At 42.1% G+C, this 288,358-nt stretch overlaps 5 protein-coding genes and 1 long non-coding RNA gene across 15 annotated transcripts; 3 read left to right on the top strand and 3 right to left on the bottom strand.

Moving 5' to 3' along the window:
- The first annotated feature begins 31,681 nt into the window (after positions 1 to 31,681).
- On the top strand, positions 31,682 to 44,915 carry CHGA (chromogranin A). The gene is made up of 8 exons (XM_039712888.1): positions 31,682 to 31,880; positions 32,279 to 32,325; positions 36,070 to 36,163; positions 36,583 to 36,651; positions 38,787 to 38,885; positions 40,457 to 40,954; positions 41,381 to 41,853; positions 44,380 to 44,915. The coding sequence occupies exons 1-8, from the start codon at positions 31,835 to 31,837 to the stop codon at positions 44,461 to 44,463; spliced, it is 1,410 nt and encodes a 469-aa protein (XP_039568822.1). The 5' UTR covers positions 31,682 to 31,834; the 3' UTR covers positions 44,464 to 44,915.
- Positions 44,916 to 46,965: 2,050 nt separating this feature from the next.
- Positions 46,966 to 188,942, bottom strand: ITPK1 (inositol-tetrakisphosphate 1-kinase). Of its 4 annotated transcripts, none has more exons than XM_039712532.1 (11): positions 188,769 to 188,942; positions 188,316 to 188,488; positions 157,733 to 157,757; positions 118,837 to 118,962; positions 110,932 to 111,049; positions 67,652 to 67,750; positions 65,715 to 65,755; positions 62,100 to 62,265; positions 60,486 to 60,553; positions 58,923 to 59,085; positions 46,966 to 53,473 (listed from the first exon to the last, which is right to left on the bottom strand). In XM_039712532.1, exons 2-11 carry the CDS (start codon positions 188,408 to 188,410, stop codon positions 53,151 to 53,153), a joined length of 1,224 nt encoding a protein of 407 aa, XP_039568466.1. In that variant the 5' UTR covers positions 188,411 to 188,488; positions 188,769 to 188,942; the 3' UTR covers positions 46,966 to 53,150. The 4 variants fall into 4 exon arrangements, with proteins under 4 accessions (XP_039568466.1, XP_039568464.1, XP_039568465.1 ...); XM_039712530.1 differs by having other exon boundaries at positions 188,752 to 188,941; XM_039712531.1 differs by lacking the exon at positions 188,769 to 188,942 and adding an exon at positions 188,630 to 188,756.
- Positions 188,943 to 201,955: 13,013 nt separating this feature from the next.
- On the bottom strand, positions 201,956 to 203,535 carry LOC120503735. Its single transcript, XR_005627828.1, has 3 exons — positions 203,204 to 203,535; positions 202,243 to 202,313; positions 201,956 to 202,069 (listed from the first exon to the last, which is right to left on the bottom strand). It is a non-coding gene; the product is annotated as an uncharacterized LOC120503735 (long non-coding RNA).
- Positions 203,504 to 207,558, top strand: TMEM251 (transmembrane protein 251). The gene is made up of 2 exons (XM_039712560.1): positions 203,504 to 203,622; positions 205,453 to 207,558. Exon 2 carries the CDS (start codon positions 205,469 to 205,471, stop codon positions 205,862 to 205,864), a length of 396 nt encoding a protein of 131 aa, XP_039568494.1. The 5' UTR covers positions 203,504 to 203,622; positions 205,453 to 205,468; the 3' UTR covers positions 205,865 to 207,558.
- A 1,776-nt stretch (positions 207,559 to 209,334) lies between these two features.
- Positions 209,335 to 218,545, top strand: UBR7 (ubiquitin protein ligase E3 component n-recognin 7). Of its 3 annotated transcripts, XM_039712556.1 has the most exons (11): positions 209,335 to 209,688; positions 209,750 to 209,890; positions 210,035 to 210,095; positions 211,188 to 211,283; positions 212,389 to 212,442; positions 213,267 to 213,372; positions 214,426 to 214,610; positions 215,146 to 215,277; positions 215,658 to 215,820; positions 216,641 to 216,702; positions 217,490 to 218,545. In XM_039712556.1, the coding sequence occupies exons 1-11, from the start codon at positions 209,531 to 209,533 to the stop codon at positions 217,580 to 217,582; spliced, it is 1,251 nt and encodes a 416-aa protein (XP_039568490.1). In that variant the 5' UTR covers positions 209,335 to 209,530; the 3' UTR covers positions 217,583 to 218,545. The 3 variants fall into 3 exon arrangements, with proteins under 3 accessions (XP_039568490.1, XP_039568493.1, XP_039568492.1); XM_039712559.1 differs by lacking the exon at positions 209,750 to 209,890 and having other exon boundaries at positions 210,029 to 210,095; positions 217,490 to 217,582; XM_039712558.1 differs by lacking the exon at positions 212,389 to 212,442 and having other exon boundaries at positions 217,490 to 217,582.
- A 1,790-nt stretch (positions 218,546 to 220,335) lies between these two features.
- Positions 220,336 to 272,677, bottom strand: BTBD7 (BTB domain containing 7). 5 transcript variants are annotated; one of them, XM_039712591.1, is made up of 13 exons: positions 272,541 to 272,665; positions 261,784 to 261,939; positions 253,145 to 253,330; positions 247,101 to 248,180; positions 237,844 to 238,052; positions 236,620 to 236,695; positions 234,205 to 234,365; positions 233,763 to 233,906; positions 233,421 to 233,534; positions 231,698 to 231,887; positions 228,196 to 228,374; positions 227,120 to 227,548; positions 220,336 to 225,239 (listed from the first exon to the last, which is right to left on the bottom strand). In XM_039712591.1, the coding sequence occupies exons 3-13, from the start codon at positions 253,224 to 253,226 to the stop codon at positions 224,424 to 224,426; spliced, it is 3,480 nt and encodes a 1,159-aa protein (XP_039568525.1). In that variant the 5' UTR covers positions 253,227 to 253,330; positions 261,784 to 261,939; positions 272,541 to 272,665; the 3' UTR covers positions 220,336 to 224,423. The 5 variants fall into 5 exon arrangements, with proteins under 5 accessions (XP_039568525.1, XP_039568526.1, XP_039568527.1 ...); XM_039712592.1 differs by lacking the exon at positions 261,784 to 261,939 and having other exon boundaries at positions 272,541 to 272,677; XM_039712593.1 differs by lacking the exon at positions 233,421 to 233,534.
- Positions 272,678 to 288,358: the final 15,681 nt, after the last annotated feature.

The raw sequence follows: 288,358 nt of genomic DNA, 5'->3' as shown, positions 1-288,358 counted from the left end.
GGCTAGGAGCCATCTGCACCACTGCAGCAAGCACTGCAATCCAGCAATGATCTACCAGCTGGGAGACTGGAAAAACTGTTTTCTTCCAAGTTTAAAAGCTTTAGGATTTGCTCAGCACATTTTTTAATTTTCCACACGGGTTTAAGTAACAACTGGAATTACTGTTTAGTGTGGTACTTGAAATATTTTAGAAATGACCACTCTGGCTGCTCAAAGGTTTTAAATTTCATGGTGAGGTAAATTCATTCTATATTTTAATTTCTGAAGGAGAGAAGGAAAATTATGGTATTGGACAGAACTGGCTGCTTGCCCAGGGTGAGCTAAGTGACCTGGCCCAGCATGGACTGGAGAGCTGGCTGGTCATCTGTTTTTCATGAGGGCTGCAGCTTTTAAAATAATAAATTGCAATAAAATAAAATAATAAAATACAATAATCTCATAAATCAAAGCTTTTAAAAAGCCTCCTTTTGATCTTCTCTTTCACATATGAACATCTTATACAGATATATGCTGCTACGAACAAGAGCAACCTCAGCAAAAGGAGTGTTGATCTCCTTCACAATCCCAAAAATGGTTCTATGTTACAGTCATTTTATAAATCTAATGAAACCAGCACACCCTTACTTACCAGTGTTGCATTAAAACAAGTCAGGATAACATAGCTGTCCAGATTTCATTCTTACTGTGTATAGTTCAGATATCTTGCATGGATGTCTACTGTCCTCTTTAAAGGAAATTAAGTTTATATGCCAAATGCAAAGAAAGAATAATTATTTTCTGAAATGTCAATGTTTTTGTATTGAAACTATTCCCCTGAAGGGCTGAAAACTCCAATACAGTAAAATATCACATTGCAGGAGCAAGTGGGACTGACTGTCAGAAATTAATTCCTCTGTTCATCCAGCCTCTGGTCATTGTTGACAAAGGGTTGAGACAGACAAACCCAGAAATTGAATCATCTCTGAAACAATAACAGCAATAGTGGGTTAAATAAGTTAAGGAATTGCTTAGTGCATAGAAGAGAATCGTAGAGTGTGTTGAAGGTTCTTCAGATCCTGTATTTTTCAGTGTGGAGGAGTGGAAGAAAGAAGTTTAGAAGAATCAGGCCAGAAAACCAGCACCCACAGCAGCATGGCCAGCAGGCTGGGAGAGAGGATTCTGCCCCTCTGCTTTGCTCTGGTGAGACCCCCCTGGAGCACTGTGTCCCCAGCACAGGAGAGGCACAGACCTGATGGAGAGAGTCCTGGGCAGGGCACAGAGATGATCAGAGGGTGGAACACCTCTCCTGTGCAGAAAGATTGAGAGAGTTAGAGCTGTTCAGCCTGGAGAGGAGAAGGCTCCAGGGAGACCTTGCTGCAGCCTTTCAGAAATTGAATGGGGTTATAAGAAAGATGGGGACAGACTTTTTGTGGGCCCTGTTGCAACAGGACAAAGGGGGATGTGTTTAAATAAAAATAAGTTAGGTTTGAGATTTAGATGTAGTGAAGAATTTTTTTACAATGAGGACAGAGAAACACTGCACAAGTTGTCCAGAGAGCTGGGAGATGCTGCAAACCTGGAATATTCAAGGTCAGGTTAGATGGAACTCTGAGCAACCTGATGTGGTTGAAGACGTTTGTGCTTGTTGAAAAGAGGTTGAACTAGATGACCCTTAAAGGGCCCTTCCAACCCAAGCTATTCTATGATTTTGTGATTCTGTGGTTCAGTGGGGTGTGTCTGATTTACATTACACCAGAAAGTGTGGTGTGCCTGGCTGCAATCCTGGTGTGACCTGCTGCTCTGCTTGAGCAGTGTTGGAGCAAGTGGGCCTGAGCAGCAACCTTTGAAGAGGAAAGAAAATCTAGAGGCCAAGGCCAGCCACATGCTCTGGACCTGGGAGGGTGAGTCCATCCTTGGTTAAACCTGTCTCTCACCTTTGTGTCAGCATACTGTAGGATTTAGGGATATGATTGTCTCTTAAATATGTTCACCAGACTTTATTCCAAATTTATTCCTTCATGACACTGAAAGTAAATGGCGAACATCTCCTACCTGTCATGATTTTAATCACTTCCCTTTCCTTGAAAATTAACTGTCACCTGTATTGCAGAACCTGAGATTTAACAATACAAATGAGGCAGAGAGTGGATATAACTTTATGTTTTTAATAGCCACCTTCATGCAGAATTTCCCAGTAAAATATATTTTTGCCTGACCTCTTGACTAGCACGAAATTATTATACACTTGCAAAGAGATCAGGCTTTATTTTGTGCCCTCTTTGAGGGATGGGGCAGTGGCAGCTGGTGCTCTGGAGCACTATTTCCATAGTAGATGACTTCTACTGTCCTTCTGAAGGTCTGTCAAGCACATGTTATTGCTGATTGCTACTTTCTATTCTGGTTTCAAAATAAGTCAAAAGTGCTCCACACAATGCTGGCAGGTGGTTTATCCTCAATAGGTATGGCTTGCCCAAACCAGTTTGGAAAACACACATAATTTTTTTAAAGTTACTGCTCCAAGACACATGTAATTGTCCCACCTAATCCTGAACCTTGAATCCTCCAGCCCCAACTATCACACTCCTTAGCCTCTCCAAACCAGTGGTGCTGTAAGCAGCTAGACACTCCTCTTTTCATCCACATCAATGAAATTCAGCCACTCCCCCTCTCTGGTAGCTGATCTTATGAAGGTCACCAATTTCAGCAACAGGTAAAGAAGGGGCATGTCTGTGAGAGGAAGCAGTGTAGGACTGATGTGGGTACATGGAAATCTCAAGGGACACTGTCTTTTACAAAGCTGCCTGTGTCTGGATTGAAAATCTACGTAACATGGATGCTTGCCAATCTGGGAACATTTTGGAATCAGTTGTGCGGGCAGCTTCCCTCTGTGACCTACTCCTCTCTTTCATGTCTGGCCTAAAGCGGGGAGAAGTCCAAGTCTTTGAGTCCAGACTAGAGTGATTCCTGCTTTGTGGTCATCTGCTTTGTCAAAAAGGTGGAGCAGTCGCTGGTGAGCTGTGGGTGTGGCAGCTTAAGTCACCCTGTGCACATGGCAGCTCACAGCTGGGCCTGGGACCAGCAGTTTGACACTTTGCCACTGCACCAGCTGTGGGAAAATTAGGGGCTCCAGGGCCAAGGCATCCATTCAGGCTGACAGTCCTCTTTTTCCTCCGCCCCAAAGCCAGCAGACAGAAAGACCAAAGAAACAACTCCCAGCCTCAGGGCAGCAGTTTGTGCCCTCACTCTGCCCTCCTGTGCTTGCGCCATTGTCCCTCTGCATGTCAGAGCAGAAGGACAGCTGGCCCTGCCACCGGTGCCACATCCAGGGCACGTGGACGTGCAGAGCTGGAGCCCCAGGCTGCCTGCCTCTCACAGCTCTGCCAGACCCCTGCCTGCCACGCTGCCTGCAAGGCAGATCCAGCCCTGGAGCCGCTCGGCAGCTCCCACAGGGCTGCATCCCTCATCATCCAGCAGGAGCAAGCTGTCCACCTTGGGCACGGCTGCTGGGACTGGCAGCCCTGGGGCCTCCCTGGGAAAGGTGCAGCACATCTCCACTGGCACGAGTGGTAAGTGCTCTGCTCCTGGCCCAGTTTGCCATGGCCTGGTGTCAGGATTCACATGCTGTCCCATCCCCCACAGCACATATCCCATTAGGATTAGTCCTCAGGGAACTGTTCTACTGTTCCAGACTGGAGGAGGCAGAAGGGTGTGGATGAAGGGTACAACCATCAGGCTTTCAGGGGACCACAAAATAATGCACTGCACTGCATAGCTAGTGACCCACTTCTGGCCTTAAGAAGTCAGACCTGGAATGCTAAAGCAAAGAATAAAACTCAGCGCCTTAAGCATGAGCTCATTAGTAACTTCCTGAGAGTTGCTCAGCCACATCCAGAGCAGAGGGCAGTGACCCCAGCACGGCTTTGAAGAGACCCGAGTGATTGGCAGCTTGTCTGAAACACCCAAATTTCCCACATTAACCAATACTCCAGGTCTGCCATGCTTCAGGTCCCACCCTCACCCAGCAAAGTCACCTCACCAAATTAACACAGCTGCAGGGGTGGATAAAAACGTGGACCTTGGCATGTCTGCATTGCACAGCAGCTCAGTCAGGCCCTGGGAATCACACTCTGGCTGATGTGCCACAATTACTCCTAGAGGGTCGGAGGTCTGAATGTGAATGAGCAGTTATGACTGTGACTTAACCCTTCCCAGAGTATTTTAAGCTATTTTAAACAACTTTTCACTTCTGAGCTGCTGAAATTCTCATGGGAAAAGCACTCTAAAATAATTCCAAGTCTCCAGGAATGTGTCTAGGATAAATAGTGGGAGGCTCATTGCCCATGTGTTTAGGGAAAATAGATAATTTTCTAATTTGTGGAGTCCAACTAAAGTGAAAAACTCTCAGTATTACTGCACCATGGAGGCTCCTGTTCATCTTCTCTGGACTGGTGGCTGTCTCCACTTAGCATCAGGCATCACAGGTCCTGGCCACAGAGTCCTCAAATGGAGTCATCCAGAACTTAAGCTGATTTTTAAAAAGTGTGGTTTAAGCTATATCAACCTCTCTGCACCAGGTTCCTTATTTGTTGAAAAGAAGTGTGGTACCAACATATTGATGATGTGGTGCTCTTGCATTTGAATAATACAGTTATTCAGGAAGTTCAGAAAAATGGCTTTTTAAATTCTGTGTTGTTTCTTTTGGGGGAGGAGCTGAGAATGGAATTTGGCATTTCTCTGGCATATCCCACTGCTTTGCCAGTATAACCAGTGCCCTTCTCCCCACAGCACCAGTGAGCCCAAACCAAAGAACAGAGAATTCTCACTGACAGTTCCCAATCCCTTTATTACAGTTTCTCTGCCCAGGGTCTCCCTTTCCTGTCTGATCCTCTAAAGGTCTCCTGCTTGACCTTGCTTTTCTTCTGCGAGAACCAAAGCTCCTTTCTGCCCTGAGCTCTGGGGTTGCCTCCTTAATGCTTCAGGAGGGGGAGGTGGAACGGGTTAGAGCGTGTCCCCAGAGATGAGAGCTGAGAAATGGTCTCAGTTACAGCATTTCAGGTGCTGTCAGCAGCTACTGCACTGTTGAAACTACCCAGCAGTGTGTGGTATGAACAGCCTGTCCTTCTGAACCCTTTAGCAAAGTCAGAGGCAGATGTATTCTTATATGTGGATGAGAATGTTAAGGGGGATGTGAGCTTTAAGGATCTCTTGAATGCCATAGACCTGCTAAAACTCTCTAGATTATTTTATAATATTATTGTCAATATATACATACATGCCACTAATATCTCCACCAATATGGATTTTTTTCTGCCTTTCTTCTATGTATGGGTTCATGTCCAAATACATAATTTATCTTCTATGTCAGGAAGAAACTTATTCTAATGCTTTTTTTCTACCATGTTAGTAATTTGATTTGGGAGTCCTGAATGTCACAAAAGCCCCCAAAAGTTCTGCATTTACAGGAAGTATGCCACATTTCCAAAGAAGTGCAAAGCCCATCTTGAAAGCTATGAACCTCTTTTTTTGACAATCTCTTGATTTCCTTTCTCACTTGAATTCCCACGCTCCTTGGACTGGGTTTGAACCCATCTGTTTGGATCCTCTGACTGCAGCACACACACATAGACCAAATTCTCCTGGGATTAATGTTAAAATGTACTTACTTTGATAGATGAGATATCGAAGTATTGACTGGAGGCACGAGTCAATTTCACTGTTAATTCATGCACCTCATTACCCTACTCAATCAGAGTGCCCTCATTCCCCTGGGGAGTGTTGCTGTAATTAAGATCCTGGAGCTTTTTGAGAAAAAGGAGTAGATTGAAGGAGAGCTGCTCTCACCTTCTGTAAAAGCTGTAGTTGCATTTGAATTTTCTACCAAGCCAGAAGATTGGTGTTTGACACATGTCACTGGTTGCTTGGAAGCAAAATATGGATCTAGACCCATGAGTAAGTGCCAGCTTCAGGAGGAAACTACAGCGTGCAGCAGCTGAGGCCTTGAAGCAATGTCTGAAACACAGACTTTCTTGAGCACTGAAATTTCTTTCATTTTCTTAAGACGCTTTGCCTCCAGTGTGTTATGGTCTCATACACAGTGAGTTTGGGGAGAGGATCCACTTGCATCAGGGAAAGAATCTCTGGGCAGGCATTGGGAGCATCCATTTATCAGTGCAGAGTGTGCAAAGGGAAGGATGATCTGCTGCAAATGAATGTGCAGACCGATTTAGAAACCAGTCCATAGTGCAGAAGCTTTGTGGTTGGGGTAGGGAGACTGCAGATGGAAGCTGAATTACATTCCTCCAGCATGGTCTTCCAGTCTGCAGAAGGCATTAAATGTGGGAAGTGCATCTGAACCAGCAGAAACTGGCAGAGATAAAATTGATAATTAATGCCCTGTATCCTCTCACTGAGATCCCTCACTATCCCACACCAGCTGGAGTATTTGAGTTTCTTCCTGGTGTCCCAAACTGCCCCATTTTTTTAACCTGGATATAGCTTAAGTAAGTAAATATAAAAATACTCAACCCTTTAGTCAGAAGAAGAAAGCAAAATATGGAACTTTGCATCTTCTTTCTCCTAAGCCGTTTCCTACAACCTTTGTTCATTTACTTGATATTGTATTAGATCAATCAGATAAACCCTAACCTGGATAAACCCTAACCTCAATAATCAGTGTTTGCATGGCACAGCGAGCAGCTGGAGATGGAGATGAGGAGGGAAAAAGCTGTTTTCCCTATCAACAGGGAATGTTCAGCACTAACAAGCAGATATTGAGATCTGGCCAGGCAGGGCTGGTATAAGGGTCACACCTTGGCAGGGTCGTCACCCAGCCTGCAGCACTGGCCCTCAACTGATAATCTCCTGATACTATTACAGGCAGTGCCATTATGACTGTCAGCTTTAATTAAGCACACTCCCATTTGCTGTTTCCTTCTAAACATCACTCCAGGGCCACAGCTAATTCAGTGTGCAGCCAAGCCTCACCAGGAGGGGTTTTGCCTTGTTTCCAAGCCACAGGTGGGGTTAGCCACTGGTGTGCCTGTGGCAAGAAAACTTTTTACGGTGCAGGAGGGAACTCTGGGTGCAGTGGATCATCCACTGCCTTTCTCCAAACCCTCAGCTGCTGACAGTGCTGCTCCAGGGCTCTCAGCTCTCATAGAGGTTCAGAGGCAGAGCCCCCTCTCCTCCTCCAAGCAAAGGGGTGCTGGGCCACCACAAAGCCCCTTCATTTAAAACCTTCAACAAAGCCTTCAGTATTTGGTTTTATCTTTAAGCCTTGGCCTTCGGTTTATTCTGCAAACATGAATGAAGCATTAGGACACCTCTGTTCTGCAAGGACACTGAGCACTGATATAGCCCTGTGTTTTATTCATTATGAAGGACTGAATCCTATTACATTAAAAATTCAAATATTAAACTGTATTAAATGGACACATAGGGGATATATACCTGTATATAAAGATATCCATTTATTCATAGGCTCAGTACGGTCTTAGATATATGTAAAAATAAATGGAAATTAAGTTACTCATCCATTCTCATAAAGCAAATTGGTAGCTGAGTCAGGAGAGGTGCTTAGGAGAAGTTATTATTTGCTGTTGTTTACATGGAGAAGCCTAGACCCTCTGTCCAAGAGTCAGTTTATATTTGCAAACTATTACTGTCTTTCCTGAGGTGTCCTTTGTTTAACACTTTGAGAATTCCATTGTCAGCTGCTGAGAAAAAAACCATTATGGCTTCTTTTCTATTCTTCCATGCAGTTGTATTTTAAATTTATCAAATTACTTGTCCTGCTCTTCTTAGCATGTGAGCCTCACTGACCCTTCCTAAGTGACCTCAGTCCTCCTCAAACAGGCTCCCAGCCCATGTCACATTAAAAACACAGCTGGAAGGACATCCAGGGGAGCAGATGGACCCTCTGGGCACCTTCTCCCCCACCACACTGTCAGGTGCAGGAGCCAAGTCAGGCTCTTACAGAGCTGGGACACTTCACCTCTCAAGCCTGGTCAAAGTGTGGATGTGCTGGACTGCCCAGAGAAGCCCTGTGTGTGTTTGTGCACATCTGGCTCATACTCTCAGAGTGGGTTATCAAGGTGTTGTCTGCTCTTGCAAAGCACCATGGAGTCAAAGAGATCACACTTCTTAAAAATTTACCTTCCCCCATCCCAAAGACTGACCACAGCCCTTCCCTACCCAGAGTGTGACTTGTTTTTATTTGTGCCATAAAGCTCCTCCATCTCTGACTCCATCCTAAGTCACACTAGGAAATTTGCCCTCAGCATTGGTCAAAAAAAGCTGTTTTCTAGAGCAACATGCTCTGATTTGAAGATTGCTAGCCATTAGTGGCTGTATTATCCCTCTACCCAGCTCTTCCTAAACAGCATCCCTGGCAGTGATCTTATCTTACTTGAACACTGAAGTGGGTATTTGTGGAAAATACCCAGGGGGTAGATGAAGGTCATCACTGTCCACTTACTTAATTATGGAATAACTGCTTTAAGGGTGGTAAACAAGTCTATTACAGATGGGGCTAATGGCTTCAACAAAGTTTCACACATCTGTGAGTGGAATGGCAGGGATAACATGGATTTTATGAGCTGAACTGACAGTCCAGTCTTCCCTTCATTGAGATCAGGCCTGGATCAGCCTCTGAAGGACCAATTACTGTGTATGTCTAAAAGCTATTAAATAGTGCACTGACAACATCTTCTTTCCCTTGTGGTGTTCCAGTCATTCCGCCTGTGGAAGATGGACAGCATCATTCAGGGAAAACACTTTGCTAAAAAAACTTTATCCGGAAATATTGAAGCTAGTAACAAAAGCAAATGTGTGTAAAGGACCTTGCAGTGCAATATCAAAATTGTCAATTTAATGTTCTGTCCCTGGGGCAGCAGAAGCAGGATGATATGGGATTTTGTCCTCCAAAGGCATCTCTAAGAGAGGAAGGTGTAGGTGCAGCCCAGAAGTTTGAGGTTCCCCTTGTTTAGCCCACTTTTTTAAATGCCACTCATATTTTGCTAACAGAGTGGTTACAGATTGGTGGATGTGGATGTAGAAACAGGATCACCAGAGGCCCAGTATGGATGGAAACCTGTTCCCTCAGCCACGAGACAAGGACTGGGGTACAAACTCTTCATTTCAGGGACCTTGTGCAGATTGCCCTGTTGTGTAGAAGTGCAAGGGCCTAAGTACTGTTGTATTACATCACTGATGTGCAAAAAGTTTTTCCATTTAAGAAAATGCCCCAGAGACATAGAGGTTTTACAGAAATTAGAAGGGACAAATTCAGAATAATAAATTTAAAATATGACCTGAATCTCTCATTGCACATCATGTGTAGCAAGAGCTCATTTTGTGTTGCTCAAAAAATACAGTTACCTGCAGTGCAGGGATCAGCATGGCAACATAATCTTGAAGATTAAGAAATGATTTATTTAATAGTTTTGTATTTTCAGTTGTGATATTGCAGCTTGGGTGAAGCATCCAGGCAACAAGGCAGTCTTCATAATTAGCAATATAATAACAACTGGCTAAACAAATATTTCACACACACAGATCTAATGAGGCTGGTGCTAGGGAAAATGAGCATTAAAAAGTTAATTAGGATGTTCTTTTTTAAACACATTATTCCTTAGTGTTGCTGGTGTATCACCTGCAACACCCAGCATGGCTCAGGGAAGGCTGCAGCCAGATATAGATACAGAAGCTGTGCTGAAGAACAAAGTGTGAGTGTCCTCCTCAGAGCAGTCACACTGCACCGGGGGGGTGTGAGGCCCCAGCAGCAGCCCTGGCTACATCCTCACATGCAGCACATCTTGCATAAGAGTGTGGAGGTCAATGCAGTATTACACAGGAGCCCAGAGCAGCTCTGGCCATTCAAACTTCTCAGGGTCAAACAACTTTAATTGTAGGTGGCCCTATTCTAGCTCTTCCTCTGAAAGGCATGTGGAGAAACACAGTTTGTCTCCCAGAGTATGATTCTAGTGCTGGACCACCTCCAACCCTGCCACCTATACCTGCATGATAGCCAGGAGACACAAGTACTGCCAGGCACCAGCTTGTCTGAAACATCAGCAGATGTTTCCTCTCTGCTCTCTTGCCATGTGGGAAGGAGCTGCATGGCAACATTATGTAAAACCCCTGTTGTAAAACTTGGTTTGTGCTACATGATGTTTGATCAGACACGGGTTGGGATAAGTGCATCAAACTACTTACTCCACAAGGTGATTTTTGCCTTAGTTTCTCCACATTATTTTGTGTGTTTGCTTGACTTTTATGTGTATGATGACTACTGAATTTTAAAGGCTTGTTGGGCAAACATGTCATAATAGAGTCTGTACAAACTGCAATAGGTGGATTCAATCAAGTTACTTTGCTTTTGCAAACCAATAAAGTTATTTGCTCTCTCCAATTAATTTCACATGTACTCATAAAGCAAACAATTTAATTAGACAGTCCTTTATGTTAGTTGATATTTACTGTATATGCAATAAAAAATAATGAGGTGGATGTATACTGAGAAGATCCTGCCCTGAGTACTTTATTAGAAGCAAAGCAAGAGTGAAGCTACTAGGCTGTATTTATTACTGGTGTAATATATAAATGAGTCTACAATAGCTCTGCACCTGAGCCATGGAGCCTCAAAGCTCTTATTGTGCTCTTGAGGTTTAAACTTTGCTACAAAGGGAGTGGCTGGGATGCAAGTTTAGCAGCAGTTTCAGCATTTATTTGGATAACAAAAGCTTTTGGTGCAGTTCTCTCCTGTCTGCTTCAGAGAGGTTGCTGACACATGTGCCCAGTTCTCTGCTTTTTCCCCAAGAAGTGCATCCCAGTTTGTGACCAGAGGCCCAGGCTCTTGATAAGAGCATTCATGCAGGTTTTCTAATGAGAAGCATTACTAGTTTTAGTTGGAGTGTTTTAAATCAGATAGATGTGCCCAGTTCTCTGCTTTTTCCCCAAGAAGTGCATCCCAGTTTGTGACCAGAGGCACTAAGAGCATTCATGCAGTTTTTCTAATGAGAAGCTTTACCAATTTTAGTTGGAATGTTTTAAATCAGATAGTTTTTTCTCAGATCTTTAGCTACGAATGCTAAGGAAAGTTAGAAACCCCAGCCAAATGTGAATTTTTTGAATTCTCTACCAAATGGATTCAAAATCCTGGTGAGAAAAGCTTGGAGACAGTGTGTGCCCAGAGCTGATGGCTGCCTCTCCACACCTGCTCCTCACCCAGGAGTGCCTGCTGGTGTGCCTCTGCCAGAAATCACAGCAGCTCTCACGGGGACCCTGCTGATGGGGATGTGCTCAGGAGCCAGGCTGTGGGTCCCAGGGGAAAGTGGCTTTTTTTTGTACTCACATGCTTAAATTGTTCTTGCTACCTCCACAGACATGCCTTGCTTCCACAGTAAGGCAGCTGAAGCCTGAAGAAGTATTAGAAGCCGAACAGGAAGGTGAGAGCCTCCTTGTGATGAGAAACAGAGCTCCCAGAGGGGGGTGTGAACCAGCAGTCTGCAGCACAAACTCAGGCTCAGGTCTTGGGTTCCTGGTCATATGATCAGATAAAATAAGCTCCCTTTTTGTAAGTCACCCAGTGACCTTGAGGCATTTTAGGACCTGGAGGAATGACTTGTCTAACCAGTGCTTCTTCCCACAGTGATATTCCCTGGACATCTGTTCACCTATATTCATACCTGCTGCTGTGTGTTAAAGAGCAGCAGACCCCTCTATCCCATCTCCTTGTTCTTCCATCTTAAATCCAGCTCCTGCTCCCTTTTTGATACAAATGTCATACATGGAGTCTTCCTCTCCCTGCAGGAGCTTCTTTGAGTTTCTGCAGCAGCCCCATTTCTACTCATATCCACTCCACCTGCCAGGTTCCAGGTAGCTGCTGGTGCTCTGGAGACCCCATTTATGACAAACCATTACTATAAATCCCACACTTGGCACAAAGGCAGCTCAAGCCACCTCTTCTTGTCTCCTTCCTCTCCACCCTGCCCACCACTTACACACCATCAGTTGTCAGTGCCTCAAGATATTTTTGGACTCAAATTGTCTCATGGTTTGATCTTCCACATTTCACCCATATATAAACACATTCATATATTTTCTTTTTCCCCCTTTAATTCTACCATGCAGTAGAGCAAAACAAATAAAGGTGTGAAATCAGCTTAACCTGTGTCAAATAACATCTGTGGTAGTATGCCTGCCAAGAAATGTAAGTCATCATCAAACCATCTGGTGCTCTACCATGCATAGGCAAAAGCTTATTTTTTGAGTCCTGGAGGTGGCTTCTGTTTGACTCCAAAGTACTTGAGTTCCTCCTCCTGATTTAGACCACTGGGACTGGCACCTTTTTCTGAAGTGGTGAAATGCAAACCCAGCACTCTCAGGAACCTGGTTCAGAAGATTGTGACCAGCCTCTGTGTCACAGTTTTAAGCACCCACGGTTGTGTTCACAGAATGAGAAAGGTCAAGCTCATTTCTCCCATCCCAGTGTCCTAAAAAGCAGACTAAGTACATATTCCTTTGCACTTACTTTTCAGGCTCCAATTGCACTGGGGACAACTCAGGCAAAAGTGAGGCTGGGGTGCCCATGGCCAGGAGACTCTCATGAGGATGGGAGTTATGGCTTTGAAGTCTATCAGACTGAGAGAAGCATTAAGCCTTGAAATACTGCTTTCTACTTTGGGAGGGGAAGGTGAGGATATGCTCTAAATATTGTCATGGTAAGAAAGAGGCACTGCACTACCACTACCTCTCTGGCTCCTGTTTATAACATGAAATTGTGAATCTTGCTCATTCTCGTCCACAACTAGGCACTTTCCTTGAGGAGATGTTGCAGGGTCTGAGGCTCAGGACATATAAAGGGTTCTCCTCATCTTGGGTCAGGTACCCAAGCTGACTGAGGGATGAGTCTCTCTATAAAACTTCACATGCCCCTCTTAGACACCTAAACCCCATCCCATACTTTACATCAGAAGCCCACCTCTATCTTCTGGGTTTCATTCTGGGGCCAGTGTGTAACACAGAACACCAAATTATGTACCCCACCTAAAACATGTCTGTGGTATTCACATACTCTTTGAACAGAGAGACACATAATTCTCTCTCCCAGAATTTTTCCTGGAGAAGGCAGTGAGAAAGATCAGAGAAAACAATTCTTATCTCTATTTGCTGTGCCTGTTGTTTGGCACATGTGGAATGTGTTATGGAGATTGTTTACTGAAGAGTGATTTGTTAATTGGACACCAGTGATGGCTGTTTTGACTGATTGACCAATTAGGTCAAAGCTGTGTCGTGACTGTCAGGTAAGGGTCATGAGTTTTTCTTTAGTAGTATGATATAATATTAGTATAGTTTAGTACAGCTTAATAAAGTGATTGTTCAGCCTTCTGAATCATGGAGTCAGAGCACGTCATTCCCAGTCAGGGGCTCCCTGTATCAATACATGTCTGCATTAGCTCTGAGCCTATAGACAGGGACAGGAGGTGCCTGAGTAGGGGTAGATCCTTAGACTCTTTGGAGTTTTCCTGAATCCTTTGTGTTAATACAATCATGGGGTATCTATTGCATGGCTTTAATGTCACACTTTCCTCGAGTCCTGAGAGGAAGTCTGAGGAAGTCATAGGGAAAGAGTTAAAGGCACCACAGTTTATGAAGTTGTGTTCTGGAGAGGTGACACCCAGCAGAAACTGAAACATCCATCATCATTTTCTGCTTCAAACTTCTTAAAAACCTTTTCTTAAAAACAATAACCAAATGTAGAAGACAACCGAAACATTCAACAAGAGAATTGAAGCCATGGAATGGAATAAGGAAAGAAGAGCTTAAAGAACATTTAGATTAGTGAGATGTGTTCCAGCTTGCATAACCAGACAAAATCCAGCTGTGAGAGCTTAAGGACCATCCAAAGCCATTTCCAAGCTATTAACAATTGCTTTTGAGTAACTGGGGAATAAGGAATGACAGGGGAACACTTAGTCCCTGCATTGCAGGGAAAATCAAGAAATTTAAACATATCTCATTTTAATTTTTGGAAAGATTGCCAGAGCATATTATGAAACCCTCAATTTATAATCAGGTACAGATTAGTCAGTTGATATGAAACACACTGCAGGGATTTGTCAAGAATAAACCGTGCCAATTTTTTTTCATTTTTTTCCTCTCTGGTGCAGTGGTTAAGGGAAACAGACTTAATTCTAGAAGTTTGGACACTTTCCTGGTCAATATATTCAGGTGTGCACCAGAGAAACACAATATAGACTGACTGGGAGAGCTGAATCCACCTACATGATAAATTGGAAGAGTAAAAGGTGGCTCAAAGCATTGCAAGACTGAAGGACTGTGTGTTCAGCCCATGTCTGACCACTGTGTGGAAGAATGGATGATGGGGAAGGGAATGCAGCTAAAAGATGTGTGAATAAAGCCAAGCTGTTAGGGCTTGAAGGTAAACTCATGATTCAAAATGATTGTGATCATTAGGAAAAGTGCTCTGAAATTCTCAGAATGAAACTGGGCAAGTAGAAAAGCAAAGTGCTGCAAGCATAAAGGCAAATCAATATACAGCTACAATGAGGTCCACAAAGAAAATTCAAGGGAAATAGCAGCAAAAACCTGGGGATGAAGAGCTGTTGTAGAGCAATTACAAAAAACATGCAAAAACCAGCAAACCAAATTCAAACAATCAAATCAAGAAATTGGTTTAAACTACCTGTGAAAGCCCATGATTTAGAAATTAGAAGGGTACCAGAGGGTGAAAATCTGAAACAGCTTTCCAACAGATGTAAGTTAAGAAGACTTACAGGGCTCAAGATGGAAAAGGACAGGTTTTGGCAGGGAGTTACCAGAGGTGGTGGCAGGAACATAGGTCCTGTCTGTGTGACCCAGGAGCTTCCTTGCTAATGTCTTTCAGCTGCTTCCCTGTAAGACACAGCAGGGTGGTGCTGCTCTTGCAAGGCTTCAGCTGGAACTGCTGCCTTCAGCCTTGGGAACTCCACTTTGTGGAAGAGAGAGGAGATGGAAAGGAGCCAGGACACAGCACCATGAATGAGAAGTTTGGAAAATAACTGAGTGTGAAGAGAGGTTTGGTTGACTTAGAATGGAGAAGACTGGGGAGCAGGCTGGGGAAATGTGACAGCAGTGCAGCACAGAAGAGCCACAGAGTGTGGCACCTCCATATCCCATCCTGGACAACCTCATCTGAGGAAAAGAGCAGACATTAGGAGAAAACTGTAGAGTTCAATTTTCAAAATACAAGGATAGACAAACATTTAGATAAGTTCCTTTAAGTGTAAGACATCACGGGAGAAGACTGGGGAGCAGGCTGGGGAAATGTGACAGCAGTGCAGCACAGAAGAGCCACAGAGTGTGGCACCTCCATATCCCATCCTGGACAACCTCATCTGAGGAAAAGAGCAGACATTAGGAGAAAACTGTAGAGTTCAATTTTCAAAATACAAGGCTAGACAAACATTTAGAGTTCCTTTAAGTGTAAGACTTTATATGTCCATCAGGCTGTCAGTGCTGGAAGATCCCACATTACCTAATCCACCCTGAAGGCCTGGGCAGTTGAATGCTCTGTAAGGGATCCCTTCAGCCTGATGCTTCTGGGAGTCAATCTTGTCAAAATCAGGGAGAAGCTGGGTGATATGCACCTGAAACCATGACAGTGTCAATATAAGAGATCTGTGTGAATTTAGAGTGAATCTTCCACCTTCCTCTGATCCTCACAGCTGTACCAGGTGGTATTTTCTCAAAATTTGTTCACACAGAGGTGCATAGGCAGTAAAAAAATCCAATATGCTCTTGGTCTCCAGTGGCAATAACATGGTGCTTCTTTCACTATTTTCTTTCAGACAGAGTTTGAAGAATTATTATATTAGAAATAATTTTCAGAGACATATTAACCTTAGTCCTGCTCAGTACCCCAGGGCGTCTTTTTGGTTTAGACTGAAGTCCTGAAGCAAATTCTTTTGGAAGGGTAATAATTGGCACTGAAATGAGAGAGTAAAAAGGTGATGGGTGTGAGGAAGAGGGGACAGCAGGTGTGCCCATGGTTTGAATGCTCTGTCATTGCCCTCGATAAATTCCAAAATGGAGTCTAACATCTGGAAGGAGAACAAGGTATCCAGGATTTAATAGTAAATGATTGTCAAGAGAAAATAATTATTTTATTGTTTGCAAGACTGAAACCACAGTGGATGCTAACACCAGGCTTCAAAATGTAATGATCTCTGTTCACTCTCCTAATAAATAATTTTCCTCATTTAGCCTGCCCCATGAAACAGCTCTGACTTGTTGGATTCCATGAATGTGCTGATGAATGTTCTCCCAGCTTAATGACTGCCTGTAACCTTGCTGCTCCCTCAACCAGTTGTTTATTACTGGCAGCATTTTCCCCCTCTAGGAGATTGTTTATCCAACAACCAGGGCACTGCTACTGGAGCATTTCTAAAAAGATTATTCTGCTAATTATTCAGGTCATTAAATAAAAGGTGAAGCAGGCACCAGCTCTCAGCTTTGAGTTCCCCGATACAAGAATGTTCCTGTTACATAAAACCCCATATTTTTTCATTCTGCAGCACTTAATCTTTTTGCAGCCTCTGAAGGAAAGTTTCAGCTCCAGGAGGTGTGGTTTGTTTGTGAGAAATGGAATTTTTCTTCTTTTTAATCAAAGATACATTCAATAACCACTGCATGCTGAAGATATTTCTCCTGCCTTTTTGCATAACAGTTTGTGTCATGAGGGGGAAAAATCAAAAGCAGCTGCCCAGGAAATTCCAAACAGGCATCAGCATCGTCCACAGGCAGACACTTCAACTACCCCCTCAAATACCAGCAGGCTTTTCCTAAAAAATATGGATTTTTCTTCTTCCCTCATTACCTCAGGGGGCTGTGGAAATGGAGACAGGCTAGAAGTCACCTGTTAGTCAGATAGAGAGTTTTAGAAGGGATCATTAACTCTCAGTCATTGCTCACCACTTCAGGGAGAAGGAGGCAAAGTCCCTGCAGTGCAGGGCTCATCCGGAGCTGCTCTGCTTCCTTCACTGGTTTTGGTTTTGCCCACATCTTCAGAGCTGCACTGCAAGCAGCTGCAAAACTTTATTAAAGACACAAGGAGGAAAGGCTGAAACAACACTCCAAAGGAGGTGCATGTAGGTTTGACAGAAGGTGAAAGAGCCAGGTTTGCAGGTGGTAACTGCGCTGTTTTGAGTAGCTGGTCAAATGTCATGCCAGTGGCAGGGGACTTCAGAGGGACCTCACTGACCTGGGGAATGGAGAAGAGGGTGGCAGATGAGTTTCACTGGAGATAAAGTAGGTGATGCAGCTTGGGGAGTGTTTGACTGGCTCTGACAGTTCAGTTGAAAGCACTTCCTAGGATTCACTTTGCAATGGGGTCAAACAGAGGAAAGCTGCGTGCCTTGCTTTACCTAATAGCAAGGATGAGGTGAAAACCAGCAAGTTTTACTCCATCAGAGGGTTCAGTTCAGGACTAAAAATATGATTCCCACAAAAACAACTTTTGAGAACTCCTTTGGGAAGATGCTCAGCAGCCAGATGTCACCCAGTGTGTTGTGGCTCCTTCAGGGACACCAGCCAGCAGCGGGTGCCTGCGGAGCGCTCACTCCAATGCTGCACTGGCCTGAGTGCTGGCAGCAGCACCAGCACCACTCACAGAGCAAGTGACAGAGACACTGGAGCCCAGACCATGTGCTGGGGCTGTCTGAGAGGACTAGAAAAACCCAGGTTTCATTGCCTCTGCTGCTCACAGAACAATTTGTTCACTCAAAATGTGCTGCTGGGAGCAAGTCCCTTCTGGAGAGGCACTGAGGAAAGCACATGACAGTTGTCCTTATCAGCACATCTCTTGCTGTCTGATCTGAGCCTAATGAGACCCATTGCTCTTTAAATCACTCTGTCTTGTACTAATTCCATTTCCAGCCCTACAATTGCTAAATATCCCTTCATGCACATATTTATTTGCTCCACAGTTACTATGAGGCTAATAACCCATAATGCAGTTTGCCCAGTCTCTGAGCTCAGCTTTGCAAATTCATCAACGATGTTTGCAATTAAAGAGTATAAGTAAAAGGCCATTTAAAGTCAATAACAGAAGGTAAAAAGTAAGTTATGGCTTCCTAAGGTCTCTCAGCATCTGCAACTCCCTTGTTTGTCAATGTAAAGCAAGGGTCAGGGTTTTAAACTTGCTGCCTCTGACCTGGGAGAAGGGCTTTGCCACAGGGCCAAGTGTTTCATGACAAAAGCCCTGCCTACCAGAAGTGATGTATTTGGGGAAGGGTAGGATCAACTGCACTTTCCATTTTCTAGATGTTTCGGCCAATGTTACTGTTTGTAACTGTAAGAAAGGATTCAGAAAATAACTAGTTGTGTTTAAAAAAGGCCTTGAGGATATATCCAAAGTATGAAGACAAGGAATGTCATGCTGAGAAGTATAAGATTTCTATTTCATTTGTGTATCAGCTGTCTATTAATAATAGCTGCACAGAGAGACACTGACACAGTTTCCAAGCACACAGAAATCCCCTCTGCCCCTTACACTCCATAAAAGTGATAGAGGAGATTATATCATGAGCACTAATTCCAACCCACAGCCCCAAGGCTTCTCAACATTGAGTATCCCCACTTTTTCAGTGCCCTTGTTGCTGCCATTGACAATATTGATCCCTTTTGTAGGGTAATGGGGAAGGTCAATCCCTCCCCCTGCACAACAAAAACCCCTCAGTCACTTGGAGGGCCTGGTTACAGAGGCATTATGTGCCCCCAGAGTCTCAGACTTACTTTGGAAGAACCTTCCCACCACTCCATGTGTAAGTCAAGTATGAACCCTGGGCATAGACCAGAATTTACAAAAGACAAATGTTCCATTTCTTCCTTCTGTCTGTTTGGAAGGGGATGCTGACAGTCCCTAGAGACTCACCAACCACCCTGCTTTGGAGACTACCGTGGTCTTGTCTCATGGAAACCTCTGCCAACAGCTTTTATTCAGACACCTTTCCCCACACACAGCAGCTGCCTCCCTCAACAGAAGGATGCTGAGGTGCTGCCACTTCTAGGAGAGGTTTTGTACCAAGAGAGATTTTGTACCAAGAGCTAAACGTGATCTGTTGCTGGGATTCCAACCTTTTGAGTAAATCCCACTGTACCCTGGCCAGTGGCACCCTGGGAGGCCAAACCTGCCACTGCAGCCAGCTTTGAACCCATGGGGGAACCCAGGGAGCCAGCCCCACACAGCACTGTGCATTTAATGATACCACAGGGGTAACCAGTGCAGGCAGCAGCACCAGCAGGAATGCCACCACGGGCTCCCAATGCCAAGCAGAGTTAACAGAGAGACCAGCAGCCTTGTCACCTCCTTTTTCCTCCTCACCCTTCTGAGAATCTGGTCGTGATGAGAAACAACTGCAGCTCTTCACCTTTTCAAAGAAGCTGTGCCAATCCAATGCAGTGCTACCAGGTGGGTAGAGCATCCCATTGCTGTCCCTTCACCCAGACAGGATTTACACCTGCCCTGCAGCATCTGCCTCCAAACTCCCTGGGTCATTACTGCTGGGGGGTCTTCAGCACACTCCAGCCCTTGCATATGGGGTCACAAAGAATGTGTGCTTCAGTTCATCACTCTTGTCCCAAGCAGCTGATTAGCAATTCTGCAGCAGCAAAACTGCACTGCTGCATAAGCCAGGTTTAGATGGTGATCCTTTAAACAGGAAAGATCTCTGTCAGAACAGCTTTCTTAAATCCTGAGAGAGATGCTGCTACTTGCACTTAATTGTTTTTCTGTGTATTAGCTATTAAATGGTATTAGCATAATATGTGCTCCCATTTACAGAGGAAGCGTTTATCTGTGTGCCTTCACCAAAAAGTGGGTTTGATTAATTAAAAAAGGAGGATGGATGGGATTGCTGTGAGGATTTGAATGTAAATGCACCAGCAGATGCTTCCTGATCCTCCCAGCAGAGTACATCACTTTTAATAAACTCGGAACAGATGGCTGGCTGCGGTGTCAGAGATGATACGTATCAAAGTGCTCTGCACTCCCCTCCCAGACAACTCTGTCCTCAAGTCAGAATCCAGAGGGGTGAATCCTCACCTGCAGCCCACTGGCAAAGTTCCCTCCACCTCAGGGGTGCTGTGCTTACTCACTGCAGCTGTGGAGTCCTGCCAGGGACGTGCAGGTTTTCTGCTTCATGAGTCCTGTGGAAATGTGATTGAGGCGCTTGCTGGAATGCAGAGCCTGTAGTTAGATTACTCAGGCTGCACAAGAAGCAGCAAGAGATAATGTCCAGCTAGTTAAAAGTTTAGGTGTTCTTCTTTCTCCTCCATGGGAGCTGGATCATGCTGAATGCAAACAGGAAAAGCTTCTCTTAGTTCAAAAAGCTGTTGAGCCAAGCCTGCAGGACTGAAGTGACATCCTGCTGAAATATTTGGTGTATCAAAATTGCAACCAAAACTCTTTATGTGTTCACTTCATCTCTTGACCAAAAAGACTTGGTAAGAATCTTGAATCCCATTTAAAATGAAAAAAAAAATAGAAAATTAATGATTAATGATTTCTTGGGGCTTTCTTTCCTAGGTCCCTCTACAAAGAGGATTTTGTCCGAAGAGCAAACTGAGGCACTGGATGATTAAATGTGTTGCAAATGCAACTAAAACTCTTTATGTGTTCACTTCATCTCTTGACCAAAAAGACAGGATAAGAATCCTGAATCCCATTTAAAATGAAAAAAAAAAAAAAAAAAAATTAATGATTAATGATTTCTTGGGGCTTTCTTTCCTAGGTCCCTCTACAAAGAGGATTTTGTCTGAAGAGCAAACTGAAGCACTGGATGATTAAATGTGTTGCAGTGGTCAGGTGGGAAGGGAATAGCAAAGCTGATCATAGAAACCAGCTCCCCAGGCTTTTATCATGGGCTGAAGCATTTTCCCCAGTTCCTCATGCCCATTACCTAACTCATTGCTACCTTTGTTAGTGCTGGTTTGAGCCAAACTATGCAGTGAGTTGCCCGACTCCTTCGCACCTCTTTGCTGGCAGGTGCTGCTGCCACCTGAGCGGGCTGCTGGCAGTAATTGTGGGAGTGGCACAGTCTGTGTGACTACTGGATAGGAAAAATGAGCTGCATGATTTGCTGGAAAATAAAAGGAAATTTTCTGAAAGCAGGGAGATGAGTCTTTCTCCTATCACTAGGAAGGGAGAATATTTTTCTTGGGGAACACTACTGCTCAGGTGTTTCTGGCAGCTGTTTCAAAGACCACAGAATTAGGTTAACAGACTGATTTCTAGGTATCTTTACCATCTGCAGCTCAAGCAATGTAACCAGAGGAAAATGCAGATCTCATTCTATAAAATAAGTTCTGCCTCATGCACAGTGCTGGAGATGGAGAATGTCTGGGATCTTGTGGGCAACATTTCCAATGTGAAATCCTCATAAAGGATTAGGGCTGGCACTAGGAAGCTGTGTTCTGTGCTTGAAGAAGGAAATCTGGCCTTAGTGCAGCCTAGCAGGAAGAAAAGAAGGAATGAAATTCTAAGCAGAAAATGAAGATCTGTGCTGAGACTGCTTTTGAAACATCTTTTTAGCCAAAGCACAACAGAAAAGCTTGTGGATATTCAGCAGAAGGGATGGCAGACTGACAGTGGAATTTCCTGGAGAGGGTGATAAATGTGCAGCTCAAAAGCCCTGACCCAGGTTCCCCTTTAGCCCACAAACCTCCAGTGAAGGCTTGGATGAGCTATACTGGGTCTTGGTACCCACCATTCTGTGGGTTAGAAACAACACCTATGGCAGGCAAACCTGCAAAGCACAACATCCTGAGCTGCACTTTAAAGCAGATCAAAATTGTCTGGTGTTGGTTAGGATGATGTGTGGACATAGTGTTAGGGAAAGTGCAGGATGAAATTGAGCTCTTTGGAATGAAAATCAAAAAACAGGGCTGTTTTAAAGAAAACTGGATGGATAGGAAGGGGGAAGGCAAAATATCAGGCAGGATATTCTGGAGAGAAGAAAATATAGATAATAGGCATTGTGAAAGAAACAGAGAGGTTTGAATGGTCTCGTCCAGCATCTCAGCGTGTGTGTATGACACAGTCCTTCACCAGCACAAACCCTGGGTATCACACAACATCCCACTGTGCTGAGCATAACCTCCAGCCTGTCCTTCCTACTGCACTTCAATAGAACTCTCCTATAAAACTCTGTGCCCACTCATTTCTTGTTCAAAAGTAAAATATTATTGCATATCAGAGGAGTAAAATTAAGACAATGGCAGTGTGACTGATATTGGTGGGGGGGGGGAAAAAATAATTCATAAAACTTAGTCCCTGCCAGTAAAATGGAGGCTTTGCTGCTGGATGAATGTCTGTCCTGGGAAGTTCTTTAAAGACTCCATTTATCACTGTAGCAGGGACCATTGGCTGCAAGCATCCAGTGACTGCAAAATGAACTTTCCCATGAGTGAAAACTCATCATTCAGCTCTAATGATTCAAAGAAAAGTTTCAATTTAATCCATACAAGAAAACCAGCAGTGTCACCCAGGATGTTGGTAGGAACAGAAACACCATGGTCAAAGTCACCCCAGTAATATGGAGGAGCTCTGTGTCTTCAGGCAGAAGCACCAACTATGTATCTAAGGATTTCAAACCAAAGCTCATGGCTCCTGCATGCAGGAAAGAAGCAAAGAGCCTGTCCCTGCATCATTCCAAAGTCCATGTGAATCCTGCTGAAATCAAGAGTGTATGAGAGGGTTATGGTTTAACAAAAAAAGGAGATTAAATATGACAGTAAGCTTCTCATTATTCACCTGTTGGTTTCTGCAATACTAGTCAAAATATCCCAAGGTCATTTCTGGTGTTAAAGGGATACTTCTAATATGAAAGATGAAAATTAAAATATCAATATCCCTCAAAAATGGGGAAGCACCTTCCCTTGGTGTGGGGCACAGGGTGGATGTTGCCTCTGAGCTGAGTAAACACAGCAGCAGCTGGAATAGATGAGCCAAGTCTCCAGCTCACTTTTACTCACTGCCATAATTTCCTTGCTTTGTGGTGGTTTTGTTTTACCCCTGAGGGTCTGACTTCTTTAATTAGTTTGTTGTTTTGGTTTGTTTTTTTCATAGGAGTGATACATAAAAATTTCATTTTCTCATCTCTGGCTAAATCAAGGATAACTAGCTTTGTTAGACAATTGAGTACCTTCCAATCAAACAGCAATACATTGTCTCTGGGGAGCTTTCTTTAACCACAGAACACAAGCAGCTCCTGTAATTGTGCTGTTCTTGAGGCTCTCTGCAGGGGCAATTGGGGCCACTGCTTTTCCTGAGAGCATCTTCAGTGCAGCACAGGAGGGAGAGCTGTGCTTGGATCCACAGTGTGGATTTTCAATAGGCCCTTCTGCTTATCCACCTCTTCCAGTTAATGAAGCTGCTCTCAGAATACAAAAAATTTGTTCCTTAGCCTAAGTCAAGGAATAAACCCCAGATGGCTGATGTTTTGAAGCAAATGAATAAAATAAAATAAAATAAAATAAAATAAAATAAAATAAAATAAAATAAAATAAAATAAAATAAAATAAATACAATAAAATAGTAAAACTGGAGTGATTGTGATATCCAGGAATGTGAACAAAAGGTCAGGACTGAACTCCCAATTCTCTTTGTAGCTATTGTACAATCTGTACCTGTTGTTTATAAAGGGTTAATAAAGCACCAATAGACGCAATAATAATTTAAAAAACATTAATAACCTGTGATCCAGATGGCTATAAACATACCAGTTGATGGTGGTAGAGATGGGATTCAGAACAGTAATAAATAGGGCTGATCAAAATATGGAAAAGTGTTTCTGCAAAATATTTCAGTGAGCTAGAATTGTTTCAGTTCAAAGGGTCTGAAAAATTAATACTTATATTAAAAAAAAGTTTGAAAAGAAATTCCATTTAATTTCTGCTTTCATTTATTTAAAAAACAGTCAAAGTAGATGGTAACAATTTGTGTAATCATCAAAACCCACAAAAAATATCCTGCTAGTCAACTTCCAAGGAGGGAGCTGCATTGCCCTCTGAGGCACTGATCCTGCAGAGAGTTTCAACAGAAATTATTTAGGACACTTATTTAATTGTTAGGCTTGCACCCATTTCTCCACATTTCACATTTCAAATTCAAAGCAAGTAAAAACCACATTACTGGACCTCTAAAAGCATGGGGAACACCTGCTTGGCTTGGCACCAAGTAAATCAAGTTAAAAAGGAGCAGGTGGTGTCTGGAAGCCAAGGCAACCACACATCCCTGCAGGCAGGGCCAGAAGTACTTAGCTTAAGAGGTCATCTCTAGCAGGAGCTGAGAAGAGCACCAATACATGGCTCCCCCTGCCCTTGGACAAGTCAAGTTAAGGCTGCACTTAAGCTGCTAAGGACAGAGGTGATGCAAAGCCAGTACAGGAAACAGGAGAGTTACTCCTGCACGTGGGTCACAACAACCCCACAGCGCTACAGGCTGGGGGCAGAGTGGCTGGAAAGCTGCCTGCTGGAAAAGAACCTGAGGGTGCCATTTGGCAGCTGCCTGAACATGAGCCAGCAGTGCCCAGGTGGCCAAGAAGGCCAATGCCATCCTGGCCTGTGTCAGCAATAGTGTGGCCAGCAGGAACGGGACAGTCATTTTCCCCCTGTATATACAGAATTCAAATTGATTTCCTGTCTTTACTTTTGTTGATGAACAATATTGACTGATGTATTTTTCTTTTTTTTTTTAAGACATTCTCTGAGCAGGTGTTCCTCCTTCTTACAGGTGTTATCCTCACTATTACCTTTACCCCTTGCCTAAATACACTTAAATTATATCCTTTCCTCTGAAGAATGCATCCCAATCTCAGGGAAGGAAGCTAGGTCTAGAATTGAACCCAAAATGCACTGGAAAGGGTAAAAGTTTTTTGACTGATCTATGTTTGGGTTCAGGCTGTCAATGAACAATTTATTTAGAAATGCAAATAACACATTTTCTCCTTATAATTCCAGTGTCTCAGTGTGTGAATCTGTCAAGCAGCTGTAATGTTCCTCTCAGTACAGAAAGTCATGTACTCACTGCAGCTTTGAACACAAAGTGAGCATAGTACCCATTTATCTTCTCTGCCTGGGGGAAACCCTTCTATTTCTGCTCCTTTTACACACAACAACAGTTGCCTCCTACATGGCATGGAAGACATGGATTTCACCATGCTTCTGGTTATCTAGCTGCCTCCATCAAACAAAAAGCTGTTGAGAGCCAGCAGATCATGTTTCAGTAAAAACTCTGAAAAAAAGCAGAAAGAGAAGGATGGTCTGGTTTTTTTTCCCCTGTTGCTTTAGGATTTTTTAATCCCCAGCAAAGTAGAAAGTGTGTTTTGTCCTGAAATATTCTCCCAAGCACTTATTAGCAGAGATTGAGTCTGAACTCTCAACAGAGAGGAGATCTCTTCAAGGTCAGTGGCGCTCAGTGGTCCAAACCCTTTCCTGCAAAACAGAGCAAACTGGGAGCTGCAGGACTTCTTCAGGATCTCCCAGATTTTCTTGGGGCTCATCCTGCAAGTGGAGGAATCTGTCTGGACTATTTTGTCTGCAGAGCATATGAATGAAGTGGGTTCAGCAGACACTTTGTGCATTTGAAGGTGCCTCATGCTGCTGTCCCCTTGCCCTGCAGAAATTAATTGGGCTGCTCACCAAGGACAGGCATTGCAAACCCTACTCTCCTGTGCAGAAAAAGCATTGGTCAGGTAAGAAACCTGAGCTCCTGCAGGCTGAAAAAAAGCCCAGTAGCTGTAATTTAAGATTCTGTGGCTGTTCCTCAAGCTGCTCTGTGCTGATGCTCTCAAGCAATTTAATACCTGAAAGGCTACCTCCTCCTGTTCCTTGCTTAGTAGAGAAGAAAAAGGCTTGCTGTGCCTGTAAAGAGAACATTCATTAACTAGCATTAACATGCAATTTGATGTTCAAAAACTGCCTTACCAACAGAACATCTGAGGTAGGAGCCATCTGCACTGCACAGGCTACCCAAAGCTCTGCTCAGGCTGTGCAGAGAACAGCCTGACCCACACCAGGCTGAGTGGATGGAGGGAAGGGACCGAGGTGCCAACTGTGAGACCAACAGGTTGGGAATTGTTTTCTTTGCCTTATCCACACTGAGTCATTTCCCTGATGCAGGCTGGAGCAACTCTTCACTACTGACTTGCTGCTGGAGCATGTCTAAACCCTCCAGAACGCCTCCCTGACCTCTCCATAATGTCTTTTATGTGAGGGAATAACAGATCTTCAAGGATACTGATTCCTGAGACATCTATGTATAGCCATTCCCAAACTGAAAACCAAGTTTTTTCAGGTATCCTCAGAAAGTTTCTGGGTCACTGAGTAAAGACTAAAAATATCCTAGTGACAGTGCTCTAGTGAGAGCAGGATACCCCAGGATCTCTTTGCATTATGTTATAGGTAATTATATGCTGTAGGTAATTAACCTGTGGGACTCACTGGCTAGTAGCCAGGTTTAAAGGAACCTCATGAGAACCAGATGACTGAGATTGTTTCTCTTGGAAAGGACATGAATAAGAGAGAAATGTAAATATCATGAAGGCCTCACTGGACTAGGGAAGAGAAAGAGCTTTTGTCTTTCCTAGGTTTAGAATAGAAGAAGAGGTAATTTAAAAATAACAGATGAGATATTTTTTGCTGTGTTTAAGCAAGCTGTGGCATTTAATACCATAAAGCTGAGGAAGAAACTAAATCTGACAAGAGACTCTCAGAGGAACAATCAAGCTAGCTACTTCTAATTAAGACTAGAACATTGTGTAGCACTGTAAAATAAACATCAGGGCCAGTGCCCAGTTTTTGGGAGGCTTGGAAGCTGGGACTCAGCCTGGCACACAGGCAGGAAGAGGACCTCGTTCCATTCCAGCCCTTGTCCCTGCCTCTGGGGGAAGGCCCAGGGTCTCCAGCTCCCTACTCCAACCCAAAATAGCAAGTGTTGTGTCCCTGTGCTCCATATTTCCAGGCAGGTGGTTCCAGGGATGTACTATTGCCACTGTTTGAAGAATAATAACAGTCTTGTGGGGACAGCAGCACCATGAAAGTCTGGCTTTTGGGACAGAGATATGTCAGCAGTACATGCATGAATCCTCACACTCTTCCTTCATCCTTCTGCAAGAGTGGCAGGGAAGCAGGCTCTGTGCCCAGTTGTCTTGTCATCTCTCTAAGTGCACTGTTTCCAATGTGAGCAAAGGGAGATCAAAGAAAGCATCCAGAATGGAAATTGTTTATGTGTTTCATGATTCTAAACCTTGCCATTGGGGTGGGGGGAAGGTTCTAATTACAACTGCTTTTTAATTAGGGATTTTGCCATTTCATCTCCATTAATTGGAAGAGTTACCACAAGTGCACCTACTTGTATTTTGAAAAAGCTCCTTGTCATGGTCATGCTCCCAGCATTTGAACTCTGGCCTTGTGGGCAGCCCAGGAGACACATGTACCCCTGTGGCTCACTTGGTTTTTACTGAGCAACTGGCCCAGAATGGACAGACAGATTGGGTGTATAAAGGAAGAGGAATAAAAATGATCTCTACAAAATATACCAGGCAGTCAGTCAATGTTCAGAATCTGGGCTGATGCTGACAGTGACTGAGGATCCATTTGCTGGCTGTGAGCTGCTGGCAGAGCAGAGGCTGTCTGATGGGCTTATGGACTCCCCAGAACAGGAGTGCTGCTCCATAGACCTTTGTCACTTTTGTCACTATTTTTCCCTTAACTCTCATGAACCCCATTTGTGTCTGCAGGTCAGTAAACAGGACTGCCTGTCTCTGGCTTCAGAGCTAAGTAAACAATATCAATTATGTTCTCATGGACTTAAGACCAGTCTAGAACTTATAGAATTGTTTTATCTTACTGAATATATACATCAGCATCATACAAACTTTGCTGTCACTAGTCAAATAAAACCATAGCCAAAGGAACAATCAGGAATTTCCAGAAGAGGCTGTTTGAGATCACTGTTCAGGAAGAACAGTGACTCTGACTTCACATCTTTTTGCAGATTCAGTAGGGGTCACAGGAATCAATGAAGGTTTTTTTACTGCAAGGTAAACTGACCATAGTATTGGAGGGGTATGACATTTTCCAGATTGGTGTTTGAATAACATTTAGAACAATTATGTTGAGATCCAAGCTATTTGTAACAGTGTCCAGATGGTATTCTGTGATCACTACAGAGAAGTCTCTTCTTCCAGCAGGGAACATATTCCATTTGCTGTGAGAGAGGTGCATGCCAGGCAAGGATAAAAATGGATAGGCAGAGCTAGCTACTGTCAGGTGATAGGCTTTTTTATGGGTTGTAAGTAAACCTTTCAACAGGAAAAGAAATTATTTTCAGGTTGCTGCAAGGATAGTCTAGACTAAGAAAATCAAAGCAAGTCAACATCATTTTGCCTCTGACCTGAAAAAGAAGAGAGGACTGCCTTTGAGCAGCCAGATGAGTATTCACAGCAGCAATCTGAGCTTTGAAGCTTATTTCTATTTAGAGGCAGACAAGCAAGGCTTGTATGAGGGAACTGAGAGCTGAGTGTGACTGACTAAGGCGGGAATGAACAAAAGGTGTGATGTGGGGGTTGTAACAGACTTTGCTAGTAATTTTGCAATGACCTTACATTCAAGTTTTTCAGTCAAACAGTTGACTGTTATATTGATTGTTTATATTGATTTTATATACAAGAAGGTAATTGTCTATTTTTTGCTTTTTGGTTAGGATGTGGTATTAGCTGTGCCTTGGCTTCAAACCTTTTTGATATCTTCATGAAAATGATACTTTCCCTCTTTATGTGCCTCAGGATCTGTAAAATCACAGCTGTTTGAAATGCAGTGTCAGTGTTTCAAGCACAGAAAAGGAGTGAATTCTTAACCCAGTTTTGGCCAAGAAATTAGACAACAAAGCTCTCAGAGTAGCTCACAAACACAAGACCCTTTGGCTTTATTTCCTGAATTCTGAAATAAAGTAAAAAATGTTTTACTCTTCAGAATAGCACTTAAGCCACATAATCTCTCAATCAAATGATCTTACGCATAGAAAGATCATATATCAATACGGCTTTTAGGCTGACCCTCCTGTTCCCCCAGCTCAGAGCATAGATAATGCAAAAGTCCTGGGTGGCTGCTTCCATCCATCAGGACATTGCCATCTTCTCAAATCACTTTCAGGCTGGGAAGGCAAGTATCTCTTTGTCCATCTGCACATGTTATGTTGGTGACTGCAGACAGGCCATGGTATATGGCTCTCCACAGTCCCACTGCACTTCATGCACAAGAAATTGTGCAGCTATAAGGAAAAATGGAATTGCTCTCTATAGACATCAACAGCTTTTTTTAAAGTGGTCAGAAATGTCCATCTTCAATTCTTTGCCACCCACTGAAGATCTACTCCTGTTTTCTAAATACTAAAACACAAACTACTCACAAATCTGCTCTTTCCTTGTAGTCTGCTCTAGGCATTGCCTTTCCCTGAGTGGCAGAATACCTTTCATTTTTTTATTTGATCACTTTTGCTCTTTTGACACAAATCTTTCCCTGGCATGCTTTATTGTGACAGTTCCTAATATAGCTGTGCCTAAGGAGAAAAATTCCAATAGCAGAGGTACTGATTGCTGCATTAACAGTTTCATATCCATTTTTCTGGGGCAAAAAATAGAAAAATTCATCATCCATCATGTGCTATTACAGTGGAAGTATGCATGCCACACATGGAAAGCATTTAGTTTCTCCTTTGCAATGAATTTAATGGATGCAAGACCACACCTTGAGAAAGAGAAGAAAAAGAAGTAATTATGGGCACTACATATCCTATTAAATTTCTCAAAAAGAGGCCCCAGAGAAGAAAATGACTTCATGTAAGAAACTGGATTAGCATTGACATAATTTATTACCTTAATAAGATCAGCATTTATACATAAGGACAGGTAAATATTGACTAGGAAAACAGACCCTGATAAGCAAATCAATCTGTTTCTCACTCAGGAATACACAGGAATTTACTAGCTTAATAGTGCTCAGTTTTTCAGACTCAAAGACTTATGTGCTCTGGTGTATCCTAAATGAGGACATGCCCCCATCCCTCCTCCCCAGTAAATAATTCAACAACAACACACACACACTGAAAAAAAAAAAAAGAAAAAAGAAAAAAAAAAGGGAGAAAAAACAAAAAAACCAAAACTAACAACACAACAACCAAAAAGAAAGGATACCTCTTATTCCTGGAGGTTCCCCATGGAACAAGAACTGTCATGGGTGTTCATTTCACAGACTTATGAACATTTAGCCATCCATCACTGCCATCCACAAAGCACTGTTCAACTGTCATGGGTGTTCATTTCACAGACTTATGAACATTTAGCCATCCACAAAGCACTGTTCAGAAGATCAATTTATTTCCATCTTTTCTCTGCATTTAACTAGAAAATGCAACAGGAGGAGCTCTGATTTTGTATGAATGGCCTTTTACAATCCAAATGTGTCTTTTGAAGCATGCATTTAAATCAGATAGATATTAGAGGACATTTGGGAACACATTTCCATGTGCCCCTGAAAGGGAAAACAATGGTACAGTCTGTACTGCCTAATCTCATAGAAAAGTTCTTGTCATCCCAGACCAGATGACAAGTGGTGACCTCTTAGATTCTTCTAATTCCTTGAGTGCAGGACTCCCCAGTGAGCAGAGTGAGGCAGGGTGGGGAAGAAAGATGGTGGATTTTTCTGAATTTTGTTTTGTAGTCTAAGTCCCTGCATTTTGTGACCTCTGAAATTGCTTGAGGGAGAAAATGGAGTGGCAGAGCTGCTATTCCTAAAGAAGCATTGCCCTAAAGAAGCATTGGAGTCACTTTAAACAAAGAATCCAGCTGACTGACCTGACAGATGCTCCATCCAAAGAATAGACAGCCATTTTTTCAAAAGCATGGAAATGCTTGTGACTAAGAGAATTACACAATTTGTTGTTTCCTTTCTCTCCCCTGTCAATGCAAACTGGCAGCCAGGTAATCTTGGTTACTTCAATTTTGGAGTGTAGGATATTGCTAAAGAGGGTTATAAAGCATTGAACAAAGAGTAGCAACCTATTAAAATTTTGCTTGCAGAGTCATAGGTGGACAGTACCAGCCTTGGATCTTTACCCCAAATAATATCCTTCTAACAAACTTTTCATAGAACTGCTGGGACTTACCATGTCCATTGGCAAGCCCTTTTCATGGTACCCTGGAGTGGAGGTCTTTAAAAGACATCTAAAACTTTCAGCACCTGTTCTAAACTGATCAGTGAAAAACAGGGGCGCCCTGAGAGGGCAAAGCCATCTCCAGATTTCAGTGCTGGCCGGGACACATGCGGTGCCTCACGTCTGGCACCAGGTACACACAGAGAGGGCACAAGTGCAGAGGTGCTGCAGATTGCCAGTGTCGGGTGAGGTGCCGGAAAAGCAGGATCCTGGAAACACCTGCCAGCCTTCCTGCGCCTGCAGAGGGGGAGCAGACGGAGCAACCAGAGCCTGACACCCTGCACGGGCAGCCGGGGAGGTCGGGGCTCCTCCGGCACCCGGGAGTGATGGAGCCTGATGGGAAGCCTGTGTGCGAGGGGAGGGGGCAGAGGAGGAGGTGGCTTCCTCCTGACGCCATTTCCGAGGGCTGAGATATATAAATGAGCCGGTTGCTGCAGTGCCCCATCTGGGATCTTCAGCCAGGGCACTGGCGTAGATACACACGCTCCGTGCTGGTCTCCCCCCGGCACCTCGCCTGGAGTCCCCACGCCACGACAGTCTCGCCCTCTGCCCCTTTCTCCCTGCCTCCATCCCGCCAGCACCATGAGCCGGCCAGAGCTGCTCGCCGTCCTGCTCCTGGCCGTGCCGGGTAAGTGGGGCTGGGATGGGTCCGTGTTCCCCGGGCCCCCGGCAGCGCCCGGCCCCGCTCCGCCCGCGCCGCCGGCACCGCGGACAGGGACGGCGCGGCCCGGCCCCTCAGCACCGCGGACAGCGGCCGCCGCAAGGTCACTGCCGAGCGCCGCGCGGGCCCGGCCGGCCCAGGCCCCTTCCCTTCCCTTCCCTTCCCTTCCCTTCCCTTCCCTTCCCTTCCCTTCCCTTCCCGACACAGTGCACACATCCAGCTGCTGCACCCAGGGACCACTTCCATCAGAGAGAGATGCCCCTCTTCTCCACTCCCGTTTTAGCAGAATAATGTTTCTCTGCTTGTGTTCCAGATGAGATGAATAACAAGTTCTCCTTTTTTTTCTCCCTCCCCTTACCTTACAGCCGTCTCCCTTCCTGTGACAAATGACATGAATAAAGGCGACACTAAGGTAAGGCTGAGCCTGTAGTGGAAGGGTCAAATGAAGAGAAAGGATGTGATGTTTCACCTCCACCTAGGTGGTTGGGTTTGGGCCACTCCTACTGAAATACCCTCTAGAAAGTGCCAGGAATTTGCATGAGATCCCTCAAGCAGGATCCATCTCTGCTCCCTTCCTAACAGAATTTACCCTTTGTGCATCCACTTCTGGGCATCCAAGGAAGTCCTTCAGGATGTGACAGCGGGATGAGGCAAGCCTGTTTAGAGAGGAGATGGAGGCTGGGTAAAACTCTCCTTAGTCCTCCTACTTTCAGCTTTTCAAAGCTCCCAACAGGAGGTGACTCAGGGGAGAGTGGGGGGGAAATGTGATTCAGGAACTGTGTGTGTTTGGAGGTGTATACATCTGAGTTTGTTTTCTACTTAAACATGCACGTTCTGGAAAAATAGGCAACTGGTACTCTCAGCTTGCTAATCCATCCTCAGCTCCTGCTCAGCCTGTCTGGATGGCTATGAGCAGTGCAGGACTTGGCTGACCTCTCCAGCCCTCCTTTACAGGCTTCTGTGCACATAACTGTGTCACACCCTCCAACATTTATAGCTGTGCTTCACAAACGTGCACTCCCAACAGCCTTTTGGCACCTAAATGCCTGGAAAGGGGGGTTTGCCTGTGTTAACCAATGTCAGACATGACTCGCTGAGCTCCCCCTCCCCCATCCTTCATATGAGCTGATCTCTTGGCTGCCCAAATTAAAATTTCTTTGGAAACTCATGTCCACAAAGGAAACTTCAGCATTTTTCCTTTTTACTTCTTGAACCATTTTGTGTTATGAAATCTTCTAGCCACATAATGTTTTTCTCCAGGCAGCAGCAGGGGAGGGCACGCTGATGCCAGTGTCAGGCACAGGCTCCACTGCAGGTTACCTGCAGCTATAAATGTTGGAGGGTGTGCCATGAGCAACACCTCCCTGTGTCCCGTGAGACGTGCCTGGGCTGAGAGCAGTTGCTTTGCTAAGACTTTTAGCCTGCTTAGCCCTTGCTGGGACAGAGCCATGAGCTGTGAGACACTGGGTGCCTTCCTCAGGTTGAGTGCTGCTGAGGAAGGGGATGCAGGACAGGCACTTAGCCCTTCAACTTTCCATGCCAGAGTGGGCATCTGATGGGAAAATCCATATGATTTTCCTTATGAGGTCTATTCCCCAATATATTCTGTGTGTAAAAAAGGTACTTTAGTGGCAGTTGGTGCAACTCTATGGAAATGCTTCCACCAGGAAAGGACTTTCCCAAAATTGCTCCCCTTCCCTGGGTATTACACTGATACAGGCTCTAACAGAGAGTAAAATCAGCTTTCTTTTGAATTTGCTGCAATTGGAAAAAGTCATTAGGGCTTTCCTGCTTTCATCATCCTCTGAGACACAGCATTTCAGGGAAGGAATTCCTGGTCTCATGGAACAGATTAGGGCAGGGATATCATCACATGAATACAGCAACAAGCACTGCAGCTCTTCCTACACACCGTGTTCTGTGCCACAGCATTTGTGGGTGGCATTTGTGTAATGGGTAGTCAGCACCTGCAGGCCTTTCCTGGACAGCTTGTCAGACTTTCCTTACACCAAGGGCTTTCCATAGGGAGCTGAACACGACCAAAGCATTTACAATGTCTCTGGTGTTTGCCCACTCTTGTGCTTGAAAGACCTCTTTCTCACTTACAACCATACATTTTAGAAGGGCATAGCTGAGCTCAAATATGGAGAAGTCTGTCCTTGCAAGGGCACAACCCTTTGGAGATTTCTGTGTAGGGACATTGTGAGCTGCTCTTAAGGATCTAGTTACATGCTCATGGTTAGATGATAGCAATGGCAAAATTCCAGTCTGAGTTTCTGAACTGGATTAATTACATTCATTTGGAAAGGATCTCCTCCATTTCCTGATGCAGGCTTTTGTTTCATGACCTTGTGAAGTCTCACTCTGCAAGACCTCCTCTAACAAAAAGACAGGGAGAGTGTTGTAGGATGACTGCACTCTTCATTTCATTACCTTACAAAGCTCCTCCACAGAGCTGAATGTATTTCTGTGGTGAGTGATGTGTCTCTTTGTGCTCAAAGACCTTAGATCAGCTTAGAAGTCTTGAAAAAGCTTGAATAGAATATTTCATTGAACCAGTCTTACTTCTCATGCTGAGAAAGTCTTAACTTCTGAAGCTGTATCAAATACTGCTACAGTAAGTGGGTCCAGAGGTTGGGAAACATGAGAGGGAAATATCAGAATCTGGAGGTTTTTCTATTTAAAAACAGAGTGACTCAAAATCATCTAAAATCAGTATTAATGGATCACTTGTGATATAAGAGAATTATACCAGGGAAATTCCCCTGTTTTCTTTTTTTTGCTTTAAATATTTTCTGTAGCATTTTTAATCCATTGGGCAATTCCCTCAAACTGTGTAAGGTGTAGAGTTCAACATTTTATGGCTGTGATCTGCAAAAGCAGAATTCTCTCCTTACACAGGGCGAGAATTTGCCCATTCCAGTTGTCCAGTGAATATATCCAGCTGCTTGAATGAACAGCATTGTGGATGACTGGGGACTGCTGACTTGTGTTTAATTTCTACTGCAGCCACAGTGCTCTGCTCTCCTGAGAATGGTACACTGTGAGGGAGGTCAGGGCTCTCAGGGCTGCCCATCAGGAGAAAGAGGTTCAGTGAGTGAATTTTTTCCCTCCAAGGCTTAACTTGTACTATTTTTTCTATTTAGCCTCTCTTTTTTCCCCACAGGCAATTGTGAGCCCTGCATTCTTCCTAGATTGCATTATAAAAAATCACCCTTTTGAAATAAGCAGCCTGATTCCTACACTACCAATCAGCACCAGACTGTAGTGAATGTTTCTGTCCTGTGTGATCATTTGGGTCTACCTGACCACACACCAGGACTCCCAGCAGTGTGTCTTGGCATGGCAAGGATGCCTACAATCTCAGTGCAGGTGACAAATTACATAAATAACACTCCTGGTTTTACACGAACAAAATGGGCTGCTGAAAGGGTGGGCCCAGAGCTCATCCTTTCTGAGAAGCTATGTCAGAACTTTGCTTTCAGGTGACCTGTCATCATGCAGAGCTCTTCCAGTCTATAACAGATGGCTTGAACACTCGAAGCACAAGGTCAAACACTTCTCCAGAGTGTCTTGTCCTTTCTATGGCTTGAGAGCAGTATTTCTCATCTGTGTTTGAAAGTATTTTGTCCTACCTCATCTTCCATGCCTGGCTTCAATCTAACTATGATGTCTTTCCAAGGCTTTGAAGAGCTTTTAAGATTTCAAGGTCATCTGTTGAACAGCTGTGACTACTTTTTGCTCTCTACATCTTCCCACTGAGTCCTTTTATGAGATGAAGGTTGAGATATATTGACTTAAAAGAGGATGATTTTGGATTTTCTGTGTGTATATTCAGATACCCTTTACTCCCCAGATGTGCTCAGACTCTGGTATGGTCTGAAGCCATGCAATCCTCAGCTGAATTGAGAGGAAGATATGGAAGATGCTCATGTGGAAGATGCTCTTTCCATTGTCACATGTAGTTTCCTCACTTCTCAGTTGCAGGAGGTACCTTCTGTTCCTGAGCTAGGGAAAACAAGAACTGAACATTCAGTTCCAGCTTGACCAGAAAAGCAAGATCTGTGCTATCACCTGCTGTACTTTAGCCTTGGTAACATGTAGAAACAAAAGACAAAAAAACAGTTCTTTAATTTGTAGTTTTGTCTCTTTCTAGGTGATGAAGTGCATTGTAGAGGTCATCTCTGATACTTTATCTAAGCCAAACCCCCTGCCGATCAGTGAGGAATGCCTAGAAACTCTCCGAGGAGGTACTGCCTCAGACTTAATGCTGGGTATCAGCAAAAGCAAATCTGGCAAGTAGGGGCTGGTCCTGCCCTGACCAACTGAGCCCTGGCTCTGGACTGCTGTCAAGGGGTCCCTGACATGTTCCCCTTGCTCCTCCACTGGGCTGTACTGGGCTCCAGGAGCAGGGATGGAGCCACTGCTTGTCCCAGGCCATGCCTCGTGCTGGCGCTGTGGCCACAGGGGTGCTGGGTGACATCAAACTGCCTGGTTCTCCTAGGACCTTCCTCCTGTCTTAATCACATGGTTAAGATGTGAGAGCAAATGAGACTAAGGGAAAGAAAAGAGCAAATGAAGAATTGTCATTTGGGGTTCTGTTTCATTTCCTGGGGTTGGGGGGAGGTTCGCTTTGACTGCTCTCTGTACTAAGTCTCCCCTATTGCAGATGAGCGAATTATTTCTATCCTTCGCCACCAAAACTTACTGAAGGAACTTCAGGAAATTGCTGCACAAGGTACAGTGCCAGTATATTTTTTTGGGAATGTAACTATAGGAAGATTGTTTTCTTCTGTTGTAGTCCCTTATAGAGTTTTAGTCTTTGGTTGGTTTTGTGTTCGGTTTTTTTATGTTATATTAATTTAAGATCATATAAATATACGCTAGGAAATGTAGTTCCAAGATTTTCAGCAGAGATTGTGTCAGTGGGGACAGGAATTTTGTTTATAATAACTGCAACATGTATCTGATAATTTCAATAGCTACCAATGTAGCTTGGTACTGATGTAGTCTCAAGACATTCTGAGGTGGGAGAACTCTAAAAGGAAACGCTGTAATTTAATTCAACAAATAATCACCAGCTCCCAAACTAGAATGAAAGGCAAGAAAACCTCCACTGTCTGTGAAGCTGGAGTCTAGCACTAAATCCAGGTGTGGCAGCAGGGAAGCCCCACTGAACAGTGAGTAAGATTTGCACCTTAAAGACCCCAATGAAAATATTCTTGAGCTAATGGGTATTTTTCAGATGGCTTCCTTAATTCAAGTGCAAGTTTCTTTGGTTTGGAGGGGTGCAGGTCAATTGCACTGGTTAATGTGGGAGCAGCAGCAGCACCATGGAGCTGTACCAAGGGGTATTGAAGGAAAAAAGGGACATTCTCAGGTGCCCAGTTGCCCAGAGCCAGCATGCAGCTCCCAGGCAAGGCTACTTCAGAGCCAGGCCAGATCTCTCTGTCCAGGTGAGGCTGCAACAGGGGTGTCCCCAGGCTGCAGGGAGAGCACCTCCTGACCTTCCTTACTCCTTCTGCCTGGGGTAACCAGGGGATCACCAGAGAAACAATGACTAGGGCATCCCTGTGCCCTGCTCCTGTGAGTCAAGTCTGCCAGACATGGATGGAAGGCAGTGACACCAGAATGCTTTCAGATTAAGGAAGCCACAGAGGCAAGAGGAAGGAGGAGAGGAAAAATTCAGGAAGTCAGAGTTGGGAAAGAGTCTTATGCAGCTCCCAAAGCCACATTTTAGTCACTACCCAAATGGTGGAGGGGCCAGATGCTCAGTGACCTCAGCTGGACTGCATGGATGCCCTGGCGATCCAGAAGAAAGAAGACATGGTCTCTTTGGTATGCTGGGATATGGCTGCCCAGGCACACCAGGGGTTTGAGGAGGAGCACTCAGATATCAGACAGGCTGTGCCACTCAGCATGGAGTCCACAAGAAGGAACTTGTTACAGGGAGGTACACCTTGCTCCACTCTTTCCTCAGCCTGAGCTCATCCCACCACTTAGTCCCAGGGTAACATGAGATCCAGCCTACAGATCACAGAGACTGGGCATGGAACAGTCTTGTAGACCAAGGGAAAAGCAAAGTTGTTAATCTTGGTGTCCTCTGTGCTGGTGCAGCTGGTTCTGCTCAGGCTGGAGAGCCCACACCATTCAGTTCTGGGCTAGAGAGGACTGGGCTGGCAGCACCGGCTCTTGCTCTTGCATTAAGGCACAGAAGCAGGGCATGAGCTGGTTTAGACAGGGCTTGTTTGACTTGCAGATCCCATTGCTGGTTGCCAGGACAGCTGCAGCCTAACCTCCATCTCATGCTGCCTTCAGACACCTCTCTCCAGGGTGTTGTATTTTTCTAGCAGGCTCCATAATCCCAGAGCTAAGGTGTGGGGCCTTGGAGCCCCAGACTACCCCTGCAGTGAGAACGAATGCTGCTTCTTCCTCCCAGCACACAGGGGAGAGGGGCCCCACAACCAGGCTGGAGGATACAGGAGCTCTCAGTGCTCACCTCAGCAGAGGTGCATAGGCAGAATCTGGCAGAAGGCAATTTTTATCTTTCAGCACTCTGGTGATGAAGTCTTTTGTTGCCCTCAGTGTGGTGCAGTTCAGCACCTCTTATTCCCTAGATTTCCATCAATATTAGTTTTACTGGCAACCCTGCATCTCTATTTTGAGACCATTTTCTTTCCTGCAGATGATGTTTTTGATTGTGGTTTTGTTACTGCAGTTGATTCACATACCCTCCAGTCTCACTCCTCCCAGCTCCCAGGTAGATTTCTCCACTGTAGCAAACATAAGGGGCACAGAACTATTTTCCTACCTCTACTTTCTAAAACATAGACGGGACTGTTGCCTTTCCCTACCTTTTGTTACTTGACACAGGTGCCAATGAGAGAACTCAGCAGCAGAAGAAAAACAGCGGCTTTGAAGATGAACTTTCTGAAGTCCTTGAAAGTCAGAACAACAAGAACAAGCAGAGAGGTCAGTGTCAGCCTCCACCCCCGGGAAATTCAGGTCAGGCTGTAAACAAGGATCTTCTTCCAAACAGCCTTGATATGTCCATCTGCTTCTCTTCTTTGATGCTGCTGCTGACACACACAAGCTACCTGGTGTTTGCTTTGTTCTTATTTACCAGCTCAAACAACACGTAGTCTCTGAGCTATAGTAACTGGTCATGGTCAAGTTACTAAAGTGATACTGACTTTTCCACCCTGCTGCTGACACTTTCACTCACTTATAACACTTAAAATAAGTCACAGCCAGGGAAATCCTACACTGAAAGAGTCAGTGAAACAGGCAAGGGTGATGTGGGTTTTTGCCTGTCACCCCTGTTTTCAGGCATCTCAGATATTAAGTCATGCATCTCTGAAAGGAAAATTGAAACACACACAATGCACACACGCACAGAAAACACCTGTATCTTGGAAAGATCACCTTCAGCTGGGATCTCCCCTTGCCAGTATTTCTCTGGCCTTACTACAGACAGGCAGGCTGGCAGAAAGGACAGTTGCCCCTTCCCTTTTCCTTGTCAGGATGATACAATGCAAATGTGGGGTGATGTGACTCCTCATCCAGCAGCAGCTGGGTGCCCACAGAGGGTCTCAAGCAGCTCTGGGGCACATGGCTGGCCCACAGCAGCACAGCACTGCTGTGACACCAGTCCAAAACTACTTAGAGCAATGAGGAGTGACACCCCCAGGGGCTGCTGCTGCTGCAGCCAGCACCACAGGCAGGTTGGTGGCACTGCATCTCCCTATTGACAAGACACACCTGAAACTCTTGCTCCAGCAGCATGGAGATGAAGGAAGATTATGTGGATGAAATGTGGCACGTGGGCCAACCAGGCCCACTGACAGTCTGATGACACCAGCACAGTGTCACAGGTGCCACCAGCCTTGTGTGACCAGCTCTCTGCGTCCTTTCATTCTGGCGCACTCCTCAGCCCTCCTTGGGGCTGCACTTACCTTTCCTTTTTTTTTTTGCAAAGTGTTTTCTCTGGTTAATAGTGTTAAAAGAGGCTAGTCTCCCTTGAGCAAGAGCAAATACTCAGCCCACATTAAGCTCCTGCTGAGTAGTTACTTTGCAGAAGCAGAGATCCCCCTCCTCCCTCCAGCACCCTGTGAACAGGGCTGGCTGCCTCTTCAGCCTGGTGGGAGAAATAAGGATGTGATGTGAGTGCAGCACTCAAAGCAGGGAGAGCTGTCCAAATGCCATATTACACTCCTAAATAATTTAATTTTACATGCAGTCTGGTTTCATGCAGGGTGAATTCGTGGCTGGCATCTCAAGAGATGGTGATGAGGACTGTGCTGCAGCAAAACACTTCAGCATATGTTTAACTTCAGCCTTGCAAGTCTCTCCAGGAGCACAGGCACCAGAGAATGCTGCCTTGCTTGAATGCAAACATATGCTGAAGTGACTTGCAAAAGGATCCACGGGCTGGCTAAGCAGATTGCTGAGCGGGGCTGAAGCTCCCTAAGAAAAGCTTGGCCTCTGCTGGTTGTGAAATGAGCTCTCAGCAGAGGTGTTTCTTCTTGTCTCTCCCTCTGTAGATGTTGCAGGGGAGCGCCCTGAAGAGGAGCAGCCCACAGGGTCCCTGGCTGAGCTGGCAGCAGAGAAGCCCCAGCAAAATGAAGACTCAAGAGAGGAGGAAAAAAGCCTGGAGGAGAGGGAACCCAGGCCATGGGATACCAACCCTGTTGAGAAAGAGGACCGAGAGGAAGCTGAGAGCAATGACATCAGGGATACAGAGGATACCCATCGAAACAAAGTTTTGGACAACCACATTGGCAAAAATTTCAGTGAGGATGAGCAGCAGCAAGGGGATGAAGAGGAGGAGCCCAGAGGCTCCAGGGACAGCCTGGAGCTTGAGGATGAGGGAGAAGAGCCATCCAGGCAGGGTCAGAAGCACAGCAAGGAGGTAGCAGGGGAGCGTGTGGAGCGGGAGGACGACGGAGAAGAAGCTGCAGAGGAGGACCCGACTGAAGCAGAGAGGTCACTCGATTTGGCTGAGGAGGACGAGGAGGCTGAGGAGATGCAGGGAGGTGACAGTACGTATCCCAGACTGCACTGACACCTTCCTGGGGTGAGCTGAGGGCACTGAGACACATGGGTGAGAGGCTTCAAAGCCAAAAAGCTGAGGCAGGTGTTCACTGGGTTTACAGAAACACACTGGCCAGCAGCCACCCAGAGCCCAACACAAACATCTGACACACAGGCCCTGCAGCTGCCTTTCTGCTCAGCTCTCATAGATCCTGGGGACAAGTCACTCATCTTCCCTAAGCTTCCTACAGGGGTTTTGACTGCTGCCTTCAAACCCCATTACTGACATGGCAATGTGACAGTGGGTATTTCCAGAATCGTGGGAAAGCAGGCCTAAGTCAAGAAATCTGGCATCACCACTGAGGGCTCAGTTCAAAGGTGGACCTTAAACAGGTTAACAGTTGTGTTCACTGCTTTGTTTAATGCTCTTTCAGATAACGATGATGAGCTGGGATTTGGAAAAGATGTGCAGAGCTCTGAAGAGGAGGAGGAAGAGGAGGAGGAGGAGCAGCCCCGGGCACTGAGAGGAGGAAGGCATCGCCTGGATGAAGAGGAGATGCAGGGAGAAGAGGACACCTTTCAGCCCAGGGATGCCAAAAGTGATGAGATGGAGGAGGAGTCCTCCAGGGAGTGGGAAGACACCAAGAGGTGGAACAAAATGGATGAGCTGGCCAAGCAGCTGACATCAAAGAAGCGCATGGAGGAAAATGATAGTGAGGAAGACCCAGACAGGTCCATGAAAAAAACATTTAGGTCCCGCAAGTATGCCCTCAGTAGTCCAGAGGAAGATGCGAGAAGGTCATGGAAGCATCACTCAAAGGAAGACAGCAGTGAAGGAGGCTTTCCACTTGCTCCCATGCCTGAAGAAAAGAAGGATGAGGAAGGCAGTGCTAACAGGAGAACAGAGGTTGGTGTACACAGGCTTAGAGAATAAATCCCACCCAGTTATCCAAAGTATGCTTGGTTATGTGGATGGTATACTGGCATTAACGTAGCCAGCAGTGGTCCTCTGAGGCATTAAGTTGATGCTTAGTGAACTTCCAGTCATTCAGCCTTAGGTATTATTGAAGTTTGCACCTGCTGTTTTTGTCCTAGCGGTCCCAGCACAAAAGCATTCCCGGCCCCCCAGAGTCATGTGTCCAGTGACAGCACTTCTGCACTGGCCAGACATAGTGACCAGGGCTGTAGCTGGAACCTAGGGGTAGTCCTTGTGTCCCAAAGCCCTTCCAAGTCAAAAGGAATGCTTTCCCTGCCTCAGGGATGGAGTGAGTAATGTCAGACCTCCTACAGAGGTAAATCAGGGTTGCAGCTGTGGTGGGAAACCTGAGGTATTTGAGTGGAAATGGAGGATACATACAGAAATACATCTGAGCCAGGCTTCCAGAGTCAGAGACCTTCTTCCCTGATACCTTGAGTGATGCTAGGTAGTAGCTCAGCACATCCCCAGCAGCCAGGAACTGCTGGTGGGTTCACCTTTGTGCTAAGGCCCAGCTCCAGGCACAGCTGATTTGGGATCATACAGGGAACTGGGCAGTGGGGCTTGGCTTGGGCTTTGTGAGCCTGGGACAGGCCATGATCGGGTGTGGAACAGGCTGGGCCAGCAGGTGAGTGAAGCCAGTTGGCTCTCTTGCCTTCAAAGCACCCCTCTTGCCTCAGTTACGTGCCAAACCACTGGCCAAAAATTGCCCATCAGCATCCCCCCCATGAGAGCATCTCCAGTTGTATTGGTTCAAAGCAAAGCCAAATGTCTCAGCTCACAGCAGGGGCACAGTGGGGTGGGCTGTCCCCTCTGCCTCCCACCCCTGTCTGCTCACATCCCACATCTCTCCCCCCGGGAGCCTGCTCCCCACCTGCCCCTGCAAGTGGCTCTGGGGTGCACCTTGTCTGCAAGGTGGCGGACTCAGTCTCCAAATGGGGATTGGAAAGGAGGTTGCTGAGGCTGCAAAACTGCTGTATTTGCAGCTGCAACAAGACTTTTTTGTTTGGTTGGCTTTTCAAAATAGACCAAGGCCTCTGGGAGTCAGAGAGTAAGGCCAGGCACACAGGAGTGAGGGAAGGCACAAGCTCTGGCTGCTGGCCTGTCCCTCTCTTCATTTTTGGGTCATGGGGCTGTGTGGCTTGGCCAGTGAGGCCAGCATGGGTACAGAGAGGGGCTGAGAGTGCTGTCCCCTGCACTTTCCAGGGCTCAGCATGTGGGACCAGGCAGACGCAAGCCAGAGCACACAGGCAATGGTTTGGGTCTGACCAAGCTCTCTCTGGATGCTGTAGATAATTTCAGAACCTATTTCTCTCCCTTTCTGGGGGCTCCAGTTGCAGCCCAAGTGCTCCTCCAGTGATGTGAGCCTCAGCCAGCTGCTCCCTGACCCACTTCAAACAAAATAAACAGCTGCTTGGCACCCAGGATGTTTGAAGGCACCCTGAGCTGCTGGCACCCTACTGCAGCCAGAGCTTTCCCAGGGGCTGAGTCAAGGGCTCAGTGGACGGGCAGGGTGACTTTTTTTCCGTGTTCAGGAAAATAGCTCAGGAGGAGAAAACAAACCCCTTTTTTCATACATCCTTTACTTTTCTCACACCAGCCACATGCAGTGCAGTGGCTCAGGGTCAAACTGTGATTTGCAGCTGCTGAAGGCAAGAGCAAGGCTTTGCTCCCTCCACACAGGAGAGGGGCTGTCACCTCGGCTCTGCCAGTGGGAAAAGATACAGCACCAAGTTTGCTCACACAGAGCCTGCTGCTGCTACGCTGCTTTCACGGTCTGCAGAGAACCCAGGCGACCACAGCTGTGAGGGACAGGCAGGGCTCGGGCTGGCAGCAAGGCAGGGCCACCTGGATATGGCCTGAGCTCAGGCAAAGCCACACAGTCAGGCATCTGCGTACCTGCACTAAATAAAGCAGCTACAGCTGACACCACAGATACACAAGAGCTGGTATAGAAAGACCACCGAGTGATGGGCAGCTTGAGCCTTTGAACTGATGGTTTCCTCAGCCATTATGTTCCCAGGACAAGTATCTTCTGCTAGTGGAGGTGCAAGCAAAGAGCCAGCGCAGGGTGGGGAGAGGGCAGGGCCCCTGCTGCACTTCCCGAAGGGGACAGCAGCGGTGCCGTGCCGGTGTGACGGCTCTGACAGTGCTGGCACCCCGTGCTGCCCGGCAGAGCCTGCCCTGCCTCCCCGCAGCCAGCTCCCCGCAGCCCCATGTTCTGGAGGCACAGCCCCGCTGGCGCCAGGGTGCGGGGGAAGGATGGCAGCTGCACCACCAGCAGCAGTAGTTAAACATTAGGGCAGAAGTAATCACTGTTGTGCACAGTAATCTGTCCAGAGACAAATGCGGGCTGAAGGGATGGGGCGGGACAAGGCTGTGCTCGTGCCCCAGGCGGCTCTGGGGGGCGAGGGCTACCCACCTGCGGCCACTGACAGTCCTGGCCTTTCGTTGCAGGACCAGGAGCTGGAGAGCCTGGCCGCCATCGAGGCCGAGCTGGAGCGCGTGGCCCACAAGCTGCACGAGCTGAGGCGAGGCTGAGGGCGCGGCGCTGCCCGTGCCGGCGGCAGCAGCGCCGCCACCCTCCTCCCTGCTCCCTCCGTCCCACCGCGCGTCCATCCCCTGATCTAAGAGCAGTTAAGCCGAGCAGAAGCACCGTGCCTAGGAACCGACCCCGCTAGCCCCAGGCCTGCCTCCCTCGCCATAGTGTTGTGCCCATCGCCGCTGCCTCACCTCATGCTGCCCTCTCCACACGGATGTCCACACGCCCGGCAGGGCGCCTGTGGGTGCGAAGTGCAACCTACATCTGTATTTTCTGTCTGGGTGGGGTTTTCTCCCTCTTTTTTTAAAAAGACAGGACAGCTTTCTAGAAAGTTCTTTCACTGGTAGTTTCACTGGGTAAAAAACTGCAATAACTTGTTATCTTTTGATTAAAAGCTGAGAACTCTGACTGTAATATATTCTATATAAAAATTTATCTAAAGAAAAATAAACTGCAGTGGGTTCCTTCCTTCATTTTGGCAGCTTCAGTGTCAGTTGTCAGCACGCTGCAGGGCCTGGGCAGTCCTGCAGAGGGGGGGACGGAGGGCTCCCCTCACCACAGACACACCGTGATGGCACTTCCCTCCTCACCTGGGCTCCAGCGCTGCTGTCCTCCGGGGCCTGCCACCGGGGACACTTCCCTGTGGTCCCAAGCACCGTGGGGCTCTCCCTGCTCACCCGGGTGCCACACTGCTCTCCCCCTGGCACTGGGTGGCTGGGTCCTTCAGTGCGGCTTGGGTCACACCTGAGGCTCATCGATGAACACAGAGAGAACACAGTTAAAAGTTTAAACACTGGGCAATACTTGACCAAGTCAAGCCACGTGGCCAACACATGAGTAGATTAGAAAGAAGTGACAAATAGGCCAGTCAGGAGGAGAACTATTGGTCTGTGGTCCCCAGAGGTGAAGGACCATCCCAAGGAGATGTCCCTCCTGTACCCTGGCTCACAGGAGCAATGGTGGCCAGCTGGCACTGTGCTTACCTTTCCATCCTTTGGAAAGGCAGAACCTTTCCATCCTTTGGGCTTCAGACCACAGAGCAGCTGGAGGACCAAGGGGTGCCTGGTTTAGGGAAGCTGGCCCCAAAATCTCTAAGCACTGATCATATTTTAGATGTTCTATGTGCATTGGCAGGAGAGGGAAAGATCCACCCAGTGCCAGGGCTGTATTCCAGACCCCCCAATCCAAAGCTCAGTTCTCTCCCATCACCTGCAGCCTACAGAACAGCTGAGATGCTCAGGGAATGGCTGCCAGGCTTTGAACTCGGCTTATTTATTCTGCAAAAACCCTCAGTACTGCTGGCCTGTGCAGTGTATTACAGGGTGTGTGTGGGTTCCCTGGCTCAGGAGGTGCGTGGTCCCAGAGCTATTCCTCACACACAGGATGAGCTTCCCAGGGAGGAGCAGGAGCTGCTGAGTGGGCACTGCCCCCATTCCTCAGCCCTGGGCAGGCACTCAATGGCAAGAGGTGGTGTTGAGGCCAAGGCACAGCCCAAAAATTGCCCTGGCACAGGGCACAATCCATGCAAGAGCCTGGCTGGGGAGAGTGCACTGGAGCAAGTTGTGAGTCTTTCAGCTCTCTCCTGAGGAGATCCCACTCTCTTTAACCTTAGGGAAACATAGAGGAACCAAAGTGAAACTAAAGGTGTTGCACAGAAACAGTACTAAAATGTCAATTAGGGAGTTACCCCACCTGAAGAAATCACATTTTACATATTGATCTTCACCTAAATTTTAATTTCAATACTGTATTTTTAATCTGAATATTGTATATTGTAAGTACATTGTATTTATAGCTGGTACAGCTTCCCCAGGGAAATGGTCAGCACCAAGCCTGACAGAGTACAAGAAGCATTTGGACAATCAGGCACATGGTGCGATTCTTGGGGTGTCTTGTGCAGGGCCAGGGGTTGGACTTGATGATCCTGATGGGTGCCCTCCAACTTGACATATTCTATGATTCAGTTTCTTCCATTTATTTTTGTAACAGAGTCTATGCCAGTAGCAGCACTCATACAACTCCTTGCAAACTCAGGCCTACTTGTCACAATAAGTTCACAGAAACCCTCAGACCCCCACCACAACAAAACAAACAAAAAATCCCCACCAAACAAAAAAAAAAACCAATCCCAAACTCAAGAAACCAAACAACCCCCACAGAAATGCAGCCATGTCCAAAGGAGTTAGACAAGTTTTTTCACTAAGGATGGCAGCAGCAGACAGAAATTCCTGTCTGCATCCATACCTCACGCAAAATCAACAAGAGGAAAAATATTGTTACTTGATGCAGCTACTCTAAATACTGTCTTAATTGGATATTCAAGTAATCACAAATATTTGTGACTCAAGGACTTTCTTCAGATGGAAAGACGGTGTTCAAGGCCTGAGTATGGGGCTGCACACACAAAGGATGTGAACATTGAATTCCCATGAAGACAGGCCTCCCCCATGAGCTGCTCACCTCGCTGTCCTATCCACTCAGAAAGAGGAAACAACTAGAACTTGTTATAAGGCATTTATTTTCATTATGTGTTGGAAAGGGACAATCCTCTCTTCAAAACAATTACAGAGATAATGCCACAATACCTACTGCATATTGCTTTACTGTTGAAATCAAAACAATTGTCCAAAACAGATGCTTGGCAAACAAAAAGAAAATTAATATATTACCATTGAAATGAATGCTGTTAGATGAAAGCACCATCTCCATTGTCTGATCTGATCAGTCATGCAATTGAAGATGCCAAATAGCAAGTATTTTGGGTTTTACAGTAAGCCATGATCTTTTAAGGGTTGATATAATTCTATACAAATTTAAGTACAAAATGGGAATTATGTTTCAGAAGTCATAGTGAACCAGGCTGAAGCGAATCACAAGACACACTTGTTAACACTGTACAGCTGGATTTGAACACAGATACCAGAGAACTTGCGAAACTGAGCACACGCACACAGTGGTCCCCGAGATTCAGCCGTGCCTGGGGGGAAGCAGTGCTGGAGACTGAAGGACAATATCCAACACTACTCACACCCAGAGGGCCAAGTCTCTCACAACTGTTGGGATCCCAAGGAATTGTTGTTACTCCATTTTAAGAACGACAGTGTTTTTAGTATGTGGTTGTCACGAGGGTATACACAAGCTGTATCAAATACTGAATCAGAAATAAATAATAAAAGATACATCTAACACATCTTTTATTTTTTAATATTTTTTTACAGCACTGACTTTACAAGAGGATAAACAACTCATTATAGGGGCTGCTAACATCTGAAACAAAGAAGTCACTATTTTATACTCAACATGTTCCCAACACTTAATAACTTTATATATGTATATATGACTTTTCACACACACAAAAAAAGAGAAGTTAAAATAATTTATATCTAAAACTACTGTGTAAAGAATGAAGGAGGAAATAAAATGTGGGTTTCTTTAAAAATGCTGGAAGAGGAAGACCTGATTTTCATGAACCCCATTTGCTGTTTCAGCTATTTCTGGAGTTTCAAGAGATTTCCTGGCCATCAACAAAAACTTCCCAACACATCGGGAGCCCACTGCAAACTCATGACATGCTGGGTAAGTTCACCTGCTAATGAACCCATGTGGGTCACAGGCATCTGTGATCATCAGTCCCAGTGGATTCAGGGTAAGAGTGATGGAGAGGAAGAAAACATCACCCCAGAATGCTATTAAAAACCACAGAGTGAAATTCTGGACAATTGGTATAATGATGTCTTCTGGCTAGGATTTTACTCCCAAGCCCTACTCTCCTTGCCTTCCTTCTGCATCACAGATAAAGGATGTTTATCTCTCAGATTTTGTTACTTCCACAGGAAAGCTGCCCCAAGAGCAGAGTGGACCAGACCCCAAGAGCCACCTGCACACATAAGAGCAAAAACAATTTCCTTTGCTTGCTACAAATGCTACTGTGCTTGTGTTGCTGAGGAATCACTCCATTTATGTCTGGATCCTCCCAAACTTCAACCATCTCAAGTAACTTTTGTGGCCACGTAAATGTGACAGAGTCCATGAAACCCATTCAGTCAAAAGCTCAAGTGTTGATGGCCTGGATCCACACAGGGTGAAGAGTGAAAGGAAAGTAGTAAAGATGTGGAAAGTACTTTGTCTGGAGGTTACATTCCTCTGAAACAGATATTAAAGCAATATTACAAATAAAATCAGCAATGTGATCTGCAATGGCATGTCCATTTTTCTATGAAAGCGAGAGGAGATTATATTAAAGGAAATATTTTAATCTACACAAAGCATTTTCACATATTCCTAATTACAAAACACACACCATAAAGTAATTGTATACTGAATACAGAAATCAATACATCTCTTACTAAAAAGGAGAGGGGAAAAAATTAGCAGGGTAATGCAAGTGAACTCCCGCAAGTGTGTGCATGGGGAGACTGCTACAAACTCAGACTCTGTTCACTAAAAAAAACAAAATCCGAGATTTTCTGCACAGCTGTGGAAGGCAAGGCTACAAGCTTGTGTGGAAAAGCCTGAATCACTTGTCACTGCTGCCATGCAAAGACTTGAGGAAATCAGTGTTAGTCTAAGAACTGAGAAGTCTGGATTTTTTAAATTGGATAAAAGAAAACAGAAGCATTTTTCCTGTTTTGCTCTTTTTTTGCCAGACAATTCAAACACCTCTGACCCCATTTATCCTGTTGCCTTTGGACTGTGTTCTGCCTCTGTTATCTAACCACAGCTCCACCTGGTTGTTGCCTGGCTGGATACTGCCCACAGTTCATCTAGAAAACTTGAGGCTTTGTCTTGAGCAATTCTCATTATCTCCTGATGCCTCTGGGTTGGGTTCTTAGATGTAACCATCTACAATGAGAAAAAAATTAAACTGGTGGATTTCTGTCTGTGCAACCTGCTGCACACACATTCCCACAATGATGAGGGAGATCTTTAATCAGCTTTAACATTACAACAGTCTGAAATGTAATAATGAATTTATGCTACCTACTGACCAGCCCAGTTGATCAGTTCCTCAGCACAAAGATTGTACAGCCAGACTTCAACCAAAGGCAAAACATCACTGGCCCAGTGCTTCTGCATTACACAAACCACAAGAGCTAGCACTGATGCTGATGGTTTGGTTGCATTTCTGCAGTTGGCTTTAACATAATGATCAGGATGTTCTGGCACAGGCTACAAAGTCAGGCACAACGTGGCCAAGTCAGGTAGAAGAGGAAGAGGGTGACTTTACAGCACAGGCAGCAGTAATACCATTCAAGTTCTCTTCAACAGGGAAAGATGTTCACCTGTTGAAGCTAATTACATAATTACAGTGGAAACCAGAGTCTCATCTCCACCATGCTGACACAAAACCTGGAGAAATTCCAGTCAAGCTAATGGTATTCTCATGGATTTCAAACAGTGAAGAAGAACAGTAATAAATCCCTAAAAAGCTACCTGGTGACCATGTAATTTTAATACAATTGCTCTCATCAGCACAGCAGTAACAGCTATGCCTCTGAAAACACAGAAGAACCTTTTTCTAACTCACAATAAAAAGAATTCAAACAGACATTATGAAAAATCTCCTCAGATTGTCTGCAATTTTAAGAGCAAGGGCATTCTGTTATGATCTAATGTTACTACACTCCTACTTTTACAAAGAAAGACAAGACTACAGAATATTAACAAACTTACTGTGAAGCTTATCTTAAATCAAAACTATCCTGAACTTACCAAATGAGGCAGCGATTCAAAAAAGCACTTTAGCACAAGCTTAGTAACATACTCATGCTCAAATGTTTTACAAGAATGTAATTGTATGTCTGGATACTCAGTAATTTACAGTTTTGGCTTTTACAAATTGGTCTTCCAATTTGCCCCTGTGATTTAGCAACATTCTAGTACACGAGCCATTACCTTAATTTCTGCAAGGAAATATAGTAGTACAGCAAATGCATGGTAATTTATGTCAAAACTCTATTGTAATGCCACATCACAACAGGTACCTGCATAACTGCACCTGGTAAATTAAAGTGATACCGATACATTCGATAAATAAAAAATAAATTACAGACTATGGGAAAAGTGTCACTGATCACACCAATGACCTAAACTTGTTTTCTAGTTACTGCCAAGGTCTGGAGTAATATTTAAATATAGTATTTCTGCAAGCATTCAGAGAATTACAAAATAAACTTCTAACAATCATTTGTAAACAAGTTTAAAATGCACAATTATATTTCAGTAGTTTATTTTGGAGAAAAAAAGCAGTGCAAAATAGGCCAACCAAAATTCAGAAGGCAGCCAGGAAAATAAAATTCTTATTTGATGTTCTAACTAGGAAACAGCATACAGACATTTCCATTGGATCCAACACAGATTCATGTAAACATACTTAGTTTGAAAGGTCTTGAGTTAGTAACTCAGTTCTAACATCATTGCTTCATCCCCGCCACCCGATAAAGAAACAACACCCAAAAAACCAAAAAAGCCCAAGCCATTGTAATAAAAGGAGCAATAGGCAAGTCTACAAACACTCCACCAGCTGGTTACAAGAAAGTACCATACAAAAATATGCACTAGCAAGTTCCTTCCTGAGGGCATCTTTTGTTACACATGTAACATAAAAACACTTTTTATTTTAAACAAACAAAAACAAACCCCAAACTGTAGATGTCAATTTCATTTTAGTCATGGCTTTACAAAAGGTTTGGTCTACCATGAATACTTTTATAAACCCTTACCTATGTACATCTGACTCACTCACACCACAGCCATCCAAGACCTGCAAGCTGCAGACAACAGGGGATCCAGCAGCCTCAAAGCATACAAGGGTTGTGAAGCGTGCCCAGCTCAGAACTGATCTGCAACACTTGAGGAAGTTGGCTGTGCTTATGTGCACCCTGGGATCTGAATGATACCATGCCCAGCAGGTTCTTCATAGACATATTTTAAAGTCAGTAATCCCTGTAGAGGTGGAATAATCTTCTGTTGTGTAAATCATCCTGAAAAATTCAATCCTGGCTATAGGGAATTCCCAAGAATGGCATTTTGGAAGAAGACCAATCTCTCCTACAGAAAAAGCATTGTTTACATAAAAGATCTGCTACATAACACTCTTCAAAACTTTTTCCCCTCTAGGACTAGTACCATCAGATAGGGTGGTGACATCTTTTACACAGTTTAATCCTCTCTCCACAGTCTACCTGGGCTTTAAGTTCTAGACCCTTTCCCTCTGAGTAGCCATCTAACACATGATACTAACCAAACTGGTATTAAATGCTGCAGTGACAGATACTTTATGAACAACTGCTATAGAAAAGAGAAATTCCTATATTTGCAAGCTAGGAGCTTAACTAAGGAAATTTTCTTAACATCACCCTTCTTAAATGTATTTTAGGGCTAATAAGGGGAAGAGAAGGCCACTTCTACCAAAATAGTGTTTCTGTTCTTAGCACTTGGATATTTCCAATATAGTGTTCAGAACTAGCAAAAGTTGCAGGAATTCTCAACAGCAGAAGATGCTGCCGGTACTAGAAGATATCTCAAGAGATACAAATTGGCTGTGCTATAGTTTACAAATAGTATACAGCACTGTTGTAAATTACCATATGGCCTTACCTGGCAGCTTGCAACAAAGTAACGGGGTTTCCAAGCTAGAGCTGTCCTGTATTTCCACCTTATATGAAGGTACAGAATTTTGTTTTTATTTTAGAAAAAAATGCACAACAACATGGACCTGTGGAAGGCAGTGACTGTGTTACCTCTCAGGATACACAGATCAGGTGTGCTGCTCCAAGGAAAAAGCACAGCTCTGCCAGCCTTTTCCCAGAGCTGTCCCAGAGTCCTCACAAGTGCAATGGGAGGACAATTAAACTCCCTGTGAAGAGATGAGCTGCTTCCATTAACTCTTCTAAGATTTCAGCACTAGCATGTGAATTCATAAGCATGTTATTTAATCTACTAAATAACTCAAATAGTGGCACCCTGTGGGTGAAAGGTGTTGCTGTTTGCAAGCGTGGTTAGAAGCCGATCTGAGTGAAGCAATGAGGCCTGGGGGGAGAACTGCAAAGCTGGAACAGGGGTGGTCACCTTGGTTCTGTGCCCTGAATAAGCAGGCTGCTCTGTCCTACTCAAAGTGCAGTGGCTTCACAGCAAGCTACCTGCCAACATCATGACTGGTCAACGTTTCAAGAGATTTGGTTTAGATACTGAAGTTGTTTTAGCTGTCTTATGCAATGGCCTACCTGGAAATAAAGAGGAATGGGGAGTTTTTTAGGCAAAAATCTCTAGCACTGTTACATTCAGACACTGCATTTCAACATTATTATCTTCTTGATACTATGAGGTCCGATTTTAAAATGCTGGTCACCAGTGATTACAAAGAATAATAGAAATGAAAGAGCAACCCTCCCAGAATGAAAGGACTAGTGTTAAAACACATGTGTGTGTAAACTCACTATAGATTTGCAACTAGAATCTGACAAAATGGATTTGGATAATTTTCTCGCTCTTCCCCCTTCAGTCCATTTCATCAGAAAATTAGGTTAAATCAAATGGAAAGTTTTTTTTTATTTTGATTTTTTGTGTTGTTTTATGTTGGGTTTTTTCCCATTTTTTTTGTCAATTGTATTGTTAAAGCCTGATCTGGTTCTGGGACCACAATCTGTATCCCTGGGGCTTTTTCTCAGTCCATGGCATTGGCAAGTTATTGAGAAGAAGCTTTTGTTGCCAACGTAGCGACGCAGTGCTGCTGGAAGCTGGGGGACACTGCTGAGTTGCAGCCTAGTCTCTGGTGTTGCAGTTTTACTGAGCTGTTGCTCTCACTCTCCACAATCCAGGAGGAGTCTTTTCCCATGACGCTGAGACAGCCCGTGCTAGCACAGCATATCCGCTCGTCCATGATCCCACCGCTCTGCTCTGCCAGCAGCTTGCTGTGGTTTAGCTGGGTCACCTCAGGTACCTGACCCTGCAGGACAGCAGCTATGTGGTTCAGCAGATCTGTGAAAAATTCAGAAACACCCTCATAGCCTGAAAAGAGAAAAAATAGAGGGGAGAAGAAAAGGCAATTAAGTAATTTCCTTAGGTTCTTTCAAAGGCTTCTTTTAACAGTTTGTTTCTTGGAGTGTCCTTGCCCTCCACTGATCATAAAAAGGTTATAAAAAAAAGGTTTTCTCCATTACATCATTTTAAGGACAGCAGAAGGAGATTAGCATAAAGAGAAACAGAGACTCTTGCAATAAAAGTATTTTTCTAATGAGAAAAACAATTGACTTTCAGATTTGATGCTTCCTTTTCCTCCCAAGTATATATACATATATATAATTTTAGGCATATTCTATCATTTGTTTCTGAGTCCAGGTTTTTCCCAAAGGTACAACCTTTCTGGTATAATGTTGATCTTTTCCATACCATTTCCAGGTTAACTATGGCAGGTAGCTCTCGTGCAGAGCTTTGTTGAGGGTCTGGACCCGCTCCACGATTTGCCCAGCAATATCCTCAGTTAGGGAAACCTCAGAGGACAGCAGGGCTGGCTTTATACCCTACAGAAAAGGCAGCTTCCCACTGAGCAAGAAGCAATGCTCGTCTAACCTAACCTAACTTGACACTTAAAACATGTTTGCTGTTATGTCTGACAAAACACCCGAGGGGCAAGAAACGTACATCAATGATACAGTATTTGATAGAAACATCAATCATTCATTTCAGCACTGAAACCACCTTTCTGCATGTTCTGTTAAGTGATTCCAGACAATTCACAATGCAGTTTAGTAACAAATTTCCTGGGTAAAACAGTTGCTCAAATACCAGTAGACATTACATTTTTGGTGACACAAAGGGAGGCAGGTGTACAGAGCATCTGGGTCTATTCTAAACACTGTGCTACAGGCACAGTTTTATCATTGGATTTCATTTTAAAATTGAACCAGACACGCAACATATGGGTACAATGTCCTGAAACGGATCTTAACTGCTACTGCATTACCTAAAATTGTTGTCAGTTTGCCTTAGTATTTAGAGGTGATATATGACATTCAGTGCTGTTTAATGAGATAGGCTGATTGTTTTAAAATGTCTATAAAAGTATTTTGGAAGTGACTTGGTATTAATACAGGAGACTGAAGCAATAAGTCAGTTTAAATGACCTATGTGAATAGCACACATTCACACAGCAGCACAGGAGCAGAACCAGAGACCACAAAGTAAATGCACACTTTAGAACACTTTTAGTGATGTTATCACTGAGCAGAAGAGTTCCGCAGATCCATAATTAATTCAATTTTAATTTTTATTCTCCTGTAAAGACCAACTTCCTTAGGCAATAAAAACCCCAACTTCCTGGAAAACATGAAGTAAGACTACAATTTCACCTATAATAGATGTGGGGATTTTATGGTGTATTTATAAGCTATACATCAACCAATTAACTCTTATTTAGGCTGAAACATTTCTTTGGATTTTATTGCACTTGGTCCCAATTCTCCTAGATACTTAACAGGTCACACAAAACATCAGCAATGTGAGACAACAGCTCACAGTTCTCTTTTCTCAGAGGCCCTTGAAGGGATTCACCAAACAAATCTCTCATTCCAAAACACCAAGTTTCCCAGTGCCCCACACAATAACGCACTGATTGGCAGGGGTCAACTAGGACTCCCAGGGCTGGCCCTGGAGTCAGAACAGGATCTCCACCCCTTGGACAGAAGTGCTTGTTACGCTTTCTTGCTTATGTAAAAGCCATGGGATTAGCCTTCAAATCTACTCAGAGTGCTTCAAACACCCCAGGAATAAGCCATCTCCATAGTAACAGCTTTAATATTCAGCAAGGAGATCCATAGTACCCCAGTCTGTTCTGTGTCTGCTCAGTGAAAACAAACTAGCCCTATAGGAGGGCACCTGGCAAACTCACAAAGAAGTTGCTTTAAATATTTAAGAGGAATAAGATGGACAGTTATCCTGTCCTGAAATCAGCAGATGTTAGTGAAAGCTGCATGTAACAGGCAGGCTCTGTCTGTGCCAGCCTTCTGCACTCTGGGTGGAAATGCCCAAGTAATTCTGCCCGGTCAGTCAGAAGAAACTTTACAAACTTGTAACAAGGAAATAGAAGGAAGGGAGGAAAAGAATTAGCTGTCTCAACTCATGGCTCACAGGACACCTGGGAAAGCTGCAAACTGTGGGTATTGCCTCACTTGGTTCACCTAGGGCTCCTGTAGACTCCTCAAACTAGTCAGTTGTGGGACACTGCTGTGCTCCAATGATAACACAATCAAGAAGTGCAGATTGAATTACACCTTCAGAAACTATTGGCAGTGAATTTGGGATTCGTGTTACACAGGGAATCAGTGGGAGGATATAATTTTTGCATGCCTAAAATATAACTTGCATGAATCGTGCTCCAGCAGGTGCTATCCTAACACTGCCCACTTGAAACAATTTTGGAAACGCCTGTCTGCAAGATGCCTGAATTTCACTATACACAGAACAGTCTCCAGAGTCCTCTGGCTGAGCATGGATAGGAAAGATGTCCACCCAGCAATGCATGTGAAAACAAGTGCCCACCTCTGTGAGCTTTGGTGGAGGCAAGAAATGGCTACGACCATTTTTAAGCTAGCATTACAGATGCCACCTGCCTGATTTTTCAGAGACTCCCTGATCAGGCCCACTTGGCCTTTCTGCATGTTCCCTTGGTCAGAGAGAAATGGACAGCCCATATTCTGTATTTACAGCAATGTTTTTACACACACAAAATGCACATTCAGATTTGATGCTCCCAGCTACTAGGCAGTTTCACCAGAGCCAGCAGTTCACCTGCATGGTGATAGCCTGCAGCTGCTGGGGCTGGGTGAGCTCAGCCACAATCACAGAACAGCAGGTTACATGGAACCTTTTCTCTCACTTATCTGAGGTCAGACAAACATCCACAGGCTATGTGACTGTGCCTACAGCTCAATATCTCAGCTGGCAACCACTGCTAAATATAGTACCAGTAGTTTCCCACATAACAAAACACACAATAGGCCTTTCAGACATTTATCTTTAAAATCTTTTTAAAGAGTTGCTGGTGCTAATGGAGCAGATAACAGACAACATCCTTCCCACAGGTACACCTGCTCTCAATTTTGTTATTAAACTCATCTTAGATGACATCCATGGAGTGGCAGGTTCAAACAAGCTTCAAGCCCAGTAAACACTGAAGACAGCACACAAGAAAGAAAGGCAGCAAACCTCTGGGCAGCTGGATAAGGCTTTGGTCAGGCTTGGCCCCAAGCCATGGCTTGAGTTCCATGAAATAGGCTGTGAATACTCCTTAAAGGGCATCTCTTCCCCTCCCCTTTTCAAAGCAGTGGTATAGAGATAATGCCCAGGAGGGTCAGCTCCAGTTTGGCTCTACTGCAGCTCTTGAAGGCTATGATGATTTGAGGAAGAAGAGCAAAGGAGGGCACTTCCTGGGACTGCACTGAGCCAGGGGAGGAACAGCAGATCCCACTGCTGATGCAGCCCACTGGTGACTCTTTTGAGGTGGGCTGAGTTTGAACTTCTCACTAGCAAGGTGCTGGCTCAGTCAATGAACATGCTTTTGAGCAACAGAGTTACCTGTGCTGCTTTTCTTCTGTTGCATTTTACCCCATTGCTTCTTCTCTGACCTCAGCAGACCTTGAGAACAGGGCTCATCTCTGTTCTGCTGCCTTTTACAAATTTGAAACCAGTTTTTTCTCTCCCCTGCCTTTTCTTCTGTATGTCTGGGCCCTGCTGCTATCCTCTGGTTTTTCTCCAACTTCAGCCTATCCCACAGTGATAAAGCCAGTAGTTACCATCACAATCCCCATGTTCACCATCAAAAAAACTGCTGCATGAGACACAATGTAGATCAGTGCATAAGAAACTTCTCTGTGTTCTCAAGTCTCTTGCAAGGACTAAAACACTATTAACTCAAAGCCCCTTCAAAGACCAATTACTGTGCAGGCTGAAAGGCAGGACTTGGGCTGAATATTGAAAACTACTGCCTTAGGGTAGTACAGCAGAGCAGTTCTGCAAAGTTAAGTGACAACAAGACATTGGTCCTGTTTAAATATATGTTTGCCACATTGCTGTTCCCCAATGTGGACTTTTCAATATTTCAAGAAAAGGAGAATTTCAGTCTATGCAAAGTACTAAATCCAAAATAATACTTGAAAAAAACACCCAAATCTGAAAGCACAAAGCACCAAACCAAAATGCAGGATACAGGATTGCAAAAGAATGTCCTCTATCACTGACTTCAAGACCCAATGTCTGAAATAAAATCCTATTAATAAAACTGATATGGTTCCATCTAACACCCAATTTCGGTTGTTTCACTGCCCTGGGCAGAAGAGTGTTTTCATAGGTCTGCAAATTGCATAACACCATGTGGTAGAACCATGCTGGGAAGTGACCTGAGAATAGCAGAGCTGAGTTTTAAGAGGAAGCCAGTCACTGTAGAGACAGACAAAGACTACAGGACAGTAAGAATGAGTTTTCCTGATCTGAAAAACTGAAGAGACTGGGAGCTCAGGACAAGACCTGCAGATGTAAAGACACCACAGCAACATTGAAAACTTAAAGTCTTCAATGACAGTTTAAAGAAATTACACAACAGCCTGTGTAAGTCCTGTGAAACAAACACCCCCATTCAGGTAATGAGAGGAGATTCTCAGAGAGAAAAACACCCTGCAAAACAGCAGGGTTATTTTCCTGGGTTACACTACTGAATTTAGCATGAGTGACAGACCATTACTGCCTCACCCTTATTCACACAGCTACTTTTAATAATTCTGATTATCAAGGAGCTTGTTTAGTTGTTTCCAAGACATATACTGCACTAAAAAAAGTGGAGGACAAATTTACCCATTTCTACATGCCCTAATCCCTCCATTTACTCCAGGATACACTCATGAGAACCTGCAAGGACACTAACTCTCTACAGCAACTTCTGTGCTACAATTTTATCATTTTCAGATTCCTGGTATTGCTTTTGTGCACAAATGTCTTTTTGTGGGGTATCAATTTGCATGGGAAGAAATTTTCAAGGGAACAGATTGTTGCTTCTATCCCCTCTTTTTTTTTTAATGGCCCAGAGTCTCAACAAAAAATAGTAGTCTTTCAAGGCTTTCCTAAAATAGAATTTAGTATTCTGTTCATTTCAGAATGAGGACTAGGCCCATAAAGTGTAGGTCCCAGCACACAGTTCCACACTGCAGTTCTTAAGTTTCCCTTTGCACAGAAGGGCACGACAGCTATGTTACAATTGGCCACTAAAATTTGACCGTATCTCCTAAGAGCTGATACTTCGGCTGCAAGTTCTATATCTAGATTAGGGTTCTTCCTTCCCAGACTGACCTGTACTTGATCTCAGAACCATCTGGTGGCTGCCGTCCCACCCCCAGCCTGGGAAGCAATGATGTGAGACAACAGCAGTAAAACTTGCTCCACCAAGCAGGATTGGAAAGGCCTTTCTTACCTGGGAATGCATTTATATCAATTACTGCATGCTGCCCAGTCTGGTTGTTAATGATGATATCAATTCCAAAGAGGGAAACTCCCAGAGCTTGCCGCAGCGCTTTAGAGATTTCCCGGATGACGTCGTCATTTGGCCGCTCAAATACTCCTTCGATTTTATCCAGCTATAATGGAAAAAGACCCATTACTAAGGGACTCAAACAGCCTTTATAGCGGAAAGATTGATTTTCAGAAGTTTCTAGGTGCATATCCACCAAATCTAATTGCAGAGAACCAGTGGCATGAAACCGAGAAAGATACCAAAGAGAAACTACTTCCATAATTCAAAATCCTTCCTAAACTGGAAATTCGTCTGCTCTAAAGCATCTAGTTCTTCCTCTTCATACTGGTGCAGCTATAGAAGCAAAGCAATGTAGGAATGAATGGAGAATCAAACTCATTCTTTTAAGTACTAGATATACACCTTAAAAAACATATACAGGTGGCATATTTAACCCTGTGCTGCAAAAGTTCTGGCTATCATTATTATTTCAGTAGATTAAGGTCTGTGTTAAAGGGCTGACAGGACAGACTCCTACTGTTACTTTAATCTGAGTTATACAATACAACTCAGCTGATATCTTAAGGGCAGAGCATACCCTTTATGAGGGTTGTCATGTACAAATTATTTTGTAAGTATTTATTAAAATGAGTGCCTACAGAAGCATGACTGGAATACCTATTTGTATGAGTGAGATGGTAGGCAAACCACAGGAGCACACTCTCTTAAGTCTGAAAGTAAATTTTTAATAATAGCTTCTCCCTCAACATAACCACAAAAGGATTTATGACTAGCACAATTACAGTTTTAATATTTAGCATGCCTACCAGTGCTGCACACAAAATTCAAAATCAAATACAAACTAGCCCTCAGCAGAGCTTGTGAAACAGAGAAGAATCCCAAGACTCAAGAGACTGAAAGGACCCAGTGCTGTAAAGTGACTTTCTCAGTAGCTGAGTGCCCAAGAACTTGTTAAGATTCATATATCCAAATCTTATTAAAAGAACTGGTAATGCTAGCATGAAATTGAGCAGTGTGCTGGCACTGCTGGTCTCGAAGGACATCCAGAAATGGTCCCATGGTCACAGCTCAGCCATGCTCACATGGCAGACAAGTACTGGCCCTCTGTGGCCTTGTGCCAACACAATTCTATGCTTTAATTTTCACTGTTTGTCTTTCCTCACAGAACTGAGTCCTAGAAGAATGATTTATGCTTATTAATCTCTCTGGACAGTAAAAAGCCAGGTGTTTGCATTCAGAATTTCCTTCTTCCCTTTGCCTAGATTAGCTCTGGGTAGTTTGGGAAGCAGCACATCCCTGCTACAAGTTCTTCCTCACCGGAGCTCGGTAAGGAAAACCAGAGGGGGACACAGTCATGCTGGCTCGTGGTACCAAACAGACCTCAGCCTGCAACACAGAAGCAGACAGCTTGTGAAAGAGAGTCACTAGCTACTAACACTTCCATAAGAAAGGATTAGATAGGTTTCCAGCTGCACTAGAGGGAAAAAGACCAAGTGTACTTACTGCTGTTAAGACAGATGAGGACTCTGGTTTGGAAACATTGTGGCTGTTGAAAAATATTGATTCTCTGTCTGCAATTAAAAACAGGTTGTAAATAACTTTATACCGGATTTTAATTTCCAAAGGAATAGTGCAAAGAACAGTAGGTGGCAGTGCAGCCCCATGAATCTCTCCTGGTCTCAACCATCCACCCCATGCACAGGGCTCTCCTGCCTGCTGGCACTTGGCTGCCTGCACAGGCAGGGACCCCCAGACAGATAACCCATGGTTCTCGGACAGAGATAAACAGAACCACACACTGGGTAAACAGAAATCAGTTCTCCTTCCTTCACCAGAGCAAATTAACTAAGTTCAGTCAGATAATTAAGTTAGTTCTTACTAATGTGCTGTACTCAAAGTGACAGTTCCAAGGGGAAGGTGTGTGACAGAAGAGAGAAGCTGCACTCACTGCAGGTGGTGGGCCAGTAGCACCATGGCTACACTGAGAGAGAGCCCTGTGAACCTGGGCAGGACACTGTGACCATGGCAGAAAGCAATATATTTTGTGGCCAGGACCTGTCCTTCTTTTGGAGGCATCACTGGAATGCAGGTGACAGAAGCCACTGTCCTAATAGTTTATATGAACACAAATTCTGATCTAATTAATTTGAACAGGACATAGACCAGACCTAAATATAAATACAGGCACATACAGCTACAGACAAGAACTTCTACCAGCATCCTAACACCTATACTTACAAAATATATATTTGTGTGAGAAATGCAGTGGTGAGCACACATGGACATACTAGGATTAGCCAAAAACACTAAGAAAAGTGACAAAAAACTAGCATTTGTTAATTTATCTTCTTTAGTTTGATCCCATCCTCAACTCCTGGATTTGTCCAGTTGCTATCAGATCATGCTTCCTCCCATCGATGTGCTGCTAATTTTTTTATGCTTTTGGTGGGACACAGAATGCAGTCCTCTGGATAGGAGCTTTTTTCCATAAAGGAAATCTAAGTAATCTTTAACCAAAACTCTTCAAGTATGGCTGTCTAATGACATACGGAAGAATCCTCACTGACAAGTCCATTTCTTCTTCTCCCCAACACAGATGATATCTACAAACCAAAGGACACTTGCCACCAAGATTTTCAGCACTGGGTCTCACATGAAGAGGGAGGCTCATTTAGGGGAGAGCACAAGTGATCTTTAATTTAAAACACACACATATTCAAGGTAAAAATAGGGAGAGGAAGTGCTGAAATGATGGAACTCAGGAAATTCTCTCCAAAGCACATTTATAAACAAGTTCCGGAACAAATGACATATGAACTTACTGTGAAAGGAGAGAACTTCTCTCCCTCTCCCCCTTTCCACATGACATAAAACAGGGTCTAACAGGTAAGACTCAGGTTACCATTGTATAAATATTTACTATATGAATGCCATTCGTACATATTCCAGAGCAGGTGAGTTATCTCCCTTTCTATTGAAATAATACAGAAGAGGAAACATGGCATGTCCAAACCAGCTGCCTTCACTTCAGCAGTTTTTTCACAGATATTTTCTTCAGAGATGTTTCCTGCTGAAGCTGCAAGAACAGACATTTTCTCTTAAATCAGTACAACATACCTGAGATGCCTGCAGAGAAGTTCTTTAAAGATGGTCTTTTCACCACGGTGTAAGACTCTCCAACCACGAAAACTTTATAGAGAACAGCATTGTGATTGATGAAGCTCTGAATGACACAAGGGGGGCGAACAGCTTTGAGGCCTTCCTGGTTGAAGATGATCGCCATCTGCAAACACACAGATGTCATTGTGCAAAAGGCTGGTAATAATTTCATGCTTACCCACACCTGACAAGCAACAAGGGGAACATCTCCTTTTCTGCATCTTGTTCTATTTCACTGTGTTCCATTTAAGTGACACACAGCTCTGCAAACACTACTGGCAGTGAAGCTTTCATTTTCAATCAACATTTTCTTCACAGCACTTTGCACTTTCATTTGCTGCCTTTAGTTGGGAAACTACTGCAACTGCAGGTAAAACAGAAAGATAAAACATCTGACCAACACAGATAACAAAGTTTGTATTGAATACAAGCCTGTATCATGAGAACAACACAAGGAACAGCTCTGTGCACTAACTACAAGAATTCTTCCTCACAGCTCTATTTGCCCGATTTGGTTCAGCCCAGTTGCAACAGACTAAGCACCAGGGCATCACCCACACCATCACAGGACATTTCTCAGATTCTGGTAGTTCTTACTGCTGACAAATGCTGGCCTATCAATTTTCTTGCTTGGTTTCACCCCATTACTCTAAACAGACAGTCCTCTTGAAGGCACTGGAATAAATATGCCAAAAAGGAAGGCATTTATTGGGCCTTATGAATGATCAAGTAACTGTACACATGCACAATAACTCAGCAGATTAACATTTTCTATGTTCAAGTCAATGCGTGCATTCAATACCTACTTGCAACTGATATTCTTGCTGTCTCTACTACACAACACAGAGTGACTTTGTGAGTGGTAACAACCTGTGCAAGAAATTTCTTCAACAGCAGAATCATCCATCAAGATGATTCACAGCAACAACATCACACCTCATTTGTCTCTTACTGGTGGCAAGAAACATTGCTCTCTTCCTCCTCTTGTGTGGACTGTTGGCATTACAGTGTCTACAACATCACTGGCAAGAACTGTGCTGTTCCTATGGTGCTCTCTTCCACTATTAATTGATTCCCACAAATAAACATAAGATGAACAGGTATTTTGGAAGAGTGGAAAGCCAGAGTTTATCTTCTTAGCACAGCACTGACCTAGTGGAAGCTACGTGAGGCCTGTGTTGTGCAAAGCTCTGTGCTGGCAGCCCCCTGGACAGCACACAGCCCATATAACCCCTATAAATCCCGTGCTGGTGCACTATGCCGGTTCACTGAGATGTCTCATGGTTTTTAACATGCATGAACAGAGCTCCAAGAATTTGCTTGCAGGGTGCACTTGCTTTCTGTCATCTAGCACAGACGTGCTGTGTCTGGCAGTAATGTGGGTACAATACTTGATGTCATAATTTCCAAATAGCATTTCTCATTATAAATGCAGAGCTCTTTTGAAGGCAAAACAAAACATTTGCACCAAGAATCTTTATTGACAATATCCACAAGGAATTCACTCTCACAAAACATAGTGATTCTTTGCCTTTTCCTTCTTGTTTGCTCAAATGCTCAGAAAAAATTCTGGATACATTTCCTTCAGGCAAGAGGTGTCTCATGGCAGCTTTACCAAAGGTTAGTTATGTTCTGACCCACTGGCAGCCAGGAAGCACAACTTCCAGCCATCATTTCTGCTCGGGTTTAACAAATGGTGCTGGCAAACCAGGGGTCAAGTGCTGAGCTGCTGAGGCCACTTCTAGTGCAGAGGCCATGTAGAACTAGAGACACCACAGAAAGGGTGCCCCCACCCCAGCTTAACAACAGCATGTACTCACATGAGAAAAGTGGAGTCTGTCAGCCTCATCTGGTAAACTCACACACCAAACCCAAACTTATGCATCAAAACTTAAACTCAAGCCTGAACTTTCAGCTGTCCCTGTTAGCCAGTATTTGAACTTTCTTAACAGCCATCTTATGAAGAAAAGCAGGTTTCTGGTGCTCTAATTTCAGTGTCAGCTCTGCATTGGAAATATATCCACAAAAACTGAAGTGATTTACCAAAGCCAGACAAGGAGTCATTAATAAAACAGACCTATGCTCCATCTTTTAGACAGCTTGTGCTGTAAGCAGGTATTTATCCTATGCTTCCTTTGTAACTATTGACCATAAGCAATTCCAAAACAGTTCCACTCTGATCACAAATATAGTTTTGGATCACTCCTGAGAACTCAGCAACTCCAAAAGTGACTACTGCTACTACTATGTAAAGTACTAGGCAAGACTTTAGGCTTTTTTCCAGGGGTCCTCCTAAGCTCTTGTCATAATTTCCTGTGATAAAGTGCAGACTATGGCTGTATTTTAGTCTCATTTTTGCTCTGGCAGGAGGCTTAGAGGTGTCTGCACTGTATGAAACAAGATCAAAGAAAGATTCACCAAGGAAATAAAGTCCAAGCCTAACTGGACAAGTACTGAGAGGTTCATGTGTTTCATTTTGCAGTTGCAGAGGAACTCTTGACAGAAAAATCAGCAGGAAAATTGGAGTCTTAAATTCATTAACAATTCAGTACCCGAGTGTTCTCAGGAATGACAGCAAAAATTTATAGCAGCTGCTCCAACAAACTAACAGGACTGTCTGTTGGCTTGTGAAATAAGCCAAGGTAAAGCCTGCCTGAAAAATCTCACTGCATTTTTAAAAGGAAGTGCTGGTCAGTCAAGATTTCAGCCACAGCCATTCTGCTCAACTAGATTTACAATTTACTTGAGGGTCTTCAGCTCTCAGAAACATTGCAGCAATGTCCCGTAGTGCACGTTTCAAGAGCAGCTGGGAAACCTGGACTGATGGCCATGTTGTTAACAAAGGAAGCCAGGAGTTAGGAGAGCCAGCAGCAAAGGCTGGATTCTCAAAACTGATCTGAAGTAAGCAGGAAGGCAGGAAGCACAAATGGAAAAGAATTAAAACAGTACTCAACTCACTTAAATTTAGAGGAAGCTAATCTCATAGGTAATGCACTCATTCCAGGAATATACAACCATTTTAGCTGCAATTGCCTTACAGGAAGGCAGATAAGTTCTACCAGTCCTGTTATCCCCACAGATCCCACTGTGTTATTACAACTGAACATTGCCTGGAAACCATCTCTATTTGCTACTCCCTTCCCCCTCAGGGAAAGGAGCCAGCTGCTCCATCTGAAGCACAAACCCACATCTCATCTGTACCACATACATACTGGAAAAGTAACTTTCTGGGACAGAAACTTTATTTAGTGACCTCTTAAGGATATTTCTTGGACAAAACTGACTGGAGGCTACAAACTGCTAGAAGCAACAATATGATAGAAGGTATAAACTGCTAAAAAAATAGTTTGTGTGACAGGAGGCTCAAATCATATTTAAATTCATTTAAATTTAAAAAAAAAATAGTGCTTCAATTAAACATGAGGGAGAGGTGGGGAAGAAAAGTTGTTTGGGCACAGCCCTCTTCCTACCCACTACAGGATTGGAAATCACCAGCCAAACCACCACAGGGGGAGTGGGGGACAGGACATGACTGGAAGCAGGTAAATAATACTGCAAAAAATTTTAACTCACCTCATGAGAGTTGGTTCCATGGGCCACTCTGGTTTTACAAACTGGGTAAATAAAAAAGACAAGACAATTGACCACTGAAACAGAACACACAAACCCTTTATAATCCTCCCACCCCTCCACCCACACGTGCAAACACTGGAGTCCACCAGACCAAGGCATTGACTGTAACAGATACCAGTGACAGTCTTTGCTTGAACAGTGTCCTCAATCACTGCAAAACTTGGCTTGCTCCACGCTCTGCTCTCTCAGTTCCTCCCTGTAACTAAGGTGCAAGCACAGATCTTTATTAGGACTGGACAGAGTTGCAAAGCATGAGCTGAGAAGTTAGTACTGGTATGAGGATTGCCATCCTGTCTACTCAGAGAGCATTTTTACAACTATGTAATTTTTTTCTGAGGCTAGAGCTACTTTACATGTACCACAAAACACCACTGTCCTTAAAACAAAGAAACTGGGACACAGTCAAAACCAACTTATTTTCTTACCTCCCTGTTTTCAGGGAAGAGAAGGCAATGTAATGGGCTGAACCAAGCTAAGATATAACTTATTTTTCACAGGCAGCCATAGAGGAGGACAGAAAAAGGCAGAAAGCCTGGCAGTTTTTCTTTCTCCTTCACATTTATCTGCTCTGTATATCCTGATTCTCATCTCCACCCTGATTAAGAGGAGGAGTAAAGCCAGTTAGAGGAAAATAACAAAAGGCTCCTGGCCAGAGAAGAACTGAAGACCCTAGGGCCCATACAATGACTAGGGCTGATGTTACTTATGTATTAAGGAGAGAAGATGAAAACTTGCAAGTGGTGAAGGGTTGGACAGGACAAGACTTTTTTGCAGGTTGTTGGAAGAATCAAATTGCCAGGCAAGAAGACAGGGAGCTACGAAAGGGAGATAACCTGAACTAGAGTCCAAAATAGCTTGGGCACTTGAAATTCTACAAAATGGTTTACGATGTCTCACAGACATGTGCTCTGGAGAGCTGGACTACTTTTAAGAAAAAAATAAAAATAGAGACAGGAAAATGAAAAAACACTCCCAGAATATTAAGGTATATTAATTTTCAGTGCTATTTTGTAATTCCATCATAATTTAGTGGGTTTGATTCAGACCTCCTGAATATATGCTGCTGACTACTGAGGACTGGTCAGTCTGCACTGAGGGCACAATGTGAAGAGGAGGGCAAAGCCACTCAGTGGGATTTAAAGTACTGCTTCACAACCTATCTTCAGGAGACCTGCCTCATTTGGGAGAGCGATGGCAGGGAGGGCAAAACGTGCTTTTTCCACACGACTTTACCTCTGAACCTTACAAATGAGGCAAGCAGCAAGGGAACAAACACCAACTAACGATCCTGCTCACTTTATACTGCAAGGAGTCAAATAAAGGACCCACTTAAGGCACAAGCCTTGCAATGAAACTTGCTACAAAGCACAAATAGTTCATAGCAGCTGTTTGAGCTGTGGGCCCTTGGAGTCTGTTATCTGTGTTAACCCTCTTTCTTTTACTCTCTAAGATTATACTTGTACCCTGGACCATGGAAAGGGAGAGGTGGGTGAAAAAAGAGGATGATCAGCAAGGCAGTGATTTTCTGAAGAAAAATAATGAATGCAGCTGGCAGGAGAAACATCTTGCACAAGTTCAGGGCAAGAGGCTAAGTTTGTTAGAACTATTAGCATTTCCCAGGAATGCATGTTTAATGTAGCGAGGTTTTGAAAGTAAGGAACATCAATAAAAGGCAAAGTAAAAGCCGATAGGGAGGGGGTTTGTTCCACATTCCAAGCAGACTGCCTCAGAGCATTTGTTTCAGGAAAGTTTTAATATCCTTGACACTTTTGGCAGTGAAACCCAAACTCCTACAATGTTGGCTATGTTTTGGTGGGGGGTGCATGTGCAGTATTTAGAACCTACTAGAAGCACCAAAGAAAAGCTCATGTACATACTGAATGGGAATGCCAGTCCATTCTTCTCTATAAGCTTCAAGGTATCTTCTCCACAGGCACTTGTCAGCTCCATAAAGGGTGGTGAACAGATCCTCTCATCTGCAAGAAAATAAAAAGACTCAAATGAAGATGAGGGGTTTAGCTCCTCAGCTGCATCATTACCAGCTCTCTCCATACTAACTGCTTCTTAATAGTCAGCTTATATTAAAGCACCCAAAAGGACTGTAAGCCAGGCCTGAATTTGGGTTTCTGGAAACATTTCAGAAGATGAAAGGCTCAATTTTCATGCAATCTAAATGGCAATATAAAGCTAGTATTTTCACAGGCAGCAAAAATGATCACCTGGTTAGGAACACTACTCAAGACTTAGCCAGTGAGGTGAAAAGCAACTAGGATCTTTTCATGCCTTCAAACATAATTTTCTAAGCATTTTATAAAAACCAGAATGATCTGCAAATGTGACTAGAATAGACAGTCTCACAAAGCCATATCTCCTGTAGGGCTCCTCAGGTGTCAGATTCCAGTGTGTATTTACTTCAGACAAGGTCCAGATCGTTCTGCTGTTCTCTGGGATGGCTCTGCCCTGAAAGCAGTGTTCATTTGGTCTGGCAAAGCCAACCAGAGCACTGCTGAGACAGCACCATGTCAAGAGTGCTCAGCAAGTTCTGGGTAAAGAGAAGAATCATGGGAACCATGGAAAAATTTAATGGAGCAGGTCTGCTCCAGAGTGTTTCTGCCAGTGATGTGCTTGTTTACATGGGGTTGTGGGAAGGCTGGAGTCAAAAACCATCCCTCTTAGTGACTCGGTAAGTTGACTTGCTCTAGGATGCACTTTCTGTTCAGTGTAGGAGAACTGGGATTCCCCTGGGAATGCAGCAGGAAAGGCAGAAACCACTGTAAGACTCATAGGACTTGCACATAAATCGCTTAAGAGGGCTGGGTTGCAATCTGAAGTGTACAGAGAACCATGGCTTCAGCCATAGCTCTGAGACAGGTCAGCAGCGTCCCAGGGTTTCAGACAAGCTGTCGGCACGTTGACAACATTGACTAAGTCAAATCAAGGACATCACACAGGTATGAATTACTATTTAAATTACCTCCTCAGTAAGCACAGCCTTTAAAAACTTTGAGCTGTGGCCAGGTAAACTTTGGAGCCACAAATGAGTTATAACTTGAGTTAGCTGCACAGTACTGAACACAATTCAGAACGGGTCTGCCAAGACTCGCTTTTCAGACTTATTTCAAGAGAAAAAGGATGACACCTTCCTCCAAGAAGCAACTGGAGACAAGCACAAATCGTGGGAGCAACTGCATTTGGCAAATTCAAGTCACAGGTTTATATAAACCAGCAACTTGTCTTGAAAATAAGCAAAGCATGGCTGAATTGAAATGAGTGGAGGCCATGGTGTGCAGATGGTGAAGAAACTGAAAAATACACGTGAACTAAAACCCCAGCAAAGCTAAACATAACTCTTGAGACAGACATGCATTCAGAAATCACTTTATAAACATTGTTTAGATTAATACTTTTCACTTCATTGTAAATATATATGTAAATAAAACTGGATCACTGAAAGTAATAGAGATGCAAAATTCTATATTTTGGCACGCCTATCTCAATACATCCCCAAACTTTTGGAATATCTGAGAACTCTGTTCATTAGCAGTGTTGTCACTACAAGAAGTTTTCTGAGAAAAGGCTATTTTCATAGATTCTAAAAGGAGCAGAAAGATTGATGCTTTGAGGTCAACCTCTACAAAACTAAACAAAACATCCCAGATTTCAAAGCTTTCAATTTGCTGCTATGAAAACAGAAAGCAGCATCCAAAAGTGACAGGTACTGTAATATTTACAAACCTTTGCCAGAGTGAAAGTTCCTTAGTTGGATGAATTTAGGGAATAAGATTTAGTTTACAGATACTTGGGAACAACTTTGGCTTGGCAGCTCTCCCACCCACATGCTTAAGGCTCACAAATAACTTTGCCTTCAGAGTGCAGATGCAGAGGAACGTATGGTTCCATCTTGCTTCCCTCTGTTTCTCTCTCATGCAAACAGGAAAGGGAGACAGGGAGGATTCAGTGCTCCTGTTGACTACATGACACTTGCATGGGGAGATGAAGGAAGGGACAAACAGTAATTTCTTTGACTTTGTACTTAGAAAGAACCACCTGGATCAACAAAAAGTAGCAAAGAAGACTCTTAGCATCTCAAAGTGCTCCTGCTGAGTTTGCATAGTAATGGCATTTTCTCTATCAAGAGGGCAATTCTAGCCCACTGAAATCTCTAAAACAGACCATTAATTCACAGCCAGACCTGAGGACAAATAAATCCTCACTCAACACAAGATTTTTCAGCCTACAGCTAAAAAACTGCTGCTCTGAGTTTAACTGCACACACTGAAATTCTAAAGATAGCTGCAGGTTAAAATAAAAAGTCCTCCAACAATCATCCTCTTCTCCTTCCCAGGGTGGCAAACACATGTTAAAGTTTTCTCTCATCACCCAGCTCCCGCTATCAGAGTGACAGCAGTCTCTGCACACCTTCTCTGCACTGAGGTCCAGGACAGACCTCACTCAATGGCTGAGAGTCAATTCCATACTGATTTACATCAGCTTGGAACTACACCATGCGACCCACATAGTGCAAATGACCCCCAGTGGTACACTGAACCTTCCCTCCCCTCCTGCTGAGTAAGCTGCTTTAGTGTGGACTTACTAGCTGTGGTCAGGAGCTGGACTCTTGGCACTGTCACCACTTCTTTGCAAACCAGCAGTGACAAGACACCGTGGGAAACCATTGCCAAAAAGAACAACAGTAAGTCTATACAAACAAGTAAACATAACAGTCTAGAGACGAGAAGGGCATCATGATTCTGGCTCCACTGCTGCGCCTTTGTATTGGTGTTCCAGCCTAACCCTCCAGTCTAAAACCAAGCACTATTCTCATTTGCACCTGAGAGCCCAGGTGAACAAAGCACTGTAATAAAAGCAGTCTGAGAACTACTAGAGCATGAGGCCACAGCCATGTCACCCCTCCTGTGCAGCTGCACTGGCCATACAGCCCTAGCAGAAGTGACTCTGTCAGGACACAGACCTGATGCAACCCAGAACCTGTGCACGGAGCTGATGCTGTTGCTTTTCTACCATCAGTACTCAACTCTATGCTATGCTGCTGAGTGGAAGAGTCTTCTTCTAAAACATCAAGTTTGGAAAAACTCTGCCTCATCTTCCACCTTAATTCCCAAGAGATTATTACATATGCAGTTTCTGATCTTTTCACTTTGGATCTAAAACTAAAAATCAGGCACGTCTTCCCTCCCTTTGGGAGCATACACTGCATCACACAATAAGCAGATGACCACAATTATTAACCCTATCCTCCTTCATGCAGCCTGTGCTGGACCAAAGATATCAGCAGGAAAAGCCTGTCCATAAGTCTACAGACTGCTGTGAATTAAGATTCTGTACACTGCTATAATGCACATTTAGAGATTGGTATTTCTTTATTTTCTAAGCACCTGGTTGTCTCTGAGAGTCCTACCTTTGAAATATGGCCATGACACCAGGTGAACCTTGTCAGGTCCAGAAGTGCCAACTTAACAGCAACAAGGAAAGATTCTTCAGATTAGAGTGCTCAGCTTTCACTTCAGACAAGTACCAAAAGTATCTGTAGCACTTTTGTTGTTAAAAACAACATATTATAATTAAATTTAAAAGTCAAAATCCTGTCACTCTGTTCCTCCCCCATCTTTGTCCTCATTTTTATTGCATGCCTTAGCACAAACTTTGTGGTATCTGTTTCCCGTATTGGCCTTCAGATATTCTCCCTTTTCTTCAAGATTATTTGATCTCAGAGGGAGTTCTCTCCCTCTCTCTCTCCTCTTTCTTACTTTCTGTATTTTTTTCTCACTCCCATCCCCATCTCTTATCTAGGCTGTTCATTTTTCAACCATTATTTCTGTTCTTTCAGTGCCTCCTACACTGTATCCCTCTATCACCTCTGAATGGAGCTCATGGCTGGAGGGATCACGTTCATGGCAAGCACAGGGGGAGTGTTTGCAGTGGGACACCTGAGGACAGCAAGGAAGCTGGCACTAACAGGTCACAGGTGACAGGTGACAGGCAGCAATCACAGCAGCAGGGCAGTCAGCTCTGGCACACCCTGCTGTGGGGTGAGCTTTGCCAGAGTGCTGTTCCATTCCCATGGAGCAACAACATTGTTCTGAGGGCTTGTCTGATGAGGGCCAGTTTACAGGATAAGTAACACAGCTAACCAACAACAGAGAGGTGAAAGAGCACTCAAACCAGGGTGTCAGTGCCAGGAGGGGATTATGCCAGATGAAGTCCAACAATAGTGACAGGAGCAATGGGATGTGAAGATGGGGAAGATGCAGACTAAAAACTGGCTGGGGAAAAGCACTTTCTGGCAGTGAGAATTGGTGGAATTCTTTGTGCTCAGGACTTGCTTAAGTAAGAGATGCTGAGTAATGCTTCTATACTCATGGCACCCTGGTGGCCTGCAGACAGCCTGCCAAACAGTCACAGGATACCCAAACCCCCAAGAGAAGGCACAAGAGGCCAAACACTCAACACACACTCCCATTCAGTAGCCAGGCAAAATGGATAGAGGAAAAATAAGAGTAATACATGGCTGTTCCCAGTTGAACCAAATCTTAAAAATAAATGGAAACCACTCTGACAGGGCTGTACAAGACAGTCTTGGGATTGTTTCTGATAAGGGTAAATACCTTGTACTATAAAAGTTTGAGAAGTACCAACATAGTGGGCAGCTGTGGATGATTGTGGGGAAAAAATAAACCATAATTTCTCTGGTCCTTATGATTTTGGACAGGTAAGAAAACAAATAATAGATTACAGATCTAATGCCCTGCATTCATAGATCAACAAACTATAATTCCTTGTCTTCAGAAAAAGAGTTTAAAGAGAATTTATGGACATGTGAGAGAATAGCTCAAAACCTATGTCTGGAAAAGAAATACAATGAGAAAGCCACTGCCTATTAAACTTCAGATTTACTGTCTAACATGTTTCCCTACCTCATAATTCACCTTCCTTCCATAGCCTAGGGATTAGGAAGTGCAGCAGACAGGCTGAAAAAAGGAGTATTTATTCTCAGCACTACCAAGCTCTTTCCACAAAACCACAAAGCAGTCAACAAACACAGTCGAACTCTGAACTTCCATTTCTGAAGTGGGGAGAAGGCTTCACCTCCCTTTGGCCAGGCAGGGTTTTATGGAGCTAGCTAAAGGAATTCCAGGAAAAAAAAACTTTTTGATGCTACTGGGGTCATTACAGTAGCTGAACAAACTACCTGTTAGAAGCTTCAGTCTGAGCATCATCAACCAAAATCCTGAGAGTGTTACTGGAAAAAACATAAACCAAAGTTTACTGATGAATATCATATCTTTTGCCCAGGCTCAATACATCATTAGCAGTGCCTTCTTTGTTTACTCACAGAAGGTAAAAGATACACCAAATGAGGGGTGTGCTGGAGACAGGGAAAGGTAAAATAAGCTGGTACAGTGAATTTTTGAAACAGGTGAAAGGAAGATGCAGTTTGTTGAAGGAGCACAAGAGGAGGCCTGGAGTCCCCCAGGTGTGCAACAGACTTGGCACACCTAGATCCTGTAATTCTGCTTTCCAATTCCAAAAGGAGCACAGCTTGTGCCTGAGTTGTTCTCTGTGCCTGGAAAGGTTGTCAGTATTATTCCTGAAAAGACCATCACACAATGCAGTACGCAGAAAAATGACAAAGCTGCTTTGAAAAGTGCTAAGGGTGCTTAACACCCTTAAGAAAAGCACAAAACCATCCATGTCAAAATCAGGACTGGCTCATCATCTAACACTCATGGAGCAAATGTTAAGCCTTAAACTATCACCAAGATTAACAGCAGATGGGAACAAACTCTAAACTTCCTACTTTGTTGAAAAAAACCACTCTTTAATAGAATAGTTTACACTGTGATTTGAAAACATTTAAGGCTCTTTAAAAATAAATATATTTTCAGTAAAGTGTGCTTCACTGTAGCTTCCATCAGCTTGTGGCACTCTGCTCCTGTGGGAATAGAGAGGATACACAGCCAGGGCAATGTCTTTTCCTCCTAATACAATAAGGGGAGGAAATCTGAATTTCCAGCTCACCCCTGCCTACTGAGTTCATTTTCAACCAAAAAACCCAACCACACAGAGAAGCTGGCATAATTTTTTTAAACATGCAGCCAAATCTTATCTCAAAGGTATTGTAAACCACTACATGACAGAATGTTTTGCCCTTTGAATCCCTTTATTGACTGTACACTTAAAGCTTTGGACTGTAACTTCTGTTAAGGTCAGAAGTTGCTACATCAAGGAGTCAGTCAAGCGAAGCCAACCCCAACTTCGCAGCAGCCCAGTCCCTCTGAACTGGAAGAACCCCTTCTGCATTCCTCCCTCTAGTAGATAATTTTTCAGTTGAAGCTTCATAAACCTAAAAGCTTTATTCATAAACCCCACGGCTTTAACAGGTTTATTTCAGCACTTTCATGCTGTATTAAAGATACTCTCAAGTTGTTTTTTCTTCCCCTCAGAAACGCATGTGCATGAGGAATATTGCCAGAACAGATTTAGTTCAAACATATGTTGATCTATACTCATCACTGAAAAAACCAATGCATATATGAATACCCATGTGTTTGCATCTCACTCTTTAAGTTTCTGAGGGGAAAATTCCAGTTCTAAGGGTAAAGTAGCTGTATCTGGGGAGCATTTGGCAACACAATCCGAAGACACAAGAGGGCAGAGCAGTCTCAGCTTTGAGGGCACAATTTCAAGCTTAACCTAGCTTGACATACAAGAACTGCACACTGAATATCTATGTTAAATGGAACATCTGCAAAGCAACAGTCTTGGTTTTTTAAAAAGTAGTGATTTTGAAGCATCTGGGCAGCGAGTGAGGAAATCTCACAACTGAATGTAAATATGAAACTATTCAAAAAAATTCCCAAAATTCACAATAACTTGTCATTTCCATGCAATTTAGGAGTGCTAATTATGGGGTTTGAACATGATGAAATCAGCACAGACTCAAGCGAAAGTATAAACCATAAAGGAGAAATAAAGGCAAAGGTCATAGTAAAGCCAGTCTGATGGACTTCTCCCAGATGAACTCTTCCTCAGAGACAACCATTTCACAAAGCTACGGTCTGTATCAGATCCTCCTTTACTTTTTAGCTCTAGACTTTCATCTTATGCCCACTTTCCTTAATGAGCAGAATCTTTCTGATTCCCGAGGAAGGAATTTACATCATCCTGTGGGTGCTCAGGCTGAAAGAGGCAGGTTTTGCAGAAAAGCATTCTGCTCACTTGTGCTGACGGAGCCTCACAGGCACCCAACAGCAGAGGAGCACAGCTACAGACGTGCCTCCAGTTAAAATAGACCTGTGGTGAAACACAGTCATTGACTCAGCCTGATAAAGTGTGCTCACGACCATGTAACAATTTAAGTGGTGAAAAATTATTCTCGTTCAGGAGTAAAGGCTGGGAGATGGGTGTTCATCATCAAACAGTCTCATTTTTCAGCAGGTAAAAGGGGTTACCCACCACCTTGCAAATGCAAGGAACAAGAAGCTTTGCAGTTGAATTTAAAAAACCAAGCACACCTCACCACAGAAAAAAGAGGCAAATGAACTATCTGTCCAGGAGAAGGACATAAAACTTCTGGTGCTTCTTAGGCTCTTTGTAGATAAGAGTGTTAGACAAAACTCTTTTATAAGTAATGAAGAAGACTAGAAAAAACCTGCTAGAGCAGTTTTTGTTGAAACAGTAACATGTATTCCCTATAGCATTGAACCTTTACCAAAATTTGGGGACTCATTTTACAGGCAGGAGTGTTTCCAATGTTACAGAAATAATGAAAGCAATTTCCTCATCAAGGTAAGAAATGAAAGGGATTATTTGGCAAATGAAAAGAAGTCTTTTCTGCATTTTTACCCCAATAATGTTCTGCTCAGAACACCGGCATTGAATGTACTAGTATCTGCAAAACCCCAAAGGCATTTCAAGAAGACAGACTATGCAAAATATACTCTGCATGTCTGCTCTACATTAAAATGCAAATGTCAGATTCAGTGTGAATACCTGAACCCTGATTAAAACCACCTCAACTGTCTCTGAACAATAATGTGTATCTGCTGTTTCATATGCTTACCTATGTATTCTGAATACAAGAATTATACTTGTATTCAAAGCATTGCAGTTTTCAAGTGGCAAATGTGCCCAATTTTAGTATTGTTACTGACACAGACAACCCTATTGTGTAGAATGATAAAGGAATCTCAGAACCAAGTGCCAGTGTCCAAATACAACCTTTTCCCATGAAACACAGAGGGTATATAATGGCCAAATGCAGGATTTTTAATGTTTCCTCTCCCAAATACTGAGATAAGACATTTTTTAGACTAGTACAAAACAATTTCCAAGCTGAATTTCTACTTACAAATACACAGCTCCAGGACAGGAGCTGTTGGGATGTTGGTTTGCATCCCCCTGGCCTAGGTGGTGGATAGGAACAGACAGTGGTGTGCACTTCCCTGCACACACCTGATTCACAAGAGAAATTATGGCAGAGAGAGCACCAGCTTGCTCCATATAATGCTCATCAGATGCTCATCATTCCCAGGAATCTAAGGTAAACTGTGAAGACCCAATGCTGAACTCCTTACTAAATTTATTTGTATGTAAGTCTACTCACTTTAACCAGTTAGTTCCTCTCAGTTGAAGAATCAGTCTTTCTTTATACTACACAGAGTACATTGTCTAATAAAATAGAAAATGCATTCATGGCAGGGGCCATGATGGCAGACATGAGGTAGGCAGCTTTTTCTTGTCTGTAATGGAGTTCATTTGAAGATATTAGAGTACCCAGATAAGCAGAGTCCACTGAAGCTCTTTATAACTCTAATCTAAGAGGGTTGATGGCCCTTAACCAGATCAGTTTAATGAGCTTTTGGAAGATAAATCCTGGAAGATAGTACACAATGAATGTCCCAGGCTTTCAGCAAACACCACTTCCAATCTACACATGCTGTGTCAGAGGCAAACCAGCAGCCCACAAGGAGTGTAAAATAATGACAAAATTCCCTCCAAGGCAGAGGTATCCCAGGGACACACTGGAAGGGGCTCTGACAGTGTCATTCAATGCTTAGTTCAAGCCCCCATAGTATAGCAAGATTCCTGCAGCACCTGTGCCCCAGCTTGAGCCTGAAAGGAACACAGCCTTTGGCTCCTGTTCCAAACCATAACAGTGATGACAGAGGAAATGTGAATAAATACCTGCTTTTTATTACTTTACCAGCCCACATGTATGTGAACACAAAGTCAGTGCAAGAGTTTACAAATAGATCCAGAAAACACAGCAAGATCTTGGGATAACACTGAATAACGGGAGAGGCACATTGCTGTCACTGCACCTGAGCAGGGCTGACAGCCAGCCCTGTGCCTAGGTACCTCCTGTCACCTGTGTTGGGAGGCCATCTCTGTGCTTTGGGGCCAAACATTTGCCAGAGAATTGGTGACCACTGATTTCATTTGAGTTCCTTTATGTAAAGCAGCCACTCAAAGCACAACTACACAACTGCAATAACTGCAATGCACTTCTTCCCATGCCATGGGTGAAATGTAACAACTGGCATTTCAATAACAACAGTGGAAACAACTGTTTGTAGATACCTAAGCAGAGACTTAACTACCAATTCAACAACACAAGCAAATGATCATGGTCCCAAGTTTGTATGTAACATGGGAAACAAGAAGCTAATTCCCTGCCCTTATACTGTCCTTGCATAGATTAGCAAACTTCTCTAATGCATGTGGGACTTCTACACTGCTCACCATTCAGAGCTTGCACTTTGTGCCATGGAAGGAAGAAACTCAAATGAACAGGCTTTTTATTCAGAACATTTTGTACTTTCAGCTGAAGATCATATAGACAATCGTGCTGCACTTTGGAAAAATGTAACTGAAACACTGGATCTGGCCTTAAAGGATTCTGCTCTGCACTTGTTTGCAATGCTTTAACTGGAGTAGGGCACACCATCCAAGGCTGCTGCCTACTACAGAGACTGATACAATTTGATGATTTTTCCCAAGTGAGGTGGATTGAGCCCACTCCAAATCAATGAGAAAAAATAGCTGCTGAGACAAACAAGCTATGAGTATTTTAAACATCAGAAAGAAAAAGACCTATCTACATGGGAAAGCTTTGTTAGTGTATATTTTTCTGTTCTAATTATGTTAGTATAACTATAGCAAAGGAATGCACACACACCACGTTGTTTACATTGGATTAGTTTCTGTTGCTAAAGTTTCAGACAGTCCTGTAAATATTAAGCTATTAGAGAGTGTCCAAAGGAGGGCAATGAGCACAGTGAAGGGCCTTGAGGAGAAGTTGTATGAGGAGGGCTTGAGGTCACTTGGTATGTTCAGCCTGGGGGAGAGGAGACTGAGAGGAGACCCCACACTGCAGTCACAGTTTCATCCTGAGGGCAAGAGGAGAGGCAGACACTGATCTCCTCTCTCTCGTGACCAGTGACAGGATTCAGGGAATGAAGTTGTGTCAGGGGAGGTTTAGGATGGATATTAGAAAAAGGTTTTCACCCAGTATAGCTGAACACTGGAACAGGCTCTCCAGGGAAGTGGTCACAGCACCAAGCCTGAGAGAATTCAAGAAGTGTTTGGAAAATGCTCTCAAGCACATGGTGTGAATCTTGGGGATGGTGCTGTGCCATCGAGTTGGACTCAATGATCCTTATGGGTCCCTTCCAATTCAGCATATTCTGTGATCTTTTTTTCATAAACAACTGAAAAGGACTCTGGGTAGATATCCCATACCAGATCCCAACGCTTGTCAAAACACTTGGCAATACCTGTGAGAAACTATTGGGAGGCAAGGACCAGCAGTCCTTACCTACTATCCTGAAACCATGTTGGTGTAGGAAGCTGACACTACTTCCTTGCTACTAGCAGGCTGCCAGAAGAAAATCCTGTATTGCATGATTCTCTCTGGAATCATAGAGGAGAGGTAGTGGCTGCTGAATTGGAAGGGCCATGTGCCCAAGCTTGGTGTTTTTGTGGATGTCATCTGCTAAGATGCCAAACTTCCAGCAGAATCCAGGACAAAGTGGTTTCTAAGTCTGTTTTCTCTGGCACTGCAAGACTAGGTCTTTGGCTGCATCTTTGGTGCAATCATTGTGTCCCTGGTTTGACACTGGGCATGTCAAGCAGCTAGCAGCAACCAGAAACCATTTATCCCATGAAAACCTCGGTGCTTCAAAGCAGCAATTCCAGCATTTGATCTCCTTCAATAGCACCTGGCAGGGAGGGAGATGGCAATAAAAATGCTGCAGGAGGAAAGATTACTCCACCAGAATGGAGTTCTTGACTGATGTGCCAGCACACACATGGCAGGACAAGGAGCCTCCTGAGTCTGGCTATCAGCTCCCAAAAGTTGTGTGCCAGTGAATAATCATGACAGAAAGGGGACTTCATCTCACACAGCTCCAGCCAATTTGTTTCTGCAAGCTGTCTGTGTAGCAGCAAAGCCAGGCACATCTGGACAGTGATTTTACCTCATACATTCAGCAGTTTCAAACTAGTAACTTCTGGACAAATCTATCTCTACCCACTGTTTGTAAACTCCTAGTACTGCATGTATGCAAATTTAAGCCAGACAGTGTGAAGTACAATAAACTGCCCTTTGCTGCCAGACAACTGCCTTCACAAGAACTGTTGCTGCAAAGTAATCTTCCTGTTTTTCTGAAATGTGCATTCCTGTCTCGCAGGGAACAATGCTGACCTGTACAGTCTGAATACACAAAGAAATACCTATCATTTTCTGGCTTCAGTTACTACACTGACTCCTGACTCATGAACTTGCTACTATCTCCTGTCAAGTATGACAGCAAGGGCAGAAGAGATGTCCATGTGCAGAAACACCCATAAGAAAGTCCAGAAAAGACAGGTAACTGCTGGCTGATTTCAGAGTATGACAGAATGGCTTGGGTTGGAAGGGTCTTGAAGATCATCTTGTTCCAATCCCCCTGCCATGGGCAGAGACACCTTTAACTAGTCCAGTGAAAACCCCATCCAACGTGGCCTTGAACACTTCCAGAGATGGGGCATTCCATAACTTCTCTAGGCAACCTGTTCCAGTGCTTCACCACCCTCACAGTGAAGAATGTCTTCCTAATATAAAATCTAAATTTACTTTCTTCCAGTTTAAAGCTATTCCTCTTTGTCCTATCACTACATGCCCTTGTAAAAAGTTTCCTTAGTTTGTATGTAGCAACACTGGTCTGGACAAATCCTGAATCATATTCTCTACTTTGGCAAACATTAGCTCCCAAATAAACTTTCTCGTATAATTTTACTTGTTTAAAATGGAGTGTAAATATTGCCCTGGATCACCTGACTGTAGGTGTATTTCTGGTTTTGTCTTGGCTCCTCAGCAGAGGCTTGCTGGGGCTTCCTGAATCTTCTGTTTGTAACAACTTATGAGCCCTGGATTACACCTCCTGCTCCCTCCTAACTAACTAGTATGGAGCTCCCCTCATGCAGTCAGGGGAATCTTTTTTTCTGTTTATCTTTGTACTGCATTGGGCTGGAGTTGTACCTGCCTCTGCAAGTAGTTTCCATCTGCTGACACAGAGACCAGTTGTACTGAGGTATACTTTTTTCTCCCATTGGTTCATCCATTTAAGACTTGATGTAACAGGTATCTCCACTTAGTCAGGATTTAGGGTACATGCGAGGTGCTTTTCCTAAAAGTTAAAGCATTCTAAAATTTTCTGTGTTTTCTACATATAATGACCACGTCAGCACTTCTCTCTTCTTCATCCCCTCACTTTGATGAATACAGCAAAACAGTCGTTGTCTAGGCCCTCAAATCCTGGAGCATCCTCTGATTAGAGGACAGCCCACAAGTCTTCTAGCACACTGCTGGCTGTCCATTTGTCCATCACCTCCTGTTCTAACTCAGTCCTGCCACCATCCCTGACCTTTCCATTTGCACCTACACACTGCCATCATGTCACAAGATTTCTCAAGGATAAACTCCTTTTGTGACTCCTTTTCTAAAACCAGGTCCTTCCTCAAGTCCCCTTTGCCAAAACTCAAAGCTTATGCAGTTGTTTCCTTTCCCCTGCTGGCTGGATCATTTTTACAGCTCTACTCATTAACCGACCTAACGAATGAAAGTTGTAAAGAAATGTGTTACATTTATTCGTATCCACTTTGAAGTACATATTAAAAAGCCAAATAATACCTCAAGAAGAAGCCTCAAAGATCATGGATGCATTGAAGAAAACTGAAGTATAGCACAGCCACAGACTGGATCATTTAGTAAACAGGAGCTGAGTGAGTGCAAGCAGCTGTGTAGGAGCCTCTTCAAAATGCTGGTGAACTGTCACCCAGTTCCCTAGATGTCCTGCACCTACACCAAAGAATACAGGAGATGTAGACTCCTAGAAGGTCAGAAGGTCATATCCATCCCTTAGCTGCCCAACACAAAGGGGGCTGTGATCCCTCTAAGTTGGTAAAACAAGGATGTTCCCTTTCACAACAGCCAGTGACAGGACATATGATAGTGACTCAAAGACAGAAGATGCCTTGAGCCACACAGACACATCCATGCAAAAAACAACACCATCACTTGTGGCTCAGAGTATCTGTGAGATCAGTGAAAAGTTCCCCATGTGTTCAGTGTCAGTTCCCAGTATTCAACAGATCCTTTCCCAAAGGAAAAGGAATGTCCTGTGTCTTCCGAAAATGCACTTCTTTGAGAAGCAAATAGTTGCAAAAACTTGATTTGTACCTGCTGTCTTCCACCCCACTTTTTGGTGGTTGTCAATACTGCAAAGATATGTCAAACTCCTATGCTCTACAATGTATATCCTGCACAAAATAATTTAAATCACGGGCTAAACTCTATTCTTAATTACGTTGTAATCAAGAAAGTTTTAAAGACTACCCAGTCAGAAGAATGCCAGATTCATACCATACCAGTTGTAGGATCTGAACTCTGCTCTGTAGGTGGATTAGAAAGTTATGGAAAGAGCTAAATTCTTGGCTAATTTTCAAGAGGAGAAACATTGCTAAGCTCAACAAGCTAGACAGCTCTCAGCATGACCCATCATGGTTTGTATAAAAAGTCTCTGATTTAGTAGAAATGCTATTTCCTTTCTGATCTGATCTATTTAATGACCTTTTTCCAGGCTTTGGGAATCTGGGAGCTCATTTTCTTTTTGACAGATTGAAAATGCTGGAACAAAGTCAGGGCAACAGAAGACATTGAGAGACAGAACGCTTTCAAAATGAGGAACGTACCTGTAGATCTGGGAAAGCTAAATACTTCAAGGACAATTAGTAGATTTCTGAGACATGCAGTCATGTCCTTCAGTCAAAACTTTACTATCTGCTTCTTAATAGATGAAAATAATTAGCTTGTATTTGCAAAGATTTTTAAAAAAATCAACACCGTATATACTAAGATTAGTCTTTTCAACTAGCTAAATGCAGATGAAAGGATGCTTAGAAAAAAATCCAGGCTGCTATCATTGATGTACATTTTATTTATATAAGCCTCTTAAAATACACAAGCTTCCATATGCACCCAAGCAGTTTCATTTTACTGCCTGGGAAGCTGAAGCAGACTCTCAGTGAATTGATGAAAGCAACAGTGGGTTTTGGTGTAGGCTCGCCTGGACCATACCTGCAATTGTCTCATGCTGTCATACAGCATTCCTTGTTTGGAGATTTTTCCCTTTTTACAAAGGCAGCACTGATCACCAATCTATTTTACAGCAGTGAAAGCAAGAGACAAAACCCTAGGAGGGCTCATCAAGAGACAGCCTGTGTGCAGGGGTGGAAAACCTCATCTTCTGTGCCTGACTCCATCTGAATGAAGAACTTAATCAGTTCAGGGTCTGCTCTGGATCACAAGCCACTTGCAATGCAACAGCTGAACAATGTTTGTTGAAGCATTTAAATATAGAGAAAGGAAACAAAGATGCAAAAATATTGAAGTCAAAAAGTGCAGTGGAAAAGTTTATAAAAGCTATGAACATCACATAGAGTACAAGCATTTTAGTTTATTCCAAGAATGTAGAATGTGATCCCAAATAACATTGGGATTTGCAAAGATATATAACACAGACACATAGCTGAAGCTTTATGTGAGATTTCCTTGTGTGTCTGGAAGCTCATATCCCTGTCCATTTGCTGGATTTCAACTTAGTGCTCTTGCACTGCTGTGATGATTGTTTTGGTCCTTGTGCCCATGGATGATTTTATGTAAGTGTACACTGTGCCAGCAGCACTGTGCAGGCATCCAAATGTGTTCATTTCTGTAGGACCTCTCAAACACAGGGGTCTGCACGTCAGTGCTCAAAGAACTTCAGAAACAAGCAGGACAGGCTGTACAAACACATCAGTTCTCTGAGGTGGAGAGGCTGCTCTTCCTGACTTGAACTCACATTTGGAGAACATGAAATTATGCAGAGGACTTCTGAGACCATGAATGTGCCCTGACAAGAACATTTCTGCTTTCCTTCCTCTTCCCCGAGGCCAGCACTGGTGCCATTTGTTAGAAAAAACCTGAGTACCATGTATTAGGCAGCAAAGCAGTGCACATACATCTTTTCTGGATAATTTACTCACATTACCAGAGAAAAGGGCAACAGAAGACATTAGACCACTGCAGACAAGGTGCTGTAAAATTCAACACTTGTGTTAAAATGCAGGAACAATGTACCTTTGGTCTCTTAGGGAACAGCCTTCAAAACCTGACCGCAGCAGCTTTTCTCTGAGATGAATGTGGAGAAGGATGCTGTTATTTCTCAGTGCTGCCTTCAGCTCAGCAAGAAGGGGAAAGCACTCAGGAAGGAATGCTCTGTTTTCCCAAACAAGGACATGTTAGCACCCTACCAGGACACCAATCCAGGCAGTACCAGCATTTGTTTTGTTCCAGTAAATCTGACTATTAGTCACATCTATGCACTGTCTGCAGCAGCCAAATGCTGTAGTGAGACATAGGAAACTTGTACAGGCAATTCCAGAAACACATTCATCCTGTGCCAAAACACAATATACTGTCAGTTAAAGAAGGGGATTCTCACTCCAAGACTAGGGGTGACATTTTGTCTCCAAATAGGTACTCAGACTCAGAGGTGACACAGGACCTGAAAACAGTCAGGAATGTACCACAGTTCAGTCTCACAATATGTCTGTCCTTGAAAACTCTTAGTTTTAGCAGAACAAGAGGAGGAAATGCCCTGAGGACTCCTTGAAACATCTCCACAGGAAGAGTTGTTGCAAGTATCAATTATACTGGAACTGAAAAAGGGGGGAAAAACACAAGTGTGTTCAGAACTAGAAAACCACAGCAGGTATCAATATTTTCCAGTCTTCAGGCATGTAATATCAACATTTCAAGCTTCTCCATCAAGTGTTTAATTATAGTCTCCTTAGGTTCCTTAGGAATTGTCTGCACAGCATACAGCAGAGTTCGAAAGCAGCAGAATTGGGAGATCTGGTGCTTTACTAAAAGGGGAAGCAGAGAACACACCAAGTGTCTTGTGAAAATAAGATGATCATGCCTTGTGTAATGCTGCAAAGGGACGGCTGTGACCCTGACAGTGGTCAGGCTTTTGAAAGTGCCAGGGAGCCACGTCCAGCATGACAGGAGAGCAGCAAGGAGCACAGGGCAGTAAGCCTACCTCACTCATGCAAAAATCTGTCACTACTGCTATTTGATTTTCAGACCACTTTCATACAAACACACGGAACAGGGAGGCATCCTGTCTACTCTGTTCACCTGAGAGCAACAGTTCAGGCTTCCAGGCAGGAACAGGCAGTTGGGAAGAGAGAGGAAATGATGTCTAACAGAGCTCATACCCTGCTGAACTCACAGCTTGGTGCCCCTTCTAAAGCGACTGAGGACATTACTTGGGGTTCACAGCACTTAGTAGTGTCATTATGGATTTTAGGGGCTGCACTAACTAAATGTACCATTATGGAACCAACCTCCTTCCTTTTCTTCTGACAGCCCTGTTCAAGACACAAGCACACAGCCTTTACACTCCGGCAGACTCATGGAAGGTGTCATTCCAAGACTGACCAATGAGGAAACCACAAAAGCAAAAATGTCCCTTCTTTCCCAAGAAACCCTCATCATTCCCCTGCATTTTTCTAGAGGGAGGCTGGTGAAAAAGGCAAACACCCTCCCACAGTTCAGGGCCCAACAGAAGTGCTTGTGACAGTCACACTTATTTCAGTCCTAGGCGAGCCATGACAGTACAGCAGTTAGGATGTGCATGTGCCACTGGAAAAACCAGTGGGAAACCAATGCAACCACCCTGCTGGAGGAACTGGAAGCTTCATCTTCCTGTGGCGTCAGGACTGAGTCCCACTGCAAAGGCAGACCTTCTTCCTAGGAGGATTCAACCTCATGGCCATGGAAGGCAAGCATAGTGGGGACCCATTGCCACAGCCTCTGCTGGCTGAAACAAGACATGTCTGAGCCAGGCATGCTCAGGCCACAGAGCTGGTTTCTCCATCTACTGAAACTTTAATACTTCTACACTATGTACTTTATTCAGTTCATATTCTTCCCCATGAGGCTGAGCTAGATGCTTATTTGAATTTGCTTTTAAATCTGCAGGATGACCCCTGCCCTGTATACCATGAAACACTAATTATGTTCACTTTGGCAATAGTTATTGGTCTGTGATTGAAATAAATACTGTCTTCAATGCCTGTTTCTTAAGTCTGCTCGAGTAAGAGAATATTCTATAAATATATCCCTGCCAACAAACTAATACATTCATGTTTTTTCCCCTAATACTGATATATACTTTCATAGCTTTTCCCTTAGAAATATTTTTCAAGCTTATCTCAGACAAGAAGAAATTAATTTTCTGTATGAAAGGTAAATAGCAGGACAGATGTTCATGGAGCACAGTGAAAAATGAAGCATTTCAAACATGTAGCTGCCAACTAAGAAATTATTGGTTCTTCATTAGCAAGAATTTGAGTTAGTATAAATGAAGTTACCAACCCTTCCTCTCCCCTTTCTGTTTATCCTACTAAGCAGGAAATCCCAGAGACCACATTTAATAATGTATCTTTCTAAGAAGTGACTTAAGATTTCTAAAGGATTTTCAGTTACTACATGATCACTTCCACACATTCATCTACTCATTTTACTTCAGCTTCTCCCAAAGAATACCCAAGAATTTAATTTCATTTTTAACCTTTGCATCCCATTTCAAAAGCACTTCTATTCTGCAGCATAAGCCTAATCATTATGTTCTGCCTTATACAGAGCTGTCAAAATCCCGGGTTAAATCCAGAGTCTTTGCAGTCAGGCAAAGTTCAGACCACTTTTTGAGGAGAACACAGCCCAGGACTGGCTCAAAAGTTGCTCCTCAGCACAAGGTGGGATCCCCACATGCAGCATCCCACCCAAAAGGTACAACCTGCAGGCACCAGTACAACATTTTAAAGTAATTTCCCATGTATTTCATTCCAGCTACTCATCAGAGGAGCCTGGAAAAATGTCAGCTGTCTTTTTATTTGAACACCCATCTGACCACAATATGACCAATAGAGGGAACGAGAGGGGACAGGAATGAAATACACTGTATTAAACAAACCAGCTATAGGTTTCCTAGTATTTTTAAGAGACCAAAAAGATTCATCCAACCAGGATCAGAAAGGTGTTTTTATTTGCCAGGATAATGCACAGGTAATGCAAAAAAATTCTTTGCATTACCAGGTTTGTGGACTCCTGTGGTGTTTCCAAAAAATGCAAACTCAGACATATATTTGTAGTGATGGGGTACATGTTCACAATCTCCCACGAAAACTGTTCCTAGTATTCACTTTGTTTCTCTGTATTTTAGTTTTCCTTTAGGTACCCCCTCTCTTCCCTTTTCTTTTGGTCTTTGCCAAGGAGATCTTCAGTATTCTTTACTGAAGGGACTTTTTTCCAGCATCAGGACAATGCCAGATCATAATGGCACAAATCAGCAGAGAGAAAGGCTGGTGGCAGGTGTCCAGGAAAGAGCATAAAACCGTAAAAGCTTACAAGGACGTTCTCCCTGTCATAGACCCTTGCAGCAGCCCTTTAGGGACTTCTTCAGGAAAGTAAAGGGTTTATCTGCTCCCAACAGGTTTTTCTGACATGAATCTAGTTGCTTTTTTGAACACATACACACATACACACACACACACACACACACACATTAGCATTCACAGCACACTCTGTGGCACTGAATTTCCTTGTTTAGCTATGCAGTGTAGGACAGTGAAAATGTTGGGGTTTTTTTTTCAAGTTTACCACCTACTACTTTCATATTTACCAGAAGAAACAACACATTGCTGTTCCCATTCATCATCAGCATGCTGCTCCCGATTCACACAGGCCTCCATTGTGCTCCCTCCCCTCTCAGCTGCTTCAAGAAGTTTTGAACTCCGCATTTCAGTTCGATCTAATCCTTTGCCAGTGAAACTGCTGTACTGAGGATGGAAAAGAAAGAGTCTGGCTGCTATAATGAAGCATTTCATAATGAAGTAACACAGTGCAAGTTTCTGTCAAAAAATCATCGACTTTTGCCTGCAAAGACTTGTGCTGAGTCTATAGTAGAGGTTCTTTACAGCACAAGAAATAAAACAATTTTGTATCCAATAAAGAAGATTTGGAGAAAAAACAAACAACATACTTCTGTAAGCGTGCTTTGGGATTTTAGGCTATTTAGGTTGTGTTTCAATGTACCAGGTTATTATGCAATCTTTATGAGGCTAGAACAGCCACTTACTGTAACAAAAGTAGGTACTTGGAAGAGATCAGTGAAATCCAAGAAAATACTATATTTGTAGATGCAGGTCAGATTTTGAACAGTCTCCTACACAATGTCCCTACCTCTTGTATTAAAGCACCCTAAAACAAAATAACCACCAGTTATCAAGAACTAGAAACTGCTCTAAAAAGAACATGAAATAATTTAAAAATAGCTCTTAATTTAGACTGTCTTAGATCAGAAGGAAATGCATTTCAGCAGAGCCATAATGAAGCTGGTAAGATGCACTTATGCAGTTACAGAGCATTAGAACCATACCACATTCCTTTTGTGTGACTTAGAAAACTAATCAGAGGCCATCATCGAAGAGATATTATGTAATATCTATGCAGTTAAGTAAGGTTGTAAATCTTCCCACCCTTGTGTTCAGAAGGAGGGTGAAGAGTCTTGCTCCAAAGAAACCACTGCAAGCCCAGCTCAGAATTTGGTAGTGCTGGTCAGACTCTGACTTTCACCCACAGTTGCATCTAGATAGGAATTTGCAAAGACTAACATACATGTAGGTAGGCCACAATGGTCAAGTGAAATGCCTGCAGGGAATCAGCTTGCTTAATACCATTCCCATCCAAATACATCACATATACCCTTGCCCCACCATAAAACACTTACCTAATTTAATATTAAAAATGCCACATCCTGCATGTTCTGTTCATTCTCAGATCAAGAATATAGACAATAACATATAGTTGGAAATAAGCTTTAACTTTAGGTTAACTTTAAATTGACAATCAGATTTTGTGGCTGGATTAGGTAGAGGTTTTAGTATTTGCTTTGTAGCAGTAGATGTGTCTGGTGTGGGGCTCAGCTCAAAGAGTTAAGATGCTCAGATGCTGGCTTTGAATCCAGAAAACTCCATACAATATTTACTCTCCTCCCTCTCAGAAGAGATGTGTTCAGCAGTTTACACAAGCATCCCTAGTCCCTGCAGCGTGAAAGGAATCAGATCTGAGCAGCACCCTTCCATAGCCCATCTTCTTCCTTCTACCCTGAAAAGGAACCATACATTCAGAGGCTGCCACGATTCCGAGCTAGCACATACTTGGCAATGAGGGCTTCTCCATTACTGGGAAAGGTACAGTCTGGAGGAAAAGTCCCTTTCTCCTTCAGGATGCAATGCCTGTGGGTAGATCCAAGTGTGACACAGAAATAACCTGTTCTCTGCAAAGCAGCACACAGCGTGCTCTGCACAGTGAGCAGAGGCAACTGCTGCTGCTTTAGCCTTTGGCAGTTCCAGCCAAGCACGGTACTTCAGGGCACTGTGAGACTGAAAATCAAAGCAAACAGATGTCTCTAATCTCAGTAATAGCACTTGAACTAGTAATTACATCAGAGTTTCTCAGGAGAGTCGTTCACAGGATGATGGTGAGAATTCGGTTGATGGGCATTTTCCCATTAAGAAAAATAATTCAGTAAGGACATCATCATTATGTACCATAAAGGTCAGTACTGGCAAAAGACACTTCAGGAAACACTGTGACAAACAGCAGACTTGTCCCAATATTAATCTTATCCAGCCATCAGCTAGAGATGTCTCAAATGGTAAATGTAATAGAAAAAAATAACAAATAAATCCTATTTTTGGAACAGCAGTTCTCTGGTCAACTCAGTCTACCAAAGTTTAGCTGCAGCCCTTCACAGACACATCTATTAAGTTAATTAAAACACAAATATACAGTCTGGTTTATTTGAGCTGCACTTGGTGTCATACTGCCAGCCCATGGACTTTTACTCCCCTACATCAAACTCTGACTTTAGCATATGTAATACTTCATTTTAAGCAAACGAGCCTTCCTACAGGATAAGGATCACTACATTAAATTATCATTATTTTAATTACCATGATATCTCAACTCTGGATATGCTGCCCAGCCCTAAAGACATGTTTTGTTTCAAATTACAAAGCAGTGTCACTCTTCTGGACTGTGTTTGAAAGCCATGACATTTATTTAACCCTTATAACAATCAGTATAAAGCAGAAAGTTAAACCACACCATTGAAAGGGTAAACACCAAGTTCCCAGCAGTGTTAATCTTTCTCTGATCCCTTCTTCCAAGAGGCTGCTTCTTGCAATCTGATTGAACTTGAAAGCCCACAACTACATTTGGAGATTAGCTGGTGAAGCAGAGAAGAGGAGAGTAGGTTAAGGTGGACAGCAAGTGTAAGAAAAGTGTTTCATTGTGTAAATTTCTTCACCCTCAGTCCCTGTGGCTCTTCTTATTAAATGTGTTTTATATTACTTGAATGGTTGCCTATACTGAATTTCCATAGCCTGTCTTCAGTCAACAACAGCCCAGCACTTACACTGGCCTTAATTTAAGACTAAGAAAACAGAAGATGGAGGAAAATAGGTAGCCAGGGGTCCCACCAGATCTCTTGAACCATTTAGGTCATATAAACACTTGAGATTTTTACTTCACTTGAGGCAAATTGAATAGTGGAGGGCTCTAGAGAGAAAATAATTGGACACTCCAATTTTTGAGATGTTGACAGATGAGGAGAGGGAAAAAACCTACTGCTTTGGGTTCTGCCTGCTTTTGGAGACACTGGGGTCTGAAGCCTAAATATTACCTCTTTTCATTGTTCTTGCTTGTATTCTGCAATGGTGAGAAAAACACCCCCGTCTGGATTACTAAAAATCAAAAGCCTGGGCATTAGACCAGGCATAATACAGTGCTACAGAGGAAGTGCAGATCTGTTGCTGGTATGGAAGGACACAGGCATGTTATGGATTTACTCTGGGAACAGACTCACCCCAGACAACCTGAACACAGAAATCTGCAGTTTGCTTGGGAGGTACTTCAACTCAGGTACACTCCTGCTAATTCCTGTTAAAACATAGATTAAAACTAACCCCCCAAAATTTTATTAAACACTATCAGCCCATCAAGGCTTGTGCCATAATGCCCACAATGCTTTTAAACTGGCTAATACTGAGCAGGTCAGAAATCCTCCCTCATGGGGGCCCTGGCACCACTAAGAGTTAACAAAATGGGAAGGCAAAAATGAGCACACATTTCCAGATGCTTAGAAGACAAACAGTACCTGTCAAGCTCCACACCCAGATTCAGCATGTGGATCAGACAACTGCATTCACATATTGGAACATTTTGTTGGGTGTTTTTCCTAAGAATAAGCACTCTCCAGTGGAATTCTTGTTCTAGTCTTGTACATGGTAAAACCTAGATTTAAATGGCCTTAGGTTCTCTTGCAAATAACCTTGTTTGATGCTTGCACCCTTTGAACTACAGCACATAATCTCTAATCATGTTTTGCTTCTCACTAGGTGAGAAAATAGCTACAATATCGAGAAGACTTGCTTCCAGCACTGATGTCACTTGGAACTGAAGATAATCACAAATTGCTTCATCTGCTCTTGGTATCCTCTTTTAGCATGTTATTTGATATGGATAGAGAAAGCAGATTTTTTAAAAAATCTTTTTCACTGTTTGTTCTACTAAAAGTCTAACTGCTTCCTGTCATGCCCTGGCAGGAAAATTCTCCAGTTTCAATATCTGTTCTCTCAATACTTTATACTAACTTGCATTAAGTGATACCTAATACTTTGCAGAATAAATTTTAAATAGCCCCACAAAAAAACAAAAACCCCAAACTCCCTAAATATTAATTACTGACTTCTTTTGCAATATCCTTTTCAAAACCAGTATGAGTACTTTATTCTCAAGGTTATTTAATGCAATCCCACTACACAATTGCTTCAATTTCCTTTTCTTCTCAATCTACCTTCTCTCATTCATGTTGCCTCTCCGCTTTCTAAGGGAAGTAGATGAATGTCCTCCTGGAAAAGATCCCTGCTCAACCTTACAGTCACATGTAGCCAGAATGAAAAAAAAAGGAAGGCAGAGAAATGAGAGAACAACAAAAGGTCAGAAAACTTTCAGAAATTCTTTTGCAACATCATTCTACATCAAAAGGCAGTGAACTCACAGATCTGACCCACAAATGTTAGAATCAAAGCAGCTGGATGAGAACTGCTGGAGGTAAACCAGGATGACCTGAGTAATTCCATTCATCTTCCACTTGCAAAACAACAAATTACCCTTACTGCATCCAGAACAGGGGTAACTCAAAGCACAGCTAAGCACAGTTCTCACTTCACGTAGAGAAATGAGATCTGGGATCCACAAAACAAACCTACATACTTTTAAAGTGAACACTACAGTCCATCTGTGGCTTAAAATCTCTTTTCCCACTCCAGGGCTCTGCCATCACAAAGGCTCTGCAGGGCTCATGGGGAGCATGGAGGCTGGCCTTTCCATGGACAGAAGGAGCTGGGCATCAAAAACCATCCATTCTTCATGGGAGACAGGCCTGTCTCCCCCAGAGCTGTCTGAGCATTCTGCCCTGCTGTTCTGTGCACTGTAATTTTCTTCACTGTCAATGTTTATTTTGAGGTCTGAATTCAGTTCCAAAGAGTTCCTAATAGGTCTAACAAACTGCAATTTTGTTTCTTTGCAGAAATAAATTTCACAGCTGTTCCTGGTACAATGATTTTACAATCTTATTTTTCAACTTGAAGCAGGATGTGCAGGAATGAACTAAAAGGCATGAAGGTGATGGATCAGGCTGAGGGACTGGTAGGCTGAGCACTGATGACATCCATCCCTTGACAAAAGAACCTAAGGCAAAACTGGGATTCATGCGAGCAGGGACTGCTCATTTCTGAGAATTAAGTCAAAACATTTTCTTCCTAATTAAACCAATCTTGAGATTTCAGTAAGAATTTCTGACATATGCCTGCTACTTAACACTCTTTCAGAGCTCAATTGCACCACTCACTCCCATCTCAGATTTCACTTCAGTTTGCTTCCTTCCCTAATGTTTTGATCTCTGCTTTGCTATACTAATACCTGCAAGTTATATGTGATATCCTCGGAGCTGCTTTTCATAACTGCCACCTGTCCAAATAACCCCTCCTCAGCACCAATCTTTTTTCATGGAATCACAGAATGGTTTAGGTTGGAAGGGACAATAAAGATTATCTAGTTCCAATGCCCCTGTCATGGGAAGGGATGCCTTCCACCACTCCAGGTTACTCAGAGCCCCTTGCAGCCTGGTCTTGAACATTTCCAAGGACAGGAAGTCCACAGCCTCATAGTTAGAAGTTTCTTCCCATTATCTAATCTAAACCTGCCCTCCCTCAGCTTAAGGCCATTCCCTCCTTTCCTATCACCATATACCCTTGTGAAAAGTTCATCTCTAGCCTTTTTGAAGGCCCCCTTTACATTCTGAAAGGCTCACGTAAATTCTCTCTCTTTTTTTTTTTTTTTTTTTTAAAGCTCAAATTCACTTGGACTTTTCTTGCCAGCTGAAGAATGCTACCTTGTATACCATCAGTTCATCTATGCTTTTTCACCTCCTCTTTATAAAATACACTTTCTTCCAATAACTATCAACAACCAGGACTTTAATACTACTTTAGTATGATCCTACAATGTTAGGGGAGGATGGTAAGGCTTCCATGGTGTCCACATAGTATGTACTCTAGCATGTACTTTAGGTAGTAAAATATGTACTTTAGTAGTACTGTATTAGTTTTATAGTCTGAAGCATTTCTACAAAATGGGTGCAAAATCCAGCATTCCACGCTATGCTTCTACTCCCATAACAATGTTAGATATGATAAAATAGTATTTAACTCACACCTTTTCAAGACGTGCAACTGTAAAGGTGCAGTACCAGCTCTTCACATTTCACAGCTGACTGAAGAATTAAACAGGATTCTCCTTAGCCCTCTTCAGCTTTGTCTAGGTATTGGAAAAATGACAAACTAGGCTGTGAAGTGATTGAAATGATGCTATAAAAGCAGGATCTAAATAGGTCTAGGAACTCTCATTCTAATCTGTGTTTTTCTACTCAATTTTGGTTTGCTCTGAGCAAATCCCTCATGAGCTGCATGTCGAGACATTTCTATAATGATCGAGTGAACCAGTATTATGGCAAGATTTATATAACCACCTACACGTGGGAAGCTCCATACAGTGTATTTTTAGCATCAGATACTGAAGGCTTCAAAATAATGACAAAACCTGAATGTTTAAAGAAACCAGGTCATAGCTCAGACTTTAGTTTCCACTAAATGCAGTTTCAAAGGGTTTCCTCTGTAAACAGTTACAATTAAGACCTATGTGGACACCATGGAAGGCTTACCATCCTCCCCTAACATTGCAGGATCATTGTATTGCAGTGGCATTGCAAGGCCTGTATTTTGAGCCATGTGCAAAACGCACAATAATAGGTGCTGTCCCCCTCAGAGAAGTTTCAAACCAAACAGGACTGATGAAGGACAGGGGTGTGAAATGAAGAAACAATGAGGTGGAGAGATTAATACCTACTCAGGCACCATCACTAAGTCTTGAAACAGGATCAAGCCTTCCAAGTCCCAGCAAAATGCAGTTCTCCCACAACATTTAACAACTTCAATGTCTCTCTGCACTTTCTGGCTGACACAGTACCCTTGCTTTAATGAAGATAATGACAATACCATTCCTAGATTAATACTACGTGCCCTACAGCACTAAAACACACATCAACACTGTAGTCTTTAAAAGTTGAAGTACATGCTGTATATAGCAAAAAAAAAAAAAAAAAGACACAACCAGAGCACAAAACAGAAAATATTTTTAAAAAATCAGTTGTTTTTCTCAAGTCAAAAAAGAAGAGGAAGCCCCCTTACACTCAGGTTTCAAAGAAGAAAAACAACTTCTTTTAAGCCTGAATAAACATTCAGTTCACATAAGTCTACCTTTACAAAAGGAAAAATAAATTTTTCTATAAAGGCTAACCAGGTATGGAAGGTTATTAAAATAAATTCTTTTGGACAAAGTAATTTAAAAAGAAAGACTGAATGAGAGCACAACGGGGAAATGGATCAAAACCATCTGCATGTCATGACACACATTACATTAAATATGAAATGCATTTGTTTTGCTCTTCAGTTCCAGGCAGGCTTTGACTTTCATTGCAACTAAACAAACACCAATGAAGCCATGCAATTCACTAACTTAAAAGGTTAATAATGCACCTAAAATTTGATGTATTTTTGTTCAGGAGATAAATTTTGTTTAAGGATTCCTTTCTATTCCTAAATGAGAAGGGAAAAAACCCCACCCTGATCATAGGATTAGATAGAGAACTATAACACTTTTGTTTCCTTAAGAAAAATTCTTGTGGAAAATCCGATATATAAGTAGGGAAGATAAGACAAGCACTGCCAGCTTCACAGAAGTTTGTGCACATCTAGATGTGATTCTCATACAGTAAATGTCTATCATGCTTTGAACCCAGCTCTGCTTTAATACGAGCTGCTTTTCTTTGTGCACATGTTCAGGCTGCAACAAATTGTAAAACAGCCAACACAGACAGAAATTTGTGTTGTTACAAGATGTTACTCTTTGTGGGTAAACCTGTAAACTTGGACTTGAAATTAGAAGGGATTCTCAGCTGTTTTAAGTATCCAGGCTCTTGGGCCACCTGCTAGCTGAAAGACAGGGACAGGGAGAAGAATAAAGCCTCTTTAATCCAAGGGAAAATGGTCATCAGCCTGCTGCAGCACTTACAGCACACGGGGTTCTATGGGGCTGGATGGAATCCACCCGAAGGCACAGCAGAGAACAGAGGGTGGAAGACATCACCAATTCACTTTCAATCATTTATCAGCAGCTCTGACTCACCAGGGAGGTCCCAGAAAAATGGAAGCTGGCAAATGGGCTGTCTATCTGAGGGAAGATCTGGGGAACTACAGGTCTGTCAGCCTGATCTGGATGCTGGGGAAAATCACGCAGCTGATAATTTTTGGAAAGGTGCACTCTGCTGCATAAGGAACTGGCTGGGTGGCCAGACCCTGAGACTGGTGGTGAATGGTGCTGCATCCAGTTGGCATCTGGTCACTAGTGGTGCCCCCCACGGATCAGTAGAGGACAAAGTCCTACCCAATACTTTTACTGATGACCTGGACATGGGAGTTGAGTGTACTCTTAGTAAATTCATAGCCAATACCAAGCTGGCCAGGAGCGTTGATCTCCTGAAGGGCAGGAAGGCTCTGCAGGGGGATTTGGACAGGCTGGATCCATGAGCCCAGACCAACAGTATGAGGTCAACAAAGCCAGGTCCTGCACTTGGGTCACTCACAACAACCCCACACAAGACGACAGGCTGGGGACATATTGACTGGAATGCTGCCTGGTGCAAAAGGACCCGGGAGTGCCATCCGACAGCAGCTGAACCAGAGCCAGCTGTGCCTAGGTGGCCAAGAAGGTCAATGCCATCCTGGCAGTAGTGTGGCCAGCAGGACTAGATAGTGATTGTCCCCATGATTGTCAGCACTGGTGAGGCAACACCTCAAGTCCTGTGTTCAGTTCTGGGCCCGTCACGACAAGAGAGACCTTGAGGGGCTGGAGAACGTCCAGAGAAGGGCAACAGAGCTGGAGAAGGCTCTGGAGCACAAGCCCTATGAGCAGCAGCTGAGGGAGCTAGGGTTGTTTATCCTAGACAAAAGGAGGCTCAGGGGGAATCTCATTGTTCTCTACAACCACCTGAAAGAAGCCTGTAGCCAGGTGAGGGCTGGTCTCTTCTCCTAGGTAACAACTCATAGGTCAAGAGGCACTCAAGAGGCCTCAAATTGCTCCAGAGGAGATTTATATTGAATATTAGGAAAAATTTCATCAATGATAGACTTGCCAAACATTCGAAGAGGTTGCTCCAGGAAGTGGTGGAGTCACCAGCCCTGGAGTTACTTAGCAGACAAATGGACATGGTACTCAGGGTCGTGGTTTAGTGGTGGGTTTGGGAGTGCTGGGTTAATGGGCTTGATTGTAAGGATCCTTTCCATGTTTCTAACAAGGTGGGGAGAAGGAGAAAATCTGGCTAGTCTTTTCACTGGTTCACCCTGGGTTTCTGGAATGGGGAGGATGATGAAGTGCTTAGAACAGGCAGGCCAGGACTCAATAATCCTGGCTATGTTGTGTTGATAAGCCTGGATACTGAACTAACACAGAAAGTACCATTTCCTTGCAGGAAGAACAAAAAAAGGCAGGTTTGGTGTGCTCAGGCAGTCTGTCTGTCTCGCTCTTTTTTCTGTTCTGGGGGAGAGAGACAGCTTCACAGGCACAAAAGTACCACCTGTTGAAGCTTCTCATCTATTCCTTTTTTTCCCCCCTCACCTCTGCAATAGCTTAGGTGGCTACTACTGCTGCATCCAGTGCATGAATCCAATTTCAGGCAGACAAACCTTCACAAACCAACTGTGTAAATCCTCCACCCATACCTGCCTCCAGAGACCAACATATGCTTGGGTTTGGCACAGATTCGTTCCACTACAGTTTCAGCTATTTGGTTACATAATTTTAAAAGCTTTTCTAACCAGTTAAATGATGGCAGTTTTACATGCTATACATCTTGAGCCTGTTTCTTAAAGAGTTTTTCTACTTCACAACAGTGGCTTTGAAAATAATCACTCTTAAAGGAGTAAGGCAAGAGGGAAAAGGCAAAACATGGCATGATCTTCGACAGGCATGCACTTGCAAAGAGCTGCATCTATGGAGCAGTTACTGCCAAAGGTGCAATTACCATCTGGAATGGTAACCCTGCCCCAACACCTGCTTGGATGAAGTTATACAGACTATAAAGCTGCTTTCTTCTGGTACTGTTCGTCCCTCCTCCCACGCAGGAAGTTGAGTAAGAGCATCCACATCAGAGCTGTCATTCACTGTAAGGAATGAAAAGCAACACACCTAATGAAGACAAGCCCACAGAATCTCTTAGATGGGACTCTCCTGTAACATCTAAGACCTGTCTCTAGACCCCCACTGGTGTGAGCAGCGTGTGTTTTACTTTTATATTCAACTAGTTTACAGCCATACTAGTCCTTAACGTTAAGCTCAAAACAATCGGACACGTGGTTGCACTTTTATCAAAGTATGAAGTAACATGCTTTTCAGTGAAACATAAAGCAAAGCTTGTTTACATTCACTTCAAATAAAGTGTCCAAAAGAACAAGACACCTTTCTTCCTGGGACTTTTGGGCCAGTAAGCTGTAGAGTAAGAGTGGGAGAGAGGAAGGGGAGGAAAAGAGCTATTTTTTTCTCTTTTCCAAATTCTGAAATCTGAAAAATGCTAACTGTTTCCACTGCCTCTTTTAGGCTCATTACAAATGATCATTTCTTCAGTGACAATAAAATTGCTATTTTCAGATCTCTTCTAACATTATTTTCTTTCCAAATACTGAAAACCAAAAGCAATTACAATCAGCTCTAGTGTCTAGGACATTCACTTCCCCCTGGTGCAGGACCTTGAGGGGAGGCACCACATATAGAGAACTGCCTGTATTTTGTTAACAGCTCATGAAACAGAAGGCATACAAATATTGTGGGGCAGTATTGGAAGACACAACACTTGGAGTGACTACAAAACCTGGCAAATGTAGAGTTCTACACTCCTGTAGCACTTCTGCTATCTGGATGAACACATTTTAAGATTTAGCACTTTAACTGACTGGCAGTCTAGCAGCTGATCAGAAATTAATACTAACCACAATAAAATGCCTGCATAAATTTTACTCCCAGAAATCATACCAAACTCTGGGTTGCAAAGGCAGCAAAAGTCAACCAAACCCCTCTAATCAGCAATCTGGTGCACCTGCATTGCAACCTAGGATAGGACTATGAAATGCCGAAGAGTTTATAGTACAATTCATTTTGCTACAGCAAACCAGGAGTTTGCAATTGAACTTTCTTTGTGGGAATATCCCTCCCAAACTGCACTTGACTCCTTGTCAAAAATAGCAAGTTTTTAAAAAAACATTGTCTTAAAAAAGGAACTAAAAAACTGTCCCCAAGAGCAACAATGAAATCAGCAAATTACACAGTACAAGAAATCAGTTGGTGTGATACACTTCTCTCCTTTTAGAAACCAACATTAATTGCCCAATACTGAGGTAACTACAGTTTATCCCCTAGCAAATGCTTGTGAGGCTTCCCAAATCAGCAATTAGCATCTGTCCCATTGTGCTTCTCTGTCTAATATCTTATGCAAATTTACAATTTATAGCTTTAGATTTCATGTGTGGTTGCCAAAGAGCGCCCAAGGCAAGAGGAGCCTGCTGATTCAGGAATGCATCGCTCAATTGCCTCACCCTTGTGAAGCAAGTGACAAACTCATTCCACACATTTCTTCACTGAGGAGGAAATACTTGCTCTTGCTACACCACATCTATATGAACAGGTGCAGGCAGCCCACTGCTCCTCTCTTGGCATCCCTAAAAAGCAGAATGAAGCCAACTTCAGCCCAGAAGTCAAACAGCCAGAGTAACAGGACTATGTCCAGGTGAAGCATGCTGGTTTTTCTATGGGAGCACAGCCTATCATATCCAGTCTGGCTGCACTGACGTATGAAAAGTTTGCCTCAGTGAAAGCCAAGACTCATCAGACTGCTTAACTCTTATGCCAGCACAGGTAAACATATGTGCTGTGGGTCTTCCTCTGTGCTGGCCCTGCACAGGACAGATGTCTATTAACATTCTGCATGACCTCATTAAGATCCCTGGCTCAAACTGTCAGTAGTTGATGTTTGTCATTCTGGAGGACCATCAACATCAGCAAGTACTTGTCTAGGAGGGCTATGGGTCACCTACCCCAGTCCCATTGCATTCAGAGAAGACAAAATGCACCTAACACCAACACTGGCAGATGTTCATCTATCCAGTCTGTTCCCAAAGCCTCTAGAACAGGAGATTAATAACTACTCTGTTAGTTTGCCCTAGCCCTACAACAGCCTTGCTAGCAAAATATTGCCCATACTTACTCCTTCCACCAGTGTTTAAACAGCATATTCACAGGCTTCTCAAGTGCTGACTAATCCTCAAAAGGTTCCTCTGAGGGAGCAGGGGGTTTTGGCTGGCATTTTAGAGATCAAGAGAATAAGCAGGGCTGTTGTCAAAGCCTTGAATCTCAATAATGAATAAGATATTAGAGTATTAGGAAGAAATTCTTCACCATGAGGGTGATGAGGCACTGGAACAGGTTGCACAGAGAAGTGGTGGATGCCCTATCCTTGGAAATGTTCAGGGTTGCCTGAACTCAAAGCCCAGGTTGGCCTGGGCTTTGAGTAACCTGGTCTAGTGGGAGGTACCCCTGCAGGCACCCCACGTTCTTGCCCAGCCTATGGCAGAGGGGTTGGAACTAGATGACCTTTAAAGTCCCTGACAACCCAAACCATTCTATGACTCTGTGATAACAGATCCTTTAAATCTCAAAGACTATGCCTTGTCCACAACGCTGCATGTAGATTAATTGTATTACATTAAAGCAGAACTTAGCACAGGATGGGGCTCATACTCAGTGTCTTGCTACTTAACCTGCGTGGGTGTCTTGTCAACACACCAGTGCCTAAGTAAGGTATGTGATAGAATAAACTCTCAGTTTTAAGTGAATGAATTGCTTCAGTGAAGCTCAACTGTTCCACACAACCAAGACCTCAGTGGACCCTCAAACATTAAAAAAATACAGATCAGAAAAGATAAAGCTCTTCCTGAATGTTAACATCTTCCATTGCCTTCATAGTGTGTTTAGCATCACTTGCCAAAAAAAGGACCTCATTCAGCATATTCATTTGTCAGCAGATGGGTGGTGGGTACATGTCTGCAAGACTGACACTTTGCATCTCTGCAGGAAAGATTTCACTGCTGGCTGCTTGCTGGCAGTCAATCAGAGACAGAGCAAACACCCACATAGCATCCTCAAGCTGATTAAGAAAGACCTGGGATATGAACACTCCTTCGTGTAGGAAACCCAATGCCACATCTAAAGCTAACACCCTCAGTAACAGCTGAGTGCTCCCTTCCCTCCTTGGCCCAGCAGACACCACAGAAGCTGGCAGCTGCACTGCAACAAGGAAAAAGCTGCAGTTATTCTGATCATGGAATAGGCTTGTTAGGGTGGGCAGGTGGGTGAGACTGTGAAACGTTATCTGTTCAATCCTTTTCATAATTACATATGAGATAAATTCTGCAACTGGTCAGTCTTCCTCATGATTTCACCAGGGAGCAAGAGAGGAAATGAAACAAAATGTTTTAAAGATTGAAAAGTCCCAGTGTGTTAAGTAACGCCCTGTCCCAGACAATGCACCAGCGTGATCTGGAGGGTGACCTCCTTGATCTTCTAGTAGAATATAACCTGATAGAAAAACTTCTTCGAGAGTGTTCAGTACCATTCCCACCCTGCCATGTATTACAAAGGCCTGTTCCACAATGCCTCAGTTCTGTCCTCTCATGAACAGACTCCTCTGCCTCGCTCTACAGGATCTTAACACAGTACAAGAGAGAGCTATCAAAGAAAAGAGTCATAATCACATCTTCCAGACATATTTCTGAAAGAATAACAGTTTAACACATCTGTCTCTATTTCAGTTCCCATTTAATGTGCTGAGTATTCATAATGATTTATGTTAAACACCAAGATTTTATTCACAGGACAGTAAAAAAACTAAAGCATTACTACTTGCATAAGGTTTAAAGCTTATGGAGTAGAGAAAGTGCTTTAAATCCTCACTGCATTTTCAGGCATTCTTGCTTCCCTGGAGATGAGAAATGAACTGGAATTATCAAACCAAATGAGAACAATTAAGCTGACACCGTGTTATCTCCATCTTTTCAACTTGGCAGTGAGTTTCAAATCAAAGCAAAGGGAATATATATTGTCCCCCAACATATCCCAACTTACAGAGTTCACAGTTCATCATGGAGTTTCTTTTTAACATCCAGCAGTCAGTACTACATACCACCAACCACAATGGTTTGCAAACCTCTCAAACCTAGTTGTGAATGTGTCCTACCTTCTTCAGTCCAGCTATGACTTCAGTTGATATTTTATGGCAACTGCAGAGCTATTCAATGAAACGAACTCTGACATGGTAGAGAAGAGGGGGAACATTTCTCCATTTATTCAGGTTTTGTTTGCTCAGGTTTTGTTCTACCTTTGCTAGCCTGAGACCGATTTTACTCTTCACTTGTGGCTGTCTCTTGGCATTGACCATGTCCCTCTTTTCAAGGATTCCTTTCACTTCTAATGCATATTTTTAAATTCAGGAAAGCAGAACTGAAAACAGTCTTTGGGAAAAATAAAGTTTTTTATTTACACAACTGTATGTTCAGTGTCTTCAATGCTATTTTTGGCCACCACAATCTTTTTGTTTGATTCTGTTGGCATGTTCTCTTTTGACTACTGAGGCTGAGGGGGCAGAAGTTTCCAGTGAGCTTCCCAGTGTAATGCTGAGGTCTTTCCTGAGTAGTGAGTCAGTACAGAAGTTAACAATGCATGTCCATATTATTTTTTATATGCCCAAGAGACTACTATAAAGTGGATCTAACATTATGCTGACTCTTTGCTGTCTTTTGGTAAGCCTGTCTGATATTGCTGTCTCCCTTTGTCTGGAAAAAACTAAACAATTTGGTATCCTGTGTTCATCCACCTTTTCCAGCATTAATAATAGAAGTCCTGAAATGCCACTTATATGGGATGCTTGATTTGCCACATTGAAAGGAGTTTATTTATCTTCTCCATGCTTTTGGTCTTTATCAAGCACTTTCTGATGCTTCAGTTTGCTTAAGACTTGCCCTCTAAGAAGTGACTTTTTTTTTTTTTTTGGAAAGTTATTTCAATTTGCTGACTTGTGTTCAGATATCCAATTTCTACCTGACAATTTCCAAGAACACTAATCAGAAGGCCTGGAGGCAACTAGAGCAACATGGACAGTGCCATTTGAGGAGTACACAATTTCTATTATTCAAACTATCAGTTAGCCTGACCTCAGTACCTGGTAAGGTCATGGAACAGTTTATACTGAGTGTCACCACACAGCACCTACGGGATGGCCAGGGTATCACACCCAGCCAGCGGGGGTTTAGGAGGGGTAGGTTGTTTTTGACCAACTTGGTCTCCTTTTATGACCAGGTCACCTGCCTGGTGGATGTGGGAAAGGCTGTGGATGTTGTGTTCCCGGACTCCAGCAAGGCCTTTGCCACTGTGTCCCACAGCACACTCCTGGGAAAGCTGCAGCCCAGGGCTGGGACAGGAGCACTCTGTGCTGGGTTAGGAACTGGCTGGATGTTTGGGCCCAGAGAGGGACACCCAGCTGGGGCCAGGCACCAGGGGTGTCCCTCAGGGCTCTGTGCTGGGGCCAGCACTGTTCAGTATCTTTACTGACAGCATGGATAAGGGTACCAAGTCTTTAATTAGTAATTTTGCAGAAGACACTAAGCTGGGAGTGTGTGTCAGTCTGTTGGAAGGGGGGAGGGCTCTGCAGAGAGACCTGGAACAGTTGGGTGGATGGGCAGGGTCCAATAGGATGAAGTTTAGTAAGTCCAAATGGAATATAGGTTGAATATTAATTTTTTATGGAAAGAGTGATAAAGTACTGGAATGGTCTGCCCAGGTGGTGGAGTCACTGTTCCTGGATGTGTTTAAAAAAAATCCTGGATGTAGCACTCAGTGCCACAGTTTAGTTGAGGTGTTAGTGCATGGGTTGGCCTCGATGATCTTGAAGGTCTCTTCCAACCTAGTGATCCTGTGTGATTCTGTGATTTTAACCCAATTTAACAAGCAGTGGTTCACTCTCAGTGTAGAGAACTAAACAGATTGTATGCTTCCCTACAAATGGCAGGAGTTCTGAAGCATGCTCCACATACACCTTGCCTACCATCAGGATATGAAGGGATGCTGCACATGGCTGTGACACCACCGCTCTTTCTTCTCAGCATAGCATCTTTTTGTTTTCTTGTGGCAAAGCTGTCTCCTGCTGTTTTGTTTTCTTTACACATAAAGGTGTATGTAAGGAAAGGTGTTGAGGTTTGTTTCCTGAACCATAATTACTGACACTCCAGAGGTGCCAACTGTCTCTATACAGCTGTATAAGACCATGAATGCATTGGGATCTCTATTTCTGCCCCATATGCAGCATTTACACATCAGAAAAACAAAATATCAGCACTTTCCAAGCACTACCGTAAACAGGGTATCCCAAACAGAGAGAAAAGCAAGATGTTAGCAGTGTAGTGTATCAAATGACAATGACAAGTACATGACCTTGTGTAGGAAGACTATCAAGGAACTGACCATAGAGGTTTAGTTCCATTCAGTATAAACTCTTCCAGAAATTCATACCATTTCAAGTGCCTCTCATCTACCTTTACACTTTCAGCCCCATCCACTCTAATTTCTGAAAGCCATTTGGAAAATTCATGAGACAGACCAAATTACTGACGTCAAGAACATAAATGCACTCAAGCTTTCATGATTTTCTTTACTGATACACTCAGCAGGAACAGTTGCACAAAGCCAGCAGATAAGTGAAATGGGAGCCAATTTCAGAGGGGATGTTAGTGGCCCTAGTGGTAAAGGAAAGCATCCTCCCAGGCAGTGTTACCATCAGCTGATTCCATACAACCTTGATAAAGCCTTAAGGTCCTGCTGGACTCTGCATGAGGAGAGATTCTAATCTCACCAGGCTTACCACATGTTGGCTAGATACTTATCTGAGAAAATGTAAGGGATGCTAATTTTCTTGTCCACACCAGAAAAAACTGCTTCTTCAGCAGCAAAAGTGACATAAACACATTACGGCAGAACTGGAGTAATATTCCATCAGCCAAACCCTGCTTTCCAACTCAGATGAAAGGTCCTATTTTTCAAGACTTATTTCTTGACCTTTGATCTTGTGACAATATGAGTAGAAACACTCTGAAAAGCCACTTACTGCAAAAAGTATTCCCAGTTAAGCTTTACATCTATACTTTGAGCAATTTGTCTTTCAATACTCCTTCATTACTTTTTCTAGCACCCAGATACTTGGGAAATTTGGATGTCAGCCAAGGAAATTTCTGCTCAAGAGGATCAAAATAACTTGAAACACAACCATTCTGCAATTTAAAGCATCTAGTTTATTCAGTAAAGACTTCATCATGACAAGAAGAATCCCTGCTCCTCTTTTCCTAATTTTAGAGAGACAATAATCCTCAAGCATTAATCAGTGTTCTGTTCATAAAATCAAAACTGGAGATGTCTTAGGAATGCCCTATGACCACAGAGTGCAGTCATGGCTTATTTTTTTACCCTATAAAATGCAGATTCAGTCAATGTTCAGATCCACCCAAGCCCTTAACACAAAATTCATAGAAGCTGTCACTTAAATAGACATAAACCTTTTCACTTTTGCAGCTTTATCAAGTAGAAAAATGCTTTGAAATTATGCATGTAGATGTAAACAAAAGTTTTCAACACTGGTATGTAATAAATGGATAAAAGGGCTACCTTGTATCTTTTCTGATTCAGATAAGCAAAAGAGAATGAAAGTGGGATGCAGATTCCTCATATCTGGTCAAAAAAGCACATGAGATTTAAAGAGTGCACCCAAAAATAACATCTGAACTTTACAGGCAGGCTTATTTTGAAAGCTCAGTGGTCATTAAGACTACTAGGATCCAAAATGAAGATTGTTTGTTGGCTCAAGGAGCTCTGACTGGCACACTGTGAGACAAAACAATAAAAATGTTTTCTGTATTATTCTCTGGGCTTTGTGCCTGCTGGCCTGCAGAGTCACTTGAACAGCCCCAAGCTGATGGATCTCAGGAGGCCAGTGGCAGCAGGCTGGCTGACTGCCACTCCTGGCTGGGAGAACAGGGACTGTGCCCATCACAGCCACAGATACCCCCAGCTCCCTCCTACCTATGCTGGGACCGAGATCACAGCTCAGAATAATGAAAATCTGAAGGGGGAGAGGAGAAGCAGGAAGTGAATGGAGAGTCTGTTCATATTTTCTGAAAATGAAATGGCTAACTTTCAACAGTCTTACCCAGGAAAATCCTTTTGTAAACTGCTTTAACAATAGCAAGACATGGTACAAGACAGAAGATTCCAGGTTTCTTTTGGGGCTTCCCACTTTCCTTTCCTGCCACCTCTCTCAGGACAGGATTAGTCCTTTGGAAGCAGCTGTCTAGTTTAAATTTCAAAGCCAGGGCTTGTTATCATAACATCAACATGCTGATGTCTCTTTGTTATCCTGCTCCTGGATGAATGAATGTGCTTTTATGAGAAAGATGGCAGGTGACACTTCCCTGGGGCAAATATCCCAGTGTGCTTCCAGTTTCACAGAGCAGGACCCAGGTCTACCAAGTGCTGGCAGCTGGGTACAGAGACTGCCACATGCAACAGTGCTGTGAGCTGAGGCATTTGGAGAAACTGTTTACAGCCACAGAGAGTATCAATTCCATTCCAACTCCTTCCTTCCATACGGGTGTACTGGTTTTCAGACAGAAATTAAAATCCAGTGAGTGAACATACACCACACATTTTGAGTGAGCTAATAAGACATCTATCTACCAGTGTTCTTGGTGGAAGGGGAGCATACAATCAACAAGGCAGGGTTCTGCACCCAAAAACTGGTGTGGTTATTTACAGTAGCTGAAATATGCCCTCTAACTAAAGATACCTTACTTATATGTCCCTACATAAAGAAGTGAGTGCCAGGTGGGTGATTAAGAGGCATTAAAGTGAAAAGAAAAATCTGGCTTCAATTTAATAGGAGCTTCAAATAAAAATAAGAGGTGTCTGAAGTTGACCTGTGTGACTATTCTTCTCTCCCCTCTGACCAAAACAGCTCTGAAAAGTAGGTCACAGCAAAAAGAGGCTACAGTTTCAAAAGGTGAATGCCTAAAGCTATGTATATACAGCTATTTTCATGCACTTTTAACTGGGTGGCCTGATTTTGAGAAGTTCTAAGTATGCACTGCTCCAGCAATGTACACGCTCCATAATGTCCAAAAAACCCAGCCCTGACTATCTGCTTTGGTGGTGAATTGCAGATGCAATTTTCTACTCAACAACAGGGGCACACTTTCTGTTAGAACAATACTTCCACAGCTTGCTTGGCACAGAGACTTGCTGTATGGGAGTACTGTTTGCACACCTGGAGAAGAGTTTCTGCCCAAAACAATGTGGCACCTTGGCAGGCAGACGAGTGTCAGGATGCAGGGGTGTGACATTCCATGTCCAAAATCACACAGCAAGGCAGAAACAGCACCAAGCAGAAAACCCCAAGCCCCAGCCCAACTCATTTCATCATACTGAGCTTGCCTCCTAGTAACAAAAGACACATGCAGCTGTGAGAGGAGTATTTCTAAGACAGACAGAATCTGATAAAAAGAAATCCAAGGAATAGAGAAGGATGCTGTGATATGTTCTGTAATATCCCCCAAAATGAGAAAGAAGCACATACAGCAGCAACTGCATCTCATATAATAGAAAACAATCAAACAAAAATAATTTTGATTACATGCCAGGATGAAAATATTGAAGCTAAAGGGCTGTATACTGTTTTGAGTGTCCTGAGGAAATAGCTCCCATACTTCAAAGACAACTGCTAGGAAGAAAGAAATTAAGGAGTTGCAGCTTGGCTCATGCAGGAGTTCTCTTTTTCTAGGAGAGCTCCAGTCTCCAAAGACTATTGTTCGTATAAATCTTAGATTTATAGCTAAATTTAAGAACAACAAAATTTTAAAACAGTGGAAGAAAAAGCCAGAAGCAAGTGGTTAAACAAATGAACTTCAGGGTCTGCAAGTTCAAATGTTATCAGAGAAACCAGTAAGTCACTTGAGACAGAAGAGGAAGCTGAGCAGCAGCTGGGAACACTAACTAGATAGCACACTGACTGAGTAGCATGTTTACTTCACTTTTTGTTTAAGTTCCTTCAGTTTGGATTATTACTTGTAAGATACATAAGGAATTTCAAAAGCTTTCAATCTTTAAACAAAAAATGTAATATGAAAAGCTTAGTTAGTGCCCAGTCACAGTGATCATCCATTACCATCTCAAGCATCATTTTAAATGTCAGATTTTGAATTTCAAACCTGAAGGATCACAACTTTTCAACACGCATGAAAAAAAATAGTTATTTTCATTAGGTTGGAGCTTTAAAAAGGCTGACACAGTTCCAACCATACAATACCCTGTTAAAAATGCAATTTTTACTAAATAATGCTCCTAATCTTTCACCAAACATCACTGAAACTGATCAAGAGCACTTTTATGTAAGAAGCAATTCTTCAGAGATAAGTAAACAAAGCAATACTGCTGAGAGAACAACTGTGACACCAAAACCATCTATTCAGTGATTCATTTCAACATATACCTGGCAGCTATACAGGACACTTGCTAGAATGCAACCTTTATTTTTTCAAATCTTTTTTAAAAAAGATTCAGAAGCACAGGTTGCAGAATAACTAGCTCTTTTAGAGCTTGAACTCAAAATAACAGAGACCAGGAAAAAGAGGAAGTCACAGCTCCAGCCAGACTATTGATTCCAAAATAGAATCCATTAAAATCAATGTTAAAATATTTCTTACAGCTATTTTTTTTTTCCTAGAAGAGAGTCCTACTTCCTTCCAAGGAGATATCACTGTCTATACCAAATAAAGCAACAGTCCCTGCAAATCACCTCAGCACTGCTAGGAGCATGCTAGCACACCAGGTTCAAGGTACATCCTGAAGCAGGTTGCTCAGAGAGGTTATGCAGTCTCCATCTGTGGAGAAACACAAAAACCCTGGTCATGGACCTGAGAAACCTGCTTTAGAGATCTTGCTTTGATCTTGGACTGTATGTTCTCAAGAGGCCTTTTCCAACTTCAGTGATTAGGAAGTCTGTGAATCTTCTATTTCCACAAGGAGTGAGTGGTTGCTGTGTCAGACTAGGACATGGAAAGCCCTGGTTGAACCGCAGGCTCTCCCTCACACCAGTGGTACAACTCCCAGTTACCGGCTCTCCTCCACCTCAGTTTCTTTAGCAGCCACAGACTGGTAGCAGACAGGGAGTGCCTCAGCCACAAAGTGTCTCAGCAACCATTCTCAGGAGGCTGGATCAAAGTTCCTATCACTCAGACACTTGACTCCACGAAGAGCAGGATACAGGACTTCCAGAAAGCCTAGCAATGTCCATGCACCCAGTCTAGACACTTCAAACAGGGATTCCCTTTTTTGAGGAAGCATAAAGAATTCTCTGTCAAAAGGACAGTGACTTCGACATCTGAAAAATAATTAGAGTTAAAACAAACTGTTTATAGACCGTGAGGCCCTACTGCTGCAGAATGCAGTCACATCAACAGAGCACATGGTCACCCTCTCTTTAACCTAATTGGTGCAAATCTTTAGTTGTACAGTTGTCGTAAGGTCTACAGGGTTAAAATAAAGTGTAAACTGAGGATCATAAATAAAGACTATACTTCATTTTAGTTACTTAAAAACATAATTGAAGTAGAGGCAATAATCACTGAAATCCAAAACTGATCTGTAAATAAAAACTGAATTTTCTTTTGAAATACTTTGAATAGCAGAAGGCTTCTCCTTACCTATAAAACTGGCTCTAGAAAGAGACAATCCCTTGCACTGAACTTAACCCATCACATTAATTTTGTATCCTGTGATAAAAAAAGGCTCTCTAGTTACAGCTAAAGACTAGGATATTATTTTCTTAGTAGTTACTTCCATAATGAAATTCCAGAACAGTAAAGATGTGGCTCCTAAGAGTGCATGCTATTCACAGATGTATTACTTCTTGTTTGGGTTTTCTAAGTGCTCCTGGCCTTGGGATATTAAATGGTAGCTGCAACAAAGAAAACATAACTTAGCAGGTGAAAACAAGGAAGGGGAGAAAAACCTAGAGTGATGTAACTTTTCTCTTACTGCAGATCATTTTGTGCAGGAATACAGAGGCTGATCTACTTAGGCCAGAACAAGAAGTTAGACAATTATTCATGTCTCCTGAGATTTCCCTTGCTAAATGCAGAGTTGGTTCAAGGTCTTGGTCATGATATTTCTGATTATGAGACAGAAATAAGACTGGGGAGGAAAGTGCTAGGGGGAGGGGAAATAATGGTTACCAAACACTGCAGCAGCCAGTGACAATAGCTTATGGCATTCCTTACTTCATTCCTCAACTTTATTAACAGTTTCTTTTTGAATTTTCAGTTTTACCTGAATACAAATTTCCTTTTTCTTTTTCCTCCTTAAGGACTTATTTCTTTTTCTCATCAGTTTGACCAAAGCAGGCTGAAATATGCGGAAGACACACTACTTGCAAAAACTGGATGCTCTCCCAAACACATTGTTCTCGTAGGGATAGTACTGATAGAACAATAGTACTGATAGCAATGTAAGAAAAAAAAGAACAAAACCAAACTCTACTGAATCTCTCTGCTGTTAGAGCAAAATCCCAATCACTCCCTCAGAGCACAGGTTTCCCTCAGCCCCTTTCTCCCACTCACAAACAGCAGTAGCCACTCCAAAACAAAACATTCTAAACTAATTGAGGATTTTCTCCCTAAGAGATTCCGAAAGACAAGAAGGAGTGCTGTTAATTATTAATCTTATTTCTACATAAGAATGGTGCCAGTGGGGTCAGGCAGGTTATATGCAAATAATATGTCCATAAATCCACAACTATAAAAATTGCTGAGCTTCTTACCTGCCCATCAAGATAGTGATAACACAATGTCAATGGTATTTCCAATAACATCCCATTAGAACATAGTTCAGAAATGCAATTTCCCCCCGTTACAGTCATCTAACATATTAAAGAGATACTTCAGAGCTATTCTAGATTTAAATTCAAAAGCCAATAAATGTTTCAAGAACATTACATTAGCAGAAGTAAAAAGGGAATGAAAGACTAACTTAACCCAACAGCTGCAGTGGTTAAAATGAGAAGGTAACAGAACTATTCAGGTTGAAAAGGCATGACTCCTAACATGGAATACAACTCAAATCATACCGATTAAGGGCAATAGTTTATGTCAGGTAACAAGCCAGCACCAGACATGCATTTATGTTCCTCCCAGCAATTAGTGTGTGCGATAGTACTTCTCAAAGACTTTAGCTCTATTTACACTTTAATTTCTTTTGATCCTGTACAAAATAATTTTTTCTTCTCCCTAAATTTCAGCCTTCAGGATTCTTACTACAAGCTGCTGAGTTTGTACAGTCATTTCAATTTACCAGCACACTACAAGAAGACAATGTTTTGCACAAGATTCCTGAGAGTGCTCACTGTGGTAAATATGCTCCCCATTAAATCCACATCATATTTTTAATCAGTTACAAACCTCCTTTGTGTATATGGAAAAAGAACAGCACAGGATTCCAGAGGGCAATTCTGTGATACAGGAATGCTTCAGTGTTTGTGCTCCCATGGAGAGACAATGCAAGGGGCACAAAACCACCACTTCAAACTTCACATCCAGCCTCCAGAAGGAAGCTGCTTTCTTCTCTAGTCACAAAAATAGCCTCCAGGGAGCACAGATATTGGCCTACCTTGCATGTATGCCTCTATTCGCCGAATTAGCTCATAAGACTTGGATCGATCCAGAAGTGTACGAATAGCCGGGAGAGGGTCGAGGATAATGGTTTCTGGATGAGCATCAATGTACTCCTGCAAAACAATATAGAGGAAAAAATGGCGTTAGGTTGGCTAAAGAGTGTAGAAAAATAATGAGAAGAGAAAATAATGGGGAAGAGTACATATAATGCTAAAACTCCAGCTTCTCTTCAAGGGGAGCCAAATGGACTTTGGCAACGCAGAAAGTCTCCAGACAGTCAAAACACTGACACTTGAAACAAACACAAATGTGACAGCTAACTGGTTTAGATGGCAAATTCCTCCTCTAGACTCTATCAGTAGCAAAACCTGTGCTGCAAGCACATTCGCTCACAAGAGAGCCAGTGGCAAAGTGCCATAGTAAGAACTGAGAGCAGGACCGAGAAAAGCCATTAGGAGAAGAAAGATGGCACACAGCTATCTTGGGGTCAGCCTTTAATTCAATTACTGCATCACAACTATCTGAACTAGGCTCAGAAATACATCTGTGTTCTTTTATGTTGTTTTTATTGCTGTCTTCTAGCTGGTCTGAACACAGTGTTAAGGGCTGAATGATAAGGGCTGAAATTTTTTTTGGCAGAGCTGAAGAGATTGCTACTTCACTGAATCTTCATTGCTTGCTACTTCTCTATGCTCATACTCTCCATTTCTGACCACAAGAACAAAGTAAAGTTAATGACCTCACGGATCTTAATCTTGGGAAATCGATTCCCTGTTCACTGAGGTCATGAGTGCACTACTGCATCTTGGCCAGGAACACAGACACAGTTGCCAGGTATTGGCCCTGCAAACCCAACAAAACTTCCTTCTGTTTCTTAGAAGCTGAATTCCTTCATCATTGCCCCAACCTGGCTCCAGAAAGTCAGTGGGAAACACTCATCCATCTTACTCTGCTCAAAATCAGACAAATATGTCCAAAGTCAGCATCTCTGTTTCACCCAACTTCCCACAGCCATCCTAATGTTTCCACTTACTTCTTTAAATCCATTCATGCAAAAGCTCCTACAATTAATAGACTTCCATGAAGTTCTACTTTATTTAAGTTGATTTCTTCAAAGAAGAAAACATACTACAAAAGATACTTCAGAGTATTATAGGATGGCCTCAGGAGATGCACTTTGCTGGAGAGAAAAGAATGGCGTAATCTATTCCCAGAAAGTGATTTCACTCCAGATACTATCGGGATGCAGACTTCTCCACCCCAGCACTGGGAAACTGCTGCTTCCTGGTGACTACATAGTCTGAACTGATGGCTGCTGAAAGGAGATTATTCATTTGAGGCTAAGAGGATCCAGCATTGGGGTCTAATGAACCTACTGCATCACCCACAAGACACAAGCAGCTTTCCTTCACAGGGCACGAGGCACCCCTCAGTCTGACGTATTTAGTAATCCCTGCAGAACACAAAGAATGAATTCCCCAAAGATACGTTCAACCTTGTTGCCTCATGGGAAAAGTAAGGGACAGCCTTTCATATAGCTGGTCTTCAAGACTGTCAGACCCAGTTGCTGTCTCACCCTTGCAGTACAGCCTGGATAAAAAGCCTCATCAGCTCAGTGGAGCAAAAGTGGGATTCATTTCCATCCACTAAACCCCAGAACATACAGTTTTCATGAGTCTTCTGCCCCTAGTACTTCCGGAGTCTAAAGCAGAGCAATCAGCTTTCAAATACAAATGAGATTTTTATTCATTTTAGAGCTAGAGTATTTTATTACCTAATGCCTCTTAAACACCCACACATGTCTATGTGTATGTGCCCTTTTATGCAGCACCTAAAACACACCCTGTGGAGCTAGCATGATCCAGTGATTAGGGCATCAGCTTGAACTTGCTGATAGTGAAACTGTGCTTGAGTATCTCAACATCTCCAGAGTGTAACAAGGCACTTTTAGTCCCCCCATTTAAAAGACAGGGAGTTACCACACTGTGTGTCTTTCCCAGCACACTGAGACAAGGAGCTCCTTACAGACAGCCCATACCCTGATGGGGCAGGAGGCAAGCACAGCACCCAGACTGAACATGTCACAGCTCTGAAAGGTGGCTTCAGCAGAGCTCCAACAGCAAGCACTTCTGATGTGTGTATGAGTTCTTGAGTTCTTCCTTTTACACTGTGGTGACCACCCGTCTGCCTCGACCAGCTTCTGGTTCCACCTTGACTTCAAGCTCCCTGGACTTCCATCCTGGCCCAGGCCCTACTCTGCATTTACTGATCCTTCTCCTCACACATACATTCCTCCTGCCTGTGGACTTCATTGCCTTTACTGCCCTCTCAGGATGGAATTATTTTTACATCTCTTAGCTCCTTGTGTACCTTCCTGATGCTCACCTCAGCATTGAGAACTATCCTTGCTTCCCCAGGACTCATGCATTCTACTTGTTAATTTGGCTCATGTTACTCTAAGTATTTCCAGAAGGAGTCTGGCTTTTTTATGCTTTCTGTAAGGGAACCTCATAGTGCTTTATTTCTAGTTGAAATAGTCCTAAACCGTATTTAAATATCATCCAAGCACTAAGCTTGCCACAGCATAACAAAGTTTACCAGGAATAAGGCACAATCTCAAGGCCATTCTGCACCAGTCAACATGTCAAGAGAAACAAGCATCTAAGCTGACTTTCCAGTGACTTATTTCTCATCCTGTTGCCTTAAGGAGACTCCAAAAAGCTCAGTAAAGTAAACTTGAAATAACTGATGAAGATGCGGGAGATGGAAGCTGTTTTCCATAAACCATTTAGAGTCTGGAGAACTTTAACAAATTAATGTTAAGAAGAACTGCACTGAATACAAGGCAACAGACCCTTCAAACACACAACAAAGGCTTTTGAGCTTTGAGCAGATTAGCTTTCTTTACAAAACAAGGAAATTTTTCAGCATTAAATCTATGTCAGGTACTATTCTCCAACTCTTCTCCATTTCCAGGCCTAGGAACTTGGACAGCCAGAAAGCACAGGAATGGCAAAACTCAGAGCAGTGAAGATCTGTGTCATCTAAGGAAAGACATCAAACTTGAAGTGTCTCCTAGAGCCCATCTGGGGACAGGCCACACATCTCTCCTTTTAACTGAATCCAGAAACTGCCTCTTTTCAAAGAAACTCTCAATGCAGAACAAGGTCAGCATATTTATATGTATCCTTTTTGTTTGAACACAGCTAGAGATTAACTGCTGAAGCTGTGCAGGGGTTTCCAGCTTCCCCTTGGGCCTTAAGGCTGCCAGCACTTTCCCAGTCTCCCACACCTCTCACCAGTACGTGACCAACACACGCAAAAGAAAGTTTCAATACCCATGCACAGAAAACTACTTTAAATAAGTAATTAAAAGATCTGAACCTTACACCAATTGTCTACAACAGGAAATTACAATAAATAAAGTCAATTTTGTTAGTTTCACAGGAACAATTATGGTAGCTGATGTGAAACCTTTCATAAACTCTGATTCTTTACTAGAAACTGCTGCACACATCATGTACTACAAACACACTCAGTTTTCAAAGCCATATACTTTGTCTGGAAGGCAGGAACTGGGGTAGTTTGGTTTTCTTTCTTACCAAGAAGGCAGAAGTGTAGCACCACTAAGTGACCTGTGAAGATCACTTAAGAGACTGGAGAACTCTTGATGTAACAGCACTCTTCCCACGGCACAGAGACACTCCACTACCAGAAACACAGATCTGCATAAACATGCAGGGTTTCTGCCTAATTATTTTGAAAGCAGACGAGCTACTATAGACATGAACTTGAAGCAATTGAAGAAGGAAAAGAGAAACACTGAAGCCAAGAGAGTACGGCAGTACTCTCTTCAGTACAGCACGCTTTCAACTTTGAACCTTCCAAGTCTTCTCTTGTCCTTCCTGCAAAACAACTCTGCTTTCTGCTTTGGTGGATCTTCTGAAGTCTGATATCCAACAGCAGAGTCCAACCACCCAGGCAACAATGTGGAAAACATTTAGACTTTCCAACAATAGATTGAAATGGCTCTGTCCTTGGGCTGCAGTTCAGCCTGACCCAGCCAACATCTATATTTTCCTCTTTCTAATCTTTAACATAATAAAAGCAAACAAGAACAAACAAGGAATTTTAGCAGATCCTCCTTTGTTTGTATTCCAGGCCTGGTGTTAAGTCATGCTTTGTACCAGTCCCATTACTGGCAGAAGGCCAGCAATGGAACTTGAAATCAGAAAGAGACAAATATTTCATGTTCCCTATTAAACACCTCTGGACATAATCCAGCAATTAAAAAAATACTTTCCTTGAGAAGGCTGTGTATAAATGAGAATAGAGCTGCTTGTCATTTTACCCAAAAAGGTAGCTAATGATTTTTTTTAATATTTTAACAGAAAGTTGATACAGTATCTACTGCAAATAATAGGTCATTAGATGATAAGAGACTCACTGATTCATTGACTTGCTTTTATTACTAAGTAATAAAACTTATATAATGTTTTGTTTAATATTAAACAAAATTCCATAAAAATATTCCAAAAGAAACCAAGTAAGGAAAAGAAACAATAATGCCATTTGGATTTGTGTTTTGCCACATACAGAAACATGACAATGACTGCTTGTAAAAACATGTCAACATTTTCCAAGGGAGAAAGAGATGTAAACACAAGCTTGTCTAAAGCGCTTGCATCATATTTAGATTTAAAAGCTCTTTTTTGTCATCTTAGGCTGGGATGGTTTCTTTTCAAGGAAAAGATTTTGTTGTCCTAGACTGTTATGGTCTCTTTTCCAAAAGGAAAGATGAAGGTGTATTGGGTCTTCAATAGATGCTCACCTCAAAACTGTTTGTTTCTAAATCTAAAAGAGATTTCTGCAGCAGTTAGGAGGAATGAGGGATGTGGCAAGGGGAAGGGAGAACGGATCTTCTCTGTTACATTTCTATTCTCTGTATATCTCAAAGAAACTTTCTGAGTATTCAACTGCCCTGTGTAGCTTTCAGAAATCCTTTGCTCCTTCATCTTGCAAATCCTACCAACAGGAAGCTATCCTAACCCCTAGCACATGAATTATAAATTTTTAGTTAATTTTGCTGTTTACGAGGTTCTTCCCATAATTTAAGACACCATTATTTTTCAAATGTATAAAACACAGGTACTGGCCTGTGAATTCAGGTGTAAATAGACCATTTCAATTTTGTATTTACTTGTCCCGCCAATTAGAAAAGAATGATTAAGACATAATAGTTTCCTTTGGTTTTTTGCTTGCCTCTTCTCAGCTGAGAAGTCCCCTTCCTCCTTCCATTCCAAAATATCTCCCTCATTTTCCTTCCTCTTAGACCCAAGCCCTTCTAAGAAAGCTTCTCAATCAAGATTAGAAGAATCCATCCTGGACAGCTCCAGAGTGGAAGAGTCAAGAGTTGAAGGGCAGCAGAGGAGGAAACATTTTAAATTTTCATCAACCTCATAGCAAATGACTAGGCATAAAATCTGTGTCTGATCTGTCATTTTAAGTAGGCTAATGCAAAGAGAACCTGCTCAGAAAAAGCTTTGAAAGACAAATTAATAACCCTATTGATTTTTCCATCACTTGAGCCATCATTTTGAATGCAAGATGAAGCTGCAATGAATGAAGCTACTCAAGCTATGACAGGGAGCTGCTCCGAGAGCATTTTGCTCTAATGAAAGCCTAACAAAGATTCCCCAAAGTCTTACATGAGCCAAAACATACTCAATTTTCAGAGCTATATACTTTGTCTAGAAGGCAGGAACTGGGGTAGTTGGTTTTCTTCCTTACCAAGAAGGCAGGAACTGTAGCACCAGTAAGTGAATGGCACCCTGGGGACTCTGCCTCTTCACCTGACCTCCCTCCACGTACTTCTGGTCAAGAAGGAACCACTGAGGACAATAACCAATTTTCACAGTTAACTAATTACCTGTGTTTAATCAGTCCAGCCCTGTGTTAAAGTGAGTAGGGAGGGAGACTGACCATCATCTCTACAAATAATCGTCATCCCCCAAAATAAGGATTTAAGTGCCCTAAAAAGCAAATAACAGTATTTCTCCACTTTTCATCTCGTGCACTGTACTAGGTGCTGCATGCAGTCTTTGTTTTGGCTTTGGATGAGATCACCAGCCACTCATCACTGATTTTCAGTGCAGTGGAGAACAGTTGCACTCACCAGCATTCTCCTGAGAAACTGTGGTCCATACCACATCCAGCTAGCACAAGGACCTCAGAAAGCTCAGCCCTAAAGGTCTTCTGGAGCTAAAAATGCCACTGTCAACAGGCAACTGCTCCATACCATTTTCATTCTTCTGTAATTTTTTTCCCAGGGCAATTGAAAACAGTCAGAAAATGGCATGCCAAAAGGCTTCCTGTTCTATCAGCACTCTCTGCCAGACCCTACAAGGGCTCATCACAGACTCCAGAGAGCAGGGACACAGAGTCATGTAAACATGAAGCCAGTTTCCTCTTTAGGTCTTTGCAGATTAGATGGTCAAGGCCTCTATAACATAGATCTGAAAAAAAAAATTATTCTTAAAAAGGTCATAAATGTAGTCTGGCAGATCATTCCTCCTCCTGTGGTCAAGGATCTCTTGCTCTCTGCTTCCTGGAAGACTGCTTTATGGAGCCAACAGTAAGACTGCTGCCAGGTATCATCTTGCTGTCACATTTATATTCAATAGCAGGAAAAAAAGCATAATGAATTTTGCACTGTTTGGTCTGGTTAAGATCATCACAACTTTTTCAGTCAACTTAATCAACAATAAGGGAACCACACTATTTCCACTTGTGTGTAGGTGCCAGAAATACCACAGTGCTTATATAACACCTCACTCATACAAACAGCTTTCTTGCAAGGGGTCATTTTTCATTTTCTAAGCTGCTCATTGATTTTTAGTTTTAAGAACCCAAAACAACAACCCTATATCACACACTTTATACAAAAGTACTCTTACAATTTCTTTTTCTTATGGAATATGCTTCTCTTAATTTCTAGTGATTTTTAATATCTTAAAAATACAGAACAGATGGAGACAGGCAGCAGTTTGCAGATGGTTTCCGCCCTGTATACAAAACTACATGAGAGTACACTCTAAAAACACATTTTGGCAGATTGACATTTGACATTCAACACAGAAAGGCCTGTGCTCTGCATCACTGGTCCTTGGTTATGTGTTTTACTACTGTGAGAGCTTCCTGCATACCAGTGATGTGGCACAGCTCAGTCTTCTGCAGAAGCAAAAGCTTAAGTCCTTACTTTACTGGAGAGAGGATATCATTCAGATGTCTGCTCACAGGGGCCCTACCCTGTATCTCATCCACTACCTTCCAAAATAAAAAAGTTTGGAGGGCACTGGGAGAGAATCTTTTAAGACACTTTTTCTTGGGGAAAACAGTTCTCTGTACCACTACATCCTGCATATTTCTGACCTTCAACATAAACTTGAGGGAAAAAAAAATAATATAACAGGATTTTCAGCACTAGAGGACAGAGTCACTCACAGTAATCTTGATGTTGCAGGAATTAGCATTCCAGGAACTGGGAAGACTTGACAGAACTAGACTAAACTAATTCAGTGGCTTCTGTCATGGAGGGATGCACATAAAGTGATCTGCAAACACATGTTCCTCATTGTGAGCAGCACTAATACTCTTGAAATGACATAAGAACATTTGGTGGGAAACCAGTTCTAACTAACCACACTGATACAAAACAAACCTTCCCAAGGTTCAAGTCCATTTTAAACTGACAAAACCACTTTTGCTGGGCTATCAGCAGCAAGTCAGCAGTGTGCCAGACAACTCTTTTCATCAAACCCCTACGAACTGCACTGTAATCAGACTGAATTTGCTGCACCAAAATCATCATCCTGCTTGAAGTGCAGAAAGAACCACTTACCTGGAACCTGTGAACCAACTCCAGTGACTGGCTGTCATTCTGGTCTGCTTCAAGGATTACATCTGTCAGTTTATGTATGATCACATCCAAAGGACCCTGATCTTCAATGGGTTTGGTGAGGTCAAGCTAAAGAACGAGAGAGAAACGTTTTATTAATTTATGGGGGATCCAAGCTCCTGCTCCTGCCACCATCCAAGGTACTGCTGCCACACAGATGACATTTACTTTACACAGTGCCTTTGTTTTGGTATGTTATCCAAATCCCTGAGATTTTACACATCATTGAATGTTAGAAAACTTTACTCAGATGCTTATTTCTCAGCAGTGTAACTCTAATTTCATGAAAAACAGCGAAGTCATCAGCAAGTACCCTCTATCCAAACATCTCCCTGTGCTTCTCCACCCTAAACCAACACATGGCTCTTCAGCTCAGTTTCCTGGTATGTTCACACAGCTTCCTGGTACATTCACATACATGCAAAAGGAATGAGCTAACAAGGATTAGCACCACTAATAAAAGGAAGCTCTGCTGTGCCCACTGGGATTGCACAAAACAGCACCCAGGACAGGAATAAAGGTAACAGAAAAGCAAGTGAGTCAGGATCTGTGGAAATTCATTTGCTACTGAGACAGCTGGTAAGGAGGGGTGCACCTCCCAGACAACTCCCAACAGCAGACTTTGGCAGTTAGCTGGGTAGGAGACAAAGATTTGGGGTGAGGTGTGCAGAAAGTCTGCTCCAGACAGCACAGGAAGGCATGAAAACAGTGGCAACATGTTAGAGGGCTTAGTTCTAGTATCAAAACAGGGTTCAAGAGCAGAGGAACCACCTGCACTGGAAAAACATGGATGAAACATCAGTGCAAAGAAGCTTACTGGACCTCTATGAGATGCATGCAAGGATCCTAAGAGCTAGCCAGTGTTATTGTGAGGGCTTGGATTTATCAGGATATAAATCAAAACTATGGAGATTACAACTAAAGCAGGCAAAAAAATCTACCACAAGGGCAGTCTGGTTACAGCAGAGTTCCACAAAGGTGGCAGGATCTCCATTTGTCAAGATTTTTAATACCTGACTGGGCAAAGCCCTAAACAACTTACACTAGATTTAATGCCAAATCTGCTTTGATCAAGATGATGTATTGCAGACCCCTAAGATGCTCACAGAACTTGATAATCCATGAAGCTACTCACCAGATTTACCATTAGTTCAGTGTCAGTGCCACACCTGGCTCATGTTCTAGCCAACACACCAGGCTGCTCACAGCACAAAAAGCTGTGAGAGCCAATTCACCCACTTGTGAGACCTGCTGCATCAATGACAACTTAACCTTGTAAAGCCAAATCAGGAACATCTTTGAGAGGAAAGACGGATGTGTGCTCACTAAAGTTAGCATCTGATTTTACCTGCATGAACCTTTCTACTGCTGCTTTCTTTTTTATTCAACTCAGGTGAAGAAGGGTGTGAGAGGCACAGGAGGGAGAGGAGTACTGGGCTGCTGCTGCTGTTTTCTGTCTCATTAGCTTGAGTTTTGTCCTAATAAATTTCCCACCCTACAGAAATGGCCCTGCTTTGAATTAAGGAGTGAGTAGAGAAGGTAAAGGTATTAGAGAAGGTAAAGCTATAAGACAGGATCAAACCAAGAAAACTAAACCAGCAGAGATCTATCAGCCTTATATTAGTTTGCTAGTTGTTAATGTAATCAATCCACGGAGCTGAATTACATTTCTTGTGTAGGCACTCTTATCTGGGCCAGGCTTCCCTGAGCACAATAACTGAAGGTACCTATGGCACAAAAGCAAGTTGAAAGCCAATTCCTCCCTCAGAGACCACCTTTGCTTGCCCATTACTATATGCTCCTACCAACAGTTACGGGTTGGGGCCCTTTGAAGTCCTTATGCAGATTCCAATACAACTGGCAAACACAGTGTGTGTCCCTCTTCCAAGCAGACAAACACAGGCACTGCTCACAGGTGGGCAGCCACTCCCTACAAGCCACGAGACCAGCAGGACAGACTTGGTGTGGATGCTCAGGGATGGGTAAACTGTGGTCAGGTGAGGCAGTCCACAGAAATTCTGGCTGTCTTGACATATTTTCACTCTCACAAGTAGTGCAGCACAAATGCTGGGGGACAGCCTAAGAATCTGCAAAATGAAGGGAACTGCAGCTTGGCTAAAGAACACAGAAGGAGATAATTAACTTCTTCAACCAAGTTCCAGAAAAATCAGTTAATATCCTTAAAAGAAATCTCAGATGGCTATACTGCTGCTTCTGATTTTTTTCCATCTGCCTATCACATCTGGAAGGAAACAGCAAAACAAAGGGTCCATTTAACTAGGTCAGAAAGTTCACGGTTGCCAAGGTACAAAATTCTGAATTAATCCATTTTCAGGACTTGCAGTTTGAAAAGCAGTAAGAAGCAAGTAAGCATTTGAGATTGGTTACCCCTCCACATTCTTCCTGAACTTTCAGCTCAATCTGCACAGAAACATTCAGAAAACAAGAAAACAGTCCTCCCTTTCAGCCTTGACCCAAGAATAGAAGTAAGCCTTCAAGGCAAATCCAGGCATTTCCAGCACAGTGTTTTCCACAAGCATAAGGCATCTGGGCAAGATAACTTCTTCACAACAGTTGTGCCAGCTAAACACAACAGGTATACTTTGAGAACACAACTAAATGCATATACTTTGCACCCTGGAAAGCATTAAAAAGTCTCCCCCCAACACTGTTTTGCTTCCCCCTCACCAGTAAAGCAATGTGAGAAACGACAGCATGATAAAGCAGCTTCTCGGGAAGGAAGTTCAGTGACCACTTCAATTGCCTCAAAAAGGACAGCAGGTATATTTTAGCCACAAAAACCTTCAAAATTTGATCCAGTATTTTGTGGATTGGAGGATCAAACCATTTGCAAGAATAAGTTATCTGTGTTTAGAGCCATGCTGTAGAAAGCAAATATTCCTGGGCTGTGTGGAATTTGGAAGAGATCCACCTTCCTTTTATGCACTAAGAAAAAAAAAGTAAAAGTAGAAGGAAAAGGTGTGGAATTTGGAAGAGATCCACCTTCCTTTTATGCACTAAGAAAAAAAGTAGAAGTAGAAGGAAAAAAAAGATTTAAGAAGGTAAAAAGAAGCCTTTTCAAAGTGGAGTATCAGACCCCAAAATAAGTCAGTAGAACTAAAGTGCAAAATTTCTGATGGCCCTCTGCTGAGACAAACACTGATTCATTGTTTGTCATCAGCTGGAATTTGAGCCCTCCTACTTCCCTCCCCTTTCAGCATCTCTTTCTCTCTGAATGATCTCTGCATTTAACATGGTCACCCAAAGGTTTGTTATTGCAAAGAACCTACACCATAGCAACAGAAGTGAGAGAAAAGATTTATCAGCAACAGCTTGAAAAACCAGAGATATATCTATGCTGCCTTTTCTTCTGTGAGGTAGGCTTTAGCCTGCAGCATACTCTGCTTGCCCTTCTTTATGTTAAAAAAACAATCCCAACGAGGTATTGGTTTCATGGCATTGTCACTTATCACCAAAACCCAGCAAAACTCAGGTGCATGACATGGAAGAGAAGGCTTATATTTGACATGGACGGGTGCACTGTCTCTGGGTAAAATACTGCCTGGATGGCCAGGCCCAGAGAGTGGTGGTGAATGGAGTTAAATCCAGCGGGCAACTGGTCGCCCCTGGTGTTCACCAGGGCTCAGTACTGGTGCCAGGGCTGTTCAGTGTCATTACAATGATCTGGACATGGGCATCAAGTGAACCCTCAGTGAGTTTGTAATTCAAACCAAGCTGGGCAGAGGTGTTGGTCTGCTGGAGGCCAGGAAGGCTCTGCAGGGGGAGCTGGACAGGCTGGATCCATGGGCTGAGACCCAACTGTACGAGGTCTGCAAAGGTCAGGTGTCAGGTCCTGCACTGGGGTCACTCACAACAACCCCCAGGCTGGGGCAGAGTGGCTGGAAAGCTGCCTGGTGAAAAAGACCTCGGGGTGCCATGTGACAGCAGCTGAACATGAGCCAGCAGTGCCCAGGTGGCCAAGAAGGCCAGTGCCATCCTGGCCTGTGTCAGCAATAGCAGGGCCTGCAGGACTAGGGCAGTGATTGCCCCCTGTACTCAGCACTGGTGAGGCCACACCTCAAATCCTGTGTTCAGTTCTGGGCCCATCATTATAAGAAAGTCATTGAGGTGTTGAAACATTTCCAGAGAATGGCAATAGAGCTGGGGAAGGGTCCAGAACATGGTTCTCATGAGGAGTGGCTGAGGGGGTGTTTAGCCTAGAGAAAAGGAAGCTAAGAAGGGACCCTATTGCTCTCAGCCACCTGAAAGGGGGCTGTAGCCAGACAGGAGTTGGTCTGCTCTCCCAAGTAACAAGTGATAAGAGATGGGAAAATGTCCTAAAATTGCACTAGGGGATATTTAGATTGGATATTAAGAAAAATTTCTTCACTGAAAGAAGTCAATCATTAGAACAGGTTACCCCAGGAAGTGCCAGAGTCACCATCCCTGGAGGTGTGTAAAAGACATGTAAATGTGGCACTTGGGAATCTGGTTTATTGGTGGACTTGGCAGTGCTGGGTTAACAGCTGGACTTGATCCAACCTAAATGATTATATGTTTCTGTATGCCTTTCCTGGTATTTCAAATCCATATATGGAAGAAACCAACCAGTAGATAAATGCTCTTATCATAGCTGGCAGCAGCCAGCCTGCCCACCTTTTAATAGAAGGATGAGCTGAAAGTTATAAAACACTCCAAGCTTAGAAATGACAGTCTCTCCCACAGGCTTCCCAGAGAATCCACTGGAGAGCAAGTTACAGGCACGCAGAGCTCTGTCTCTGCCCTCCTCTCCCCCTGTCCTCCAGGAACACACAGCCAGCACATTATCCAAATCATTATAGAGAAGGGCAAAAAATGTTTATTTCCATTAAGCATAATTTGTTTAAAGTTTTGGGGTTGTTTTTCTCCAGAACCCTGGCAATCCATCTGTATTGCAGGGACAGGGTGAGTGCCTGGCAGAGTGCCATGGCTCTCCACTGGTCCCAACTGCAATCCCACACAAATGCATTTCTGGAAGCTGTGTTTAAAAATAAAACTATGTCCAAGTGGAGAAAATCTGGATTTGTTCACTCAGGGGAAAAAAACCAAGCCAAAGAACTACAAATGCTGGATTTAGGGAAAAGAAATATAATTTATAATAAAGATTAAAAATAGTTGTGTATTTTTTGTTTTATTCAGTGTTTCCAGTCCATGGTATAATCAGCTGTATTTCAGAATCCGCCTGATTAGGATTTGTGACTTTGAATTTTTTTTTTAAAGCTCTTCTTCCAAAATAGTTTTTGGATTAGCATTCATATGAAATGAAGTTTTAATACCAACCTGTTCTTTTATCTGAACCAGAGAGTAATGTCCACTGCTATATCCCTGAGCAATGTAGACTCTACATTTCTTTTAATCCTCGCTTTTATCTTATTATATTTTCATTAAAAATAAGGACCCATACAGCTACTCTTCAAACATTTTGCTCCCATTCTCCAACCCATTAGCAAACTCCACTCACCAGGATGCTGCTCTAAGTTCTTGTTATATTTTCATTTGATGTGCTGCTAGGACAGGAGTGTTCCAGGATGAGCATCCTTAGTACAGGAGTGCACACCCCTTCACAGCAGCCTGTCATGCTGCAGGTAGAAAATGTTCATGAAACTTTCAGCCAAAGGAGGTAACTGAAGGCAGAAGGTAAAACAGAAATCTAAGCCTTCTCAATAGGCAGTTAGCACCAAATCATCAGACATTAACTCAAGTGCTACAAAACTTAATAAAATGCCACAGAAGGGAAAGAATCCAACTTTCTGGTTGGTTCAACCTGTCAATGCTCTGCTACACATTTCACCAATCACAGACCAAAAGTCCCTTTGTGATAATCTAACCACCCTCCTCCCTGTGAATTGGACATACAACTTCAGCCTGACCTGACTTCTTTGCTCCTTAATTCCTGAGACTGTATACAGAATTTTCTAAACGAATCTATTGTATTCTGCTATTCAAATAATCAACTAAGGCTATACTGATTCCAAGACATGTGGGTGTTTATTTCAATCTTATTTCAGCTTATTCAACTCCACTGCATTAAAACCTTCAGGATTTCATCCCTCATCTTCCATGAGGAATAGCCCTTCTATCTCCTGGGGCTATTTTCTACCCTGTATTTTCATCACATACATTTATATCAAAAGCCTTGTAAAATAAAGCTTTTCAAATTCTTCTCCCAACCCCAGTCCCAGTGTTTACCTGTGCTATGCTTCAATGCTGAGCAAGTCATAATGAAAAAAAAAGTCACAAGCTCAGATGAGAAAGCCAAGTCTTCAGAAAGCTGAACCCAGACAGCTGATCTATTGGTGGACACCGTTTTCTCCCAAAAAACTCAAAGAAAGCATCTAAAATTATCTTAAGCACTTTGGAGAGGGAAGGAAGGCAGCAAAAATCAATAATGTCAAGTTTGCTGTTTCACCCCACTGTAAAAACGAAACCAAAACACAGATGATATTCTAACTACCAGTGAGAATGTGCTTACTTTTGAAAGAAAGTGGGAAAATTTCCTAAAAGAAATCAGGAAAACAGTTGTGCATGTCCATCCATACTTGTAAGACCTACCTGTTCACAGCAACAGAACAGAATGGCAAAGAAACCTGACTGCTCTTGAGACAAACCAAGGGAAATCCATAAGAACAAATAAGACCAGCACATGTTTCTTTCATTAATTAAATCCTTTAGGAGCAGTCCACTCCTGTCCTGTCCGTTCAGGGGCTGTACACTCAAAAAAGCAGCTGTCAGGTCTATGCAGCACAAAACTGACATAAATTACTCCCCTGCCAAAGCATGGAAGGTAACAAAGTATGTATGACTAAACATTTCCTCAGGAGGAAAGACATTACGCTACCTGGGCATTTTCAGCGGCATACAGGCTCCCATAGTTCCTAAAATACCTATGTATTGTAAGTAAACAAATATTTGTATATTTAGGAGATCTTCTCCTCATCTCTCTGAGGAAAAAAAAGTTATTTGGGCTTTCATCACGCCCAGATAGTGCAAAAGAATTGAGCACTTGCTGCTGCTGCTAATGGGGCCAAAGGATACCAAAGGAAAACATGAACTCCCTCAGGCAACAAACACCAGCTCTGTCTCATTGCAAAGAGCAAACAGGGACCTGACCATCAAAGGCTGTAAAGAAAGAGCAAAAAGTACACCGAGAGGTGCTGGTTTGTCTCTCCACGCCCCCCCTGCCCAGCATTAACCTGCACATCCTGTTGCAGCAGCGGCAATCCGAGAAAGGAAATCCGCTGTGGTGAGGAGACCTCTCACGGAGAGGAGAGGAGAGGGCACCGCAGCAGCACCAGGAACAGCCACCCCCTCACACGGGAACTCTTCCCCAGGCAGGAAGGAAACACCTGGAAAACACCCTCCACCTTCCTCCTGGTCCTTCTGAAATCATGGAAGTTAAAGGCTGACCAAAGAGCTTACCCATCTGCCACTGCAGGACACTAGAGGTTATCTGCTGGTCTTCTGCCCAGCTTGGTTTAATAAACCACCAAAGGAGAAGGAAAGCATGTCCCACACTGTGATAGGTCATGCAGACTCTCAGGCAAGTATCAGTGACATCCCAGGCATTAAGACATGCCTAAAGGTGAGGAGCAGCATAACATAGCTTATGAAGCTGGGTTTCCATTTTCCCAAGTATGGAAACTTTAACACCAGAGAAGATTCTGGGTCTAACAGATTATTTCTTTGTGTCCTCTTGCATTCTTGTGTTTACTTTGCATTCTGCTGGGCACAAGTTGCCAGAGAGTATGTGTGAGCTGCACATTTTCAGGAGTTGCACACAGCTGCTCTCCTGGAAGCTTGGCACCATGTCTCAAACTTCTGGGAAGTTCTCACTTCTACCTGTATTCTAAATTAAATGGAGGAAAAGGAAGCACATAGGGGGTTTTTACACTACATATACTAACAAACACAGACACCATTTATGGATCACTTCCCCAACTACTACACAAACTGACTAGTTCTTGTACATTCAAGGCTTGTCCCCAAGTAATGCAATCCCCCAGGACCTCGGTGAGCACCTCCTCCCCACAGCCTCCTCTGCCCCCTCCCACAAAAGCAAAGAGTGACCAGCACTGCTTCTGCCTGCGCAGTAACACTGGGATAAGTTACTGCACCCCAGTTACTCAAACCTCTCCCACCGCTCCCCTCACTTCCCTCCTTACTCCTCTGACCCTGGTATAGAGGGTCAGTGGTATATTTCCACCCAGCATCATCCTCCTGTTAACACTAAGTTTTGTCCCTTCACTTCTTTAAAAGCACGACAAGAAATTCCATGTTTGGGCTATGGCTAAAGTTCTTTCAGCCTTTCTATTTTACCCAGGACTGCAACATTGTTACTAGAACTTTGTTTTAGACTTAGAGCCCAACACACACACAAAAATAAATTCCAGCAATTAAAGTTTAACAGCTTGGTTTATGTCCTGTACAATACCTTGGCAGTTGCAGAAAGTTCTTTGCAGAACTTGCCAAGATGTGGGAATGGCTGTTTCTGAGCATGATATTAAACTGAGAGCTCATGTCCCATTAGGACTGGACTACAGTGAGCAGGTGTTTGTAGGCAAGTGGTTAAGCAGCTCAGTCTTGTGCTCAGGGATGGTTTGAAAGGCAATTGCTGATTTTCAGCAATGCAGAAGAAATAATCAATGCTACCCAAATCCAGAAAAGCCTCTTGCCAAGGGTGTCTCCTGAGGTCACCAAGGCTCCTGTGGATTAAGAAGGGCAGCAGAACAAATCCACAGATTAGCAGAGGAGAAAAGTTGAACAGAAAATGTGTGACATGGGAGGATTAGTGCTCCGAAGAATGAAAGCAAATTACAGAAAAACAAGAACACAGGAGAATGACCATTCAGCATAACCTGCCTTGCTTCACTTCCTGGAACTGTCAAAAAGGCAATGTTCAGAGCACCAGATTAAAATGCTATAGAGGAAATCTCAGTAGTGGAAGGTATGGGAAAATTACTATGTGGTTCACAGAATCTCTGGCTCACTTTTGGAATGGGCAAATCAGACCCAGAAACCCTTCTTTTTATTTCACCCGGCAGAATTGTAATGGTTTTTTGAGTGAGCTGGGTCAGCTGTAGCCCAGTTATTGAACTGACAGCTCAATCAACCCTGCAGGAGAGCAGACAGCAGAGGAGGAGTAGAATGGAAACACTATCCATGGAGAACACTCCAGCTAATCTAGAATACAGAAACTGTGCAGCACTACAGCCAGTACAGCCCAGGTAAGCAGAAGGAGGGTCACAAGAGTGGTGAACCTTTACTTCTCTAAAGTTTTCAACCTTAATTATATCACCATACATGGAATCAAAACATTGAGACCTTACAGTACTACAAATACTTTTGGTTTTTGAATAACTACTGGATACAGAGAATGTTAAGATGAAGGAAGCATATTCTGAAAGTTTCTCTTGAAGTCACACAAACATGGACTGCCTAACTTCCTTCCTTTTGATCATGGGATTAGGTAAGTAGAAAAGCTGGTACATAAGAAACATCCCCCAGAAAGCCTGGCTACTACCCTTTATCCTAAGGGCTGACAAAGCTCAGCTCTGGACTTACACCACACAGATCAGGCTCAGCTTTTGGATAATTCCTCAGCAGCACCTGTCAAACATCAAGAGCAGCCAGAGCTCCTGTGTATGCAGCTGTACTTCCCATGAAATTGCCAATGTCTCTGCTGTAATTCTGCCTTCAACAAAGCTTCCCATCTGGCACAGCCAGGCTGCCAGAACCCTCTCCATTTCTGTTAGCTACTGGCCCCCAGAGAGCTGTATTTCTAGGTGCATTTCCCTTTCTCAAGAGACTCTGGATCAGGCCAAATTAAAAGTAAATGTACGTAGCACCCAAAGAACATTTAAACCAGCCTGCTCATCACTTTGCTGAATGCATCTGCTCTTTATTGTCTACTAGGAAATTTAAATACATGTGGAGGGAGCAATAGCTGTCTAAGTAGAAAGTTTTTATGCTCTTTATTCACCCTTGCCTAAACTAATTAGGATCCCTTCTGAAAAACAAACCAAAATTGAAATATACTTCTCTTAAAAAAAAATCCTCCTTCATCCAAACACATTTTTACAGTGCTGCTCATGACCACTGGATAGCTATCAATGCTTGTGCAACTGCAAATGATAGAGGAGGAAGAGGAGGGAGAAGTACACTGGAATAAGACAGGGAAGAAACACAAAAGCTTTAGAAGACTTAGCCTAAAGGGAAAATAAAAACAAATAAGGTTGCTCTTAAACACAAAGAAGGCCATGCTTAAGCTGACCTATATCATATTCCCATGCTGCATGAGTAGAAATCAGAGGAGAGATCATGAAGGGATTGAAGAGACTGTGGCATTCCCTGCCATTCTGTTCCAGCAAGTATTATTTATGGAAGAATGAAGCTGCCTTTCAATTACAAAGCATTACTTCAGCTTGAAACCACTGCTCCCAGTGAGACAACATGATGAAACCATCCCTTCCAAGGGTGAATTTAAAGGCATTTGAAATGGTCTGAAATGAACACAGCTGCAAAGGTGAAACAGCTCATCATCTCTCAAATGGAGGAAGAAGGGCATAGGTGGAGGTTACAATCATCCCTCACTGGGGCTGCACTGCTAGAAGGTATCTGAGAAAGGAGCAGAAAGTCATGAGAAGGTGGCTGGGACACAGGCAAGGCTCTAACTGGAGCCTCAGTGGGCCTGACTCATTGCATCAGCAAATACCCTGGCACAGAGATAGTGATCAATAGCTAATGGCCAAAAGTTTGTTTTGTAACAACTAAAAACAGATTTGCTTTTTACTTTCTACCATGTCTGATAAAGTCTTCACCAGTGGTCCATGGCTCAGCCACACACCAGATATTTTTCCCACTCAGGTGAACAGTCTTTCAATGCAGCACCTGCCCAACACAAATGGAGACCAATAGCCCAGGCAGAACATTTTAAGTAAAATTCCTTTAAAATGAGAATGATAAAAGGCCTTGCTTTTACTGTGCTGAGATTGTCTGACAATCCTCCTGAGGTTATAGCCCAGCTATTCTGAAGCAGGAAAACTAACATAAAATTTAGTAATACAAAGAATACTCCATCAAGCTGTGTTAGTTTAAATTACAGGATAAAATGGTATACAATTCAGGCAGATTTATGACTTCAGGATGGCAAATGTATAAAGAAAGTAATTAGTAAAGACTGCTGAGTTGTGAAAAGCTCCAGGATTTGATAATAAAGGATGCTTAGCATTTTTTGTCAGCATGCCAGAGTGAAACACATTTTGGGAATACTCAAAAAAGAAGAAAAATTGGGATTTCCATGTAACAAGCAGAGGGCTAATAATAAAGGTAATGTAGAAATAGCCTCAAATTTTACACAAAAGTTTGGCTTCAGCTTTCAACAAGAATAAAGAGGCTGGCCATGGGGGCAAGGTAAGTTGGTGAACAGAGATGGATACAGATAGATCTATGGTACCAGCAGCCAAAGCCAGAACTCATGGAATTAAATTCACAGGAGTCAATAACTACAATAATTTCAGGCTTCTTCCTGCAGTCAGAGAGAAATGAATAAACACCCTGACATTTCAAATTCATTTAGCCTGTCTTACTTTCATGTTCTAGAATAAGAGGAATCACAGCTGAAATATGCCTGATCAGAAGGAGCCCGGTGGAGTGGCACAGATGTCAGATGATCTTCAGAGTTTCATGTACTGAGGTGAAGGGAAACTGTCTCTCCCATACTGTATAATTAAAAAAAAAAAAAAAAAACCAAAAAAAAAACCCCAAAACACCACCCCTCCTCCCATGTCTAGAAAACAAAATTAAAATTCAATTAAACAAAACATGACATAGGAGATCAGAAGATGGTGATACAAGGGTTCTGAATAATTGTATCCTTTACACAGTGCTTTCAAATAATCAAACAAAAAAAAAAGAGGCAATTATAACAGGAAAAGAGAAGAGGGGAAAAAAGATGGCTATTTACTATTCATCTGACCTAGCAGTATAACAGCATTTCAGTACATTTGAAGATGCAGAAAAATAATCAGCTCTTCAGGCGTAAATAAAAAAGGTAGTAAAAAGTGACATGAACCTTAAAAAGATAGACCAGACCCATCTAATTGGCTGTATGACCACTGATTCTCTAGACAGAGAAAATGCAGCAAAACATTTTCTTTTTTTTTTCTTTTTTTTCTCAGTAGGGTGGAACTGGAAAAAGACAGGACCTGTAGAAGCACAGGGAGGCAAATGAAGGGTTAAATAAAAGAGAAGCTGACAATAGCTTGCATGCTGAAAGCAGCAGTGGGTAAACGGAAAGGCTGTGCTAGGGGCATTCCTCAGGCACTGGTTTTCTGATCATTTTATTTAATATCTTCATTAGTGGTCTTAGCACAGTAAGTAGATTACTGATAGACCTTAATATCTACACAGTGTAACTGGCTCCACATTAGCAGTATCATGCACAAGGGAGAATCAGAAATACAACAACACTGAGTAAATACAAAATGAAAATGATGATGACATGAGAAAAATTACCTCAGTTCGCTAGGATTAGGGTATTTTACCTGAGGTTTTTAAGAGTTAAACTACAGAAAAAGGCACTACTGAGAGCCCTATTGAACAGCTTCACCCAGTTCAGGCATCCATGACTAGAAGTAGAAAATCAAAATGAAAAGAAGACTTCAGAATTCAACTAAACTTTTTTAGTTACAGGCTCAAAAACATAGAAAATCCTTTCCACACATTCCATGGCCATGGATCTTTATAAACTATGAATAGGAATATTTGGTCTAATGCAGATTCTTTGAGTGTCAACCACTTTCTGGCACGAAATAGCTTACCTTAATCATAAATATTGTTGCTGCACTGGAATAGCAACTGATTTGATGCTATAAATGGGCATTCTGGGGTGTACAGCACAAACTGAAATCTGCTACCCAGGAACACGTATTTTCCTGCAGTTCCTAAATATTCTCAGAGGAGCAAAAGAACTAAGAGGTACAGCAATGGAGATTAAACAAAATAATCTCATGTTTCAGATTATTCAAACTTGCATTCCACTTTATAAACAGAGCACTAAGTGAGCAGCACAGAGGCAAGATTTAAAAAGGACCATCAGAAACACCCCTCAGAAGAGGCAGGAAAAGCAGCACTTTGTCATTGACCTGTAAATCAAGTCTGGCACACTCCCTAGTTCTGATGTCTTCCCTCACGCCCCCGACTGACCAGCCATCCTCTCCAGGTGGAGAAGGAACCTGTAGCTCTGCCCTTGGCAAGGCAGCCGGCCATGCTGGACTTCTGCAAGGATCCTGCAGATACCTTGTCTCACTGAGATGGCTGGGCTAATTTACAGGAATATCAGTGACACAAAAGTAGGTCAAAACTTCGTTTAAATTGTTTAATAACAGGTACAGATTTTGTCTCACAAGCCTACCATCTGACTGTTGGGGCTTTAAAATTACATAACCCACCCCTCACTACTAATTTTCTTTTCCTTTTTGCTGTTTGAACAAGAAAATTACTTCCTGTTCAGGGAAGACAGTGAATGCTGGGGTAATTAAATGAGCTAGAAAAAGAACAGCTAAAATTGTATTTTTTATTCCTCACTCAACTCTGTTTACAGGAATGTCAAGCCTTCCTGTCACAGCAACAGGTAAAATATCCAAAGAAAATGCTGATATGCCTTCCACAGATACCAAATCCCATCTTCACTATTCATACTCGTTTTAACAGGCAAAGATGGGAAAAGGGTAAAATAGTTAAAATACAAGGGCACAGCTAGAGTGTGAAAAGCCTGTCTCTGTGTAGCTTACAACCACAGGACAGAGAGTGCCAGACACACTCCTAGAAGGTCTCATGCTATAACCCAGTTTCCAACCATGTTTGCACACACTCTGTGCCTGAGCTCTGATTTCAAGGCCCTTGTCTTGACTGTCACTCAGCTGTCAAGATGCCCTCCACTGCTTCTCATGCATCAGCACAGATGATGCTTCATTTGCTCCCTTTCCTTCTCCAATCTTTTGCATGAGGGTAGCTCCAAACTCTTTCCAAATTTCACCATGGCATCACTTCTCCACTGCTTTCACCTGGTCCAAACCCATTCTGTCAGCTGCCAGAGAGGGCTGGTCCCAGCTCCTGTCTGCCCCCAGACCCCCAGTGCAGCAGACACTCCCAGGAGTTTGACACTTTGGTCTTCCTCCCCTCAGCTGTGTTTTTCATTGTAACTGGCCCTCAAGTTCATAATTCTAGTTTTGCTTTTCTGCCTCTGGCTCTTACCTCAACCTCTGCTTTGCTCCTGTCCCAGCTACATCCTGTCCCCTCTTACATCAGTCTCTGTGAACATGACCACCAAACCACTGGGCCTGCTATTCAGAAGTCATCATTAATTCTCTCAAACTCTCTCCTTCTTGCAATCCAGACCTTCCAGATTCCTTGTATTTCTCACCACATCACCCTTCTTTTGGATCAGAGGGAAGTCCTCCCCTGTTCATCTTCAAAATTCTTGAGTTTATTCTCTTCTACCTCTCACTCACCCACAAAGCCAACTTCCACAGCCTGCTTCAAAAATCCAACCAGAGCCTTAGCATTTTCTTGCATCCTGCCGCAGAAAAGCTTGCCATAAACATATACGCGGCTCTGTCACTGCTAGACTTCATATCCCTTGTTCCAATCCCTGCTTTGCGGGAGTGACATAAAGTACTTCTGAAACAGCCAAATGCTCAGAAATCTTCTGCCTTTTCCCCAAAGGTCTATTTGACTCCATCTATCAGCTTGACCACATCTAGTCTTAGAGAAGCAAGGCTGTGGGTGTGACATTGCCCCTAAACATGGCTACACAGCTTTGAGCAGGGACACTCTGAACTTCTAAGGGCAGAACAACATGCACAGAGGCACCTCAGCTGAACTCAGAGCCATGACCCCTGAGAAAGTTTTTCACAAAAAAAAGGTAAGTATAATATACACACTTATATATGGTAAACACATTTACATATATATATATATATTATTTTTTTTTTTACCCATATATTCCTACCTTTCCAAAATCTCTTGTTGGAGAAGATATACACACACATGTTCTTCCCCCCTTTGCTTCTAACTAGTTAATTTTCACTTAGGACATGGCAGAGAAGAAATCACTACATTGCCACCCTGAACCATCTTCAGAAACCAAGAACCTAATGTTGAGCTTTCTCACATTTCCTGTAGTTATTTGTCACCACTGGAGTATTTAAAAGCCTACATTTCAGGGTGAAAAGGGGGCTTGAAATCACTACATTGCATTTCAGTAATATCACTTGATAATCAGAAGTAGCCTCTGACATTAGTCCTTAAAACTATGACATGAACACAAACTCTTTCCTTCGTCTGTTCCACTTGGGAGCCAAGCATTTCACCATAACCAGTCAGCTTCAAGTTCTCTGAGCAGGAAAAACTAAAATCACAAATCATGGCTTTTATACCCAGAAGTTTCCACATCCAGTTGGCAAAAAGGGCCTGTTTGCTGACAAAACCCCTTCCACACACTTCCTGAGTATTTAGTTTTTGCTCTTAGCCTAAGCAAAATATCTTAAAACCTCTTGGTCACAAGAACACTTGAAACTTTCAGGATAAATCGGTATTTCCAAATGAAACCCCCTTTCCTTACTGAAAACAAAAATGTGAACAAACTTTCCATTTTAATTTATGGCATTAGTCACATAAGAATCATCTTCACATAACTTCAGGGAAAACTTCTATTTAACAAGGCTTTTAATGGACCATGCTGAAAAATAGAGCCAAATTTTCCCCCTTTGCATCACCTGACTTATTGTACTTGCTCAACCCACTGGAACTGAAAAGCTGACTTAAAAACCTCAGACAACTGGCAAAAGGAGTTCCTGCAGATTAAACTCACCCTGCACATCACAGCTGAGTGAAAAAACGATTTCCCAGCAGGAGCTGGTAAGGCAATTCCCCCAAAGGCTGCTTCCTTTAAGCGGTGCTGCAATGTGAGTACGGCAGAGGACCCCCAGCAGAAGGCAGGTGATCTAGAGCTGTCCAATTCCCTATTCTCACCTTACCAGAGACATTAAAAAGTATTTCTGACCATGACTTCCCTCTCCACTTTGCATCTCTCTACAAGCCTCCTTTATTTCCCTCCATCCCTGGCAGCTGAGGATGACTGCTGAACTGGCATCTCCCTCCTCTCCAGCCAGTTCCTGTCAGCTCAGTCAGCCACCAGTCCCTGCCAGCAGCCCACAGGGCTATCCCTCACTGCTGTTTACAGACACGAAAGAGAAGGTGTGTGACCCAGCTGGCCTCTGCTGAAGATAAAGTCATCACAGCTCCAATTGTTCCTGCTGGTAGGAGGAAATAATGCAATTTGTCTGAGCTGGAGCAGGAGATGTTGGAGAGCTATGAATCAGAACGCTGCTCTTTTAGTGTGTAGTAAATGGCACCTTTACCATTATTTCTCATATTTCTCCCTGTTTGTATGGGAACAAGAGGCAGGGTGTTGAGGAGGTGATGTGGGGAAAGGCAGAGATCTTTATGTAAAACCAGAGCTAAACCTTCCCGGTGCCTCTTGCACAACTGCAGCCACATGCAGTGTCTAATGCACAGAAGAACTACAGTGCACTGAGGCTAACAGGAAGCTCTGCAAGATCCCCGTGCATGCCCTGAAGTGTGGAACTCCAAGCCAAGTCTTCAGAAAAACACAGAGACTGAAAAACAGAGGCAATCCTCCATGCCAGCTTCCTACTGACCCACAGCTGTGGGACCAGTTTGGGCCTGGATGTAGGCCCTGGGGACTCTGCATCAGCACTGACATTCAAGGGTTTTTAGTTCTTCACAGTAGCTTTTCAGAAGAAAAATACAAAGATTATTATAGCTGGAAGTGCAATGTTTTAACTTAAATACAATAAACTGTCGTCCAAGGCATCAGGCTCACCTTGAGAAGGCTTGGTTTCTGGCTTCTGTCCCTTTACTACCAGCATTACCTTAATAAGCTTTAGCAGCCTCCCTTCCTTTAAGCTGGAGTGTCTGTCGTGCTCTGACCTGGAACTTCATCATCCAGGAGGTCACTTCAGCATTTATTTCCTCCACTGTGCATTTTTATCATTAGCTTATTTTACTCTGTCTTTAAAAACCGGATCAGGACATCAGAGACATGCTTATGAACCTACAGCAGCTGTGAGCCTTACAAGACCAGAACTGACACCCATGTTCTTCTACTCTCTCTCAACTTGTTGAGCATTTCAGGTCTCTGCAACATCAGCCAAAGTCAAGGATCCTGTAGTTTAATAAAGTGCTGTGTTTAGCACAGCTTCTTTATTCTACTCTTGCAACTAGCCAGAGCAGAGTCTGTTACTGCTTCCCAACTTCAGGGCAATACTGTAAGCTTTGACCAGCTCCCAAGGCATGCTGAAGGCTCTGGAACTGCTTCTCTGTGACAAAGTTCCTCAAAGTTCCTAAAGCTACCAAATACTCCTCCTTTCACAAGAGACCAAGAACTGATCGCTGAACAAGACTCTTTAGGACAGTCACTGGCTGTGCTGGGTTTGGCAGGGATAGAATTGATTTTCTTCTCAGCAACAGCCTCTGTGGCACTGTGTTTTCAACTGGTGACAAAACCAGTGTTGATAACACACCCAGTGCTGCAGTTATTGCTGAACAGGGCTTGCACACTGCTCAGGCCACCTCTGCTTCTGAAGCTGCCCCTGCAGCCTGTGGATAGAGGTGGGCAAGAGTCTGGGAGGGGACACACCTGGGAGATCTGAGCCCTCCTTAGTGAGCAGGGACTGGCTGGGGTCTTAGCTGTCCCCTGGGGTCAACCCACCACCTGAGTAAACCAAGATATACTGATTTACAAAGTATCTTTGAAATCTGAGCTCAAGCTGCTGCTAAACTCAGATTTAAAATAATGTGATAGGGTTAAAATTAGAAGTGAATAATACATTTTAGAACACCTGGCAGGCATAGACCAGGCATTTCTGTTGTTCAGGTGAATGTCCAAGGCCTTTTAAAAATCCCTTTCCCATCTCTAAACACACATAAGCAGATATCCTTGTAAGATGAAGACATAGAGAAAGAAAAGTTGTAGCTACATTTAACATATTAATGTAATGTGACATTTTCAGTTGTACAATTTAAAGGAAGGAAAGTCATTTCACTATCAGTGGATCTTGAGTTTTGACATTGCATTTTTCACCCTATTCTATGTTTTTTTTCTTCATATTTCAGCTGTTCCAAGCTTTTCATATCCTTCAAGAATTATTTAAAATATGCTGACAGAACATGCCCTTTTCAACACTGGCACAGAAACAATTTCCCTAAAGTACAGATAAGAATATGACCAAGATACATTCCCAAGTCCCTGAGAAAATTAGTGGACAGTCACTAATCACTCTTAGCTAGGCCATGTCATTACTTACGGGTGTGACTGCCAAATGAGGCCTGGCTGAAGAGAAGACAGGAACATGCTCACCTTACATGAGAGCTACTCATGCAGCCTTCCAGAACACCTTAAAGGGATGTGACAAGGGAGATGCAGAGGGACTTCTCATACAGACATGGAGTGACAGGACCAAAGGGAATGGTTTCAAAGTGGAAGAGAGCAGGTTTAGATTAGCTGTTAGGAAGGGATTTTTCTCTGTGAGGGTGGTAAGGCACTGAAGAGGTTGCCCAGTGAGGTTATGGATGCCACATCCCTGGAGCTGTTCAAGGCCAGGCTGGATGGAGCTTTGAGCAGCCTGGTCCAGTGGAAGGTGTCCCTGTCCATGGCAGGGGGGTTGGAGCAAGATGATCTTCAAGGTCCCTTCCAACCCAAACCATTCTATGATTCTATGAAGCCCTTCAGGCTTTTCAAGGAAGGGAGTCATACAAGTATGTGTGTGGGACAACCAGCTCCAGCAGAGCATCAGTCCTGTGAAGCCACCTGCTATTCAGAGCAGTAATAGAGGCATCACAGCTGCAGTTTCATTTAAATCAACAAAGAAAATGAGCACTGCAGACACAGGTTAAGGGTAGACAATAAAAACAGAGAAGTCATCTGATTTTGATGAGGGTGTGTTTACTCTGAAACAAACACTGACAGGCATATATAAAAGTCTGGCTGAGTTGCTTATTCACGTTCTTCGCAGTGACATTTGAGTGTAACAATTTGCTCAAAATTGGTAACATTTCTCTTCTGAGCAAGACAATTTAACAAAAGACAACAATCATCTCCAAAATTTGTATGAAAAACAAAACATTTTCTTCACCATTATTATAAAACCTCGAGCTCAAAGTGTATTTTCTCAAGTTACTAAGGAGCTCATCAGGCTGGGCTGCCTCCCTTTACTAATCCCAGGTGTCTAAACAAAAAATTAATGAGGAGGAGGGAAGTGTGGGGAGATGGAGAAGGAAAGGCTCAAAATAAACCAGTGTTATTCAAACACTCCTAGCTCCAAAATAAAACACAACAATACTGACCAAGTGGAGACACAGAAGACCTGGCATGGCTCCAGAACACAATAACCATTTGTCTTCTTTGCCAGAGGCAAGCAGCAGCTGGGAATGCCACTGGGGGGGATAAATAGCACCATGCTACAACTGGAGGACTACTCCCAGGAGCAGTGCAATACACAAGAATAAAAGATGACAAGTTAGATGAATGCTCTTTGAGAACCTTTTCAGAAAGGACTATATGTTCTTTAGGAGAAGCAGGAAAATTAAATATATGCAAAAAATGCCAACATAGTTCTGCCAAATTCACTTGGTTAATAAAAATGAATCAACATGCAAAATGCTTCACCTGAATTGGCCTGAAATACTGCTAGGGAACCCTGGCATAGGTAGATCTTTGTGCAAGGGAAACTTTGTGCAAGTACAGTACTTTCCTAAGAGTGAGTGGGAACCCTTTCAAGCACTCCTCAGATTTTGAAGGATTGTTATACCCAACACAATGGAAACTTCTGAGTGGCAGAAAATGTTTCAAGGGTTTAATAAAATAGCAGGGAAAGGAAGCAGAAAACCAGCAACCAGTTGGTATTTATGTACTCATTTATTTATTTACTGGCAAAACATGCTTTAAAATTAAACTTATAGTACTACCTGCAGGTCTGTTCCACATCAAAATCACCTTTTGGGGAAAGGTATAAGACTGGAATCAAAACAGAAGATTCCTTGCAATGCTACGTTAGTCTGTAACATAATAAACACTGCTTTTTTACCCAAGTTCACTCCCCACGTGGCTGCCTCAACAGGAATATACTGAGTGAAAGCAGAAGTGTAAGTGCCTCAGAAATACACCTTTGTGGTAATACAATGCAGAAAGGACCAGACCAGCAATACAGGAAATCTTTCTGCTGCAGAGTGTGGGACCTAAACTGGGAGAGTTTTCTCAAGTGCAAATGGGAGGGAGGGAGAAAAAGGAGAACAAACTCCAATTGTATGAAATTAAGCTTTACAGAAAGTAAACCACAATTCTTTCCATAACATAATGGTGTTACCATTAAGTCAATATGTGATATCTTTGCAAAATACATGGAATGTAAGCAATTTCTTTTCTTTTATTTTTCTGCACCTTTCAAAGCTGACAGGAAAAAGAGCACTACAATGCTGGAAGAAAAATTGTGACCAGCAAAAAAAAAAAAAACAGGCAAAAGGGTTTGATTTCCACTAAGAAGGCAAAACATAGATAAGATAGCCAAGAGAACATAAGGATTCAGGTTTCCAGGTCACAGCTGTGACCTTTAGGTACCTAAATTTCCTAGGCAGTTACTTTGAAATTCTTAGGTTACATCCAAGCAAACAAGTTACCACAAGATAAAGGGTGTGGATTCACAGCCCATGAACTGCTGAGGCCAGGTAGCTCTGGAGCAACTCTACTTTCAGCAATGACAAACATGTGGTAAGTTACAAGAGTATCAGCATCTGAAAGGTGCTTTACCCTAGAAGAGAGATAACAATATGAGCACCATACAGAATGGGTTAACCAGGACTGATAGGGTGACAAGAAGGAAATGTATGGGCTGATTAGCAGGAAGACTTGCTGACACACAAACATGTTAGACCATGGAGCAATCTCCCACGGGAACTGGTGAAAGTCCAGTCAGTTGAAGCTTTATGAAAAAACTTACACCAAACGACAGACAAAACATAAGCAGTAATTCTTCACTTCAGGCAAACAGCACAGGTATTTCCACATATACAGAGCCTCCCTCCCCAGTTCAGCCAACCAGAAAAGCTTTACACAGAACTTTCTAGCATTGAGTCCTTTCTTTGTCACAGCACTTTTGCTCCCAGCACAGCATGCCAGCATCACCGTGCAGGGGGAATGGACCTGTCTCCTTCCCTAAGGCAGCACCAGTTGTGTAACCACAGCCTGCCCAGCTTCCATCCCTGCGGTGCCTCTCAGCTCGGGACCCTGCCAGCCTGCAAAATGTGAAACTAAGGCCAACAAAATTACCTCCTGCATTTGAAAATGACTGGCCTCCTCCACTCTGTAGAGACTGCAGTCATTTGCTATGTCCTTAACCCAGGCAGGCTTGCAGGGTTAGTGTTCTGAATATTCATATATTGCTTACTACAGACATGTGTCATACAGGCTTTAACTAGAGCTTTCCAAATTAATCTATTCTGAGGTTTAACAAGCTCTTACACAGCTCAGCTCTGTGGCACTGACAATGCAGTAGACAACAGTATATCTGATTACCACTAGTAATACCAAAAGACCTATCATAGCTAGAGTTCAGCCCATTAACTATCCTGCAGCAGCAGGGCTGAGTAACCACACGTTTAATAGCTGTGACCTGCAGCTATTTGCAGAGACATACCAATGTAAGTGTATTTTGGGAAATGCTGTGTGCTGCTATGTGCTCTGTGGTTTCAGGCACTTCCTTGCATTGACTATCAACAACCAGCATTTTTTTAAAGTCCAGCTCATCTGACAAAGGGACATCAGCCTCTCTCTTCACCAAGCAACTTACAGAAGTGACAGTTTTCAATATCTGGCAAGTTCATAGTCTCTCCAGTATATTCACTTCAACACCAAACAAGTTACCAGTGCAATTAGGAAACTCCCTTTGCAAACAAAACTGGATATCTGGCAAGTTCATAGTCTCTCCAGTATATTCACTTCAACACCAAACAAGCTACCAGTGCAACTCCCTCTGCAAACAAAACTGTTTTTATTTACTGTCTGATAAGAGCTTTCAGAGGCAACCTGGGCTCAGCAGAAGCCAGGCAGCAGGGGTTACAGAACATACACTTCCACAGCACATCCTTAGTCAGGTGTTTCAACACTGAGTATCTACGTCTGGTAAAGATGCTCTAAGAGACAAAAGTAAGTCACTGAAAGGATGCCATGTCATATTTATTACTGCCATGAGGAACTGACAATAAGACTTCAAGGCTTGTCATCCTTTCTCACTGCAATCTATCATCTTTCTTCCCCTTCCTCCCTCTGTGCAAAACCCAGGATGATCCCAGAAAGCACAAGGAGTAGCCAACTCATCTCCAGGGTGCACGGACAATGAGTACTATGCTGGGGGAAGTCTCACCTTTGGTTTTCCTGCTAACAGTGGCAATTTCAATTTTAAATATTTTATTGCCTATAGATGAAAGCAAAATGGAAAAGTAGCTGAAACATGCTACTAAGTACCACTGAATTTATCCTGGTAATATATAGCAGGAACTGATTTTATGGTTAAAACCAACAGAACATAGGTTCACACAGCTGGCACGGTGCAGGCAAGGCACTGCAATCCAGCTGTATTACCACCCTGGCTGTGGGCTTTGCAGCAGAATTTACCTTGCAGCAGGAACTAAGAATACACACAGGAAAATTCAGCTGTTTTCTTCTCTGCTGAAAATAAATGCCTCAAATAAGTGCTTCAAGTAACTTTTAAGTAATAAAAATAGCTCATGAAAAATGGGTCCCTTTCAAGCTGTCTCCTTCTATGGGAAACATGATGAGAAAAAACTAAGACCTAACAGCAATTAATTTCCAGCACATCCAATAAAGTGCATTTTATCACTTATATTTATATCTCAGACTGACACAAGGCAGTTAGACATAAGCTAACTACCTACTATAAAGGTGACAGCAATAGAGTAACAATTTATTTCATTTACTCTGTTGGTTTTGTTTTGGTTTTTTGTTTTTTTGTTTTTTTTTAATTTGGTTGGATTTTACTTTAGGAAGCAACAGCAAAGGAATTATTTTTACCAGGAGTATAAAGTTTCCCCACTTCATCCTGTGCTTGCAGCAAGGTTGACCTTCATTTTCATGGTAATAAAACTCTTCTTTTGCAGTTCTTGCTTTTTTTGGACATTTCAAGCTCATTACATTTAGTCTGCTGTTTCAGAATCTGAAGGCTGTCCTGAGTTCTGGAGAAAATGGGTGGTATCTTCAAAAACAGGTCTGGGACTGCTCTATCTAAAATACGTGGTATTTTAAAATGGAATGGGAGGTGTGGCTGAGTCACAGGCCCACACTTGTGTTAGCATGAATCTTCCTAGGAAAATTAGGAAAGGAGAACACACTGGGATTGACTTTGGTGCAGATTAGCAACCTAACTACATATTTCATGCTCTTTAGCAGATCACCCAGCCCAGATGGAAAAGATGTTACCTACAAGGGCTACTCCTGCAACCTCACTTTCCCAGCTATACCACAGGAGCACTCCCATAGGTCCTGCCCTGAGCCACCTCCTTGGACCACAGGATGTACCAGACTACAGAAAAGGTTTCTATGAAGATTCTCTACATTATTGAAGAGAGCAGTCTCTCACACCCTCACCCCTTCAGACTCTCAAAAAAGCATACTGAAAATGCAGCAATAATGTTGGTGTGTTTGTTTTTCGTTTTTATATTATAGGGGCAGAGGTTCTCCAAGTTGCCATGCTACTTGCCTTCTATATTTATGTCTGCTATATTTGACCAGTTCCCACAGAACCAAAATCCTTCACTGAATACTGAAATGATCTCATTAAAAAAAGAAGCTTGCATCCTGAAATTAGTATTACAAGCCTTCTTCCCCTACCACATTCCTAGCATGCCTATGGAGTAGGCATGTTCCCCTGCATACAGTGGTATCTCATTAACTGCAAAGGAATAAAAGTGTAATCAATGAAACATTAAAAGCTTGTAATTTTAGTTTTCTTCCACTGAATTGCCAATAAGCAACATGATACCACAGAATATCCTGAATTAGACAGGACCCACAAGGATCATAAAGCCAAATTCCTACAGCAGATTCACAGTGTAGTATTTTTTTTTAATAGAGCCGTTAGAAACACAAATAGCAAAATAATGCTACTTTGTAAAGCATAACACAAACTATTGCATTGTATTATATTTTGCTCTGAGGTTAGAAAAGTTCCTCAAATATGGCCAAAAAAGTACAGCAATTTCTAGGAATGCTCACAGAGGGAAGGACACCAATGGATTAGCTTCAGCACACAGACTGAGGGGCTCTGTGTTCCTGTGCCCCAGAAGTACAAGTCACTCATGCACATTTGCATCACTAAGTAATAGAAGATGTCTCGAACAACACAAATACAAGCAGTTTAACAGTAAAGATACTCAGAAAATCTGCCAGCATTCAATAATGTAATTCATTCAGAAAAAAAAAAAAAGTAGCTAAAAGTCTTTGTAGGATGGGTGGACAGATGGGATGAGATTCACACACACGTCTGTGCAGAGTGCGCTGCTGCATTCTTATTTACACCCCAAGGAGACAGCTAAAAAACCAGAGCACTTGGTCTTTTGCATGAACCTCAACAGCAGCTGCTCAGCACCTTTGAAAAACAGGCTCATTACTTCATAACTTACCTCACACTTCAGATATAAGAAGGACGAGTATGGTCAGTCACAGAACTTCCCCTCACCAAGACCTCATCATAACTGACCTGACAGAATACTTGTCTTTGTGGAAATAACAAAACCATCATTTTAAACAGTTTTTACTAACTGTGAAGCTAATTTTATACCTAGTACAATCTTTTCATTATTAGTTCCCATTACTAGAGCACCTCAGTACCACTGTAGTACTACAAATTTCATGTTCCCTATACACCTTCTATGGCATTAAAAAAAGAAAACCACCTTTCAAAATCTACAAGAACATATGAAAAATTTAGTGTTGGCAGCTTTAGCTCTGCCACATTTTCAGAAGATTACAACTGGAGTCAGGCTGTAACTCAGCACTCAGCAGTGGTCCAGGAGGCAGGACTCCTCACTGAGGCTGGCTGCAGGATGCAACTGAAACACTGAGGCTGCCACCTCCAGCTAAGAGCTGGCACCATAGTTTACAGCCACACCCTGGTGGCAAGGCACACTTGTGCCTGTCCCAGTGCAGGGAACAAGGTGTGACAAACACAGCTCGGTAAGCTGGTTGCAGCTAGCAAGGAGCAGAAGGGAGACAAGGAGTTTAGAGGGAACCATGCTAACAGCTCATCACAAAGCAGGAGGCTTCTCATCACCAGTGCTCTCTACAGAAACAGACATTCCAATGCTGTCCTTGGATAGATTAACACATGTTGGGTAGGTCTGTGGTCACTTACAGGCAGAGACATGCACAATTTGCCTCTTCTTTCCATAGCCAAAGCAGATGTACCCTGGCTCTGCTGGGGATGCTGCCTGGCCTCACTGACGTGGCACAGGGCTCAGGAGGCTAGTAAGACCCATGGAGAACAAAGCCAGCCCTCTGATATGCTAGCACAATTTTGCAACCTTAAAATGAGGAGTTGGCTTGCCTCCAGACAACTTTAAAGTACAAGTAGAAGCACAGGACGGGCTCCAAACACAGGTCTTTCAGTACAGCCTGTACAGTTCTGAACACCCCAGCGCAGATGTTTCTGAAGGGGAACAAAGAAGGATGCAGAGCTGGTGCAAAGAGTGGTCTGAAGTTTGAAATCTGCTCTTCAAAAGCTCTGTCTTTGTGACCACCTTTGGACACTCTCTAACAGCTTGATGGCTTTTTTTAAATTGTGGCACCCAGAACTGCCCCCAGCACTCGAGGTGAGGCTGCCCCAGTGCAGAGTACAGCAGGACAATTCCCTCCCTTGCCTGGTTGGCAATGCTGGGCCTGATGCCCCCAGGACACACTTGGCTCTCCAGCTGCCAGGGCACTGCTGACTCATATTCAGCCTGCCATTGCCCAGGAACCCCTTTCCATGGTAGTGCTTGGAAGTAATTGAAGTCAAGCACGTTACTGGTATCAATATACAATAATAAAAGGCCTGCAACACGCAGATATTCAGACCTGAACTTATAATTCCTCTCAGTCAAAGAGAACTCCAAACCTAAGAAAGAAAAAAAAAATCACCATAGGAAAAGAAATATGGATTATTAGAAGCAGAAGAGTCATAAAGCTGTACAAAGAGTGCACAAAGCTGTAAAGTTGGAATAGCAGTCTAGATCCCAGACCCTTCCAGGGAACTTTCATTCTTTAGCTATAACTTGGTGGAGCACTAATTAAGAAGACTTAACAGATTAAAGTATAAGTTGCTTCAATATCAAATAGTTCCTTCTATTTTAAATACTCAGGAGATGCTCCATTATAACAACTGGAGATGTCCCATGACTATAAACATCTACACAAGTAGAGAGTATCATGAGATCAAGATTACAAACATCTAAGTAAAGCATTTTACAAGTCCTTCCACATCAATGTGGAACTGTTCAGTAAGTGAGCCACTTTGTTTTGCTTTAAATTTCTATTTACTTGGTGTTTCTGGGTGTTTCCTCATTGTTTTATACTTCATCATACTAGCATGAGCATGTCATTGTGCCATGGACTGTTGCTAAGTGATCCTCTGCAAATACACCAAGTTCTTGAGACAAAATCATAAACAGTCCTGAGAGATTCAATAAATAAAGTTGCAGCATATCAATCCTAAGAAAATTTGTAAGGAATTAAAATTCCCAGTCATCACCAACTATGCTTAGTACTTCTCTTTACTGAAGATGAAGTAAACTCTGTCAGCTCTTCTTTTAAACATTAACTTGATGGAATTACTGCACCAAAACTTGGCTACAGACTGACATATCTGGGCAGTAACAAAGTAGACCATCAAGACAGCAGTTCCATGGACAGATTATTTTTCATGCATGATTATGCTGCATTTGCATTCTGATTCCTTAAACAAAAAGTCAGCATAGCATTACTTCAAAATCACTTTTGCTGTAAGCAGAGTTAGGCTGTACCCACTAAGAGTGGACAGTAGTTATAAAAAACGACCCTCCAAAACTGGGTATATTCAGATTTATGGAAAAGGCAAAAGCAGTCAGATTCATTGATTTGAAAAGAACACATCAATAGTGTCACAGAGCCATGAGCTATAAAAACACCAAGAGACCCCTTTACTAGCTGCTAAGAAAGCACAGGACACCTGACAATAACCTCCACTAACTCAAGACTACCAGAGCTCCTGGGAGGTGACCATGGCTTAGCAACCACATGGGAACAGCTTTCAATTCCCACATGGTATAATGACAGCAGACTGCCCATGCCTGCCTTTGGTTTGAACTCAGTCCCTCCAAACTGAGCAACATCACCTGCAACATCAGTGCTTCTAGTTGGTGTTTCACTGGGACTACAACTGGGTAAGGCACTCCCTCTTCCATTCCTGCCTGGAGAGGTCCTCCTTGCACACAAGGGTATTTAGTGGTTGGCAGTGCAGAGACATAATAAGCAAAGCCAGGAGTGTGGTGAAAACAGACTTACTTTCTTGTGTCTAAGTCAGCACTTGCCACTTCAGAAGAAAGGATCTTGACAAGGGAGAAGTTGAAGAGACAGCTGGAAAATGCAATTCCACTTGCCTTCTAAGCTTCCACTACACCAACTACCTACTGCCCATCAGGGTACCTCACTAGCCTCTTTCCTTCCTTGTGTTATTTTGAAGTCAAACCTACTCTATACTAATACAGAAGCAGATATAATCCACTGAGTCACTATACAAAGGGCTGGCTGCACTAAACTTTACTTGTAAAAAGACTTTACACCAGCAGACCTTTAAAAGGCACTGGACTGTACTGCATAGACTGAACATGCTACAGCACCAGCAGCAGCACTGTCCTGGTCCCTGAGGGTGTAATACAGCATAATCACACCTATATGGCACACAGTGCTCACAGAGCCAACACAGCTTCTGCGTGCATCCACTTGTGTAGACTCACTTGATGCCTTGAAAAGGCTGACCTAGAACAGAGGCTAGACAGAGTTAAAGAATAAAGTAGGTAAGATTCAGATTTTTGGAAGCACAGAAAAAGTAAAAATGCGTTGACTTAATTGTACAAGCAGGTTGAAAAAGCAAAGAAGAGACCCAGCAGGCAACTACTTTGAAGAAAAACAATCACAGCATTTATCAAAAGAAAGCAGAGAACTTGAGCATTCAACATACCTGTTAGACAAGATCGACCACCAGGGTGTAGTTTCCTCACCCAACAGGAACTGAAAGCATTGTGAGAACATGGCCCATTTCTGGTAGGAAAAAGGTCCTCTGGCCAATGGAGGGTCATCAGCTCTAACCTGCCCTTTTTGGCTCAGAAGTGGAAAAACTAGCAGAAGCAGGTACCAGTGGAAGGATCTATCATCTGCAGGGAGCAAGTGCTATCTCTACCTCCTTTTTAGTCACTTACTTCACTGATAACCAGCTAACTAGCTATTAAGTCTTGCATGGTATGTAAGTCATCACAACAGGCTCACGAACTCAGTTTCAAACTGCTTTGTACTTAAAAAGAAAATGTTCTGGTTTTATTTTATTTTATTTTTATTTTATAGCTGCCGTTCTTTTTTCAGCCACTTAAAGGCTGTTATCATAAAGGAAAGGGTATTACAAAAAAAGCTCATCTAGGTCACAGGAAAGAACATTTTCCATGCTAACCTGAAGTGCAAAAGACCTCTCTGCAATCAACATAAATTCACTACACAAAGCAGCCTGTTCTCTAATCTTGCCATCAGTAAGGAGATGAACAATTTAACACTGGCTATGCCGCTGAGGTTACAGGACACTGCAGCTGTGCAATGAAGCTTCTTGTACAAGAAAACAATTTCAGATGCATTTAGACCTTTGAGTAAAGGAAGCTCTTAGCTCCAATCAACAAACTATGACAAAAACAAAGCTAAAAATCTTCTCAGATTGCAAAGTCAGCCAAAAATTCCTCTACAACAGTTGTTTTCCTTACATTTCAGCCTTTTACAGTATTAGCTCAGTCCCAATGGCATCTCTTCCATCCCGTCCTGGGATGATTCTGTCAAAACACTGTAAATAACTTCTCTGCACTTTGGCAAGGTACCAGGAGAAGGAACAGTTTTTTTGTAAAAAAGCCCTCACTAACTACTGAATGCTCACCTTAAAACACACATTCAAACAACGACACTACATATGAGGTAACATGTATAACAGCTTTAAATTAGACACAAACTTATTCAAGGAAGCATGCAACTGGGAAATTAAATGAGGCAACTATAATTTACTGAAGGAAGCTCATGTTGAAAATTGATCCGTGAATTCTAGTAAGACACTGAACTACATATGAGTTAACATGTATAACAGCTTTAAATTAGACACAAACTTATTCAAGGAAGCATGCAACTGGGAAATTAAATGAGGCAACTATAATTTACTGAAGAAAGCTCATGTTGAAAAACTGATCAGTGAATTCTAGTAAGACACTGAACTGTCACAGATCCTAAAACAGCAACCAAAAACCAGCATAAGTCCATTGCTCAGCAACGACAGAAGCATTTTATAGTTTTGTACATAGGTGTAGTTCCTGCTCTCTCATCCGTAAGCTCTGTTGTGCCAGTTTTCAAAGCAGCACCACCCTCAATTTGATCTTTTTCCTTTAAATCATGACTGAAATGTGAGTACCTTACTGACTGGTGAGTTGACAGCATCGCCTGAAGATCCTAGTTTTCAAAGCAGCACCACCCTCAATTTCATCTTTTTCCTTTAAATCACGACTGAAATGTGATTTCTTGACCTTACTGACTGGTGAGTTGACAGCATTGCCTTAAGATCCTACAAGCTGACAAGCACACTTTAACCAAAAGCATGGCAGACAACTTCTCTTGACAGGCTTTTATTCACCTATAATATGGGCAACAAGTAATTCTTCTGACTCCTTTTGACAAAAATAACCTTAACATAAGAAAAGAACCATTAAAGTAAAATGTACTATGGCATCACCATTCCAGTGACAAATCTGCACACTGAAGTCAGGCTTGGCTTTGCTGTGTTTTTAATGCACACAAAGCACACCTGGATACGGAGCCTCCTGGGAACAAAATCACCCTGCTCTGTGGGCAGGTGAGCTGGAGGAGAAGCAGCAGAGCACAAACTGTGACTCCCATGAACAAAGCTGCCTCTCAGAACTGCGCAAAGCTGGATGGCTTTTGTGGTTCCTCTGGCTTTGGGATTTATACACATTCATTATTATGTCAGTAGCACAGTCTTTACATTTCTTCCCTGAAGAAACTGAGCAACAGAGAGACTCACAGGAACCTGCTGGAGAAAGCTTCTCTCCAGGCTCCCCCCAGTCTATGGGAATAAAGTTAACTCATGCCCTTAACATTCTCTTTGAAAAGAGCTTTCCAAAAAAAAGGTCTATTTCTATCACGTGCTAAGGGACTGCTTAGGGCAGATTAATGCCTATCAGCATCCAATGTCTATACCAATCCATTTAATAAGTGTGGTTACCCACCCCTGCTCCTGGCATAGCCAGAGGAGAACCACATTAACCTCATTTAGAAAGCTGCAGCAGCAGTATCCTTTGTGACAAGTCATATGAGGGAAGAGGGTTAAAGAAAAAAAAATATTAATTTTTAACATACCACAGCTCTGTGACCTTATGCTAAAGAAACTCACGTCTGGGATAAACCACTTCTACTTTGGAGAAACCATGCTTACAATCATCTAAATTTCTCCAGGTAATCTCCTGTCTTCCTCAATGTGAAATCCTAGATTCAACAATTTCCACCCTACATTATTAATTGCACTGCTTTTGGTACCATGCAAAATTACCATTGGCAGTAAATTTTACAGAAAATTCGACAGTGAATAAAAATAAGCTGTCAAAAAGCCCAGAAGTATTTTCCAGCAAAAGGTCAATATTAGAGCCACTTCAATGGTTGACCCTTTTTCCTCTTCACCAAAAACCAAGCTATTTTCAAACCACCATAGAGATATTAAAAAGCAACAAAGGCACAGAAAACTCCTACAACATATGCAAAAACCCTTTCTGTCTGATCTGTCTACATTTAGACATACAGCAGAGATCTACACCTTTGCAAAAAAGAAATTAGAAGAAAAACCAAGTGTATTGCTTTCACCAGAAATGCAGAGTGAAAGTGAAAAATAAATACTTATTCTAGCAAATGGCATCACCCTTAAAACACAGTGCCCCTTGGAGAGAAAAAAAGGGGATGGGATGGGGGCAGAAGTTCAGCTGTCCTAATTAAGTTGAAGCCACTCTTCTGTCTTCTGCTGTATTTCCATGAAGGCAGTGAGGTTCATGAAAACATTTCCAGTTTTTGCTGTATTTGATTGCACTCTGTTTTATATAGAGGCAGCTTAAGTACATGCATTAGAGATTTCTCTAATTTAAGGCTAAATACCAAATACAGGAAAACCTAATAAACTCTAGGGCTTAATGTCTTTAAGCACCAGGTTTTGTTGGAACCATTCACTCTTGCAACATGTTTATCTCCTTTAATTGTGAAGTGCCAGAAGAGCAAAGAAGCATGCAATATTTTCAGATGCAATTATCTCAGGCCACAGATCAAAGGAGTAAGTCTTGCAGAAGCTGGAGAAAGAAGAGTCAACATGCACTGAAAAGACTTCCTCAAGCTCCACTGATCTTCTGCAGCTCAGACCTACCAGCAGCCTCACTGGGGAAGACAGGCATACACACAGCCTCCTCCACTGTTCTGACAATTTTCTCTCCATAAAGCTTCTGCTGGAAGCAACCAAGTCTGAGCTACAGTGGATGCATGAGTCATTGCTCCTAAAAAACATCTCTGTGGAACCAAACCCCAGGACTGAAGGCAAGGTTACAGCTGCTGTGACAGGATTAAGCTTGCAACTCTGATAGAGCAGAGAACTGCATGACTTCACTCCCAAAACACACAAAGGATAGGGCATTCATCTGGGAGAGTACAGGGTCAGAGATACAGTCACCCTTGTCATGGTATCATATTAACTCCCCATCCTTCCAACTCCAAGAAAAAAACTTCAGAAAAGGTCAAAAGAGCTACATGCATATTTGTACTTCAACACTGACTGTGCAGTTTCAGCAAAAGCACAAATGAGACAGGTTGGTTTTAAAATAAGGCATTTCCTGAATCACGTGCCTCTGAACACACTCCATGTGCCTGTTTTGATACCATATCACAACACCTGCATCCACTGAGACAAATTATTCTATTGTTTAGTGCAGACTCAAAGCCAAGTCTTTGTTGGCCAATAGGCACTTGCAATAAACATGATTCATAAAAGCACTGTCTAATAGTTATTTTGTGCAAAGACTGGGATTGTATGCTCCAAAAAGAGGCAAATCGTTTTACAAGCCAGCATCTCTTTGAGGGTCTTACTTTATCCATACGGTTTCTTGGTGAGGGATTTATGAAGCTTTGCAGTTCACAGAAGTATCTGGGAAGACATATGCTAATGACAGAAAGAATATTATACACCAGTCTTCAAAAATTAACAGCCCTGTTTTCCTTCACACACTCACTTGTCTTTAAATCTATCCATTTAGCTATCTGAAAGTAACTTAAATGGCATTCCACTATGTGGAATATTAACTCCATTAGGAAACAGAGGCAGAATTTGTAAGGGACTTGCCTAAAGTGCCTGCAGTAAGTGACAAAGCAAGGCAATTCCCCAGTGCAATTTCAATCCCATTACAGCCACCAAAATCTTTGGCCGAGGTCCCACAGGGACTGGATTTTCACTCAGGACTTCCCAACTCCCTGCCTTTAGCACTGTTAGGAATCACTGCCTCATCACTACCTACCAAGGAGTGGGGGCAGACAAAGGTGCTGGGCAGAGCTGGCTCCATAGGCCAGAAAAGTACAGGCTCCAACCTGACAGCCATTCATTATGCATTAGTTACAGATTTCTAAATCTTGGTAATGTTTTCACTCACACAGGTGCTGTCTGCAACTGACTGCACAGCCCACACCTCTCTGAGGCTACTGGGATTCACCACCTAAAGAAAGCAGTCAAACCAGTCAGTAAGAGACTCTCTCTGAGACACAAAAATTTCTTCATGGTTCACTCACTCACTCACCAAAAGTGCAAATAAATGCTATTTGATTTGTTTGGCTTACCCTGACTAGTTTTTAGGAATAAGTGTTTGTTGTCCATTTAATCTGCTTAATCCACACAGTGAGAATGTTCCACAGTTTTATCTTCCTTCCCTGCCCAAACAGATGTGTATTTTTTGTTCTTCCCTGGATGACCAGAAAGGCCCATGCTGTACCTCACTGACCAGTGTGCTGATGCAATGTAAAGCATCCTGCCAAAGTCATCTCTCCCTGCACTGGAACCTGTGCTTCATTCCTGCTGGGAAATGATGCTTCTCAGCTGCCACAGAGGTCTCACACAGAAGGATCTCCCCTACTGAGAAGGATCAGGGGGAGGATTCTGCCTGGGATTTGTTCTTCCACATTTCTGCTGTTTCTGGGTTCAAATTGAGATTAATGCACTTTTTTGGAAGACCCTACTTTGTGTGGTTAGCACACCCTTTGTAGCACTGACACTAAGAAGTACCAGCATCTTTCCAAGATTTTAAGCAGTGGCCCCCCACCTTCAAACACATGCAAAGTACCTAACACAATCCAGACTGGGAAGGGCTGGAGAGCCTCTATAGCATCACTTCCAAAAATGCACTGATGGCAAAGCAGGCTGCCATTCTCAGGAAAACATGCACTTTACTGAAGGCCTGGCATGCATGTAAAAATAAACTTTCTTCTGCCAGTACTAGAGAGCCAACTCTCCAACATCTCAACAACCTTGCTTGCTTTGGAAGCTTTCCAGTCATATCTTTCTGTATATGCTACCAAATACATATTTTACAAGCTCCTTTTTTTGGTTAGAACACTGCTGTTTCAAGCTTATTCCATTAATACTTCATGTGAAAATAAATCTCCCCTCATTTCTAGAAAACAACAGTTCCTGGCAACAAACATTAGAAACCATTATCATTAGTATTTCACTTTGATTGAAGAATTAAATAGTGTGGAGGGCACCCCGAATTCTCCTTTGCAGGCTTCAAGAAAACCCGTATCTCAAAGGACAGTCTTCTTTTCCAAAGTAAAAGATTTCAAATATCCCTGTTCCCAGAAAGTTGGGAGAAAAACAAGACAGCAGTCAAGACTGGTAACTACTACAATCCACATCAGAAAACATGCTCTCCTTCATATCCTACTGCAATTAAAAAGCATGCAGTTTGAAATACAACTAATCCACTTTAATAGCAAACTGACTAGAACATCCTTTAAGATGGAAGAGCATTAGTGTTCATTTGATCCAAAATCACCCACCCAAAAATAGGGAATCTTCACTATTTTAGAATTTAAAAAAGCGAGCAAGAGCTCAAGGAAAGTTTGGGTGTGGAAACAGCTTTGAAGTCACGAGAAATACAAAGGCTCCAAACTATGTCACACAAAAACCAAACTGGCAATTTGTCAGAAGCCAAAGGGCTGCAGCTAATTATTCTGGTTTTGCATAGCTTGTGAAACAAAAATAAATGCATGTCTCTATCAGAGGTACTTGTGATGATTTCCACTTCAGTGCACATGTTTTCACTCTAACATTCTTCAAACTAAGCCAACAGATTTTTCCTGAAAAACAAGGTAGATGTTCTTTCTTTCCCTTACAGAGTACAATCATAAGAAACTGGCTACTTCACTAGCAAAAGAAGAACTGACAATTTTCAATCCTAAATTTTGCCCTCCACTAATTTGAGTGATGGAGGGCTAGAAATTGAACAAGATCAGAAGCAGCTTTACTTTTAAGACACTACATAAAACCCTTATTTGCTAGATGCCATTACAGAAAATAGCTTTTTTAATGATAAACACCTCATCAGCCATCCACTGCATAGCTTTGTAAGCAGTCTTCTCCTTGAAACAGTGATGAAAGAATTTATTAAGAAATGCTTCAGTTTAAGAATTTTCTGGCAAGTCACCCCAATGCCAGCACAAGAGCTGTTCTGCCTCAGCCTTGTCAGCTGCTGCCTGCCTAGCAACTGCCTGCAGGCCATGGCAGATGGGCTTTGGTCATGTCTGTCACCTGTTCAGGGCACCTCTACCCTTCTCTGGCCACCAGCTCAAGCCACGCCAGCTGAGCGGGCAGCTGCGAAGGGTGGGAAGAGCCAGTGAGAAAGGAGAAGGTTTGGAACTGCCACAGGAACCACGAGCATTTCATTCAGAATACTTTAAATGTAGCTTGAAGATTAAACACAGCTGAATTTGTGCTGCCTTTCACTGGAAGAGAGCCAGCAACTCCAGCCCTGCTGACCACCTTTCATTGCTCTTGCCTTCATGCCCACACAAGGGCACAAACTAATGGCCCCACACCCTTCTGAGACAGCTGCAGCTGAAATTCCTGCAGCACAGACCCCAGCAGCACTGGGGCTGGTACTGCAACAGGTTCCCTGGGAGAAATGGGATACATCCTTCAGTCTCTCCTCCTGTAAAACTGGAACAGGAGTGCTTCCTTACCTTATGGGGTACAAACAAGTAAGCACCCTAATTCAAGTGATCCCTCCTTAAAAAAAAAAAAAGCAAATGCCCCATAATGAGGTGAAAGATGCAGTACTGTATTCTGTTAGGAGCCCATCTTGAAAAGCTAGTAAATTGGCTTTTTTGTTTTTTTTTCCTTGTAATACAACACTGGTTTGCGGCTGCCCCACTGACTTGGATCTAAGCTGCAGGAAGCAAACCTAGATCCAAAACATTGCCAGATTTTAAGGGTGCTTCTACTCAGAGTTCTGCCATGACCACCGGAAAAACAGAAATGAGCTAATCCTATTCAGGCTCCCAAATGTTTGGGTGCAGGCTCAGACTCATACTGTCTTTGGAAAGTTCATAACCTTGAAAGCTTTTTATTTAATTAATCTACTGTGCCACCTTCTAAGCCAGCTAGCTTGGTGGATGTTACTCGGTTGTACTATATAATGTTGCACATTTCAGCTCTTGTACCTTGAGTTTACAATGAATTCTTACTATGTTAGAAATTAATCAGTACTTCTAAAAAACCCCAATTATTTATCACCACACAAGTTGAGAGATTTTCTGTTTGTTTTCAATGTGCTTTAATTAAGGTCTTACTGCTAGATAAAGGAGAATGCCTGCTTAGCATCCCACTGCTAGTCCTGTTCTTGCTTTATTTCTCTTTGGAGGATGTGTGTGTTTCCCCACTCAATAAAAATAGAAAGCTGGAACCACTCTCCCTGCTGAAAGTGGAAGTCTGAGAGAAAACAAAACACAAAACCTGAACACAAGTAATGAAATGTTAATTGATGTCTAGCAGCAGCTCACTGAATCTGTACAGCACAATTAGCTCTAAGAAAGCAAAATAAAATAATTTAATCTGTCTAGCTAAAGAAGAGAGGAGTATTCTAAATCCCCCCTGCAGGAAGGAAACAGAAGTCACACAGGTGCTTATTTGAAGACTTCCAAGACTTCCCTTTAGTAGTAGAAAATCCTTTCCTGCTCTTGTGAAACATCTTTGGAAAAGAATGATCTGATGTATGTTCACAGAAGTCAGCACATACCAGTCGCTCGTGCTTTGCTCTCTAAAAGCCAGTAACTAAACCTTACCCTCCAACTCACTACGGCAAGTCTATGGCAGAAAAATTCTGAATTTATGTGAAGAAGAAATTAGGTAAACTTCCTGTGTATTTTGAGTTTTGATTTATGTGCTTACTGTCAGACCTAAGAGCTGGTTTCTCTCTAACAGGACATGTTCTTTAAAGGAGAAAGGGAAGCAAATCAAAGAAATGCTGCTGCTTTACACAGGAAGACAACATTCCCTCTGTCAAATAAACCTTGTGCACCAGATGGACACCAAGACAATCCTTCTAGAAGCAGGGCTAGGGGGACAGATCATGTGAGGTGCCTCAAGCAAAGGTTTCAAGCAATAAGGGGTGAAGCAAGAGCCTATTTCTGATACTTTCCCTACTGGCTGAAGCACATGCATCGGGATATATGAAGCAACACACAAGTGATAGGCAAAGGGTGATCACACACTTCCATCCATCCTGTTCCAGCAGAGCAGCAGGCACCAGAGACTGAGGTGTGCCTTTGGGGCACAAACTCCCAGTATAGATTAGTCTGACATCTCAACCATGCTGTCGAATATGAGACGATAAATTATGAGACCATAAAGCGTTTTTGTGGGGACAAAGTCCTGTCTAGTTCTGTCCAAATGTTTCCTAAAATGCTCTTACAATAAATAAATACTTTCCAATAGTTTTGTGTCTGTCTGATGACTAGCCATTAAGCTACACAAACCTGTGGAAGGACAGTAACTTTAATCCATGAGGCTCCACTAATGGATGCATCACTGAATTATCTCATATGAGCCCCTTGCTGCGTAAATGTACAGTGCAGGTGCAGGGCACATATAACAAATGCAGGCACTGGACTGTAATACACTGAGGTATTAATAAAATAATAATGTCCCCCATAAAGTGACATAAATATGGGCTACCTTTCTCCCAGTGCTCCTGATCAAGCTGTGTTTTGTAAATGCTGGTTGGTTTTTATCAGTCTGGTAACGCCATTATCAAAACTGATGAAAGAAACTGCCCCTTAGCTCTGAGCAATAGGAGGTACAGGAAAGGAAGATGATGCTGTAGTGGTGAAAGGTTAAACACAGCCAGTAAAGTATATGCCCTTTGTCCTTCTAACACAATGCAGTTCTCTGACAACCACTCCTAACTGAAAGACATACTCTCCATTTTAACCAGCAACGAGAAGTTTTTAAGTCTTTTCTGACACTGGATTCTTAAAACAAAATGGCCTGATTTTTCAATTTATTTTTTGTTAAGTGTTTTTCTCCTGCTCCCTGCTGGTGTTGAGAAGCACCTTCCACATGGACTTCAGAGCAACCTTAACTACCTAAGGCTAACACACCATTTTCCACCTCTCTCCTTGTCGCCTCTATTGAGGCAGTGAGGAACTCACCACTTCAGAGCTCAAAATGAGCACCAGGTAAATATCAGCAAGAGTGAAACCTGTGACATACAGCTCTTCTAAGCACACAAAACCAGCCAGAAAGAAAGAGCATGCTCCCCTTCATCTTTTAGGGCTTACAGTGCTCTGTGTTACAGCTGACATGTAACATAATTCCTTTCACAAGATGACACTATCCTTTAAGTAACATCTTGTGACCTGGGAAAGAACAAATGTAGCCAACACCTGAACTTATCTGTAGATGGGCCACAACTTGAAAGCACTTTAGTATCATTTCACTGCTCGCTGGGTTACAAGAACATTCCTTCTGCCATAGCTTTTTTCCAAATGGCAGATCCTGTTTCTGTTAATTGTATTCTGTGAATGCAATTAAAAGAGTAACATCACCTAATCAACTATCAGAACCTATTAATTGACAGACACAAGAAAAGCCTAACTGCATTACCACTTTCACTAAGGCACCTATTAAACTGGACTGCTCAACACATGCTTCATAAAAGGGGAATCCTGTCTTTCCAAAAGTAGGATCTGTTATAAAGAACTTAATGGAAAGAAAAGTCATTAAGCCCAGGTCATATTGGCATCCAAATGACAGCATTTAAAATCAGTAAGCCTTCTTTACAAGAAAATAGAGCTTTTACTCACCTGCACTACTTCTACGCCTCTTTTCCTGAAAAAAAGGAAGAAAAAAAAAGGAAAGGTTAGTGTTGGAAATGTGAGGAAAATGTAAAAACAAAAACTAATGGAAAAGCACTGCTTCATACTAGAATGCAAACAATAAAAATCTGCACTAATAACCTGATTCAAATTCAGGAAAGCACTTGTTCAGTTTCATTCCCTGTCTAGGAAGCACTTTGGCAGATTCTGAGTCATGTCCCCAGAAGTAACCCAAGATGAATACTAAGCAGCTTCAGTGCTGGGACTGATAGAGCTGTCAGGAGAGCACAGGTAGGAAGTGGCTGATATTAAGGAGGGAGCATCTCAGTTTTAATTAGATCTAGTTTGCTTTTCATTTCTCATCTGCCCTCAGAGTGTGCAAACTGCACCACAGCATATTCTGCATGCTTGGCAGATCTTTTCTTTTGAACCAAGGATACATGTATAGATGTCAAGGAGAATGGACACAGCACCTTGCAGTCATTTATCCTCTTATTTACAGCCTTATTCTACCCCCATCATCTTGGTACACAGGATGCTACCCCAGACTTCAGTTCAAAGACTTGCAGTCAGTCTGATTCCTTCAAGAGCACAGTTCAAATACTTGGGGTTTCTAGGAAAGGACCAAGCCTTTGGCCATATGGAGAATCGTTCCAGTGATCCTGAATCGCCAGGAATGAGAGACTGGAGAGGCCTATGAATTCTACACAAAAATGCTGAGAACTGCAATTGGTAGAGCCAACTTAGGCAGATCTGCAGAGACAGTTGTCTACTCTGATGGTATGAGAACTGAGATTCAGGTACATGCAGTCAGACAATGCTCAGTCACTGCCTCTGACAAGTTATCAAGCAAAACAAACAATTTCTGCACTAGGCTTGAGAGCAGAACTGAATCCTGGCACAAAGCCCAGCCACTCCTGCTCCATGCCCTCCTCCCAATACATGCAGGCTATTTAAGTAAGTTAGAATCTTCTCACTTTGAAGACGTAAGAAATTCAACTTGAAAACGAAAAGCCACAGTGAGCACAAGACAGAAATCTCTCTTCCTTGTTCCCACTAGCCCCATATGTGAAAATCAAAGTCCCTTTTTAGGAGGAGGTCATAGAACAGGACCGCCTAACTCTGCCCTCAATGCTTGTCTATCTAAGAGTGTCTGTGTTGTTGTCCACAGTCACAAATGCTGCACACTGCTGAATACACAATGGCTCCTCCAGTTTTCCACCCAAGACAGTAGGTCTTTCTTTGGGGAGGCCATTACAAAGATGCCCAAAGGGACAGGCAATCAATCAGCATCTATGACACAAACTGCCCCCTCTTCCACTTTACCAGTCTGGAGTCTCTCTGGCCTAGAAGCGGCATTCAATGCACAGACACAGGAGAGAGCCTGTTGTGAGAGCTCAGCAAGGAAATAAAAGAAAAAATGAAACCAAGCACCTCTTGCAAAGAATTTCAAAGGCCTCTAGCAGATAGAAGTAGCTGTAAGTGGTGGGTGATTAATATACTGCCACTGTTGTGTGGGAAGCACTACTGTAGATCATCACCTGAGGCTGGCCAGATGCATTCCAACTCTGTGGTGAGAAAAAAATATTAATCTTGTAGAGAAAGAGTTAACAGCCAAATTGTCGAAGCCATGATTTTCACAGAGCTAAGCAAGAAAAATAGGAAAAATCAGGTGGGGAAATGCTATTTCATAAATTAGGGCAGCAGACTCCTCAGAAGCATTCCAAGTATTATAAGCTAAAACTTAAAATAATCAAACATTTTTGCTGTATGTGCCCTGGAGTAAGCAAAACAACTCAAAGCTACCATGGAAATACACCAAGCTTCAGACAAAACTGCACCACAGTCCCTGGAAGGACAGTGACTGATGGCAAAAGCTGCATTTCTTGTCATGCCTACATACACACTGAATAAGCTTTATTCTACTTTGAGGAAGATAAATATTCGTGAGCTGGGTGCCAAACCCATTTGAGAGAGAATCAGTCCACATGGTTTCTGTAATCGCCCCAAAATGAACTTTGCAAATGTTCTGGGACTTACTGAAACCAAATGCACTGTCCCAGCAGAAGGGAAGAAGCCAGAACAGCACACGGGCAGGGAGTGAAGGGGTGGCTGCTCTTAGGTACAATGCCACACATGCTTAAAAAGGTACAGGAAGAAGGAAGCAATTACCAAGGCTGGCTTGTAGGCTGGTCTTCCCCTTTTCACAGGGGAGCAGGATGTCCTTTTTTTACCAGAAATATGAGAACCTTTTCTACTTAAACCCAGGGGACAAGAAACCATAGAAGCACTTTGAGAACTAGTTCATTTGGGAAAAAATCCTCTACCAAAATACCATAATTTGAAAATAAGTTATTTTAAAAAACAAGAAGTATCCAAACAATCAGGATGTCAAGCCAACATGCACCTCAGTTTTGTTATTAGCTTATTTTCTGCCCAGAAGATTTCCTAAGCCAATGACTTCAGGCTTTTCAGCCAGACAGGCAGGTCACAGCAGTAGGCTCAGGGCAGCAAGACATCCCTTATGCAACCAAGCATGCACCATCTAACCACACAAACCACCTCACGTCACCTGGGAAAGGGGTTAGGGTCAGGCATGGAAAGAAAGCTGATCCTATGCATGAGAAACTCTGGACCTTCAAAAAACAGAGTAAACAGAGAGAATGAAGCAGACTGTGGGCCATAATTCCCTAACAAGGGGTTGCCTGTGCAGGACACACAATGGAGACAAGACAGCTGCTGAATGAACTGTGCTGGGAGTCTGACAGAGCCATGGACCATTTACCACTTCTTCCTATTGTGCTTTAAAAAGCCAGTAAGACAAATACATCCTACAGCTCTCATGTACATACTTTTGGGCTGTTTCTTCAGCAGAGGACAGGCAGGGCATGATTGACAGGATGGGATGACTATTTCATCTGGTGTGCTGACCACTATTCTTGTGTCCCTCATGGTGTTGTCCATGACTTTCTAGCTTCCCTTGCAGTCTGAAAGTGAGACACTGCCTGCCAGGGGAAGGGCTCCCATTCCCAGCTGGCCTAGCTGCCTCCTCACAAATCTCTCTTTCTGAAAGGAAAGGAAGGTCATTATTAACTGTATTTCCCTTCTGCCTCCAAAGAGGCAACTCAGTTGTGTCAAAGAGAGACTGTGTCTGTCCACTTTCATTGAATAAACATTTGAAAAATGTCCAGTTGTAAACCACATTCCTAGAGGTAGCTAATTTAAAAATACATTTAATTTCAAAGATCATCTACACACTGCAACATTTATGGGAAAACCAGAATCATTTAAGTAACTGCTGCATTACTCTGCAGTACCAAATAAAATGCAAAAACTTGCTCCAACCTATCAGTTCTATACCTGAATCCAGTGAATAACTCTACTGGATAATGCAAGCCTCCCTGTACGCAATAGCAATTAAAATAATTACCGAGCTAGTTGACTTCATGTTGAAGTTGGAATGACGTATGGATTTAAAGAAGAATTCAATATCAAGTTACTAAGAGCACATTTATCAATGTCTTGAAATTGATGTTTTTATCACAGCCACAAACTATGTAGAATAGCAGGCTTTTGGGATTGGGATGGGGTTTTTTTAAACACTCAAAGTAAACAGTTTGGACTAATTCCCCACAGCATCTAGGACCTGAATATCATAGTGAATTATAATTAAAAGAGAAAAAATTACTATCAGGTTGTACATCATAGTCATAGTTAAATTAAGCGAATTGTTTTTCTTGTATGGTCTGAGTGACAGATTGAAAAATGCCAAATGGAATTTACAATTTCAAAAGTAATAGCCAATCTTTCTATCATACATGCAGTGAAGTTAATTTTCTCAGATACCACTTTGAAAATTTCCCATGTAAAGAAGTAGCAAAGAAGAAGAAGAAGAAGAATGTATTGCTTTAATAGTAAAAAAAGCATTTTCACAGAAAAGCAGAAAAGCAATACACTGGCATCAAAGGAGCTTATAAATATTAATACATCAAAGCAAAAACCTGTAGCCACCAAGACTTTCCACCACACTGAAAACAAGACAATACTGGACAGCCACAACCTTATGGACAGCCCACCTCCCCTCCTGGCATAAAGGCAAGCTCAGCTCAATTGCCTTAGCTTTTCCATCAGCAGAATACTCTGCTTTTATTTTTTTTTTAATTAAATATTCATGACAATCCTTGCTTTTATTATTTTTCATCACTGATGGATTCCACATTATTGTCTATTAGGGAAAAAACAAAAAAATTAGTAACTCTAATATTGTGGTGCTCGCTGTCCAGGGGCTCTGGCTCGCAGCCACAGCCATCAGTGCACGTGGACATTACCTCAGGGCATCTGAAACATGGCCAGACACAGCTGTAACAGGGGGACCTTTTGTGGTTTGGTTTTTTGCACGCAGATTATCAAGCAGGCAATTAATCAGTTATTTTTACCAATTTATATCCAACTACGCTTACCTTTTAGCAAGCTTTTCCCTACTGATCTGTATTCTGGAAAGTTTTATGTCTGAAATGGATCAAAAGTTGGCATTTGGGGGATGGAGTTCTCAGTTTCCTCAGTCTGTAAAGCATCACAGATCCAAAGAAGAACAGCAATAGAGTGCACCTTTACAGTCTGGTAGGTACAGATAATGTAGTACAGGAGAGAAAACATCACACTTCAAACTCTAAGTGTTCTTTAGGTGGGCTGAAAAAACCCCAAGACTTTGGGCTGTCATGAAAGATCTTTCAAGTAAGGTAAAACTTCACAGAAGGCAGCCACATTTGTGCATTTCTTTCCTTGTTTGTATAAACAGGGAATGGTCCAAGTAATAGAAGCCCTCATACATCAGATGCTACAACACCATAAGTGATTTTCACACCACCACCCCATTCACACATGACATTTGGTAGAACCATCTGATGTTCTCCACATCTTCAAAGCATTGTATCATCCTATTTACAGCCATAAAAATGCTTCTTAAGAGTGCTGTATCGGAACAAAGTGCCCTGAAAGGGACTAGAAAATAAGAGAGGATCTTGGTAGAGCAGCAGCAGCATCGGTCTGGTATTCACCTGCAGTGCCATAAATTCCCACTACAACACACACAAACATTCACCAGCATTTCACAGCAAAGATACAGCTGGAAACCCACTAAACCTTTATCCTGAAAGGGCAATGACAAAGTGAAGTATCCAACATTAATGCTTCAGACATCAAGAAGAAGGGCAGAAAAAGCCACAAAAGAAAGAAAACAGGCACTGCAAGCAGTAACTAAAGGAAATAAATGGCCTTTAGTCACTAAATATTAAGACAAAGTTTCAGTCTGTTTAATGAAACATTACAGGGCTCCTAATTTCACCACTAAAAAAACCCACGTAGTGTAGAAATAAAATCTGTGTATCCCAAGTTATAAAAACCAAAAAGCCAGTAAATACAAACTCAAAAGAATCTGTTTTCTTTTTAAACTAGGCATTTAAAATGGATCAGTGCTGCTGAGCTCTGCCAGACTCTTTTCTTGGAACCAGTGACCCCAGGTTCTGGGAGCCTCTACTTGGTACTTTCCCAGCAGGATAGAAAACCTTTAACCACAGTCTTTTGAGAGAAAAAAAAACCCTGAAAAATCATCAGCGGGAAGAAGGAGCGATTAACAGCTGCAGAAAGAAATTATTAAAGGCAATAAGTTATTCATCCTACCAGACATTCAGAGACGGATTTAGTACCTGATGACAATTATAAGCAATCGGGCAGGGTTCAGCCTTTAGCCATGGGCTAACCACCAGACATTATCAGATCCAGTTCCCAGCTATGGCAAGCAGCCACACCCCATGATCTCTTTACAACCTCATTAAAAACCACCTTCAAACCAAGCTGTTTTGGAACTGTATCTTCCATTACAAGACATTAATTTCCCAAAGGTCAGAGTCCTTCAAATTTGCAGGCTAAATTGCTCTAGCACCATCCTTTGGCTTCAATAAACTGCTTGCTTCCTTAAGCGCTGCAGAGAGCACACATGTCCTCTCTGCTCCCAGTTCCCTTTGTCTCCCCATAACCCCAGTCACCCCAGTGTTAATATGACCCTTAACATGCAGAAAACAAACACATGACCCATCCCTTTCAAGAGTCTTTCTAAGGTCATGAGACATCAGTGATGGCTCAAAGAGACCTGAGAAGAGGCAGCAGAATCACGAGGCCAAAGACAATATCCCTTCCAGGGACAGACATGGTATTCATCTTTATATATAAAAAACTCTTGCTGCAGAAGCTTCTAGAAGGCTTCTAGAAACAAATGAACGTGGTGCAAAGGTTCCTACAACTGGAGAGTTGGAATGGAGGATTCCAGCTCTTTAGGAAGGACAGGCAAGGGAATCACCCTCTGTATGTCAGTAAGCAGCTGGAGTGCAAGGAGCTCTGCCTGGGAATGGATGAGGAGCACACTGAGAGCTTATGGGTCAGGAGAGGTGACATAGAGCACCTGACCAGGAGAACAAGCAGATGAGGCCCTGTGTAGACAGACAGAACAGCCTCACATTCACAACACCTCAAGCTCACAGGGGACGTCCCAGCAAGATCACGGAATAGATCCTTCTAGAAACTATATTAAGACTCTTGGCAAATACAGAGGTGATTGGGGACAGCTAGCAAATTATGCCTGCCAAATTTGGTGGCTAAAGGAAGAGGAACTGCTGCCATCAACCTAGACTTGTGCAAAGCATTTGACACTGTCCCATGTGACATCCTTATCTCTAAACTGGAGATGTGCCTTGGTGTTCTGAGAAGAAGCTTGAGCTGCTCTCATCTTCACTGCACAAAGATCACCAGCTCGGTATGGCCAGTGATAGGAGGCTCTGCCAGGCCCCAGGCTCGTACTGCAGGCTCTGCAGATCTCCTGCACACCACAAGGCAAAACAAATGCACACCTCCATTCTGCTAAAGCCAAGGGGTACAGAGAGAAAGGCAGGTCTGCCAAGCCAGCTTTCACCTAGAAAGGGCCTTTAATATACTAACTCTGAAACTGAGGCTGCATATCCTCTGCAACTTTCCAAGACTTTGGCAAACAGCCTTGAATAAATGTTTTGGGAGTTTTTATAGAGGGCAGACACCCACTGAGACACGCATAAGAAATGTGCAATATGCAAATTTTTTTTAATTTCTTGGATCTCTAAAAGAGATTGGGCATTTTTTTTGGCAGAAATTATAGACATATTTAAGTTCAGCAACTTGCCATGCAAAAATGACTATTCATCTCCAGCCAGGCTTCAAGTAAGATATATAGGTGTCTGGGGCTTTTTTCTTTATGCAAAACTTCATTATACAAACAAGAGAAAATTAGCATGTCTGCTCATTGAAGAAACCTGATTGCAACTCCTTTTTTCCTCTCCATAAGGGACTGTGTTTTGGCACTGTACAAGTCAGACACCAAGCCAGCTTTGAAACCCTTGTGATTTCTTGTCTTTTACACTCACCAAGTGACCACTGTTTGCATATGCAAGGAACCAATTTTCCTCTATGGAACTGGAATCAGCCATAGATTCACAGACATAAGCAATAACAGGAGCCTATTGCAGGGAAGTTACTGTGGCCAGATAAATGCACTGGCACAAACAACAACCAGGTTAAAAGGACATCCGTGCAAAGGTTTAGCATTCCTAGAAAGCTTTTCCCTTCAAACTCTGCATCAGTTCAGGCTCACATAACTCAGTCAGCTCCTGTTTTGTTTGTTCCTTTGAGATGCATTTCAAGCTTCAGCCTTTATTTCAGGGCACTTATGAATACAGCTGTTATTTTAAAGAGGAATGGCTGGTTAAGCCCCAAATAAAAAGCTGGTTAAAAGCAGTTCGGTATCACCAAAAACTAGACTTCACCTTTATTTCACTATGCAGCTTCCCCAAACACTGTATGAACCACATCAGTGAAAAAGAGACAAGCACTTAGAATCTGAGAAGTGCACTTCTGCAGTCTGCTACTCCATTTGAGAGAAAAATGATGTTCAGCAGAAAATACATAGTACAAATTAAAGAAATGTGAACTGAATTGCTTTTCTCCATTTGAACAGATGGAGATACCAATACTAATAATGGGAACTTTCCTCCACTGTAACTGATTCTTCTGCTCAATTCTACATCAACATAGATCGAAGAAAAATTATTTTAATTTATTTGGAAGCCTCACTAGACAGGTTCACAATAAAATGAGAGCTTGGCTTCCAACAAATGATGATCACACTGCTTGAAAATATTCCATTTATTGACAGGTGGCCAATTTCCCTGAGAAGCAATAGGATAGAGCATTTGACAGTGCTGCAGTGAATATTCTTCATGGTCTGCACATGAAACTGAAATAAAATTTCTGCAACATACAATATTTGAGTATGGTCCTTACAAGAAAAAGTATCTAAATGAGAGACAGCAATTTAATAAATGTTCTTTATTATAAAGCATACAGAATAATTTTAATAGGTAATGTGAAAATTGGGATGGGGATCAAAAAGAATAAATTAAAAAAACCCCAACACATACACACCCTGACCAAAAGCATTCAGGTAAGAGTTTTCCACTGATCTCATTGGATAGGGTTGCAGTTTGAGGAGTTGGAAATCCAACATATAGAAGAAGTTATTGCTGCCAACTTCTTAATATCAAGGCAATATAGACCATGAAGATTCACAGAAATACACCAAAAGCTTTGAGCAGGGATAGGCATAGGATTGTTATGCACAGGATCAGCCAAGGTCAGAAAGTACAAACTTTCCAGAGATCAGACAGTGGGAAGAAAAGTCTCCCTTGTTTACCATAGTTTCTGCACCTGAAAAGCACAACATACTATCTTCAAGAAATCTCCACCCTAGCTGGTGAAAATTCCATCATGGTGACTAGACCACTTCAGAGAAGCACATCTATGTATGTGTTATAAATACATCTATTTTGTCATGCATTTTATTTACTCTAGATTACATTGAAGTTTGCTTTTAGAGAAAGATTAAAATTCTCCCTTATTTCTTTCAGTCCACAGAGTTCTTGTTTTAAGCAATAGCATATGTATACGTGTGCCAGAACACCCATTTTCTTGTTTGCTTCAGTGGACTGTTAACAGTGCAGTAAGAGGAAAAAACCCAACCCTCTGATAAATCATAAAACACAAATACAGCCTGGTTTTTATCCAGGCTGTTAGAAAAACATACATCTGTCTGAAAGGTGAAGTGAATGATAAAGACAGAAGTTCAACACAAATCCTGTTTGCTTGCAAGAAATTTAGAGCATCCCCTCTCTGTGAACCAAACATTCTTTTTGTGATCAGCTTCAGCCCTTCTCCAGGCATGCCTTTTGCCCCAGAGGTCCCTTCAGAGCTCTGCCATGAGCCAGTACCCACAGCACGTGCCTTGCTGTCCCCCACACCCCCGACCTGCCATGGCACGTGTTGCTGCTCCTCTCTCTCACACTGGTGCTGGGGTACACACAAACACAGAGGGCCCTCTAATTAATCCTGGCCTTGCTTTTTTTTCTTGACTTAGCCTAGACAGCAGCTGTTACACCCATCGCTTCCATCAGTGACCCAACACATGTGTTTTGAGATGACAACTTTCCCAAATTTGGCCAGGGCATGCAGGAGCTGATACACAACCCTGCAATTGCTATTACATTTTCTAACCAGACTCTGCTTTAATCCAGATTCACATCCACTGGGAGGTCTGCTACACCCCATAACTGGGAGAGCCAGACAATTTCTTGGGCTACAGATTTTCTAGAAGTTGCCTCAAATAAATCCTACCTCATACCTGAGCTCAGTTACTCATATCCTACTTCTCCCTCTCAGGAAAAAAAAAGCCTTAGGCCAACAGTTCAGCTGCATCTTTTACATTTGCTTCCCTTTATGGACTTGCTAGATTCTCTGGTACCTGCCCCTCCCCACTACAAGACTGCTGTGATCACAACACGCCGATGACTTTAAAAGACAACCTAAATTCCTCTTACAGGAAAAGGAAAAGCTGCATTTCTATTCTAATCTACCAAATTACCATTGTCCTTATCACTTAGGGGGTGGACATATAAACAGCTGATGCAGCTTTTGAGGAGGATTTGGAGAGGCAGCCACACAAAGGCACAGTAGCAATTAGTTGTTTTTCTCTGGATTATATTTGTTCATCTCTGCCCTGATACTCACCCTTCAATCTCAATAATTGGCAGCAACTAATTAGAAGGAAAAATACAAGTAGTTTATTAAATGTTTGATTACATGTTTGATTACACATGATCACAGAACCAATCCCCCTTGGACAAGCATAGTCATTTTCTCTTGCTCACTTCTTTTGTTTGTAGACACAAGAGAAGCACTGTGGAGATGCTGTTGTACCATGCACTGGGATTTCAAGCCTATAGGTGACTGCATAACACAAGGCAAGGAGAAGCTGCCAACTCCTTTCTTGTTTCAGACTGATTTCCACATTGCTCTGTATTGGATGCACACTGCTGCAACCCATGTTCTCTCTTTAGGGTTTTTACATTCAACAGGATCAGCTCAAAGATACTGCCAGAATTACATCAGTTTAACTGGAGATACAATCAACATAAGGGAAAACAACTTGTTACAACTTTTAAAAACTGTTGTAATTCCAAAACACGTAAGAACTTGAAAAATCACTACATATAAGAAAAAATCTGCATTAAATAACAGCTTCTAATGTCAAAAATTCTGAATGTCTTAGAGCTTTGAACTATAAGTAATATGACTTTTGTTAATCCAATTTACTGTTACTTACATTATCAAGTAATAGTTAATTAAAATGACTGAACTGTATTATACTACTAAAATTTGCAAATGTACACATTTACCTCCAAATCTCTTAATAAATAAAGAAAAATTGCTCCGGATATTTTCATGAATTCTTGTTTGTGAGGACAAAAGAAAATCCTTGAACAAGTGCCTGCTTTTACACTCTACTAGCACATCTATCTGCAACAGCAGGATTTCTTATTCCATGAAGCCCTTTTCCCTGGCAGCATGTTTTCACAGCTCCTTGCACATCAGATCTCTGCAGTCAGCTGTGTTTCATGGCGAAGGAGGCTGCTCCACACCCAGCTTTACATAACCCCCCTGCACGCAGTTGCTCAGCCTTGCTGACTTCACTCTTGCACTGGCTGGGTATTATCTGCCTAGATGCACTGGCAGGGTTTTGTTCTTGGTCAGCACACAGTCCAAGGTGCCAAATACACAGGCATCACCTTAAATAAGGGCAAAAGCTAATGCAATTTAGCAGAAAACATTCCTCTTCAAAATCATCCCAGTCGACCATAATATTGTCATGATGGCTATAAAACGGCTAAAAAAAAAAGTGCAAAAGTTGCACTTAAAAGATTGCAAACTGTCATATTATTTGGACTACTCTCTCACATCTCAATGAAACACTACATCACCCCTAATTATCTTCTCTAGTTTCCAGGTAATTTTTTTTAAATTGCCAGGTTACTTATATTTTTGCAAGAATAATTTGAACACCTGCATTTTTCCAGCATCAACATCCACGTTGCATAAAAAGATCTTCCTCCAGCCTGGCCTGCATGTCTCCACACCACTGCTCCAAGGCAGACACCAGCCAAACATGCCCCAATCCCACAAATAGCTCTCAGACCTGGAAGGCTGCAGAGCAGGCAGCACAGCTGACAACAGCCCACCAGGGCAGTCCAACAGCACCACAGCCAGCCTTGATTTTGCAGCAGGACCCTCTCTCAAGGCCTGGCTTTAAGGGAAGACCAGTTCCAGTGTGAAGTACTAAAGTGCAAATTTTCTGAACTGACAAAAGCACTGACCTACATATTGGCCAGACATAATACCTACAGCTCCAGTTACTAATTTCCAGTGGAGTTTACAGCAGCGGCCAAGTGCTCCAGGGCACTTTTAAACCACAGACCCTGCTCACAGAGGTACACTACAGCTTCATTTATGTCACTGTCTGTCTTCAGCATATTCAGTCAGAAGTGACACTGGAAAAAAGATCATTTAATTACAATTCCACTCTTTTCATATTGTGGTGTTCTCCTTAGAAAAATCCTAGTAAAGTCACACCTAGACTTTTTACAGAATACTTTCCCTGGTGAAAATTAACTTCTCTAATTACATCACTGCTGAAAAAAAAAAGCCTACAGACAAACAATTGGGAAATGAAAGAAAAAAATGTAAAACTGCATTTTTGGCCATTTAAGGCTATGAACTGAGAAAGAACGAATAAGCCTTTATGCGAAAACAAACCAGAATTTTAATATTGTTAAAAGCAGGAATATTTCTCTTTTTCAAGTAATTTTCTGTAAAACATGCCACTATAACTAAGGCCCTAACCCACAAAGTCTTGCATCCTATCTTACAGTAAACTGCTTAGAGATGATTCCAAAGATAACCTGCGTGCTACACTTGCCATGAAATTTCTCCCTCTGCTCATACACAAGAAAGGACTAGAGAGAACACAAAAGACCAAGTTTCTTTTAATGTCTTCCTGAACGTTTACCACTTCCTCGGTTCTAGGCTTGCTCAAGATCTAATGTCTCTGTTTACCTACAGCCATACAGTTCTTGTGCTGTAATTTAATGGCACCAAGCCAAACATCACTGGTGTTGCACCTTTCTAGTAGTGTAAGTATGCAGGGCATGCTTATGCTGTCAAGTACCAAACACCTTCACTAATGATGAATGTGCTTGGAAAATACAGGTAGCAGAAGCTGTGGATGTGAAGCTTGCCATTACTACAGACACTTCACACACATCACAGAAGTTTGTACTTCTTCTATAAACCCAGATACAAAGGTTTTTATTTTTAAAGGTTTTATTTTTAAAGAGCTAAAGTTAGAATTCAGTTTTTCAGTGGAGAGGTTTTACATTAAATGGGTTTTAAAACTGCAGCCTCTGAGGAGGATGTACTGAGTCCCATCAGTGTCTCAATCAAAACCCATTTCAGGGACTTTTAACCTCTGCCTCATGCTGTCCCTCACTTTTATTGATGGTGCTCTTTAGTCTCTCACCCACCTCACTGCTCTCACCTGGATCACACCAAGGCTTCCACCAGCTGCATCCCACAGGCTCAACAGTTACCCTGGCTATGTCTGCATGTCCCTCCAAAGGCCCATCTCTCCTGTACTCCACACCAAAGGAAGGAACTCCTCTTGAGTCCTTCCATGTTCATCCTGCAGCACCCACTGCCTTCCTTTGCTGTTACTAGAAACCCTGACTGTGACACCTGTGCATTCTGGGACCAAAAACAGCCTAAAGAGCCCTCAGCCTTGGCAGCCCTTGCCTGGGAGGGCACTGCCATACTGCAACCATCCCTGCTGCTCTCTCACACCAGTGATACAGGACAAGGTGGCAGCTGTGCTGGTGTCCTTTCTGTCCTCCACAGCATGGTGGTCTTGGGGGAAGGAGAAAACCACATGCTAGGGACCATCATATCTTTCATACCCAAAGCACCTAGCAGCAAGTTTTTGAACATCAGTGAGCATTTTGGACACTGCCATAAACTGGTACCTGCACAGCAACAATGATCCTGAATTTCATCACTTCTGCTCATATGCTCAAGACAACAGCTGGATTAGCTGGACAGTGGGCCAGTACCATCCCCAGGTACCCCATCCAGAATGGAAACTACTCTGGCAGCCCTTTACCACTTAGCACACAGCTGCAGAATGGACAAAGCACACACAGAATCACAGCATCAATTAGGCTGGAAAAGGCCTCTGAGATCAAGTCCAGCCTATGACTGAAGACCACCACATCAACTAGACCATGACAGCAAGGGCCATATCCAATATTCCTTTAAAGACCTCCAGGGATGATGACTCCACTACCTCCCTGGGCAGCCCACTGCAGTATCTAATCACCATTTCTGCGAAGAATTTCTTCCTAATGCCTAACTTAAACTTCCACTGGCACACAGTCATTGCTTTGCTTAACATAATTTCTTCAGCACAAGTGAGACCATATAGAAATTCTTCCAAAGGATTTACAAAGCCAAAAGGAAAAAGACCACATTTAAATCTCCTCCTTGAAGAAACAATAAAAAAGCCAAACAAAACCTGACAAAAACCCAACAAACAAATGACAAAAAAAATTTCATACCTTAGAGAAGCAAGAGAGAGAGACCAGAAATGCACTCTCCAACAGATCAACACCATGGGGAATCTATGGCACACTGCCAGTCCAAGTATAAAATAAGAACACATGCAGTAAGGATCTCCTTTCCCTGATGCAACACAGTTTCAGAAGCCAGTACTTGTCTACAAATAGTCCACAAAATTGTGGTAAAATGAAAACAGTCTCACAACCAGGACAACTCAACAACATGAACTTTCTTCAGAAGAATTAGAAACAGCATCCCAACATAAGTACATGCATGACCCTTGTACTGGATCAGAAAGGGTGCTCAGAGCATCAGAGCAGGCAGCCCACTCCAATTTTATCCATCTTCTATCCTAGATATGGCTCACAGCTGTCCGTGTGAAAAGCAGCCAGGAGAGGAGGCACAGGGCCTTGTAGTCTATAAAAGTTTCATTCTTGTTTGGCATTTTATTCTTTCCCATGAGAGCATTCCTTGAAACCTTCACATACCCAGAGATTACCTGAACACACTGTTCTGCAGACATACTGTTTTCAGTCCTGTGACTGAGACAACCAACATACAAGAGCTCACCTTAAAATACTGACCTTCTAAAGCAAATAAACTGCCCCTTTTTTTTCCCCACTTGGGAGTGTTTAGATTACACTGCTCCACTGTCACTGTTAGGATGGGATCTGAAGCCAGAGGTTCACACAGCTACACATCCTCACCTGTAAGGGAAGACTGAAACACTGCAGTGTGCTGCTTGCTGGTCACTGGAAAGAGGTATGGAGCTATTTCTCAAACATCGTTTCACAAGATGCATCAAATGATCCTATATTTCAGAAAATAACTGTGCAGTCTTCAAATCTCCTAGGAGATCCAGGCCTCATTTAGAAGGGAAAAAGTAGTTTCTTGGTACAATGGTGAACAGCAGCTTCTTTTAGGAAAAAAAGGCTGCAGATCATACCTATCTTTTAATTTTTAAATAAGCATGACAAAACCAAGCTGTTACCATGGCTGATACAACCCTCAAGCAGCCAATCATTCGAGCCTTTCAGATGTTTAATACAAGTAAAACTCTGCAGAATAAACATAGAAGAGTGCAGACTTCCTGAAGACCTGGCCCCAGTAAACAACATACAGATGTGAAAGAAAATTATTACTTTCTGATAACTCATTATTTCTTTTTTTTTTTTTAGTTCGAAGCTAGATAAGTTATATAGCACCTTCACAGATAAAGCTGCTATAAGAAGAATAAGCAACTTCTGCTTTGGAGGATTTTTTTTTCTAAATTTCCTGTGTTAGGCAAACCCTCCCATTAGCCTCAGCAGGTTTATGTTCAAGCTCAAATTTATTTGCAGCTTCCAGAGCTTTCATTTTCCTGTGCAGCTTTCATGTGCACTTGGAAAATGACAACTACTTGCTCTACAGAATTGCAAGGGCCTCCTTGGAACTCAGACAACCACAAGAGAAGTATAGCAAAATGTAAGCAAGAAAACAATTCTTATCACTATTACTGTCTCTTGTGCATTGGATTGGTACATTGCCTCCTGACTCCTCCTCTCCTCTTTGCTTTTCAAACCACAGCTTTATTTTCACCACAAATTAAAGTTATCAAGTTAGGAAAGTCAATGCAAGAAGATGAAATCTTAGCTTGGCAAATACTGAGTTACTTACTCTGCATATGAACTGAAAATATTAATAAGCTAAACAGGTCTGAAAGAGAACAGCAGCTGAATGAATTGAAGTTGCTAAAACATCTTGGTGTCCTCAACAACTAGGTCCAATGATATTTCTTTACAGAAATCAATGAGAAGGAGACAAATTTTAACAACTTTAATTTTTACTTTTGAACCATGTGTTGGAACAGCTAAATCTGAATCAACATCTGCTGAAAAACAAGATGAAGTAATACACACCTTGGCTCTTCTTTGAGATCCAATGACCTATGAGCAACACACATGCAATGTTCAGCCACAGAACAGCATTCAAACAGGTTGTATTATTTCAGACAGACAGAAAAAGTATATTAGAAAATTCACTAATTTACTTAAGTTACAGTGAAGCCTACTACTGAGCAGAAACCATCCCACAGGAGAGTATTCCTTGATCTGCAAACTCCCTGTACAGCCCCCATCCTAGGGAATACACGGAAGACATCAAGATTTGAACACATTTCAATTGTTCCCAGCTCACCTATATACACCAGGCACTCTGCTCATATTTCAGAACTATCCAGGCAGCATGGTTCAAACAACTCCTCATAATCAAAACATACATTTACAGTACAGCAGGAAAAAGCCATCTCTCAGGTTTTTGGGGATTGGCCTTGCAGAAATACCTTTGAGTTCCTGTAGCCTTCCAACACCAATAACAGCCATTTTAAATAAATAATTTAATTTCCTGAAATGTTGGACAGGAGGAAAAAAGCCAAGGAAAAAAAAATTCACTTTCAAAGACATACAAAGAATGAGAAAAAGTTAATCTTTTAATAGTTTTTATTTTATCAAAGGAAGGTCAAGTTTTACTCAAAGACAACTTCCATCCTTGCTCTTATGGAAGGCTCCAACAATTATCCTCTCAAAGCCAAAGCAGCTGCTGAAAACAGCCCTGCACAGACATTAGTGTTTCAAAGACTAAAAAATATAAACCCAGAAACATTCTCCAGCATAAGCCTTTTACTGTAATATTAACAGCACTTCTAGGCTGCTCTATTCTGCCTGGATCAGCCCTAAACAACTGGCAATCTACTTCCAGGGAAAGGGAGAGGGAACTGGGAGATTCACATGGATCATGCACATTTTCAGAAACAGATATTTTGTGTTTCAGGTTTCACCACCAGAAGCAAGTGTGCTAAAAAGTCTATTCTGCCAGGGAGCTTTCACACCCACATATCAGTCAACATAACAAAAGGTGACAACAGCACTAACAAGTAACAGGAAATTCAAATATTACACTTGGTCCTACAAAAACAAATTTCAAATTACACTACTGGATACTTCCCTGGGCCAAGCAGGCGTTTAACATGCTTACAACAGCACCATGGTTGCATGTTTTAATTACTACCTACCACATTTTTCATTCTTGGCCATAAATTATTGTTATCAAGCTATGACATCTAAGTGCCTGCTGTCAGTAGCTATGGTACAACAAGGCAAGAATAAGACCGTGAAAGAAAACCATGTGGTGATCCAGGTTTGCCATCAAATTTTTGCCAACATGAACAAATTTAATTTTTATTCCAAGTCTTTCAGGATTTCCAATTAAAAAAAAAATCTGAACACCAGTTCAGAATATCCAGTTCCCAAGGAATCCAACTAGAGATTCCTAAAAACTTCAGAGGAAGCTGGATTAGGCCAATATCTGTGAACATGATCTATTCCCACCAAGGTCAAAGAAACTCAACACCTTAAAAAGCAGGAGCTCTTCTGAATCTCAGCCTAATTCATATGCAAGGATTACTTTTTCAGGAACAAGCACTTGCACAAAGAACTTCTACACCATCTAATTCGGCTAAGGAACAGGATTTAGAGATCTTGATCTTACACATCAGGAAACAGCTTTGCACCAGAACAAATCTTTGGTAGAGCTGTCTTAGAATAAATTACTTTGTTTCCAAAGTCTTGCCTAAGCTACAAACCCAGCATTTTAATTAAGGCCTCCTAATTGCAGTTAGTGTAATTTGGGGTAGGGGGCAGGGAAGAAACGTGCTTTTCCACAGTCTGGTGCTACCAAAGTGACTTTAAAAACACACATTAGCTGTAGTAAATGTTCTGACCATGTTCTGTGATTTCAGAAACATCTCCCTTCAGAAGAAACTTCCCCATATCTGTTTCTACAGAACTTTGTCACAACGACAAACAGGAGAAACTAGGAACCAGGGAAAATTAGGGAAGTTATTTGTTAACATATGAACAGACAGAGCACATCAGACTGAAGGTCTAACCCGCTCTGCTTCTGGCTGTTCTCTCTCTTCTATAGCCAAAGACACAAAAGAAACACCCCAAAATACTGTTTTTCTTCAGTGATTCTCTTGCAAGCAGAGATACACTGTTTCATTACTACTGCAAAAATACTAAAGGAAAACCGGCCAAAAGGAAAGGGATTAAGCATTACATTTTAATAGATTATTCAAGACAAACTAGGGATCAAATCACAGCACAAAAATATTGTGCCAACCCCCACCATATCTATTGTGAGCCAAGATGCAGCCCTTCACTGATCAGGAAACCACTGAACACAGTAGCACAAAAATGAGGAAAGACTTTTACTACAAGAGGTGGTGGTCAGCACAGCACACCTGGAAGCGACAGTTTGCTGCAATCCTAATTCTCTGCTATGCACTTGAGCTTATTTTACATAAAGAAAAAGACAGAATTCCCCAATGACCCTATGCCTTGCTCATTCAATCACTTCTCATTCCTCACATTGTGGGCTCCTATTTGACTCAAATGAGCACTTACATCCCACCAGTCTCTTAGAAATATTCACAATTAAAACACAGCAGCTGACCAGCACCAATCAAGCAAAGTCTTCTCTACTCTCCAGAGCCTTCTCAGGGAGACATGAGCTATATACTAAAAATCCATGTGGTTTGATTACAATACCCAGAAGCAATGACAACCTGACAGATACTTAAAAATATCTAAGAGAGCCTTTAAATTACATTTAGACCAGACAATACCAAGATCCACGATTTTTACTGAAAAAAGCAAGTTCTGATCCACAAGAATGCTCTATCCTGAGGTGCAATACTAGCTGAAAATGGGCAATCCATCACTAGTAAGCAACAAAAGTGATGAAGATCAATGCCTTACAGCATACATAAAGAGTAAAGCTAGTCACATTGCACTAAAAAAGGAATCAGAAAGGAAACTAGCTAGAGAGTTCTTGAAACTAAACTAGACCCAAACAAAAGTAATTTAGACTGCTGGATGCCTGTGACCAAAGATTTTTCAGTCTACTGAATCATCGAAAAAAAACCCCAAAAAAAACAGAAACCAAAATTTGAAGTACACATCCTCCCAAGTGCTGCAAACTGAGGGCCTAAAATAGCATTAGAAAGAGAAAGAAAAACAAAATGGAGTTTCAATCCCCTATCTAGTAGCAAGCTGGTACTTCGTATTTAAAGTGTGTTAAATTTTTGGTTCAGGAAAAACATCAAAAAAATACCTATTCTTTTCAAAATTCACTTGAAGCTGGACAAAGTCCCTGGACTTTGACCTATTTCTTGAGGCAGAAGGAAAGGTTACACCAAAACATCAAGCCACAAAGTCAAAAAACATAACCCCATCCAGTGCTTGTTCACTATCAAACAGAGCTTTTCTCCTCCTATAGCCCCACTTGCAGTTAACACAACCAGCAACAACTAAAGGTGTAGCACAAACTATTTTTCGCCACAGATTAAACAAGCTTTATAAGGTTCTGAAAAATAAAACTTCTACCAAGGGACAAAGGGTGCTGTTCAATTCCATCATCACGTACTTTTTCCCCAGCACACAGTGCTCCAACCCAATATGCCAGCAATAATACTTCCCTTTTACTCTTATGCTTTCCCCTTTTCTACTAGATACAGTGCGGAGGTCAGCAACTACAATTGTGGGGGGATTTTTATATCATTAATCTTTCATCAAAATAGTAGCTGTGCTTATTTCTTTTTCCCTTTCCTCCCTCTTATACACAGTTTTACAGGAGTTTTCTTTCAAGGCTTGAAAACTACCAGATTGACAGCTCCAGTGAATTAAGCTCCCTCTTTGTCAACAAAACAAGAGCAGCACCACAGGCAACCTCAGAACAAGCTCCCTCTATCCTTCTCTTCCCACCCTTCCAACTAGCAAGTGTATCTGAATGCTGAGCTTCACACACTGCTCTGTCATGCCAGGGTGCCTTGTACAGAGCCTCTGATAACACAGTTTACCCAGACTATCTCAAAGGACACTTATGTTAAAGCTACACATGCTGGAAACACCATGACTCAACACGTTATCGGGGTATACCTGTTCCAGACAGCACAGTAACTCTAAAACCATGAGGCTGGACTGAGGGCATGCACATCCGTGCTTAAAGACTGACTGGCAAAGAAAATCCATTTTAGGTAACAGGGTGAAAGAATGCAGAGTTGAAGCAACTCTTAAAGTCATACTTGAGTCATACTTGAGAGAAAGGCAATGTTAACTGAAAAAAATCAATAGGAAGACCAGAAAAATCTCGATGCTCTCAATATAAGATGAAAGTCAGGAGCAGATTTTATTAAAAAACGAATTGCACATTTGGCATAAATGCTAGACAAGACAGGGCTTCTGTTACTACTGCAGTATTAATACAGTGCTTCACTTTCTAAGAGTGCCCCTCTGCTGTGTTAGCACTTAACCTCATCTGGCAGCAAACGAGGATCTGGACACTCCTCTCTCTTCAGTTACAAGGGGCTTTTAGGTTCCACAAACCCCTCCACTGTTGGTTTCAAGTCACAGATTACCATGCACTAGATTAAGTTAGAAGATGGATTCTAAACTGAACTAAATCTTAGTTCCTCCTCCCTCTTCTAGAAGCTTTTTTATTTTTAGCAGGAAAGTGTTTTCTTTTTGGGGAAGAACTTTTGACATCTGAACTTTGCATGACAGCTTGACCGATTATTTTTTTTTTTAATTAGTAAAGAGCCAGGGTGTTTTTATAAAGTGAATACCGACACACACACTTAAAAATAAGTAAAACCTACTCCTTTACAGGCTTAAAAAACTAACAAACACACAAAACCAAAACCCAACCAAAAAAAACCATCATCACAGCAAATTCAACTTTGTATTTGCTTATGTTTATACTCACAGCCAAACTACAGAGCTGCCAACAAATGCCAATAGCCTCTCTATTTTCCTGCGATGGCAGAAATGAAAGTGAGTTTAAAAATGCACTAGAAGGTTTATGTGCAGCAGATCCATCTGTGGCTACTAAATGTGGTACCATGGACACAACTGCTGCCACCAAAGTCTCTAAAAGTGACTGACAGAAGAGGCTCTGCCAAGGGGAAGGTGAACACATTTGCTCTGTGCCTGACACTTTCCCTAAGCATCTGCTGTAACCATCCCTTCAGGTCCTGGCTGGCTGAGTACAGGTCTGCTTGTCTGTGCTCACACTCTTTAGCTGGCCTGTCACCCCAAACAGCTCCAAGCAATTACAGCCTCTGCTACAAGGCAAAACATACTGATGAACTTGGGTGGAAGTACCCTCACCACTACTGCTGCCACCCTCTCATCCTTCCAACTGCAGCAAGGAGAGCCCATTCCATCTGCACGGGTACCACACTCCAGTGACAGAAGGCACAGGGGGCTGGATGCTCAGCCTATAAATTCCCCAAAACTGAGAATAGATTTTGTAATCAAAGGGACAGCATGTTCTTGAACAAAGAGGCATCTACATGCAGCTGCACGACATGCAGAGCTAAAGAACAACAGCGTTCTGTATTAAGTTCATCTCTGTGGACTGTATTTTAACTACAAGGAAATAACCAAGTTTCTCCTTGAAACATCCATACCCTATTGGGTTTAAGTGGTCACTGCTGGACTCACTAAAACACACCATATTGCTGAAGCAGGCAGCATTTTCCAGCCCACTGGTACAAATGATGACAGTTACCATCTTTGTAGGGAAAGCAGAGTGACAAGATAAGGAATAAGCCTAGTCATCCCACCAATTTTTTTAACCAAATGACAAAAGTAATTTCAGAATGGCAGGGAGAAAGGACTGCAGCACTACAGCTGCCAACAGGTTAGGCGTGGCATTTCGTAAGTGAACCTTTATGGTATCATTTCCTTCCAGCACCATTAATCACCCCAGACATCACTTGTTCTATCAGCTATTAACCAGTTGCCCCAACCCCAACATGAAGATAACTTTATCAAGGTTAGGCAGCAAGAGTCATTACTAAGCCCTACAACACACAGTGCCAAGGGCCTGGTTTCCAGAGAATCCTCTGAACTATTTCTTCCTGTTGTAATGAAACACATTGCAGTATTACATGTATTTATCCATACGTAACATCAGGGAGAAAATTACAGAAAGTACAGAGAATCACCAGCATGTTAAAACACAGATTTCAGAAAAGGACATCTATGTTGCTTATGGCCAAAACATTCAAATCAACTTCGGTCTCTTGAAACACTGATTTTTAGCTCATTACTGCTCTCTGAGGGGGGACACTCAATATCCATGAGTATTTGTGGTGTAGTCTGATAAGACAACCATGGGGCTTCAGAACAACAGGCAGGAGCATCATGACTTCACAGCTCAAGATTTAGTATTCTGCACTTTGCTACAGACATGTCTCATTCACTTAATTTTTTCGTCCTTTGCCAGTGGCACTATGGAGAATTCAATTTCACCAGGCAGTGCCTCAGGACCCAGACTGGACATGCAGAACCAGTGTGTAACAAAGGGAAAGAACCAAAGATGCCTTTTTGACATGAGGGAAGAAAAGTCTGTGAGGGATACGATGAAGAACAAAAATAAGCCTGTTTCTGAAGAGGCAGGACCAACTTCAAATTTTTCCAAACAAAGAAAACTGACTTGGCAGTATAAGACAAGACATATTACAAATCTTCACTAACTGGCATCAGAGGGGAGAAGATTAAACAGCTGGATGTGAACTGAACCTGCTTCCAAGTCCTGTGCCTGACTCTGCCACAATTACTTTCCTAGAAGTGCCATTAGATCTGGAAACATGATTTTCTCCACTCCACACATCAGAACAACTTCTCAATGTGTGTACAGCATAGCTAGTACCCTGACTGTGGGAAAGAGCAGACTTCTGCTTTGGTTCCCAATTCACAGGGATTATTTTACATTAGTGGCAATCACACCCTAGTCAAATTAGCCCGAGCACTGAAGCTGGGAGGAAAGAACTACAAGTAAGGACATTGTGCCTAGAAATAAAGGACACCTTCAATGAATCTCAAGTCATTTTGAAAGCCATTCCTAAAAAGCAATGGTTGTCCTCCAAATAGGATTTCTCTCTGCAGACAGACAGAATACTAACTAGCATTTCTGTAGTATTTGGACAATAAGAAATTATCAGCAGCTTCCTCTTTGATCATATAAAGCACATAACTCCTTCTGAGCAGAGTTAAATTCCATCAGTATAAAACAAGCCATTGTTTCACGGACTGAACACTGAACCCAAAAATGAGAAAACGGAAGATGATCAGACAAGAGAGGGTTTGTTCTACAACACTGTGCCACAGATGTGACCAGCCCAGGTGCTTATTTTGTCTATTATCACACTTATTTTAGCATGTTTCACATGCACTTCTTCCTCCTTTCTTTGGAACACATACAAGAAAGTCATCTCACCAAAAAGTGTCAGCTGTTGAGATGAATAGCACATTATCTGGTCAATATCAGGAAATATGCTATCAATTCCCAGGTGCAGCACATTAAGATGGAGGAAACACTTTCTGTCATCTCTGACACCCCACTCACACTGAGCCTCTATACTCAGATCTGCACAAATTTAGACTGGGTGCTTAGACTTCCCAAGTCATGACTCTCAAAATAGTAAAGGGACTTTAAGCTATTTAATGCACATGCAGAATGGTTTCTAAGGTACCTTCTGCACTATTACAGATTCAAACAAACCAGGACAGCACTGACCTCAGGAGAGGTCAGCATCTCTGCTCTGAAACAGTACTACAGGCCTATATCATCCCCAGCATATTTGTCCAAGGTGGTTGTAGACATCTCAAGAAAAAATTCCACTGCCTACCTGCACAATTACACGATCTTTTTCACTTACCTATCATCCCTCCTTGGCACAGTTGAAGGCCACTACTTTTACTTCTACCTACAACAGAACTGAGGAATATGCTTGGAAGAAGAGGGAGAAGCATGTGTTGGTTTTTTTCTTTCCTAAAACTGCTTTTTATGGTTAAAACGATCTCCAGCCTCTTCTTTATGCTGAACAGCACAGTACAATATACTGTATTTACAAAACCTCAAATTCTTCTCACTTTGGGGCATTAGGATTCTGCTCTCTTTAGAGAGCTCTCCCAGCTGATTGCCCTTTTCTCTGAAATGCCCTAGACCAATGGCAGTAGGTGAGGCTACTGCAGAAGCAGCGTTATCAGGGCTGTGCAGAATGGACATATTACCTCAAGTGCCTTGCAGGCTCTGTTCCAGCTTACACACCCCAAGATGACATTTGCTTGGGTTTTTAGGGCTTTTTTTTGGCAACACTGTCAACTTGTATTCAGCCTGCAAAAGAATGCAGATCTTTCTCAGAAAAGCTGCCACCTGACCAGGCTTATTATTGTTCCTTGCTGCATATCAGTTCCAACAGGTTGTGGTAAAGGGATGTGCCATAAGGAATACGCAAACTTCCTGAACCTGAGGTAAATGATTGCTAGACCACAAAACTGAGTTGGTATGAAAGGGTGATTGTTACAGCCACTTCTGTGGTCCAGCAGCTGCGCTGTGTTCCCATGAAATGGTTCTGCAAGCATAACACCGTAAGCTTTGTGTGAGGAGAATGCCTGTCAGTAGGTGCTCTCAGAGATCAAGAAAATGCACACATATCCAGCTCTTCTGAAATGTAAAGCTCTAAGCATTACAGGAAGAAGGAGTAGGAACCCAGAAATAGAGTGAGCTTCTCCTCCAAGAAATACCCCCTTCCTTGCTACTATGTTCGACACTTTTTCATGGCTTAGTATAATTTCTACCATTAGGCCAGATGTCTTTGTTAAGAATTGATGTCAAAGAAACTTACCCACCCATCCAGCCCCCAGTTCCTTCTCATGATATAGAATTTCAGACTAACACAACCAACAATGGGAGCTATTGATCAACACACATACTTTTTTTATGGATTTTAAGGTTGTAAAAGCTAACTGGCACAAGCCAGATATTCAACAAAAGTAGTATTTAGGTTTTTTGTGGGGAATTGGGGTTAAAGAAAATCCCCTGAGTTCTTCCTGGAAAAAATATGTAATATACTTCCTAGCTGCTATATAAAGAAACAGATTAATTTAATACTCTCAAACCAGCATTATTCTTAAATCTGTCTTAAAATTCATGTTTAGGTTCTCGTGCACAGGCCATGGAACATGAGGGACCACAAATAAAGTTTAGAAGAGAAAAAGAGAACCATAAAGATCTACAGCACTGATAACAGTGCTTACCATTTTATGGTAGATTACTAGATAGTGTGATTTCTCATGTCCTAAAATAAAACTTAACTTCATCACAAAAATTAAATGGACAGAAGCTGAAGAATCAATTTAGCCTAAAGAAAAGGAAAAAATAACCCAAACAAAGAAATTTAAATTAGACATACTAATATTTTGGTAGAAAAAAACATCACTGGTTGCTATGTTCAGCAGATTGACGTGGTATCAGCCTCAAAATAGCTTCATCATAACTCAATTAAAAAAGCCCAACAAAGCAACACACCACAGTGGCCTGTCATAAGCAAGTTACTTCAGCACAGTGACAGATGCTCTGTTGGAGCTACATAACCAAAATTCTGTGCTAAATCCCAGGCATGCTGAACTGCTGAACTGATGCAGGCCACAATTCAGGAACATGGCCTCAAGTTTCAAGAGTCTTCACCAGTGGGCAGCACCTGGCACCAAAACAACTCAGTTTCCTGCGTGTCAGGGGATGCTATCAGTTTGTCATGGATGATCTCACAAGGAGGGAAGATGACAATTTGGCTTGCTCACTAAAAACCAAGACGACTGGCCTTTAGCTAGAAGGTATAACTCAATCAGCCTGCTTCCACTGCTTTCTGTGGGCAGAATTTTAGTTTCTCAGCATGTCTGTCATTTCCTGAGGAACTTCTTCCTCCCAGATGCTTCACCCTGTTTTATGAAAAAAAACAACAACAGCAACAAAAACACAGCAGAGTAAAATCTTGCCACAAATAATCTGGTCATTAGAGTGCACAAGCACAGTTCTTCTATCAAATTGTGGGATTTATTATGACATGAATTACATCTTCAGGCAACTCTTCAACTCCTTTTCTATTTGTTTTCCACATACCATTAAAATAAAATTTTGACTTTTTATGTATATACACAGAAAAGCTAGCACATTACCATGCAAACTTACAAGCTGCACTCACGAATGCTTTTATCCAAAATAACTGAGAAGTAGCTTATCATTTAGAATTGGGTGACTTGAAATTGTCTCCTCTTGGGTGAAGTGTATTTCACTTCACATCACTATAACTTATTCATATTGCCATGACCTTACTGCTCGTATCTCCAGAGCTCCCAGAAGAGACCAAAGTAACAGCTGACAAGCAGAACAGCTACCAAGGAAATGGAGGCTTTTACAGAGCAAAGAAACATTTGTAAATGGCTGCACCTCACTAATCTTAACTGGTGCCAAACAGACACAACTCATTTTTTGAGTAGATATATGCATTTTTACACATATATGCCACGAGCAGGAGTCTTTTCATTCACAATGTCCACAGAGACCTGGCAGCAGGTGTATTTTACAAAATTATGACATGGGCATCCAAGAGTCCTTACCACCATATGACATTCACACAGCTCCCCCATCTCTATAATGGAATGTGGCATCTCCATCTCCCTAACCTCATATTAGTGTTCATGCACCTGCACAGTGACAGCCATTCCAAGGTCAACATGATGAGCATGGAACTGGTTGGATTGAAAGTCTCTGCCAACTGCATAACCATTAAACCCAGCTTGAGACAGAAGATGAGGCCAAGAAACCAGAGAAAGGAGGAACTGTTCCTTTCAGTAGCAGCAGAGAAACATGACAACCTCACAACTACACACTTATATCACAGGCTCTTAAATTCTCTGTTAGGAATGCCTAGACACCTTGCTTTACTTTTCAGCAGGGCATAGATACTCTATATTTTGACAACAGACAGCAACCTAGTCTCAGACTGTACCGTCTTATTGGAGCTGAACATAAAGATTCACAAGAAAGTCTATTTGAGATGCACCAACCAGACTTGCAAGCTGCAGTCCTGCAAGGACCCTACACTCAGGGAACAGCAGCTGCAGCATATATGCCGGAATGCAGATAATTCCAAGTGCAACACAAAGCATGGTGTTCGAGCAGCTTTACTAAAAGCACAGGACAACTTGTCAATAGTAATAAATTGCCTGACAGTATATGAAACATGTACCAAGTGCCCTGTTCCACACAAAAGAGCTCAACCCTGTATCACAACTCAAACAGGAATGCCTTCTTATCAGAAAGACCGAGACAGAAACTCTCTTCTCACCACTGAAACTGTACTGATGCGTGGAACACAACATAAAAGTCTTGCTCCAACGTCAGCTTACAAAGCAGCTTAGAAAAGAGCTGCTGGGCAAAACCAAAAACCACCTCAGGAAACAGACCAGAACTGAGAACACACCTCATCCCAAAGGAATGCCCTTGCCATAGTGCTTCAGACATAGCAGGGAGAATTACTAACATGGTACTGGGGAGCAAAGTCATACCCCTCTCTATACACAGTGGCAGGTTCAGACAGAGGACCAGAGTGAGCTTGGCCCATCTTCAGGTTTGGTCTCCCTTGAGAGACATCAGCTACACGCTTGAAACCAGGCTTCCCAGGTGACAGGCCAAGTATTCTATCCTCCAAGTCAACAGCTCTTGAGGCACTATTCAGAAATCACTGATTCTCTGCAACAGGCCTGTGAAAACACACTGCCTTTTTGGTCATCACTCTGCTCAGAATCCCCAGGGAGATGTAGAAGCATTAAGGTCTGCACTGGGGTGCAACTCAACAATTTGGGGATTACTGGTCTGTGCTATAAATGTGAAGGTATATGCAACCACAGGCACTACCTTTATCTCTACAAAGAATACAGCTCAAGTAGGACAGATCTAGTCTGTCACAGTGAGGACCAAACATGCAGGTGAACGCAAAGGCCTTTGATAAGAGGAAGATTCCCTTGTCCCAAGACACTGCTGTTCAGGCAGAACAGCTCTCTTGTCAGTTATACAGAAAGTTTCAAGATGGATACCAACAAGAGGAAAGTATTTAAGGTTCCTGCCCAATACTTGTGGAGCAGAAAGCTGAAGCCATGACACCCCAAAGCTACACCTTAGCTTCTGGCCCACTCACACTGGCTAATGTCTCATCTCAGCTAGACAATCTAACCTAAAACTTGGAGCCACACTTCAGAAAGCAGTCTAGCACGTAGACTCTGTCTCTCAGAGAATGCTTTGAACAGATTTTGAAATGTCTGTCCATGACCTCTTTAGGATGTCAGTGCTTTGCACAAGAAGTGGCTGCCCTGGTTAACTGTAAAGAAATAAAGATTCTCCTTATCCTAATAATTCCCCTGGTTTAAACCTTGCTTCATGAGTTCATTAGGAGGCTCCTCTTACTTTCCTGGACTATATAACTGCTTCATTACAAACTCATACAAACAAATCTGAACTTTGTAGTCATCCAGAAAGTATATCCCTAGGCAACAGGCAAATAAATTCCAAGTAGCAGTCACCATAAAGCACATAGACAGACAGATACACTACATAGTCCACTCTAACACATGAATCACTGTACAGGAATGAGTATGCTTGTCTTGTTTTTTATCATACACAAGATTTCTAGTAAGACGTATGTTAAGCTTGGCATGACTTCTTCTACAGCAAAAAGAGCTTACAAGCACACAAGTTATCTAGTAGATATTATCCATAAAATACTTTAAATCTTTGCCTCAATTAACGCAGCTTCCCTTTGATGTCAATAGAAGTTACTAGGAATGAAAATAGAGCATCCAAGATAATCAGCAGAATGTGCTCCAATGACTGTACTGATACTTAAACCAAACATTTATCTCTGCTTGTACAGAAATGGCAATAATGCTTTTAAAAGTATCAAAGCATGCATGAACAGCCATCTCTATCCAGCATCTGTAAATACTATTCAAATTGAGCTTAGCCCGTACAGGATGAGGTAGCCTAATTTTCACCAAGAAATTAGTAAAGTGTAGCAAGAGAGACACTTTGGGGTCAATTTCCACAGCAGCATGATGACCCAAAACTATTAATAAGTTTGCATAGTACACAAAGAAATTGTAGATCCATATTACATAACGGAAGTGTAAGGAATTTCTACGGTAGAGAAAAAGGAAGCAAAGCACTTAGTCAAAAAGAGAAACAAGGACAACAGAGGAGAAGTCTGTTTTGGAGACTGCTAAATATAACAATGTACAGAACATAATACCAAGAAATTTTTAATAGATTTTCTGAGATTCACTGTCGTTTCCAGGCATGAAAAACGGCCTTTATCATACCTCAAGGCCCTAAAAAACTTTCTGTATGCCTAATAAAGGTAAAAGTGTGGTTTTGAGCATCACAAAACTAACCTAAAATCTCCTACAAGTGCAAAATTTAGCATTATTCATCGACAAGAATTTTGCTTGGAGAACCACATGAAATTAGACATTAAACCAGAACTTGTGGCCCTTTCTATACTTTAAAAAAGGCTAGTAGGTTTTGCTGAAGTTTGACAGGGGGGATACAGAATGCCAAGTACAAAAAAACGATGTAAAAGTTTCTGTCACTTTCTTGAAACAGTTTTCTGCTCTGCCTCCTTCATCTTTACAGAAAGAAGCAAGTGCTGTCAACAGAAATTTCACAGGGACTGGTGTTTTTAGCATGACATGCTTTAAACAAAGTGCATTTGAAGTCTCATACAATATATTCTGTAAAGTTTGCAGCATATTTTTCAATTATCAAAACTGATTTAGTCTCCTTGTTATAAACTTAGTATTAGAATGAAGTAATAAAAGGCTATTATTCAGTACCCGTAGCTGTAATGCATGTGTCACAAGACCTTGGACCCACATGGAGTTTAAACTCCCAATTAAATAATAAAATTGTGTAATATACCGCAAAAATTATCCTCTAAGCTATTCAGATAAAGTCTAATGACAGCTTATCAAACTAACCTTTACCTCTGGGACAGCACAAAACAGATGCATAACTCAGACAGTTATACCATCTTCAGATGTCTCACTCACATCCCAAATGGAATACAAGCGTACTCAGGGGTTTGCAGACCCTAATTTTACGTGTTTTCACACAACTTGAAGGAAAGTTCTTCCCAAAACGTTTGACTCTTTCTAATAATAACTCGGCTTTGGAAGTGGGTCCGCAGAGATCCCAAATGACCCTATTTCAACGGGAATACCAGAGACCCCTCTGGAAGCAGAGGGCAGAAATGTACCCAGGCGGGCAGTAACGCGGTGCTGTGCCGGGCCCTGGCACACCCACGGGGACCCTGCACCATCCCGGAGAGTGTTTCCCTGGAGCGCCCAGGTGAGCGGGAAGCAGGAGCGCTCAGCCCGGCCCGGCGGCAGCGGGGCGGGGTGCCCGGGGCACGGCGAGCCCTGCGGCCCCGGTCCCGGCGGGCAGAGCCGGCTCCGCGGAGCCACGCACCGAGAGCGGTGCGCCCGAGGGCGGCGCGGGCCACGGCCGAGCACCGAGCGTCCCCAGCTCCCCGCGGCGAGGGCCGCCTCCTTACCGGCACAGCTCGGCGAAGGCCTGGAAATTCAGTTTCCTGATCTTCTTCTCGCTCAGCCAGTATCCCACCCGCTTCCCCTTCAGGAAGGTCTGCATGGTGCCGCCCCGCGAGCAGGCGACCAGTCCGCGGGGCAGCGCGGCTGCCGCTCGCGCTCGGCGCCTGCCAAACGACGGCTGGAAGAGAAGCAGAGAAAGGAGGATCAGCCGGTTCCCCGCGGCGGCCGCTGCTCCGCGCCCGCCCCGCTGCTCCGCCGCGCCGCGCCAGGGGCAGCCCCGGCAGGCAGGCAGGCAGCCCCGGCAGGCCCTTCCCCGCACCGGCGGGCAGCTCGCCGAGGCACAGAGAAGCCGCTCCCCGCACCAGCCCCGGAGCAGCCAGCCGAGCAGGCACGCCGCCGCTGCCGCCCGCCCCGCGGCACGCCCGCAGCGCCCGCACGGACCCCGCCGCCGAGCTCGCCTCCGTGCCCGCCGCCGCCGCCGCCGCCGCTGTTGCTGCTGCTGCGCGGCCGCGGTGCTGCTGCTGTTGCTGCTGCAGCCGCTCAGCTCCCCATTTGCCCGCTATTCACAGCCGCCTCCACTTCCTCCTCCTCCGGGCCGTCCCCTCCGCTCCGCTCCCACCCACCTCGCGGGCGGGGGCACCGGGGCGCTCCCGCCCCGCCGCGGCACCGCGGGGCCGCGCCCGCCCCCGGACTCCGCTCCGCCGCCGCCAGGGGGCGCGCGCGCCGCCGCCTTAAAGAGACAGCGCCCCTTTCTGGGCCTGGCCCGGCCGGGGGGCCGTGGATGCTCCGAGGATGCCCCGTGGATGCCCCGTGGATTTTGGTTCCTTTGGGAGGAACGGTTCTACACAGTACTTACATTTTCTATGGGTGCTATTGAAAGCACTTGGTCAGTACGTCTTTCACAGAAAAAACGTTCCAAGTAAACATGAGTCTTCACTGCAAAGCCTTCTTCCAGAATTTGCAAGGGATTAAACAGAGTTTGCAGTAATAGCTATCTGATATTTAACTTTCTTTTGCAAGAGGCAGAAGGCAGGTAATGCAAGCATGGACTCACATTCTAATTTTTGGGTTGTGCATCCCTAAATACTGAGGCAGCTGTTCTGTGCTTCATTTTAGAAGAAGAATCTTTCAGTCTGAATTACTGTGCTGTCTCACAGCCAAGTATCATTTCCCCGTTTTTGTTTTTCTCCTTCTTCTGAAATGATCACGATTTCAGCGTGAACATTTTTCTCTGTCTCTCCAGGAATGGAAAGCATGGCCTTTACAACAACAATGTCCTTCACAGAGGGGCTGGATTGCAGCACCTGCAATCCTGAGCTGAGGTGCAGCCGATGCTTCTGCGATGACGCTTTCTGTGAAGCAGCCCTGGAGCCCTGAGCAGTGGGAACTGCTCAGCGAGTTCTGCTGACTCACAGTGCCACAGCAAATGCGGCTTTAGAACTTCAGCAGAGTATTGGAGAATTGGTAGAAGTATCCATGCTAAGGAAAGAAGGGTGAAAGCCCTAAGAAATATGAAAGGGGTAATTGATTTAGGGAGTTGGTAGAAAGCATTTTACATTCCTGTCATTGCTGACATGAACAGTGCAGTCATCTTGACCCAAGGGTATATTGGCAAACAGGCAAGGAATGGAACCACCTGCAAACAGCTCATACCAATGGATTTTGAAAATTTATATCATAGTATTTTTCTCCATTTGTGGTTGCTTTGAGGAATAAATATCTTTCTTTTTCTCCTTCATCTTATTTGCCACTGCTATGTTCTAACCTTTATTTTACAGAACACTTTTTATCTTAATCATATTCACACATTTTTTCAGTTTATTAATTAATGTAATTAGAATTAGTAAATCTATTTCAATAGCATGATTCCTGTTGCAGAATGTTTCACTGATATTTAAACATTTTTGGTAATTTTGGAAGAAATTGTAACTCAAAAATATAATACTTTATCAAACATTATCATATTAATATAAGAATCCTGAAACAAATTTACTTGGGTTTCTTGTTATGAAGTGTTTTGTCTTGCCAATATCAGTGCTTTATTTCAGCTATCATTTCACTGGATTCATTTTAGACTTTATTAAAATTTGCATCAATATATTAAGCTCAAAATTTATATTTGTATCAGAATAGAATATGACTGTATTGAAACATGAAATTATTGAAGCCAACTTTCAAAATTATTTATTTCTGAATGTTTTTGTAAGAAATATCATGGCTTCAGACCAATCTAAAACACAGTCTGCAGAAATATTTATGTATTTTTTTCCTGATGGGGGAGAGCAGGTTTTTAGAGGTGTTGTGCATTCCTAGCTCCTGTGGAAATGAAGCACATGCACTAAAAAGGAGGAGTTTGCTTTGCTGCAATACAGACAAACTTGTATGACATATATCAAAGACCAGGTTCAATCTTATGAAGGAGAAAGCTGGTAAATGCCTTAATTTTAAATGATACTTTTTGAATCTTAACCCTTGAACAGCTGCAGATGTGGGAAACATTTCACCTGATGTGCCTCTGTACTGCATCTTGCTGTTCAGTGGTGCTAAATAAATTACAATCCTCTGTTTACATTGCAGAGCTTGTTCAGGCAATGCCAAACCTGCGACCACAGGAAGCCCCAGGGTAATATTTATGCAATTCCTGATCAGGAGCAAGCTGACTATTCCTGTTACAGTGGCCCAACTCCGTAAGCTGCAGCTCATGAGCTGCTTCATGCTAATTAAAGGGGTGAGGGTTGATTAGGATCTTGAGCCCTCCAGCAATCAGAAATATCTTCCTCTTCATCTAAGCTTCAGCTACAGGCCAAAGCAGGTTTCCCTTGTTTAGCTGGAACTTCTCACACCTTGTCTTCTAACCCTTTCAACAAATACAGGGCTCTGACCAAGCTGGATAGTTGCAATGTGGCACAAGTTAGTAAAATTCCATAGAAAATCATTTTAGAATGAGACATCTCATCACTTAATTAGTTATCAAAGTATATTTTCTCAATATTTTTTGAATTATTTTTTCAGCGCCCAGCAGAAGTAACAATAGGATCTTTTGCAATGAGCAGAAAGAAGGTGGTGAAGTGATTTACATTGCCTGCAGTTTAGTTTTTACTTTTATTTGCATTTTTTATTATTACAAGATAGCTCTTACTGTGCTGTGGATGGGCAGGAGGGTGGGCTGAGCCTTCTGTATAGAACAGGTCTTGCCTTTCTCCAGTCAGTCAAACCACCAAGACAGACCATGTGCTAACACAGCACTGCTGGAATGAGGTTGTAGGTAGGAGGGAATACACAGAAAACTCTGCATGTGCTGCACTGCAGCTTCCTTCTGGGCCCTGAGAGAGACACTAAGAGTAGTCCAGGTGCTGCACAGCCTGTGGAACTTGTCATCACCAGTGAGGCAGCCAGAGAGAAATGTATGAGAAGCATGGTGGGCTGCCATTTCCTCAGGTCTCTGCTACATCTACAACTGATTAATCATTGCAAGATTCACCAAAGGACAGACAGGACTTCTTTGCACAGTGGTTCACTAGAGGATGTGTGTGGCAGAAGCTGAGTTTCTACAATTTATGGTTGTTTTTTGCCTAATTTCTGGCAAAACACATACCCGCAGCTATTGTTTAGAACTTTTCTGAATGTGGTCTTGGCCAGCAGTTTTTAAGTGATAAATCAGTGAAGGTTAGTCCTGGGGGTGAAAGCTCATTTCTGATGTCTGAATTCAAACACACCACGGCTATCCCTTGCCAAGGGCCATGCAACACCTGCCCATTGTGGGGCTCTCATGGCTCCCAGGAGGGACCCCCTCTAGCTGCCACAGCCCTCCTTCACAACAGTCCATATGCTTTTGTGGCTGTGCAAGAACAGAATAAGGAAGCCAGGAACTTAGATGGACTTAAACCCAGAAGTTGAGAACAGTATTTAAGTCTTAGCTTAAACCAATTCCTTAATCCAGATCACTGTTCTTTTCTCTACCTGTTTATAGTGGCACAAGGCAGAGAACAGGCTGGAAAAAAGAAGCCAGGAAGAGAAGGGATCAAACTGCCTCTTTTTTTGGCAATCCTACTTCACAGCAGCAGCATGGATGGGGAAGGCATGGTTCACCTCTACTCCTCCACTCACCTGAAAACCTATGCAGTTTATGCTTCAGTATTCTGATTTTATAAAGAAAGGAAAGATTAATGAGTACTGCCTGAGGTTCATTGGTATTTCTGATCTTTTTGAGATCAGAAGAAGGAATTCAGCTAGAAAAGCTCAAAAACCTTCCAAAAGAGAGTAACAATGCCTGGCAGATGACCAGCCCGTGCAGGGCCATTCAAGAATTCCTGAGCTCACATCAGCCCCAGTGGAGTGCTGCTCAGATGGCTGCCTGTCACACTGAGCACAGCAAGCTCTTCTGTTCCAGCCATGAAAACAGGATAACTATGGGGTTTTTTGAAACTGCAAGGAAATCACCTTTACGAGAAGGTACATCTTACTTTATATACAGCTCAAAAAGTTTTCTATCCTGAGCTCTGATGAATGTACTTGCTGCAGGAAAGCAAGAAAAGGTCTGGCTGCCAAGTTCGCTTGCTTGTCATGTAGCTGTTGGGGACAGACTCTGTATAAGCTCATAAACCAAGGAAAGCATTTCATCAATGAATAAAGAATTTAAAGCCACAAAAAACCTGTGTGGCTGAGAAAAAAGATGACAAAGTCCTGTGCCAGTATAATTATGTCAGTAGGAGCAGATTTTTTTAAACTGAATAAGTTCTGCCAGTCAAACCCCAACTGTGGACACAGACACACTGCTGCATTACTGTGGCTCTCTTGCCTTTTACTATGGCAAGCAGCCTTGTGGAAATAATGCTCATGCAAACTTTTTCAATGCACACATATGGATATACATACTTTGGTGATTGCTTCAGTGTAGTTAAAATGATTCAAACTTTATGTTTAAGGAAATCTTGAAAGATTGTTCTCTGAAGGATTTGGGTAAGCTCACAGTTTATTAAGGTTTGGATTGTGAGACTTGGATAAGGCGAGGCTGCAGTGAGGTTTTCTCCACCTACAGTTTCATGTTAAGAGAGTTATTCTGCTTATAGCTGTTTGTGATTTTTTAATCAGGTGGTATTAGTACCTATAACAATTCTGGGAGCACGCTTACAGCAAAATGAGCCATCTTACCACATATTTTGCATTGCTGTAATTTATTATTTTTTAAAAAAACAATGTAGCTCTTTTAATATTAATGAATATAAATCAGACTGACATGGACACATAACTCATGTATATAAATTCATATAAAGTGACCTGGATATATATGAATCCTACCACTATTGTCTCATGTTTTGCTGGCTTACATCTGTCTTTGCTTCTTCTGTTGAGAGCATGTTAAAGGTGACCTAGAGAACATCTCCTCATTCCAGTGGTTCTCCATTTCCATGAGTTTTTTGGGGCTACAGTTGAACCTTTTAAACTGCTAAAACTGAGAAAACAGGAAAGATACAAGTCCGGTGTGGGCTACACCATCACTTGCACTTTCTTCTCATGGCTCCACTGGTTGAGGACCCTTTTCCTGTTTTGTTTAAATGTTTCCTTAGAGTTCACCAACAGTTCACAAGCCATTGTCCTTGCTGATTTTGTACAGTCCCATCAGGAGACACTGGCTTTCCTCTCTGGGAAGGGCAGCAATTTCCATTTTTTTCAAAAGCTACCACAATGTATAGTCTTACACGTGCAAAAATAATAGATGCAGAGAAGCATCTCCAAAGCCCATGCCAGCAGTATTCCAAAGCAAACTAACTTTAGTGTATTAAAGAAAACAAAACAACAAACAAACCAAATCCATCTGACAGTAGCCCCAGTATATGAGGATGTTGCAGAAGGACACACCTCATTTTTGCCACTGACACACAGATGAAACTCAAGCTTCATCAGCAAGATGTAGAACAGCTTTTGGAAACAACCTCAATCCTAACCAAAATGATCTTCCCTTGGACAGACAAGAGTTCTTTTGGACATGCCACAACTATCCTGAAGTTAACTAAAGATGCTTCTGGGTGATAATCTAGAAGCACAGTTGGGAAAGCCCTGCTTTGAGTCAGGTGCTGTTCCTCTTGTGCTCACAAACCTTTCATACTTACACACCAATGGTGGGTGCACTGACTTGACTCCTACTTACTACTCTCATGGAAGCAGGAATATAACCTGTCTTGCTCCACCAGTCACCCCCCATCCTTGGCTTTTTCCCACTCAGAGTGCATTCCAAAACATTATCTAATCGCCACACTCAATAACCAAAAGAGACTTTTTTTCACTTTTGCTCAAGTAGCAGTCTCATATACAAAGATTAAACTGTACATGTACATCTCCTCCACATTACCAACACTCTGTCCTGTAACATCCCATTTCTGCATCCTACTACAAGCAGCCCTTCTGAAAGAAAAAGTTCATGTAGAAAAGAATTGAAAATTTAGGAGACAAGTTATAGAAAACAGGGGCTGTAGTGTAAAAGGCAAAAGCCAAAAAAACCAAGCCAAACCACCATCAACAAAAAGAGCTGGAATAAATCAACTGAGACAACAATTTGCTTACAGCTCTGAGCATTTACTAGAGGGTCAGGCTTGTAAAGTGAAATAGATAGCTCATTTAGAATCACAAACTTTCAGACATTTCAGATTGCCTAGATCCTGTAAGACACTTGTAGTTGCATAGACGACAAATTCTATTAATACGTGTTGTATCACTGTGCTATTAAATTTATTCTCATATACTCAGGGCCTGACAGTCTGTAAATACAGCTTAGGCAATGAGCATGTCTGAATGCAAGACTCGTTACAATCCCAGAATGTCATTTTGGATCTGCCTGCACAGGTATTGCTTGCCAGTCACATTTCTGACAGCTAAAAGGGACACTTCCACAGACAGGATCACAGCAAATATTCCTAGTGGTTCTGAACAGGCCACTTCTGTGCTTTATATTAATGTACCACATGTACAAGAGCAGCCTTTAGAGTTGAACATACAATGCCAATGCTGCCCTTTGGGATTTTCCCTTCTCTCAGAGCTTCTGGAGAGGGGAAGGAATGCTCGTGACCGAACAGATGAAGACTGCTTGCCTTGAGCCTCAGTTTTCTAGTGTGACCTCTAAGAAAGCTTTTCACATGATGAAAAGTTTGTCCTAACCTGTGCCTATGAAGATTCCCATTGTTTGATAAGGGATGAGCTAACATTGTACCTATTCTCTTCATCAGAACCCAATTTCATTACCCAAGTGCAAACTGTCCCAATACCTATAGAAGCTCAATGTCCAAAAGAGGTCTATGTACTTGTTTTTGAAATTGTGCAATAAATATAGATACATACACACTCCCTCTTTTATTTATTTGGGAAAACAAGGTAAACAAATCAGATGGAGGACAAGTTAGAAGAATATTCTTCTTGAGGTCTCAGCACTGTGTATAGTGATTATTTGCACTAAGCCCATGAAGTGGGATTATTTTTCACATAGAGGAAAAATTTCTTTCTCACTGCTAGGAGAAATCAGAGAGGTTGAGGAACAGCCTAAACCAGAGGAAAGTACTCATGCCACCATTTAGATGGCAGAGGCCTCAGGATGTGCCAAGGAGCTGTCATAAAAGTGTTGCAAGCATGTAAGTAATTTTTCAGCTACTTGGACTATACTCAAGAAAATGGTTTTATAAGTCATAGAATTAGAAGTTAGCCCCAGATGTCTTGAGGGTAAAGTTGACACTGCTTTCAGGTTAGATTTTGGCTACTCTGCAAACCAATATAACTTGCCATAAGGACTGACCACAATCTGATGATGAAGCCTGGATTGGGGTGGGAGACAATAATAGGCATGTGAGTCTTGGCAGAGGATGTCACCTACTCAATCTTGAGAGACTTCAAACCTGAACACCTCTTTGCTAATCATCTTCACTTGCTATCAATGACAACAGCCCCAAAAGACTGGTTTAGCATCACTCACACAGCTGGGGAAAGGAGAACTTGCAGCTGCCATAGATTTTTCTACAGTTATGAAACTCTTGTGTTGCTGGCTAATATTGGTGGGGTTTTGGAGGCCTTATTTGTGCAGATTTCCAAAGAAGGGGCATCTATACCTTCTGTTCTACTGTTCTTTCTGATCCTTCTGGCTTAGGGTGGCTGTTCTCACCCACCAGTGCAGTGCTGGCTAGCCAAGTCTCTAAGCATTTTCACTGTGTGAAGCCACTCCAGAAAAGTATCAGGCTGCCTAATTTTACCAAGCTAAAGAATTTCCACTGCTTCAGAGGCTGTTTTACCAGAGCTCTTAGAAGTAGCACTTCAAAAACTTGCCAACAACCTGAGAATTATAGTTTTTACCTAGTGAAAAAAGAGTGACAGAATAGAAGATGAAAAAACCTTGAAATGGTAACCTCTGCTTCAACACCCAGATCAGGATAGATTTAAGTTTGTGTCACAATCCATTGCATCATCATTTATGCAGTGGATTCAGTGGTGAAACACTTCAGCTGGTCACAGTTACCCAGAACACTATAAACTCCTGGAAAACAAGCTCTGCACTGTGTAGAGGCATCATTTTAGAATGGAGGTGCTCTAACTCCTATTAAACAAAGCAGTGCAGAAATGCACCTACAGTGACACACTAATTTAAGCCAGATACTTTTTCAGGTGGAGAAGGTGTTGATTTGAATGCACTTACACTTCTTACAGTCTCATAGCAGTGTATTTCTTTACTCTCCCACTACCTTCATGTTTTTATGATGACTATGCTTACATTGTGTTGGTGAAAGGCAAATCGAGCATATATTTGTGAGGAGAAGTGGACATTTCCCGTCTTTAAGAATGCCAACAAATGCAGTAAAAAATGTGCTAAGCTGGAGACATTTAAATATACACTTGGAATTATATGACAGAATATATGACAGTAGGCATTAATGAAATTTCATTTTATATATCACAGAGCAGCAGCTTAAAAATTCTGCACAGTAAGGAAAAAACATAATGACTTTTGCTTTAAAGATTTGCAAATACTGGTTAATGTGCTTTTGTTAAATGAAATGCGAATACTTACTTATTGATAAATTATTGAAGTTTTGTCTTTGAGAGTAACCATCAACTGCTGTTAATATCTCTGTTTGAATCATTCTCTGGATCTGTGCTGATTTCTGGTACAGACCTCTAGCATGGGCTTCAGAAAAAGGCAAATTCAGGTAAAAGGGTGAGTACTTAAAAGCTTCACAGCTACAGTGAACAGACTTTTATCTTTCACCAAAGATAAACAACAGGACAACAACAGGAGCCCTCCATGCAGATGAGGATGAAGATTTACTTCCAGTTGATGACATTTGTATGAAAGCCTCCCCTCTCATGCTGGCCTCTCAGCTGAGCTGACAGTGTACACTTGTGACAGCCGAGCTCACATTGAGCACTTCAATGAGAAACGAGGTGCTCTGCAGGTCTGGAGCTTGGATAAACCAGCAGGTACTTCTGCCATTCAGCCTACCTCTGACAGTGATTTCCCACTGCCTCAGACAAGTTCTGGTTTTTTATAATCTATGCAGACATTTCTGTGAATAAGAATCTATCAAGCCTCACATTATATGGGTGGATATCTTACACATATGCCTCTTACAGTAAATTTAATGTCACTAACTATGGGTAATTCCTAAGCCCTAACAGGACAGAGGGAAAAGGTTCCTAAAAGACACAGACATAAAGTTCTTTTTGTTTGGTTGGTTTGGTTTTGTTGGGGTTTTGAAGCTTCTTTTTGTTTTTGTTTGTTTGGTTTTGGTTTGTTGTTGTTGTTTTGGTCTGTTTCTGAAATCTTAAACAATATACTGTCTACCACCTCCAAACATCCATCCTGGTCTATGCAAAAAAGTTGTGATCCTTTGAACGTGGGAAAAGGCCTGATCTGAAATGAGCTCTTTCACTATTTGTTTAGTAAAAGAAAGTTGTGTTTCTGGAAAATCTAAATATAGATACTCCCTGCTGCATACAGTTTACAGTATACAAGATGGGTACACCCTGGAAAGTGGGAATCTCAGAAGAGACAATAATTAAATCTGTAAAATAATTCTATGGTATTACTGACTTGCTTCACATAAGCACCACTGAAGGAGAGGCAATGAGTGGAAATTTAAAAAAAGATCACTCCTCTTGTGAGGATGGAGCAGTCACTCTGATATGGTCAGATGTTTTTCTTGGACTATTTGTATGGACAGAAGAAGGATTCTGTTTTTTGTTTTAACATGGGTCTTTTAAACTTGTTTATATGACCAAACATGTTGACAGCAGCAAACTCAGCATGGAAATTTAATAACTCTTCCTTTCTGGTAGTATGTATCAACTTTAGTTGAAAACATGGAAAAGCAGAATTCTCAGGAGTTTAATAGTGGCTTTGGAAGTGGACTTGGGGTGGTTTTCCTATTATTTGTGGGGATTTAATAAAAAACAATAAATTGTAATGAATAATGGTTTTGTTGAAATGCAATTTATAACTGTAAACTGGTTTGACAAAAATTCTGCAAGAAAGTTCTGTTTCCTCCAAGGCCAGTACAATGCTGGGTCATATCACTGGAGCTGTGAGATCAATATCTGCATTGCTTCTGCATAAATTGTATTTGTTCTCTGTTTGAATAAATGCCCCAGAGAGGAATAGTCAGTTACCAGGCACCTCTGCCATATCCTTTCAGTATATTTTGTCAGTTCTTGCTCAACTTGGAAGCCACTTTGTAACTGGCTGAAAAGGAGAATGTAAATCAAAGATTTTATCTCTTTCTGGCCGGAATTGTTTTACCACAGACAATGCAGCCATGAGGGTAAATAATGAACAAGGTATTATTCAGAGGTAAATAATGAATAATGCAGCCATGAGGTGTACATTCAGAGGTAAGTAATGAAAAAGGAGCATCAGTGTAGTGAAGAGTTCTGTCTAAAATACCAAGGCCCTTCTCCATAAAAGACTCAGTTCCTTATAGGCACTTTGACAAAGGGTTCTAGTGTGTAATTCTTCCTTTGGCAGATGTTTACTGTGGATGGTTGAGAGTATGAAATAGCTATTCCATTTGTAAATATCAAAAAGTTTGTTGGAAAGATGATAAATATTTCTACAACTAAGAACAAAGTATGGATGGTATTCAAAGAAGCTGGATAACATGATTGCCTGAAGCCTAATTCAGATGCAGCTGCTGCCAAAAAACAAACGGTAGAAGCTGAATTTCAGGAACTGAGAATTTAAGATTAAGGTAATTTAAGGTCCCAGAAATTCAAAGTAAACAAAGTAAGTCAAAAGTGATAAAGATCACCATTCAGCTCACTGAATAGCTTCATGTGGTCAGTGTAGCCAAACCAAGCAAATATACTATTTCAATTTAAAATGAGAAAAAATAAAATACAAAAATTCAATCCTATAAAAAAGTTTCTTGCATGTTCCCAAATGAATGTGCTACACCCTATAAGAAAACTGGTGTCTCCAAGAAAAAAGTTCAAAGAAAGACAGCAGTGCAGACAAAACAACCACCCAAGAAAAAAAGGGAATCAGAATATTATAGCCTTATTTTCAGAAGAAACAAAAGTTCTAAAATACAAACTAAAGATTCATAAAACATAAAATACAGCATGTGAATTGAAGAAAACTAATGTTCTGGACTCACACTGAATTATAAGAAACTGATCGAAACAACTTAATACACCACAACAGGATACTACAAAATTCACTGTAACTACATCTAATAAGTAAAACTGCTACAAGCTGCAGAAAAACTCTGTGCATTCATGCACTCACTGATAAAAATTCACATGAGTTTTCTCCTTGGAATCCCAACATATATGTAGTCTGTAAGGATCCTAGTTCTCTAGCCAAAAGTTTGGTTTAGAGTTAGGATTAAGAAGGAAAAGATCCAGAATGTGATGTTTTAGATGAATCACAAATCAGTGTCCTACAAAGTGGAAGGCAAATGCTATCTTGACAGAAATGACTCTGTTACTAGAGTCTCACTCCTTGATTACTTATCAGTGAGAACCTACTACAACTCTGCCAAATATAAACATAAGATCCACCCAAAAGGATGTGAGATGCATTCTGTCCTTCAGCTTCTGCCTTCCATTTGAAAGGCCAGCTAATTTTGGTTTTGTAATCATCTCAGATATTCTACCTTTACTTTTCTATTTTGGCCAAAATCTAAGCCTAGGAAAGACATTCTATTAATACTGACTTGTGAAAGCTTTGTTTGATTTAAAGATTACCACTAACCCTTCTGATTCCTCTTGTCAACTCTCACTTATCCTAAGTAGTTTGTCAGGATCCTAAACATCCTAACAGGCCTTAATAGCCCCAACAATCTTCACCTGACCCCTCCCATGGGCTCAGGAGCCCCACTTTAGCCAAGCCCTGTGCTTTCAGCTCATGCCTGACCTGTATCCGTGTGTGTCCACAGCTCAGCCATGACTGTGCCACACCATGTTTATCTGGAGTCACAGACTGACTTCCTAGCTTGACCTCAGTCTTTTCTTATCAGTGTGGACCTTCATGGCAATTGCTAGGTGATGTCTGGATGTCTGACCGTGGTTCTCACTGGCTCACTCCCTGGCCTGTGGACTGCCTTCACAGCTTGACCTTGGACCTGCCTTGTTACTTGCCTGATGCTCTGTACTCCTGTCTGAATCCAATGTTCCCTGCTTGCCTGCTCAGGCTCTGTGGGACTGGGCTTGGGCAGTGAGGCTCTTGCCCATCACCTGTGTTATTATGCTTGGTTCCTGCCCTCTATGGAGCAGCCAGCTCTTGCTGCTCCATTGCTTTTCTGCCTTACCTTCAAAATAAACCAAATATTTCTATAAAAATACATCATATGTCAAAACTAGGTCAAACACTTCTTTTTAATGCTACAAAACCCAATGATTAATTCTTTGATTCTGTTTGTTAAATATTATTTCCTTTGGATTCAGCAGACTTCTATCTTCTCTGGTTTCCCAAGCTCAATATTATCCTTTTGAGTCTCACCAGGTGTATGTTCTCATTTCAATATGCAGAGTTATGAGTTCTTTCCCCTTATTATTACCAGCACTTGTGACTGGAATTTGTCGAGAGCTGAGAACAGTTGCTTCTTGTCCTACTAATTTTGGAATTATTCCCTCCCCCCTCAGAGGCCTGCTGCTAAAACTAACCAACCAATGAACCCTCAGTTATTTGCTCTGTCTCCTCCTTTACTGTGGTAGAGATTAAGCATAACACTGAATTTATACAGATTGAGATCTAGCCTAAAAATACTACAAATCACTCTGTCTGGTGTTATGCCTTAGCTTTCAAAGACAGCTTGTGATTGTTAGAACTCTTCAAATTTTTTAGATCCTTCTTTCTAAAGCCACAATCTCAGGCTCTATGTTTATCACAGAAGACCCTTGGTTGAGTTTTTTAACCTACTTGGTTTACAAGCAGATTAAATCCTAAACCATCCTCTCTTTCCAACTCCAACCATTCAGTGAAAAGACAGGCTTCTTAAGTAGGAATAAGGTCCACATTTCACTGATTCTTCTTCAGAATCTTAATTGCAAATGCAGGCTTTACACTAAGCACATGTATCCACTGCCAAGCCATACATTCACAAAGAAGTCATAATTCATACTGGAAGCCTCCTCTTTGACATCTAGGTGGGTATTTTAAAATAAACTAGTTCATCATTAACTCTAACCTCAATATAAGAAAATGCAATACAGCCATGCTTGAGTGGAAGGTCTGTCAGCCACACAGGAACTTTATTCACTTTTAGATCAACTTGGACCTCACCACCTGTAAGAATGGAAAGAATGGCATTTAGTTGAGAGACGTGTCCCGGGGTAATTAGCTGTATGTAGTTATTCATATCTACATCTGTCATCAGAACTACACTAATGGTTTATTTAAACTTCATGAAAGATAACGAAATCTTAATTCGACTGACGGTAAAGTGTAAAATCTCTCACCTGGGAGTCAGGGTGTTGCTCAGGTTGGCTCTGCCTGTGGTTCTGGGCGCCATCTTGTGTCACTTTTGGGCCTTCAATGAGCATTAAAGCAATAATAATAATAATTAACCCCAACAACAAAAACCTCCAAACAAACAAAAAAAACCCCAAACAACACCACCAAAACAACAAGAAAAAAAACCAACCAAACAAAAAAGAAAACAACAAAAACCCAACAAACAAAACAAAACCAAACCCAAAAAACAAAACCCAAAACAGTACAATTTAATTTGAAGTTGCTGTATGACAGGGGATTTGTATTTCTGACTCTTGTGGGCTCTCAAAAAGTGTCCTTTTTCTCTACTGATATCTGCAGCTCTGTGCATTTCTTCATCAGTTGTCCTGACTATAATCCAAAACACCAGCTTCTAATGCTTTTCATTGAAACAGCAGCTGTAATCCATCATGGATTTGATTTAGCAGCAGCTCTTATATACTGTGTCACATGCACCTACTACCTCCCCAAGAAAAGCGGCAGAAGATCCTATGTATTTAGACACAAACAAAAAAAAAGCCATTGCTTTAGCAATGTTTTGTTAGCTTTGGTTTCTTATTGGGTATTCCTTTTAAAACCCTTTTTTAGCCTGCTTCAACTTAATGACAGCTGATGAGAGTGAATTGTGGCCACTGCTGCTTTCACAATAAGAAAGGGTAGTTTTCGCATGACTTTGGGATATAATTCACTAACAGGTTTCACCTCACACGTAATGAGAGGCACTTTCAGCATTAACTAGCACGGAGCTCACGTCACAGCTCCCGAGTTCAGGCAAACAGGTTCTGCACAAACTCTCCCAAAATCGTCGCCTCATGGAACAGCACACACCTGACCGTATTCATTTTGCTGTCAATTTAAATGATCTTTTAGGATCATTAAAAGCTTTTCCCCAGTAGATCATAGAAACATATGGACATTAAAGATCACCTGGTCCCAAACCGCGTTGCTATGGGATAATAAGCATATAATATCTCCTGATAATTTAATTTAATAGAAATAATCTACTACGTCATGTTTATATATAAGCATTTACTGGGGCTTGACTACGCGTTTGCCATTTGTTGAACTGTTTCAGTCTCTGTTGTAACTTCCTTAGAAATCGTTGTTGTTACTCCCCTCGACGGCTCACGCCGCCCCTGTGCCAGAACACAGCACCGAGGGCCTGCCCCGTGAGGGAGCCGAGCGCCCCTCAGGCCGGCGCCGCCATTTTGGGCGAGGCCGCTCCGGCCACAGAGGGGCGCGCGCCCGCCCGCAGGACTCGCCGCCTCCCGGCGCCGCGGCGCGGGCTGAGGGGAGCGGGCCGCCCGCCGCCGCCCTCCCGCTCCCTCCTTCTCCGCCGGAGGAAGGTAAGGAGCTGCCGGCGGCGAGGCGCGTGTGGCCCGGAGCGCGGGTCCGGCGGGCGGTGCGTGCGGGGCAGAGCCCCCGCGGGCTGAAGGGGTCCGGGAAGCATCGCGGGTGTGCCCCAAAGCTGCAGGTTGGAGTTGGGTCTGAAAACGGAGAATAGCAATGAGATGACTCTGTTAGCTCGGTCTCTTTCGATGTAACCGGGAGCTAAGGCTCCTCTTCTGGCTGCTGCTCAAGGGCAGGATCGAAACGCGCTGTGTTTACCTGCTTAAATCTACTGCTGTTTGGATGCTGTTTATGTTTTCAGTATGTACATGCCTTATGATGGTTTATTTTCCTCGAAGGCGACAACTCGTGAGCCAGCTCGGCTATGCCGAACTGCTGGAAAAAACAGCGGCTCATTTAGCGGGTAAACGCAGACCTGGGGTTCAAGTTTCTACCTTATAGGTTAACAGTTCCTTTCAACAATTTTTCAGTTGTCCTACTAAACGTGTATTGACTCGGGGTAATAAAGGGAAACGTGCAGCTGAGTTGTACAGAAGGATCAGCTGAACGAGAAGTTGACATTACTTAAGTCTGCAATAGCTTTCTCAAGTATTTACTGTTCCTTTTCAGGTATTTGCTGTTCCTTCTCAGGTATTTATGTCCCTGAATGTTTGTAGTCACCATGAATGCAGGAGTCTGAGGGCCAGAACGATTTCTCTAGGACTGTCTTGATCAGATTCTGTCACGTCAGGATTGAGGATATTCCTCATTTATGTAAAATCAGGAAGTAGGATTGCCAAATTAGTCTGGCTCAAAAAGGGTGATTTAGAATGGTGTAATGATTTTGTATCATTTATGGTAAATTCTCGAATGCTTCCATGAATTGTTACTGTTCTTTGTGCATAATTCATTTTTAAGTAAGCAGTTCTGCATGGTATTTTAAAGGCTGGATGTATTTTCTTAAAACAGCACGACATAGGTGGATTTTACCGCTCTGTAGGTAAAAGCCCAGGAGTCTGAAAAAGGTGGTTTTTTTTTTTGGAGAACCCTAAAGGTGCAGAGAAGCAGTGAGTGGTTCTCCCTGCCCTGTGCAAGGGATGTTTGGAGGAGAAGAGGTGATGACTTCATTTGCGTGGATGTACACTCCAGCTGAAGTGTTTGTGACTGCTTTGAAGAGTGTTTCCAGTCAGCTAGACCCATGTGGCCAGCTGGAGATTTGAAGCAGCTCAAATTGAGCCCAGTAGTGTCTGTGGGGCTCCAATAATTTGTGCAGTTGGGCCTTCAGTACAGCCTAACCCTTGAACCTCGTGTTCAAATTGAAAACATCCCTCTCTGTGGTTCATAAATGGGCACTCAGCTAGAGCTCAACAGAAGTGGATGTTGCTGCACCACAAAGAAGCAGTGATGGTACTGGCTGTCTAGCAGCATGTTTGTCTTGCAGGCATCAAAGAACTTTGCAAACTTTACATATTTATAGAAAATCTTACATTATGCCCACTCTGTGTCTAGAGACATTGAGGACAGATGGGGTAAGTAACTTACCCAATTGATGCCTTTTGTTTTATTCCCTGAGTACCTCACTTAAGCCAGGTATGTCCTGATAGCCAGCAGGCCCTAAACTGTCCAGAGCCAGCAGTGGACCTTCTTGTGTTGTTGCCATTAACCTGTTGCTGGCAGAGTAATGATTTTCTATGATGTAGAGAAAACTCAGGTCTTCAGAAATTGATGTGTGTGTTTTAACTAATGTATAATGAAAAGTTCTAGAAAGTTAACTTATGAAAAGCAAGGTTCATCTGTTCCCTCTGTTTCCAAGCTGTACTGAATGTTTCTGTCACCTTTTGTTTCAGGTGCAGAGCATGGAGAATGATGAACTTCCGCCAGAGGATGGGCTGGATTGGCGTGGGGCTGTACTTGTTAGCAAGTGCTGCTGCTTTTTATTACGTCTTTGAAATCAACGAGACTTACAACAAACTAGCACTGGAGCACATTCAGCAACACCCCAAGGAACCACAGGAAGGAACCACATGGACACACTCCTTAAAAGTACGGCTGCTATCCCTGCCGTTTTGGCTGTGGACGATAATATTTTTAATACCGTACTTACAGATGTTCTTGTTCCTCTATTCCTGTACAAGAGCTGACCCCAAAACTGTTGGGTATTGCATCATTCCTATCTGCTTGGCTGTTATTTGCAATCGTCACCAAACATTTGTGAAGGCCTCTAATCAGATCAGTAGATTACAACTAATTGACACTTAGCTCAACTGCTAGTTTCTGTTGCTGATTTGAAGCAATTGCATATGCTTGATCTAATCACAAGACTGAAGCTCTGAGTGAAGGCCGGAAAGAGCCTTTTCTTTAAACTGATAAGCAATGAAGAGAATGACTGTTTTCTATTTAAAACAAATAACTGCAAAGGTTTTTAATTATGGATCTATGGAGTGGCCAGAGTGGGACAGACCTGTGATGGAAGTATTCCTCGTTTTGCCTTAATGATGCAAAATTGCAGCTCTCCATCTGAAATGTCCTGTGGGGAAACAAGTTTCTGGTCCACAACTTTACTCCTCTGTGCAAAAAAGTGATTTCCTATGTTTTCTCTTGGAGTGAAATCAATGAAAAGATACTTCTTTTGTGGTAAATGTAAAAGGAAAAAAGAAATTAAGAACATGATTATAAAAGCTGCACTTAACACAATTCTTTGCTTTTTCTTTTTTTTTTTATTGATTATCTACATCAGTGCTGTTTTAAAGGAATTTTTAAAAAATAAGTTTAGATACAGAAACAGGAAGCAAAGAATAAAGTTTGTGCAAACCTTTAAAGGGAAAAACTACATTTTTTTCTGTGGTAGCCTACTTGTTTTCAGTTACAGCAGTCCCACACTGTAGTAGGCAGGCAGTGAGGAGTGGCATAGGCCTGAACCTTGATGTATTAAACTGTTCCTATGACATCAAAAGCAGCCTATGCTGGCATTGGCCTGTAGTCTGCACAAAATTCTTTTGTGTTTCCTTCGCCTGTCATCTCGCTTGTAAAATTATAAGTTACTGAAATTTATGACCATTCTAATTTCACTCCTGACATCATGAAAAACTGTGTTCTAAGAGAACTGATATATTAGGAAAAACTTTGAATTTGGGAAAGTTAACTGTTTGGGGGATGCTACTAACAGGTTGTAAGACAGATAATCATGTTTCTTCCAGAAATTCAAAGAAGTAAGGTACCTTCTTCTCATTCTTGTAATGAATGTAAATTTCTTCAGTCATACTGAAATTCCATTGAGATTTCTTTGCCATAGTTTCAGCCTCTTATTTTTCAGTGCTATTTTGGAACAGCATATTTTGAATAAGATTGAATCTGTTCTTTCTTTTGGTCCATTTTTGTTTCTTCTGAGAATAACTAAATTTTTGTCCCAGCCATGACGAAAGTAACAACATGAAAACTGCAAAATACACTTCTCAGAAGCAGTAGGCTCAAAAGAATTATGAGCTAAACTCCTTGACTATAACTTCAACTGTGTATGATTGTCCATACCAAATCATCACAAATGCCAATCTATTTGTGACTGCTTTAAAGGAATCCTGGAGAGTGTTGTCTTTCTCTTGCTTTGGAAAGAGAACACTATTTTCACTGTTGCTGTGTTTGAGCATGGCAGTTCCAACACCTTAAACTTTCCGTTTGCACTTGGAGATACTTTGAGACACTGGTTTCAATTGTCAGCATTGGTGCTAGGACCTGAAAACAATGTAGCCTTTGCAAGAAGGGTTTGAGTTCTAAGTGCAATATGAAAAGGAGGAAGCTGCCATCTTAGTGTGCTGGAGTAAGAGTAAATTATAAACTCTGACAAGTAGTTAGTATCTTGGGGAATCAAAGCTTTTAAGTTGTGTTGTTTCTCAACTTTTAAAATCACCATGCTATTTATCTATAAAATAAAAACTTTTCAATGTTTATAAACACAAGTCTATTAATGCAGATACTTATCAACAGCTTTTCATTTTTTGTTGTTTGTTTTTGTTTTACTGGGGTATTTTTGCATGTTTGGTGCCAGACAGCAGTGCTGCCTGTCATTACTGTAGCCTGTGCTCATGTCCTTCCCTCTGTGCATGTCCAGTTTATCTTTTGTTGTCCCCTTATGCTCTGTGCCCTAATTACTTGTTTGCAGCCTGAAATTTTGGGGCTTGCTGGATGAAACTGAATCCCCTTGTTTCTTTGCTTTTGTGTAAGAGAGATACCTCTGGCTGGACTGTTTTTAACTTGACGCTGTAGTTTTAAACTGAACAGTTACATTGTATGCAGATGGAATTATTTAAAGAGTCAAGCGCATAAGAGGAAGCATCAAAAATAGAAAATGATAGGAAGAACTACCTAATTTTCTGTCATCCGAGCATGTGACCCTTAGCAATTTCACTGGCAGGCCTGGTGGGATGACCCAAGCTGTCTGGATGTGGAGCGTGTGCTGGGCACGGTGGGCGGGGACTTGCAGAACGGAGGCTCGTGGTCCTAGACTCTTCCATCAGAAGCCTAGTTTTGGATTCCAGCTGTTGACAGGCAGGTGCTTTGCAACTAACTACAGAAAAACACACAGTCTAATTCACTCAAATGCTGTGTGTGTAAGGATTTGAGCTTGAAGTGGAAAGCGTCTTTTCAGTTATGCCTCTATCCCATCTGCCAACAGAGTGTCTTAGAGTACCTGAGTACATAAATGTCAAAGACACGCTTAGTGAACCTCATTTCTGGGTCCTCCCTGCATTTCAAACGAATGCAGACAATTTTGTCCTCATAAAAGGTTAATTTATTTCCACACTTTGTCTTATGTATGTAAGTCTCAAGATTTGCTCCGTTTCCATAATATATTAACAAATTGTGCTAGAACACATGAAAATGAAAATAACCCCCCAAAATGCTTTTTACAGTATTAATTCAGGCAATTAAATTCTGCTAGAGAACACTCTTAGGGTTAAGGCTCTATGGAGTGACTATCAAGAGTGTTTTATACCTGTTTACAGAAGCTTCTTGATTGACAGGTGACTAAACCTTGTCAATGATAGGCAAAAATCATCTTCCACTGTAAGATTGTACAGAAGGGGCCCAGTCTTATACATGCTTGTTAATTTTGATACTTATAGTGGTCTTATATTGCTTTTTCTCCATACAAACACAAGCTGTCTTGTACTTTTAAAGACAACATTTGACAAAATAACTTTTTTGAGGTTTTACTGCTTTATTTTAAAAATGGTGTCACATGAAGAATTACTGTGACTCAGAATAAGTTATTAAAAAACACACCCATCAGAAGATTTGTGAGAAAAGTCTATACTTGCCAACTAGTTTACCAAAGGACTGGTGCCAGCACAACACCGTCACGCTGCAAGCAACACGCTGCTCCCACCCAGGCGCATCCTTTCGGAAAGGTTTCCGTATTAGACCCGTGTCGGGATGGGCGTTTCGCATGTAAACGGGAGCAGCAGCGCCGCAGAGCCGGTCCGAGCAGCGGGCCCGGGACACTCACAGTCGGCACAGCCTGTCCAGCGCAGGCCCGGCCTCCGGCGCCGCCCTCACGGCTGCTGCACCTTCGTCCGCTTCACGGGAGGGTCATCGCCGCTCGCCGCCGCGTCCACGTGGTTTTCCTCTTCGCCTGCATCCTCCTCCTCCTCGTCATCCTCGTAGTCGTCGTCGTCCTCATCCCCGCCAGCACCTGCCAGAGTTGGGGCGGGCGCGGGTGAACGGTGCGGGGCGCGGGCGGCGCNCGCCATCGCCGCCCGCCCCGCCGGTCACGTGCCGGCCGCGCGGGCCGCCCCGCCCCGCCGTGACACACCGCCCGCGGTCACGTGGGGCGCGCGCGATTCCGCTTCCGCTGTGGCGCCCCCTGGCGCCTCCTTGGCCCCGCGTTTCCCGCCTCGCTTCGCGCTCCTCGGCCTTCGCGTCCCGGCGATGGAGGCGGCGGCTCCGGAGGGCGCCGAGCCGGGGAGCGGCGGGAGCGGCGCGGAGGAACCCGTGGTGTCCCTGGCGGAGGTGCTGGCGGAGAACGAGGAGCTGGAGAAGGAAGCGCGGGCCGTGCTGGGGGGCAGCGACCACGAGCGCTGCAGTTACCGGGGGGCGGGGCCTGTGCGGGGCGGCCCCGCCCTTGCCTCCCTCACGGCGCGGGGTGTCCCCGCAGGGCGCCGTGAAGCGGCAGGCGCTGTACGCCTGCAGCACCTGCACGCCGCCCGGCGCCGAGCCCGCGGGCATCTGCCTGGCCTGCAGCTACGAGTGCCACGGCACCCACCGCCTCTTCGAGCTCTACACCAAGAGGTACGGCCGCGGGGGCGGGGGCGGCCGGGTGGGAGCCTCGCAGCTCTCGTGGCTCCTGATGGACTGCTGGGAGTTGTTAGGAATACGAAACCCAGCGTGTTGTCACTTTACATAAACCCTGAAACGCTACGTTTTTCTCTCCAGGAATTTCCGCTGTGACTGTGGAAATAGCAAGTTCAAAAATCTGCAGTGCAAGTTACTCCCGGTAAGTTTGAGACAGGTTTCAGGCATTCGGAGTTAAAACAACAATCTTGGGAGGTTGGTGTCTTGCCTCAGCCGGCGCTCTCTCATGTGACACCTCCAGTCTTCCCAGGGAGTTAAAAAAGGTGGGAATATTACAGCAAGGAATAAAATTTGAGGGACCAAAGGGACATGCTGGGAGCAGAAGGAACATTTGTTCCTTGTCATCCATGAGTGCAGCAGTTCTGTATCCATGGTCAGCACGCTTCCAGGAGCAGGTTGTGGTGTTTCTGCACTCATACCTCTCATTAGCTTTAAGCTGTTTCAGAATAACCTTTTGGGATGCAATTTTGCAGTCGCCTTAAGAAAATTTAAGGCTGTGCTGCTGTCACAGGGACAGTTCCCTTCTTTGTGATGGCATTAGTGCCCTAATAGTTTGTCACTGGAGCCTGCTGATGGGATGGTTTTTTACATTATTAAGCTGCCTATACTTTCTCCTTGGTGGGCATTTTTAACTTTTCAAGTAACTGGCAATCTCAGTCTTCTGGGAAGCAGCAACAGGATGCTGCTTGGTTTGCTTGCACTGGTGCTTCCAGGATAACAGCAGTCCAAACACTGAAACAGACAGTGGTTTTGTGTATGCCTGTTTTGTTCTGGGAGAATTGAGATGGATCCAGAGCGAGTCAGCAAGTCACAGTCCAGTGATCCCTACAGAGACACCTGTGACAATTTTAAGTTGTTACCATTTCTCATTTGAGTCAATGAAATGGATCACGTGGTTGTTCCTTCTGCTTCAGTTCAGTGAAAATTCAATTGTACAGGTTAAGTGAGCTTCTGCAGCTGTCTGTTAATCTGTCTGACACCACAGTTGCCATTTGCTACAAGGGTGAGCAGACTGTTTTCCTCTTTAGTTTTTAACTTTAGCATTCCTCATGTGCCCTGTCTGCTGCTTGGTGTAAAGCAGAGGTGTCTGGAGAGTATCTTTGTATATTCAGGCTGATGAAAATTGTGATGGTTTTAGGAATTAAGGGGGAACAGAAATGGCTGTTTTTTGTCGTTTGCTGTCTTTTGTTTTTTACTGTGTTGTCTTTTGAAACTTTTCCCCCTTTTCTCCTAGGAAAAAGGCAAGGTGAATTCAGGAAATAAATATAATGACAACTTCTATGGATTGTACTGTACCTGTAAAAGACCTTACCCTGATCCTGAAGATGAGGTAAGAAATACAAAATCCAGTAGTAATCATACATATAGATGGTGTTTATGGTAGATACTGTGTAAAGGGTGATCATGATCATTGAAGGGTGGTCTTTCAAAGAAGATCCCACTTCAAGACATCTTATGTTCTATATTGGTTTGCATACATTGTGTGAAGTAATTACTTGATAATTTTTTTAAATGGTAAAGTATGTTTATGCCTTAGAGACAGATGAGGAGGCAAGTCATCATTTGGACAAAATGGTGCTGCAGTTCCTGAAGTTGCAGAGTTCCCCTAGGAGACAGGGTTACCATAACCTTGAGAAATGTGTTCTAGTGCAGAATAAAAGCAGTGCACGTGTTAGGAGAGACCAGAATGTGCTTCCCCGTGCCTGCAGAAATGCTCTGGCAAGGCTTCTGGGATGGGCAGAGTCTGTCCTGTCCTGTAGCACTAGCTACAGTCCTAGGTGGTAGCCAGAGCACTTTTTTGTCTCTCTGAAACTAAAACACAGCACTGGCTTTGCACATGTGTGCTGTTGTTTGCAGTCACAGGAATCAGGTGTTTTAAAGAACAGGGAAGACAAAAATCTTTCAAATAAAAAAAAAAGGCATTTTATAAGTTCCACTCTCTCAAGTTCAGAGACAGATAAAAACATTTCTGAAGAAATAATTAATAGTTGTTTCATTACAAAGCACTGCATGCTGTCCTGTATGGTGACCAGTTAAGTTTGGTTCTGGCATCTTTCACTGACCTGATGACAGTGTGAATATCAGTATCTTTCTTCTGCTGAGCTGTCTGTTCATGCATTTCGGCTTATAGGAAGAAGGATACCAGTAGTGTTTTAACTTCTGTCAGCTTTCTGTGAGAATACTGGTGGGAAGACTGGTTTTGTAGTAATAAATGGGATTTCACAGCCTCAGTCGTATGAGGGGTGGCATGTGCTGCTGAACCTGAGGGAAGCAAACTAACAAAGCACTTACTACTTATTAGTGGCAGCTCTTGTGAGGGGTGAAGAGGGAAGTGCAATTCACTGAGCAGCATTTGCATGATGATACTGCAGTTTGAGACTGGTGAGAGGTTCTGGAGGTTGCTATTAATGCCAATAATATGATTGTTCATCTAGATTCCAGATGAGATGATCCAGTGCATAGTTTGTGAAGACTGGTTCCATGGAAGGGTAAGGAAGCTTATAAATAGCAGAGCTGGCATTTGCACAGGATCGAGTTGGTGTGGTTAGGTTTTTATGGTAATTCTTACTTGGGAAGTTTGCTGTAGTTCTCAAAAGAGATTATTACAGGAGTTCCAAGGCATTTGTTTTCAGCTTATGCAAAGGGAGCATTGAAAGTCTAATCTTGCACTGCTGTCCACTCTAGTTAAAAAATACTGGGAAGAGTCCTACCTTTTTGAAGGTTACCACTGCAGAATAAAATAATAACTTTATAACTGTCTCTTTAATTAGAAAACTCTAATCAGCATAGCTGGTGAGGAAAAAGATTCTTGCTGAGGCACATCATTATCAATTACCTAAACAGTTCTTCCTTCAAAAGAATGCCTTTTAAACTCTTACTTCCTTTAAGTAGCAAGGAACAGACTGTGCTGTTAATTCTTGATTTCAAACTTTGGGGAAGTCTTTTGAAAGCAGCCAAGCACTGTAGTGGGCACCCTACTTACTGGGTGAGCATTAAGGATTCAGCCTCTTGTGCCTTGAAGGGCACAAGTGAAATTCCATGCTTGAAGTTGCAGGATCAAAGAGGAAAAAAAATATGATTGGTTTCAATTATGGGTTCTTGTCGATAAACTTCCTTTGTGTTAAGTGTATGAATGAAGTGTGTTGTGCTGCCTACTATGAGCTTTGCAGGAATGTTTTTCAGAAGAAAGTGCTTTTAATTGCCCAAAGAATTCTCATCAATTTATGGACAGCTTTGGGACTGAATTCTTCTGAAGTTCAGTGTGTGATCAATATAGATGCTTCACTTCTGCGTGCTTACTTCTTTCTGACAGCATCTTGGTGCAGTTCCCCCTGAAAGTGGAGACTTCCATGAAATGGTGTGCCAGGCCTGCATGAAACGTTGCCATTTCCTGTGGGCCTATGCATCACAATTAGCAGGTAAAGAAAGTTAAGAGATCTGAGCCAGTATTTTTTTTTTCTGAGCATGTATTTCTTGTACATGGTTGGTTAATGACATAACACTGGTTGTAAGTGGTTGGAGAAATGATACTCATTAATTATATTGGACAATCACCTTCAGCAGCAGAACATGTGGGGTGGCAGTAACTTGTGTTAAAAACAAACAGTTTCCATTCTTAAATCTTGATTCAGTGCTGCTTGCTTTTAGTTACTTTATCAAAGATGTCTAGTACAAAATGGATGAAGATCTAATACTTGAGTCAAGGAACTTAATTTCTAAACTGGATCAAAGAACTGAAGAGCCATCCTAAGGGAAGCAGTGAGACAAACACTTCTTACAGATGCTCTGAGCAGCAAAGAGTGAACGATAGTGACCTGAAATGAATGTGTTTAACATTAATCTGAGTAGGGCTGGTGCTGTGCTCAGGACACACATTCCCTGTGGTCACACCAGCTCTGTGGACTTAAAAGAATAGATTACTTGAATTCTGTAGAAACAGCTAGTTTAACATAGTCTCCTAAAAATTCTGCTTGTATTAACTGCTGAGAGTTTTCTTGTTTGCCCAAAATTTCAATGGTATTTTCAAGGATGGCTACCTGGAGTCCTTTTCCTTCTAATGTAAATAGTACAGAATGGGGCGTTTGTCTGGTTTTGGTTTTCCTCCTTCTAACCAGCTTTGTCACAGGGCACATACTTGAATTGGCATCAAAACAGAAACCTGCTTTAAATAAACAAGAGATTAGTGTAGTTAATCTATGATGGTGTTTTTGAGGTATGTTTGGAGAAAATGAAAAACTCTGACACAGTCACATGACAAAAAAGCATGTGTCAGTTACTGAAACTGTGATAGCTAGCAAGAGGTGTCAAGGACAAGCATCTTAGTAAAGGACTCTGACATACCCTCTTCCCTCTCCTAGGGCTTAGAGTTTGGGAAGCAGAGTGTATTAGAATAGGAGAAGCTGAGAGATTATCTGTAGTGACCTGTACTTTTTCTGGCACAGTATTTTTACTTGTGGGTATGCATCTTCCAGTTCCTCCTTTGACCAAAGCAAGCTCCCTTGAAGATGAAGGGATTGTCCTGAAGGTAGAGGAAAGTGAAGAGCAGAAGAAAGAAATAAAAAAAGAAAGTGGAGTGGAACGCTGTGACACAAAGGAGGAAAAGCAATCAGAACAATTTAATGAACCATCCACTAGCTCTGGGTCTGCCTGTCCTGAGGTAAAATGTACCTTCTGTTCTGACCTGTACATCTTCATGCTGCTGATAGTCGAAGTGAAGCCCACCTCACTCTGTACAGGCTAGGGAGGGGGTGTTCAGTCTGTTCTCTTGTTCCCCTTCAGCCACTGACATTTCAGACCTGCAGTCTCTGTGGAGCACAGCCTGAGCTGTGGAGCAGGGCTGTTGAGAGGTGTCAGGTCTGTTTGCAGATGGGCTGCATCTGTCCCTTCTTCTCAGCCACCTGGCCAGTACACTGAGGTGACTTCTGTTTGTGGTGTAGCTGCCCTTGCATGATGGTCCAGCTCTGAGTTCTTAAATACTTACAGTTATTGCAGTAAATTTCTACAGAAATTTCCCATGGAAATTGCTGAAACCACATCAGAATTCTCATGTAGATGGTAATATAGGTTGTTTATAAAAATAAATGTGTTTGAGGCAGAAGAAAATTATTGTCTAAGGAGAAGGACATGCCAAAAAGAACAGGGTCTCTTTGAAGTGATGTTACAGAGTACTGAACACTGTCGTTTTAATGCAGGTAGTTACTAAGAGTGAGGAGCCAGTGTGCAAGCTGAAAGAGCTCCAAAGCAAGCCATTTGTAAAAAAAGATACTGCCACCTTTTGGCCATCGAACTGGAGGAGCAAATTATGCACTTGTGAAGACTGTTTGGTATGTATGTTCTCTTCATTACCATCACAGATGTGGGACAGGCAGGGAGGAGCTCCCAGACAATCACTGAGGAGAAGATTTAGGTAAAATCTGTGTTAATATTCTTAATGCTGAAACCTCCCTTCATTTCACGTAAAGATTCACACTGAATCCTGTGGAGTTAATGCAGCAGGAAAGGGCTTCTAAATGTTTGTATTTTCTTTGGTGCTTTAATCCAGTATTGCTTGGAAGTTGTTATGAGGAGATTCTGGAACAATCTGGATACAGATTCACATTATTATTTTTATAGTTGTTAATTGTGATACTGAACACAGCAAGGACTGGGGGAGAGCACCTCCATCTGAGAAGTTTTGTCACATCAATTTAACTTTATTCTCCAGAAAATGTATTCAGAGCTTGAAGTCCAGTTCCTGACAGACGAATGTGACACTGTCTTGGCTTATGAAAATAAGGGTACCAGTGATCAAGAGACAGAGAGGAGAGATCCTTTAATGGACACCCTTAACAGTATGAACAGAGTCCAGCAAGTGGAACTCATCTGTGGTAAATACAATTTCATTTTTAGAGTCTCCCTTAACACACTGCAACTGAACAGTTTGCCACAGGAGATTGATACCAGGCCTTGCAGTGTAGTGTCAAACTATTTTTGAAGTAACATGCAGGCAACTGTATGACAGGTTACACACCTCAGTGTGGATTGGTCCTCTCTGGCCCATCATTACAATTTAAATTTACAGTGACACAGTAAACAGTATCTGTTTAACATCTTAGATACTGTAATGATAATGATTTATTATAACATGAATATTTAAACATTAATTTGAACTTCTGCTGTCTGGCTGATTTATCTTACCCTGTTCTGTTGCTTGTCAGTCTCCTGTTGGCTGGGTGTCCCCTGTAGCTCTGCTGCAGAGCACAGTGACAAGGCAGTGCTGAGGTGTTCCATCCCTGGAGCTGTGTTTCTCTCCTGCAGTCAGGGCTCAGCACTGGCAAGGACAGTGTCCCAGTCCTGAGTTGCAGGCTGGGCCTGCCCACCACGACCCACACATGCTTTTGTGGGGAAGCTGGGAGCAGGGCCAGTTTAAAGTAACTTCAGTTACTTGTACTATTCACTCACTGATCTCTGTACCTTTCTCTGAAATCAACCCAAACAGACACTCACACTACATAGGTTAGTCTCATAAATTATTAGGCTTCTCATGTTTACATTAATATTATTTATAATCTAATTAAAATCTAGATTTGTCTGAAGTAAACCTAACAAATGACAAGAGGAAGTAGAATGAGTTGTGTTCTTGGGCCAGTGTTAAACTAAACCTGGATATCTTACTGTTTTTTTCTTTGCCTTTGCTTTGCCATCCAGAATACAATGATTTAAAGACAGAACTGACTGACTATCTCAGGAGGTTTGCAGATGAGGGAACGGTAAGATGCAACTTCCAGAATCTGTTTGCCAGAAAATGTGTTTTAAAGAACTGCTGAGGGCTGGGTGGTGAATACCATGATGTTCTGTTGTAATGTTTTTTCTTGTCTCTTGGAGTTGCTGGTACTACAGTAGAAATCTGAAATCCCTTATTTCATTTGAGTTTAACAATTCCTTAATGATATTGCTGCGAGGTAATGGGAACTTTACAGAACTCTGTCTGCAAGGTACTGAGAGCAGTTGTTAAGACTAAAATGAAACTTCTGTTGCTCTAGGTAAGATATTCAGGAAGAAAAGCTCTTAACTTTTCTGGTTTTTCTTAGATTGAATCTAAACCCTTAGAAGAATAAGGACTGACTACAATTGTCAGTCTTGTCAGTTGTTTTCCTGCAGGAATTTGCATGCCATTATTAAGTAACACATTTTGTTGGCTGATTTGCTGTATTGCCATGTTTAGTTACATTGGAATGACCCTGAAGCGAGCTAGTAAAAATCCTGCTTTGTGTTAAATTTTCTGATGATAAAAGCAAGAGGTCAGAGTCATTAAAATACCATTGGAAGCTTTGCTCCATGTCTTTGTTCTGCCTTTGGGGAACTAATTTCCCTCTTTGTATTATCTACAATAGAATTTGGGCATTAATTCTCTCCTTGGGTGCAAGAGGAAAGCTGTAGCAGAGAAATTTCAGGGTATTTGCTTTTCTGTGCTTTGTGTATTATGTGTGGAGATAAAGCAGGATCCTTTAATTAAGCTCTTGCACCACAACTTGGGTTTCATGCTGCTTCTTCTAGGTGGTTAAAAGAGAAGACATTCAGCACTTCTTTGAAGAATTTCAGTCTCGGAAGAGGCGACGGACTAACCGGATGCAGTACTACTGTAGTTAGACTGAGAGGGTTTGGGTCTGAAAGGACACATGGCAAAGCAATGTTCACTGGCAAACAGAAAAGGCATCTTCAGTTTTTGGCTTCTCATCAAAATCCAGCTGTCCAACAAACATCATCATTTTGTCTTATACGTCCTTCATTTGTAGCACCTAAAACATGTTCTTAACAAATCCTTACATTGCACGTAGAGGGATTTCAGTACCGATGGACTCGGCATTCCCGGGAAAGCCGGCCCTGTCTCCAGGGGAGGAGGGCGGGTACCGGAGCAGCGCGTCCTGCTGCTCCCCGTTCTCCGCTCCCCTGGTGACTGCCGGGGCCTGGAGCCGTGCCTGTGCTAAACCCGCCCTGCCCTGCCCTGCCCTGCCCTCCCCTGGGTGGCAGGGAGCCGCTTTCCTGCTTGAGTGGCTCTGCCTCCTCCCTTGGGGCTGCAGCGATTCCCGTGTGGGCCCGGCAGGAGGGAGCTGCCGGCTCCTGCCCGCTCCCGCTGGGGAATCGCTCCCGGGGCTGCTCACAAACGGGAAAGCAGGCCTAGGCTTGATGCAACAATGTTCCCTCTGGTTCTATACATTCAAAAACCTTATTTCTAGTATTGGACAGGGATGATTTCTGTGGTAAAAAAAGTTTCAGATTATCTTAATTTGCTTATCAGAACATAAGAGCTAGGAAGAGGTACTAAATTACAAACTAAGCGTCGGGGGGTTTGTTATATGCTTTGATTTTAAAAATGAGCTTACAGCAATTTCTTCTACTTTATAAATGTTGCTAAAAACACTGCAGCATCCTGGTATTTTGCTACAGTATGGAATGTTCTTTTTATAACCACTGTGATAATCATGGGACAGGAGATGTTTCACTGACTTTTAAGACTACACATAGCTGCAATTAAAAATTAAGATTTTGTAAGTTTGGAGCCTAATGTAGTTAGACCCCCAAAACATACATTAAATTTCTAGTTTTTGAGAATTTCTATATCCTGGGGTACTATTCTGCTTCCATGTTAATGGTTTTTGAAAAGCAAAGTAGACTTTTATCATGCTCACTATTAACTGTTTCTGACCATTTTATTTACAAACAGTAGTTTAGCATAGATACTCAGCTGAGCAGTTTCATAGAACATAGGCTATGCTGAGTTGGAAGGGACCCATCAGGATCACCACATCCAACTCCCTGCCCTGCATAGAGGCTGGTGATGCTGGGCCTGAAGCAGCCCAGGACACGGGTGGCCCTCCTGACTGCCAGGGCACTGCTGACTCATGCTCAATGTGTCATCGACCCCAGGGCCCTTTCCTATTTGCTTTTGAATTTAACTCTGGGTATTGTACATGCTCTTTTTTTGGTAGCAACTGTTACAGGAGCTGTAACTGCACATCTAACTACAGTATAAAAAGATTAAAAGAACTGTTCACTGTGTACTGTCTTGTTTTCCCTCAGTGCTGCTGTAGTGTTTTGTTTCCATCCTCCATCCAGGAAGACACAGGGGGCCCAGTGATGACCTGTTAGATAAGCCACCAAGGTGTCTAATGAGGGCTAGTCAAACCCAGGATTTCTGGACCTCTGTTTCTACCTGACCCAGGTGTGAAACAAGGGATGGCAGCCTGCTGGCAAGTAGAGTTCAGAGCAGGACAGGGTTATGTTTCCTCTGTGTTGCAGTTTCTGTATTTCACTGAAGGAGTGAGGGAGAGCGTACCCAAAGGCAATTCCTGTGTCTTCCACAGGAAATAAAAAAAGGCCCCAGAGATCACAGAAATGCTTTATGGCCCAGTGTCAGCCTTGCTGTGCTTGAGAAAATACAGCAGTGATGGAAGGAGTGAGTTAAGTGTAGAATTCCTGTGGCTCCAGTTGCAGAGCACAGGGCCAGAACTGACCATGAGCACTGTCCACTCCTGCTCTCAGCCTGTGCTGAAGCAGGGTTCACCTGAAGGGACTCAGCTCCCCATGCAAAAAGCCTCCCCTTAGCAGACAGACATCAGGCATCCTCGTCTCCTCTGAGGTAGGCAGGCTTAGAAGCACTGTTACAAAGTGACAGCCTGTAAGAAAAAATGTTAAAATTGTCTAATTTGGGAAGCTCCCAGAACTCATCTTCCTGGGTGTGGGAGTGAAAGTGTCTAATTAACACATGGGACCACACACTTCTCCCTCCTCACCCACCTGTGCTCTGTGTCAGGATGTAACCCACAGTATTTTGCCCTCGTACACCAGAGTGGGACCAGGCAAGTGGCCAGATGACACTTCTGAACTTTAGTCACTGCCTGAAGCAGTGAGGCACTTGTTTCTGAGACACAGATGTAATGAACTGTCAGCTGGAAGATTTGGCAGGGAAACTGCAGCCTGGGAATGCTGGGTACTGAACATACCTGTCCAGCTGCTGTGAAGAGAAAATGAACACCCACTTCCTTGCAGCCAGGGCTGCGGCCCAAGGCCCGGCTCTGAGCAGCCCCAGTGCCTTTCACAAGGCATGGCTGCAGTCAGGCTCCAGCCAGAACTCACAGAACTACTTCACTGAAATGCTTTTTAGCTGTATTAACTGCCTGATCAGAGTGACTAATTTCAAATCCCTCTTTCACGCTGGTTGGTATCATGTCTTTGGTGTTCACAGCATTATTGTGTTATCGTGCCCCTTTTTTCCCAAAAGCCTTTTCACTTTATTCTGGGCCCCTTTCCCCCAGCCCCGGCCACTGCAGCCTGGGTGAGCAGGGCAGGGTGCTGGGTGCAGCCGGCAGCAGCAGCTCAGGGGAAGCAGCCACACAACCACATTCTATACAAGCCATTTATTTGAAATGCCAACTATACGTAGGATAAAGTCAGTGTTACATGCTTCTCAGCAACAGTAGAAAAATAGAACCAGTGAAAACCTTTTTACAACTGTAATGGTACTCAAAAGAGAAATGTATTGTTTTACAATGCATCACACAAGACTAGAATTCAAGTTTGGAGGTACCTAAATAAAAATACTATTTTTTTTAAAAAAACACTATGTACAATTGAAGCGTAAACAAGTTTTACAAAGTACTGGTTATGCAGGTTGTAGAAAAAACACTTGCATAGGACATGAAGTCAGTTTAAGAAAGTTTTCTGAGCCTTTAGCATTGAAGGCACTTGACTTTATACCAGTAACAACACAAGGACAAGAAACAAATTCTTAACACTGCCAAGGGCAGGGCTGCCTTCTGGCAGTACAGATAATTACAGAAACCCCAAATGTGGTTTTACACGTTTCCCTCTAAGCTGTTCCCTGCATCCAGCAGGGCTCAGCACCACCTCTACCATAGAAGCATAGAATTATTAGAACAGTGCCTCAAACAGCATTAGTGTTCTTTCAAAAAAAACCCCAAAACCACAAAACCCAGAAACAAAACCAAACCAAAAACCCATACAAAACACCCAACCCCTCTTGCCCCCACCCCTTTCCCAAACCCAAACCAAAGGAACCCCTAAAGACATACATTTGGGACATTCTGGGACCAAAACCCAAGGCTTACAAGTACAGGTGGCTACAGCCTTAATTTCATAAGTGAAAATCCTTAAGAACAGGAAAATACAACATGAAACTGCCAATCAACACAGCAGTTACTAATACACAACTACAGTAATTCTGTGGAACAACAAAACATTTCAAAGGAAGAATGTGTTTTAGGAATTAAGTTATTCATCCACATACTAAGGAAAAGAGGAGTTGGGTTTGGGGAAAGGGGAATAAGACCTTTTTGCATGTTGCTCACTAAATGCAAGTCTGAGCTCTCTCTTTAACAGAACAAGGAGCATGAGTCTCCCTCATTCAAAAAAACAATGTTTATACCTCTATCCTCAAGCAAAATAGTCAATAATCTGTCACTTCCATCTAATTTATAGAAGGAAAAGGTGTCAATTTCCAGCCTAATCAGAAAGTGCTTCATGTAAACAAGGAGCTTCTGCACCAAAGTTTCAGTAGACAGAGAACAAGGAGTAGCAGGTAGCACAGGTACATGTGGTGTGCAAGTGAGATGTAGGATGAACACTGGCTACTGAATAATGCTGCCATGAAAAATGGTCTCACCCCTCTGCACATTCCATGTAGGAAATCCTGCTCTGGAGTACAAAAATAAAAGTTCCAGTAATACAAGAAATCCTCCTTTTCCACTTCAAACCAGCTGCTGTTAGCTGCCATCTTCACCCCAGTTCAAAATATGCAAGTGAAAACACAGATTGTCTATATGGCCTGATTGTCTTTGTGGCCTCATAAGGACTTGTCTTTCATTCTGCACCTACTTTTAAACACTTTATTCATCCTTTTTTTTAATACTGCACAGCTCCTGAGACTTCAGAAACAATTTTGTATTCTAAAACGCAGACATGTCCTCCCCAGAGGCATTTCTCACCAGCTTATTCCAAAGCCAAAGAATTTCATGATTTCCCTCAAACCATAACCTCAGAACTTATCTTCATCAGCCACACCCCACCTAAATTTCAAGCTTTAAAGTTCTATCTGTAGATCTCAGTCCCACCTCTGCCCAAGTACACAGTGCCACAACAAACTATGATAATCAAAATAGTTTTCCTGAAGTACATCTATCAGTTTTAGGCAAAACCACTGAGAATAATAAGTTTTCTGAGGGCAGCTGTAATTTTTAGTAGCTATGCTGCCAACATATACATGATGCAAGTCCAGGGAGTTTCAGGGTTCTTGTGTGTGCTGAAAGGTTCTGGTTCTAGTGAGCTGGTCTCATGCTGGTGAGGATGAGACCTGCGTGTGCGGTTGGAGCCAGGCAGGCAGACAGAGCTGTGCTCCACTCTTCAGGAGACACCCAGTGAGCCTCAGCCCTTCACCTGCAGCAGCACCATCCCCCACTGACACCTTCCTGCATTTAACAGTGCTCTGCACCACAGTCCATGGAAATCCCACAGATGGGTGATGAAGCCAGGACCACCCAGTGCCTTGACTGTGGGCAAAACACAAGATTAAAAAAAGCTGACAGAGGGAAAAAAAATCTCCCCTCACCCACATCACCTGCAGAGTTTAGGCAAGTTTCTGCTCCAGCCCAACACCATGCTGTCCATGGCTGCATCTCAAAAGGAGCACCATCATGGAAGCAGGTCTATAGATGTGTCTGCAGGAGACACAGAGTTTATGGGTTCAAAGACCCATATCTTAATTCATCTAGAAGCTATTTGGTAGTTTGCAAATGCAGTGTTCAATATATTTCAGTAACACTGTGTTGTTACTAGGCCCTCCATACTTTAATGAAACACATTAGGTAAGAATTTGCCATAAACTAAAACCAAAAGTAAAGTTGCAGCAAGATTTCTGTTAAACAGTATTAAGCACTTTGAGCTGCAGGAAACAAATCAACCTAACCTTAAAGCAGTCCTTAGGTCACACCTGGAACTACAGTTTTCTGCTATAGGGAAACTCACTACAGAAACTGCATTTAACCCCCCACCAAACAGACCTTACCAGCAATCACTACTCTGCAGTGGCATCAGACAGGGATCAATGAATTTGTTGTTAGAACTGCACCATGAGTATTAAGGACGTACTTCATAATTGTAACCCTTCCCCTGGTGCTCTGCTGAGCCCCACCCCAGCGGTGGGAGCCAGCCCGGACCAGCACCCTTCCCTCCTCACACTCTGTTAACAGAGGAATCTTATTTCTGTGCTTTCAAAAAGCAAATCAGGCAATGGAGGTGTGATTTAAGAGCGCCAAAGCGTGGCGGTGCTGAAGCAGCGACTCTCCTCTTGGATTCTGCTCCCAGAACAGCTGCACCCGTGGGGCCAGGTAAGGAACACAGTCACTGAGAGCGAAGCCCTTTTGTAAGCACAGGCAGGAGAAAGCAAGGCCAGGGGCTGTCAGCCCGGCACCGCCAGGGAAGGAAACCCTCCCACGTGTTCAGGCAGCAGCGAAGGTTCCGTGCCTCGTCTTCCTGACACTCCACATGCTAGCAGGAATCCGCTCATCTGGTCTTTGCCCACCCACGGATGAGCAGCTGGAAGAACAAGGAATTTACAGTATTTCTAGATTTATTTCTAAATGGGCAAATCAGCAATTCTAGTCTGTCTAGTTAAGTGCTTCCTGCTTCCAGGTGATCATGGAGTCCTCCATGGTCACAGCCGAAACAAAAGTAAACAGACCTGTACTGTCATATTCCAGTGAATTTCACAGGAATTTGGATTCCTAAATATCCCTCTGGATTTTTAAAACCCCAAATATAATTCTTGAAGCGGGTTTGCTATGTATATAAAGATAAGACCAGCTGCCAGAACTTTTCAAACAAAATATTAGATTGGATTCTTGCCATAGTTGTAAAAATCAGGAAGATTTCAATCTAAACAAACAAAAAAAATCCAACTAAAAATGTAGGTTTTTTGATGTGCTGTTCTTTGGAATTCCTATAATTAAAAAATAAACACGCTGTTATTATCTCATAAGAAAATACATTTCATAATGTGCAACCCAATGCACATAGAGAATCAGCATGTGAAAGGGTAAATGCAAAAGTATGAAAATACAGTCCTTTAAATGTGACATTAAAGTTTAACATATTAGTACAAAACTAATACACTAAAATAGATGTACAGGTGCAAAAGGCTACCAGGTTGTAGAAAAAAGGTACCAGTTTCTGTTTTTTTAAAAGGCTTAATTAAATCTGTTCCAAAAAAACCTGCAACAAAATAAACCCAGAAGCAGCATCAAAACCAAACTGATAACATGCTGTCTCTAATAAAGCAATGTATGTACAAAACAAGTGAGCAAAGCTGAATTTTTCTGCTGGCATGAAAGAATTTCTCTGACAGAAGTCAGGCCAAAAGTTGCAAGGAATGGGATGTTTACAACTCTTAGGCACAGAGAAATAGTGGAGGTTGCTTTCATAGGGCAGATTTTTTGTACAGGAAGTCTGGTTTGTTTGGAGACCTCCTTCCTCTGCTTACTCCATCTTCCCTTTCCAAATCTGCATTCCTCTGTGCTCCATGTTCCAATGGCTCATCATCTGCCAGTCTCCTACTGGGTCTCTCTTCTGGCACGTCAGAGTTGTATGCAGAGAGTGAAGGTCTGTTGGAGGTTAGCCCATAGGTTAAATCCGTTTCCATTTTTGTTCTTCCCCTGACGTGAACAGGGCCATTCCCAGCGCTCTCCTGGGTAGCCAGTGCCAAGTCCAGTCTCTGGGGAGGCTGTTCTAAGACATCGAGGTGTATTGGCTCATTCTTTTGCCTGTGTTGATGCCCATCTTGTGAGAGCAGGTACTCCCTCCTAGACTCTTCTTGCTTTTTAGGAGATATCTGGGAAGGTAGATAGGCTGACTTTAAGCCACTTGGTGATGCCTTATTGTGGCTGTACAAATCGGGGCCAAAATAAATGCCTGGTGAAGGTGAAGGACTGTGCCTGTTGGGTGCTGGAGTAGAGGGTCTGCATGCAGCATTAGAGAAGTCATAGAAGTCAGGATACTCCTGTGGGTTTTCTCGAGCATCTATTTTTTGCTCTATTGCATGTTTTTTCCGAGAAGTAGGCATGTGTCTGTTCTGAATGCATGAAATGTGCTGGAGTGGGCCAGGCCCTACCTCTGTAACTGCCTGGCTCAGCTCCGTGTCCACCGTGAGCTCTGGCAATCTTCTGTCTTTCAGAGACATTGCTGACACACCCATCGCGATGTCTGGCATCAGGTCATTTAGCAGGGGCTGAGTACACTGGAAAAGAAAAGAAATTGGTCTATGGAAACAAAGACAACAGCTAAACACAAACTGTATTTAGGGTGGTTTTTGTAATTCAAAATGGCATTTTCTTAATCTACTTTAGTCTTGCCAACTTCAGCCTGCACTGTTTAAAGAACACATCTACCCACCAACCTTCACCTTCCTGCTTTTTTCCTTCATGAAGCTGTTGTGTCACAATTACACCTCCTCTTAAATGCATCTTGCCTTGAACATGCAGTTAAGGACAATGTATTGCTGGATTTCTTAAAGGCAGGCTTGCTTTAAGCCATTTACAATTATCAAACCAAACCAGGTACTTGGTGCAGAGCCTAACAAATGGTTTGTCACAGCACACAGTTCCAGTGCAGGGAAGCCACAACTCACACATGGCATCACTACAGACACAACCCTTCTGTTTCCCCATTTCAAAGCAAGTAAACTGCAGACATGTGTGCAGGACAGCCTCAGGCTTGGGGGAGCATCTGGACTCACTGGATGCACAGAGTACGTGGAAGCTGCTGTGTGGCATTCTTCTCACCTATCCCATGCTTGCCTCAGTGCAGAATTGCTCATATTACAGCCTTCCAGACAGAAGAGTGAGAATTTCTACTTATGTTTATAATTTCTCATGAAAGCAACTTCAGTAATCACCGATTAAGTAACTCACAAATTGCAGAAAAAATAGAGAACAAAAATATCATCTATATCAAGCCTAGGCTCCCCCTTGCATTACTTATGGACATGTTCTGGCAGAAATATTTCTGACATGAAAAAGGTTACTATATAGTTTCATTAGGGAAGTCAGTATTGATCAAAGGAGAGTGACATGCTATGAATCCCACCTTTGACCAAACAATGGCACACGTTTCTAATATGAAGTTATATATTTTACTCTAAAATAGGAGAAGAAGTGCAACATATTTAAGACAATTGCTAATGGTCAGAAAATAAAAACATTTTTTCCAATCAGAACCTGAGGATCAAATCTGCATCTAATGTGCCACAACTATGCACTGACATTTTTTTACTGCAGATGTAAATTACCAAATTCTTCATTCAGCACTTCCTGTATTTCATAAAGCTATGTCTTTACTGGATATCTTATAGTCCATTGTTTTTATTGCACCATATTGCATTTCAAAAACTATAATGACTGCTTTTAAATGCTGCAACAAAGTTCTTTGCATCAGCAATTACCAATTTCTGCTTGCCAATTCCTTTTCAAGTACTTCTCAGCTGTAAAGCTTTCATACTCTTCACACATGTGTAGAGGCAACCTGTTTACTTCAGACTTTACCTGTAAATAGCCAAAATATCCCCACTACTTTCACCTGTGAATTACAGTGTGCAGTCCACTACTGAAGCTGGCTTATGCTTTGCTTTAGAGCAAGCTACATTTGCCACACAAGGGTCGGCTGAGGTCACTTGGTCTGTTCAGCCTAGAGAAGACTGAGGGGAAACCACTTTGCAGTTACAACTACCTGTGAGAGGAAGAGGAGGGGCAGACACTGGTCTTTCTTGTGACCCGTGACAGGACTGAAAGGTTGTGCACCCAGAGGGTGGTTGGACACTGAAACTGACCCTTCCAGCTCAGGACATTCTGTGATTCTATGATTTCAGAAGATTCCTGAGTGCCATTTGCCCCTGTAATAATGCTCCTGCCCTGGAATGTTCGTTCTCCCAGGCATTAGGGCATGCCTTTGGGATAGACAACACTGACAGATGGTTTGGCAGAAAAACCTCCTAACCAACAAAGACACTGACTTTATTTAACAAAGCCAAGGTAGTTCATCATAAGCATTCTCTCCAGTTCCTTCAATGAGGTACTTTGAGTGGCCAGGAACAGGCAAAAGAGGAGAAATCCCAACACTTACCCCTTGTTTCTCAGCTGCCATCACCGCTGCCGCCGCCGCCACCGTCTGGCGGCCCAGAGCCGCGGTGTTGGTGCAGTCGGGCGGCGCCGCCTTCGCGCCGGGCAGGTAAACGGGAGGGGCGGCTTTGGGGGCGGTGCGCGAGTGGAACAGCGAGTGGTTACACGGGTACGAGAAGGAACGGGAGGGATGTTGACTTGGCACCCTTTGTTTCCAGCCCACTTTGAACTGGTTGTGAATAGGAGTTGCTGGTGGGTGGTATGGAGGCGGAGGAGGGGGCAATGGTGGATGGAAGGCCACGAAAGAGTCCAGTTCTGTAAACATGGTTTCTGCAGTGGGAGTGCTGTTGACGCGACAGCGTCCAGACTGTCTCACTGTCAGCAGTGGGCTTTCATCCCCAAATCGCTCATCGGGAAAGAATTTGTGAGGATTCTGCAGAGATAAAAACCACAGCATGTTACAAGACAAAGTAGGAAGCCATCTAGAAAAATCTCCCCAACTAACACTCTCAGAAACATGTTAATACTCTAACTGCCTGGCTGTGCTACATACAAACTCACCAACACTCAAGGTGACTACAGCTACCACGCAAAACGGATTGGGTTTTTTTTTAAAACAGGACAAGAACCATCAGATTCACTGTAAGTCGACCAACAAATGCATTTGCATTAGCACCAGTATATAAACAGAAGAGGGATTTTCAGTTTCCCAGTCCTGACATGTACTGTGCAGACCTACAGCATAAGTTACCACTTTTTCTCCTCTCTTTCTGAAGAACAAATAATAATCTAAGTTTCAAGTTATCTTTCTACTGTTCTCATCAACTCTCTCTTTAGCATTTTATTTTGTCCCCAAAATTTGCATCAATAAGAGCCTCCTGAATGGTAATGACTCTTGAGAAAACTATATATGAACTGCACTTAGAGCTTTATAAAATCACATACAGCAAATGCAACTGGTGTTTGCACCTGGACAGTCACGCAGGCATTTCAAAGCACTTGTGTGTATGCACAGCAAGTACTCCATTGCAGAGTACACAACCGAGTCCCTTGCTGTCCTTACACAGGCACCCTTCCCACCTGCAGGAGCTCCGCAGCAGCGTCAGAGAGCCCGAACTCCCGCAGCACACGGATCTGGATCTCGTAGCTGACGGTGGCGCCTTCCCCGCAGTTCAGAGCGTAGGCTCGCTGCACCTGCTCGGTGTGGCGCAGCTCCTGCAGCCTCCTGATCATCTCTTTCACAACCAGGAGATTGGGGACTGCAGGGATAACAGAGAATGGGGTGGGGATAAGACAGAGTCCTTTTCTTCAACTGTGAGACAGTAAGTTTGATTGCAATGGTTGGATTTATTCTGAAAGAGAAATCTAACATCACGCTGTCTTGGCTTTTGGTTTTTTTAAGAAGCATTCTGCCAAGAACTGTTCAACATAACACATGTTCCATGGCCCATCATTAAGCCACATGGGATAACACACATAATACAAATGACAAAAACATACACCACTTCTCTAGCTTCTGCTAGAATGAGCCCCAAATAGAGCTTTCTTTATAAACTCCTTACGATGCAGGAATTCCATGATTGGAGGTGGGGGCAGGATATCTTGAATAACAACTGAATATTCCCTCATGAATTGCACAGGCCAAGAATACATTGATTTTTTTGGCATACACTTTATACTTCTAATGCAGTTCTATAATCAAAAGACCATAACACCAATATGTAACTAGAGAAAGGGCATTTTACAAAAGTTACACAAACTGTAAGCCAACAAAAACCTGTTAAAATTATGTTGTTTTATGCAGTCATATTGAAATAGTTTTTTAAAAACCATTCCAAAAGAAGGTCATGTATAATTTTGGGTATTTATCCTGTTGCAAAACTTCCTCATGCCACTTCTTACTGCTGTTTGATGATGAATGATATTTCTCTGTGGTGTTTCTGTCCTAAGGAAAATGTGCAAATAAATAGAGAAGACAAATCCAGATCTCTGAGTGTGTAAGTCCTGGTGTCTCACCCTTTACCAGCTTTACAAGTGTTATGTATTACTAAGACCAGATGTCTGTAATGAAAGCTCATAAAAATTAAACAGATCACACAGCAAGAACAGTGTGAAAAGACATTTGCATTACAGAGAAGGAGGAACACCACACAATTACAACTAGTCCCAATTTCATGAAGTTTGCATTGGTACATGAAGGAGAAGTATATGTACTGCAAAATATTCCCCCCTTCAGTGGAGTTCTTGCACTGAGAGGAGAGGGAAGGAACCCATTCTAACCAGTCTTCAAGGCTTGTAAATAAGTCCTCTACCCTCCACACACTTAAATTCTTCTGAAAGAAACTGGTTTCATGGCCAGATGTTTAGCTACAGCCAGCATTTTGCTAATACTTAAAAAGGAGGATCTAAGAGAAGTGTGAAGCAGTTCTCCAGATTAGTAGGCATAAAAGTGATAGAAGGTTTTCATTAAAAAATACTGTCTTCTCAAACCTTGGTTTGTTTTGTTGTTTTTTTTAAATTAGTATTCATATGAAATACATGGAAGAAAGATTATATATACAAAAAAATACAATTATCTCTGTTGCAAGATTTCTAATTCAGACTGAAACTGGAAAATGTGTAAAGAAATCCAACCACTTGCAGAACCTGTCCTCAAGTTAGAGGAGGCTTCGGCTGAACTCATTGTACAGTAGTGCTGCAGGAAGAGCACTGGAACACACTGCCAGCAGCTTTGTGCAAACAGGGCTCAGGCAGAGGGTCCAAGGAGAAGGCAGGGACAGAGGGAAGCACTGAGCTGTGAAGCACACCCTGCTCTGAGCCCAGCCCAAAGGCCATGGAGCCAATGCTGCCCAGCTCTCCCCCCAGGCTCCCTGAGCTCCATCTATGCTTCAGGATGGATTCCTGTGCAAGTGAGAGGTTGGCACAGGCTTTAATCTCCTCACATTAACTGGGCCCCATCTGCCCATTCTAGCAAAAAGGCACTGGCAAACCAATCAATTGTTTTGCCTAATTACAGGACTATGCAAAGCAGACAGTTGCCAGGACAGAATTCCTGCGCTCCAGCTACTGGCCAGGCTCAGAGCTCATATCTATGCTCAAATCAAGGGACTGGCAGTACTTCCTACCTATTAAATTGTACAGAACCAAGAAGCAGGGGAGTTTCAGATTGGTCAAGATGTCTCATGCTTGCCAACAGAGCCAGTTTTCTTAAGAACATGAGAACTTAGGCAACAGGTTCTCAGAAGTTTTCAGTGTTTTGCCATTCTCAAATTCTTTGGAAATTAGGATTGAACATAGTGTTATCAAAGTCCTATCTTATATGAAATACTTTATATTCAATTCATACTAAGTATATTTACACTTTTCTAGGGAGGGAAGTCCAAGTACTATAATGCACTGCTGAGATGCCACAGTTTTGCTGAGAGCTCCAGATTTCTACACAAACAATTGGTGCTTTTACAAAATTTTTCAAACAGAAGTTCTCAGAAGCTCATTTTCAGCTTTATCAAGTTTCTTCCCAGACTAAAGAAGCAAACAAATCAAAACCATTCTACAAATTTTCCTAGAAATCTTATAACTAAACAGTGTTTCAAATCCTCCTAACACTTCAAATTAAATTCTCTTGCAGCAATTTCAATCCATTACTTTGGTCGTGGGTCTAGCATCTGTAAGAATACTTTATCTACTTCCTTTCAACACAGCTGATTGAAGAGAGACCTAATTGATATATGAAGAGCTTATAAAATGGGGAATGCCATTGGCACAGCATTTTCCTTCACTGAATTAAAATTTAATCTTGGTCATTTAGCTACCTAATCCTGTCCTCCAAAACATCCACTGACCCTGCCCACTTGTCATCAGTTGCAAGCTTTGCCAGTGTTTTCTCTATGCACACAGAGTATTAACGGGACAGGGGAAAGGCAGGAAGAGCTAGGTGCTTTAGGAACCTCAGTAGATAAATTCTTCCAGTCTGACACCACAAGATCATACGCATAAATGACAAAATACATCTAGTATATATTTTCCTGGCTTGCCTATGGGGAATGTCACACCAATCATCCTGAAGTCAGGAGAGGCCATATTTACTTGAGCCTATAAAAATGTACTCTAACACATTCTTCCACAAGGAATTAAGTTGGTTTGGCTTCAAAGCTAAAGTGGATTTGGTAAATTGAAGTAAATGTGTTTTGAGTTCTCATTTCCAGTACTTTTCTTGCATACAGAGTTCAGCTGATTTCCTTACAAGTTATATTCTCTGGCTTTCGATTTTTGAAAGAAATTTTCCAGACTCACAGATCTTACCTATATTGGACAACTGGTTTGTAGAAAACTGAGAACCCTATAGAAAATTCTGAGAATAGAGAGCCAGGCACCAGCAAGTGTTCTACTGTGTTTAACCAGTCCAAGGGTTTTGTTCTCCAACCAGATACTCTGCCATCCAAATCCAGTTAATGTCTTTAGGACAGACCAAAGCAGAAGGACTATTCCTGGTGCAGAACCAGTCTCCGAGGAAATGATGAAGTTCAGTAACTGACCCTCACTCCCGCCGGGCCCAAGCACCCACACACTGCCAGGAGCTCACCTGGGATCTCGTTGGCTATAACCGAGGGAGGACTGCTCTGGTTCGTGCTGACTTGCTGGTGGGTGATGACATGGCAGCACTGTGGCACGGCGTTGTTCACCATGTACAGCGTGTCGGGCACGTTGGACATGCGCACCATCCGCAGGCGCACCAGGTCTGTCTGCTCCACCATCATCTCATCCAGCACCGACTGCAACGACAGCAGAGAGCCCCGTGGGGTGCTGCACACACCCCTGCCACTGCTGCCAGCACAGCCCCAGCCACACCAGCCCAGCCACAACCACACCAGAGGAACTGTGTCAGGGCACAAACAACATCTGGCTTTTTATCAGCATTTTCTATTCCGTTTTCCAGGCATGATCATAGCTGAGTTTGAGCTAAGAGCAGGGAGGAGAACAGTCTGGGAAGGATGCTTTGTTTACTTTGATCTGTCAGAACTGATCTTCTTGAGGCCAGACCCTCTGGACTTAAGACAATTACTGCTTACGAGTCTCAACTTTTTGTGCCATTGAGTAGAAGGCACTAGCCTGAAAATGAAACATGTTTTCCTCAGACATCTAAAAAACAGAAAAGGATTTAGGCCTATACTTTGAAGATTCTTATTTAACATCAAATAAACTTATTTCAAAAAACAGTAGACTAGCAGGGGAGTAAAAAAAAATAAAAATCAAAAACCACTCATTCACAATTTTTTCATTTCACAACAGTTAAACTATCTACAGGAGGAGTAAAGTTACCAGAGACTACATATGAGAGTCCTCCCTCTAAGGGTAAAAAACCTTAAAATTATTTAAAAATACTAACAGTATAATACGAAAGTTTTAGTACTTTTAAAAGTACTAAACCAGTACTAACAAGCAGGAATTCTGACAGGGGTATAGGGGTTGTAAGAATGCCCTTTTTACTTTGGATAAATACTAAAGCACTCCCATAGCATATACCTGAAAACTAAGAGTCAAAGCTTTTACCACATTTTTGTTAGTTTTAGCAATCCAAGATACAAAGAGAACATTTAAACCAGCTAGTCTTCCTTTGCTATTTTAGTGCCACTTGGTGCTCTCTAACTACTGTGCCCAAAATGCAAAGTAGTTTTATTTCTTCCCCTCCCTCACAGAGGACATCAACAACATCTTATACCTTCAAAAAATGTTTTCTCTCCTAGGCACAGGGCAAGAGCTCCAAATTCACCACAGCAGATGTCAGAGTCTGTAGGTGATGTGGATGTACACAGCTTCACCTAACCCTCAGGTTCTGCTGTCACCTGCACTGCTGGGACTCACAAGCTCTCAACTCAAGTCAGAGCCACCTGAAGTGGTGGCATTGGTCAGTGACACAAAAGGCTCCCATTCTGTCCAACAGAACGCGGCACATTCCTGTCCCACACAGCACCATTCCACCCTGCCACCATCCATCACCACCAGAGATGCTACAAGATCTTCAGCTTGACAGAGGTCATGCAAGAAATTAAATAGGAAAGTGACTGCTTGAGAGGGAAACAAAGAGGGAAACAAATTCATTCAAATTGGACACAGGATATTTATTCCATTTTGCGGAGGATCACAAGATTTTGGGTATGTTCTGATTTAAACAAGATGATGAAATATCAGTCCTCTGCCGAGTGGAATAGCAGCTCCCCACCCAGCTCTGGTGGGAGCTGGGGAGCCTGAAAGAGCTGGCACCAAGGTTGCTGACTAGCTGCAGACTGGGACTCTCAGGCTCTCACCTTGCCATCCGCCTGCCAGGAGGGCTGCCGAGGAGCTGGGCCGGCAAGCTGGCTGGAAACCAGGCAGGTTTCCCTCACAACGTTGCTTTGTTTCCGGTGGAATTTCATCAAGATCTGTCTCGCAAACATTTCAATTTCGACAAAAAAAAATTTTGTTGAAATTTTTCTGACCAGTTCTAGAGACTTGAGCCTGATGATCAATCTTGTAAGTCTTGTTAAACTGAAAATGTTAGTATTTTAGGCCAGTACATGTAAAGAGACAAAACATCCCAAAATCTTTCCCTGTTTACAGAACCCCCTGAAGACTCCAATCTGAGAACAGACAAGTGTTGCTGATATTACCTTAGCCTCCTCCACATATGGTGAGAACAGTCTTGGCCGCACATATATTCCAGCATTTTTTTGCCGCAGCCAGGCATTTGACTTTCCACCTTCTGAAGTTGGTAGCATGTCTGAAGGAGGAGTACTAATCAGGCCTCTCTTCATCTTTAAGAATCAAGAAAGAGTTTTACGGTTTTTAAAATATTAATATGGTAAAAACGTGGAATAAATGCATTATTTACACTGATCATTACACTACTGATTTTTTTTTAACCTTTTGATAGACTTAAAGAACACAAAACCTAAGCAGAAAAACAGTGTTACACATCTATTACTCTCAGTGAAAACATTCTAGAAGGCAATCCTTAAAATAAACAAAAAAACACCCACCAAAGCAAAAAATCCCCTCACACGTGGACACTGTAACATGCAGAGAGGTATTTGTATGAGACTACTGACTTACTGCATCACTCAGTACTTCACTATTCATGGGTAAGATGTGCTCAATGCGGACAAAAGGTAAAAGTGGAGACAGGATCTCCCTCAGCTCTTCAATGTCAAGATCTCTCCTCTTCACACCTCTTTTATTCACACTGTGAGCAGTACCACTGAGTAAATTAGGCTCTGTGGGAAGGAACAAGACATGCTAAGTTTTTATCAGAAAGTTTAAGAGGGTAGCAGGAGGTACAGGGCTTACCTTACAGGGGAGGTTAAAGAAAAGGAAGGAAAATTCTCATTTTATATCAGTAGGGCTCATCAGCACTGTTCCACAAAAGTAACAACTGAACATGGCACTTGGTGCTATGGTCTAGCTGAAAGGGTGGTGGATTGGTCAAAGGTTGGACTCCATGATGCTGGAGGTCTTTTCCAACCTAAATGATTCTGTGATTCTACCTCATGCCTTAAAATCTTATGTGAAGCATCCACAGAGCCAGGTTCAGTTTATACCAGCATGGGTCACTGGCACAGCTGCCAGCTTCAAAGTGTAAGCCAGGCAGAAAATACAAACATAGCATTTGCCATAAACATTTGGAAAGCTCTATTAAGAGCTATGCCATGAAAGCAGTGGTACATCCCTGCTAGCAGTTCCCCCAAGGACTCTCCCGTAGCTCCTCTGCCTTTCCCCAGCTGTTTTCAAATGCACTTTGTATAAATTCACATCTGAAGTGTCCTCAGGGATACATTATTCCAGCTTCCTTGTGTAACCCACCTCAGTAACATGGTGTCAAGCCCTCTCAAATTGCTCTCGTGGTCACAGGACACCTATTTGTACCAGAAGTGGTATCTTCCTGGGGACAGCAAGATGACCATGCAGCTCACATGTGTATTTTAGGTATTGTACCCAAGCTGCATCTGACTGACCAGCTTCCCTCTTTGAGGAAACCTGCCAAACACAGCCACCCTCCCTTAGTACACGCAGCTAAAGTTTGGGCCACAGCTTGTTACATTCTCTAATGCTCTGTGGCACTGATACCATCACACATTCAGAGCTGCAATACGAGGATCATCACCGAGGAATTTGAATTAAATGACTAGACTAAATCTGGCCCTAATTTGACAGAATTTGGCATTGCCATTACTTCTGCTTTTGCTTATTGTGTTTTCTGATGATCCCAGATAAGAGATGTGAGCTGTTTACTTAATGAATGCCAGAGCAAGAAGCTGTGCAGTGATCCCAAAGGAGCAGCTTCTGCCCCAGCCCAGGTCTGGTACTGTTTAACTGGCTCCACTATGTTCCAATGTGCCCTAGGACAAACACTCGGGAAATCCTGTTCAGGAAATAGATAAATACTTACCCAGGACACTAGAGGCACATCCTTTAACTAACTTTTTGTTGCATTTCCTTATACATGTCTGTGACAAAGCAGCTGTGTTGCAAGCAGTAACAGTGGATTTTGGAAGCATGGCCAGCCTTCCCAAGACAGTAGTTACACCAGCACTGCTCTATTTTTTTCTCAGGCAGGTTCTTCCCTTTCTGCTCCTCTTGTGGTACTATGTGACTGACACTTTGTACTGCAGATGAACTACAAGATCCTTGCATTTGTTATCTGGGACATACATGTTTAACCGACTTCCCATATCCAACACGTGTAAGATTGCCCTTGAAGTTACCACGGTAGCAATAATGTGCATCTAGGCTCATAAAAACACATTTAAATCTACTTTAGGGAAAACACTGGTGCCACTTGTTGGCTTCTTTCTCACTACCACAGATTCCTGTCAGAGACACACTCAAACTGAAGTGAAAGGCTGACACAGTAAACTAAGAGTAAGACTACTGTGAGAAGCCTGCATAACAAGATACTGCAGAGGGTTTCTAGTTGATGAATTAGTTACAAGAAAAGTAATTCCGAGACAACAGGAAACCAACAAGACTTCAAAATCAGACAGTCACAGAGACTGAAAGGCCCTCTAAAAGTTTGGTTGTGACTGAACCAATGTCCTCTTCCCACACCTCCCCAGGTAAGGTACAACACATTGCCCTTCACTGCATCCAGCTGGGCAACCTGTGCCAGGGTCTGACCACCTTCACAGTTTCTTGTATTCCCGTTGGTGCCTCACTGCCTCTCATCCTGTCCTGGGTGCCAAGACAAAAGCGCTGCTCTGTTTTCTTTGCTTCCTGCCATTAGATACTTATAGACTCTGCTAAGATTTCCTCTAAGCCTTTTCTTCTTCAGGCTAAACAATCTCTCTCAGAATGCTGTGTTCTCATTTTAGACAACAAACCTTTAAAGAAAGCAAGAGCATTTGCTTTGTTTTGACTATACTATGGACAAAGTAGATTGAATTTCCCTAAGTTACAGATGATTAACAAAATAGAACTGCCATAAATTTTGGTTTATTTGGTTTAGTACTGCACGGTTTAAAGGATCCTCACCTCGATCTGCTATCCTCTTCATCAATTGATGTTCTCCCCATTTAATCAGATATTTAAGAATATCTTGTTCACTTGCCTGTAGAAAGAGGAAGTCAGTAATCTGTATATGCTTAATGTCACATGCAAACACACAAAAAAAACCCCACAGGTTTTTTACAGGTCTAAAGAAACACAGTTGCACCTAAGCATGAAGTATTCACACTTTATGACCCGTTTATAACTTTCTCCTAATATTTTAAGCTGTACTACAGGTATATCACCACCATAATTTCTACATTCATATTACTTACTGAATCCCTACGAAGAGGAAGAAGTTTTGTACAGAAGGAGTAAAGTTTTATTTAGTAAGGAATCTTACAGCTATAAAGTTTGAATTACTAAATTTAAAGGGGCACTTCTACTTCTGGGCATTTCAAGCGTTTGCTTAACATTACAAATTCAGCAATACCAGGTCTCATGGAAGATCAACAGTACTTTTAACTGTCATTTCTGAATTGCTTCAGGTTAACAAAACTTTTTAAAAAACACTTTAAATAATCTCTAGCACTTAATCCTTTACAAAAAAGTAAGATTGAGATGAATGAATTAAAAAAAAAAAACAGTAATCCTTAAGCTATTAAGGGGTGGTCATCATTATAAACATATCTCCCCTGAAGAGCAGTGGCAGCAAAAATCCAGAATTTTTCTGTTGGTCAGTACAGTTCTCCCTCCCTAAAACCACAAAATCACTGAAGGCAAGTAAAAAAAATATAAAAATTGTGCAGTACTTGTCAGAGATGGTATTTTTCGCTCTCCATGAAAATAAATTGAATTTTCAGAACCATTTCTAGTTTATTAGCTCCCACTGCCCCAAATTAGCATGTGTTGTTACAGCAAAACTACTCCTACCACGTAATTTTATAAATCTCTTAAACAGGCAAGGCAAATGTTAGATTCAGAAATGCTTTGTTTAAAATAATTTGCATGCATTTATAAACTATTATTAGACTTCTAAGCAACAGCATATACCACATTTGTGTTGTGTTACAAGCCAAGAACAAAACAATTTTCTTAATCACTACTTCCATTTATTTTTTTTTACACATTATAGAAGGAGTGCTTAGTGTGTACAATCCCTCTTCAGCCCAACAATTTAAAATCAGCTACTGCCAAGCATTTCCAGTAATGGTATAATGCATCCTGCTAGCTCTAGCAGGACCAGCTGTATCCTGCCCTGCAGGTTACCTGTAAATAGTCAGACTGAATAGCTGTGAGCAGGTGGTCCTTGCTGAGCTCGTAGAAGACCTCAGAAGTCATGACCTGGGTAAACTCCTCACAGAGGAAATGCAGTGCCTGGCGATGCACCCACTTGGAACCGTAGGGCTGAGAGCTCCACTTCAGAATGGCAATCAAGGTGTCCAGGGAGATGCTCTCAGCAATAATATCTTCACAGCCTACCAAACAAGGGCAGCAATCAACAGTGTTGTTACAGAGGCACTTTGACCCTAAAGGAATAATACATGTGGCTAAATCTGTAATAGAAAGGGTTATGTACACCCAGTGAGAGTAAGGACTGGTCCCCTACAGATCAAGGTTGGAAACAAGGTTGTATTTTGACTAGCAGTACAATAATTTTAAGTTCATGATTCCAACAATACAGTTATTCACTTTTTAAAGGTACATGAAGCATCATGCTGCCAGCATGCCTGGATAAACATCTGGAAAGCTAGTTCAACCCAAGCAGAACCCCCTTTGGTTATTTGAGTCTTTAACACATTTTAACATTGAGAATCTGAGTCACAGCAGATTCATGGAAAACCCTTGAACTGTAACAAAGGTGGGATTTTTGCCTGTATCACTTTGCTCATGGACCCTCCTGAGACAGACCACATAGAGGAGAAGAAACACAAGCTGTAACAGTGCTGGTACTCAGCTACTCAGTACAGGATGAGGGCAGCAAAGCATCATTTTCTGACTCACAGAAAAGGCAGGAAGCAGTGGATGGCTGCTCCACTGCCACCACGATGGCCTCAGTATCCAGCAAGGCACAGAGGGTGCCAGGACAGGGAGCACATTACCTGACAGGGAAGCAGAAGGGAGGCAGATTTCTGAGAGTCTGCTACCATTTCTTCCTACCCACTGCTTTGTTAGGATTTACTCTTTCACAGGGTACACATCTTCTGAAGGACTGAGAGTACAGAGAACTCCTGAAGTGAAATGGAGCTGATTTGGAAGAAATGAGGGCAGACATGCTGTGGGAGGGCTGAAACCATGGGTACCTGGGACTAGGGAGTTAAGACAGAAGGTACCACAACACTGATAACTTGAAGCCTCCAAGAGCACTTTGTTGATTTCATTTGTACATCTGGTTTAGCACAAAGATAGCAATTTAAAGAAAAAAACCCTCAGAATTATACATTCCAGTCTCAACCCACTACAGCCACAAAATTACAGCTGTGCTTATCCCTGTAAGAGGTCCCCAGACAGCTCAGAGCTACATGTCTACACTGCAATTTTACTTCTTATACATCATCATTTTTCTCTCAGTTTCAAAGATACCTAAAAATGCAAATTCATTGTTTAGGGATGTGTATTGCATTACTGAGCTCTTGAAATAAGCTGAGTAAAAAAGTGTTTAGTACAGTAATCTCAACCCTAATCAAGACAAAGACAGGTCTCCTGATGCTACATATTTTGGTACTGGCTGCTTACAAATAAAACAGACTAGAAACAATTAACAGAAATAAAAGAAAAATCTTACTTTTCTACATGGGGCAGCATATAGAATATATGAATATATACAGAATATATGTTCATTCCATTTCCATCGTAATAATGTGAAAGCTATGGAGTAGGTAGTAACAAGTGAACAAGCTTCTTCAAGTAGGAGGGAATCTGTCAAAGGAGCTACTACTCAGAAGTAAAGTCAATAAAATGGGAATTTAAGGGTTAAAAAGGTAGTGGAAAGCAACAGTTTAAACATGAGATTGGTTATAAATTTACCTGTCCTATTAGACACATATATTTGTACCCAATACTGTAACAACCACAATGTGGTAATTTTAAGAACAATAATCTACCAATAAAATTTCCTAGGCTTTTCAGGAATATGCTTGAATATACACACAGTTTTGGACATGATCCTTATTAAATTTCTAAAGCAGTTTATTAGAGTAATGTCTGTCCCCCAACAGTAATGCATTTTACACCAGTTCATATTTAAACCAAACTTTCCTCAACAAGCAACTGAATGATTTTTTTTTCACATGTGCAATTCATCCAAGAAAAGGAAGACTGAATGCAGCCACTGACAGAAGGGCTACCCAAAGCACACACATTGTGAGTGATACAGCACATGCAGCATTACACTGTGCATCCCCAGACTCACTCTCCATTTCCTTCTGACAAAAGGGAGGTGGTGAGTCATGTTTCAACACAACTGCTTTGTCCTTCACCATTTTCATACTGAAATAGCATGGCACTTCTCAGAGCCACCTACCTCCATGAGGTTACCTATCACTACTGCTACTAAGAACAGATGCCCCATTACAGATATTGACCTCTAACCTGCACGGCAAGCACTGCCTTAAGTGAGGGCACAGGCAACAAAGCTGGGTTGGAGGCACTTGGAACATGACTCCAGTCATCACCAGTACAGGTGAGAGCAGAGGATGAGAACTGTTCTGAAATACATTCCCTGGGCTGAGGTACAGGTTAGTGAAACTGCCCCCTCTGGAAGGGGGAATTCCCCAGATTCCTAAAGGATAAAATCTTAAGTCTTAAAAAATTCTGGTCAAGAACCTGAGAAACAGCCTTAAACAAACAAAGCAGTAAGTAACTAAACCATCTAAAACCCAACTTATCATCAAAAAAAGCTCAAAATACTTCAGCGTATGTCAAAAACACAGACTAAATTAAGTCTGAAGCTTTCCACTTCAGGATCCATTTTTACCCAAACAGCAAAGGGCTGACATTGCATTTAACTTTGTCATGTGAGTCTCTCTCAGCTTTCCTTTTGGGGCTCAAGAAAGGAAAATGTTAAGTTAGCAGCAAACCTGGCACGTGAATGAAAGCGGTGACTAGTTGCAATTTGCTTAAGAGAGGAGGTTGACTCCCATGAATAAGAAACAAAATAGTTTGACACCATTATTTAGGGTCATCTGCACTCAGCCTTCCCCTCATAAATCCTAAAACAATTTTTTGTATGCAATTATTCTGTTTGCATGCAAGCTGACTTCAGCAGAAATTGCTTTCCTCAGAACTCTAGACATCACACATTAAGGACTGCTTCATTTCAAAGGCAGTAAAGTAAACCCACACACTGAAATCAGTCACCAGGAAACTCAAACTACAACAGCAGAGACTTATCTCAAAATTAATGCCATTCCTAGTATTTCATCTGACATTTATTTTTGAAGTAAAGATGCCTGCCCCCTGAAAAGACACCAGAAATGCAGTTCCAATGATCTGAGCAACCTCGATTCATAGAAACAGTGCATAAGCTCAGTCTCAATTCTTCTGTCAAGTTCAAGTATTGCAAACTAACAATAATATGACATCAGGTGAAAAGCTCACTAAGGATAACTAGCAAATGAAACAGTCTTTTTCTCAAATAACTTAAGCTATGGGTCAGAAGTGTGGGGTTATTAAAAGTCTTTCTTCTGAAGTAAGCATACGGTAATAATTAAAGCGGGTTTTTTTTAGCTTTTAAATAAATTGGGGCAACCCAATTCTAGCTATGGAAGGAATCCAATTTCCTTTCTTCTTTGGCAGAGGCTTTTTCTGCTTTAACAATCAGCCACTTGGCAAAAAAAGTAGTCATCTAATAGCCACAATATTGCTCTTCTCAGTGGAATAGAGCATTTTTTCCTGTGAATATTATTTTTCAATACTCAGGCAGCAACAACCTTCCATTGTTCCATTTGCAGTGTCACACAAGCTTCTGTGACCATAACTATCCTTCAGAGATTCAACCTGGAATCTACAAAAGGGAAAGATAACTATCATATTTTGCATAAATTATGCTATTCCATGCACTCCTTTAGCTGAATGCCAATGGAGCCTTCCTACCATCAAGTCCTGGCTGCTTCTGCAGTTCTCTCCCAAATGCAGCCCCACTGTCCTTCCAGACAGAAACAGCTTGACACCATGTTTAGCATTCTAGTTAGTGGCTTGGGATCAGCACAGTTGACCGACCTACTGAAGACAAGTCAACTGCCTTCAACAATTAGCAAAAGTGGCACTAAGCAAACCTTTTACTACACAACTGTTAGCTTGATCTAACTCATTCTGTAGTGAAGACTTTCCCCCTAAACTTGTGCACACCAGTGGAACCAATGAAAAAAAATACTAAGAATTCACCTGAACACTGAACTGGAACCTAGAAGCTATTCAATGTTTTTTTAGTTTGTCACATTAGGAGAGACCATGCTGGCAATCACAGGAACCAGTTTTTGAATTTTTTTGAGTATGTATTTAATACTGCTACCATGGCATCCCTGGAATTTCAGCCCTCCTAAGACCAAGAGTACTTCTGATGTCAGGTAACATCTGTTTCTAGATCAAACACTGTGCTCCTGAATGCAGCAGCACTTACAATAAAGTTTCTAAGTTCTTATACTTGTCAAGAGTAAACTCAACACCTAAAATAAAAGTGAAGTAAAGCAAAAAGTCAGAAATTGAGGGGTTTTATGTCAGTCTTACTCTAGAAAACTTCTTTGAATCAGGTGACAGAAAAAGTTCTCAGGCAAAATAATTTCATAAGGTCCCAGTATCCAAAAGCCTATCACAGCAAAGCATTTTGTACCACCACCTCAGTAGGACTACTCCTGACAATGGGTAACAGGGCCAAGATGCAGGAGAGGATTCACATATGTAATGTAGCTATCTAATAAAACTAATATGCCTGAAATCAAACTTCCCTGCAACAGCAGGGCAATACAGTAAGACTGGAAGTGGGGAGTATTTTAACAACGTGTGATGAACAGGACTAGGGAACTGATCTCATTTTAGTAGCTGTACTACAGAAGAGGAAGGGATAAGTGATATTAAACCAAATCTTTGTGAATCAATGTGTTAAAATAATTACAACAGTACAGCTGAGAGAGAGCAGCAAAGTAGCAGGAAGACAGAAAACCTGCAGCAGAAGGCAGAAACAGGCAGGCAGAGCACAGAAACATTCTACAAAGTGATGTGCTCCAGCCTCCTGGAGAGGGCTCTAGTGCTCACAGCCTCTGTGAAAGCCCTGAAGAGTTTCTCTTCTGACAGTAAAAATTACCAGAGCACCCCTAAGAGCAGTGTCAGTCCTATTAGGTACAAATGGGTTTCAGTGTGATCAGCTTTATTGACCAGATATGCTTGCTGATTAATTAACTGACTCAAATTAGATCATTGAAAGATCCATTTCAGTTTCTCTTGAAAGGTAAGTGACAATGACAATCCTCAGTTAAAACAAATCAAGATGAAGGCAGAGGAAATTCTAGATAAAGATTGTCCTGCTTTACTTGGATGGTAGAGATTCATTGCACATACTCACCACCATCTTCACCATAGGGAAATTGCCTATTAAAGCACAATAGTCAGAAAAAGGAGTATCACTGTGTTAGGAATGGGAAAATTTCCATGGAAATAGTCAAAGCAGAATCATCTGCTGAAAATGAAGAAAAATTACAACATCTGGATACTTAGAAAGGTCCCTGAAGACAAATCAAACTAAAATCTGTTGAAAATAAAAACAGCTGATCAGAAGCTTTAAAATACATCAATTTCACTTGACACTCAGTTACAAAGACCCAGGCAAAATTGAGTGGAAGTGAGAAAAATGAACTGGAAAGAGAATCCAGACTTAACATAGTAAGACCAAAATATTTTCCACGAAACCAGGGAGACAAGCCTTTGCAAGTTCCCAACTGGCCAGCAGGAGTGAACTGAAACAAAAAACTTCAGCCGAGGGTGTGGAAATCTAGAGAAGAAACTTAAGACATCAGCTACTGCAAAAGCCAGCTGATGGGATCAGTCAGTACTTGGGGAGAACTGGACACCTGCTGCACCACAGTGGAAAAACACTGCCAGAGGTCCAAGCTAAGAGATGTCAGGAGAACTGCCTGCTCAGTGGCCTCCCACACCTACACAACGCTGTCTCTTCCCCATCACTCTGCGTAACATCCACAAGTCAGATGTTTGAGTGACAGCTTCCAGCACAAAGTCAGCTAGCTGTGAAATCAGGGAACAGGATGGACACTACTGGAATTAACATCTCCCATCTACCTCATGTTAAGTACCATGTAAGCGAGGACAAGATGCTACAATTAAGTCAGAAACAAAAACAGTGGTCATGACTAAAGCACATCTTTAAGTGACCTTAGTCATGTGCAGGCATATAGTCTTCCCTGACCAAATAAGCTTCCTTTTAATTTTGATTATAAGATTATACCAGAACAGTTCTTCCATGTCTGCACTGTACCAGTGACCTAAACATGAACTCTGCAAATTAAGTAGGAAACTATTACATTCTGATTCCACTGGCATATACAGACCTACACAGTGCTTACTACTTTCTCCTGTAGCTAGGGAATGCAGCACCAATTTGTAAAATCCTAATTAGGTGAAGTCAACATCTAGAATTTCAATATCTGAAGGAGGGCCAAACCTACATTTTCTAGTATTTGATAATTTAATAGATTTCATCACTTGCTGTTTTTACTGTATTTCTCCCGTGTGTAACAACAGCCCCACCCCTCAATCTCACTACTTTTGCAGTCAGAAAGGGATTTACCCGGGAAAGAAGAAAACGTCTGAATGCCACTGCATCCCTCTACCTCCTCCCTGTGACCATGCCCAGAACACCACAGCTCCAGCCTATCCAGAGGGCCACCAAGACCGAGCCTGCACTGCTGCACTCGTGGGCTCCAGCCACTCAAGTGTGCCGCTGAGATGCAAGCCCAGTGCAGCTCCTGCTGCTGCTTTTCTTATTACTCTCCTAGAGGTAGTACTGGGAGAAAACTTCCAGGAAAAGTAGAGATCTTGTTACCACTGACTCATGGACATTCCAGAGCAGCACTGTTCTGTAGTGCATTACTGAAAAGAGTGCCAATTTAGGACATTCTGATCCAAGCGAGCTCAACTTAAAGCGAGCAGAAACAAACTCAACACCAAATAAAATATCACTTCATTTTTCATTATTTACTAACATAGAAAATAAAAGCCATTTTCCTATCTAAAAGTTTACTTCAGTTTCTCTTGAAAGTTCTCTGTCATTGCTTTTCTGCTTTGCTATAACTGACACTGCTTCACCAGAGCACCTCCAGATCACAGTTGTTCCAGTTTATGTTTCCAATCTGAGGAAAAGAATTGCACCCTGTTCACTTAGGAAACAGTGCATAATTATTCAGTGTCTCACTGAGGGTTTCATTCACTATTTAATTCTCTCATTAGTATTCCCTGACCACGTTAAATCCTTTTAACACTTGCATATATGTGCACACACCAAAACTGAGAAACTCCATCACCTCTTCAATTTCAACCCATTTTCCTTTCTGGCTTTCAGCTGATCTACAGAGTTGTTCTCAAGTACTATTACCTTGTGCATATCATACAGAAATTAACTTAATACCATAGCTGAACTATAGTAAAATTTCTTGCCCCTTCTGCAACATTAAGTTTCTAGGTGTACTGAGAAGGAAATAGCAAAAATAAGAAATATGCAGATAGAGAAGAGAGGATCTGAAGGAGTGCCATGATGTTGATCAAAGTACTGGAGAACATAGCCTATGAGGAAAGACTGAAGGAAGTTAGGTCACTTCTTCCTCAAGAACAGAAGGCTCAGGGGACCTTGTCACAGTATTCCCAGACCTTGAGCTACTGTAGGGCAACTATAAAGAGGAGAGAGGTTCTCTTCTCTTGCAAAGCCACACGAAGGGGCAGCAGGTATAAATTGCACTGGAAAACATCTCAACAGAAAATGTTTTTGCAATGAGAACAATCACTGCACCAGAACAAACTCCCTAGAGACACAGTATAGTCCCCACCACTGGTGGTTTTCAAGAAGTGATTGGACAGAATGCTGGACAATCTCACCTAAGCTCACTTTCTCACTTGGATAGGCTGGATTCTATGATCTTTGGAGGCTCCTTCTCACCTGGGTTGCTCTGTGATTGGATGATTCTGAGCCTAAGAACAGCACAATTGCATCCTGTAGCATGATGCCTCAGAAAACACATCCCCTTTGATCAGTGCTAGTTTTATTGCAGTACAAGTATTTCAGCTTTCAGCACAACCTGAAAATTAGTTTCCTAATGGCAAACTCCACATGAGCTACAGTAGTTCTATTAGTCTTTCATATCCTTATCACTCTCAGTTTCACATAACTATTAGGAGAATTCATTAAAAATATGATCTCTTCCTGCAGTGCTTATACTGCCCTTTCCTGTCCACTCTTTATCAAGTTTCCTATTTTACTCAGAACTACTTTATAGCTTACAATATAAGGTTTCAATCTTGTCAAACTTAATTTGACAGCTAGAAGTTAAGGACATACAGACCTACTGTAAAAAGTTATTTTTGTTAAAAACATTAAACTAATTTAAGCAAATTACATTCCTGATATACCAGTGGGTTCCATTTTCCCTTTCTCAGCTCAAAAGTAAAATTCTTATTCCCCATCAGCAAGGCCTGAAACAATTCCCATATTTCATTATACATCATATGGCCACTAAATAGCCCAAACACCAACAGACAAAACTGCGGGCAAAGCTCCTTCCACCACAAGAAGCACCATTAATGCACTGATCAGTGCTTGGGCACCTCACCTGAGACCACAGTAATTCAGGTCAGGAGGCTGTATGTAATCAAGATTTGAATGATCTTCAAGAATAACAGTAAAACTTCTGAACTTTATGTCTGAAAATACTGACTGACCCTGCCTTCAGTTCTGTTCATAGATGGGCACACATTAAAGACCTAAGACTACTGCAGGGTTGGTGCCTTTAACACAAACTACAGAAACAGTCATTCAAGTTTACCATCCTGTTAGCATATATGGACACTTCCTAACAAGTCTAAGTATTTCCTCCTCTCAAGAAGGATCTCTCTGCAGTTTATACCCAAAAAATGGATTACAGAAAGCAGATAAGCATTAGAACTTATATAACAGAAGACCAGAAGACCAGTTATGCATACTAGATAAAATTAAGATGCCTCAACAATGATGCGACATAATCTAAACTCCCTAGAGTTTAGGGAGTTTAGATTATGTCGCATCATTGCGACATAATACAAATTATGTTGCAATGATGCGACATAAATAAACTAAATATCTTGCATGGCATTTCTTCTGTCCCTAGAAAATAGGTCCATTATTGACAACTTACAGATGGAAAACAAATTCCCTTTCTAAAGAAACTGTCAGCCCCTGACAACTGACAATGAGCATCCCTACACTGCAAAATTGCTAAAACTTGTTCTAATAAGGTCATATATTCTACAACGAGGACAGTATTACATACCTTGTGCAAGCATGTTAAACTCCAAGAACAGTGCTATGTGATAAAGCTCCATGGCTTCTTCAGCCCTAGTCATGTTTAGTTTTCCTGCTACAAGAGCCTGAACTTCACTTAAACTGCCCACTGAGGGACTGGAGTGCAAAACGGAGAGGTCTACCACATCTGTATACATACAGTTCAAAATGACCTTAGCATATTTTTTTGGTATGATAGATTCATCCAATATAATTCTAGTGGGAGTCCGTAGAGTTCGGTCTGTGATTTCTTCACCAGTTCGTATCCTTCTCTGCAGCAAGTGACGGAAAAAGGGAGATCGTGATGAAATAATAGCTTTGTGAGCTCTGAGCTCTTCATCTAGACAGTTCTGACTTCCACCAAAAGTTTCAACCAAGTCAGAGTTGGATGAAAAGCTAAGAACCACATCGTAGTAGCACATATAATCAAACAGTGCGCGCATGTCAACATCTAAGGAATTTGGTGTTCCAAATTCTTCACTAAGCTGCACAAGAATATCAACATTTTGGAATCTCGAATCCTCCATTCCAAACTCGCCCGTATAAAGGTAGTGTAACAAAGCAGAAAACATAGGCATATCTATGCCAGCTGTGTTAATATCCATTATTATTTCTGCCCCATACTCTGGTGAGGAAGAAAGCAGCGTCTTAAAAAATGGACATCTTGCCGCCAATATCGCACGATGCACAGGAAAACAAGTTTCTTGAAATATTAAGTCTACATCGGTACAATATTTGTATTGATAAAGTTCAGCCATGTCTTTTTGCAGCGTCCTGGCTTCTGGTCTTGCTAAATTAGCTTGTAGATAAAGTTCCTTTAAGGCTGACGTTCCTTCGTATTCTTCCACTAACGCATTAACATCTCTGACATCCCAGCCTGAGAGGAGCTCGCGCATCTGCTTGGCGTGGTCAGCAGATCGGCTTGATTTCCGACGCTTAATGAATTTCTTTTTGAGGGTGGCAAGGCCAGAGGTTTTCTTTTTCTTGTCTTGAGGTTTCTCATGGCCATGGTCAAGGCTATACAGCTTTGATTCACAGCCAAAACCTTGATGAGAGTAGGATGATGTCCCTAAAGGCAAAAAGGAAAATTGAACACATTTATTCTTTAAATTTAAAAGAAAGGTTCATAACGCCTAAATACTCCATCAATGATTCTGAAAGTTCTTTCTTCTCCTCAAATCAGATAATTTACCAACTGATAAACTGACTGGAGCCTTTTCTGGCCATTAAGAACAAAGCCTTTTATTTGCATCTACAAAGTTTGTAGTTTGCTGGGTTTCAGGGTGTTTTGGATTGTTTTTTTAATTTTTTTTTGCTTGGTTGGGTTTTTTAAATAATATATTCAATTTTAAGCAGTGCCAGTTCATGTAGCTCTATAGGATATGGTACATTTATCTAAGCAGGAAGAGAATACTGCAGTTTTAACATTAAAAGTGTAATTGTATCAACGTTTTCTAAGCCTGGTGTTTCAGTGAAGTACTAGCAATCCCCCCTTCAAGGTGCTTTCAAATTCTGTTCTAGCATTAAGCATCATCAAAACAATACATGCATACCTGGTATCAGATAGCTACAGTGACAAGAAAAAAAGAAAACACAGTACCAAAAACATTCAGGGATTATTTTCAGAGATAATTTAGCAAGAAAAGTAAAAATCCTGTCATGCAATAATCAAGTAATGCCAAAGTCAAACACACAAAATGGGTTCCTTTCCGCAGAATTACAAATACTCATTTGTGCATAAACACCATCAAAAAGAATATGGAGAATGGAAGTTTTACTGTATTATTGAAGATTTCCATTGAACAGAGCATTACACAATTAAAGTATACATACAAGCACTTTTCTTCTCAAAAATAATTTAGAGGGAAATTATATTAGGAACTAATACTGACAGCAATTCAGTGAGGAAAAAAGGAATTAGAATTTGCATTTCAACAAGTAATGGAAAACCAAAGTAATGTTTTAGAAAAAAAAAAAAGGAGTTAAAGAACCATAGCTTTAATGTGAGAGTCATGCTTCTGTTTAAGGGTTATTTTCTAATTTAAGTTTATTTACAGGGCTTTCGCCCTAAGCCAGATGGTGAAGAATCTCAGCTATGACAAGAAAAGAGAAAAGGAAGTACAGAAACCAAACTCCCACTTCTGGACCAAAGGAGAATAAGAAGATAACATTTGCAATGCTACAGAGATCAAAAACAATCACACGTTCATCTGAAATAGTATTTGTCTGTTTTCTGTCAGGAATAGTTCATGTTTCTATTAGTACACTTGTGCAGCTTCACTACTTGTTGCCTTTTTTTAAATCTTCCAAAGCCTACCCTAGAACCAGAGCTTTTGGGGCCTTTTACAGTGTGCTCTATCACTGCAGTCTCACAGCTCCACCTGGAACAGGCAGATTCACTGTGATGCTGTTGTGACAGTGATGTTATGGCCCAGTCTGACAAAACACAGGGCATCTAGGTACCATGTAATTTCAATTTCTCGACAAACTTTGAAAGACACAGGAGTAATTCAAAGCTGTATTTTAGACTAAGGCAGCTGTAGCAACCTAACAGTTCTGTAAATTGTGTTATTGTTTAAGCCTCAATAACGAAGTAAACTTACACAGTGGCTTTTATATCAAGCTAATTAAAACTCCCACAAATCATGCAATGCAGTGGTTTTATATTCTTCTATTAGTAAAAACTTTGAGAAGGAACTTTGTTTTATTTGAGGAATGACATCTAACCATTTTATCCAAGTTTAAAATTTGCTTGATCAGGCAACATATTATTAATAATATTGAAATTTCAAGAACTGAAAAGAATATAAATTTAAATGAAAATAACAGGAGTAACTCAAGACAACTTCAACAAAGAGGTTGTGCTGAAAAATCCACCATAAAAATTCCTTCCATGTGCCCCAATAAATATGACAATGAAAAAGTAGAGCTTCAGCCTCCTGCTGATAGAGACAAGCGTAGAATTTCTCCTTCCTTTAAAGAGGTGCATTTCACAATAGAAGTATAACTACACTTTGGTCACTCTATAATGACAGATTCTCTTTTCAGAGAACATGCCAGCTCATTTCTATTTGAAGTACGTTGGATTCTAATGGCAAATTTGAGTGCAGAACATTCTCTAACATTCCACTAAAGAAAAACTAGGACACCACAAGTCTCAATTTCCTTCTTCCCTAAAGGCTGCTGTGAGGTATTACTTGCACATGAATCACCACAAAATACTAAAACGCCATTCAAACCTTTGTGTACCCTGAGCTACTTACAAGATTTAACTTTGGATGTACTGCAAACAGTGCTATTAACCCTTGCTACAAAAGGGTGCATTGCTACAAAACTGCTTTTTGTAAGAAGAAAAGATGCACCACCATGGCCTCTGGGTTCACAACAGCTGGTGGTGGCTCCATATCCCTCAAAGAATCTGGAAGAGAATGTTTTTGGGCTGCCTGTATTCCTTCATAAGGTAGCAGCATTAAAAGTAGGAAAAAAATTAATTATTCCTCAGCACTGTACTGAAAGGTACCAATCTATTAAATGCTGTTTAAAAGCAATTGCTACTTCATGCCCCTAGACCATACCCAGCTTGGGACAGACAAATATTTACGGGAACAGATGACTGCCAAGAGGAACTGCTTGGGAACTTGACAATGAAAAATGGGATCTGTTTAGTCCTTTGCATGCCCACACATTTTAATATCTAATTATAGAGCTCTATTTAAAAAAAGCAAAAAAAGCAAACATCTTGAACAGATGTACCACCCTAGGAAATGGTGTGAAATCCTCCTCCTGACTGCTGCAGACAAAACAGCAAGAAGATGACTAATTAAGCTTTTGCTAAAACAAAAGGATTATTTTCTACTAAGTGCAGTACACTAATTTTACTGATTTATCTGCTCTTCATAAACTATAAGCAAACTAGGATGAAGTCAACTAACAATAGGAGCTCATGCTATGAAAATACCGTGCTTTGCCATATCAGTTCTCAGACTTCAGCACTCATCCTACATTTAGCATGAAACCTGGTGCAGTGCTTTCATGGCAAAGTAGCATGTCTAAAACAAACCCATAGGCCTAAATCCAGTTTCCAGGAATAAGGCAACTAATACATATTATGCAGCTATTATAACCCTATCCCCCAGTTCTGCCACACAATACAATAAAAACAGACCCCCCCTTACTCCCCCCAACAAATAAATAAAACCCCACAATACCTAAACTCCAAACACGTAAACGTTGATATAACATTAAAACATTATTATTGTGGCAAGTGATGAAAACCTCAGCTATCAGTTTTAGGATACACCTATTTTCTATTTGTCAGCTCCAAAAACCAATCACGTGAACAAAAATCAAAATGAGAGAGAGCCAAATGCCATGAAGTGTGAAGAAGAGATGGACCCCTGTAATGTAGATAGCACACTCATGGAACCCCCCCCCATAATATCAGGATATTTCAGCAAGAATTTTACCCAGAATGCTCATCTGCCTTCCCTAAGATGAGACAAGCACATGCTTTTAGGCTTTAGTCAAAAAGAGTCTCAGTAGCCATTTCCCACAGGTAATGGGGGTCACTAAATTTCTTGTGACATACTACATAAAGGGTTTCTATTTTGAGTTTAATAATGAAGAGTATCAACTAAACCTTCCATATATCATGTAGGAAGTTTCTTGGGAATTTAATGTAGCCTTTGGAAATATCTTCAACTCTGCTCAAAAGGCGTTTCAGCCTGCAAATCTGCCTGTTTCAAGGCCTCTGAGGGTTTCTCTTCACTCAATATAGGGGCAGATTAAAAAACACCATGACATGTAAGAAAAGCATTTTAGCCACATTTTAGAAAGCATATATGCAGACTGGAGCAAATCTTTTACTAGTTAGCCATGATACACTGAAAATACATAAACCTTTGAGAGGAACTTTACAGCAGGAATAACCATAATGCTAGGACTAAAAGTTCCTCCTTGACATGCTGTGACAGCACACACATCCTTAAATGTAACAGTGTGTGGTCTGTCCTCAAATGAGACCTCAGAGCTAGGAATGCCATGAAAGCTGAGAAAAAAAGAGAAAATTTACAAAGTGAGTCAATTTTTCCTCTGCTAAGGATATCACTCTGCTTTCAACGGTGATTAAAAAGAGAAGTAACACTGAATATCAATAACTACTTATGCAGAGTTGCAAGCTGAAACATAAAGGAGAAAAGCATTTATAAACTATTGATGTTCTTTACCACTAAGATCATTCTTCAGGCTGTCAGGGTTGAGTTTTTTTAAAGGAATATTTATTTTCTCAGAGACTGCCTTCTTTCAGATTCATAACATAGCTGTTTATTATTTATAGTGTGACAGTACTTAGATCTACACTGAGGTCTCTTTGTACTAGACTGAAAAACACATAAAGGTAATGCCTGCCCCAGTTACGACTAGAATGAGAAAATACTTTTTTAAGGGCACTTCAACACAAGTCTCCAGCTAAGCAAGGTCCTGGCTTGTAAATAACACTGTTAGGACAGTAAGTACCGCCTTCCCCATTTACAGAGACAGGAAAAGGAAGAGAAGCCTGTTTGTTACTTTAACAGGTTTATTACCAGAGATATCCCTTCTAGCAGTAAGGAGGTAATTCACTTGGACACAATGTCAATACTACAATGAATACTGATGATCAAGGGTTTTACATGCTCTGACACAGCTTGACAGAAATTCTGAGGAAGAGTAGAAACCAGTATGAGTATTAACAGAAAGCGACTGCTCTTGAACCAGCAAAACTAGCATGCATGGTTTAATTATAAAAAACTCCACTTATTTTATTTAAATAATCTGGCAACTGTTTACTGACAAAAGGCAGATCAACTCATTGCATACACAGGCCAAACAGATGGACAGCACAGAATTTCATGCACGATTGAGCTTGAATGGATTCAAACTGGTGACCTAGAAAATAGCAGCTCTCCGTAACATTTCTGCAAGCAAATCAAATCCAGCACATAGACAATCCACCAAGTCATTCATGTAAGTGACAAGATAACTGAAAAGAGTTACCTATGAATGTCTGTTGTGCCTGTGAATTTCCCCCTACCCTTGGGGAACACGAGTGAGGGTAGTTAGATGCATTAGCACCCATTTTCTTCAGTCACTCAGGCATTCCGCCTGCTGGCTCTTCAATGTATAATCCCATAATCCTTTAGAAATCTTCAATCCCAGGTCCAGCGTTCTGTTCCTCCATTTCTGAAGAACAAAAACACCAATAAGGTAACTTCATTATTTGCCACTAAATGTTACATGATTTAGATAAAATAAACTCAGCTTCCAGCACACAGTAGTGTCATAAAATAAAACCTCAAACACTTTCAAGATAGCCTTTTTTTTGAATGATTAAACCAACATCAGAAATACTTTTTTCCCTCACAATAACCTGTAATTTTCCAAACCATTCACAAATCATAGGATAAATTGCAACATGGAACAGGATGGCTATCAAACTTTTAGCTAAGAAATTTTCAAGGAGAACTTGGTCTAGACTAGGTGTTCTTCTTTGACTATACCAATAAAGACTTTTCATACATGTTTATACCTATTGCCACATGGTCAAAAATCCCAAACTGAATTATACTGATTGAGAAAGCTAAATAAGCCAGTTCTGTTAAGAGATTATACCATCATCACTTATTTCAGCTGCATTTTTATTAATTACATTTACACAGTTCTCATTCACTACTGCTTTTCAATTTAGAATTGAGAAGACCTAGAAGTACATTTGAAACAGTAAAAATAAGGCATTTAAGGATACATTCAAATTTTTTTGGCATTTAAAAACACCTTAGTTTTCTACAGCTCGAGGTGAATTGAACAAGGATTCATTGCTAACGTACAACAAAGACATTCTAATTTATTCCAATATTAGCAGTTAAAATATTAATGCTGAAAAATGAAAGTTACCCCATGAAGAACTGCTGTCAACTGAACACTTGTGCCCCCTTCCAAATACAAATTTGAAGATAAAGAGTAATAGAAAGATAAAGTCTATTCTAAGACTCTTTTAGATTCCCTTGAATATTGTGAACACATAGATTTGTTACATGCTTCCAAGTTTTTTTGCTTTCTTGGTAATCTCTGCCATGTTAAATTGGCCAAGAAAGCGACATGGAAGAGCATGTTTCAAAGTGCACATCCTGGGGAGCAGAAAAAGGCCAAGAAAAAAAGGTTGAAAATTGCTGTAGGCACAGAGGTGAGGGGAACAAGCGCTCCAGGATTCAGGGCTGGGTACCTGAGGAGGAAGAGTAAGGAAGGGTTTGAAAACCCGGCTTTACAGACGTGGCTATCAGGCAGAATTGCTGCTCTGGCCTGTGCATATCCCAGGGTGGCCTCACACAGCTGCAGCCTGCTGAGCACTAGTGGAATTCTGCTAGGGCAGGAGACACAACCATAAAACCACCACAGCAGCTTTCAAGCCAACCTGAGCCAGCCTACAGCCTTGTAAACGAGAAGAGGGAGCTCCCGTGCCTGCCCTCCCCAGCCAGCCAGCCAGGTCATCTCAACTGCAAACAATCCTGAACCTGTCTCCACGCTGCTTCAGCTTGCTACACATCAGCAAACAAAGGCAAAATACCCTCCTACATGAACAGAAGCCTACTCAGGATGAAGATAGAACCAGAGCACACACAAAGCAGGCAACATCACACCAGCAAATAGCAGTAAATCTCAGCAAACACAAGGTGGTGGATTAGCTCAGTGTTAGCCACTGCATGCACTCATCTTCTCCCTTGTGCAGAAATAAGCTATTCACAGATTACTGAAGCCATATGGCATGGGTCTCTACTTCATTTCTGAAAAACTTCACTGACTTAAGAAAAAACACTCAGAAAATAAATTCATTAAAACAGTGACACTCTAAGTGATTTCTATATGCACCAAGAATATGTGGCTTAAATGTGGTATAAATTTCTAGATGGAATTAGTTACACCCAGGACAAACTTTGTGAAGGTAAAAGTCACCTTTCAGTTTAAATGCTAACTTGCTCACAGGTAAAGGCTAGCAACCTGAGCAGATATCCCAACAACTTCCCTTTTCTCACCTAGAATTGGACTTGGTTCATTTGGACTTGAGTCCTGAAATAATGCCATTTTTATTACACTTTTCTGCATTCAGCTGTGGTGTGATAACTTGTCTATTAGATGTCTACTAATAGTTTTCAGTTGTTCCTGACACAGGAAAGAGGCCAGGAGCTAGGTGAAAAAGAGAAGAAAAAACAAGTGTTGGGCTTTTTTTTTTAATAAGTAAGCACTCAATATTCAGAAGCAAGTCCCAGGGTCACTAAATTTAGAATACATAACTTCCATGCATTGCTACGTAATGTGTGTGCAGGCTGATTTCTTAAGACTATTTTGCTTCTTGAATTCAAATGTTTTGCAGCTCATAAAGTGTATTGGGCCCCATGGCTCAAAACCCACAATAGCTTTAGTTCCACTACTGTCCTTAACCTCATGTATCAATCAATTATTTTTTAATAAAGCACTAAGTTTTACAAGATAATATTATATAACCCATGTTGCATTTCCCAAAAAATTCAGCTAGCACCAGTGATGAACTCTGTCCTGGAGAAAGCCCTGCCTTACTCTCTTCGTTCCCATAACCACTTTTCCTACCTTGATGGTTCTGTCCAGATATTTTGTAAACCAGATAAACTCACCCACATTAGAGCCAACCTAAACAAGAAGTTGAAACAGTATCAGTCACCCAATTTGTTTTTATGGCATCACATGAATACTTGCACTACTGCAGCTTTCAACAGCAAAGTGTACTTGAACTACTCATGGATTTAGATGTCTTTTTTTTTGTTTGGTTTGTTTTGCTATTGTCCACTTTGTCCTCTGTACTAAACACAGCCTACCTGAACAGCAGCTAGTCTAGCATATAATTAGCTGAGTCTACTCAATACAACTCAGCTACTACAAACATGCCAAGTCAAGAATGCGGCTTCTCCACAGTGAAAGGCACTTGTAAAAGAAGAGGAACATAAAAATGAAGGAAAAACTCCAAACCACAAACAATTAGATCTTTAGCTTCAAAAAGATAGATTTAGTCTTTTCTTGCAGAAGTTATCCAGCATAGCAAAAGTTCCCTTATTTCAGCTTATCTGAAGAACTTTTAAATTTCATGTTAGCCTCAGAATACACCCATGGAATTTTGTTTCAAAAACCACCATCAGGTGAGCTTTTTCTTTACTTTTTATTAAAAGCCTGCATGCATCCCCATAAACATTACCACAATGAAACTAAATTCAACATCTGCTGACCAACTGAATCAGTTGTTGAGAGCAGTGACGCACGTACAGATGTGTTATGAACGTACACACATACACAGGAAAAGAGTTAAACTATGTCAAAGCTTGTTTAAAAAAGCCTGTGCTGCAGAAAAAGTATATGGAGTGTGTTATGTGAAATGAGGAAGTTAACAGAATCCAAAATTACCACTCCAAATCCTACAAAACAGTATAGAAGTGACTTTCAGATTATACTGATACTCAGAATAAAATTTAAAGTAAGCACAAGTCTGCTTAAAGGTTTCAGCCTGAAATAAGTTTCTCAGCCTTCTCAATATTTGTCACACTGAACCTAAAATCCTAAGAAGCTACATGACATGCATCTGAGGTATCTGGGCTGACAGCCAGGTATTCCTGGACTGGGAATTTTGATTTAACAAAAAGTCTCTGTACAGAATGGACTTTGGATAACAGTGACACTTTTGTTTATATCATCACTCAATACAAACATTTCATAAAATTTCCTGTAAATCACTGGGATCCAATTAATATAAAGAGCAAAGTCGAGAGTACTACAACAGGTTTTACAACCATTTGATTTCTCCCCCAGAAAATTTCAAGACCTTTGTATTTCTTTTGGAGTCGCTGCCATAGGATTATGCAATAGCGTAACACTAAAAGCAAAGTAGGAAATTATATCAAGTACATGCACATACCTGCACCAACACTGTACTTCAGGTTTTCATTTTACCTAACATGTTTTAAATTTCCTATGAGTAAATGGCAACCCAGGCATCATAAGAATAACTTATTCATGTTTGTTTAATTTTTATCCAGACCAAAAATGCTACCTTTTTTTTGCCCAACAGCTCATTTCAAGTAACAAACACAACTTTACTGCAAGATGAGATGACAAGATGCAGCAATAAAAAGCACCAATCCTAGTAAGGAAACACATCAACTAAATTTCAGCAAGGTTAAACTTATTTCTATAGAAGTTAGGTAGATCAAAAACTAAAAAAGAAAGAACTTGTAAGAATGGACCATTGCTGTCATGCCCAAAGTACATCCCACCAGCTTGTCTTAACATCCCGAACCTGCCTCCAGCAGAACAGCAGTGTGGTGACCACTGAGCCCTGAGCCATCACCAAGTGATTCAGGAACAATCCCATGTTCAGAAGAACAGAAGCAAGTTCCCATCCACTGAGAAGTCTCCAGAGCCAGCCCTGGCCATGCTGGTTGTTATGCAGTACACTGCTGGAATTACAAGTCAACATCTAAAGGCACAAGCTCTTAAAAATGAAGACAAAGTTGTTTGTGGCTGGAGTTCCAACTGCTTGTTCAGATGTGCATGGAGTAGTATCTACCTAATTTTCCTTGGAGAAAGTGGTTCTCCAAGTAAGAGGAGCTGATGGGAACTGAATGCTACCTGTCCTGACCTTCCTCTTTTTCCACGGATGAGACACTCAGAGGTAGTGGCACATTCTCAGATTTTGTAGAGGTCAACTCTCCAGTCTTGGAAGAGTAAATGCTTAAAGGACTGAACGCATATGGACAGCGTACCTTAAAGAAATTGTGTAACTGACAAGTAATTTTCTGTTCAAAAGGAAACAAGTGAAATTTGAAGGCTCAGTTGATTATCCTGACACACGTGCAAATCCATGCAAAACCTATTTTGACTCCTTTTTATAATCAAGTCAAGCAATCAAACTTTATCATTACTCAAAATTAACTGGATGATAGAGTAGTAAGATGCAACTGAAAGAGCTGAAAGGTTGTGGTTTGGATAATGTTCTTTACAACATAGGCTAATGAATCTGTGTTATTTCACTATTCACTGCATTGGATATAAAGAAAAATCCAATAAGGAAAAGCACCAGAACTTAAGCCACATCAGCAGTCCCCAGCTCAAGAGGGCAAGAAAAAGCAGATATAACCAGATTATGAAAGTGACTGCATTACTCAGTCTTTGCTGAGAATCATGTGTTCCAGCGACCACAAAGAACCCTTTCTTATAGTTTAGCAGGAAATTTACAGCATTTTCTCTTCCATGAAGTAGTATGCTTCTCCATCAAGAAGTTCTTTCAAAACAGAGGTGATAAAAACATCACAACAGTCCTAGCTTTTTATTTCTGGATTTGTTGAGAATCACTGGACTGAGTTTTAGTGAGGAAAATCCGCCAACAAACAACCTGTAGTGATTTTCAACATTTCCTCTGAGGAATCAGAGTGAAAGTTAAAATAACTATGCTCAGAGCACAAAGGTGTGTAGTCTTCAAGATACGCACACTTCAGAAATTGAAAACACTGAGCAGCATTTCAACAGTTGAAAAAAAACCCCACAGAACTTACAGGACAAAAACCTCTTTTCAAAGCTGTCTTTGCACACAGCACTCAAAGTAGTATTTCTGATGATCAGCAAAGCAATTTCAAGTATGATATGAACACGTCACATCGTAGAAGTAAATAAATAATGTCATTAACAGGGACTGACAGGTCAAATCACTAACAGCAGTGTGGAGGCAGGGGACATCAACATATTTATATTCCTCTAAACACAAAAAATTCCAGCAGCTAAAAAATTCAAACACACAAAGCACACAGAGATTAACTGAATTACAGCAGTACAATCCTGCATGGAATAGGCTGTTCCTCCCAAGCAAATTACATGTCTTCATATACCAGCAAATAAATTTTCATCTCTCTACATCAGTGATTCTTACAGTTGGTTGCAAAGTCACACTAATTTACTAAAAGTCTATTCTGATTTTTAACATTCATATAAGAGACTTAACTAATGTTCCTGAAGATTAATTCAAAACACTTCTTTCGGCCAAATGAGCAAGAGCTCATTTATGGCCCTCTAGGACTCTCTTGAAGTGAAATGACAGCATACTCTTCAATGACTCCATTTTTCACAAGTTAACTTGAAAGGAACATTATCTGATTTAGATAAAAACATCATTAAATCTACTTTATAAGAAAATCAGAAAAATCCTATCCACCAAATCTTTATCAATATCACTAAACAGAGTAATTAGGTATTAAAATATCCATTTACAGGAAAATTAGGATAATTAATTTTAGCCAGTCTAGAATGATTGCACATTAGTCTGACATACTGCAATAAATTTTGAGGAGTCTAAATGTGTTTCAAAAGGCCTCTTTTGAGCAGAAATTGCCCACATGCCTTCTTTTTAAGAACAGCAAATATTCTTTGGTTTGCATGTATGAACACATCAGTTGGTTAAGAGAGAAAAAGGAATTTCCAAATTACAGGAAAAGTACCTTAAAAAGGAACAGACTTTATTTTTTTTTTTTAAAGTAGTCTGCTTTTTTTCTTTCCATCAAAGTTCAGGATAAGATTTTGTCTTGTCAGGCAGATCTCTAACTCATGGAGATTTCAGCTATATTCAGCCTTGGATACTGAGGTCAAATACTAGTCTAGTAAGACCACTGTCCTCCTCAGTGTGTCTCCAGATAACGACTGTCCATTACTGCAGCAATATCCATGGTCACCTGCTCCTTTTCCCTCTCTGGAAAAGGCAGAAGTGGAGCAGAAGTAAAAACCTTCCACATGAAGCTCTACCACCTCGACAGAGCCTATTTCATGGGCTTCATATTCCTGTACCCTTTATTTGTCAACAGGATTGCTGCTTCTTCTGGAACAGGCCAAGCAGTCTTTCATCTCCAGTCTTCTACCCCCATGGAATTTTATTCTACTTAGTCTGAGAGTGCCTTCCAAAGATCCCTCTGTGTCTCATTAAGAAAGGGAATTCCTCCTCTTGCTCAAGCTGTGATCCAACCACAACACAAAATCCTGTTTTCAATTAACAAATCTACTAAGATGGGAAAATCTTGGCTCAAACCCCAGTCATATGGAAGATCCATACATCCTACAGTTTTCCTTGTACTGGAGTTATTTTCCCTTTTTATCCAGGCCCAATTATTTCACAGAAAGTCATTTACTCTGAATGAGGATGTGGGAGCTTCCTGTACAACAACAGTGCTTGTAAATTCAGTGCACAGTTACATTTACACTTCCTCTCAGAACATGCTGCCTCTGAGAGTGCAATAGAGCACTAACAGGACAATCCCAGACACTGTGCTCTGTACCTACCTAAGTAGGCAAGCAGCACCCACCCTATCTTATGACTTACTATTTTCAAATCAACTTTAAAAAGGCAACCTTTTGATCACTCAGCTTTAGTTCCCTTATTAACTTCCACAGCCTGAGTCATCTCTGGTGATGACACTGCTTGGGGTTTTCACAACAATAGCTCCAACATCAAAGCGGATTAAAAAGTCTTGGACCCATATATTGATCAGCCTTCCCATATAGGTAACCTCTTTCAATAGATGAAAAATTACTTCTATCTTTGGCTGCAATCAACTCCTCATCCTGCCAGCCAGTCATTGTATCAGTAACAACATCTTGTGATATTTCTGTTGCTTGGAACATCATTCCTCTTGACTACAGTGTTTCTATACAATACTCTTCCTTTATGCTCAAGCCCCCAAGCTGCTTGGTAACAATACACAGCTCATCTATTTCCACTGAAACCCCTGCCTGCGGCTAAAAACTGCTATTAGCAATATTGCTGTATATCCAAAATAATCTTCTTGACACTTCAGGCCTTAATACACCACCATTCCTTTTCTTCTGCACACCATCCTCTCTGTGGGTCCTTTTGTCATCACACAACAGCAATTTCACCCCTTCAGCCTCTTCTCTTTGATAAAACAAGTTTGAAGTATTGGCTGCTAGCATAATTTCTTACACATTTAACACCAATGGATACATCTATATACAACAGAAAAACTGGAAGGGGGAACATAAAAAAATGTGGTAAAAATCCAAAAGGCAACCTAGTCCAGTCATTTCATGAGACATGAATGTTCCTTTAATTTTATTAAAGAAACACTGATTTTCCTCACTGAAGATAGCATTAAGTCACGGCCATAAAATTTAGCTCATTACAGCTACAGTTTGAATACTTTCAACAGTAAGCCACAAGCCACGACAAGTCTTGCATCCAACAAAACCACAGCTGCAATCTGGATTCAAAATGCATTATTTGGTGTATACAAACCTAACCTGGCTCACCAACACCAGCTCCACACACATTTCTTCAGTGCCAGTGCTCACTACAGCTCCCACCAGCACCTCCCCAAAGCTCCTCCATTGTGTCAGCAGCTAAACACAGGTATTCTCTTCTGTGAGATTTTTTTTCTTCCCCTTGTAGTTAGCTCCCTGCACCAGTTTACCCAATGGCTCAAGGAACCCAGATGATGCCACAGAGAAGAAAGAACAGCAAGAAAAGGTTACTTTGCTCCCCACAATCAAACACAACATTCAGTTTGACTAATACTCAGTAGACAGTCTTCAAAAAATAAACATTCCCAGTCCCCACGCACCTATTCCTGCAGCAGAGCTGTACCTCTTCATTGTAGCAGATGTTTGGAAAGCCATGCAAGTCCTGACTGGACCGTGTTTGTTTGCAGTTGATCCTTTGGTGTAGCTGCTCCAGCCCAAGTACAGCACTGCCTCAATCTTCATTCAGCCAACTACCACTGTCAATAAAAACAGCTTATTTTAAGTGGGCAGCTATAATACCACTTTTGCAATATGCTTTTCTTCTCTGGAGCTCTTAAAAAATTAACAGTAGGAAAAATCACCTGCAAAGCAAGGGCAGTTCTAGCAAAAAAAGGCAATTTAGACAGCAGCAGCTACTGCTAGGATTCACCATGACAGTGCTCCCAGGATCCAGGTGGCTGATTGCTGCTTCTTTGGCCTGTACTTATTTTCCTCTGTATCTGTACAGTTTGCTCCCTCCTCAGTTAACACTTCACATAGAAGCCATCACTACTAGAGAGGTCCATGGCAGCTGTTGCTTTTTTGAATGCTTGGATGATTTTAAATTTGCAGTGCCAGAATATATGCATCTAGGTATTACTCATATAGGAAAGAAATACAAAGCTAAGCCTATGTGAATTTTAAATATATTCCCCTCAATGTAGTGAACTCGACCTCTGACAGAAGCTAACTGTGTTTGCAGGACTCACTGCCTGTCAGCTCTTCACAGGTACACCAGGGTGATCTGATACTACCACTGAAGTCAAACTAACAGGGAATTGTACTTTTCCCTCACGCTCCATCCTGCCAAGGGGTTTTCTTGCTCCCCCTCACACTGCATATGGAGATTATATGATCACAAACCAAGTCATTTCAAATGGCTGATCCATCACCCCACTGCTGGAGAGAGTGGCAGATAACAGACAGGAAGAGGGAACTCCAGGACGTTTGTCTGACAGGCAGCTAAAACTGGAACTGGATCTCACAGCTCTCAATATGAAGAGAGCAGACTATTCCTATGAGACTGCCTCACAACCCCACAGAACTATACCCTTGTAGTCATGCTTTCTGCTCTCTCTTCAAGTCACCCTGGCCTGCCACCAGGGTTGACACTCATATCTTCCACTTGTCTCCTAATATCCACAGTCACTCCCAAGTCTATTCTGTTCACTGCTGCAGGAACCAATACAAAATCAATTTGTAAAATTGATTGTACATGGTATTTATACAACAGTTGATTTATTTGAGACCGTGTAAACTGGTTATTCACTGCTGCCTCCCTGAGCAAGGGTGAAATTCCTGGTCAAACCCACAGAACGTTTTCCTAGTATTTAGAGGTTTTTAAGACAACACCCCCCCACAACTCACACAATGATCTTATACCTGTTCTTATAAATCAATTATATCTGTATATACTAAGATTTTAACAGTTACTTAAAAACTTACACATTTGAAAGATGTCCCCTTTGGCTGGACTCTTCTGCACGGTTAATTTACATACATTAACTTCAGCAGAAAATTTTAAGAGCCACACTGATACCACAAACTTACACTTATAACACCTGATGACAAGAAATTTTTCTATGTTGTATACTTCAAAGATTTCAGTCATTTTGAAGATAGTAGCGAAATACATTAATACTGCAATATTTTCCCTCAAAACCCTCAAAAGTTACAACAGTAACTCCAGTCTCAGTAGTTATCTTCATTAATACACATTTAGATTCCATAAAAGTCCAGCAAGAACTAAATGCTCACAAACTTTAAGGAATGTCCTGCCCAAAACTACTACTAAGGAATGCATTTCAGAAAATATACTTTCTCAGTGATAAAAGAAATCAATTAAGGAAGGAAAGGCTTAGTCAGAAAACCAGACTAGTACTTAGCCTACAATTAAGTTGGAGCTTTGTTTACATTTTCCCCTTGGCAAGAAAAGGAAGTTATGTCTTCCACATTTCCTGCAACAAGCTCTCTCTGCACTTCCAAAGCATTTTTTTTTGTTCTGTAACATGAATATGCAAGTTTTACAGAACAGCCAAAAGAGCATCACAAATGTTGACATAACGTTGTTTCTGAAAACAGAGGCACCAATCATGTACACACTTAATTTCATTAATTCAGCAACATCTACACATAACTCATGAACACAGACTTTTAAAGGCTGCAGAGTTAGAAAAGCTTATGGGGTGGTTTTTTGTTTAACTATTTGCTAAGGCAAATCTGCCCTTTGAGCAGACTGTTGACATGTCTTAATTCTTCCTTCTCTCCCCACAAGATCTGAAGCTTTTCAGATGTCCCAGAATACTAAAAAAAAAAAAAAATAAAATAGATTTTTCAAAGAAATCAAACAAAACCTTTAGGAGGAAAGCAAAAGTCGTTGCATGGCACTAATTACAGGAGTTACTCCATTAAAGAAACCCATTGATCCTAATATAATTTTAGACCAAATTTTGTTCATCTTTCTCTCTCTCATGCACAACTGTCCTTGATACCACAATTCCTTCACATTCAAAGAAAGGGCAAAATGCAGAAACTTTGCTAGCCTGTGCTCTACTTCTCTAATCTAATTTGATTCTTCCATGATTTGAAAAGTTCATTAATGTATAGAAAAAAAGACAACACTGCTACAAAAAAAAAGAAAAAGAAAAAAAAAGAAAAAAGAAAAAAGAAATCTCTCTTCCCTTGCTACCTAGATGACCATTCTCACTCAACCCTCCATTCATGTTCAATGAACAGAACAGTTTTCAGATTTTTTTTCCCTGTTAATCAGTTTTCAGATTAACAAAAATAAAATGTTCATTTCAATAAGGAAACACATTAATGTTGTGTATGTGGAAAAAAGGGCAAGCTCCTTTTCCTTCCAAACATAAAACAAAGATGAAACTACAGAGCCACAAGATATTTAAATAAAAGCACCCTCATTACTGTTGAAGATTGCTAGCACCCAATACAACTGAGCTTTGATGCAGCTTACACTAAGTCACAAAATGTGGCATTTTCCAATTTAATTCTCCAACAAAAATAAGTTGGTAGCTAAAAACAGAATAAGGAAGGAGGAGAAAGGACAGTAGATGCCCAAAGGAGTGGTGGAGAAATACCTAGATTGGCACAAGTCTGTTAATCCAAAGGGGAAACTTGGAGCCAATAATTAACTCAAAAATTATGCAGTAACAAAATTACTTCAGATGTTCTCAGCAGAGAAATTCAAATGTCTTGAGAAACTTAGAACAAGACACAACAAATTTAATTTTAGTTGTAGTGGAAAAGCCCTGAGTAGTATGAACAGATATTTTAGAAAGTTTGTAATACGACTGTACTTCTGATTAACATCATTTTCAGAAGACATGTAATTTAAGCTTTAAAGCCAGCTTCAAGTAGTAATTGCCCCGGTTATAACATCAAAGACTGTAGTCAAACGCAGTTAAAGACAAGCAGCTTTGATGCAGTGCATAAATACTTATGAGAGTCACTTTACCAGAGGTTACCAGGTCTTCAGATCCATGCCTAGAACTACAAAATACAATTAGACAGGCCTTATACTGTAAGTTAACCTTACTGTGTTAGAAGGGTATTTTGGCATTTCAAGTCCAAATACACATTTCCAGAAGTGCTTAATGGAGGACTAAACCCTATAGAGATTTTGATGACCAAATAAGAAGCAGGAGGTACTTTTTGACCTAAGTAACCTTTTAATGCATTTTTAAAAAAGGATATATCAAATTATTCTCTTAAATATTATCTTTGGCAATACAAAAAAAACCCCACAAACAAAACAACCCTCTAAAAACCAAAACAGTCAGCCAAGATGGGATTTGAGAATTTAAAGCAGTGAACACACATTCTTATCCAAAATTTAGATAAGCTAATGACTCATGAAAATAAACTGCAGCGAAGATGGAGATACTTGATACACTGGGAGTGTGGGGGGCTCACAAGGACACTGAGTAGCTCCTCATGCTGTCATACACATTCCTCTGCAGACATTATGGTGCTTGCATCCAGCTCTCCAGTACCAACTGTTGCCTCTCAGTAGTGACACAACTTAGATTATTCCTCCTTCAGTACCAAGGCCATCACTACACTGAGTAACACAAAGCTTCCCATCTCCAGCCTGCATTTTGTCAACTCAGCATTCTTATACCTTGATTGTCTCCGTGGTACAATATAAAAACAATTTCAAAGACTTCCTAGAAGTACCTCATTATAGACTGGCAAAGGTATTTTCAACTTAAAATGACAGTATAAGCAACTTGATGTATTTCAGAGGGCAGCAGTCACTACTAGAATGACTGTAAAGAAATCCATGAATCTATTAACATTATCTTCTCTACCTGCATTCTAGACATTTTATATGCATTTCGTTTCATCTCTCAAAATGTCTAAAATTGAGATGTCCAGTACAGGATGAACCAAGGTACAAGACTTTAATATCAGCCTATAATATATTCATATGCTTCGTTAGTCTGGGATTCATCAGGGGTTTTTTAAATGGGTAATAATAAATTCCACTGTGTATATGCCTAGGCTCCTTCCTTCTTCCAGATGAGATCTTCTGGTCATTCAGTTAAGTATCACAAGCAGCTTCAGAGGTTGTTAGCCATTTATGTATTTTAAGACATATGCCTGGGTACATGAGAAAAACCTGTAAATGCCCCCACAGGTAAAAAGAACTTCAGCACAACCTCATCTGATACACTGCAGAATTTAAGTGGATAAGCAGTATAATTATCACAGCAGCAGGAAGGCTTTAAAAAAAGACATCTTCCTAGGCTAAGTCAAAAAAATCACCAAATCTACAACAAACCCAGTTCTAACAGTCAAAGAACCACTTCTCCCCCATCTTTACATTAAGAATCATCATTTGAAAAAAGCTAAAGCAGAAGATCAAAAGAAATCAAAGAATAAGGGAGCATCAGTCCACAAAATACTGTCATGTTGCATTCTGATTGTATTTATTATGTTAGAATGCTTTTAATTAGCTCTCAAGCAGCATTTCCAGTATTGGGGTCAGGAGAAAAAAAGCATGAAAAAGAACTTTTGTCACTCATACTGATTATTTTTAAAGCACTTAAAATAACCTATCCATTTACAGAAGTGTTTTATATTCTTCATTGCAGTACAGAGATCTGGAGTAGCAGATGATAAGCAAAGCAGCACTTCAGTTTCTCACTAATGCAATGTGATCTACTTGGTCACTCAAAAAATACTTCAATATTCATATGAATAGGTATGAAGTTTTACTCATGTTGGATGCCTTCACAAGACACTGGTATTCTTGGTCTTTGTATATGAAACCTTGATTAAAATGTCAGGGGCAGACTACAAGAAAAATCTTCTCTCACACAGACTGCAGTTTAAAATACACAGAGATACATTTTGCAGCTCTACTGATCCCACAGAGCTTCTGCAAATTCTGGGTCACAAAAGAAAAAGCCCAGTTAAAGAACCAAGCAGCAGCCACTTATTACATTACTGTTTACATCAACTCCTTTGAGTTTAGCCATTGCTACCATCAGCAGAATGGTAAAATGTCCTGATAGTTATCCTGAAACCAGGTTTTAACAGAACTTGGACACAGTTTCCAAATTAGAGGAATCTTGCATATCATTAACTAGCTTGATCTCTCTCCAAAGCACATCCCACTAGATAATGTCAAAGTTCAGAAGTGATAGAGAAAAAGATTAATCTTAAAAGCTACAAATTGCCACAATTAAATGGTCCCATAAGAAAGAGGAGAGAGTAGAAATAAAAAGGCTCTTTAACAATATGAGGCAAATTAACAATAAAGGCAATATGAGTCTTTAACAATATCGTTAAAGGCTCTTTAACAATAACTGCAGAACTGGAAAGATATTCTCTAACAGAGATTTTTACAAATTAAATTCTACCCTTTACTGTTTACTACATTGGGTTGGAAACAGGGTATGACAGCACAAAAAAGCCAGGATGAATACAAAAGATCCACTTTTTAATACAGGAAGAACTGAACATACAATGATGTTTGAATGCCATAAAAAATAGACAGTATGAATGATCACTGACTTAGGACAATATCTGAGTACAAAGATCAAATAGGATTTAGAAAATTATCAGTCAGTTATACAGATAATGGCTCGCGCTTGAATGTCAAGTTTGAAAAACAGAGTAAAATCACTTAGAAGATACTTCTGAAACATAAAACTGATTTAAGAAGATGTTGCCCAAAACATTATACCTCCAGACTTAGTACTGAAAGCTTCTCCTTAATCAGTTTTGACAGCTGTTAATTTTTTTCTTGCATGCTTTAGCACTCAAACACCTAAATAACCAGTTTAAACCCAGTGATGAGAGAAAATCCCCAACAGGCTGGACACGTCTGCAAGGCCACCAGTAGTTAAAGCTCACATTCAGTAGTGTTTGGCATAAGCTTGCACAACACCTGCACACAACGGAGCAAACAAATCAGATTTAAATTTAACTAAGTATATAGTTAGGCATGTACTTGAATCCAGCACATCAGGCAACCCAGTTGCACCCTGATCCCCTTTACCTCCCTGGCCTCACCTCTACACTGTGCAACCAGACTTTCCACAGCAATGTGGTGACCCAGATGAAGGATCTGACATGAAGTTATCTTGTGCTTTAGTGGTTTATTTTTCATACAGATCAATTTCCTGAATGTTTCAGAGCGAAGCCATGTAAACTGCCCTACCAACACAGCTGAGGGGACAGTGCAGGAAGTAAGGAAAAGCAGCAGTGGACAAAGTGTTTAAACCAATTTCCCCACTAAACATCTATCAGGAACCTCACAGGTATCCTTATTATTGTGGGTTCCCCTTGCCAGTGGGATAGGGAACAGAACAGAAAGCAAAGAAAAAACAATGCAGTAAAACTCACAGGTTAAGATAAGTACAGTTTAATAATTGAAATAACCCAAAATATAATAATCATATTATAATAACAATTTCAATCTCCTAGTGTCCATTCATTATATAGAAAGCATCATCACTGATGGTATCCTTGGGAGACATGCAGGACAGACTAGATGGGAGTAAAAGGCAAGGCTAGAATCAAATGTGGCATCTGCAGTTCCTTCTTATAGTTCAGGCATATTAGTAAGCCAGTATAGGAAAGAGCATTCTAAAAATCCACACTATCTTCTATGCAAAGATTTAAGGATACTGACAAGACCTTTCCTTCAAAGAACCTGGGAAATTAAACAAAGCAATAGCTAAATGACTCCCTGGAAAGTCACCTAATATATCTGAACTAGGATTCCTGGTCCCCACTGCACGTACAATAAAGCTGGGCATCAGGTTTCCAGAATAGTGTGAAAAAATGGAAAAGCCATTAATCTGGTAACAGAAATCAAAAGCCATCTAAAAATGTTAACAAAAAGCAAAGAAAAAAATTTAGAGTTAATACTAAAATTAGCAGTTCTCTATCAAGATTTGCTGTAATTCTCATCAGTATTATGAGGAATACAGTTATTTCTTCTGAAGTGCAATCTCACAGTTTCCCTATAAATCTATTTATTGATTAATGTGAACTACATGCAGTCCATCAATATGTCCAAGGGATGTTTTCATTCATCTGACTGCTTGGCTCTGAAAGGCAGCCACAGCTACCTCAGTTCACCGCAGTGTACCCAAGACATCAGAAAAAGCTCCCCTTTTCTTGCATGTGGTCTGATGTATCACGAGCAAACAAGCATCAGGGCGGCAGAGGAGCAAGCAGGGTTAGTGTCCCACCTCCTCCTACGGCCACGTGCAGGACCCTATGACACCACATCACAACTGCAGCTTACTAACAGGACAGAAGACATTGTCCTTAAAATTCATCCCCAACAAACCTTGAGATTAATTGTCATCAGTGACAATTAATCTGTAAACCTGACACCATGTACGCAGCAACTTGAAAGGCCGCTTTCAAAATGAAGACTCAATATTTTGTTGTTCATTCATCAGGCTCTGGCAGTTTCACTGAATTACATTTAAAAAGCTGGCTGCAAAGGCAGCACATGATTTGCTGTAATTCTCATCAGTATTATGAGGAATACAGTTATTTCTTCTGAAGTGCAATCTCACCGTTTCCCTATAGATCTATTTATTGATTAAAGTGAACTACATGCAGTCCATCAATATGTCCAAGGGATGTTTTCATTCATCTGACTGCTTGGCTCTGAAAGGCAGCCACAGCTACCTCAGTTCACCGCAGTGTACCCAAGACATCAGAAAAAGCTCCCCTTTTCTTGCATGCGGTCTGATGTATCACGAGCAAACATCAGGGTGGCAGAGGAGCAAGCAGGGTTAGTGTCCCACCTCCTCCTACGGCCACGTGCAGGACCCTATGACACCACATCACAACTGCAGCTTACTAACAGGACAGAAGACATTGTCCTTAAAATTCATCCCCAACAAACCTTGAGATTAATTGTCATCAGTGACAATTAATCTGTAAACCTGACACCATGTACGCAGCAACTTGAAAGGCCGCTTTCAAAATGAAGACTCGATATTTTGTTGTTCATTCATCAGGCTCTGGCAGTTTCACTGAATTACATTTAAAAAGCTGGCTGCAAAGGCAGCACATTCTACTCTAATTTAACAGTGAGCAACATAGCTTCACAACATAAAGTTTGGAGCTTCTCAAACAAGCTTGAAAACTAAGAGGGGAAAAAAATTAAAAATCCCTATGACAAATTCAAGCAAGTCTTCCAGGAGAGCTTATAGAAGTAATTCTATTCCTTCATGTATGAGTCTTTGCAAATCAGTCCATGCCAGCTATAAGCTGTATCTATGACTCAGCAAGGGAATCTGGACATATGAAGAGAATTTACTTACTAATGTAAGAGGTAAGGAATTTTTAAATGGCAACAACTGCAACAATGCCACAGTAAATGACCCAAGTCAACTTCTAGTTTGTACACTTAAACATACAAGCAGCACGGTCAGATTAGAATGTCAAACCCATTTATGTATTGGCTGAAGTTTGAAAGCAAGTCAAACAATGCTTAGTGCAGCTGAGCTGAAATACAAAGGAGTCAACAGCTGTTTTCATCTCCAGTGAACAAAAACAAGCACTGGCTGAACATCTGACACAAAACACTGAGCTCCCTTTCCAAGATTACCTGCGTGCAGCTCAACTATGCAAGTCTAACTTCAGAGCTGAACACAAACCAGTGAGCAATAGGCAGCTTTGTGTTGTAACTTAAGATACAAGCTTGATTTACTGTGACATTCATCACATGTTTACATAAAAGCACGAACAGATAGTACTGTTTACATGACACTAATTGACACAGCAAAGTAGCAAGTTCTTAAATTGCTCAATAATGCTTTGGTCCATCAACTGAGACTAGTTATCTAGTCGATAAATTATTCCAAAAAGGGAGAAAACATCACAACCCATACCTTCTCAATACATTATGCTCACACAGATATTTTACATAATAAGCACTCAGACCTGGTCTTATAAACATCATGGTCCACAGAATCTGTACATTACTAACAGCCTTCTGTTCCACATCCTCATAAATAACATCTACAGAATTGTTTTTGTTACATTGGTAGCAGACTCTTAGTCAAAAAAGGGGTGGAGGAAAATGTATTTTAACTGAATTCTTAAGCAAAAGGTTCAAATGGAGAAGGATCTAAGAAGAATTCCACTCCCTGCACCACCCTGTGTGAAGAAGGATAATAACACAGAACTAGGATGAAGTATTTGAAACAATAAAAGAGAAGTTTAGAAAACTCATCCTCTTCGCTGAGATCGTTCAGAAAAAGAGGGTAAAGCTTTACCTCCTCAAGCTTTTCAGTGTCTCAACGTGTGTTACGAGGCTTAAACATTTTTTATTTTGGCTTCTGTTTTTATTTTCTCTATTTCGAAATGAAAACAGAGCATGCAGTATGTGGCAAAACCTGAGGTGATCACATCCCAATGGTATATGTGCCAAACACTTTAAATTTGTTATTATATTACATGGGTTTGAAGCAAAGCCTCAAGCGATGCTACACTGCCTAAGGTAAATTCTCACACAAACTACCATTGCATCAACACGTATTTTATTATCCTGCTATCGTATTTTATGTTAGTACTCGACATGTGTGTCATCTTTCACCCAACGGTCTCATACGGGATGGCGGGGAAGAGCAAGTAGAAACACGAACCAACAGAACAGCACTTATCCCACTGGCAGCAGGAATATTCCAGAGGCACGAGCGAACACATCACCTACAAAGCTCTCCAAGTTTCTCCAGGAACACGGCGGTAACACCTGTGCAGAGGGGAGCGGGGCAAAGCCCCGCGAATCCCGGGGCAGCGGCGATCTCCGGGCCGGGGCACGGGCCGGGCCGGCCGGGAGCCCCGCAGGCACGGCGGGCGAGCGCGGCCGCGCTGCCCCGGCCCGACACGGGCGGAGCTCCGCGGCCGCGGGAGCACGAGCCCCGCACCAGCTCCTGCGGAGACGGCTTCGAGCAGCTCTGCAGCTCCGCGGGGAGCGCCCGGGGCGGAAGGGAGGGAAGGAGGGAGAGAAGGGAGCGAAAGGGCGGCGAGGCAGGACCCGACAGCTCGGACAGGCACAGCCGAGGCCGCTGCCGCCGCTCCGGACCGCGCACCGTGCGGGCCGGGAGCGGCACGGGGAGCAGGGCTCCTCCCGCGGCGGGGCCCCGCGGAGCTGCGGGCTGGCAGCGGCGCAGCGGGACAAGCCGCCCGCAGCCGGCCCGGCGGGGCGCGCAGGGAGTCCCGCCGTGGGGGCGTCGACGGTCTTGCCCCCTCCCCTCCGCCGTCGTGACACCAAGCCCGCGATCCCCTCGCAGCCCGGCTTCCCGCGGTGCCTCACCTCCGGCAGCCGCTCGCCGCCGCCATCCTCCCGGCTCAGCGCCGCCCGCTCCCGCCCGGCCCCGCTCCGGCCGCCGCCATTTTGCTCCCGAGCCCCAGGCTCGGCCGGGCAGCGGGAGCGCGCACGGCGCCTGCGCGGCGGCGGCGCTGCGGCGCGCGAGCCACGTGGTCCGGGGGGCCGGGGCTGAGGGCGGGGCCGGGGCTGAGGGGGCGGCCGGGGCTGAGGGGGCGGTGTAGGGCTGGCGGCGCTGCTGCGTCCCGGCGGGTCGGGGAGTTCGGGGTCTCGGTGCTTTTCCCCGCACAGCTGGTCTGGGATCGTGTGGAAAAGCCGAGCCCGGCATGTGTGCCCCTGCCGCGACCCCCGTTCCAACACCGCACTGCCTGCTCTGTGTGACACACCTGCCAAGCTTGTTGCCGTGCCCAGGTGCAGGGGTGTCTGCCGTGTACGCGGTGTGTCAGCAGGCGTTCTTTGTCCTTGAGACTAACTAAGCTGCTTATATTAAGCCTGTGTCTGTCTCCTTGCTTTGCTAAACTGCCGTGAGCTTGTTAGAGGCAGGGCACAGTCAGATGCCAGTTTTATTGTTCATACTAGGAATATATACTGCTTGCCTGGAAATAAACTCCCACAACCTTTCCAACTTCTGATAACCCCTCTCAGCATGAGAAATTAGTATTTCACTGGTCTAGGTGAAAGTCGGTGCCAGCAGTAGAAATGCTTCTAGCTGTTCCCACCATTGCTGGTACCGTGCCGGCTGCATTTTCTTCAAATAAAGGCGTATGTTGATACAGTCAGGATCGGCAGGTGTCTGCCACCGTGTCTGTAAGATCACTGTTTTCTAAGTCGGTGAGAGTGACCCAAAATACATGTCAGCATTTTATTAGAGCAATAAAGACTCTTAAGTGAGCTGAACAGCTTGTGCCCACTAAAAGAACGAAGCACCATGTGTCTATATGTGAGAAGGTCTGAGAAAAGTTCCGTGCATGGGCCAAAAATCTGATTAAATCACATGCTAGAAAATATTCAGCAAGCTGAAAGCCACATCTATGATTATTCCTGGTTGGTAAAAGCAAGCTATGACTGATTATATCCCCTCCTGATTCTGCTGACAGTCCATTTCTGGAGGGAAGCCTCCCTCCCACTTGGCATCCTGCTGTCCTCCATCTCTGTAATTAACTTGCCTGAGTGCTGCAGACCTCCCTAACTACCACTTGGCACAGCGTCCCATAGAGCTCAGCAGCTTACCAAGGAGCTAGGGGTAAAACAACCTCTGATATATTTGCCCATGCTATAGACTGTTTTCAGCCCAAAACCAGAGGAGAAACGCAGTTGGGTTTATAGACAGCATTATGTACTCCCTGGGGTTTTAACCATCTTACTTATTTATATGTTCTCTGTTGTTGTAGTATATGAAAGCATCACAACCTTTGACTTCCATATCTGTGCAGTACCAGAGATGAGGGAATTCTTACCATTGGAATGTAATCGGTGAAGTTCATGCTGTCAGGGGTATGCTTGTATGTGTTCAAGGGGGTCTATTTCCTGTAAATGGGATGCCTTTGTAAGCTATTGTTGCTGTTGTTGTCATGAGAGCTCATAAAACTGACTGGCAGGCAGAGCTCAGCCTCTGAGCTATTGTCTGCTAGAGCCTTCCCACCTTCTGTTTCTGTCTCTTTTCTTGCTCCTGCCCTAAGCCTGCTTTCCATTTCTTGCTGTTAGGAACCCTGACATGTAATACCATATACACAGTGTTCACCTCAGTTTTATTTTACCCTGTTTTTCTGTAGAACTGTGTTATATATTGCCTGCCTGGACATACAAGGATTTAGGTCTATGACCTCTGTGATAAAATATTTTTAAATCATTGATCCATTTCTCATTTGGGTCCTTATGCATGCTGCAACTTCAGGAAAGACTGAGGCACCAAAGCTGGGCAACCAACAGACAGAAATGTTGGAAAATTAAACTGCAGTAGTTTTAAAACACATGGAACTGTTAATTTAAATGTATCTGTTAGGAAGAATTGTTTCAGACAAGGTTCTTAAATATGAACAGTGTGAGACAAGCCCAGTGTCTCTATGTCATTCATGATTTACAATATCATTGTTACAATTATAGCAGTGGCTTGCTGAGAGCACAATAGAAGTAAGAATGAGTTGAAGTTAAATAAGTAAAGTTCAGGTCACAGAGCTCTTAGATTGAAGGGAAGTTTCAGGTGAGAGGAACCAGTTTGGTTTTCAGGTGAGAGGAACCAGTTATGAATTTGTTCCCAAAGTTCTGTTGTTAGGTGAAAAAGACCAGTCAATTCTCCAGCAAACGTGGCTCATAATCTTCTAGGTAATAAAAATGAGAAAGGAAAAGAAGTCTTGCAGGCTGAATATTTGTTTTGTTAGTGGTCCTTTTTAGTGTTCTAATATCACTAACTAGAATGTAGTCAAAATGGATGGTTAGATTAAAGTATAAAGGTCTTGCTCCTGCAATAGTCATCCTTGTAGTAGCTAAAATAAACCTTCTTTCTTATGACTCAGAGACAAACAGTGTGTTGGGTAAAAACTTAGGGGAGACATCTGGCAGGTTGGAAGTGAGGATGGCTACCATGTGCTTTCTCTTACTTTGGGCTTTAAAGCACAGAGGTCACCCCTTGGCTGCAGCACACTGGCGTTGTCTTTGAGGATTGTGTGGTCTCGTGGACCAGACAGCTGGGAAGCACACCAAAGTAAGCTGACTAACTCCTTCTGCCACCTGGGATCTTGGTGCAGAAGACAGTGTTATAAAACACTGAGTTACAAACCTTGCTGTGGAGGAGTGGGAAATGGAAGCTAATTGCATTTACATGCAGGTAGTGTGTTTTCTGAGATGAGAGGATAGGAGATTCACACTGTCTGACAAACACCCCCAGAGCATGTGCACTCTCATCACTTCCCTGATCATTTAATTATAATCCTCACTCCACGTTCTGAGAAAGAAATTGATCTTCCATTTTTATCAGGATTTAGATATGTTTGGTTTGATCAATTTAAAATAATCCCTTGATGTCCCAATGAGTAAAATCTTATATATGCCTTAAATATTGTAAAATGTCATCTTTTCTTTAGAACAAAGAGCAGAGTGAGAATCTATCAGCTGCACAACGGTTCTCAGTACCTCTGCTCATACAGAATGATTCATGTTTTTGCAGGGACTTCTATAAAATACTTACTGATATAATCATTGTACATATACATTTTATCTTCAAACTCAAGAGTCTTAGGAAAAATTGAGTATGTGCCATGACATACTAAAAATAAAACCAACTCCAATGTCTACTGTAGTTCACTTACTCTTCATTTGCACTAGGAAGATCAATCTTTGAAATGCCCTTTGGATGATATTTATCAGAGTTTATTGAAGAGAAAATACTCTTGAAAAAAAGCCCCAACCAGTTCACTTCCATTGCTTCATTTTTTGTCTGTGATTCATTTCTTAGACTTTTAGATGTTTCATTTGGTTTTCATTCCAAATGTGTACTGTTGGTGATTATTAGTAACATATTTATTGGTGTGTTGTGTGGAGGCTGTAATCAACCCCAGGGTCCCTCTATGCTGGATGGTCTGCCAATCACAGATTACAGTAGGTAGTTTAGAGAATTTACCTGTTAACTGGAAGATGTGATCATGGAAGGTACCTCCTGCAAACCAGCAAGAAGACCAAATGTGTGTAGTTTTCAGTGAGAGCTGGGTCACACCATGTGTTGCAGAGGGTACCTCCAGGTGCCATGCCTACTACAGAAATAATGTCAGTTGCATTAGTTAGAAAATATGGTTCTGTTCTTGTAAATAACACTGTTTCATTCATGACCGTTTCAAGTGTGACTTTCTACCATTAAAGATAAAAATCCTTAAAGTCCAGTTTGTCCTGATTTTTTTATTATTAATGTATTTCAGTTCAATTTTACAGCACTCAGGGAAGGATATAATGGCTAAAGAAAAGCTCAGAATATTTAAAATATTGTGCTTATTGGTAACTGATCCACAATAACTGAATGCTCAAAGGCTGAAAAATAGATTGAAGACTGAAGCTTATTTTTCTAAACAGGCTTCATTTTTATCAGTGGTATTGAGGAGATTCTGCGAATATGTAGATCTGGACCATAACTAGCTCTTTAATCTTATTCTTTGTCTGTTGTATTTCTTACTATCTGAGCTTTTCTCGCTACCTAAACCTACTTTAAAATTTTGTAGACAGTTATTTGCCACACTCATGTACACATTGCTCATTATACATCAGCTGGGAGACCCTCAAAGAACAGACTGCAGTTGACATGCAAGCCACAGTAATTGATTTTGTGTAACCAGTGATGGCAGAGCGAGACCTGTGCTTCCTTGTGTGAAATAGGTGCTGTGGAAGCACAGCAGTGACAGAAATGCTCTTTCTGCCCTGGTTTTGCTCGTTCCTTCAACCACCAGATCTTCACACAAAGAGAAGAGAGCTCTGTGTTTTGGCAAGAGAGCTGAGGAGGGTAAAGGATTTTGTTTGCTACAAGCAGAAGAGAAGGAGGCTGCTCAGGGACATCTGTGATGGGGGCTGCCATGTAACTGGGATCTGCTGTGAGATCTCTGCCTCTTCTGTGAAGAAGAGAATTCCCTCTCAGTGTGTGCAGGGGAAAGCTGAAGGGCACAGAGCCACTGTGCTCTTCTGGGGAGTTTGGTGAATTGAATGAGGTGAGATAGTTGTATCCAGCAGGAAAAAAGTGCAAACTATTACTGTGAAGATGTTAAACAGGCCCTGGCCCAAGCACGTGGTATAAAAGACGTACATCAGGGGCCTTTGAAGAAGCACAAGGGAAAGAAGGAGCATCAGATTCCAAGGAAAATGGGGAAGCCTGGAGATAAGTGTCTGTCTGTGGAACAACCCAGCACCTTAAGAAATGAAGACAAAGTTGGTGGTGATTTATGTCAGGAGGTTAAACCTTACAGAATTAATGGCCTTTGAAATCCATGGGCTGCCAATGCTGGGCAGCCCATGATCATTACGTTTAGACAAACCTACATTGGGAGGTTTAATCAAGATCTCAAATTGAAGCACACAAAATTAATTGGCTTGCTTGTGTGACCTTTATGTAGCTAACTTCTGCACATTGACAGGGAATATCTCTAGCTCTGATCACCAAAGCTTTTCCTAAAAGCAGCATTACCTTATTGTAAATCAAATTTCATTTGGATTAACCTTTAGTCAGGTCCTTAAAAAGAGGGGACACATATGTTGTGTGTACATAAGGGGGTTGATTGTTGTTCCTGGTGCTACAGTGTCACTGATGGTCTTGGTAAGGGTATAATCCCTCATCCTCTGGCTGTATTCCTTGGTAAATACTCTCTATAATCTCTCAGTAGAGAGAAAGATGCCAAAACCAAACTACTGATGATGATGGCAATTGCTTGCCTTGGTTGTGTAAACCTGCACTGCTGGTCTTTTTCTAGCATGCAGTACTTGTCAAATGGTGCTTTTCCCCCCATTTCTGTGTGCAGTGTGCACAATGTAAGATGTTTGTGGAATGAGCAGTTACTCAATACATTGATCTCTCCTCACAGTTCAGTGTGACACTATGCCTACTTTGCAACACATTTCAACCTAAATGCAGAGTTGCTACCTTCCTAAAGCCCTTTCTGTGGCACCTGAAAGGCACCTTCACAAACACTGATGAAGTTTCAAAAAGCAGTTGCTATTTCCACCCTGTAGATTACGATGTGGGGCACAGAATTATTCAGATGGAGAACCTGCTTGGTGTGGGGGCTCAGTTGGGTACCCAGGCCCTTGTGGGCTCTGGGCAGTGCTGCTGTGCTCAGGGCTCGTGTCCTGTTCTGTTCAGTAGCAGCTGTGAGCCTGCCCTCCTGCAAGCTTGCCTCCAGGATTGCGAGTCAAGCACTCAGAACATGAAGAGCAAAGAGCTAACTACAACTTATGAGAAGTTCAAGTAGTAGCTGATTATTACACTGTTATTCTTTGGCAGAGGCAAGGTTGGATTCCCAGGAGAGCACTTAGCTAGGAGACAGTAATTTCTCTTCCTAAAATTTCCTGCCTCATGCCATCTGTGCCTTCCAAGTTCTGCAGCATGCTGACCAAAGATTAACATATGGACATTTTTTTTCAAAATGTGCATCCCTGATTTATACTCAGAATAGGTTCATCTTATAAATCATCTATCTGTTTAGACCCTGCTATGACCCAGTTGGATCTGGATGTCATAATGTTCAGTTACTGATGTTAAAAATAGTTTTCCACTGGAACTTAGATACAGCTTTTGATTACATAGCATCAGCTGAATTTGTAGCACTGACTGGAATTTGTCTATGTACTTAATGTATGGATCAAATAACAAACTGATTGGGAAGTTCATGCTAGAAAAATGACAGTAGATGATCAGTGGGAGGTATAAGAATTGTTGATATGCATATAAAGCCTGTTCATAGAATCATAGACTCAATTAGATTGGAAATGACCTTTAAGATCATTAAGTCCAACTATTAATTCAGCACCACCAAGTTCACAATAAACCACATTCCTAAGCACCACATCTGGACATCTTTTAAATCCCTCCAGGGATGGTGACTCCACCACTGCCCTGGACAGCCTGTTCCAATGCTGGATGACCATTTCAGTGAAGAAATTCACACACAGAATCCCACAGAGGATCACTTAAGTTGGAAATTATGTTGACGATTATGTACTCCAACCTTTGACTGATCACCGCTCTGTCAACTAGACCAGAGCACTAAGTGGCACATCCAGTAATTTCTGGAACCCTTCCAGGGATGGTGACTCCATCATCTTCCTGGGCACTAGGGCATTCCAATGCTTAGCAACCCTCTCTGTGAAGAAATTTTTCCTGAAATATCCTGAGCTGGAAGGGATAAACACAGATTATCTAAGCCCAAATCCTGGTTCTGCACAGAACAGCCCTGAGCATGTGCCACATTTCTGTTTATTTCCACACCATGAGAAAAAACCAGAAATTTATTATAATCCATTAAATAATCATGTTTATTTTTCACACCATATGTCTGAGAATGTTGTCCAAATGCTACTTGAACTCTGTCAGTCTTGGGGCTGTGACCATTTCCTTGGTTCTTTGTACTTAAATTGAGCTGGTAAGCCTCCTGAGAAGCTGCTTGATCAATAGTGGACAAATCTTGTATATGTTATTACTATCCTTGTTCTACAGTCTCAACAAAGAAACCTGGATGATGAACCTGTTATCAAGGTGAGTAGTGTCTGGACCAGACTGAATGAGTCTAGTTTCTGAAAGAAACCAGAAGTTTTTGGAGGAAAAGTAAGAGCAACATGCAGAATAGCCAGTGGTCAGAGGGGGAGACAACCTTGAAAGTAGTCAACATGATGGAGATCTAAACTCCCTAAACAGAGATGAGCATGGTAATGGACTGCTCTCAACCAGCGAAATTTTCCTCATGTCAAATCTAAATATTCCTTACTGCAATTTAAGTTCACTACTTTTGTTCTGTCAACAGCAGACATGGGAATCAGGTTATTATTTTAGTCTTTTCAAATACTTTTATTGCACAAGTCTGGAAAACAGTCACCTTTTCCCCTCCTTCTGTACTTAGACTGAATAATTCAAACTTTTTCAGCTTTTCCTTGTGGATATATTGTGGTTCTTGGTTGTTCTCCTTACACTTCTTTGTTGTCTGTGATTACTTCTTGAAGTCCAGGTCCCAAACTAGATGCCAAATTACAGTACAGGTTATACCAGTAGCATGTGCTTTAGGGGACTCTTTGAGATGCTTCACAGATGATATTCCCAGTATTTTACCTTCTTGTATTTTGTGTGATCACTTATCCTGGGTGCAGAATATTCTATCCTTTGTTATTTTTCTAAATTTTCCCTTGTTCTTGTTGCATTGTCTGCAACTGAGACAAGTTGGCTTTGTTACACACACCTCCTGTTCTTTCTCCACTTTCCATTACCCCACAACTGTGCCATTCATGATTTTCTAAGGAAGGACATATTTTCTGAGACTTCATTTCCTCTTGGTCATATTTTCCTTAGTACCTGTCAGTTCACTCATTTGCATAGAAAGCAGACTTTATAGTCTTTATTTTGCTGTTCCTCCTCATCCCCTTCACAAAAATGAAGAACACCTACTTCCTAGTCCCAGGAAGGTTCTCTACATTCTCAACCAGCTTCTCTCTACTGCTTGCAATCAAATGGAAAATGAGCTCTCTTCTACCTGTATTCAGAATAAACACATCATTAATAATTTTCTAAGAGTTTTCTGGACAATTTGGTCTGTATATTTTTTTCTTAAATATATGCATATGTGCATAATAGGCAGATGCTAAATCTCCATGGCTTACAAATTTGTACCTTTGGCTGATTCTGCTAGCTGGTCTCAAAAAGCCTTGTCTGCATAATCTGCCCTGTTGAGCGTTTCTGTGACACCACCCTTGTGCATTTCCCTCTTTGTCATTATACCTATGTTAATGTTACATTAACATGGATTATTCCTCTCTCAGTTGTGCAACTTCAGTAGTGACTGGTTTATTGTATTTAAGATTCCCAGCATTTCTTGTTTATTTCCTGTGTTTCTAACATTAATAAACAAATATCTGAAATGTTCAGAGAATTGACTCACTGTCCTTCACAGCCTTCTTATGACCCTTATGAATACAAAGCAAACATACTGATCCCCATTTCTTGACGAGGTGGACTGAATGTCTACCCAGTAATTTGTAGAACAATCTTTCAGGAGCCCAAGCTCTTCTGCTGCTACAGTTTATGCAGACAAATTCTCGTTTTCAAAATGTCTTTCTCACTGTCTTGCCCTTAAATCACAACTGGAAGAATAAAAAAGAGTTCTAGGTGACTCCCCTGCTGCCTCACCCTCACTCTTTGCACCTTGCAGTTACTATCTGTCCCTTCAGTCTCTCTTCTAGCAGTATCCTTGGAACTCATGTGGATGAAGAGCATGAGGAAATACTCACTAAACTGGCAGGGCTTCCTCATCTCATGAAGACCCAAGTCCTGGGAAGATAGAAGCTATGGAGCATTGGCTGAAGATATTTTGCCTTTTCAGACTGGGAGGTGTGTAAACAGCAGTGTTGGCTGTTCCACAGGTAGGACTGACCTGTTTTGCTTCCTGACAGTAGTAGTGCTGATGGTGCCAGTGGGATTTGCAATTCCACACTAAGCCACAAAGCATTTCAGAGATAAATGAAATGCTATTGACAGCTTTAGTTAAGAAGTAATAGTTAATGAAAACCTATGACTCCTACCGTGAGATCTGAGATAATGTTAAGTGTTAGCAATGTCTTGTCATGAGAGAAAAAGTGCATGGAAAATCACAGAAATACTGACACTGAGATTCTAATTAGTCTTTTAATACGAATTTAAGATAAGGAGGTCCTGTATGAGCATAGTGGGATCCTATTGTATTAATGGGATAACTGCTGAAGATGAGGCACCAGTATCCCTCAAACATCACAACCAAGGATTGGAATTTGCTGTACCTGCCCACAATATATATGGAATGGGTATTACTCATATATCCCATGAAAAGCTTGGAGCTAACACCCAGAGTTACAGCAACTGCCTGAATGAGATGATTGCTTTGGAGGGCCCTTTTTAAATAGAAGTAGGTTTAAGCTGTGTCAGATGTAGTTCTGTGGTGACTGATGATTCAAGGGCTTTTGTATGCAGAGTGTAGGTGCAGATCCTAGCAGATGAAGTGAGCCCTGAATGCAGCAAACTGAAATTGATAGCACATCACAGTGATTTAAATTAATAATGTGCTGAAAGTCTGGTTTTGCTTACGTTTCAAGATTTTGGCTCTGCCTCCCTTTTTACCTTTGAAGTTAACATTCACTGCAGAGTGATCTTTGTTTTCTCCCAAGCACTTTCATCCTCTGCCTCAGGCCATCCCATGTATATGGGAGGAGAAGATTTGTGTGAAAGGTTTTTTCAAATCCCTGCTTAAAGTTAATTTCTGCTATGAATCTTATAAGCAATGATAAGCTGCTACTGTTTGCTGTGCTGCATGTGGTGTTCATTTCATTACTTTCAAAATAAAGGAGCCTAATGTGCCAGAAGGTATTACCTTGGTAAGACCAGTTCTGTAGACTTTTGCAGCTGTCTGAGGATGTCAAAGCATAATCTGGCTGTGAAAATGGTATTTTAGGGTAGAGATAGGCCTCTGAGGCTTTGTTGGCACAGTGAGTCCTCCAATTCCTTTCATGATATTGGAAGAAAAAATGAATTAATGTCAGATCCTGATAATTTTTCCTTTTGGTGTCTGATTCTCCTCCTACTTCACTTTCTAAAGAGTTGCTTTATTTGACCTGTTTAGATTCCAGCATAGCTCCTACGGTAGTTTGTGTGTTGCTGTATGGATAGCACCCAGCCTGATGTGGCATAACATCTACTGGCCATCCATACCCTGCTGAATTACACCTGTGCTCTGGAGACACCAATCCAGGATTAGGCACGGTGAGCAAGTCTTTCATTAGAGCAATAGAACTAATGCAGCCAAGCTGTTACATCACTGCTTGGGAATAGTAACCTCATTCCAGGAGTAGTACAGATATTTAGCAAGGTGTTGGGCATTTCTTTGCTGCACACCAGAGATGTACCCTTAGATCCCTACAGGTAGTATTCATGTTCAGTCCATAATTCCCTGCAAGCAAACTTTGCAGGTAAAATCAGTGTTGCAGGCAGAAGACAAAAATGTCAAAGACCACCAAATGAAATGGATGGCCTGGCTCTGGACTGGACCTAGGATTACAGTATCCTCCAGAGCTGAATATGGCAATTACTTTGTGATGCCTACCCATAACAGCAGAAAAAGCCAAAAAGATTATGTGTTCTTGAAACCTCGTGAAAAAAGATATAATTCCTCTGGTGATTTTAAAAGTAGGCACAGTACATATAAGCAAACTGGGAAAATGGGGTACTGACTGGCCTGCTTTTGCAAGCCTCCAGCTGATAACAGTCAGCTCTTGGGATAAATTTTTTTATTGTCTTGTTCAAAACCCAGCGTGATGAACAGTCATAGGGTTGTTTGTCTCCTCCTTCTGTCTGGGTTGGCCCAGTGCCACTGTCCGCAGTTGTAGTGTGCTAGTTTATACCAGCTGGGACTCCTGACTATGATTTGCTTATTCATCAGGTTCCAGGGGGAAAATATAAATAGTACTTAGCTCTCTTACTGCTCTTTACAGGAAAAGAAAAAAAAAAAAAAAGAGTCAAATCTACATTTAAACAGAAGACAAAAACTAAATACTGTTTAAGGTAAAGTACTGAAATTTTGGTGTCTCAAGAAAATGGTCAAAAAGCTGATATTGTCCCACTAAAATTGGTGGAAACACTGTCACTGGCTGGTGGATGTAGGATAAATCTTCAAATTGTCATAAAGGCCCTTTAGGAAAGTCAAATAGCTTTCAGGGTAATTCAGCATTTCATTGCTTCCACAGTGTCAGAAATATATTGATAATTTTTGTGATTGCAAATAAAAGCAGCAACCAGTTTGGGTCTTAACCACCTACAGAAATATCTGCTGGAAGAACTTGCAAAATGCTCAGTTTTTCTCCAAGCAGTTGCTTTGTATTGAATGTGAAACAGAATGGGAAGTGGGAAGCAGCATCCTCCTTCCAGTGGCTGCACTTCCCAGGAAATGCCTTGCAGTGTCTGGTGGGTCAGACTGTCTGTCTGCCCCCAGCACAGCCAGGAGCAGCCAGTCCCACAGCACTATGCCATTCAGAGGCTCAGACTTTCAGCTGGGACTTTGCTGGATTTAGCTGTGCCAGAACTGTGGGAGAAATCTCAGCCTAGTCGTGTTAAGTAATCCCTCTATCCCAGCTCTTAGACCATTGACTATTGTTTGAGCTTACAGAACAAAAATGTTGTATACTGCATACAGCAGGCCAAAACCGCAGCAGAAAATATATTTTATCCCAGGTTTCAAGCAAGTTTTAAGTTGTTTTTCCTGCTACTTAACAAGTGGATAAAAATCTCATCCTTCAGGAGAAAAAAAAAACCAGAGCAAAGTCCTTGTACGCCCAATCAGCTGTAGGAAACTGAGCCTGCTTGGTATTGCACAATGAATTAGTGCCATCTACAGTGTGAAATGGGTCTTGAAGATGGAAGGATGTCAGAAGTTTAAACTACACTCAAAACAAAACAGCACGCACAAAAATTACCTTACAATTAAAAACAAATAAAGGTATGATAAAAAGCCGGAAGAAAGTAAATTAAAACCTTGCTATGTATTGAAATAGCAATAGAAAATTTAACATAATTTTATAAAAGTTTTGCTTTTGAATATGTTTGATGCCAGCATAGATCGATGTATTCATATGCTATAGAATTTCTTTTCTCAGCTTGTTTATTTTTGCTATGGTTGATCTAACTGAGCTTGAAGTAAATGACAAAATGTCACCTAAAGCTTCTTAATAAGCTTTATGCAATAGCATGTCAAACCTGCTCTGGGTGCTCTGGTGTCATTGGTATTACTTACCTACACTTCAGGAGGAGAGAATCTGAACTCAGTTAAGTAAATTCCATATTGTGCAGTTTTCCATATTAATGCATTTAATCAAAATCTAAGAGCATGTTGCCCTTTTGGAGTGTTGTGTCCTTGACCAAGGCACATGAACAGTTGACTGGGCTTTACCTATTCACCTAGGAAGTTGTCTCCATTATCTCTTTTGTGCTCTGTTCAGGCAGTAAACCAAACAAGGGATTTTATTTTGATAAACTGAATTATTCACTTCTCTCTCCCCTTGAACAGTCTCACAGCAAGAGGGCTGAGCCTGATTGCTCTTCAGCCTTTACATGCCATAAATACAGTTTGGGATGGAGAATGAGTTTTTGACAACTGGATGTGGAATTATCTTAAGCTCTTACACAAATTGGCAATCAGGTTCTGAAAACAAGAGCAGCATCCCAATTTCTGCAGCACCTTAGTACCTAAGTGGAACCTCTAACAATGATTTCTGCGTGACACCAACAGAGACTGACTCCTCCATTTGCCACTACTGATATTTCTAAAATTAAATGGATTTGAGAGTAGGAACTGAAGAAGTAGGCTCTGATCTCAAGATGTCTCACAGCCTTCCTCACTGCTCCCCTCTCTCTCTTTTCCTCTTTGCTGGCATTTCTCCTCAGTATTTATATATCTTTGCACTTAGATCCATTGTTTTCTTATGTCAGTGATATGACATCTGTGGTACTTAGGGTAATACATAGCAAATTCAAGAACATACTTTCTCCTTTTTTTATACACGCTATGCATAGCAGACTTATTAAATGTTGAAGCAATACTTGCACTAATATAATGTACCAGCCATTCTTTCCAGGAAATTCATAAGTGTTTAGAAATACCCATTCTCACTGATTAGTATGGATATTGATAGATCCATACAGAGAGCCCACACCAATTATGAAAACTTTGATTTTTTGAGGCCAGGACTAGTCAGGCATTTATTTGGGCTATCAAATGTCACTACTTAATCAAGTTGTGTTTGTTAGGAGCACAGCCTCTCTTAAAGTCAGTAGAGGAAGAAGGCAATATGCATTGTAGATTCAGATTTTAGATGCACACTGGTAGAAAAGGAAGATCTATACAACTGAAGAAATAAAAAACAATGATAGAAAGAATTTATGGTGTCCATGCTCCTAACTTTGATACCTCAATAAAATCTGGGGGATGAATTCACTGGAGACAGGAGAAAGGAAGGACACCGTTGATATTTTTTTCATTTAAAATCAAAACAGCAGTAGAATTCTGAACAAGAAGTTTTGTATGTCTGTGTTCAAGGACATGAGAATTAATCAGCTATTTTTCTTAGAAGGATTATGTTACAGAAATACCTGCTTTCAATTTTTCTTCTTCTCAGAAACACCCTGTACAATATCAAATACTCAGTAAATGCTCAAGGCAAAATGCTATCTATAATTAGCTTGTAAATGATTTGTTTCTTTAAAACACAGTGATGACTTCAGTGTTATTAAGGCTGCTTGGGCAATGCTCTTGAGCAATATGTATTCCGCATTATTAACATGCCGCATCTGATGCCAGCATTTGATTCTTCTCTCTGATACATTCTAGAAATTTGGGAGAAGCTTCACTCAAGGGAATGAGCTTTTCCTTTTTGGAATGGGCACGGGGCCGTCCCCATGTGGTGATGTGTGCCCTGGAGAGGCACAAACACGCAGGTGGCAGCTCAGGCACACGCAGGTTCCCCTGCCTGGGGCGTCCACCTTGGCCAAGTCCCATTGCTGCATTAAAAAAAAATTATCCAACCTTTTCTTCCAAATGTGCTTCCTGTACAGCTTAAACAAGTGTTCCACTAAGGTTCAGAAAGAAAAGGTCCTGAATTTGTGTTATAACTCGTCTAGATTGTGTCTATTGCAAAGCGTGCTGTTCTGTATCTGAAGAAGTTCACAGCAGAATCGCCACCAAATCCTCTCTATTCTACTACAATTATTATTGAGTTACAATTTATGCAAAAATAATTCTGATATCAGGCACATTTATAAATGTCAAATGTATTTAATTTTATTGAAGGCAGTTTTAAAAAATGTGTCAAGTAGGAGAAACAGAAGTTATTTTCTTCCAAATATGAAACTTATGCAGGGCAAGTTAAAATGTTAGAAATTTCTCATTAAAAGAAAATAAACCCCAACCTTCAATAATCTTCAACGTAATTATAGTTACTTCATTTTCAAACTAAATTCTTACATTTCACCATAGTTCTACAGGTTAAATACCAACATCAGTACAATTGTCCTAAATTTATATTGCTGTTAGAGTCGTGTTTTGAATTCTTCTGTATGTTGATGCATCTTTAATCTTTTAAGGCAGTGATAGGTCAGAAAATCGTTCATTCCTACTGAAATGTTTTCTTCTGCGAAAAAGCAAAGACAATCACAAATAGTCTTTCAAATATAACATCAAGAGATTTATTTGTAGGAGTATTATTATGAACAGACCAGGGAAAAAACCTCACAAAACCGCCAATGGTTAAAAATTCTCTCTCCAATAATGTCATTGGAGTAATTTTATCAGGACTGTGGATCTGAAGATTCGTGATAATGAATTATAATTTTCAAAGAAGTTTCAACATGTGTTTATTTCTGTATGTTCTATTCTCTTCAAAATGAGGATTTCAATGTTTGTGTCCAGGGTGGGTTAACAATTCTCTGTGCAGCAGGCTTGCTTCATCTGAGGAGATGATATTCTGAAACCAAGTACCATGAAAAATATATTTCTGTATGTTCTATTCTCTTCAAAATAAGGATTTCAATGTTTGTGTCCAGGGAGGGTTAACAATTCTCTGTGCAGCAGGCTTGGTTCATCTGAGATGATATTCTAAAACCAAGTACCACGAAAAATACGACCCAGCATTAACTTTCTTCACACTCGGCTCACCTTTTTAAATAAAATAAACAAGTGGCCTCACACAGAAATCAAACTGCTGAAACAGCCTTACAGCCTTATCTACAATCTTTCCCCAGGAGCAAATGAGGGAGAAAATGAGCTACAAATCAGGGGGTCGTGCTGTCTCTGTATGTTGATTGAAAGTGCTTTGCACTGGCACTAATGGGAATGTTATCACCTGCATCGCTGTACCTGTGCTGGAGAAGCTGCCCCAGGACCTGTCCTCCCAGCTAAGGTGGGAGGAAATGGTTCCAGCTAATGAACGAGGGACCTCAGCAATTCAACAGCAAATTATTCCAATGACAGCAGTCTAAAGAGCAAATACTCGTAAAAGCAGGGCTCTGAAAGAGTGAGGGAGCAAGGAATCACCCTGTGGGATTTGGGAAAATTCCACAT

The sequence above is a fragment of the Passer montanus genome, unplaced genomic scaffold, assembly GCF_014805655.1.
Source record: "Passer montanus isolate IOZ18808 unplaced genomic scaffold, ASM1480565v1 scaffold27, whole genome shotgun sequence".
In the NCBI taxonomy this organism is placed as follows: Eukaryota; Metazoa; Chordata; class Aves; order Passeriformes; family Passeridae; genus Passer; species Passer montanus.
This window is presented reverse-complemented; position numbering and strand designations above follow the sequence as displayed.

What these genes read in the sequence shown, in the direction of transcription:
- BTBD7 (XM_039712592.1), bottom strand. Translation starts at nt 253,226, where the DNA reads ATGGGTGCTAATGCATCTAACTACCCTCACTCGTGTTCCCCAAGGGTA. An exon ending in GAAGAGGATAGCAGATCGAG is followed by an intron (nt 234,366 to 236,619) that starts GTGAGGATCCTT and finishes TCCTTCCCACAG; the next exon opens with AGCCTAATTTACTCAGTGGT. An exon ending in GTGAAGTACTGAGTGATGCA is followed by an intron (nt 233,907 to 234,204) that starts GTAAGTCAGTAG and finishes TGATTCTTAAAG; the next exon opens with ATGAAGAGAGGCCTGATTAG.
- UBR7 (XM_039712556.1), top strand. Translation starts at nt 209,531, where the DNA reads ATGGAGGCGGCGGCTCCGGAGGGCGCCGAGCCGGGGAGCGGCGGGAGC. An exon ending in CTGGGTCTGCCTGTCCTGAG is followed by an intron (nt 214,611 to 215,145) that starts GTAAAATGTACC and finishes GTTTTAATGCAG; the next exon opens with GTAGTTACTAAGAGTGAGGA. An exon ending in GCACTTGTGAAGACTGTTTG is followed by an intron (nt 215,278 to 215,657) that starts GTATGTATGTTC and finishes TTTATTCTCCAG; the next exon opens with AAAATGTATTCAGAGCTTGA.
- TMEM251 (XM_039712560.1), top strand. Translation starts at nt 205,469, where the DNA reads ATGATGAACTTCCGCCAGAGGATGGGCTGGATTGGCGTGGGGCTGTAC.
- CHGA (XM_039712888.1), top strand. Translation starts at nt 31,835, where the DNA reads ATGAGCCGGCCAGAGCTGCTCGCCGTCCTGCTCCTGGCCGTGCCGG. An exon ending in TGAATAAAGGCGACACTAAG is followed by an intron (nt 32,326 to 36,069) that starts GTAAGGCTGAGC and finishes GTCTCTTTCTAG; the next exon opens with GTGATGAAGTGCATTGTAGA. An exon ending in GTGCTAACAGGAGAACAGAG is followed by an intron (nt 41,854 to 44,379) that starts GTTGGTGTACAC and finishes CTTTCGTTGCAG; the next exon opens with GACCAGGAGCTGGAGAGCCT.
- ITPK1 (XM_039712532.1), bottom strand. Translation starts at nt 188,410, where the DNA reads ATGCAGACCTTCCTGAAGGGGAAGCGGGTGGGATACTGGCTGAGCGAG. An exon ending in GAGGCGTAGAAGTAGTGCAG is followed by an intron (nt 118,963 to 157,732) that starts GTGAGTAAAAGC and finishes CTCGTTCTTTAG; the next exon opens with CTTGACCTCACCAAACCCAT. An exon ending in ATGGAACCAACTCTCATGAG is followed by an intron (nt 62,266 to 65,714) that starts GTGAGTTAAAAT and finishes GTGTGTTTGCAG; the next exon opens with ATGGCGATCATCTTCAACCA.